This window comes from Caloenas nicobarica, chromosome 2 (assembly GCF_036013445.1).
Source record: "Caloenas nicobarica isolate bCalNic1 chromosome 2, bCalNic1.hap1, whole genome shotgun sequence".
Lineage (NCBI taxonomy): Eukaryota > Metazoa > Chordata > Aves > Columbiformes > Columbidae > Caloenas > Caloenas nicobarica.
The window spans coordinates 155739052-156027409 of NC_088246.1; the positions used below are offsets into that span (position 1 = coordinate 155739052).

The 288358-nt window shown below is 39.6% G+C and overlaps 1 protein-coding gene across 1 annotated transcript; it reads right to left on the reverse strand.

Moving 5' to 3' along the window:
- Nucleotides 1-4978: 4978 nt before the first annotated feature.
- Nucleotides 4979-145278, reverse strand: ADCY8 (adenylate cyclase 8). The gene is made up of 17 exons (XM_065627743.1): nucleotides 144267-145278; nucleotides 113127-113276; nucleotides 93117-93247; nucleotides 90763-90874; nucleotides 72944-73071; nucleotides 60329-60487; nucleotides 52846-53116; nucleotides 39973-40073; nucleotides 33553-33754; nucleotides 29981-30070; nucleotides 28466-28638; nucleotides 25462-25543; nucleotides 19820-19978; nucleotides 16073-16219; nucleotides 9146-9238; nucleotides 6752-6866; nucleotides 4979-5466 (listed from the first exon to the last, which is right to left on the reverse strand). The coding sequence occupies exons 1-17, from the start codon at nucleotides 145194-145196 to the stop codon at nucleotides 4979-4981; spliced, it is 3531 nt and encodes a 1176-aa protein (XP_065483815.1). The 5' UTR covers nucleotides 145197-145278.
- Nucleotides 145279-288358: the final 143080 nt, after the last annotated feature.

A 288358-nucleotide genomic window follows, 5' to 3' on the forward strand; every position in this document is an offset into this window, starting at 1 on the left:
TGCTGGGATCTTCTTCCCAGACTCATTCAGCTGGGAGAAGTGTTCGGCTACAGCTTCCAGCCTGTCTGAGCCTGGTCTTGCCTTTCCCAGTAACAGGGCCATGGGAAAAGAGCTGGTGCTGCTGTGACTCCAGGTGTCACCCATACAAAGTGTGCTGACCCCAGGGATGAGGATGTGACTCCTCACTCCTGGATAGAGATTTAAAGCATCGATCTGGCACATCCAGAGGAGATAATCAGTCATCTGAAACAAAATTACTTGGTGATTTATAGAAACTTAGAAAACTGACAGCCTGTCACAATAGTCTCTGTGAGGAAAGATGAGTAGGAAGAGGCTGTTGTATTTTTATTATTTTAAGTAACTGATAAGTTAATTAAAATGATGCTTAATATCCTGTTGCTGTGAAAATATCCCTTGTTGTATCCCATGTAACTGCTGCTGAGAGTGGGTTTTGCAATCAAAAGTAATGTCACACGTGTCATTTACTTTAAATTGTTATATTTTCAGCAAACCAGCTGAGATTTCTTCTTCTTTTTTTCTCCATGTGCCAAGGGTGGTGGTGGTTTGTTGCTTTTTTCTTTAAATATTGCAAAACTGAAGGAGGCGCTGATTTCAAGACTCTCAAAATGTACATGAACTATGAAACAGAGAGATGATCAGTGTATTAATATTAACATATTTATCAGACAGAAAAAAACACCTTGGGCTGAGGGAATCTGGGTCAGGAGAAGTACGAGTGGCATTTTTCAGGAGATGCTGTCTAACCAGCCTTGCACATTCCTGTCATTTTCATACGAAAGAACAGAATCAGTCTCTGGATGGCTCTGTAACTCTGACAGCCATCACCTAAAAAAGAGTTTAGTGGAAAATAGACAGAAAAAAAAATACTTTTGGAAAAAAATGGACCTTATCTACTGAAGTTACATAAACCAAGGAAATATTTTGTTCTACTAGGAGAGCTAATGAGAGCATTCCTTAAATACTAACTGAACTGCAGTAAGTTTCAAGGGCCCAGAATTACGCATATTGAATTTTTACCCCTTCCCTCCCATCTGCCAACTCCTCCTCTGTCATATTTTTTTCCCTCCTCCAACAAAGCACAGACCTGGGGAAACCACAAATGCTTAATTGTGTCACTGCCACCGAGCAACAGGAAAAGATTGATGGGGGGGTTAATAAGTTGACTGTGCAATTATAACACTTACCATGTACCACTGACGCTGGTTAATGTGGTTATTTCCTGCTCCTCTGATCATTTCACTGCATGTTTGTCAAGTCAGCTCTGGACCTGGGCTCTGCTCCCCACGGTGCAGTGTGACAGGGAGCAGTGATGGGACATGTGGCTGCGAGTCACCTTTCCTGGGCTGGTTATTTGTATAAGCTCCTTGGCTCTCATTGCACTTAGGAAAGGCAGCCTAAGTTCTGCTAATGAGAAAAGGATTGGATGAGATTTTTTTTTTTCCCCACACTTTTCAAAATGTTCAAACGACTATGAAGTAATCAGGAATGAATTAAGGCTGAAGATAGTGAGTGATATTTTTCTCCTGCGTGCAAGGCCATTTTTTTTTTCTGTCAGCACACATTTCTAAATGATATTATACCTACCACACTGTTCTCAGTAAACTCTCTTGTGTCTTGAGTCTTACTGTGAGATAAGAGTAGATACCTTGACTGTTATCAGTTCCTGACTGTGACTTTCTGAAAAGATATTACTGAAATTGGTGAATGGCATAAATTAATCAACACTAAAACCTTTTGACTGTCATGCAAACAAGCGCTCTCGCAACAGATATTATCTTGGCTAGAATATAGGAGTGATGGTTGAAAATATACACTTGGAGCACTATAGAATAATGATTTTTGGTCCAGATAGTCAATATTCCATCTGCTTTAATGATTAAGAATGAGTACTTCAAAGCTGGCATAAACTGCCCTTGATGTAGTTGGTTGTATGTTGATTTTTCAGTGAAGAAAACTGCGGATTTCAGCCCATTCATTTAGAAAATATTTAAGGCAGCAGAGCTTATGCACGGAGCTTGTTGGAGGGACCAAGGTACAAATTTCTGACCAAACAGCTGGCTGCTGTTTGTTTTTGCAATAAACATTTGTAGAAATAAATAAGATGACATCAAAGAGTATAGTCAGATTTTGTCAATGCTTTCTCCTCTTAGTGGGGAAAATCTGGGAAAGCTTTCAATATTGGCTAGCTGATATGGCCAAAGAGTTACAAAATCAAGGCAATTTGCCTTTGTTATCCCCAGCATGCATGTTTCAAAGGATATTAAGGCTATGTTTTGGCTTTATAGGTCCTTCTTGTATGAGCAGTAGTATCCTGTATGAACAAGAAACCCTGAAGATAGAGTTGTGAGGGAAAGCTGAATACTCTAATGGTACCATAAGGTCACAGAGTAAAACTAGAAGACTGAGAGCATAAATAATAGCTGCTGCTCCACTGAAAACAGATACTACAATGAGAAATAACGTTGCTGAACCTTTGAGGTCACCACACTTGGAAAAGGAACAAGCAGTGTAATTGCTGGGGTGATAAATAACCATCTAGTGCAGACAAATAGTCCCAAGCAGAGATTTACCTACGGCAGTCACAGGTGAAATTCCTCACTAAAGAATTATTCATGGCAATGAGCTGATTTAGCAAACACTTTATCTGGCCAGCACAGACTCAGGTTTCATTAGCAGACAATTTTACTTGGGAACAGAGTTATGCTAATGGAGATTTTGAGAGGGATAACACAGAAAGCCATCTGTGTCTATGATAAGGAGCAGATTTGGGCTCCTGCTAAGGACCAGTGAAGTTGCCCTCACAGCTCCAGTCTCCAACCCTGTTATCCGATTAACACCTTCCACTCACTGCTAGTTGTCATTACAGAGGCTGACAGCAGTGGTGAGAATTAGAAAACCAGTTCAGCTGGGATATGTATTTAGCAGGAATTAAATTTTCTGGGAACCAGGAGAAATGAACCAATTCAACAATGAAATAAGCTGTGGAGAGCACAGCTGTTGATGAGCTGTTTAAACCAGTCAAAACTTCCTTCTTTATTGCCTCAAATACCACTGTAAATGTGAAATTAATTTAACTGCTTCAGATGCTAGACCTTCCTTGTCTTCATCTCCTACAGTATCAGCACTGGCCTGGGCAAGCTGAGGGCCTCAGCTTTCCCTATGTGGCATAAAAAGAAATATTTGTGGGTGATCAAAGGAGTAATAAATTTGGAATGAGAGCTCAGTTACTGGCAGCTTCATTACTAGGTGTGACTTTTCAGACTGATATGCTATCTGTGCTCAGTCCCATCTTTCAGTGATACAGTTTTGTCTGAAAATTATTTGGTAATTTTTATTATTTTCCATTTCTGAAGACAGCACTCAACTGTTTAAATTTTGCCCCACATACTCATTCACCAGGCTATTTTACAACAACAAACATTATTTTTGTCTCATTACAATTCAACATTTTCATGTTTTGGTGCCTCTTTTGTTAGTAAACAATGGTGTTTCATAAAATGTAGGAATCAATACTTCCTAGCCATGCTGGCCATCTTTATAAAAATGTACCTGGTCCAGTGGTGATGCTCCCAAGATATCTCAGTTTTTATGAAGGACTGGGTAACAGCCTGTAAAAAGCAAGGCCCATATTTACAAAGAATCCAAATGCTGCACTATATTTGTTTTGTGGGATCTCGTCTGGGGATTGCTGTGTGATTACAGGTTCTGCTTCTTCCACCTGTGATTTATTTTAAAGATAATATTTACTGAGACAAACCCCAGCTTCTTTGAGCATACAGACTTGATGAGAGGCTCATTTGTACACTTCACAGCTCAGTGTGAATCATGGCACTGATGCATATAGGAACTGGTGCAATATATTTACTGTTTCCAAGGGGAACATGATTAGCCATCTCCAAAAATTTTATCCTTCTTTTGATACAGAGCTTGTAGCACTGACATGTGCCATTGCAGGATCCCAGTCTTCATGCTGGCACATAATTTGGGGTGTCCTCAGTCTTGGCCTCTCTCCCTCTTGAGGCAACTAAGCAGTTAGCTTTATTTCCTACTATACTTCAGCACATACTCATTTAACAGCGTCAGAGAGCCCTTGTTTAGGTAAAAACACAGATCTGGTGATGGGGTTAAGAGCTAAGCTCTGGAAAGTGACTCCAGAGAATTTGGTTAGTTCCTTGACTGGACAATAGACTCAGCTGTCGACTACAGACACATCATTCAAGGTCTAATTCTGCCATCCATTCATAGGTGTATTGTGCCAGTCAAGGTACCACAGTGCATTTGAGCCCTCCAAATGGGACTGGCAGATAAGATATAGTGCCTACAGGAGAGGTTTGTCCTCCTCTCATGAGTGCAAGAGATCAGGTGGATTAATTTATCTGTCTACAGCGCAGTCACCCACTTGTGAGAAGGCCTGAGGCTGTTTTAACAGCCCATAGCCAGTGGACTCAATGGAATCAGTGAGTTTTGGGTAAGATCAACCTCATCTATCTCCCAGACAGATACATCTTAAAATCCTTTTGCTTCATCAACTAGCTTTTTCCTGGCTCTCATGGACACCAGGTAACTAGCTTAGGTGCTAGGTACTCAATCTCCTTATGCCTTTGCTTTCACCCAAAAAGTATGGACAGTATTGCCTCCTTTCCTCATGATTAACTCCCTGTATAAATTTGTGTTCTAAGTCTCTTCAGTCAGGGATTTATTCTTGCCCCTTTCTACAGGTAACTGACACAACAGAGTGGTGGCTTAAGGCTACTATGTCTGGACTTCCAGAAGTTAATCACAGCTGAGGGGAGAGATGCTCACATCATTGGTTAAAATGTGGGAATTTGAATCTCATAGAAACATCACACCAGAAAATAATCACACTTGTTCTAAAAAAAATTAAATCCTTTTTATTTGTATATTTATTTTTATATATAAAAGAAATACAAAAAAAAGAACACAAACAAAATGCTGATTATGGCATTTCAGTTTTGTCAGCCCCCTCTGCCTGGACTGCTGCCTCAGATCCACCGGGAGTGAGCAAAGTCCTCCGGTTGTAATGTCCTTTTATGATTCCAGAATTATTGTTCTCATTAAGGATTTGCTTCTGTTTTTGCCTGTTAAGAGACTGTACAAGTCCTAGTACAACAGCTGCTAATGAATACTGTCCAGTCAGTTTTCTTGGTTGTAAGATTAAAGGATTTGGTTGAACTCTTCCTAGAAGAAAATACGTTTTGATTTTTCCTTCCTGTTCACTGATACCTTTGACATAAATCTCTCCTCGGTAGTCGAAGGCAAATCCCCGGTCTTTCAGGATCAGATACGTTTCTTCAGGCACTTGTATTCTGCCACTAACACCTGTGCTGTCCATCCGACTTGCTAAATTAACTGTTTTGCCCCAGATATCATATTGGGGTTTCTTAGCACCGATAACTCCTGCTACAACAGAGCCATGGCTAATCCCTATTAAAAAAAAAAAAATGAGAAGAGGTAGCCAGTTAGAAAGAATGGCTGAAAACCATATTTGCACTCAAGAACCAGGTGAGCCAGGTTCAGATACACTTATCACTGAGCTTAAGGAAGAGGCGTATACACAAAGAAAGTAAGAAAAAATGTCAGACTTATTTTACAGGACGTTCGTCACAGTAGAATCACAGTACTTATGTATCATCTGTATTCAGCACACTAGGTCCTGCAAACTGATTCTTATGTAGTAGGAAAGATCTCTCTGGAAGGATCTTTCTGTGTCTGTACTTATTGAATGCAACCTTCTTAGTGCTATAAAATCAATAATTTACATTCCTATGTTCCATGAAGTGAAAATATTAAAGTATTCTACAAAGTTATTGAAAGACTGAATCTTGTAAGATTATTGTATAAACTAAAGACATGTAATAATAAAGAAGAGGCTTTTTTTTTTTCTACATCAGTGATTTAAGAATATATTTAGTGATAGTGAAAGGCACATATTTGGGAAAAGGATCTTAGTTTTTTAGATTTTTTTTAAAGAATATTTTTAAAAATTGGTAATAGAAATGGCTTCCAAATACTGTTGCATTTGTGCTCGATGAAATCTTTGCCAGTGATCCATACCTACTAAGAGTGGATGCGTTTTGCCCAAGAAATCTTGGGAACTGAGAGTATTCTGTTTAAAACTGTTGGGAAGTACGGATCACAGACAGTGATGCTGTGATCCTTCATGCTGTGGCTGATGAATATACTTCATCTTTTTTTTTATGGCAGGGTAGTCCATAAAGAACACGTTTCTTCTGGTTGGCTTTTTGTTTTTGGCCAGCGATCCAGTCAGCATGAGAAGCCATGAGATTTGCTCCTACCATGTTGCATATATCCAGGCCACCTTTTCATGTCCCTTCTTACTACCCATCCAGGATTTCCCATCCAGGATAACAGGTTCTCCATCACAGCAAATCAGAGCTGCTGCCACTGGGACAGGTCACGTCAGAACTGGCATTCAGTTTTTGTGCAAAACCAAAGTACTACTCTAAGGGTTTAGGAGAAACTAAACCTTAGAAATTCTGCAGTCCCCAAACCAGGGCCCATGATCTGCAAACAGAGCAATTCCTATCTCTAACTTTGTCTAGGATGAAGTCAATTTGAAAAGAGGAGCTTCAGTATTTGAGGTATTTAAAATTGCACAGGTCATTGCAATGCTCCTGGGGTACACTTACAGAGCTGGATCCTTGCAGACAAAACCACATTTTAATTCTCATGTTTGAACTCTGCTTACCAATACGGAGTTCAAAGTTGTTGAATGAATGTTTGTTGATCTCCTGTATGCTTTCATTCAGAGCTATGGAGAAGTCAGCCAGAGCACACAAATGCCCCCATTTGTCTTCACATTGCTGAGGATTAAGTTATAAACCACTATGTTAGAAAGATTTTGCAATTTTCCCAGCTCCCACCCATCCCTACCAAGTGTCAAGTATCTGAATTTAGAAATCGTAAGAACAGTCTCACCATACTAGAAACAAGAGAAGCAGGGCATTATTAATGGTAATACTTCCCATTTATATTATAGTTGTATACCTGGATATAGAGAACTTAGCATGAAGTACCAAAGAAAGTAATTTCCTGCCGATAATTGGACAGGTAAACATGGGAATTAATAAAGCATGTCAAATCTATCTAAGACTGAGCAAGAAAGTATAGAGAGGATTGAGTTAGCTTAGGTGCAAGAGACAAAAACCGGTGAGAACCAGGGATGAGCGAAAGAAGTGAAAGACATAACTCTCCTTTGCTGAAACTGTCACCCAGGAAAAGTACCAATTCCAGTGCTCTCAGGGATGGAACACTGAGAGGAACAACAGGGCAAGCCAGGCAACCTGGGAATGGTTATGTGGGAGAGGAAAGGCTATTCTGTAGCTCATTAATCACCTCTTCTTAGAGCAGTCAGGTCACTCCCTGCTCCTTCCCCTGGATTCCCATTCCTGCAGGGAAATCCATTATTGGAATGGGGACCAGGAGTGGGTTTTGGTCTTCCCAGAACACCAGCAGGGCAGATGGTGGGGCAGAGACTCTCGAGGACAGGGAACTCCTTAACTGTTTCTGTGAGTGGACAGTGGAGTAAGGAACAGTTGTGGTTTTGGTGCGATAATGGTATGGTAACATCTCATGTATTCTGAAACTAGGTGATACTTTTATCAAACAAATTTCCACTCCATAGGAATGAAGCATTCCAAGGCTCTCCCTGGGTCATGCAGTCCAGCCCTTTGCAATTTTTGTCATCCATAGTTTTTAATCCGGAATATAAGCATCTCCCTGGCATTACTCCATTCTGTTCACGCTGTGCTCGGTCCTTGTCCTCAGCCTCATTCAGTTCACAGTGTGTCAACCTCCCTCAGCAGCCCTCACCTCTGAGATGCTGACAAGGTGACAGACATGTATGTATGAAGATCAGTATATTTAAGACATGCATAACAATTCTGTTATGCTATTATAGTTCAAGAAAAATTAATCAGTCCTGCAAATGCAGTAAAGATTTTCTCCCTTTGAATTTTTACTCACATCAGGAGCCAAAAGAAGTGGTTAGGAGCTGTGTAGCTGTAACCAGCTACCTCCTTGATTTTCAGTCTTTCTTTGCTCATCTCTGTACTGAAGCATTTTGAGTTGGAACAAACAAAATCTCATGCATGCCTAGTTTTGTGGATTTCTAGCTGTCAGCATCACTTGTTACTCTGTAGGTGGGAGATGCTCAGCTAGTTATACTCCACATATTTTATAATGTATTCTAAACAAACAATGGAAATTTTCTAATTTATAAAGCTCACATTAATCTGACTTCTGCTTTTCTGGCAGTTGCAGTCAACGTGGGCAGATCTGATTCCCACTTTTTGGTTGATCTGGGGCAGCACAACCTTTTTTGTGGTGCTCTTCCTTGGGGAGAGGCACCGGTTGCCTAGCAAGACAGATTTCAGCAACAGCCAGCTTCTTGCTGGATGTGTTTTAGAGCCTCATCTTATTCCTTTGGAGACCCACTTCAGGCATATCCTTGGGTGTAATTATGAATGGATTTCTCTCATCTGACTTATCTGAGGTTTATGGCTGTGACTGTGCATGTGTCCCCTGTGGCTGATTTTTCCCCCAGCTTGATTTACACCCCTGCAATGAGGGCAGAGTGCAGACTTCATGCTTTGTGATATTCTTCAGTTGAACCAATGAGTCTGCTTTCTTTTTGATGTATAGTTTATCAGGCTGCCTGTAGATATACAGCTACGTCATTACAAAAATGTTTAAATACAACCTTTTGTCAGTTAAGAGACCCTCTATCTTCATAGATTTTTGGAGGATGCCAGCCATATTCTGGTCTGAGTTACAGGGGTAACTTTAACTTATGTCCAAAGATATAGATAGACCTGCTCTAGATTCACATCAGTGTGATTGAAAGGAGATTCTTTTTCTAAGCCTGAATTTGAGGAAGGAATCCATATGGTTCTTGTTCTGAGCACAAGATGACATTTCAATTCATCAAGAAGTGCAACTGTTGTCTGTCAGAAGCCCCAAATGTCTATTTTATTTAGCAAAGGCAGCTCTACGAATAACAGAAAGATAACACTAATGTTCTCTAATATGAACACGGGAACACACTGAAAGCTTTGTTTCTTAATGAAAACTATTGTCTTACCTGTTTTTCAGGTGATAATCCTGACACGGCCATGTATGTGCTGCCAATTGTTTTAATTTTTTCAATATCTTGAAATCTCTCTTCACCTAGTAACTAATGCATATGTTAAAAATGCTGTTACGTCTGTAATTCTTAATGCAAAATGCTTCTACAGATATCAAAATGAATCATTATACTCATAGTATCCTCCAGTTGGATTCTGAGACAAACTGAACAACATCATCTACTCATAGAGTGCATTCAAGCTGAATTGTACTGTTTGGTAAATCACATAATGCATAATATAACACATGGATGTTCCAGCATAACTCAAATGCAGATGAGTCCTCTGTTTTCTGAGGTATAATCACTGAAAATTAGTGAAGACAGGCTCTCTATGTATCTATGGGCAAATTTAAGTAAACCTGATGACTTGAAAGTGTTCCTAAATCTCTTTTGGAGGAGTTCAGTTTACAAATTAAATGCTGTTACAACAACAATTCAGATGATGAAACCAGTGTGAAAGGGAATCCAGTTCACTTGCAATGCCCATTTTAACCATCTTACACAGTCAATGGATGGAGGTAGATGACTCCAAAGAACTTCTGTGAGAGTTCAAGTTCTCCTGTACTCCATGATTTCATCTACCACTGTCAGACCTAACACTGGTGTGTCCATTGGGTCATTTGGTCTGCACTTTTGTTATGTATTGTCCCCTTCTACAAAAAATACAGGGAACCAATAGGAAGTGGTAAACACCCGTATCTATTTGGGGTAGCTATAGGTGCTAAGTAGGAATAAAGAATTTGTCAGACTGAGAATCTCCAAGAAGAATAAATTTAGTCTAGTGACTAATGCACTAGTGTAGTGGGAGTGACAGTTTGGTCCTTATTCTAAGTCCATATTCACAGTTTAATTTTGGACTTTCCATGAAATAGAAGCCAAAGATTTATATTTTTGAGAGACCTAAGCAGAGTTCAGGTTGTGAACTCTATCAATAACAATAGTTTTATGTGGGTTATGGGCACAAATCACCTCATCACAGACCTTAAAAATACGTCTTGCTGATGTTAATACCAAAATACCCCAGTAAACTTGATAATACTTCAGTGTGGTGTCTAATAAATGTAGATATCAATATGGTTAGGCAGTCCTGGGAGAAAACAAACAAACAAACAACAAAATACTAGTTCTTAGACACAAGGAATTTCAAATTTTCAGTTCTAAAGCCTCAACTTAGTTGGGATTTGAACGAAAAAAATTCTTGCTGTGGTCAAGCAAAAATTTAATGATGCGTTTCCCCCTTCTTTTATACACTGCCAGGCATTCTTTTTCCATTTTGTGGGTTTGAGTTTCCTGTCAATTAAAAACTAAAGGGATTATTTCATTCAAAGGGAGAAACATACCAAAAGCATAACATGAAATATCCCCTGCCATTGAACTAACCACAGTGTACGTCAGCCAGAGCGCTGAGGTCTCGGAAGCTTTGCTGTTCATGTGTAGATATCACACCATCTGTCTCTAATGGGAGCCTGCACAGCATTGTGCACAGGCAACACAAAGCCATATGGTTAATGGCTCCCTTCCAAGTCAGGAAAGTCCAAAATCTTGACCTGCTTCTCATTTTTCTTCAAACTACCAGAAAAGCCCATTATCTGCATTTCCCTCCTACAAGGGCAGCTCTTCCAACTGCTCTCTTAAAGAAAAAGATCACTTCTTGCAGCTCGGCTTTTGTGAGCAGTCTGAGAGCACCAGGTGTGTGGGCAAGGGGAGAAAATGCTTGTGGTTAAAAACAGCCTATATTTTCATTTCCAGATGGTTGCTGGAAGTAACAGCAAACAGCACAGTAATTTAAAATGTATGATACATATCTAAAATGACTCTTTTTAAGAAAGAAAGAACCTACTGGCTGTGAGGCAATTTAGAAGAAATAATCTCATGTTATCTTTTTTCTTCTCATTCATTATTGTTTCCAAATCTGTTTTTTCCAGCTTTATCCTGTCTGTTAGATAGATTATTTCCTTCTTCAAATAATGTTTTATTTACCAATTACTTTCTTCACAGTATGACAGGATGATGGATTTTGATATTGGGGAAAGATATTCCAACTCAGTCCTAAATCAGCTGCTATTTTTATGACATTTTAAATGGCCTCGCTAATTTACCAAAATAATTCAGGGAACATTTTCAAACACTTGAATGTGGTTGGTATCTGAGAAGCAACTAATGGCATGAAGTTGCCATTCATGTACTGCCAAGGTCATATGGAAGTGAGACCCTGGGATATACACATGCAATGAAACATGTACGAAGTAGTACAAAAGAAGATGTTGCAGGACATGGAACACAACTGCAAAGTAATCAGCAGTCTGAAAGCAGGATCTTGTTTTCTGCCAAAAACCTCAACTTGTGGCAACACAATATATTAAATCTGTTGTCATAAACACTGTGTAAATCACTGCAGGACAAAGAAAATGGAGGGAAAAAGAGCCCATGAACAAGAAAGCTCTTATTAAAGCACAAATCCCAACTGTAATATCACTAAGATACATAAATGGTAGATTAAGAAAGGCTAGAAACATTATTACAATCCAGAAAAAAAAATTCCTTCAAGACTCATAATCTTCAAGAGAAATGTTCCAATATTATTTTTGGTGCAGCATCTCTAAGAATGGGAGTTTAACCCTGTATGCGTCTTAAGACTACAGTCGCATAAAAATGGGTAATTATGAAAGTAGATTTTCAATGTTCATGTTTGGTTTTCGATGTATGAACTGTTCCTGTCAGCACCTCTGTGCTTGAGTACAAAATAGGAAATTATATAGAACTGTATTTTATAATGATTATGTTTATATATATAAAAATCTCCTTTTCTCAGTCCAGAAACCAACACCTCTCATTCTGCCTCAGTTGTCACGAAGCCTGGATAATTTGGAAATTGAGAGATTTGTGAACCATCAGGGAAAAACAACCCTGAGCAAAGGCAATGTTTTAAGAAAAGTCAGTCACCTACTCCCCAAGATGGACTTTTGGACAAGGTTCCCCTGGCTCCCTAAGAAAGACCCAGTCACAACCTGAGTCCTCTATGGGCTCCTACCTCATGCAGTTGTTGTTGACAGGTTCTGTTCCACCATTCACTATTTATTTGACTGCCTTTGACTGTCTAACATAGATCCACTAACTGCAAACCAAAATAACATCTGGATTGTAAACTTTCTGTTTTGTAGTAACAAGGAAACTCCTCTAAAAAGAAGAAAGTAATAATCCAGATATTCTTGTCATGTGCAGATCACATTTTCCAAAACAGGTCGATTTGTATTTTTACCACTGCTTTCATTCAGAAACATCTTCCTGGCTCTATGGACACAACACCTCTACTACTATTATCTATGTAAGGAAAGGAAGGGACTCACAGTATAGAATCTGATTTGAGATGAGGAACTCAATTCAGTTCTCTAAACACAGATGTCTCTTGTCATCCAGAGAATGCTTCCCTGAAAGATCTCCAATGGCTTGCTCCAGAAGAGCATGAGTTTTCTGATAGTGTAGTATGGGACCTGACAATCCCATGTGGGTGTCTCAAATAACCTGGGATATCTCAAATGGCATGAGGTAGCAATGTCTCACACTCCTGTGCTAAGAGTTCTACACTTGGGTATCTCTACGGAGGTGTTCCCTTGATGCTGAGGAGCAAAGTTTTCCCATGGCTAACAGATCTGCTGTGCTTTAAAGCTGCACATCTACATTTGACTTCCAGAACTGTAAGGAGAGAGCAGACAATCTTGGCAAGGAACGTCATGAAAAACAAGGAATAGTGACATCATGTTGTTTCAGTTACATGGAAACATCATTGGCCCTGAAACAGCATATCTGAAATGGCTTCTGGTTCCTTTTCCATGGGTAAGATTACTCACTTCAGTTGTTCTGGCTGGCCTATCACCTTGCAGACTGTTCAGACAGAATAAACTAATGGCATGACCATTCTGGAAATAGGTTAGCAGTCAGCAGGGGATCGCATAATTTCATTTACTGCCCGTACCAAGAACATATCTATTTTTCAACTAAACATGTCTGGGACGTAATACAGTCCCTAATTACGTCCTTTATTAATTACAGAGCAGGTGTTAGGGCCCCGAATATAATATTGGGTTAGTGTTTTGATGAAAATTTTGTCTTCAGTAATTGCCGTGGCAGCAATGGAATTCTGTTGTGAAGATTATACGAACATGCCTGACAAAATGTCTTAAATTAATTCATAGCAATAGGCTTTGCATTAAGTTTGAACCATAATCATTTTAATCAGATCTGGAAAGAAAAACGAAACTATTAATCAAGAACTGTGCTGACAGCTGTGCAAGATCTCGGAGAAAAATGCAGGTATTTATACCTACAGAAAAAGCAGTAAAGGAGCATAGAAGGTGACAGAGCTCTTCTCATAAGAGAGTAGTTTTGTTTTCTACTAACATGCACAGGGATGCATCACCTGTGAGTTCTATTTTCCACTAGTAATTTTGTTATCTGATCAATTATATGGACAAATTCTCCATTTCATTGTCTCTCAGAATTTGGTAATCTTAACCCTGGTCCAGTTTCTATGAGTCTCCACTCTGTGAACATTCCCCATGCAGAGGCCCAGGATGAGGAAGGATGACGGATGAAATTAAGACCCAACTATGTTCATATTTTCATTCTGATATGGGTACATATATCTTTGTGAAAAAAAAAGAAAAGCAGGAAAGTCAATTACTCCTTTGTGTCTTTGTTTTCCACTTTTGAAATTAAGATAATATAACTTTGATCAGAGAAGCAAACTCTTCAAAACTTATGAGAGGCCTTAGGCACTTGCTGCTGAGGATGGAATGAAAAAAAGAAATTTTTTTTTCTAATCTCTTTTTCTCAGTTGTATGCCTTCCACTTTCATTTTTTCCTCTAGTACCTTCCTCTGAAGCCCTTGGAGTTACTTCCTCTTCAAAACAAAAAAACCAAAACAAAATCTCTAGGTTAGATCCTCAAAGAGTGATAGAATTTTAAAGTAGGGCTAAGGTAGGATTAAATAAGTTAAAAAAAAAAAGAAAGACAGCAATTCTAAAATCTTCATTCAGCTCTATTTTAAGCCCTGGAGAGGTCTGAACTCTGCATATGCTTTATTTATTTATTTTTTAAACAAAACAAAACAAAACAAAACAAAACAAACCCCAAACATTTTCTGTATGCTTAATCTACGGGCAGAATCCTGGTCCAGATGCAAAGACTAAGTTTGCCTTCTTGTCTTCTCTAAAAAATCAGTCTTTTGCATGCTGATAACGCTTTTTGAGTTGAGACCCAAAGTGGTAAAAGATGTTCTCTTTTTTTCAAATCTAAGTGGAGTTTTTCCCTTCTCTGTTTTAGACAATTGCTCCATGGTAACACAGCTCATGTGGGATGCGAGATCCAGATCCAGCTCCTTTTGAGGGAACAAAGTAATTCCTTCAATTTTCTTGAACTGCATATTAATTTTCTGCTGACAAAACACCCATCACTTCTCCAGTCAATACTCTACCACAATAGAAAAATTCCTTGGGATAAACAGACCATGGGTTCCTTGGGCAGGATTTTTTACAGTTTCTCAATGATTTCTCACTGTCTGTGTGCCCTCTCCCCTGGTGTCGTGTTTAACGCTAATCTTTTCTTGCTCAGCAGAATTCTGAAAAGAGTGTCTTTTTCCTACTTTCTCTTTAAATAACTTCTCCAGTTGCAGACTTATGATACCACTACCATCTCTGACTTTCTTCTCCCTTTTTTATCTGGACCATCCCAGCCTGGCACACAGAACCAATCTCACTGTTAAGTACAGAGATGGGTCAGATTCTGCTTCTACCACTTGGGGAGCTCAGGAGGGCTACAGAGTCCTGAAAACTGCTTGCAGTGTAGACATTAAAATTCCCCACACGCGATAATTTTGGCCTTACTTTTTCACCCTTCCTAGTTCTAAAGTTTTTTCAAAGCTCTTTGATGGTCTGTGCTTTGTCCCCTCTCTTAATTTATCTCGGACTCACTGCAGGACATGATAGCACCTGTCTAAGCTTCCTTGCTAACAAGTTGGCAGACTCTGCGATACCAACTATGGAACTTGCTCCTGGCTTCCTCTTCCACTTGGCAATACCTACACTGGGGATCTGGCTTTTCCTGTTTATTTTATCCCTTCCTCATCTCCCTTTCTGAAATTAACTGGACAGGATACCTAAATATATTATTTTTCCTTTTTATGTCCTTTTATTTTATATATTTTTTTTTACATTTCCCTTCACCTCTGCATTCCTCAGTACAATACTTCATTTACCTTACTTCATTTACCTCTGTATGGCATACTTCATTTACCTCTGTATGACGTACTTGACCAGACAATCTCCTCAGTTAATATGTCACCACCTTTCATTCTCTATCCAATGTTTGATTCTAAGTTGTGTGCTTCCCATTCAACTTGATACTGTTTTACCTTTAATATTAATTGAATCCATTTGAATAATGTCTTCAAAACAGTATCTTTATCTTTTTGGATTTAGACCACTGCTTTCCAGGAGTGTTGCAAATACCATCATCCTTCTTTCTTCTACAAAATTAAGGCATGGTCTACTTCTAGATACACTGGTGCAGGTTGTGGTTTTGTTGTTGTTGTTGTTTGTTTGTTTGGTTTTTTGTTTGTTTTTGTTGTTGTTTTTGTTGGGTTTTTTTAATGTGTGTTTATACTCAAGTAACTATCGATTTCAGTCTCTATCTCACTACATCATTCAGACTAAAGTTTGGCAAGACCAAGTACAAAATTTAAAACAGACAATTGTAATAGTAATTGACATAAAAAAATATTGGAAGCAGAATAGTTACTAAATTTGACAATTTAGGATGACATACTTAGTATTTGGGAACTCATTGTTTAAGCACTATCATATTTTCTCTAGTAGCTGGTATTACCTCATCAAAGTCTGCAATGATTTCATTTAGCAAACGCAGACATTCTACTCCTTGTTTATTCATCTCAGTCTGGGAATAGAAGTCAGCAAATCCAGGAATAGAAGCAAACATCACACCAACAGCATCATAGGACTGAGAGTATAACTCCTAAAAGAATAGAGAAGAAAAACATGTTGAAGTGGTAATATAGGGATGAGAACATAATTAGCTGCAATTAAAATAGGTTTCTTATTTTTTTTCCATGCCTAATACCTTAATATATGAGGTTAGCATTAGTATATTAAGTGTTAGCCAAGTTCAACAGGAGAAGGCTGACAGCTCTCACATTTTTATCATGGAATATATGCAGGGTTTGCCCTTTCTTTGAAAGCCTGCTTTTTCTGCTTCTGAGGTCAGGGTGTACACTAGCAAAAATAAAATAGAATTTTTCACTCTGATTTATATGGGGAACCACTTAAAGAAATGAAGGATTCATTTGCAACCATGAATACCAGAGGATCAAACGCTGTTAGGCAACTAAAAGGAACGTAATGTTTATTATTTATTGTTGTTTAAGTCTGTGTTTTAAATGTTTGCAGTTGACAATATATTTCTAAATTTGTTGATTAACAGGGATCAGATGGGGCCATTTAAAGTGGCTAATACGACATCTTTGTAAGAAGTCCTCTCAGCATATTTTCAAATGGATAACTTATACTTCACACTACTACAGGTCTTCAGAATTTTTTTTTATTCACAGGTTTTCAGAGAGCCCCTGCTCTATAGTAAACTGTGGTTCTCCTAAGGGAACTATGGAGCCATTTGGTTTCCTGGCTCTGGGAAAGGTTTCTGCTATTAGGGTTTGGAAGGAGGGAGAAACATAAGTGAGGATGATAAGTGAGCAGTTACTGGGCAGAAAGCAGCTTATAAGGAGTTGGATGCAAGAGGCTAATAGGATAAAGTCTGTCCTGGGGTGAGCCTCCACTTGTGTTATTCATATAATTCACTTTGGTACTGAATGACAGTTTTGTTTATGGATGGGTTCTTGTCATTACATATGTGAAAATGCAGTCAGTTCTTCTCTGAATGCAAACAAATTTTTAGGAATAAAACTAACTTCAACTTTAGAAGAGCCTAGGACATAGCCTGCCACCAACTCCTAGTGTGCCTTTCTAGTGACTAATATATCAAAACCACATGCGCTCTCTTTTGTTTGATTGTTTCTAGCTTCAGCCTCTGTGGTTTTACCCAATGGCAGATACTTTAATTTCTGTGATTTGTCTCATGACATTCTGACCTGGAGTAGTGTGTGCTTTAGGAAATTTTAGTGCTTCGCTCCCATGGTAAAAGGACTTGCTGCTAGACACCGTATACCTACTGTGAACACCTCAGGCTCCTCTTCTTCCTTCATTCTGCTTCTCCCTAGCAAGCATCCTGAACCCCTGCCCTGTAATTTACTATGCTGTTAATGTTGCTTCTTATCTAGACTCTTGAACAATGTGGCCTATAGTAAAAGTGGGAAAATTCTGCTGGTTTCCAAGGATACTGCAAAGCTTTGACTGAGAAAAAAACACGACTGATTTCCTTCCTGCCCTTACACTTTCTTTCACTGGAGAACATCTGCAGGGTCATGGAAGCCATACTCTAAGGACACTATGATTCTCTTTCATAGGTATAGAAAAAAGTAATACACATGTTAGTTCATGGATGCTTATGGAAGCCTAGATAATATGTGCTAGGAGAAGCATATATATGCTCAGGCATACACTTTCCTCAGATCATGAGGACAGAAAACAACTGGCTGAGCCTTCAGCTGCTCTGTTTTTGGTAAGAAGCATCAAGACAGAAATAATACATCTATGAGAAAATGCTTACAGTACACATTTGGGAATTCATTTTTTGAGACCAGAGAAATTAACTTAATGGCCAGACATGAATGTCAGGATTGATTGTACTGAAATCTGGTAGATGTTAGAGCCAGCCGGCTCATGCATAAATCACCCCCAAGTATAGTCATTCTGGAAATTGCCTTACAAAAAGCAGGGGTGGTAGAATTCAATTCAGTGGCAAATTACTGGAGCATCAGCAGTGATCCATGGGGCATCTGTCTGCGTTTGAAGATTATTGCGCGTGTAAGTGTATGTAAATGAATGTGTAAGAGAGGACATATATTCCCTGAAAATCCATAATGAGGATATGCCAAAATACACTCATGGTTGGTATCAGGATCTGCTCCATTTGCAATGAAGCATTTTAACCTGGTTGCTTTCACACATATATTTTCTTATGTGCAGAGCAGTGTTTTTATGGCAGTTTATTACCCACAGAGTGTAAAATTCCTCAAGAAGCTGATTTCTGAAGTGCTTTTCCTTGTAGCTTCTCACTATGTTGTCCTTCCCTAGGTGATATTTGAAATCACATCTTCAGAACACAATAATTCCTCTTTGTGCAGTCTAATTCTTCTAGCTACGCCTATTTCCAAAATGTACAATCAGAAAAGGGTAGCCTTTATTCCCTCTTTTCTACCCAATAAATAGATATATCAGTACCTGGATCTTGCAGCACTTGTGACCTCTTCATTATAAAATATAATTCCAACATTACATAAGAAAATTTCAGTTTCATCACACAATAGCTTTTATTCACAGGTAATATTATACTATGCATTTGTCTAATTTCAGGTAAAGAGTGAGTGTCTTACTGCTGCTTTCAGAAACAAATTCTGGAATTTCCTTTATCCCTTCAGCAAAGTCTCTTCAAACTCTGTCTTACGAATGCCCAGAGACTCTGTTATCCAGCTTTTCTTTGTGTATTACAAACACTTTTTAGGAACATAGCCACAAACTGTGTTTCTGCAATGGGTGTTTTGTTAACTGCCCCAAAGAGGCAAATCAGGGGTAATATGAAATGGCAAAAACATTCTCTTGGGTCTGGAGATGCAAGGGTCTCAGGTCTGTTGCCTCCCATTGCACAGATTCCTTCTGTAATAACTGACGGGGCTGTAATAATACTTCTACAATACTGGGCTACCTTAAGTTTGCATAAGCATTCTGTTAAAGTCACATATCCTTTTTAAGAATACTATATTTTCAAAGACTCATAGATTGGAAGAGACCTCTGAAGGTCATCTAATACAGTTCCCACTTAAAGCAGGGCCAATTAGGTCAAGTTTCTCATGGCTTTGTTCATTTGAGGGCTGAATATTTCCAAGACTGGAGATTTCACAACGTTTCTGAACCTCAATGCAACACTGCTTTCCCAGGGATTTTTTTGCCCTGTGTATTTGACTGAGATTTTTCTTCCTGCAGCTTGTGTTGTTGCCTCTTGTCCTTCCACTTGCACACTAGAGAAGAGTTTGGCTCTGTCTTCTCTATAAACACCTGTTAGGTAGTTGAAGACAATGATCACATCCTCTTTCAGCCTTTTCCTCTTACGTTTGAACAAACTCATTTTTCTTAGCCTCTCCTCATAAGCCATGTCCCCCAATCTCTTAATCATCTTGGTGTCCCTCGGCTAGACTTGCTCCAATACGTCCATGTGTCTCCTACTGGTGAGCCTGAACCTGGAAACACTGTTCCAGATGTGGTTGCAGAAGTGCAGAACGCTTTACTTTAATCATGAATGTTTTTTTAATGTGAAACAAATGCCAAATATTGGCAGTATTTGTGTAAAGAATCTTATTGAGAACTAAGTTCTAACAATTTCCTAGCAGATTTGTTTTTATTTTGCTAATTAGAAAAAAGTATCAGAAATAAAACTGATGCATACTTCATTATCCCGATCCTTCTCCAGGAAGTGACGGGCAACGTGACTGGGCAAAATATTCCGCAGCATATTTTCATTGTGTTCCCTTAATTCCTTCATTTCATTGATTTCTTCTTTTGCTTGAACACGCCACAGAAAATCCAGCCTTGCTGTATATTCAAGCTGTAGTTCCAGAAAGGAAAAAAAAGTCAAAAAATAAAATCTGATAAGGTAAGAGTAGAGACTGTGTTGTCATCCTGGTCAGGCTGCTCCTGCCATGTAACTGCCTTCAGTGCTGCTGAAGCTCTTTGACTCTGAAGTAATTTGACTTCATTGCCAGAAAAAGAGGTTATTTCTTTGCCTTGTGTATGGTGAGTGTCTCACAGGAACCTTAGGTAAAATAATATTTGCCATATTACTGCTATAGTTAGTGGCTAGAAAGTGTCACAAAATTATTTTCCTTTTAAACAACTCTTTATTAGTTAGGTAATAGAATCAGACAGGAGATAAGGTATTGGAAGATATTGGTATCAGTATGAAATAAATATGTTCCTCTTTTCATACGCATTTTCAAATGAAATAGGTTTCATAAGAAAATAGCGCAAGGGTCATTCTAAACACTTTGCACAGACAAGTAGTTTATTTCTCAAGGATGAACATCTTTCAGCAAAAATATATATAACAGCCCCACACAGTCCCATAGAAGACTTCCAAATTTGTGGCACCAAAATGAGGTATTTCTACTGCCTGGACATGAACTATGTGTCATTTAAGTCCTTTAAATATAGTGAAAGACATGCTGTCTGATAGCCCCTCAAATACGCTGTCCCTGATGTGGATCCAGAGTCTGCATTGGCAATTTAGAACATGCACAGTGGCAGTGCCTGATACCCTCAGCTACAAACCAAAGTCAATTGATTTTCAGTGCTGTATATGTACAGAAAAAAAAAAAAAAAGGAAGATTCCTGCACAGCCTATATATGCATATATATGTGTATTGTGTATTTTTATATAAATACATGTAAATATATATTCATACATACATAAATGGCAACTGTCTGCTAGCTGAAGTGGGGAACATGTTGAAACATCATGCTATTTGCCTGAGAGGCATGTGGGTCAGCACATGGACAAGACCAACACTCCCAGAATTTTTGGTACATTACACTAATAGATAGATTTAATCCGTTTTTAAGGTAGGCAGATACTGTAGCTTGCACAAGGGGTGACTTGTTAAGATATAGCCTTGCTGAAAATGATGGATATATATCTGTGTGCAGTAAACTGAAAGAGCAAATATTTTTGTGAGTCTTGAGATGCTCTAACCAGAGATAATAATCAAAGGCGCAGAAGAGAAGCATAATATACCAGCAAATAAATGAATTTTACAATTGAGAGAGACATCAAATATTTTGCCAAAAGGTGCTGGGATTAAGGAAGTGGTTGGGATATAAGTCATGTATCAAGCTGAAATAAAGGGCAAACCTGCAGTGGGTGGGAGTGACTAAGAGGGAGTCAGGCATTGTTCAATGACTCATTTTGTTCACACTTTTCATCATCATCAGTGGCCAATGGTGATGGTTCAGAAGAGAATGCAAAGCACCTTGCAAGGGAGCTTACAGGCTGACTGTACTCAAGGGAGCTTACCTCTTAAAAACTAAAAGAAACCCTGGCTTGAAATAAACTACCAAAGTTTGTATGCAATTTAGCAGTGATTTACTTGCCCTCTGGATGCTATTGCCACCTTTATAAACAATCTCTTTTCTAGTTCTAATATTCAATTTTCTGTCTTGTGGCTATTAATTCTCTAAATTAACTACACCAAAAAAACTGTCAGGAGAAAGTATTTTTAAATAATTTTTTTCAACATTTTTCAGTTTCCTTCAGCCATTTGTGCTGGAAGACAGAGCCAATATCAGATGATAACTGACTTTTATCTCTACCAGCTGACTGAGAAGGCAACATTGACTATAACTTCACAAGGAGTTCTAAAGGTATTTTCCAGGTTGGCTTGGAGCAGGAGCTGCTGGTGGATTCTGAGTTCTTTGATGTTTCACATATTTAATGTACTACCATGATAGCTTTGCAAAAATCCTCAGTACAGTTTTTCACAGCTGATTTTTTTTATGCTGCAGTACAGGAAAAATTCACATCTCTAAACCTAGCTCAGAATAGCAACAGCTAATCTTTCTGTTTTAGATAATGTCATTCTGGTTATTTATAATCACATTGTAACAAAAATATTTTTCTTGCAACATCAATGGACAACTGAGATGACACTGTCAGTTCGGAGATAAAAATGTGTGCTACATATGAGGTTTGAAAATAGAAAGTTTTAAGAAGGTGCTTTACTAAGTTCTGATATTTGTTAAAACTAGCAAAATTATAGGTTTGAGTTTTGAGTTTTGAGTTGATTTTTTGACTGTGTAAAAAATGTTCCCGGGCACAGCGGTGCTAATAAAAATGACTGTCTGCAACATAAATCTTAAAATGTTCAGGTTTTCTTGCCCTGATATGTAGCTCTACAAAACACTCTTATTTCCAGTAGTGAGTGAAGAAAATGAGGAAGATGTATTACACAGAAAGCCTAATGCTACCTTTGTCCTCTAAATGCTGTACAAACCAATCTCTCTGCAGACAATTGCTACACGCAAGGAAAGCACAAGGTAAGAGTTTGAGGGACAAAGTATTTTTCATTAAAGAACAAGAAAAGAGTATTTGCATCCCAAAGGGGCACTTTCAACCACCAAAACCAGTCTAACTCCAGATAAAACAAGCAAATATCCTTTCTTCCCTTCACTAAAATCTGAATAGGAAAAAAATTTTTAGGAAAAAAATCTTCCTGGAAAGGGTTGTCAGGCATTGGAACAGGCTGCCCAGGAAAGTGGTGGAGTCACCATCCCTGGAGGGGTTTAAAAGGTGAGGTTCTTAGGGACATGGTTTAGTGCTAGAGTTAGGTTAGGTTATGGTTGGACTTGATCCTGAGGGTATCTTCCAGCTGTAACGATTCTATGATGCTATGATTCTATGAAAGGATAATGAAGAGACCTGAAGCATAATGACAGAATTAGTTATGTCTCTTCCTCTCTTTTTCTTTTTCAACTGGATCAATCCCTTCTTCGCATTTCCTCATTACTCCCATTTTTCCTAAGCATGAAGAAGGTTCAGGGGTTCATGTTTGTTGCAGATAAATTGCTGTGTAGGGATGTCAGTCCTTTCTCCATTTGATAAGGTTTTGAGGAATAGTTTATATTTATACAGAATGTTCTACTTCCCTCATTTAAAAGATCAAGTAATAAATGAGTGTATTTTACAAAAGAATAAGTCCAGCCTCAACATTACCCACAACGCTTCTGTCATGTACTTTATGTCATGTGCTTCATGTCGACTTTAGTTTGCAGAAACACTTGTATAATATTTCACTTGTGTTTAAAAAAATGTGCTTCCAGATGAAATGTAATTTCTAATAGGGAATTAGTCATTTAGCCTGATGTCACGTAACAGTAACACAACTACTTTTAATTAAGGGATTAACACCAAAGACCCTGAACACCAGAGGCTCTCATTTGCTGAACTACAAGTAAGATTTTAAGAAAGCTCTGAGTCTGATTAGACAGTCTCACACAACTTTTTGTTGAATCTAACTTAAAATTCTGGGTGCAAAAGTAGTGATTAACTTCAAATCATAATGGGTAAAAACAGTAGTTATTTGTTCAGAAATTAAAGGTCTATAAGCTTGATCTTGCAAAAGTCATCTCTTTTGTAAATCATTTCAAAATGAAGCAAATTATAAGATATTCTACTTCAGAATACTTTTGCAATTTGTGAGAAGCAAAGCTGTGCTGGAAGACAACTTTATTGGATTTACTGCGCTCCCCATCAGTTCAGACTACTGAAGCGAATTTTTTAATGTTCTCTGGACAAAATTTTTATATATATTTTGAGTTTGTATTTATACAGAGACATTCAGGTTAAGTCTATAATAGGAAATTAAACAATACAAGGAAACGTTCCTGGGCATTGCTGTTGGATATTGTTAAAGTGATATAGTGGTCCTATGAATCGTTTGGGAGAAGATGCAGGAGTTAGCACATCTCAGGGACCATTTCCAAGGGCAGTTTGAGTACAGCTACCCTGTTTTATGGAACAAGGAAGATAAACAGGATGGAAAAATACTGTGTTGTGCTAACAGGCCTCTAGGCTGGAAAATAGTCTTAAACATCCCAGATGAGGCTTATGTAGAAGACAGACTCAGAATTGTGATTCTGAAGAACATTGCCTGGATTCTGCCTAATCTTTGCTCTACTTGAATTCCTTTAGTGTTTTGTCTTAGTACGTACTCTCACTTGAGACCATTCCCAACCTTTAGATTTGTATCTTTGCCTATGTTAAGAATCATTGGGAATACTGTAAGGCTTATACACAAATTTGGGATATTCAGTTCTTATTTGTTGCATGTTTTTCCTAAATGAGCTTTATGTCTTGATAAAGATATGTCAAAGTACCTTGTTTTCCATTAAACTTAAATCTAGGCACAAAGTGGATTTCATCCCATTTACTTTATTCACACATTCCTGATTTCCTCAAAAAAAAAAAGATAAGAAGGAATAAAATTTCTAGAATATGTAGGTCTTGCTTGCTTTATTGCTTTCCCGTGGAAGGAATGGAGCATGTAGGTACCCGCATGACTGAGAAGTTACTGTAATAATGTAATTAAGTGTATAATATTGTGTTACTCATCACAGCAACATTCCTCTCCTATTGTCTCACTAGAATTAGGATTGAGAAATGATGATACTAATCAGCCTAATGTTCTTGAAGGGAAAATCTTTAAAGAAGTTCAACACGCAGGACAATGTCTAAAGGCAATTGTTGTTTCTGCTGCCTTTAATGCAGTTGTCCTGTTTGCCTGAAACTGCATGAAGTCAATACGTTTGATGTGCAGCAGCCTAGAGGTTGCCCACCAGAAGCGGTGGAGAAAACACCCTGCTTTAGGTGACTTTTACTCAATGAATTTGTTGTTTTGAATCTTATTTTGTCACACTTTAGTCTCCCTGTGCACTGTTTATGGATTTGTGAAACACCTGGTTTCTCAGTTCCTCCTCAAGGCTATTGGTCCTAAAGCTCCGAGACCCCAAAATCCTGGTTATGATCTAGGTCCACATGATAGAATTCTTGCAAATGGTCCATGACCCAAATAAGTTAGTGTTGGTGCTTAACCACAAATTTTCCTCATTTCCTCAAATATAGTGTTTTTCATCTATGAACTTACAAAGCTATTTCATGGGAGTTTTATTATCTACTGTTTGTTATTCCCTTTCTTCATTTTGGTTTTATGCGTACTCAATGCACTGAAGCAGTCAGACGTCACTAGAATTGCACATGTACCTAAGATAAAAGAAGTCCAGTTTGTTCCTTTAATTTCTATTAGAAAATGTAGCATAACTTGTATATTACTGAATATAATATTGCACATGTTCTTTAAGAATGCTAGGCAGTGTCAGATGTGGTCTTTCTTTAATCAGATTCTACACATGGTTTATTAAATTGTTAAAGGTCATATGCTCAAGTGGATAAAAAGGCAGTTGGTATTTTGAAAGTAATTATTGTCACATCCTGCAATTGCAAGTGATACAGGGAACGGTTAAAGTAAATGTTTGCATTACCTGTTGACCATGGTAAAATACGGCTAAAAGGAACATTGCCATCAGTAGTAAAGATGCCTCCTTTGTGCCCAGGAAGTCTGTGCTGGAAAAAAAAAAAAAAAAAAAAAAAAAAAAGAAGTAAAATATAGTTATTGATTTGTCAGTACTATTGTTCAGAATTGTCCAAAATTTTCCTTTCATTGTGCACCCTGGTACTTCTTGTTATTCTTTAAAAAAATCCCCTGTATTTGAAAGTTTAACTTAGCAATAGTTAGTTCAAGTGAACAGGAGTTTAATTTGAGTGCTGACTGTTTGGAGACTAATTACTTAAATAACTAAATTGTAGCCTACAGTAGGTACGCAGAAGGTGATGATCTTTTTGTTTCATATGTGATATGCCAGCTATGTGTCAAGTCATTCTTTGTTCCTGCAGCTTTGTAAACAACCATAAACACCACAGCCTCTGCAGAGTACAGGAGGTGAGATCTGGATGCGAAATGTTGAGACTGGAGCTGAGAAAGGGAAGCGTCAAGATTGTTAAGGTAGAAGCCCAATGAATGGGCCTGGAGACAAAAGACGGACCCCAAGGCAGGTGTTGAAAGTTAAACATCCGCATATTGTGAGAAGAGTTTTGAGAAGATGACAGGTGAGTTAAAGAAGGAGGTCTGGATCAAAGAGGAACCAAAAAAAGGGCATACAGTGATTCAGACTGGTTTTACTAAGCCACAAAGGGGAGAGCAGAGAAGAAATGTCTGCCTATGACAGGGGATGTAAAGGAAACTCTTGCAGATAATAGGGAAGCAATGAAGATGAGCCAAGAAGGTACTGAGTGTATGAAATCCACTGTATAAAATGGCTGATGTGATGTGTGTGGAGAATGAACAAAGTGTGACAAAATAAGGTGAAAGGGGTCCAGAGCAGTTAAAGTGGGTTTCAAACAGGGGAAGGAATATGTTATGTGGAAAGGTGATGAAACTGAAGAAAGTGAGTATCTCTGTAATACCAGGGAGTTTAAAAAAGCATGTTTCCCAGGAGGAGAGACATACATGGAGATGTTGAGGAACTGGTAGGGCAAATCTTATAGTAAAACAAAAGGGAGAAAGAACTAAATTTGGATGCAAATGCAACATGGATACTTGACAATTATTTTGTTGAAAGGAGATGAGGAAAGATGAGGAAATGGTTAAGAGGTGCCTAAAGCTGGAAGTTGTGAAAAAAGTAAACAAGAAGCAGAAACTGGAAGAGAAGACACTTTTATAAACTCTTCTGTCTACCTCGAGATCTAAGAATAAAGTCCCTACTCCAAATCCATTTACCACAGTAATTCTGAAAATAGATCAGGTGATATTTGTCACAGGAGGACAGAGAAACTAGAGATAAAGGTTGGAGCTTGATGGAGACTAAACCAAATGGAAACTTTCTTGTGAGAGAGCTAACAGAACTGACTTTGTGGACCTTAATGAAGAATTTACTGTGAGGAATGTACCACTGTGAGATGAGTCATCAGTAGAGAGAAAAAGACAGGCAGAAAGCATCTTTGTCGTCTGTAAATATTTTGGAATTCAAATGTTTCCCATTTTGAAGTTGTTTGAAACACAATCTCCCAAAGATTTCATTCCAGAAGGACCCCCTGTATGCTGGTTAAGGTCTCAGTTATGAAATAGTTTGTTTTTACATATTTCGATAATGTAGCTATAGCCACAAATATATGAGCTAGATGAGTTTCTTAGGGAGTTGCAAAACCTTTTATTCAACTAATTGGTATAGCTAAGAAAACAGGTAAGTTTCTGGGCACACATCCTTGAACCTCATGCTCGCTAATGTTGGAGCTGAAGTTCAGATCCTTGCCCTTGACATGGAGCATCTCAGCTGTTTGCTACATCCTGGGCTGTTGGTTATTCTAGAGGATATTCCTATCTTTCTTACTCTCTGTGATAAAAGTCACTGGACAGTTTTACTGACATGGGGAATAGAAACTACTTTGAATTGTCTAAGATTTTCACACAATAGAGTATCTTTCTTTGCCATGCTTGATTAATGACAAAAACAAAAGAAAATGATAATGATTTCTCCTTCTAGTTACTTGGCCGAAGTATTGTTTACTGTCATTCGTCATACTTGCTGGGCTCTGCTGTGAATATGCTAAATGTCACATCATTAGTCTGTAAGAGCATAACTAACACTAGTAAAAGGAATTGCATCCCAAATATTTAGTACGTTGCTACGGTAGGAAGCTAGCAAGGAAAGATATGCTTGCAGAGCCTTATTATGTGTAAAGATGTGGCTGTTGTGTGAATCAATTCCACTGCAAATCTGTTGTGTCATTCAGAGGATCTTAATCTGGCACACACTTACAAGCAGAAGCATCTGCAATACTAAATTGGTACAAAAGACTGAAGGAGTGTTTTTCTGAATGAGCTAAATCACTGCTGCGCTAGATTCAGTTACTGAAACACTTAGTGCCCTCTGACTCTGCTACAAATTACTGTGGCTCTTCTGTCTTCCTCTTCAACCCCTCTTGCTGGGAAGGAAGCCTGAAAGGAAGAATCTCATCTTGTAATGCCCTCCTACAAAATGGAATCATCTCTGTATTCCTTACACCTTTCACAACTACATGTTACAGTTTGAAATTTATACAGTTAAAACCCTGCCCCTAAAAAAATCAATTGTTCATTCCTGTTTTCTTAAATTCAGGTGAGAGTTTGAATAGGTATCTCTGGAATTTTCGAGAATAGAAGCAACCAATATATATGCATTGTACTGCATATTTTTAGTAACTTGGATGGACTAACGGAGACATAAGAGATAAAACCTGCTCAATATTTAAAAGTCCTCATGAAATGAGCATTTAAAAAAAAAAATCCTGAGGAAGAATCACACTATAAATCTTTTTGGATTAGTCATTGCCTCTTGCAGCCATCACTCCATACTTTACTATGGTGTTATCCAATAGTGTATACTCTGGCAAGACTTGACCCACTACCGTATTAAAAAGCAGTTCCTGAAGGGGACTGTGAACACTTACTCTCCATTGTGGTTTAAGTTGTCGTATTGCAGAAAAAGGGAAGCATAAACGGTCTCAGTCAGCAGAGAATAGATTGCGATCATGATGAGAAGTACTGCCAGCTTCAGGACAGAGTTGAGACGAAGAAATACTGCACAAGTTACCATTGCCAGCACTCCAGTGAAGACAAAATACTGAAGAGAAAATAGCAATGGTTACTTTCAGTGATCAGTTACTACCTATTCACTCCATAAATATCTACATAAATGCTTGAGTGATCAGAAGTATAAAAAAAATTGCTCTGGATTTCAGTGCTCAGCTGTCTTCTTAGGGTACAAGGCACTTTAAAAATAAAAGTTTTGCTAAAACAGAATGTGAAATTACAAATTCTTTATTTTGCATGGCACCTCCATGTTAGCAGAAATCCTTCTCTGAGCCTTAATATAATTTTCATTGTATTGGAAGAGAAGGGGCATCCTGTACAGTGAAAAGAGGAAAGGAGAGATGCAGCATGTAGTCGTTTGTTAATAAAAAGTCAACCGAAAGAAAAAAATTTATACTGTTTTGGATTCTCAACTTCCGCAAGACATCATTAATCAGGATGTCAGAATCATATTCCTGCCTTAATACTTTTCCTATGCTACTTGAAGAGAGCATAAAGCCACAGGTTTGATTTTTTTTTTTTAATATTGCAGGTCTAGATTAGTTGCATTACTCTCTTAAAATGAGATGCCTAGAAGTTGTATTCATATCTCTTTTTCTAATCTCTTCATCGTCTCATTTTTCTCTATGATTAGTCATCTGTCAAATGTAATCCATGCAACTGATACTAAGATGTAGAATGACAATCATGGCCATGAGCCATTTGGATTTAAAATAGCAACATCAACACCCACAGCCCAAATGTAGTTTAAATTAAGTCTTATCATACAGCTTTAGGAGAGATAGCATTCATTTTTTTCTGAGTAGTTTTTCTTTAATATAGTTCCTCTGTAGGAAAGTTTGCATCCCTGCGATTTGTCGTATGCTGCCAGCAATATCATGACACTGCCATACGACTTTCTAAGCAACATGTTTCTTTTATCTGCACATGGTCAACCCATTGATTTTGTTGCCTGCTTGATCACAACAGAGAGGATTTTTTTTTTACTCCAAATGCAAATTTGAAATAACTACAGCAGAATGACTGCTGGCTTTGCTGTGTAAAAAGTATCAGTCTCCATTAGCTTCATATGAACTAAGTAGTATGTTTTATTGCAGTAGGTTCATTGAAAAATTGCCGGATGTGTCTCCAGCATAAAGACTCTATATGAAGTTCAAAGGTTGAAACTTGGTTGTAATGCCCCAGTAGACCATAAAATTAATTCCTTCTATAACCCGCCTCTGCTTTTTCTATCAGTATATGGGTAGATGCAAAGGTTCAGCTTCACAGTGTTGTTGGGGCACCACTAGTACACAGGTCATTGAGTCCAGGTAGTGGTTGCCATGTAACCTTTGTGGATCCGTGTCTCAAATTCAAACATCCCTCAGAAATACCTCAGGATAGGAACAGATGTCCGGAAAAGATGCAGACGAATTGAACGTCTGGTTCTTCAGGGCTACTGGTTTCTCCAAATCACACCATAGCTGTGAAGAAAGAAGAAAAAAAATCAGGGCTGTTTTGTGCACTGATGACTCTGTGGCTGCCTGGATTCAGGGGTGGAACTGGCTGACCTGCTGCTCTCCATGCCAGCTCCCCAGCTGGGGACTAAATGGACAGCAAGAACACACGCTGTGGAGATGAAATGGAAAAGTGGGAGCTATTTCTGCTACAGACATTCAGCATCTGAGTAGCTTTCCTATGCTATCCTCTTGCCAAAGGGGAAAGATGAGGTCCTCCTCTGGGAATTCCAGAGGACTGTTGGACTCTTAAGAATTACACTCTCTAAATGATTATACTTCGCTATAAACTATAGAAAAAATTATTAAATTGGGAGCATAAAATCAGACTGCATGTATGCACTTGTCTGCAAGCAGGACTTTTCTGCTGCATTGCTATGGACAGTGTTATCCTTCTAGGTGTGGGACAAAATCCCATAGCATCATGCAAAATTGGTTTGAAGTGTGGGCCCAGAACTGCAACTGTGATGCCTAGAATAGAAAGGAATGAAAATTCATTCATGATAAAATTGTTTTGAGAGTGTAATACTGCCTTTTGCTGTTGTGACCTGAATTCATTGTAATGGTATTTCAAACCAACTGTATTAAATGTAAACAAAATGGCAGTGCTGAGTTGCAACATACATCATGGTCTTAGAACACAGGAAAAAAAATCATTAATGATTTCATATTTTGAAAGTTAAAGCAGATGGAGTCTCCTGTTACACATAATAATACAATCTGGATGTTTACACTAGGTCATCTCATCAGCCTGGTATGTACAAGCTAGTTCCCCTCTCTGTCTTACCAACAGAGTTAGAGAGTTTATTTAATGAGGCTTGGTTTCTTATAACTAAATTCTAATGAATTTTGAACTTGGAACTCTCTTGTTTGTTCTTTCAGCAATTCAGTCATCTCTGCAATGCAGCAACATTTTCTAGGTTGTCTGTGCAGTCCTCTGTGACAACAGATAATTAATGGTACCTTCTGCAAGTTTATGAGCTGTACAGCACCTCTCTGCAGGACAAAGAGCCATGAGAACCACTCTCGGTATCTTTTTAAAAGAACCTCAGGATCAGGAACTTTATTCTCATTTTACAAGAGTAAGAATACACTTGATATAAAGAACCACAAGACTCATTTGACCCCCTGGTGAAAGCAAAGCCTAATGTCTGTTGTTAGAAAGCATCTGAGACTTTTTCCCCTCCAAGTGGGTGAATTTGAATTCAGCAGAAGCATGTAACTTAAGGGTGAGCTGCACTACCTGTTGTTAAATACATGCAGGTCCCTCCTGAATGCTGCAGTCCACTATATGGAGCCTTACTGGCTGCTGTGGAACCTTGTTCAATTCTTCATGAAAGTAAGCTTTTATTTTTTTTTTTTTTTTTTTTTGTTGGGGTACAGGAAGTAGTTAAAATTAAACTATTAATATGGCAGGATTTTGACATATGAAATTACGAGGTTATATATGGTTTCCTGTAGCGGTCAGGACTTGGTGACTCAAGTCATTGCCATTCTGAATATATGACAATAAATATAATTGTTTAGTGCCTTATAGAAGCATGTTGGTATGACAGTAACAAGAATTATATTTCTTTTGACTGTTTTTGGATTAGCCATACCACAAAATTGTAGTGGACAAAGTCTTAAAAAAATAATCCACAAGAAGTCAGAGAGAAATCTCATTATTATCATATTCATAGCAAATTGGTAGGAGAGCCCTTTGGAGGTCATCTTCAAGAGCAAGATTAATTTCACTACAGTCTTTCCTGACAGATATTTGTCAAATTTGATTTAAAAACCACTAAATTCTACAATACTCCTTAGTGATCTACATTATAATATGCGGCTGTCCTTATCTTCAGGAAGTTTTCCTGTCATTTACTGTATTTGTATTTTCTCTGTAAGGATAGCAATCAGTGGCTACATTCTTCTTTGTCTGGCTATCTCTCCTATCAATGACTGCACAATATCACTAAAAAATCAAGACCGATGCTTTGTGTCCTAGCACATTTGCAATCCAAATTCAACCATGGAAGAATGAGAGCAATAGAATGTAATAAAATCTCATATCTGTTAGCAAAAGATGAGGCAAACCCTTGAAGTATCAGACTTCAGCATACTTACTGTAATGATATAATAATCATAATTATTATTAAGTATTACAGGATAATTGTTGTTGCTGTTGTGTTGTTACAGTTGCTACTGCTATTACTGTCACTAGATGCTTTCTTGGACTCATCTAGAAGGAAATAAATTTTTTCAAATAATAAAGTTCAGATTAAAAAGAACTGCTACATCCATAGCCAAAAGGTGCCCTGCAAGAGGGAAGAGTGATGAAGATGTTACTTTTAATCTATCAGTGAGATACTTTCCTACTTCTCGGCTCAGACCTGAACACCTGCCAGGTTGTCTGATGTGATAATCTGCCTAATTCATACAAAGCTGTCTCATATTTCTGAAGACATCCAGATAATAAGGGCTCTATTGCATTTGTATTTGTTTCATATGTCTTACAAAGACCCCACTCTTATACCATGGCACATTGTACAGAGCCAGGCCTGCAATATTCAATTACCAATATCTTTTTCTAACCACGACTGCTAAGCAAAGCTTGGTACATGAATTTTCTCACTCATATATATGATATAGGTATACTGATGATATAGATATATTGATATATATCAGTATATGTGAGATATACTAATAAACTTTGCTCTAGATTCATCACACTTTAGGGTCTTATTGGACATATGCATACTAGGAGCCCAGCCAGACTAAAATCAGTGTGGGCAGTAGAAAGAAGAAAATCTCTTTATCGGGACCAGTATGATCAAAATAACAGTTGGTGGATGTTTGTCTGTTTATCTGCACTGACTTTATAAGCTTTATAAAAAAGTTGAGAGTAACTGTGCCTATTTTTTGGTACTTAGCTAAGGTGAACCTGGGCCAAAGGATTTTTTAAACCCTTTAAAATTTTTTAAATGAGCAAGGCAAGGTATGTTTAGAAGTTATACTTCTTAACTTCTTTTTACATGCTGTGGTTACTAGGTCAGCTTGCTCTGCTTAGTCCTTTTTTAAAGGTATTTGCTGAGTTCATTGACACTTCTCATTTTTTTAGCAATATAATTAATGGGAGAACTGGAGATGAAGAATTTGATATCTATAAGCATTACTTGGACTGACAGTTTTTAAGAAAGTATGGTCCTCAAAGGGTAGATATATTGAACAGAAAGTAGCCAAAGGGTTTTAAAAATAGATGATACTCATGAGGAAGAAATAATTAGCTATTTCAGAAATATACAGTTTAAGCAACAGAGACTGAATTTCCTGGAGCTGTGGTACTTTGCCTTCTACATTTAAACCATAGCTGCCTTATAAACACATTAGTTAGCAAGTCCTGTAGCAAGTTTAATAATTCATAAATCATCTTTTCCTGTACAAAATTCCCTGGTTCCCTATAAGCTTACAATATTGATGATGGCTCCAAGAAAATTAATCAGAATGGATGCAAATATAATGACATTCCTGGCCAGGTAGGTCTCATTAATCCAGCAGCAAGTTTTCCGGAGCATTAAGGGTAAACATTTGTAATCCTCTGCTGTAGTGATTAGCACAAGAGCGGAGTGCAGCATGATCAGAGTAGAAAACTGAATGACCATTGGTATCACCCTGGGAAGAAAAAAAAAGAGAACCCAGCATTAAACCTCAGCACAATACTACTGCTAATAAAAATAAATGTCTAAACGGTTAAGACTAGGAAAAGTCAGTTGTCATAAATCTGAAACAATTGGTCTAAGAAAAAAGCCAGAGAAAGCTAAGATTTGTTCATGTTCTATAGTTCTGCCATTGCTTCACATGGTTCCTTGCTGAGAAATTCCTGTTGAAGAAACAAGCCATGGAAATAATTGATAGTGCCCCTGTCTGTCCATACAGAATCTGAGTGGCAGGAATGTCCCTTCTTTTGGGACTTGGTTGTCCCTTATATTTCTTTTGAAGCAAATCTATTCAGTTTGTAAGTTCCTGATGCCACTTATGAATGAGCTGGTTCCCACTCTAGCAGACTAGTTTGGAGGCAGTTCAGGAGAGTGTTGTTTTATATACAGCACAACGCAAGTGTCTTAAACTCGTAGTGTGCTGAAGGTCACGGAATCTAAAGTGAGTGCAATAACGCAGGCTGATTTTTGCATAAGTCAGGATAAAGTCATTACAGAAATGAAAAATCCCCCTTATTTTATTTCATAGTGGGTCAACTGCAACTAAGAATTTCATTGGTTTCTAAAAAAGCAAAATAACTGATCTACTGTTTTCATGGAAGCCCTTTAAAATATAAAGCAGATGAAAAGGTATTCTATGATCCAACCATGTTTAAATAAAACATGTCATTTGGCATACCTTACAAATTTTGTTCTTGAGAATGTGACACTTAATTATGTATTTTTAAGTGCGTACACAGGATAGACAGTTCACAGAATCACAGAACGACAGAATGGTTAGGGTTGGAAAGGACCTCTGGAGATCATCCAGTCCAACCCACCTGCTAAAGCAGGTTCACCCAGAGCAGATCACACAGGAATGTGTCCAGGTGGGTTTCGAATTTCTCTAGGGAAGAAGACTCCACAAAATCTCTGGGCAGCCTGTTCCAGGTCTCTGGCACCTTCAGAGCAAAGAAGTTTTTCCTCATATTCAGATGGAACCTCCTATGCTTCAGTCTGTGCCTCTTGCCCCTCATCCTATTGTTGAGCACCTCTGAAAGGAGTCTGGTCCCATCCTCTTGACACCCACCCTGGAGATATTTATGAGCATAAATAAGATCTCCTCAGCCTTCTCTTCTCCAGGCTGAACGGACCCAGCTCTCTCAGCCTTTCCTCATAATAAAGATGCTCCAGTTCCCTAATCATCTTTGTAGTCCTCAGCTGGACTCTTTTGAGTAATTCCTTGTCCTTCTTAAACTGGGGAGCCCAGAACTGGACGCAGTTCTCCAGATGCAGCCTCACCAGGGCAGAGTAGAGGGGGAGGAACAACCTTCCTTGACCTGCTGGTCACACTTTTCCTAATGCACCCCAGACACCATGGGCCTTCTGGGCCACAAGGACACATTGCTGGAACATGGTCAACCTGTTGTTGGCCGGGACTCCCAGGTCCTTCTCTGCAGTGCTGCTTTCCAGCAGGTCCGCCCTGACCCTGTACTGGTGCCTGGGGTTATTCCTCCCCAGGTGCAGGACCCTACACTTGCCCTTGCTAAACTTCAGCAGGTTCTTCTCTGCCCAGTCCTCCAGCCTGTCCAGGTCTCGCTGAATGGCAGCACAGCCTGTGGTGTGTCAGCCCTTCCTCCCAGTTTGGTATCATCGGCAAACTTAGTGGGGTGCACTCAGTCTCTTCATCCAGGTCATTGATGAACAGGTTGAACAATTCAATTCCTTTAATAAACCGTTAAAGACCATAATTTCTTCTAGTCCAACTTTCATTATATTTTTCTAAATTTGTTCCTTTTTCTTGCTAAAATATGTATGGGACCTGGAGTCAATGGAGTTACTGACATGGCTGGGAAATATGGTAAATTGTTTTACTTTGCTGAGAAGAAAGCACTCAGCACTTCACAAGTCAAGATTTTCTACCTATTAGTGCCAGTCATTTTCTTTCTGTGTCTCCTTAACCAAAGATCAAACCCATGCAAAATAAAAATATCTTCACTGCTCCTGTAGGTCTTTCCCCTCTTCATTCTGCTTTCCCATTGCCTTTTTGCTAGAAGGAGAATGATTAAACTTTAGGCTTTGAATTAAGTAATTAAAATTTCTAATAAACTAGTTGTATACGTGCCAGTACAATACAGTGGTTTAATCATATTGTCTCACAGAAAAAAAATCTTGGAAGTGGACTATCGGTGTGCTTCAGGAAGGCTTTGCACTTCCAGGTGCCTGAACGTAGGTGAGCTGTACCCTGATCATTAAGCCTTTTGTAAACATATCTTTTGTCTTATTGAAAACATGAAGTTTCAGATTTTACTATACATCAACTATACTTCTCCTCTTTGGGTAGCGTGCAATGCTATTTGCAACTTTTGCCCAATGGCAAGAAAAATTTCAGGGTGCAAGTTAGAAACAGAAGTGAAAACAACATAGCTTTTCTTTCATCATTTTTCAGCAGGTCAGCCAGATCTACTCCCTGAATCTTGAACGGACTATATCTCAACCTAAATGAAATTCTTCTCAATTTCAGGCTATTTAAATTTGCTTTTAGAAGAGCAAATTCTAAACTCATACACACCTGAACTAAAATCTGTTTAGGATACAATTCATCTCACAGCAGTCTTAGATTTATTCAGGTCCACTGACTAACCCATTCTCCAGTGGCTATACTTTGAACCCATGCTATACACACTGACAGATAGTTATGTGAGACTAATTCCTTGTTTCCCACACTACAGCAGTATTCTTCAATAGCCTTCTTGCTTTGCAAAGCCAAATGACTGAGATCCTCTTTGGAACTGATAGTTTCTGTCTATATCTCTGATATATATAGACAGTCTATATATGCAGATGTAGCCTACCAATTCTGCAGACCTAGCCTGACCCAGCTCTAAGACAAACTAAATTAAGGCCTTCAAAAAGATTAGGGTCAAGCTTCAAGAGGTCAGACGTGAGGACACTAAACAAGAGTTGTTATTTTGGACTGCCAGACTCTACATGTAAGGTCCAGTGCTATTGAGTTAAGGGAACATCTAGGGACATGAGTCTAATATATCAATCCAAAATGCAGCATAACCTGCTTAGGTGCCTGAGAAACAACAGCCTTGCATTTGTTTGTAATCAACATATAGGCAACAAAAATTCTTCCACTGTAGCTATTCAACTGAACATTAATGTGTTTTTCTCTTGTCTAAGACTGTTTAAGATAAAAACAAAACTGAAGGTTTCACACCGATGACCTCCTAGAGAATCAATCCAGTATCTGTGCTAAGATTTCATTGGCAGCATGCTGACAGGATCAAGTATAGCAGAAGACATAACCATGGTTAGAGGAATAGGAACAAACAGCCGTAATACTCTTCTGTCCATGGACTTCTTCCAGAACTAGAACAAATTTTTTAGGGGTTCCCTTACCATCAAAATAAAGTGAGTTTTGAAATGGAGTTTTTGCCTTATCTCTTTCTCGTGTACAGTCTTAAATCGAGAGTTGAGTCAGAAGGAAAATTTACATAAGACAGAAGTTGCAGATGTTTGAATGAACAAGTTTGAAACCTGTTTTTCTCCCCTTACAAGAATAACCTAGTGAAAACCTGACAGAAGTAAGAGTAGTTCAGCAGCCTACTCTAATATGATCTACCTCCCATGTGAGTGTATAGAAAGTTCATTGCAAGAAATTAATCAAACTCCCAGGCCTCTCAGATGGACAAGATGAATCACTGCAAGATTGACAACGTAACTTAATGGCTTCATAGAGGATAATTACAGCAGAAATATGGCATTATTTTATGTGACTTAAATTCCCCAACTCAATATTTCAAAGAATGAAAACTATTGCAAAGATTTTTAAATTCAGTGCCTACACTGTCAGAAAAAAAGTATGAATGGATCAGATATTTGTCCTGTGGGAGCCAGATATAAACTGAGATAAAATTCTGGAACTCCCATACGCAGTAGATACAATAATAGAAAGATTATTCCCTTCTTTAACATACAGACTAAGGCAACCTATCTGGGAAACTCCCTGAAGATCCTTAGTAAGATACATTTTTGATGATCTAAATAATATGTTTTCTTCCACCGAATTCCCAGAAATCCCCAAAAGACTCAGATCAGAAAATATTCATACGTGTACTTAAGCAGATAGAAAATTCTGTCCTCATTCAACAGGGCTCTGAAGCATTCACTGAAAGACACTTATATGTGTTGTTAGGAAATGCGTAAGTTACCATGAGGAGTGTAAATTATAGTTTGTCAGTTGTTCCATGGAAATTATGTCTATGCTCTTCCACTGTGGTAGTTACTTATCCAGTCTCTACTAGAGGTATAACAGATGAACATGCAGTTATCTTCAAGACTCTGTGAATCCAAATCCTCCCTAACTTTGTGGTAAGTTGTTTGTGTGCTCATCATACCTTAACTCATTTTTAGAACTGGAATTTAGGAAATTTAAACTTCCAGATTATTTTCTCACTCAATGTTTAAGCATATTAAAACTTTCACACTCAAAATCCCTCATCCTGTTATTTTAGGGTTGCTCCTCTGCTGACTTATGCTCATTTCAGAGGCCTGTTTTTTTAAGATTGAAACACATTTTCTGAAGCAGAGTATCAGAAATTGGAAAATGAAGATCAAAATTTGCCGCCTGAAATCCTGACAGTGATCTTCAGCTCCTGAAAGAACATAACTGCCATAAAGCACCCACGTGTCTGCAAGTCTTCTCTCTCAAACGGGATAGCAGTAAATATCCTTTCCCTAAATATGTTCCCAGATACCAGCAATCAACCTATAAGGGCATTCTTGAGGCCAAGTTTCCATAATTTTGTTTAAAAAACTCTGCTGATCTTATCTTGCATGAATTTATCTAATCTTTATTTGAACCTATTTATATTTACAGCCTCTTTAACATTCAGTGACAAAAAGGTCCACAAAGCATTTCTGAAATGGAGGGAAAAACACAAGTCTACTTTGCAAGATGGGAAACCAGAAAGTGAGACAGATGCAGGCAATGTGGTTACATAACTCCTTCTTCCTTAATTGCAATGCTACCAGATACCCTCACAAGAATTAACAGAGGTGAACCTGTGCAGACAGAAAAAAAACCAAACAAACTTGGTGGGGGTTTTTTGTTGTTGTTTTTGTGTTGGTGTTTTTTGTTTTTTTTTTTACTGGTATAGCATTGATTGGTACAACAGCAGAAAACTTTTTGGAAAACAGGTTCCATTAATAAGATACATAAATCTTCTTGTAGATATGGAGGAAAAAAAATAACAGCTACCAGAAGTGAAGAATTTTTTATGTGTATTAGGAGAAAAACTTTAAAAAAGCAAACAAACTAACTAATATTAGAGCAATATAGCACATAGGAAAAGCAGAAGGTCTGTCAATGCTCAAGGTAGTTTCCCAGCTAAGAACTACAAAATACAAGGGACACGACTGCTGCGGAGTGCAGTTGCCTGCCTGCATCTACCTACCATTTTGGTATTCTTAGACATAAATGTGGTGAATCAGGTCTTCCAGAGATGATCCAAGAAATATTGCTGCATTACTGTAACACAGTGTCTTATTTCTTATATAAACACTGGATTTTCAAGGTTATTCTACAGGCAGCCATAAGTTAAGGTTCATCTGAGTGTTAGAAACAACCTGAGAATTGTCTTCATCTGGGCATTTCCATTTTAGCACGTTTTGCCAAACAGCAAATGGGACCAGGGCCTGTTTTAGTGTCGGTCATGTTCTGCTGGCTCTGCTGTGGTGCTAGAAAACTGTTCTTAATCCTTGTACAGACTCCTGTGTTCTCACTATTAAACAGTAGACAAAAATGCCGATTGATGGGTTTGTGTGAAATGCGGACACAGAGGTCTCAGCTATGTCACGTTTTCTTCACCTTGATAGGAAGTTGTTACTTGGTCAGCCCCATATAAAAGCAGAAGTGGGAAAAATTCTACCAGATCACGTCCTTGCTGCTTCTTAATGGCACAAGGTTGTTTTCCCCAGCTAGGTAATACATACCATCAGCAACAAAGCACAACAGTACAGTGTTCTTATGTAGCATGTAAGAAACAAACCCCAAACAAATATTTCTGAATACTTTTGGAGAACAAGAAGATTTTATTGGTTCATTGCATGTCACTCCTAGAATAGTTATCCTGCTGTTTCCCCAAAAGTTCCTTCAGATATAGAGAGATACATTTCTGTATTTACCTGGAAGACGGAAGTAAGCTTTGGATAGCGGTGATAAATACAAGAACAATAAATGCACACACCAAGTTTGATTTGAATACTTCATCCCGCATTTGAGAATACTAGAATAAAAAAGAAGCAGAAGAGGAAATTAGCTGTTAACCCATGCAGTAGTTTCATAAAGACAGATGCATAAAGGACACCTTGGGGAAATTAGCGCAGCTAATAAATCAATAAACCTGAAGTGTTTTTTTGAAATGAAAGACAACAAATAAATCGTTAATAAGCTGGTAAAATACTTTATCCAAGAGAGTGAAACTCTGTAATTTGCAATACAAGGTTGTTTTACTTTGTTGCCTCTTCTTCAAAATTATTTGCTTAAAAAATCTCCAGGTAGATACCAGGGACTTGTGCTGCTGAGTAGAATACTAAATACTTCAGAGCTTAACCAGAGGAACCATGGGTTTCCTCACTTGAAGACAAACACTGAAGTCAGTTGTGACTCTGCGCGCATGATGTTGGAGAGGTTTCTCCATGCTTGCCAAGCTGAGGCCATTCTGTTTTCTTTTCCTTACTTTTAAATTTATTTATTTATTTATTTTCAAGAAAAGTATGTAGTTTGGGACATTCTGTGACTATTAGGGATGTGAGTCATGATCTCTGTATCTTAACTTATCCAGAGCCTGTGCAGAAACTTGACAATATGGGCATTCTCCAAGGAGAGAATGAAGGTATTACTATGTAAAAGACCATTCGAGGTGCATTATTAGTATGATTTATTGCAAAAGTAATTTTCTCCATGGTATCAAACCTCTGAAAATGCTAGCAGGTTCCCCTTTTATTTGAGTTACCAAAAAAGGAGTAATGGATACATGGGTGGATCAGTTGAAGTGGAAGTGTTACCCAAGTCCTCAGCTAGTATTTATCACTGCTAATTCAGTTAAACTCCCGTTGTTTACAGCAGATGAAGATAGACATATTTTTGTAAATCACTTTATGCTATACTGATGCCACTACATTTTCTTTGCACAATAAAAAAGTCTCACAGATGCCTGCCCTGGTCATTTTTCCTCCTCTGAACAAAAACTCCATTGTATTGAATTTCTTGCAGTTTTGAAGTGGCTAAGAGTTGCATGTGCAAAACAAAAGGAAACCAGAGTCAAAGAGGCATCAGACTCTTCCTCCAACAATTTTGAAAAAAGGAAAATTGCATGCATAGAGAGCATTATAATTGAGAAATATGGAAAAAAAATAAGAAATGTATCAGGAACATGCATTAAGAGAGTTCAACTATGAACTCCTGCATTTTATAGCTAATCTGCTCTTGAAATAAGATTCTATCTAGACTTAGACCATATTCACTACACGAACCTTTGGTAGGGATGTCACCTCAGTTATAAAACGCTGGTCAAAACAATCTCAAGATCCTGAAATGGGATAAAGGCTTCTCTCTTTCCAGGTCCCATTTATTAAGAGTAAGAGAAGGGTTTATTTGTTAGCCAAAATCAGACATCTATCATTTTCAATCCTCCTTTGTAGTGATTTTACCCTGCGTCTGCTGTTGGCAGAAGCAGTATCACTTTGACATGATTTTTGATGGTGCTCGCAGGCAACGCCACTTCATTTTCCTGCTGGAAGCACAGAGGTACTGACCTTGATTTCATGTGCAGCAAAACAGAACTGCATCAGTCTGCTTAAATAATGAACCAGGGCTTTTTTGGTTGTGGCATAAAAAGAACCAAAGGGAAAAAGAAAGGTATGTTACTTAAAATATAACATGAAATCCAAACTGTTCCTTAGGGAAATTATAGCAAAGTAATTGAATGAAATACAAACATGGAATTGCCTGTTGTGTTGAGCATTATGTCAAAAGGATGAATGCTGTCCTCTAATCAGTAAAAACGTGATGAGAACTTGTTAGCATCTCTGAGGCAGCACAAACACCAATGATAAACGTAGCACTTCTGTAGCTGTCTACCCCTTAATGACTTGGAGAAGTAATTGAAGGATAGGCTAAACCTCAAGGCACTTCCATAAGTAGGGGAAGGCATGTACCCAACTACAGCCATGCAGAGTGGTAGGAAGATTCATGATGTGACCTACTCTGCAAAGAAAACCTTCACTGCAGCATCCTACAGACCCACCTGTGCTGGTTTGACTTGCTCATTGCGTAGCGAGGGCTCACGCTGCTTCCCATGGGGCTTGAGACATTTGCCTGCACTGATGGGAGGACACTTTACCCACTGGCTCACCCAGCCAGCCGAAACTGAGCTTCTGTAAGAAAGGCCAACTTTCCTCTGCCAAGTAATGCTGCTTATTCTGCACGGCTCTTTGAAAGGATAGTACCAGTAATAAAACAGGCTTTACATGTTGAACGCAAGAAGGTGTTTGTGCACCGAGGAGGAAGGGTTTCGTCTTATCCTCACTGCTGCTCTTTGACTCAGATAGGATCTTATGGCTGAAAAGGGAGACCATGGCTTTTTCTCTTCAGAGCATTGATGTTTGTGCCAAAGCTTCTGTAGCACAGAGGAGAGGCAGAAGACGTATGAGGAAGCTTGAGGCAGGAGAAGAGATGAACGAACTCCTGAGAAGATCAAAGGGTAGAAACAGATGCAGTTGCTGACTAATGACAGAAAAGAAGATGCCGAACAAGCCCAGAGTTTTCTCAGTGTTTTTTGAAGACCTTCTTGCCATGGGAAGCTTCTGGGTTGAAGAAAGGAGGTGAGGCCTACATCTGCAAGGTTACAGCATAGAGGAGGGGCAAAATTTGTTTCCTATTCATTTAGTTTCTATTTATCTCACCCATCAGAAATTCTGAAATAGAGAAACGCAGATACGTAAGTCTAATATTTGACTTAAGAAAACCTGTACTGTGAAATTCAAAGCCTTTTTGATATTTTCAGTGTGCTCACCTCACAGAAAATGTATAGATGCTTCATCTCTAAGCCCGGTCTGATTTACTATCCCAATACAAATATGCAGGAAGACTTAGAGTATCTTTATACAAATCTTTACATTGAAAACTTTCATTAAAAAAACCCTACCAGAATATAAAATTCCCTGCTCTGTTACAATTCTTTATCCTGTATGAAAGTACACAGTACTGAAATTTCTGAGTCACTGCTATTAAAGTAGAACATCATAATGATATCTTTTAATTATTGGAAATCATCTAAAGTAGTATCAGATTTTCCTTATGAGCTATTACATATTTGGAAACCCTCAGTGTATTTTTATGCTACTATTAGAAGTACTCTTCTGTGATGAGTGTTTTGCTTTATCTGCCTACATCCTATTTGTGAAAATAACCTCTAACAAAATTGAGAGTGAACTTGTCTCTAAATGAGATATCAAGTGCTATTGGGTAAAATACAGGTTAATGATGACTAGTCCATTTAGGTAAAAAATCTACAAAATATACCAGATGAGGATCCTGCATAAATCCTCTTAAAAAAATAAAATATTACAAAATTGATGTGGAAATATACCTTCTGTCTCAGGGAGATAACATATTCATTCATCCAACCATTACTTCTTTCTGTGGAATCTACATTTATGCTATCACCAAGAGGGACAAAGATCAGTGGGATAAGAGAGGAGTGGGAAGACGTACCAGTGTTTTAATCTGCTGTGATACACCAGTCTGCTTAAACCATTGTAAACCAGGAGCTGTACTAGCTGCCATGGTAGTTTTGGGCATGCTGATTCAAGATTTTTTTTTTTTTTACCTTTTGAAACCTTAAAGAAAGCAAAACAGCACTTTCATTGCTAGCGTAAATCTGTTGTCTGCAATAGTTTTACAGTGAAACAAAGAAATGAAAAAACCCAAATTGTTTAAACAGAAGTCCAGTATGACATTTCAGATCTACTCAAGTCACTCCAAAAGATTTATGATCCCATGGGATGGTAGTCCTATTACTAAAGCTGGAGGAAGAAATATTGTCTATTGTTCCTACGGTTCCTCACTTCTCTGTGACTTGAGATACAGAGCTTTTACACAATTCTCACTGAACAAGATTAACGTAACACTTCTTGATGGGGAATTTATCTATGGGTAATGGTTGTCTGTTATAGAAAATAACTGTATAGTCTCAGGCGAGAAGTACTTACAGATGAAAGAAAATAAGTGTTAGGCAGATGCCTGAAAGTGAAGAAACAAGATTTTACACGGGTGAATTGACTTCAGAGCTACCTCTGACTTGAAGCTGCCACTGGTCTGTACAGAAAGTGACTGACAGCAAACAGAACAGGCAGTGTGAGATGGGGGTCCACAGACACACACCGTCTACTTGCTCAGCAACACTGCGGGGAGCAGCTCAAGATGCTGATGCAGAAGGTCATGTAAGCAGTTGCAAAATGTTAATGGCTAGAAGAAAGCATAATTCCAGACCGAAAACTTAGGGGTAGGGTGGGGAGAGCAGAGGGAAAAGGCTTCTGAAATAGCTTTATGAAGCTCCAATTTAAATGAGTTTCTTTTGGTTTGTTTCCTAAATGGGCAGGAAGGGAGAAAGTGATAGATGTATAAGATAACTTGGAGGAAATAGTTACTTTCTGTAGGAAAATAGTTTACACATTATTTTTTTCATGACTGTCTGTAGATTATGGTTTAACATGAAGGCTACTGGGGCAAACTTGTAATTACTTCACAGGCAAATGAGGAGGGAATGGACATTTCCTACGTTGTCCCACAAGAGGTTCCCCATGCCTATAATGAAGATGTAATGCATTTTCCTTAACCCGCATCATCCCTTTGCACCCTGGTGCATTCCTCCTCCTTCTCTGAGCACACCCATGGTGTCCCAGCATGCTGAGCACAATCAAGGAGGTTGCTGACCAGTGACTATCCAACTGTTGGAAGCATATGAACCAGAGCAAGTAAAAAAGTGCTGATATTTTTTAAACCTTTATTCTTCTGTAATGCTAAAAATGAGCATGATTTAGAGGATGGACAGAAGATTCATACCACTTTACAGAAAGGATTTTTTATTTGTATCGCCTGTGCTTACCAGCTGGGACTAACACCTAAGGAAATATTGAATGAAAATACCATTTTCTCAGCATTGCAGCACGGGCTGGTGTTGGAAAAATCATAAAGAGGAGAAAATGTATCAAAACTGCTCAAAATGTTGACTTTTAAATAGACTTTTTGTCATCCAGATGCAATTCAAAATGTTATTAATATTTAAAATCTGACCTATGTAATGTGATGGATTAAAGCATTTTTTTCTTCCCTGTGGCTTAAATTGTTTTTAAATGAAAATCTACCCTTTCTGTATAGATTTTCCTTGTGGCTGCTAATTGTGAAGTCTAAAATAAGAAGAAGGTTTGTATTCCGAATATGGGATCTGGTTTTGGGCAGTGTCCAACTCATGTTCAGGCCTCATTTATATAAATAGTAATGTAAGACTAGGTGAACCGTTTACTAGATTTTCATTCAGCAAGTTGTTTGTGCTCATGTTGTTTCCTCTTTTGCACAAGAAATTCTTAATATACCATCCCCCACCCTCTAGGTTAAATGCTGTTTTGTCTAGAATTTTTCGCTTTATCTTTTGACCTTGTGCCTTGAAAAGTTTAAAGATTACTCGTGGGGTTTTTTGCCTTTGGATGGTAATTCACAGGATATCAGAATCTTGGATTTCACTTCCTCTGGGTCCCTGCCAGATTCGCTTAATGAACAGATTGAAATAAATATTATATCTTCATATCTTCTGTTGCAGCCGTCATGGCTAATTCGATTTTGGGCATTCTACCTTGTGTCCCACAGTCATAAATATCCTCATGAAGAAATTGAATTTTAATTTTTTTAATGAACCTTTCTTTTTCCTTCTGCAGCATTGCTTCTGAAATAGAGCCTTTGATATACTTCAAACAAAATTTTTCTTTTCTTATGATTTTCATTAAGGTCTCACCACTGATACCACCTGACGAGTAGTTTCCCATAAGTCAAGTTAAAAAGTGTATTCTCCAGTGGAGGTTAAAGTGATGATAGAGAAGTGAGCTTCCATGTTTGCAGTTCTCTGTTATTTGTCTTTCTTTTCAGTCTAAGTGCACATCCTATTGCAAACATGCTGTTGCTGCATTGTAATAGTATATAAGTCAATAAAATAATTTGAGATCTGTGCAACCCCACCCCATGTCATCAGTTTGCAAGGAAAGTTGTCCCATTGCATTAACTTATAGCTTACATCTGGATGTAGACTGAAATAGAAATTAGTGAGGTCATACTGCTGTTGAGAAGCAGCAAAGACATGAACAATATTTACCTTTTAGAAGCAAATGTTAAAAAAAGGATGTTAAAAACAAGGAGTTAACAAATTAGTTTTGACTTGAAATAAACATGGCAGCTGCCTAGAGGACATCAGATGGATTTTATGACTAAATGAAAGAAACATATCTATATAAATATAGATATATATGTTGAATAGAAGTGTCAGTTTTTTAATATACTCAATCATCGTTTGTGTCAAAGCAACTTGTCATCTGACAGAAAACTGCTTGTACTCTACAGCAAATGAAACAGGCAAAAGGCTGTTGTTGTTTTCAGAAGCAGAGTTTTCTCAGTGTAGGCATTTTCCAATTGTAATCATTGCAGCACTACAACCCCTCCATCATGACATTGTCTATTATGACCTCTAGCTAGTCTCAACTTCTGAAAACTGAAACAGAATTAAAAAGAAAAACAAAACCAGAAAACAAACAATGCAGGCTAGAACCTACAGCTTCTCTACTTCAGTAGATATTTATTACAGTTTGAGTTGCGAGTAATGCAGCTACCAAGACCCAGCTACCTTATGCTCCAGGCTGGAGTCTTTAAACATCAGTGAAAAAGGCTTGATATGCTCTCTTCTCAATTTATCGCCACTCCGTAAGTCGATGGTGTGCTCTATTCGCTTGTTAATTTCCTCAGGCCCAGACTGGACATGCAAAGCTTGTGCAAGATGGTTTGGAAGCAGATTTATTGAATTTCTTGTTAGGGCAGCCAGAGTCTAGGGGAAAGCACATGCAAAAAGAATAAACCTGCTGGTCCCCTTGGGTTAAAAATGCAATGTTTTAGATCATGTTGCATTGCAAATCATTATAGCATTCCATGCAATTCATTCAATGAAATCTATAGAAGTGTAAAATAATAAGTCTGTTCCACTAAACACATACAGTACCTTAAGAGGAGTACTTTAATGCCCTCTTTTATACAGACTAGGAGGTTTGCTGCTGTACTGAACACCGGGAATATGTTCCTCTTTCCAGATTCTGCTAATTAATTATTAGACCATGCATGAGGGGAGTACACACCAAAATTACAGCAGGGTATCTAACTCAATGGTGTGTTTTAACAACCAAGAACATAAGCTACAGAAAACAGAAGTCAGAAAACAGAAGTAACAATATTTTTCTTGATCTTAAAGTTACTGGATGTGTGTAGTTAAGGAACAGATCAGTTAGGCAGGAGTGAAGAAGAGGAGATTTCTCATTACTTCAGCATTGGTTTTCAAATAATATATTCTTCTTCACTACTGGTATATTTCAGCCAGTCTAGACTACAGATAGGTTATATGATTTAATTTAACTGTAATTCATGTTATTATTTTAAATATTATCTCAAATGCATTTGGTATTTTTTTAACTAATCAAAAAAAAAAAAGAAAAAGAAAATACTTTTGCACAGCTTTGCAAAAGAAAGCTAGCAGAGATAGTACAAGGGGTGCTTCACCTTCAGGAAAGAGGTAGAGTTTGCTTTTGTAAAGAGAATAAGTCAATCCAGTTTCATGGTATCACTTCAAGACACAAACCACAGTGAAGCAGCACTTTACCACTTGAATGGGAAAATAAACTCTACTACTTGTGATATTCTCAAGGATTAAGAAATGTTGATGAATGGAAAGGATATAAACCTTCATACATCACAGCATAAGACATTTTAGAATGATTATGGACAAGAACACACTTCTGCTTGAGAAAATTTAGCTCATAGATCCTTCCTGGAAAGATCTTCTGCTGTATCTTCTACTGGACACTGCTGGAACAGGAGTTTGGGATGGATTTGTCACTAGATTTCTCTGGAAAGTCAGTTCTTTTGCACCATGGGATTATGTACAGCAAATGATACAGGTAGATGCCCTTTGTTCATATTCAAAGTATGGTCAGCAATTACATTTCAATGAATCTTGGTTATCACATTAAAACACAGGAAGGGTCTCAGGTACCCACTGTCAAACCCCAGTTGACAACTTTCTTTGCAGTCGAAAAACAAAGTCCAAGAACTCCATTGTCACAGACGGTATCTCATTTTCTTGTAGTCCACCATTTGGTGAATATCTGAAGACCCCAATAAACAGGCAGAAAAGGGTATCAGATTGAAGCCTTCTGTCTGTTAAAGTGAAAAGCAACTTTCTTGTTTGCTTTAGTAGAGAAAGGACTTCAAGAGAGGAGATTTGGCAGGCCACTTTATTTAAATCTCCTCATTTTCCCATCAGAAAGTCCGTATTATCAACATTTAAAGGAAAAAAAAAAAAAAAAGGGTCAGGGAAACTTTTCTCATACTAAAGTTTCAGATATCCCTGAATATATATCTCACCTTTAGAGCTAAGATGGAAGCTCTAAGGTTAGAGCCAAATTCCAGATAAACAATTCATTGAATCAACTATATTAATACATACTAAGATACTACTTATTTTAGTTATTACTATGTCTTCTAAACTGAGCTATGCAGAAAAGTAATTATCAGTTTGTGGTGACTGAAATCTTACAAGAGGGTCTGAAGTCACTGGTAAAGGGCAAGATCAAGTCAGAAGCTGTTGTATGCATTAATTCCTCAGAATTAGTTCATATAACTATAGCTCCCCTGGGAATATGGGTAAAGAAAGTCCCTAATGTTTTAAGTGGTCACTGTGTTTCATCAACATGAGGAGAATTCTCTCAATTCATTCTATTAAGTGACTAAATTTTGCTTCAAATTATATTTTAAAATCTGATTAATATGAAGAACTGTCTTCTTGCTGAACGTATGAAGTGGTTTACAATTCATGGTAGATGAACTTGACATAAAATCACCACTATGGCAATGGTGCCAGTAGTATTGGTGTAAAAATGGACTCAGAATTTGCATTTATTTTCAGAGGATAACAAGGAGATTCATGTTTGAGTTTAGTGAAGTCACCTCACCCTCACACTCATACACATACTCGAGATCACCGATTTCCTGTAGTTAGTAATAACAATCATGAAAAATATCACACAAATTATTGTTCCAATAATATGTTCTACCCATATTTTCTCTCTGTATCCCCCTCTTTTCTCTGCACCTTTTAAGACCTTTTTATAACAAGATAAAGAAAAGTTGGTTCTCCCTATTACCTCGCCTACACTTTTGTGAACAGCTGTATGGAAGATAGAATAGTGAATCCTACAATGGGCTTTTGAACTTTCCTGTTGCTGACAATAACCATTCATCATAAAGGAACATATACAAGATTCTGTTAGGAAAAACCCAGCCAGACTTGCGTTTGACACTAAAAGATGGGATTAATTAAAACAAACAAATAATAAAACTCCAACTTCAGAGATACTTTATAGAGATTTCAAAAAAAAAAAAAAAAGAAAAGAGTAGCTGGGATTAGATTTTACTTCCTTTCCACAAACTTTTCACGCAATGAGTCCAAGCATCCTGACCTCAACAATAAGGTAAATATTTAATCGGTGTCAAGAAGGTTTCACATTATTTTTTTCACATTGCAAACACCAAGTCTTGGAGGGAAATAGGAAAATACAAGGTCGTATGTATAAAGCATCAGGATACAGGTTGGATTTATTTCAAGAGGAAGACACCTAAATGAAGGTGCCCAGGTGCTTGCTGTGTAAACTTCTATTACTGGCAATATACACTGTGGATATTTTAAGTTGCCCAATCATAGGCAGCTATTGTCAGCTGAGATGCCCTAGGGTGTCCTGGACAACAGTCTGGAGCTGGGAGATATTGTACAAGACCTACAGGAGCCCCATGTGCTGCTGGTGGGTGGTGTGGCCCAGCTGGGGGGTGCGAGGGTATCACAGCTGCAATAGGCAGCCACAGTTAGGAAGCTGAATCAGGCTCTTACTCAGAGTGCCTCAGTGTAGGTGCTCAGCACTATTTGAGACGTCAGAGCCTCTTACCTGGCTTCTAACTGATAGTCCAGATGATTTTATAGGTGTCTTATAAACCCTTTCTCATATGGATGTCTCAGGCACCCTAGAGCACCACAAGCAGCTGTTTAGGAGATAAGCTGTGTGGGAGATCAACACCTGGGACAGTCAGTAGATACACAAAGTGCCTTGGTTTTGAACTGTGTTCCACCCTGTTGTTTATACTTGCTGTCATTTGGCAGTCTTCAAGTATAATTTTTGTGATAACTGGTAAGAATCATTCCAGGCACCACTAAAATATGTTTATACAAGACATCGACATCTTAATATGCTTTTTTCCTAATTCATGTCTTTACAGGCCCGTCGGGTGCCTCTAGGACCACACACAGTGACCATATTATGCTTTCAGCTACTTTTGTAAGGCCCAGTGAAGAAGTCCAGTTTTATCAGCTACCAATTTTAGAGGAGGAGGCCTTCACTCTCTTAATGTAAGATAACTTCTATCTGACTTTCTTTGCTTTAGTAAAGAAGCCCAAACACTTGTTTCAATAACAGAAAGCTCCATCCGTTTTGAGCATGGGCTGAATCGCAGAGCGGGTGCTTCCATCCTTGGCTTATCTCACCATCAGAGCTAAGGCACACGGTGCTAAATGTGCTGTAGGCACATGTGGCTTTTGTTAATGTCTGTGGCTGTGTATGTAACGAGCGGTTATTCTGCGCCTTACTCATATCTACATAACTTCAATTCATTGACTTCGGCTTCCCAGAGAAAATGAGTTTGAGGTAAAGAATATGGACTGTGATGAATTTGAGTTTGGCAAGAGAAATCATCAGAGACTTTGCCATTGCATATTCTTCCTAACACAACTACAGCTAAAAGAAAACATGTGAGCAGAGTTGCTCAAATTTTGTTGTAACTTATATCGAATAAAGAAATAATTTCAATGCTATTGACAATTTTTCAAACATACGGAGTGATTCATTGTTGGGTTGCTGCTGCTTGGATCCTCAATGTCTGCTACTACCAGTGACCTTTAGGCTGCATAAATAATGTCATTAAATGCTTGCTTTGTCCAAGGCTGACACACTTCTGGAAAAAGGCTACTATAGCCTAGTATAATTTAAATCTATCATCTGAATGCTGAAATACTTTATGAGCAGTAGTGTCTGTTGTCTCAACTTTAAGATTGAAAATTACATAATTGAATCACACATGGAATAGCAGACTTTTGAAATCTTATTTCCACTAAAAGCTTATTGTAAAGCTCTGTAATATAAAATTATAGCTATTTCCAGCAGAACAACAAGTCCTGAAAAAGCAGTGAGAAACCGTTCTAAAAATGGATTTTCATTGCCCGTAAGACAAGAATTTCCTTTAAAACAACTGTTTAGTTAAAGCTATTTCAATAATTTTCTTGGACTTTTTACTAGTTTATTGAGTGGAAGTTGTTCAATAATTGAATAAAAAACACTAGTCCTTTATTTCATTTATCCTCTTTGTTAGTATCAAGGTCAGGTTTAGCTGAGAAAATGATCAATGAAATGATAGCCTGCTCGGCACAGATATTTTGGACTACAGAAATTAGATTTTCTGAAAGGGAAAGAAGAAGAAATAGAGAGAGATCAGAAGATATTCACAGCCGCACACACCCATACCTTGATTCCTGATTAAATGAGAATATAGAGACAGGTCAACGAAATACAGAAAATACTAAAAGGCAGTGTACATGCAGATACACGGATGTACAGAACATATATAAACCAAGTGTTTTATGTAACAACAAACTATGCCATGCTCTGGCATACTCTGAAGAGACACACCACCATGGGCTGATTGATTGTGAAGGTTTATCACTTCTGAGGAGATTTATGAGCAGCAGAAGATGGTTGACAAAGCAAGACCTCCACATAACAATGCCTGAAGTTCAATGGACAGTACAGACAAGTAGGACTAAGAATGAGCAGTAAAATTAAGGATATATCATGTCATTACAGATCCCTCAGAAAAATAGAAGAAAACTCCAACTGACCATCTTTCATAAAGACTTATCAATCTTTAAAGTGCTCTGAAAAGTGTGGTGTCTGAGGGCATTTTAACCTTTCAATCTTTAATTTCTCTGAGCAAGCAGACTTCACAAAGCGATTTTTATGACTGTACAAGAATCATTGGTTCCCAGGGTGCTAGCAATTAGCCATGCAGTGTTTTTGGAAAAGATCTGATCAGAAGCAGTTGTTGTCATCTCATGTTTCTAACAAGCTACACATGACATTAAACTCTAACTCACCTGCTAGTGAAGCTTAATTACGTCTTAGAATCTAAGTTTTTATTTTTTTTTAAATTAAAAAGCAGCAAAAAGAACAGAAAAATGAAGAACGGACAAACTCTTCTCACAAGGTGCTTTTTTTAAGGCAGACCTTTTTTCTTTCCCTTGTACATCAATAACCTACACTATGCTTTTTACTCTGGCAAAACATCTGTAACATTAGCTTTAATTTTAATTTACTTCTTTATGAACTGGTTCAGTTAAAACTAAACTGTGTAGTATTTAATTTCAGTTGGGAAAAAAAAAAAAAGCAAAAACCTCTGGTCCCCTGGCATTTTGCCAGTTTGGATACATGATTTATTTCTGCCCTGAAACAATTCGTTTAATCCTCTGCTATTACAGTATGTGTTAGAATAAAGGTTAAAGATGAATTTGTCTCCTCTGAGTTTTCCATTATTGAAATGCACTCAAGCATGCATTTGTACTTGATGACATTAAAGGAAGTTTGACTTACGTTCTGTTTTCCCACTATGTTATCAAATGGAAGTTCAGGGCTCCATGATCCTTCCGTAAATGTTGCTCCACTGTTTCTCCTGTCAGAGGAGCTGACAGCCTCTTTCACAATATCTTCAGGCAAAGTCAATAGACTCTCCTCAGGTTGCTTAATTAAATAAGTCTCAATGTTATGTTTCCTCAAGAATTCATTACGCTCTTTGCCATGGCCTTCTTCAACTCTATAATCCCCATTCAGGCAGTCCAGAGTGGCTTTAGAGATGTGAATTCTCCTGCAGAAGTGAAATAAGCAGTAGTAAATATTGATTGTGCTCTAGTGTACACAGGTAAGAAGAAGTTTATAAACTGTGTATTCACTTTTAACATGATGGGTAAATAATAAGTTTTCTATTGTATATGATGATTTCTGTAAAGGAAATGAAATACTGTATTCAACAAACATGAGCTTCATTTAAGGACAAATACTCTCAAGGCATGTTCACGACAATAGGATCTTGTGGATGCACAAAGTCCTGTCACAGGAAAAACACCTTGATATTCACACCTGATACCTTTGCTCACAGTAATAGTTTAATGGGAGACCTTACTGAGTAAAACACTATTCAGAGTGAAAGAAAATTGCCACTTCAGGTAAAGATGGTGAGAGGAAAAATTATGCATTAGAGCAGTTTGTGTGAAGGCTAAGACATATCATGGATAAGAGGGTCATCAGGGACAGTCAACATGGCTTCACCAAGGGGAAGTCGTGTTTGACCAACCTCATAGCCTTTTATGAAGACGTAACAAGGTGGATTGACGATGGCAGAGCAGTGGATGTGGTCTACCTTGACTTCAGCAAAGCATTTGACACCGTCTCCCACAGCATCCTCACAGCAAAACTGAGGAAGTGTGGACTGGATGATCGGGTAGTGAGGTGGACCGCAAACTGGCTGAAGGAGAGAAGCCAGAGAGTCGTGGTCAATGGGGCAGAGTCTGGTTGGAGGCCTGTATCTAGTGGAGTGCCTCAAGGGTCAGTTCTGGGACCAATACTATTCAATATATTCATCAATGACTTGGATGAGGGAATTGAGTGTACTATCAGCAGGTTTGCTGATGACACCAAGCTGGGAGGAGTGGCTGACACGCCAGAGGGCTGTGCTGCCATCCAGCGAGATCTGGACAGGCTGGAGAGTTGGGCGGGGAAAAATTTAATGAAATATAACAAGGGAAAATGTAGAGTCTTGCATCTGGGCAGGAACAACCCCAGGTTCCAGTACAGGTTGGGGAATGACCTATTAGAGAGCAGTGTAGGGGAAATGGACCTGGGGGTCCTGGTGGACAGCAGGATGACCATGAGCCAGCACTGTGCCCTTGTGGCCAAGAAGGCCAATGGCATCCTGGGCTGTATTAGAAGGGGGGTGGTTAGTAGGTCGAGAGAGGTTCTCCTTCCCCTCTACTCTGCCCTGGTGAGACCTCATCTGGAATATTGTGTCCAGTTCTGGGCCCCTCAGTTCAAGAAGGATGGGGAACTGCTAGAGAGAGTCCAGCGCAGGGCCACAGAGATGATTAAGGGAGTGGAGCATCTCCCTTATGAGGAAAGGCTGAGGGAGCTGGGTCTCTTTAGCTTGGAGAAGAGGAGACTGAGGGGTGACCTCATCAATGTTTATAAATATATAAAGGGTGAGTGTCATGAGGATGGAGCCAGGCTCTTCTTGGTGACAACCAACAGTAAGACAAGGGGTAATGGGTTCAAGCTGGAACACAAGAGGTTCCACTTAAATTTGAGAAGAAACCTCTTCTCAGTGAGGGTGACGGAACACTGGAACAGGCTGCCCAGGGAGGTTGTGGATTCTCCTTCTCTGGAGACATTCAAAACCCGCCTGGACGCCTTCCTGTGTAACTTCACCTAGGTGTTCCTGCCCTGGCAGGAGGATTGGACTAGATGATCTTTCGAGGTCCCTTCCAATCCCTAACATTCTGTGATTCTGTGATTCTGTGAAGGCTCTTTAATTTTCTTCAGTTACCTGAGGTAGCTGAGATTGAAATTAGCGGTCTGATTGTATCTAAAGTGAATTACGGAAATAGGAAACTGTATAAAGGCAGGTGGGGGTAATAATTTCTAGTAAGACTAAGTGATGATTCAAAGAGCTTTTGTGAAAGTGAAGTTGAGTCTAAGAGATGATGTACAAAAAGCTCAAATTTTGCAAAAGCATCATAAGGCTTTGGATGTCTTCTAACCAAACCTGGAAATGTCTGGTATTTGGACTTAACCATAATTATGAGTGTTTGAGAAGGACAGAAAGAAGTCTAAGTGAAAAAAAAAAAATAGGTTTTATTTCTGTCTTTAAGAAATTTTCAACATCCTACACGTAGGGTAAATTGCAGACACCTCTAAAACACATCCACATGTTTATCCATGCTATGCTTTATAATGAAGCATCATAAATGTAGTAAGAGATTTTCATTAGGCACTTAGATTACTCAAGCAAATAAATGTATTGACTACATTAAGATACTGTAAAATCATCTTATTTTTCAAATATGTATGTATGGCACTTTCTGACAGTCAGGCTTGTAGACAGATTCCTAAAATTCAGTCAGCTAAAATTCTTGATCATTTCTTAATGACACATGCTGAGGCATTTTTCTCAGGCACCACAAATTAGCTTGTCTCCACTGAAGGAAGTGGTCCTAATATACCCCCTGGGAAATTTCTTCTGGAACTTTCTTCTGGATGTCACTACATAGTTAAAATGCATAAAATACTGCTGGAGTAGAAAGACTATAAGCACATGTATGATGTACATGTATTGCCAGAAAATAAAATGCTGAATGTCTTTAAGCATTAGAGTAGGCAGGAGTATCAGAATTTAGCACAAACTGGGTCCGCTTAGAATATTAAACATAAGTATATAAGTAAAAGATAAAAAGCTTGTATCTCAGCCATTTTTTAGCCTGTCTCAGCTTCCCTCTGAAGTCAACGTGGATTTTGTGCAATATTTACTGTCTGGAGTCATGCTGTTATGATGTCCACAGAGATTAGTACTCTTTCGTAGTCAATATCAGTAAAACTGACAATTAAAAAAACACCCCCAAATTTCTCAAATATAAGCAACTTTTGGCCTGGACTTTACAACCAGATCAATTGATGTCTCAGAAAGAGAATGCATTTCCTGGCTCTTAGAAAACCGAACGGACTAAATTGATTTAAGTAAAATACTAACTGAGGGAGAAGGAAGGAAGGAAGGAAGGAAGGAAGGAAGGAAGGAAGGAAGGAAGGAAGGAAGGAAGGAAGGGAGGGAGGGAGGGAGGGAGGGAGGGAGGAAGGAAGGAAGGAAGGGAGGGAGGAAGGAAGGAAGGGAGGGAGGGAGGAAGGAAGGAAGGAAGGAAGGAAGGAAGGAAGGAAGGAAGGAAGGAAGGAAGGAAGGAAGGAAGGGAAGGAGGGAGGGAGGGAGGGAGGGAGGGAGGAAGGGAGGAAGAGAGGGAGGGAGGGAGGAAGGAAGGAAGGAAGGGAGGAAGGAAGGAAGGAAGGGAGGGAGGGAGGGAGGGAGGGAGGGAGGGAGGAAGGAAGGAAGGGAGGGAGGAAGGAAGGAAGGAAGGGAGGGAGGGAGGGAGGGAGGGAGGAAGGGAGGGAGGAAGGAAGGGAGGGAGGGAGGGAGGGAGGGAGGGAGGGAGGAAGGAAGGAAGGAAGGAAGGAAGGAAGGAAGGGAGGGAGGGAGGGAGGGAGGGAGGAAGGAAGGAAGGGAGGGAGGAAGGAAGGAAGGGAGGGAGGGAGGAAGGAAGGAAGGGAGGGAGGAAGGAAGGAAGGAAGGAAGGAAGGAAGGAAGGAAGGAAGGAAGGAAGGAAGGAAGGCAGGAAGGAAGGGAGGGAGGGAGGGAGGAAGGAAGGAAGGGAGGGAGGAAGGAAGGAAGGGAGGGAGGAAGGAAGGAAGGGAGGAAGGAAGGAAGGGAGGGAGGGAGGGAGGGAGGGAGGAAGGAAGGAAGGAAGGGAGGGAGGAAGGAAGGAAGGGAGGGAGGAAGGAAGGAAGGGAGGGAGGAAGGAAGGAAGGAAGGAAGGAAGGAAGGAAGGAAGGAAGGAAGGAAGGAAGGAAGGGAAGGAGGGAGGGAGGGAGGGAGGAAGGGAGGGAGGGAGGGAGGAAGGAAGGAAGGAAGGAAGGAAGGAAGGGAGGGAGGGAGGGAGGGAGGGAGGGAGGAAGGGAGGGAGGAAGGAAGGAAGGGAGGGAGGGAGGGAGGGAGGAAGGAAGGAAGGAAGGAAGGAAGGAAGGGAGGGAGGGAGGAAGGAAGGAAGGAAGGAAGGAAGGAAGGAAGGAAGGAAGGGAGGGAGGGAGGAAGGAAGGAAGGAAGGAAGGAAGGAAGGAAGGAAGGAAGGAAGGAAGGAAGGCAGGAAGGAAGGGAGGGAGGGAGGGAGGGAGGGAGGAAGGAAGGAAGGAAGGAAGGGAGGGAGGAAGGAAGGGAGGGAGGGAGGAAGGAAGGAAGGCAGGAAGGAAGGGAGGGAGGGAGGGAGGGAGGGAGGAAGGAAGGAAGGAAGGGAGGGAGGAAGGAAGGAAGGGAGGGAGGAAGGAAGGAAGGAAGGAAGGAAGGAAGGAAGGAAGGAAGGAAGGAAGGAAGGAAGGAAGGAAGGGAGGGAGGGAGGGAGGGAGGGAGGGAGGAAGGAAGGAAGGAAAGAAGGAAGGAAGGCAGGAAGGAAGGAAGGGAGGGAGGGAGGGAGGGAGGGAGGAAGGAAGGAAGGAAGGGAGGGAGGAAGGAAGGAAGGGAGGGAGGGAGGGAGGGAGGGAGGAAGGAAGGAAGGAAGGAAGGAAGGAAGGAAGGAAGGAAGGAAGGAAGGGAGGGAGGGAGGGAGGGAGGAAGGAAGGGAGGGAGGAAGGAAGGAAGGAAGGAAGGAAGGAAGGAGGGAAAATAAAATGATAGATTAGTTTTCAGGGTGACTATCTTTGTGTCATTTCCACTCATATAATTTGGGAAGATTGTTTTATAAAGCCCTGAAGTATGGATATTAAAATGGAAATGATAACAGCTTTAACTAGAGTGTGGAGCTGACTATTGATGTAATATCCCTAAATGGACCAAATATTAATAGATACTTGGTAGACTAAAGATATTTTCTGTTTTCACTTTTTGTACAGCTTACTTCAAAAACTTAAAATCCATAGTGCAGAGATGTCTTTCTAATTTCATATGAATGTAGTAAATTTGGAACCTGAGCACTAAAGTAAAAAAGTATAGCCTATCATACTGTCGAAAACATATTAGGCCCAAAGTTTTAAATCATACCTGTCATTGATATATCCTAGAATATTAATTATTAGATAGGTTTTATGCCAATTCAATACCACAGATGAATACTAGATAGATCAGAAAATGACTATTGGAAGATGGGGTCCTGGTAGAAAGATATCTCTTAAATAATACTGTAGGATCTCACAAGGTTTCTTTCTCAGGCGTTGTCTCCTGTCCCTGCATCACCCCTGCCCAAGAGGTCTCAGAGTGACCTGCAACTGGTGAGGGGAAGAGCTGAGGCCCTTCTGCCCCCAAACTGGGTGGAGGGATCCCCCCATCCTGAGCAGGAGAGCTGCCTGCCTCTGCTGGGTACTCAGGACAAGACCGTGGCTCATCTTTGCTCTTGTGAGAGATTCAGTGTAGACATGGCGAAGAAATTTTTTACAATGAAGGTGGTAAAACCCTGGCCCAGGTTGCCCAGAGAGGTGGTAGATGCCCCATCCCTGGAGATATTCAAGGCCAGGCTGGATGGGGCTCTGCGCAACCTGACCTGGTTGAAGATGTCCCTGCTCATGGCAGGGGTTGGACTAGATGAGCTTTGAAGGTCCCTTCCAACCCAAACTGTTCTATGATTCTGTGATTCTATGAACATTCACAACTCCAGAGCAGTTTTTCTGAAAAAAGTGAGGAAAGCAATGCAGCTCTGTGAATGAGAATGATCTCGGTATTGAGGCAGACAGGGGGATTTGAATGTTGGTGGCAGGGAGAAATAAGGAGAGGCTGAAGCAAATTTATCTGCTCTATCAAATCTGCTCTGTGCACAAGGAAAGCCTGATGTAAATCACTGTTTTGAGGGACCTAGTGAATTGCTGTCACATACAGGCTTTGTTCTGTTGGCAAACATGACATGCAGGAGTGGAGATCACTCTGCTCCGATAGACTGCAGCCTGGCCAGGCATTTTATCAACAGCAGCAAGGTGGTGCATTCTCTGGGTTGTTCTTTAATAGCAGCACTACTTGCATGCATTAACAGCAATAAACTACACTTTTTGCAAGTGTGGGTGGTGAAACTTAGATGATTAATTTGCTCATGTTAACAAAGCAGCATGTGACCTTTCTTAGTTATCTGGGGTTATCATGTGGGATACACAGCAGGCAAAGAAAATGTTTTGTACAGTTTTATAGGCTGCTGATGTATGCAGAGTACAGGAGTCCTTTTCAGAGCCTGCGATTTTTCATTTTCTGCTGATTCTAGGAATATATATTACTATAAAGGTCTACTATAGAGAACAATGGAAAGGGCCTACATTTGCAAATACAGTATAAAGCAAATATCTTTCTGACTTCCTGGGAACATGACAGCTCTGACAGATGGTGATGTGTGTAGTGAGTACAGCACATGACTCAGATTTGATGACTTAAAACCTCTCTCACTCAAGATGACAGCACCACTTAGACTTTTTCCACATAAAGATATCCACTGTGTTCCATGGCCAAAAATTAAATTATGGTAGGGGCTCTTTCGCTGCATCTTTCATCAATGGAAGGTAGAACTGAAAGTGAACAGAGGATTCCTGAAACCACTACTGTTGATTCAAATTTAGGATTTGCAACTTTCAAACTACCATGAAATATAGGCCATGTCAGGCAGAAATAACATTCCGTCTTCCAGGTGAATCAGATAACTCAGACAGTGAAAAACTAGGCAACTCAATGGAAAATAATATATTTTCTCTTATAGACAGGCTGATATAAATGTCTGAAAATATCTACCAAAGATCAAATTATTTAAAAGACTTTCTAGAAAGCCTGCTGTGCATAACACCTTGTTATTAGAGTAATGATATAAGAACATGTAATTCTTCCCAAACATTGTGCATTATGGAATAAAACAAATTATGGCCTTGTGCCTCACAACAGCATTTGAATGGAAAAAATGAGAGAATGAAGCCTGGAAAAACTCAGGAATGTTCAACACCTGACTGAGAAATTTGGCCTACCTCTGAGTATCATATGTGCTGAATACAACCACTGACCTCTTCCAGGAAATAATAGCTGGCAAAGAAAAAGAAACATTTTTTGTCTTTTCCAGTGCTTCTGTGAGCTGACCATTTCTACCTTTCTTGACCATTTCTACCTTTCTTGCCTCACAAATGCTTGCAAAACGCAAAATAGAAAAAAAAAATTCATACTTGATGAAATAATGTTAGACAGTTAATCTGTTGACAAGGTTAACAGTCTACTGTGTTGGCAATGTTTTCTGACCGTGGGACATACACGTTGCCTTACCCAGGAATTCCACCTGACTCGAGTTTGTTTGCAATATCCACATCCCATGACCAGACATCAAACTGCCACTTTCTCAGGCCCAGCACTCCACACAGAACCGATCCTGAATGTATCCCTATTCTCATGTCAATGTCATGCTTCGTTCTTGACCTAACATATCTGTAAAATAAGAAAAAAAAAAAAGAAACAAAAAATAAGAAAAGAAAAAAAGAAAACAAAAGACTCATGAAAGTACATATATTGCAGTTTTTTGTATCTTTTAGAAAAGGGTACGATGTAAAACACAATGTCATTTGTTATAAAAAACCACTTAGTCAGTAAAACAAAGAGATAACTTTCTAGGTAGCAAAGTACATGACTGTAAAAGCCAGATTATCATTAAGTGCTTAATTGTGTGCATGGTTCAGTAGCACATGTTATTATTCCTATCAGACAGGAAGACAAAGATAGGAAGAGAAAAAGATGTCTGAGTGAAATATCTGGACTCATTGAGTCTTTAGCTTGGAATTATAAAAGAGCATTCAACATTACAAAAACTATTATAATCCAACCTGCATATATTTTTATATTCTATTGTATTTTTTGAAAAATTTTCAGTATTTCAAAGATGTTACTTTATTGACTGAAATTTTCCAGAGTTACTCTTTGGTCAAAGGCAAATTATTTTCAGATTATTTGGCCAGAACATCATTTGCTCTGTTATGATAACAGTGTGATTCTAAAACCAGCTTCTTCCATTGTGTGATGGCAAAGACCATTTCACCTCTTCAAAAATAAACACATGTGGGCCTATTTTTTGACAGTCTCAAAAAAGGGACTCTGTTCCAGCACAGTTTTTAATTATCATATCTATTGGTTATAAAGGGAATTCTATTGTGTTAAAGTAGTACTTTTTCTGATACAATACAACATATATCATTTATAGCCACAGGCACCTTAGTAGTACTTAAACCTAGAACTTCCTCTTCCAAATCAGTGTTGGGATACTCCAGCAGATCTTTGTGGGAAGCTCACAACTAAAATAATTGAGCTGTATCCACTGGGGTGAGAAAGAGAGCATTTTTTCAGTTCTGCCTATTTGACAACAATTATTTGCACCAGAAATACTCTTAGAGCTAGTGTTCATTAATATTTGAATAGCATGCTCAGAACAGGAAAAGTGTGTTGCTGCTGTTGGTCTACAAGCAAGGTTTCTGTTTCTTTGTAAAGAGTCCCGGTTCTGCGGTCACTGAAGTCAATAGCAGCACAGCAAGATCACACAACAGGGCAGGCAAAGAATAAACAGCTCTGTTTCACAACTCTGAAGCTAACTACCATTGCCTCAAATGCCTCAGCCATCACCTTGACAGGCCCTCTCTAGGGGAGAAAAGGGTAAATTGCTTGCTGCATTCAATAGTTGGCCTTTCATTGTGGCAATGGGGCATCAATTCAGTTTGGGGGAAAAAAAAAAAGAGTTTCAAAATGGAGAGCAACTGGTCATATAAACATGTGAGGAATTGAAAATAAGCAATTCATCTCTATTTCTCTTTCCTGCAACGACGGAGAAAACATATGGTATGTCCCAGTGCAGTTGTTTCCCTACTGCAGAAGATGTGTTCATCATATCACGAAGCTAATATATTTCAAGTATCTAAAAGAAAGAGATTTAAAAGTTAATAATAAAATTAAGAAAAGAAGCCTTGGGATGGGATTTATCTGTGTTATGAAACTCCGGGTTTACAGTTTTCATCTACAAATTCTTTATTGGTTTGCAAGCAAAAGGGCTTGAAATATAAAAATTAAACAAACATCTGTCTCTGGAAGATAGGACACGCAAACAATTCCTCCATACTGAAGTGGTGCCTTAAATGATGTGAGAACAGCTAAAAGAAGCAACCACACTGTAATTTGTAATATGTTTTGAAGATTTGCTATAAATATGCTACAAAAATAACTAAATTAGCACTCATAACTGTAAGAGGAATTATCACGTAACTCTCCACAGGATAGTTTTCCCAATCTGCCTTTTTCTTTTGTTCAGACTAAGATAATTATTTCTCATTTTGTCTGATTTCCTTATCTTGAAATAAAAAGCTAATCGGATCCAGAGGAATAATTAAGCAAAAAGATTTTCATTGAAAAATGCACACAATACATTTATGTAATCTCTCTCTCTATGTATAGATATACACACACACTATTGCACCAATTGAGATTTTTAAGTACTATTGTATTTAATTGCTAATAAATACTAGTATTTAACATTAGACAAATACTAGAATTGGGCAATCATCAATGGCATGAAATTTAATGACTCCAAATACCAGATTCTGTCCTGGGGTAACACCAGGCACAAACGGGAGAGGAGTGACCAGGGAGCAGCCCTGCAGAGATGGATCTGGGGGTGCCCACTGACAGCAGCTCCATACAAGTGTATGCTCTGGCACCCGAGAGGGCAAACCCCATCCTGGGGTGCATCAAACCCAGCATGACCAGCTGGTCAAAAGAGGGGATTATCCTGCTGTATTCAGCATTGGTGTGGCCTCATCTCGAGCCCTGTGTGCAGTTCTGGGCCCCACAATTTAAGAAAGGTGTTAAAGTCCTTGAATGTGTGCAGAGGAGGGCAACAAAGCTGGTGAAAGGGCTGGAAAGAATGTCCTTTGAGGAGGGGCTAAGGACTCCGGGCTTGTCCAGTTTGGAGAAGACGATGCTGAGGGGCGACCTCATTGTCCTCTACAGCTTCCTGAGAAGCGGAAGGGGAGAGGGAGGTGCTGAGCTCTTCTCCCTGGTACCCACTAACAGGATGTGTGGGAATGGTTCAAAGCAGCTCCAGAGGAGGTCTGGACTGGACATGAGGAAGCATTTATTTACCAAGAGGGTGGTCAAACACCAGAAGAGGTTTCATGGAGAGGTGGTTGATGCCTCAAGTCTGTTAGTATTCAAAAGGCATTTGGCCAATGCCCCTAACAACATGCTTTGACTTTTGGTGAGCCCTGAATTTGTCAGGCAGTTGGACTAGATGATGGTTGTATGTCCCTTCCAACTGAGATATTCTATTCTATTCTATTCTATTCTATTCTATTCTATTCTATTCTATTCCATTCCATTCCATTCCATTCCATTCCATTCCATTCCTATAACTTACAGCCTTGTATTTGTACCCTATATGGGAATTAACATGCAGAGATCTCTTTGGAAAGACCAAGTACAAATGGTGGTGCAACTGAGCTATGCATCCTTCTGTTTCAAGAGTGTTCACTAAGGATTGCTGAATTTTAACATTCTCTTTGTCTTAAAAATGTGATGATGGCCTGAAAAGGCTTCGGCATCTTCAGTCAGCCACATAGGACTTCTACATTTGTTCAAAAGTGCACATAACTGTGCTGTCTACACTGTCTCCTGCATGATACTGCAGACTGTAATCAAGGTCCCATCCCCCTTGATTCATCTATTGTCTTTCACAGCCTCCCAGCAACCTCTTCCCATGTGCCGCTCAGGTGATATTTGATCTCAGCTCTTCACCTGCAGTCAGGGAGGATTTGGCTACCTGCCTGCATCCTTTGACTGAGGGCTGCTCCGTTTTTCTGTCAGCTGCAGTGCTGGTGCACCTGCAGAGCGCCCATCTTCACATCCTCCTCTTACTCGCCCTTTGCAGCAACGTGCTCTTATGTTGATAGTCAGGAAACTAATTGCATGAGGGGACCTGACTGAAGCGAGCCACAGGCAGTCTGAGATATATTTAAACAGGCCCTATCCAGAACACGAATCAAAGCGCAACAGAGATCTAATCCTGCTCCCACTGCTTTATTATTTACAATGCAAGATTGAGAGCAGAGCTGCTGAGAACATGTTTGTGGAGAAATTAATTTTCAGGAAACTTTTGTAATTTAAATTGAATAAAGAAGAGATGGTTGTAGTTGAAAAGTGAGGTGCTTGATTAGTATATAAAAACCCCATGGAATTATTATTTTTCTTATAATTTGGAATGATGTGGAGTGAAACAGATTTTTGAATTACATAGGGAAAGGGACTTCACCATGGTCAAACCCATCTCTGTAATAGCCAGACTACCACACATTTTAAGAGGTTTTTTTGATATACTCCCATAGGAAAACAAACAGACCAGCAAAACAAAACAAAACAAAAACAAACAAACAAACCATACCAAACAAACAAAACACCCAACAACTTTGAAACTCTGGAACATCTTCGTCAATAGGGGTGCTTCTCATTTATTCAGTAAAAAACTAATAAATAATAATAAAAGTATTTGCTTCAACTGTTTCACAGGCTCTCTGCAAACACTTTGACAAAGCACATGCAGGAAGCTGCATTATTGATGATCTATAAAGCAGCCCTCTTTATCTCACAAGCTGTCTGATATCTTATCCAAGATGAGACAATTGTGACTGATGCTCTTCATGCCATATTTCATTCAAGTCAGTGATAAAAATTTCATTGATTTTAATTGGATCTTCTTTTTTTACTTCTGGCCAGCATTCTTTGATGGGTATTTGATTTTTGTGTTGCTACTCAGAGGCTTTCCAATTTGCATGTAGAAGATGAACCAAAAGTCAAAAATCTGCTTTTCAGCCTTTTCTGTAGCTGCCAAAATTTGGAATGTCCTAGAACTCATGCCTTGCGGGTTCAGACAGTGACATGCTGGCTACATCTGTGCTCATCAGTTTAACTCTGCAAGGCTCTGTCTACATTTTGAAATACTTAAAACTGCCCCAGAATTTTTCTTTTTCCTGGCCAACTAGCTCTCTCACATCCTGTTCCCAGGTTCAGGAGTTCATGTACGTCAGAGACAATTTCAGTAGGCAGTTTGGATGCAACTGCCTCATTTTGGAGGTAAAAAGAGTTGAGAAGAAAGGAGTTAGCAGGTCTGTGCCACTTTTTCTTGGTGACAGCTGTTATTCCCTGAGGCTATTTAATTTACCTATCAAGACACAACCAGTATTATCCTCATGCAGATGTAATAGGAAAATCTATGTATTCTGTTTGAAGTAAATAAGGGTCATAACTGAGCCTGCTTTGAGCAGAAGGTTGGACTAGTAAGCTCCTGAAGGCCCCTCCAGCTTGAACTGTCCTATGATCCTAAGGTTCAATTACCTAGAAAACTTTTTGGTTGGACGCAACAGATTTATGGAATTTTCCTAAATGAACTCCAATGTTTTTTGGTTCGGATATGAAAGAATAGTAGGTGAACTCAGGCAAGTGACCTTTTTTAGTGTGATTCTGGGAACTGTATCATGCTTGCGCATGAGCCATCCATTATTTTTAAAAGCTAAGTAACAGGGTGCGCTAAACTACTGAATAGTTCAAAGAATATAGCTAAGGTACAATGACTCACAGGATATGACACTTTGTAGGTAGACTTTACATAGCACTGAATTTACAATTTAAGGTAGATATTATCCCAAGAACTCAGTTTAAAAAACTACAGTTGAGTTTACCTTGGAATTAGAGCTGGATTCCATGTCAGCAGAAACTGTTATCTAGAAAAGTTTCATATCATCAGACTTATCATTAACATAACTGACTTGCTCTTTGTTCAGATGGATACTATAGCACATGGACAGAGTAAAACCTCTGCTGTATTCCTGTTTCTATGTCTATCTGCTCTGAGAGGCAGGAAAGTAATATAGTAATACAGCACAAGGGACTACAAACAATATTATCACAAGTCTGCTTTTTCATTTGAAAAGTATGTTATAAAAAGCTATGTAATTATTTATACTCCTATGCCATCTTGCCAATATAGCTTTGATTGTATTTGGTGGCACATTCAAAGAAAAGAGGTCTCAGAACTTATTAATCTTTACCCAGTTCAATTTATATAGACACCAAACAGCGAAACCAGGGAAAGATATACTGCCCTGATGCTCTGTTCATTCACGGTCAGTGGCTGAAATGGACACATGGAGGTGACGATGTGATCAAGTCTCAGTGTGAAACCTTTCATTCTGTGGCCTGTCTGAAAAGTGCTGGCTGAACTTGTGAATATCCTGCAATGCCCCCTTCCACCATCACATAGAGATGAAGGCAAGCAATAGGTTATGGTTTTGTGAACCATTATTTTGTCTTCTGTAAATCATGGCTTGTTACAACATAGGCTGAACCTCATACAATATACAAGAAATAATCTGTGGAAGAAATCCAGAACTGGACCAATTCTGGTTTTATATAATTATATAATTAAAGAATGCTTCATTAATTGTAGAATATGAAAGCAGTTCCTGGCTGTTTCACTGCTTAAGTAACTTCTTTAACAAACATTGATCACTTCATGTTTTTTGAGTTTTGTTTTTGTTTTTTAACACCCAACAGAAGAAGTTAAAAGCTGCTTTTCCTGTAAAAGGCAGGAAATCTGCCAGGTCAGTCACTGAGATAATCTAAAATAGCTGTGGTGAGGTTTTTTTTTGGTTCCATTTGGTTTGGGTTTTTTTTGTTGTGGTGTGTTGGTTTGTTTGGGTTTTTTTTTCCCTCTCTCATGAACTGGTGTTAATATTAGTAGTTAACTGCAGAATTTTAATGAAGATAAGCTGTTATCCAATTTCTGGAGTTTAACTTACATTTTATGCTGGGACTATTTTTTCTGTCATAATAATTACTCTTTCAGCTGGTATTTTAGTGGGACATAATCCAAGAGATGAACAAACAAATATACCAGCATGAAGGTTTGTTTGAATTTCCACTCTTATGTGGATTGCTGTTGGATTTCCTACGTTATACCATGTGAGTGAGACTTTAAGGAGATGGACCTCACAAAATCTCTCTCCTCTCTCTCTGCCCAGCCACAGGGATTTTAGCAATAAGGACATATGAGATGGTGGTGGTGAAAGCGGCAGCCTTTAACCCTTGGAGGCACCTCCTGTCCCTTACACTGCTGCTGTGTCCCAAGCTGAAGAGCGGAAGGGATGGTTACGTTGTCCGCCTTGATATCCTGTGCCACATGGGCTGGTACATTTTAGCCGCTTGTGCTTCCTTGTATTCCAGTAACTTGTGCCTGATGGAAGTATTTACTCTAGGAAGAAATTCAGTTTTGATCTGAAAACACTGAGGGACAAAAAAGCCATCACTTCTCTTAGTAATACCATGGTCCATTTGTAAATATAATTTTTTCTGCCCATTAATTTTTTTACGTGCTGCTACAAAATAAGTTCGCAGTCTTTTTTTTTTTTTCTCAGCTAAAAACATCAAACTTCTCAATTCTCTTATTTTAAAGGCACTTCTGCCTCACAAATTATTTTTGTGACTTTTCCCTGTACTCTTATAAAAACATTTGACAAGCTTTTTAATATGAGGCCACCACATCAAGATTCCTTATTCTCATCTTAGTCTTGACATTGATAGACTATGCTTACACTTTGGAAATACTCTCTTCTCTTGTTTATGATTATTTCCTTCACCTCTTTTCACAGTCCTTCCTCTGCTTCCACTTTTTGTCATCCTTCCTCCCCTTCTCCTTTACCTCATTTCCCCTCTGAACTTTCCTCACTATGCTCTATGTAGGTATTCCTCTTCTCACAGCCTAACCCAAAGAATGGAAAATCCCAATGAACAAGCATGTTAATTTCTATCTGGAGCATAACGTGAGATTTAGAAATTTTCTCAGTTCAGGCTTACTTTTTTATTCTGTATCTTTCTCTTATATATTTTATATCCATTTTAACATAGTTGAAGGAATGATTGCCTTTGATAGGACAAGAGGAAATGGCCTTGAGTTGTGCCAGGGAAGGTTCAGATTGGATATAAGGAAAAATTTCTTCACTGCAAGGGTTGTGAAGCAGTGGAACAGGCTGCCCAATGAAGTGGTTGAGTCACCATCCCTGGAGGTGTTTAAAAGATGTGTAGATTAAGTTCTTAGGGATATGGTTTAGTGCGAGAAGTTATGGCTGGACTTGACGATCTGAAGGGTCTCTTCCAAACAAAATGATTCTATCATTCTCACCAAATCTATCCTCATTGTTTTGTTAGGTCTTAAGCTCACATTCCATATTTGACTGTCCCTCCCTATATAGACATAAAGATAAAGATAAGATGGTTGCTCTTTCTTATAGGTAAGAACAACTGCAGATTTAGTTTGCTTGTGTGTTATTGCTGACACTCATTTAGCTTGGATGATAACTGTTAAAACGAAACGTTGTCATTTGATGACTAAACATTCCACTAGTATCTAATTTCTATCAACTGCCACTACAGACAGACATTAATACAACAAAATTAAATACAGAAAGTTATGCTGTATGTGAAAAGATATGAGAACCAGCTGAATAAATGAACCCTTGCAAAGATATTTTTCTTTTTATTTTAATTCGCATTTCCAACTGCAGCTAAAGACAGTTTACGGAAAGTTGCGTTTTGCAAGACAGTCAGAGTTGGGATTCTTACTCATGCACAAATGTGATGGGGCAAAGCTCCTTGCTTTAGAGTAAATATCAGGCTTCATGGAAACTTTGTATGGCTGAAAGTTGTATTTCAATTGTACTCAATGATTACTGGGTCTGCTATGGGGAAAATTAACTCCATCTCAGTCAGACTCAATGCAGAGGCCAAAGTAAAAGGACAGAGTGGAATGACAAGAATAACTTTACTTCTATAAGATTTATAACAAGACACAGTGATGACAAAAATCACTACAGAGAAAATAAGGATCTTGGATTGTTTTGTTGCATTCTGAACAGTTTCTTACATCTGCAAATAGATAAGCAGAGCAGCAAGACTCAAGTCTAGATCCTTGGCATATGAGCTCAACATCAAGTTGTAGAGCCTCAGTTAATAATAAATTAACACTTTACGAATATGAGCTGTATTAAAACACTCAGAAGTCCTTTGTGAGTCAATCTGTCCATGTAGATTCTTTTTATATGTTGTGTAATGAATGAATATGATGTTCTTGTTCAATTCCTGCTAACCATGTAGTCATCAAGAAGACTAGAGGGAAAAGCTAGTAATGGTACCCTGAGATGGTAGATTTTGGGGCAACACCTCGCCATAATCATTGATACTGATCTTTGCAACATTACCAACTACCTGTTGTTGATAGAGAGAACATGAATCTTGGAGGACCTGGCCAGGGGAAATCTGTTCTACCTAATTTGAAGTTCTTTATACAATAATTACATAAAGAGCTTAAGCCAGTATAAGAATCAGGGGGTCTAAATGTACCTAGATTACTCTCCATGATTTAGGTGCCTAAATCTCAATTATAGGTGGGATGTTGTAGCATAAATACTGTTTTATATTTTAATGTCTAGTGCTTAAGCTATGCTAAATACTTGAGCTAAAATATAGCTAAGATTTAAAAGCTAGGATATAGCTCTGTAAGAGGGAGAAGAAACAACTGTTCATGTAGGCTTTATGAGTAACGAAATTTTTGGAAGTCTCCTGTAAACATCCTCTGATTTGCAAGAAGGTTTTGAGTTCATCTATATAACTTGAATGTAACCATGAAGTCTGAATTATGGCTTCATGTATCTTGGATCACCTCCCTATTATTTTGGAAACACAAAATTATTATTTTGTGAAATCTTCAGATGAGGGTAAAAAATGTTATAACCATCAAAATGTCATTTTGATCAGGTTTTACATCTGATATAATTATGCAGTGACCAATATAGTAGAAACTCAGTTTTCTAAAGAAGTGTTTTGGTTTGGTTTGGTTTAGTTTGGTTTGGTTTGGTTTGGTTTAGTTTGGTTTAGTTTGTTTTTTTTTTCCCCTCATTTTAACTGTGAGAGATATCTACTAATTTAAGTTCTAATTAATAGACTGTAGATAACTTCAAATTCTCTCAGAAATGTGGAGTGAAATATAATCAACATAATGGCCTTCTATGAGGCATGACTGGCTGGGTAAATAAGGGGACAGCAGTGGATGATGTCTACCTTGACTTCAGCAAGGTTTTGTCACTGTCTCTCATAATATCCTCATAGGTAAGCTCAGGAAATATGTGCTAGATGAGTGGACAGTGAAATGGATTGAGAACTGACTGGATGGCAGAGCTCAGAGGGTTGTGATCAACAGCACGGAGTCCAGTTGGAGGCCTGTAGCTAGTGGTATTTCCCGGGGGTCAGTACTGGGTCCAGTTTTATTCAACCTATTCATCAGTGGATGAATGACCTGGATGAAGGGACAGAGTGGACCCTCCGCAAGTTTCCTGATGATACAAAAATGGGAGGAGTGGCTGACACACCAGAAGGCTGTGCTGCCATTCAGCAAGATCTGGACAGGCTAGAGAGTTGGACAGAAAGGAACATAATGAAGTTCAACAAAGGCAAGTGTAGGATCCTGCACCTGGGGAGGAGCAACCTCATGTACCAGTACAGATTGGGAGTTGACCTGCTGGAAAGCAGCTCTGCAGAGAAGGACCTGGGAGTCCTGGTGGACAAAAAGTTAACCATGAGTCAACAATGTGCCTTATGGCCCAGAAGGCCAATGGTATCTTGGGGTGCATTTGGAAGAGTGTGACCAGCACGTCAAGGGAGGTTGTTCCTCGCCCTCTACTCTGCCCTGGTGAGGCCGCATCTGGAGTTCTGTGTCCAGTTCTGGGCTCCCCAGTTTGAGAATGACAAGGAACTACTGGAGAGAGTCTAGCAGAGAGCTACAAAGACGATGAGGGGACAGAAGCGTCTTTCTTATGAGGAGAGACTGAGGGAGCTGGGTCTGTTCAGCCTGGAGGAGAGAAGGCTGAGAGGGGATCTTATTTTTGCTCATAAATATCTTAAGAGTGGGTGTCAAGAAGATGGGGCTAGACTCTTTTCAGTGGTGCCCAATGACAGGGTAAGGAACAATGGGCACAAGCTGAAATACAAGCAGCTCAATCTGAATATGAGGAGAAACTGCTTTGAGGGTGACAAAGCCCTGGAACAGGCTGCCCAGGGAGGTGGTGGAGTCTTCTTCTCTGGAGTTATTCAAAACACACCAGGACGTGATCCTATGCAATCTGCTCTGGTGAACCTGCTTTAGCAGGTGGGTTGGACTAGATAGTTTCCAGAGGTCTTTTCCAACCCAAACCATTCTGTGGTTCTGTGATTCTGTGATTGGTAATACCTCATGGAAGAACTGATCCTCCCTGTGAACTCTATGAGCACACATCAAGATAAGTAACATAAGGCTCCTATACTGGGAACAGAAAAGCCTGGGGAAAAAATCATGCTCACTGAATAGCCAGAAGTTCAGATACTGGGATTATTAAATAAATTGGAGGTGATCTGAACTGAATTAGCCTGGGATGACCAAAGTCCTAGTGGATTTTAATTTCACAGTTCCCACAGAACATAACTGTCATTTAAGATGGTAAAACCACAGTGCTATTTCTACTGGATTACCATCTTTGAGACCCAGTTCATAAAAGGGTACTGGGGTGTTAGAGATATCACATATGTAATGAGATTCAGATAAATATACTATCTTAGAAGAAAAAAAGACTTACAATGGGTTCACTGCAGATTATATTACCAAACAAATGCAAATGATTTGATGTATGTCTCCAAGAATTTCTAACAATGCTGGTAGCTTTTTTCATCTGTGTATGTTCTCTAATTCATGTTTCACTTTCACTGTGGGGATTCCAGAAGCAAAATATTGATTAGTTTTTGCAATATTAAGTCTGCGATAATTGAATCCAACCTTCTTAGAGATCATTGTCACATAATCATTATTCAGATGCATTTTCCATTAATTAATTTTTGTCAAATTCTTTCTCTATTAAGATACAGTAATGCAGCTGCAGTACACATTAACTGTCTGATGTAGGTAATGAGACACTCAGATTAAAGGAGGAAAGCGGTCTGGAAAAGAAGCAGACAAAGAGATTGGACAGCAAAATATCCATGGAAAGAGGAGAGTGCTTCCATTAGGCAACACTATTTTAGGGAAGACAGCAATAGAAGAAGGATTTGGAGAAGGGGTGCAGAGCAACATTGATACAGAGGATAAAAAAGATGGAGAAAACCTCTATTGAAACATTAGACGTTGGCTACTGTTGCAGTAAATCAGTGGACAAGCTCTATACAAGGACTGTGAAACATTGTTATTATTAATCCCGACTGCATCAAATTGCAATAATCTATCAGCAAAAACAACTATATTTACATGATGGGAACGCATCCTTTAATTAAAACATTTAAGCAACAATCTAATTTAACAAGTAAAATTTACTCATCTGGCAAACCTTAGTGCTTATGAGTTTGTCTGTGAACTAGTTTCCAAGCTAAAGTATTGACACAGCTGTCTATTTAGTGTTTATATTGTTGTGTTTTTTTTTTTTTTTAATTATTATTAATGGGATTATAGGAAGCAATTCAGTATCCTCCTCCTCAGCCTCCTCTTAAAAATGACAACAGTACAAGTTGAGAGCTGTTAAGATCTGTGAAACCTGTCACTCGTAATGGACACACAGCTATTGTTTTGCATGCTCTGAAGCAGCACAGGTTAATAAAATGCATTTAGTATCTGTCCCCATGCATCACGTGGGTCGAAAAAATCCTGCGCTTTTCACAGCAATAATCCTGAGGTCTCTGAACCACCGTAGGAATTACTTGTCTAGTAATAGCATTCTGAGATAAGAAGTTCAGGACACAGCCAGAAACAATGAAACAAGAAGAAGAAGGGGAAAAAAAAGGCACTACCTGATAGTTTTGATCATGCTGAGCCCCATTTCAACACAGCAGTGTGCATGGTCCTCACGAGGTTCTGGGAGCCCCGACACGCAGTAGTAACAGTCCCCCAGGATCTTTATTCTGAGACAATGATGTTCCTATATGTAAAAGTACCAAAGAGAAAGAAAGCATTTGCAGTTTTGTTTTCATAATTTTAAGATGAATGTTAAAGTCATTTAAGAAGGACTAAAAAAAAAAAATAAAAACTTTGTGCTGGATGTTTCCTGCTTGTGATTAACATAATCTTGATTTGTTTCACTTTTGAAATAAAGTACATTTACATTTTCAGTAAAAGAAAAGATATAGTGATTTTTGTGTTATGTTAGTCAGAGTTGTTCTTGCTGATGGTGAGAAAGGTTTCATCAGAGTTAGTCTGGAAGCTAGGCCAAGGATTCAGAAACACCAGCTCAGATAATGAATAACCCATTTTTGACTATATTTCTCCAGGGCATTCTTTCTGCCCCCTTTTTACACTGGAAAGAAATCAAAAACCTCTTTCCTCCCACTGATAATCCCTTCCCACCTAAAGTTTCCACTGTCACACTCAAGCATTTCCAACAGCTATACGAGCTGATCAAGTATCTGCATGTCAAGGATATCAAAGAAGGTGTCTTCTATTAGGCTTGCACTGTGCAGAAATTTCATTTATTTGGCATCCAACTAAAGACATCCTTTAGCCTAGGAGAAAATACTGAATTTAATTTCTTAAATACATATTAGCGGTATCTTATAGACTGAAACAGCATATCATTGTGCGATTGGATCATTATTTTAGAAGATTCTTTTATGGTGAGCAGAAGTGCCTGAGTTACTGAAACTTTTGCAATTCCCAGGCAAGCAAAACAAATGAGCCCGAGATTAGCTGTAAACATGACCAGTGTATTCCTGCTGGCTTGGCCCTCACAAGAGACAATCAATGCACAGGGATAGAGACCATAATAATTTGAGGACAGAGCTGCAAGTGTCTTTGGGCAAAAGGTATTACAAGTTGAGTCAGGGAAGAATTTTTATGGTGGTGAATCATTGAAATAATAAGTGCAGTGTTAGCACCCAATCAGTAAAGGCTGTGATGGCAGAACATTAAAAGGAAGACCACTCATTACTGGGGAACAGGATAGAGATCTGCAAAACCAGTTCATTAGATGATTGCAAAATTTGGCCTATGGTATTTATCTCAGCTTTTCTCTTTCTCTCTGTCAACCTGTGGTGGAGGCTGCACTAATTAAGGGAGCAAGGATACACTGAACCCACCGGGGAAGAGAAAACTCTAAGTAGGACGTAGGAACAAATGTGAACACTGACTGTGCCTCAGGAGTTGAATACTGGCCAAATGAATGGGACTTTAGGTTACTATTCAAGATTTTGCCTAGGAAGACTGAAGCTTTGTAGTCAACTTCAGACAAGTCCTTACAAATCCCAGAGTGGCAAAGGGAACCTACACACTTGTACCCAAAGCTTTTGCAGAAGTCAAGTGAAGTTTTAAGCATGCCAGTGAGGGAAAAATCTGCTCTGGGCACAGGGCCAAAGTAAGCTGATTCACCCTGAAATCTTCTTAAACCATCAGCAGGAGCTGACTGTGTTTGAAGCTTTGACTAAGTCTCCAGCTAATACCATTGCTGGCTCTCAGAGTGCAATGCCTCACTGCCCAAGTTTCACAAGGAAATTCTAGACTAAAGTCAGGCTTCTAAAATGTCTAAATTAATATGTAACTCTCCTCATTCCTTGTCCCCTTCTCTTCAAACCCTCTGCAGACCCGCAGAAGTGAACATCAGGTATCTTTCATACTGTTGCAAGTGAAATTGTACATCCTAAAATCTACCAAAGTATTAAATTCTGACATGATTCCTCCTTAACTGAAAAAATTAGAGATTTTATTTTACCACACTTTCCACCAATTTTTTTTGTCTATAGAGTTTCTATCTTTTAGTGGGCTTCCTTAAGCTTCTCTTTGTGTTCCCTGGTTAGACAAAATGCAGAGATAAAGATATTATAAAGCAGACTCTGAAGTTCTTTGGCTTTTTTAATAGTGCCATTCAATTAATTCATATTTTAATTGTCATTTTCTTTTACATCTACAAAGTAAAAGGAGAATTACCATGCCATATTGGTCTGAGGTGAAGTAAAGCAAAAGGCAGAACTTCAACTCCATTCAGACCCACTACAAATACACCACAACTGAAAATCTCATAGTAAAATATAGGAAAAAGGGGAAAACCAGTCAATTTACAGGAAAGGAAGGAAGGAAGAAAGGAAGGAAGGAAGGAGGGAAGGAAGGAAGGAAGGAAGGAAGGAGGGAAGGAAGGAAGGAAGGAAGGAAGGGAGGGAGGAAGGGAGGAAGGAAGGAAGGAAAGAAAGAGAAAGAAAGAAAGAAAGAAAGAAAGAAAGAAAGGAAGAAAGAAGAAAGAAAGAAAGAAAGAAAGAAAGAAAGAAAGAAGAAAGAAAGAAGAAAGAAAGAAAGAAAGAAAGAAAGATGTCTCAAGTAGTATCACATTTTAGTGCTATAATTAATTTTTAACATTTATCAAGTGATCTTCCATCTGTAGTACCTTCCTATCTGATGATGTGAGAATCACCTATTAAGTGAGCATCTAATTCAGCACAGTTAGAGAACATAGTCTGCAACAGAGAAAAAACCTCACTGTCTAGTTCTTAATGATTCATTTATACTGGCTGAAATGCCGATTCCATTAAAGTCAGATGAGACCTCTCTCACCTGTCTGCATGTCTGCTCTTTTGCTGAAAATCAGAAGGAAGCAGACCACTTCAAAAAGAGGTGATTTTGATAAGAATAAGAAAGAGGGATCTTAATGCATAACACGAGCTGCTAATCAGGGTTCGATGTAAGCAAACGTGTATGCATGTGTGTGTGACACACGAAATCCTTTCAGTTGCACAGGAATGCGTACTTTTTCTTGTCATGATACGTCATCTCTACACTCATTTGCCAAAGCTCAGGAAGTCATCTACGAGGTGGGATATCCAAGCAGGGATGAATATATATAGGTGTCCATATGTCAGTCAAGACTGCCGTTACAAAGAAAAGCCAGGCAACACGGTCAGTGAAGCCGAGGGACAGATTTAGCTCACAGACAGAGCAGCTGGCTGGGATTCAGTTCAGTTCTCTACACAGAAGCTTACAGTGCGTTGGTAAGATCCCTGGGTATGTGAGGCACCCACGCAGGGCTAATAGACATGACACAAGACATTATGTGTGTCCCTCTGGAGTGGTGCAAGGACCAGGCGGGGTGTCTCTATTAGCACAAGAAGCCACAAGGAGCACTTAAATAACTCCTTGTCTTCTTTATTTTTCCTCTTAGTTAAATAATTATGACTGTTTAACATGAACTATATCACGGTCTGACTATATTGTCCTTAGCCTTCTATTCTTCCCTTATTCCCGCCAAAAGTAAACTGTGAATTTCTCATCACTGTAAAAGTTTCAGCTAGAAGAAGATAATTCAACAACTGCCTGGAAGGACAGAGGACTAATGGTATTTGCCTTTAGCAGAGGAGGGTTGCGTGGGCTCCTGAGAGACCCTCTGATAACTCTGTGGTTTAATCACATCTACAGTTTAGACTAGATGCTTTGTCAGGCTGTTTTTACTAGTACATTAAGGTTAGATTCATAGCTAATGTGGGCAGCCATGCTGCAGTTGTAAATAGGAGGTGGAGTTTTGTAAGGGCCTATCTACTCCTCAGTGGTACAAAGTGGTAATAATAGCATTCAAGATTTTCCTCACACTCTAGAGCTCAAGCCCATTTCCTAAAACCATCTCACCACAATGATATATAACAGTTACAAGTTGATGTTAAAGGAAAATGAATGAAAAATATAAACATGTATGAAGAAACTGTAAAATAAGTAAATTATTTAAATAAGAGAAAATAGCCATAGAGGAATTTTGATGCAGCAGGTACTACACTACAGCGTTAAATCCTTACACTGTCATGAGGCTGGTATGATCCCCTGTTTATTTTATTCATTCATCTTCTCATAAGCAATTCCAGAAGTTGTCCTTGGGCACGTAAATGACAGCTGATATTATACAGACATTCATATTATTATCCATCACCCTCACACCCCTTCCCATACTCACTCATTAATGCCATTTACTGAAGGTATCAATTAATTTCTCAGCATGTCACAAATAGGAGCTTTTTTTTCTTTTTATTTGCAGCTTCTCATTTGCTACAAGTGAAAGATTAAAGGGTCTGATTCTGCCAAGATCACTTTAAATCAGTAGAAATTTTGCCTGGGGATATTGAGCAGACTCACACACTCAGTTATTACTAATAATAATTCTAGGTGAATTCAGTGGCAGTTGATAAAAAATCTTTTTCTAAATCACCTTAATCCAGAGCAAAAGAAAATATGCAGATTTTTCATAAATAATTACCTTATACGTGTGAATTATTTATGTTTAAGCTTATTAAATACATTCAGTGACTGGAAAGAAAGCTGAAGAAATGAGTTGCTGAAATATCAAGTTACTGAAAGACATTGTCAGAAATTTCATTACTTTTTGTTATTTCCTTGGGTTAAATTTCTGACAAAAGGAAAAAAAATAACTGTGTTTTAGAAATTATGCCACTTTTTCAATTCTGCCTGTGGTGAATTGATCACTTGACCTGCTTTTGAAGGAAATCCCATAAGCCAGTGAACAGCCTACAGAAAAGTCCACATTTACAATTTTTATAATTTTATGCTAAAATTTTAGAACACTGTCCTGGGTCATTGGGGGGGGGCAATGAGAGGGGGTGGTCTGAGTCAGGTGACCACGAATTGACCAATGGGAGTATTCCATCCCATTCACGACTTCCTGGATTTAAAAGGTGGACCCGAGGGACTCTCTCTCTCTTCTGCTGGGTGTCCTGCTGCTTTGCTTCGTCTCTGCATTTTTCTGTTGTCCCTGCAAGCTGAGGCCTCGTGACAAACTGAATCTAGTTCTGGTTGGCTGAAGGATCCTGCCAGACTGAGCTGCTGGGAATTGCAAGACTGGTTCTATAATATTTGTTCTGCTTTATTTTTCTCTATGTTTATTTAGTAGCGTTAGTAAAACGTTTCCAAATTTTCCAGCTTTCTTCTCTCTGTTTTTCTTTTCCTTGCCTCTCAAAATCGCCTGTCCTTAGTGAAAAAGGGGGAGCAGAAAATGGGACGGGGGAAGAGGGTTAAGGAAAAATACATCTGCCGTGGTTTTTGATTGTCTCCCCACGATCAAACCACGACAGATAATTGGTGGAGAATGCAGGCAAAACTGGAGCTAAAGAAATAGTTAATATTTTGGCACTAAAAAGGGGTGGGGCCGCCCGCACCTGGCGCGTTTCTCTTGGTCTGGCAGCCACGTGTTTGTGCTCAGCGTTGCGCGGCGCGGCCACGAGGTGGCGCTGCCTGTCGTTTCTTTGTGTGCGCGCCTCGTCTTGGCACAACCATGTGTTAAGGCTCGGCTCGGCGCGAAATTTGGAGATCTTTTGGCTCTTAAAAGTGGTCAGGCATACCTTTCAATTTTCTTGGCATGGTGCCAACTCATAGAGTTATAAAACTTGTGTGTCTGGGTGCTTAAGATATTATTTAGTGGTATTAAGGCAGAAGTGAATTACATTGGTTTGAAAATGCTGTGGTATAATTTGTATCAGTTATTTTCTACTTTATGGACTGCAATACCCTATTTATGTTGGGTGTTTCTTGGAAATAGAATCTTACATTATATCACAACAAAGAACTGGACAATGCTTATGATTGTACTGTGTGGTTTGGCATTGGCTTACTTTATGATATTGCAACCGATAATGAGTTTCTATTCGTTTCTGCTTTACTTTGAGAAACCTCCGAGATAGATAAAATCCAGCTATGTGTTTGCTAAATGGGCTAGCAAATCTTTAGAAAGGTTGACTAACCATACTTTCGCCTTCTTGTTTGAGCAGATTACCAATATTTTTGAGTGCTTTGAATATCCGTGGAGTTTTGATAAAACTATAGCAGTGTTCTCTGCCATGACGAAAGCACTAGTATAAATACTAGTGTTAAGAGAAATTAGATTAAATAGGAGGTTTATGTCCCTTTTGAGCAAAGAGAGTTGCATGGTGTCTGTTGAAGCTGGAAGGGCAGCTGAAGCTGCAGCTGCAGCCATCGCACCCCCAGTCGCAGACACCATGACTACACAGGCTCAGGCTTCTTCCTCGACTGTGGATGATGTTGCTTGTCCAAAGGCTAACAGGGCCCCTCCTTCCTCAAACACGGAGCATGGTTGCTGTTGCAACAATAACAACCCCTGTGATAATGGTGAGCCCATATCAGCACCAGTTGCCGGTTGTAAGAAAGTCACTAGAAAGGCTACTCGTACTGCAGATGATGGCAACAGGCCAGACTCATCCCAAGGGGCATCATCAAGGGAGGAAGTGACCACTACTTGGTCCTTTTCTCCAGGTGAGCTGAGAGATCTGCGAAAAGACTATAGTCGTCGTGATGGCAAGAATATTGTAACCTGGATGCTCCGATGCTGGGATAATGGGGCTGAAACGATAGAACTGGAGGGCGGAGAAGCAAAACAGCTGGGATCTCTATCAAAGGATTCCACCCTTGATAGGGCAATTGCAAGTGAGCACAACTCCGCTACCCTCTGGACCCGACTCCTGACAGCTATGAAAACAAGATTTCGTCACAAGAACGATTGTCAGTGCACATCAGGAAAATGGAATACTATGGAGAGAGGTATCCAGTTCCTGAGAGAATTAGCTGTGCGAGAGATCATCTATTTTGGGCCGAACAGCCAAGAGGGGATAGACCCAGATAGAATTGAGTATACGCGATCTATGTGGCGCAGATTAGTACAAAGTGCACCACCTTCATATGCTAAGTCATTGGCAGGAATGGTCTTGTCAACTGGTGGTAGACAATGTGTTTCTGACACGATTGAGCAGCTCCAGGAATTTGAGGACAGCCTTGCTGATTCTCTACGGGCTTGTGTCTCTGCTGTGGAGAAACTGTGTGAAAAATCTGATGACCGGTTTGAAAAGCTGTTGCAAGAAATCAAAGTACTCAGAGAAGACACACACGCTTCACGAACCAATGTTGCAGCTATTAGGAGAAGGCGTTTCCAATCTCCGGAGAGAGAGCAGAGGCAGACCAGCACCAGAAGTTCACTGTGGTCCTTCCTACGTGAGCAGGGAGAAGATATGAATAAGTGGCATAAAAGACCCACTTCAGAACTTCAAGAACGAGTACGTGAGTTAAAAGGGAAAACTCCTAAGAAAAGGGCTGCCTCAGTTTACGGAAGGGACAGAAGAGATTCTGATGCTCATGAAGGAACCTCTAATTCACACTCAGAGACTGTGCAAGACAGAGATTAGTGGTGCCCTGCCTCCAGCCAGGCAGAGCAAAGGGATAACAGAGTTTATTGGACTGTACAGATACGATGGTCTGGTACAACACACCCCCAGGAGTACAAGGCTTTGGTGGACACTGGTGCTCAGTGCACGATAATTCCTTCAGATTATAAAGGAACGCAATCCATCAATATTTTTTGAGTGACTGGGGGATCCCAGGAACTGACTGTTGTAGAGGCTGAAATGAGCCTAACTGGAAAAAACTGGCAAAAGCATCCCATTGTGACTGGCCCAGATGCTCCATGCATCCTTGGCATAGACTACCTCAGGAGAGGGTATTTTAAGGACCCAAAAGGGTATAAGTGGGCATTTGGTATAGCATCTGTGGACACTGAGAAAATTGAACAGCTGTCTGATTTGTCTGGTCTTTCAGACGACCCTTCTTTTGTAGGGCTGCTGATGGTTGATGATCAGCCGGTGCCAGTTGCTGCCACGACGGTGCATCATCGACAGTATCGCACCAACCGGGACTCTTTGATTCCTATTCAGAAATTGATTCGTCAACTAGATAGCCAGGGTGTGGTCAGTAAGACTCACTCACCTTTTAATAGCCCAATTTGGCCAGTGCATAAGTCTAGCGATGAGTGGAGACTAACTGTAGACTATCGTGGCCTGAATGAGGTTATACCACCATTGAGTGCTGCTGTACCTAATATGCTAGAACTGCAATTTGAACTGGAGTCAAAGGCAGCCAAGTGGTATGCCACCATTGACATTGCTAATGCATTTTTCTCTATCCCTTTAGCAGCAGAATGCAGGCCGCAGTTTGCTTTCACCTGGAGGGGCATCCAGTACGCATGGAATCGCTTGCCCCAGGAGTGGAAACACAGTCCTACCATCTGCCGTGGACTGATCCAAACCACGCTGGAAGAAGGTAAAGCTCCAGAACACTTGCAGTATATTGATGACATCATTGTATGGGGTAACACAGAGAAAGAGGTCTTTGAGAAAGGTGAGAGAATAATTCATATTCTTTTGGATGCTGGTTTTGCCATAAAACATAGTAAGGTCAAGAGACCTGCACAAAAGATCCAGTTTTTAGGAATAAAATGGCAAGATGGTTGGCATCAGATCCCAATGGAGGTGATCAACAAAATTTCAGCTATGTCTCCACCTGCTAATAAGGAGGAGACACAGACTTTCTTGGGTGTTGTAGGTTTTTGGAGAATGCATATTCCTGACTACAGTCAGATCGTGAGCCCTCTCTATCGAGTGACTCATAAAAAGAACCAATTTGAGTGGGGACCAGAACAACGACAAACCTTTGAACAAATTAAGCGTGAGATAACTCATGCGGTGGCTCTTGGACCAGTTTGGACTGGACTAGATGTTAAGAATGTGCTCTGCACTGCGGCCGGAGATAATGGTCCTACCTGGAGCCTCTGGCAGAAGGCACCAGGAGAAACCCAAGGTCGACCCTTAGGTTTTTGGAGTCGAGGATACAAAGGATCGGAGTCCAATTATACTCCAACTGAAAAGGAAATACTTGCAGCTTATGAGGGAGTCCGAGCAGCTTCAGAAGTGATTGGTACTGAAGCACAGCTCCTCCTGGCACCTCGACTGCCGGTGCTGAGCTGGATGTTTAAAGGGAAGGTTCCCTCCACGCATCATGCAACTGATGCTACGTGGAGTAAATGGATTGCACTGATCATGCAACAAGCTTGAATTGGGAGTCCCAATCGCTCAGGGATCTTAGAAGTGATTACGGACTGGCCAGAAAGTAAAGACTTTGGGATGTCCCCAGAGGAGGAGGAAGTAACACGTGCTGAAGAAGCACCACCGTATAATACCCTTTCAGAGACTGAAAAGCGGTATGCCCTGTTCACAGATGGATCCTGCTGTCTTGTAGGTAAACATCGAAGGTGGAAAGCTGCTGTGTGGAGTCCCATACAACGAGTCACAGAAGCCACTGAAGGACAGGGTGATTCTAGTCAGTTTGCAGAAGCGAAAGCCATCCAGTTGGCCTTGGACATTGCTGAACGAGAAAAGTGGCCAATACTTTATCTTTATACTGACTCATGGATGGTGGCAAATGCCTTGTGGAGGTGGCTACAGCAATGGAAGAAAAACAACTGGCAACGCAGAGGTAAACCCATTTGGGCTGCCACACGGTGGCAAGACATTGCTGCTCGGCTAGAGAGCCTGCCTGTGAAAGTTTGTCATGTAGATGCTCATGTGCCTAAAAGTCGAGCCACCGAGGAACATCAAAACAACCAACAAGCAGATCAAGCTGCTAAGATTCAAGTAGCTGAAGTGGATTTGGACTGGCAACATAAAGGTGAACTCTTCTTAGCAAAGTGGGCCCAGGATGCTTCAGGGCATCAAGGTCGGGATGCAACCTATAAGTGGGCTCATGATCGAGGGGTGGACTTAACTATGGACACTATTTCACGGGTTATTCATGAACGGGAAACTTGCGCTGAAGTCAAACAAGCTAAAAAGTTAAAGCCTGTATGGTATGGGGGGCGATGGTTAAAGTGTAAGTATGGAGAGGCTTGGCAGATTGATTATATTACACTTCCACAAACTTGTCAGGGTAAGCGGTATGTACTTACAATGGTAGAAGCAACCACTGGATGGTTGGAAACATATGCTGTACCCCATGCTACAGCCCGAAATACGATCTTGGGCCTTGAAAAGCAAGTCCTTTGGTGACATGGTACGCCAGAAAGAATTGAATCAGACTATGGTACTCATTTCAAAGACAGTCTTATAGACAACTGGGCCAAAGAACATGGTATTGAGTGGGTATATCACATTCCATATCATGCACCAGCTTCTGGGAAAACTGAAAGGTACAATAGTTTGTTAAAAACTACACTAAAAGCACTGGGTGGTGGAAGCTTTAAAAATTGGGATTCACATTTAGCAAAAGCCACTTGGTTGGTCAACACTAGAGGATCAACTAATCGAGCCGGGCCTGCACAATCAGAAATTCTACATACTGTAGAAGGAGATAAGGTCCCTGTAGTACACATGAAAAATATGTTAGGAAAGGCAGTTTGAGTCACTCCTACCTCAGGCAAAGGCAAGCCCATTCGTGGGATTGTTTTTGCCCAAGGTCCTGGTAGCACCTGGTGGGTGATGCTTAAAGATGGAGAAGTTCGATGTGTACCTCAAGGGGATTTGATTTTAGGTGAAAATAGTCAAGACCGAACTATATGATGTTAATTTCCATACTAACAGTGTCTAATAAGTGTCCTTCAGATCAAGACAGTGGTGATGGAACCAGAGCTAGTTTCTTGGAGCGGCGCCTGACAACTTCTTCGAAGTTGATGTCTTTAACCCACAAACAGTGGTCATGAGATGTACTAGATGTGTGATAAGTGAACTTAAATGAGTTTTTCCAAAGGATGGTCCATGGACTAAGAGAATGATGAGCTACACCTGCATATATATATGTGTATAGTTGTTGTAACTAATTAGATCACATTGATAGATTGTATTAATTAGATTGTGTTGATGAGGTTTAAACATGCTGTGAATGGTATATTATAAGGGGTGGAATGTCCTGGGTCATTGAGGGGGGGGCAACGAGAGGGGGTGGTCTGAGTCAGGTGACCACGAATTGACCAATGGGAGTATTCCATCCCATTCACGACTTCCTGGATTTAAAAGGTGGACCCGAGGGACTCTCTCTCTCTTCTGCTGGGTGTCCTGCTGCTTTGCTTCGTCTCTGCATTTTTCTGTTGTCCCTGCAAGCTGAGGCCTCGTGACAAACTGAATCTAGTTCTGGTTGGCTGAAGGATCCTGCCAGACTGAGCTGCTGGGAATTGCAAGACTGGTTCTGTAATAGTTGTTCTGCTTTATTTTTCTCTATGTTTATTTAGTAGCGTTAGTAAAACGTTTCCAAATTTTCCAGCTTTCTTCTCTCTGTTTTTCTTTTCCTTGCCTCTCAAAATCGCCTGTCCTTAGTGAAAAAGGGGGAAGAGAGGGGGAGCAGAAAATGGGACGGGGGAAGAGGGTTAAGGAAAAATACATCTGCCGCAGTTTTTGATTGTCTCCCCACGATCAAACCACGACAAACACCATGGATGAGAAATTGCTGGGGCTGAACTGCAGAACAAAGAGATCATAGACATAAATCTCCTTTTAAAAGGCAGCCAGAGTAAGGGGAGGCAGGGACTTAGCCTTTGTGTACAATAGCTCAGTTCCTGAAACACTTGCAAAAGGTATAGGAAACTTAGATAAAAGGCCTTTCTCAGCATGAGTGGAGTCTAGGCCAAAGCTCTTAATCAGCAGGCTGTTTTGGGGTTTTGGCTGAAGAGAGATCCATCCAAATTCCTCTTATTGCAGCTCTGTTGCTTTGGAAAAGAGAGCTGGGACCTTGACAGTGCCAGCTGAAGGGAAGTTCTTGAGTCTGGTGATTGGGGTGGAAAGGAGGACGGGGTTTGGGTCACAGTTGCAAGGACTGCTTCTACTTTTTATACACAGAAAGGGAAAAATGTGGCAATATTTCATCCTCTGCCTGGGCCAAGGAATACTTAAATATAACCTCATATTAAATTCTTTTTATGTAGTTTAACAGATCACGTAAGGAATGCTTTCTTCTTTTTAGAATAGCTTATAACAGGGTGGTTAGGACTTCTCCAGGCTGAAAGAAAATACGAGTTTGAGGTCTCTCATGTTGCAGAAGGAACTGAGGCATGTTCTTGCTTGAGTTTTCTAGGTATATTATATCAACACTTGTGCTCCTTGCCATTCTGTGGAAGAAAAACAGCTGTGACTGTTGTGTCTGGTGAGCAACCATCCTCATCAGCTACTGTTAATTAGTAGATTGTGCCATAAGTGGTTTTGGGCACAGAAATCCCTGTTAGAAAGATTCAAGGTGTGTTATTTTCCTGCTAAGGCAGGAGCAATTCTGCCCCTTAGGAATTTCTAGGGCTGCATATACATAAAGGGTGAGGTAGACATTTCTCAAGAATATACTTGTGAAGCTTAAATTTCATTCAAATTCCAATTTAGGCCATAAAGTTTTTTGTTTTGTTTGTTTGTTTTCCTTAGGTTTGGATTTACGTAACTCTTGGTTCCTAAATCACTGAGAAATTTTGAAACTGAAATTTCATTTAATCTGTCATTTTTATCTGGCATTTTTCATAAAATGCCTGCAGACTATCACATCTAAAAGTGTTTTGTGGACTGGGCTTTTATTTGACTGTGCAGGTCTTTTGATGTTTTACTGGGCTCTTTAGTAACTGAAATATTAATACTATAACTTTAGTAAGTATGTTTTTTTAACAGTGTTGTTTATTCACTAATATTAGGCAATTAATTATTGACACTGATGAGGAGGGAAAACAGCCTAGAATTAAACACTGCAAAAAGAGCATTCAATTCCTCACATTACTATAAATTCGTACAATGTCCTTATAATTAACTAAATATCACATATGTACACTCATAATCCAGTTAAGTCTGCTTCTTAATACAGCACCCCAAGCATATACTTATGAATAAATTCACACCTTTGTTTGCTGGCATATATGTTTAAAGAAAGAGGGTTTTTTAGGGAGTGTCTAGAGTCCTGTGGGTTATGTGCTTGAAGATTACTCCACAAAAGAACAAAGCACTTCTGGCTCAGAGGTTAAATGTGGCAGGGCACAACAAAACACTGCAACAAGAGTGTCTTTATTGAGGAGACAAAAGAGCCTTTAACACGCTCTTCTTGCTGGTGCAGGTAATGTACTGGGGCAATACCATGATGTGTTCTTGTGGAGCCTTCTAGTTAGGCTGGTTTCCATCCCTGGAAATGCTGGTCACAATTAAGACTGACAATAAATACACTGCTGGAGGAATTTTTGGCAGGTTTTCTGCAGTCTCCCAAGAAAGAAGTTAACCAAGGTTGTAGAAAGAGACCACCTCTCTTAGAAAAAAAAAATAAATTAGTCAGTCCTTTAATAATTGAAAGCAACCTGTGATTCACATTAAATAAATGACGCTCCTGCAAACACCAGGCTGGTGACACAAAGAGAAAAAAATGCTCGTATTAAAGTATGAATTTTTCATTCAGCATCTACAGTTCCTCTGAGTAAGAAGCACTGGTATTCTGGCTGTCATCTGAGAGCTGATGAGACTGTAAAGAGATGAAGTGTCTTACAGGCCAGGCATTTTGTTCTTACATGAAAACCATGGATTTTAATCTTTTAGAGAAGATTTCTGTTTCACCATCAGTGCATCATATTAAAGATGGGCCCAAACTCAAACCTAGGACTCCCTGTGTGTTCATCTTTGTGTGTCTGTCTAAATTAAAATGTTGTGGTTTGGTTTCGCCTTTAGGTCTCAGTGATGATGGACTACATTTCAGTTGCTGTTGCGACAAAGCTTACGGATGTCTGCTCCTCTCGTTAAGGTTTTACTCTTTCCTCTTTGTCATATCTGAAACTGAATCTACACACAGTGTGGGTACATTTAGAAATAAAACAAACAATTTGAATCATAGTGTTGGCTGATATCTAGCACTGCAGAGAAGGCAGGGGAAAAAAAAAAAACAAGATAACTATTATTTCATCAAATAAGGACCTTTTTTAGACTTAAGTATCTTACCAAATGCCATCTTATTTCCCTTCTCTCCTCAAAATTTTTGCCTAAGGAAAATATTATTATCAATTTCTGTTTCATCCTTTCAGTAGATGGATATATAAGGAATATTTTTTTTGTCTTCCTTTCCTCTTATCACTTTTATATTTAATAACTATGAGTCTTTCATGAATATCAAGAGTGATTAGAAAGAGGATGTATCTGTACATAACATAATATTTCTTATATGAAACATTTCTTATGATATTTCTTATACAAAATATTGAACCGAGTTCTAATTTTTATTCAAAGTGTTGTGTGGTAATGATACTGATATTATGGAATTTTCTGTTATTAATTATATGCATCAATGTATGCCATAATACTTGATGTAACCGACTGAAGATTCAAAGAAATCTCAGAGCTCTCATTGCTTCTGCATTGCACAAGAAAAAGGAAAGCTGAATAAGAGAAACAAGAAACTAAGCTAGATTACATTATTTAGTATGCTGTGAAATAGTGTCTTCGTTAATATTATATGATTTATATAAGAAGATAGATCAGATCAAACAATCCTTTGTATGAGATTATAAAATACTACTTTTATATAGAAGTAAATAAGGATTTATAAGGATTTTCCTTAAAATCTAAAGAAACTGCCTCAAGCTTTCTGCAATTGACCTCTTTGATGATAATTCTTAGCAAAACCCAAGAGTTTGAGCAACAGTGTCTATTTTAAAGAGTTATGATGACTCTAGTTAAGCTGATTAAGAACTAGTTAAGTGATAGATCTGGAATCTAGATGTGAATGTGTAATCCTCATTAGTGGAAGATCCTTCTAGGGAGGTTTCAAAAGGGCCACTTTCCAAAAGGACTGTCAAGGATTTACAGGCAATTATGAATCCGTTGCTAATAACATTTGCAGAAGGAATAAGACTGAACAAAACAATATGTTTCAGTACAATAATGTCATCACTGTACATTCGGAAACATGTGATCAAGGAAAGAGAGAATAGGAGGAACAGTGGTGATCTGCCTCTACCACACTAGTGGGAGTATCAGAACACTGCTTTCAGTGCTAGTACCTATGTCTTTAAAGAAATCCTGAAAAATCTGAGCAGTCCAAAATAAATCTTACAAAGAAAAAAGCTTTACAATGAGCTTGATCTGTTTCTTTTATTAACAGCAAACCTGAAAAGTGGCTTGATCAAAGCACACAAATGTATTCCTGGAGAAAATCAGTGGCTACAAAGTAGTTCTTTTGTCTGGGAAAAATAGGTCATAGCAGGAATCAAGGGATGTAATTCAAAGTCAGAAAAAATCAAATGAGAAACAAGCCATACCAAATTAACAGTGAGAGTGTTAAGGCACTGGAGTACACTCCCATGATACACAAGTATTTATCCATCTCCTGGAACGTTCAGGTGAAGACAGGGCATTTTTCCAAAAGATAAAGCTTTACCAGGTGTGAAAGCTTCGCACAGCATCAGCTGGGTATGTTGATGGCTCCATGTAAATCACAAGTCCTTAAAATTCTGGTCATGGACAAGTCAGTGTCCACTTCCAAAATTTTCCAAAGGCAAAGGTTAAGTCCAACACAAGATTTAGACCCTTATATTTTAGGCAACCGGTCCCTTCTTTTGTTCCTCTCTAGGGCCGTTGGGCATCTCTATTGTCAGAACTTCAGGCAGGTGTCATGACATATAGGTCTCAGAAGCCACAACAGAGGAACACAATCAAAATGCCTTTCTTTGTAATGAATTTTAATTAGTCATAGTTAAATTACTCTAATATTTGTTGTCTAATCTGTTCAATTTCTTTGGCGATTCTTCCCTGCATCTTCTACCTTTCAGTGGATTGATTTAAACAACTGGATTGGTCTAGTCAGTGATGTGTGGAAGATAAAAGCAAATTCACAGACTAGGAAAGAAAATGCACAAAGGAGCCTGAAGTCTTGAATTTAGTGACTGGGACATTCACTTGAGAGGTGACTGTCTTGATGACAAAGTTTTGCATGCAGAGAAGTTCTTTCGTCTCAAACTCTGCAAATTTCTGAGTAAGAAATTAACTTCTTGTCTATGTTAGACAAACTGGCATATTTATTGCTGTTTCTTTAAAATAAACACACCTACATTTTTGGGACTCCTATGTGTGCACATTCAGTGTTCGTCATGAAGATTTTTCAGTTTAGGAGTGTGACAGAAAGATTTCTAGAGGGTTTAAGTAAGACATGTGTGACAAATCACAGAGAAGGGGGAAACTCCTGGGCCTTTAAAGATGTAAAATTGTCAGTTCCTGTAAAATATTAAAAACAAGCAGGGAAGTGCTTTCAGGGTAAAGTGGGAAGTGAGGGGAAATTCTCTGGATTACACTTTTAGATGTAAATGCCTTCCAAGTTTTTAACTTCTTTATTGGATCTTGTCCTTCTATACAGAGCATCTATTGGTTAAATATAGTTTATTGAATGTCAGAAAATATGGTTAGTTTTCATGAAAAAATAATTTCTTCTACCAAGAATGTCAAGAAAAACTGAAATGTAAAGCAAGGCAATAAATCACATTGTGTACATATTCTGCTTAAAATACTTCTGTGACATACATACATTTAATTTGGTTTAAAATATGTACCTTCAGTTCGGGTAGTTATTTTAGTCAAGACATACAGCAGCAGACATTACTCCTATAAGCTTTCTAAAAGGCAGGACTGAGGACCCTGCTTGGTTGTTAATGTAGATCGGAGTTGATGGGATTATTTTGTTTGAGAAACAAATATTGTAGGTTGACTTTATTGCATTTACCAATTTACCAGTGTTCAGGCAAAGGCATCCAGGTTATGGCATCACTCTGTACATGAGAAAACACATTGCTATTTGAGATAAAAATAGCTGACTCCAAAGAGCTTTGAATAATTACAGAAGTCTTGCCTGTCTTGACTTGAATTTGCAAGCTGAGAAGACACCAAGGGTTTTACTGATGCTTGTGTCATATTTGCACAAATACCCCATAGCCCTGAACCAGAAATGTATAAAAATCAGTGAAGGATGTAGATTTGTACATCAGAACAAGTCACTATAGGCTCTTTTTATAGTAAATAGAGAGCAAAGTCAATGACATTCAGACTGTAATTCCTGTTTTCCCATAGTAGATACCTACATTTGGTTGCATAAATTATAAACTAAACTCCATTAAATGTACTTCAATGCTTGCACTAGCAACCTTATTAGCCAGCTCAGATGTTGACAGCCAAAGAGAGTCACATAAAATGAAACTTTGACCAAAGAAGAGAAGAAAATGAAAGCCTAGTAAAATCGATCATGTGTTCTGCTTGCATTTCTGTGCTTTGCTCTTTTTCTAAGCACTACTAATCAAGTCACAAATAATTTGCCTAAGGTAACAAATTCCCCTGCTGTTTTTCATTCATTTCGTTGCTGAGTTACATAGAATTCAACCCAAAGATTGTAAACCAACCATTGCAATGACTATGGTGACTGATTAGAAATCCTTTCAATGAATAGGTCTTTTAACCTTCCTCAGTTCTTAAAAGAAAAGTAAAAATAAAGCTATAGTCTTTTAAAAAAATCATTTCCCAGCAAGGACCAGAACTACAAAACTTCCTTAGAAACTGTGGTATGTGATCTGCTTTCATACTGTTCTTGGTCTAGCACTGCAGATACATGAAGTTGGAACAACTATCTGAGCTTTCACTAGCTATCGGAAGCCATCCTTTTTGAAAAAAACTTGTCACTGTCTTCCAACCTCTATACCTGTATAAAGTCCCAATGGGGAAAATCTGGATGAATATTGCTCAAAGTGATCATAGGATATTTTCCAAAGCTCATAAATACAGAGTTGACTTCATATCTTTTTGCAAATTAATTGTGTTTAACTCACATGTGCTAGTCGATCAAATCTGGCAAAGAGTTCATTCAGCATTCGGACCAGTTCCTGGGCTGACAGAGTTGTGGAGAGGTTCGTGAATCCTTTAACATCTGCAAAAAGAATACTAAAAAAAAAAGAACATGTTTTAATATTGAAGTCTATTTCCTTTGCTAACTGAATATGTTAGGTTACCTTCTAGTAATTTGCTACTGAAGGATCATTTTGAAGTCACGCTACCTTAGGGCTAGACTTCTGGAAATTCTGGAGTACCGAATACAAATATTGAAGGAACTAAAGAAATACTACCAAGTATGAGAAAGGATTTTGCGAAAAATGTATGTTATGTAATTTTGGATTTTCAAATCAGGAAGATATAGTTCGGGAAGCTCATTTATCAGTGAGAAGATGGAACATTGTGCACCCATAATATAGAGGGCTGCATAAACAGATAGACTTGGCACCCAGCTGTCTATTAGCATCTGAGAGTACTCTTTGAGGATGAGTTTATATGTAGATGTTGTTTACAGTGGGTTTGACTTCAGTGATTTCAATTTTTAGTGCTATTTTCATGCTTTAGTTATCTGTGTGCCATACAAGACCCAAATCCTAAGACAACAGATTCATGACAGTCTTGATATACACCAGGCTCAGGCCAGCTTTATTGCATCTAACTTTAGGGACTTGACAGAAGTGCCTGAGTTAGATGTACAATACTCTCTATTTAAGTTATGAATCTTTATTTCAATGATACCTTGTTCTGTCCATTGACTTCACAGTGAGTACAGTGTGCTTATACTTTGAAATTAGGTGCATCAGACTGGGTGCCTGAAGTTATGGTAGGATGTTAATCAAACAAACTAGTTGCAAACAGAGCTCTAATCGATTTTTCAGCGGTCAGTGAATTTTCTAGCTATGCAACTTCGGCTGTTCATTATGCCCACAATGAGCACATGTGAATATAGAGAAACATACACACACACAAGTAAAGCCTGTGGTGTGCAAGCTACCACCCAGACTAACAGCTCAGTACTTAGCAGATGAAGAAAGGAAAGCATCGTCTACTTTAAAATTTAATAACATTCAAAAAGACACATATCGTGCTGGCACAGACTGGAAATAGTCGAAATGAACCTCGTTAGCACTTCACAGTCAACTAATAACTGGTGTTACAATCTGAATAGCTGAAGATCTTTTGTGTTGAATGAGATCATTATTTGACAATGTCCAAGAATCATCAAAGTAACCGATAATAAGTATAGTAACGTTGAGGTGTTCATTACAGTGAGGCTGGACTAGATGACCTTTAAAGGTCCCTTCCAAGCCAAACTATTCTATGATTCTACGACAATAAAATATGAGTAATGATAATTCAACTCATTCAAATGTATGGCCTGGTAAGAGTATGGGTGAGGATTAAGTAAGAGGCTCATAAACTAGGGGGTCCTTGATACTTTCCAACAAATTTAATAAAATAATATATTTGAGCTACTGCAAGGCCACAGGAGAAACAGATAATCAATTTGCTCTTTTGAAGAAGTTCAAATAATGTTTCTTGAACTCCTCCAGACAAAGTTCTATTTGGTTTCATCAAAAGGCAAAAGACGTGTTTTCCTAGCAAACCATGTCTCATCATATCCAAGGATGCTTATTTCTCACTTCCTTCAGTAATTGCCACTCAGTCATTTGCCCTTGTGGTTTGGGACAAACTTATAGAAAATGTTATTGGCTTAGCTACATATTCTGATGGTCAGGAACCACAATAAAATCTGAGATTCTGTAGTATCATGGAGTGGAAGCTGATGATTTTGGTGCAAATGTACAATTAGGACTTATTAGCCTGAGTAGCAGCTCATAGGATAACTATCACCATCCCGCTGACTGATTTCAAGAGAGATAAAGTTTAGAGAGAGGAATAAAAAAGGAAATGGAATTAGGAAAATGATAACAAGAATGATTGAATGAAAATGGCTACTAAATAGAGAAGCTACATCTTTGAGAGCATCTTGCAAGTCTCCATCTCATTTCTGAGCATATGGGGTCAACCAGATTGTTGTGGCAGAATATGTGTCCACATGCAGGCAAGGCTCCTCTTTCTGTGCAAACCTGACCACTTAACTAAAGTGAAAAAATACACAAGTGGTCCAGCCCCCAGTGTTCAGTTCAAATGGGTCTTGCCATTGCAAAGGCATCCAGCCATCCTGATGAGTAAAGAAGCCACTGAAGTGTTTATCTGCTCAGCACTTAAACAAGGGTATGCTAATTTTCTAATTTATGAATGGATAAAGCAACAGAAGAGAAACTCTCAAACAAAAGACACTTCACAGCATCTGAGACATTCAACATTAAAGAGAAGCTCCTCCACTCACCTGACATTCTCATAACGATGAATGTAGATCTTATGAAACTGATGTTGCAAATGTTCACCTTCTACGGTGCTCATATCATTTATCATTTCCAGGACTACAAACCGTGGTAAGACAGAAAGCACCAGCCGTTCCTGAAACAAAGAGGAAACCAGAGTGTCAGTATCAGTCTGAATTAGTCCTTCACAGGAAACTGATTGAGCTCTGCCCTATTTACGGAGCTGTGTAACTGTCAGTTTAAGATGTGACCATCCTTTCTAAAATATCTAGCTCAGACCACTTGCGACAACTCACATTATTGGCTTGAGTCCAGAATATGGACCCTTCTCTCTTCCCTTCCTAGACATTCTTCCTTCTAATGCTTTAAGCTTACTTGTTGATCATTTAAAGATCCATCCTACTTATTACCTCTGTTACAAGCTTCTCACTAAAGTTGACTTACGAACATACCAAGAACTGCATTTCAAGCTATGGTTGCTTGATTAACAGATATAGATCAGAGGAATGTGAAAGTCCTCAACAGCAAGTAGAATCAGATTTTAATTGTTGCTTATTTATCAGAAATTACATACTGTGTGTTAGCATTCATAAACTGTCTAATCATTAATAAAGCTGGAGAATAAATCAAGCAAGAAATATGCAAAGGAACCTGACTTCACTTAATGAAAAGGACAGCATTTAGATGAAGCACTTCAATGTCACAAACTGTTGAGATGACTTTGACATTCCCCAGTCACTTTAAAACGTAGTCTCTGTTAACTATTGTAACCATATTAACATACAAAATAGTCCATGGCTAAATCTTTCCCAGCTTGAAAATCATGTAAGCTTGAAAACTCTGTATGTAATCTCAGAAATAAAGATTTATATGATTGCAGGATGACTCATTTGTCTCGTGGCCCACTTCACCTCTTTTTTGAAGATCCCCCCAGGACAGATTGTGGGCTGAGCTGTTCTGCTGACCCAGAGCTGACTGTTCTTTTTCCCAAAGGCCTTGTATGACCTCCCTGTCCCACAATGGATTTACATCTGTTCATATCATACAATAAGGACTGTACAACAGCAGCTACCAAAACAGTCCATGGAATATATAGCCTTCTCCCATGGCCAAAGGCATGTGGGAGTGGGGAGAATGGGTTGCTCTGCAGATGACAGCCTGCTCCTGGCCATCTTTTAGGCCATAAGGGAGCAGATAGATTTTCACTCGTTCATTGTATGGACATTCATGGCAGAGTGCCTGTTGAGAAAGAATAAACTAGTTTATTGGGATGTTTGCATAGGTTGATGTTCTCATACAGTCTCAAATCTCCCAAAATGGACAGTTGGTTACTGGTGGTGGTGGGAGTTTCCATTGCAAGTGTCCTCGTGACAGTGTCTTTAGCTAGGTCCGCAGAGACTCCTCACATGACTGTTCTGCTCAGTTCTTATAACCTGGCTGGCCCATGATGGCGTGTGACAACCCCAGTCCTACATAATTCACCACTATTGGTATATTTTGACCACATACTAAGCATTTCTTATATATTTAAGCTACTTACAAAAGACTAGTTCCATGGACCATTTCTGCAAGGACAGTTTCTATTGGGTATTTAAAGAAATCACCTAGCAAAGGTCCTGGATGGGACACTCGACCCAGAATATTGGTTAACACACTTAAACTTAAATGGAACTAGACAGAGCAGAAGGTGCATCTGGTAATTTCTAGAACTGCCCAAAATTCCCAGCTCCTGTAAGGGTCGGTCAGTGTTTAATTGTGAAGGTTAAGTCAATCTCCTGCTTTCACACTGGTTTCAGGTTAGTTCATTGTATCCAGACAGTCTGTTATCTCGTCTACACAGAGGACTAACCAAGAAGCTGCTGGATCATGCAGAGAACTGACAATGTAAGCCTAATGTGTGAACAAACACACACTGCTCTGGTGCTAGGCTACAATTATGAAAATCAAGTATTTAGTTATACTTGTAATTCAAGTTCCTTAGCTGTGTTGTATAGTTCTACTGAGAAGGGTTGACTCTTCTGCTCACGTGCAATAGGTCCAGTCATGTGAAGTCAGCTTAGGCCCATCCTTTGCTACCGGAGGAAGGTGCAAGAACTCCCTGAGCGGACATTTGCAGATTGTGCATCCAGGACTGAGGGCTAGCATGTCTCTTGACTGACTGATTTAGGTAAGGAAGAATGCAAATTAATTTAAATAAAGCCACTCAAGCTGACCCTCTCTACCAGGAAGAATGGAGAACATATTCAGCATTTCTAATTAGATTTGGCTGTGTCTCAGGAACATTCAGGCTGAATAAATGTCTGAAACAAGTTGATGTGACATATAATTATATACATGCACATGTTTATTAATAATGTATATTATTATTGTACATTAGAGTATCAGTGTATATTAGTTTATTATTAATGTGTACATACAGTACATCAGTGTATATTTGTGTACACACATGTATAGTATTAGTGTATAAGGATATATATATGTACAAAAAAGTGCCGTTTTCCAGATCCTGTCATAATATAAAGACTAATGGCATTCAAGTAGAGCCAGGAAAGCCCTCAAAAGATTATTGAATTCTTTCATGAAAGCCCTAGATCATCCCCTGAGAGATTTTACAGTGTCCTCATTTCAGTGGCTCATCACTTTGACAGCTTTGGCAGATTTTGCAAGTGTTTCACCCAAATCTGTTTCTCTGAAAATTAAGCTTTCTTTTTATCCTTTCAAAGTGAGTATGGATAATCATGGCTTGCCACCTTCTCTGTAACAATATTTCTGTACTGAAATACTGTTATTGTGTCCTCTTGCCCTCAGCCTGGAATATATCACTCTGAATCACTCTGAGGCAAAACTGGCAGTTTTTCACTGAACTGGCTCCAAATTATTAACCATCTTTTGCTTTACAGGATTGCAAAGAGTGAAATCTTATTGAACTAAAGAAGAGAATGTCAGTTCTGTAAGCTACTTATCATGAAATTTCAGATGACATTTTGGGGAATAGGATAGATCTAGGGAAAGCCAGATGTGAACTTAGGGCACATATGGAGACTGTAAAGAGCTGGAAGACACCAATAAAGAAAGTCCTCCCAGGCAATGCCAACGGAGGAAATACAGTGCAGTGTGAATCTCTTCTTGTACTTTCAAAACACTTTAGTGACACTACCATGGTGAAAGCACTTATAAACTGTCAAGTGATACAGGGGGCAGAGGTGGTTCCAGACCAACTCTTCTCTTTCATAATTAGGAAAGGCAGCTATTTCCATAAACCCTTTCTCCATCCCCTTCACCCCACCCATCGCACTTTAAAAAACGCCCTTTGCAAGTTTGGGAATTGAGATCAGTGTTGAACTCAGACACGAATTGTGAGCAAAAAGATATCAAGAAATCAGTTTCAGAAAAGAAAATGTCCAAAGGTTTCAAAATCTCCTCAAAACCTGAAAATATGAATGTGGAATAAAATAAGTAATTCAATATAATGTCCTATAAATATTTGATAAGAAAAAACATGAGTCCTGGAAACAGATTTATAAGTTTTAAGATGTTCAGATATTCTAATAGATTGCAGCTTTTTTAAAGCTAAGTCTTACTCAAGCTTTAAAACTGTACAGAAACAAATGTTTCATTACCACTGCTGTCAATAAATTCTAACTAAGCTCAATTCCAGAGGAGCCCTGGTGCAGGACAAACCCAATCTTATAAAATCTAATTACTAGTAGGAAGTTATCACAGACATGGTAAGTAGAGGTGTTTTGTTCATGACAATTTCTAGGCAGGCTTGATACAGTCTTTACATTAATCTCTGATTTTTTTTTTTTTTTTTTTTTTTTGGTCAGCTGAACCACCCTGATCTTACTTTGTGTAACATTCCAGACAGGAAGCTGAAAAATTTAGTTTGCCATCAATGCTTGGCAATGGTCGCTCTCTTTGATTCCTATTGTCTTAACTTGGTCTGAAGATCTTAACTTATACATCATTTGCATTTTCTATACATATTTCTTAGTTATTCCTTACATTAGAAGCTGTCTTTTTCTCTGTATGTCACCTCTCAGACCTCAGAAAAGTTTTGGTCTCCTAAAGGTCTATTTCAGTCACAGTCTGGAGAAATATGCGGATAAAAGTCAATTTTAGGTTTGTTTAGAAGAATATGGTTAATTCTTGTACCAGCTGTAAGGAGAGCACTATTCCTATGGAGTACCATAGAGTAAATACAAGTGAAAATGCACTCCACAGGCAATACAATCCTTCTTGGCACTGAAATCCTAAATCTTACAAAAGGGAAGGGTTTTGATTCTGATCTTTTGGGTTCTCCTATTGCCATAATGGTATCTTTCAAAAGATTTCTTTCTGGCTGCAGTTGCTTACCCTCATGGTTTTTTAAGGATGAAGACTTCGCCACTTTTCCTAAGTGTAGCACCCAGGAGTCCTGGCTTCAGTTCCTCCCTGTACTATCAGTTTTCTTGTGGAAGATTAAACATGTTATATATACTTTCAATGGGATTTGATGCCAGAATGATTAGATGCTGTGGATGAACCGTAGCTATTAATGAAACTTCTGAAAAAATGAATGAGCCTCTCCCAGTATTTGTAGGAGGCAAGATAGTTTCTCACTTATAACTTTTACAGTGGAAATCATAAAGAATTGCTACTCTGAGCAGCCTTAACAGTTAGTAAACAACCCTCAGCTACAATGAAAATGCATTGTGGATAAACACTTTCATTAGTCTAGATGGCAGCCCCAGCTGAGGTGAATTGGATGTTTACTTAAGAAGGCAAAACATTCTGTTAACAGCTTTTGCTGGTGTAGAAGTGGGCAACACTCCACCTTCAGATGGCAGCTTTCTCCTGGGCTCCTACCTGCTAACATGGAAGATGAGAGACTAGAGACTCTACTAATCTTTAATCCACCTTATCCACGAAACTTTACTAAAGCAAGGGCTGCCTTCAGGAGGGAGAGAAAATAATGCTGTGAGGCAGTGACAGCTGACACAGAGAAGGCAATGAGATATCATACAGGAAACTCATCCTTTATTCTGGTAAAAAAAAAAAAAACATCTCACACCTTCCATTTCCCCATATATGTTGTACTAATTTTAGGACATTTGCATTGTCCTGACTTTCTTCCACGCTTCCCACTTGGGAATCCTGTCATCCTCCCTTCTTCTTCTGATGTGTGAACACTGGATGTGGTGTTTGTGGTAGCAAGAAGAAAAACAGTCTGTCAGGAGGTCTTTTCCACTCCTGCAAGCCCAAGTTATCACATGAATGTCTATCCCCAAGGTAGCTCCACTCTCAAACAAATATCCCATGGCATCATAATATGGCATGTTTGGGAACGGATGCTGATTGATATTCCAGGAACCAGAAATATATCTGATATTTGATGTCCTTCAGCCTCCTATAACAGAAGACACTTAGGTTATATATTCTCTTATTCCTTCACTATTAAGATACATTGCTCAATATGAACATATAATAAATCCACTCTTTGAATTAATGAGATCAGTCTTTCAGGGAGCCATATGATTAAAGTGTTCAATGAGAGCCTGTGAAGATACTTTCACAATAGCACAAAACCTTTTCACTCTAAAAAGAAATATGTTATTTCCTACCTTATCCTTGTAGCAGACAAATAGGAAGACAAATTCAAAAAGAAAAGAAGATAAAAGAAGGAAAGCAAACATAAATCTTGGTTATTATTGAGCTGCTTATGAAATCTATGATAAGAGAAGATAAAAAATGCCACTTCTTCATAGATATATGGCTAAAATTAAGAAAGCACTTTTTTTTTACAACAGGAAAATCTCAATTTCCTTGTTTGCATTCTCTTAAGAAGGTATCAAGCAATGGCTCTAGAACATTTATTTTTAAAAAAACCCCATAGTTCACTTGGCATATGTTCACTAAGCCATGAAAAATGTGCCCAGCACATTTGACTTCTTAACCTTCATGCTACTCATTAAGGTAAGGTAAATGTTCTTGACTGCACATAAGATCTGGCACTGACCTGTAAAAAGAGGTTAATTAGTATGTCTCTGCTGCAGTACTCCTCTATTAATACTGCAGCATGTGAAGACATCTCGTCAGGATCACTACTGAAAGTGTATATACAGTTCATGTCACTTCTCTGTATTATGTACGTCATACCATGGAGCAAGACTACAAGGAAAATAATGTGTAAGTGTGTATGTGTGTCTGTCTATATATAATTTTACAGGGTAGTTCAGCCACTGGTCAGTTCTCTTGTACTGAAACATTCAAAGGACAGAAAATTCTCCCATGCGCATCAGCTACCTTTTTCTGTTCCAAGCTCCTCTTACACTATGCCAGACTGACAAGGTGGTGGGAACGCTGAACCAGGTCATTTCCACAAACTGGGAACTGAGAGATGGACTCTGGTATAGAATGTGTCCGTCCTTTTCCTGCAGCTGATGCTAATGTTCTATGGACCAGGATGCGTCCCACTTGACAGGCCTTTCACATCACTTTGCTTCAATCCAGCAGTTGAGAAAGTCCCCTTTATATAAAGATCCTTCCCACATAACTTCCCTTTAAACTAGTAAATTATTATTATTCCTGTTTCACAGATTTAGATACTTTGTCACATAAGAACAGTGCAAATGTGAGGAGGTCATGTGCAAAAGAGCAGTATCAGATCACAGAGAAAAAATTGCAAATTTTTAATAGTCTTCTGCACCTTAGTGTTTGCATGATAAGAGTCCTCACATTTCTAGCCAGACTCTCCTAGAAGGTATTTTCAGAGGGAAAGACATGAGAAAAAGATCATTACCTTTTCAGAGAAAGGCATAATAAGGAAGTGTCATGAGCTCTGGAGTGAAGGAAACTACATTATCCAGCTTTGTTGAAAGCTTGCTGGTTGAGCAATTGGCTAAGTGGAGACAATTCAAAGCTGAGCAGCAGTAGTGGTAAGTGGTTTGAAAAGGAGCAGAGATATATTTGTTCAAGAGAAAATATATAGAACAAAGAAGATGGCAACAAAAGGGTTTATGAAAGAGCTGATGATCTATTCTCCTATTAACTGTCCATGACATGAATCAGCCATAGTGTTTGAGATGGAGCAGTCACATTTTAGAGTAAATAAATGAAAAAAAGAACCTTTAACCCAAAGAATACCCAAGTAAAAGACAAAAAGAATAGTAGAAATCACTAAATGTAACAAAATGATGGTAGAATTCAGATCTGGATTCAGACACCTGATTTTGTCAACTACAGTGTCGTTATACCTGAGCTTCTATTTTATCCAGGGAATCTGGAGAGGTACTCAACAGATCAAATATAAATGACTACTTTGGTGTCACTACAAGTCTCTTTGGGCTCCATTGTCTGTTTTGACTAGATCTCAGCTGACTGTAGCAGGAGCTCAGAGGTTTAAAGAGCATGTAGTCACCTAGTTTAGGAGCTGTCTAAATATGGAGCTGACTACTACCCAATTTACTCCTTCAGGAAAACTTAGGAAGAGTGAAATAAATCCTGCAGTAACAATGCAAATTAACTTCATGCATCACATATGTCTATTTAAAGTCCCAAGACTGTACCATTGATACTTTCTCTAGTGCCCACTTCTTGTTTTATGCAGCTGTAATAGTCCTTCTTTGTTGAACAGCTTCCCCGTGGTCTCCATGCACTGATCCCTTGTGTCCCTCATACTGAAATCAAGATGTGTCAACAGTGCTTACAGCTGCACAAATGTAGCTAGGCACAGTGATGGAAAAGTGGGACGTGTCCCTGATGAGTAAGTAACAACCTTTGGAACATTTTTTTGTGAAGAGTCAATTAACCAATGCACGAGGTCCCAGTCTTGTGAATAAGAACTGAACTGGAGACCTTTCCATGGGTGCTGATCAAAGAAAACAAAACACCACAGGCACAAATCTGAGGCCTGCAGGAGGTTGCCAGGAGGAAGATCAAATTCACCAAGGTTTCCCTGCAGACCATGTGAGGCATCATCCCTACAAGGTCTGCTGTCTGCATAAGCTCCCTGCACCGGCTCCCCTTAGTTTGTACACAGCAAATGACAAAATGCTGCCTGTACTGCCCCAGGATTTTCCTTTGTTTCTCAATCTCTTTATCAGGGTTGACTTTGCTGGGGGATGAAAAGCCCCTCTTGAATGATACTTCAATTCAGGTTTTGTTCTTCCTCCTCTACACATAGTTTCAGATGGGTGAACCCACACCCTAATCCTAACCCTAAACCTATACCGTGTAAGGAAGTCTTTGGATAGGGGAATAAGTTGGTTATGGCTGTTCCCAAGATGAACTGAAGTGGACACACCCCAGAAAGGTTTAACTCGGCAGGGACTCTAGAGAAACTGCTCCACACTTCCCATCTTGTTTTTTAAGAATCATTTTGCCAGAACAATCAAGCTTGGCTTTAACAACATGACCAATTACTATCATAGAGGCTTTATTGTCTTAAGCACTGAACTTAAGGGGGCTGAGAAAAAGGCTGTTCAGAGCAATGGTTTTAGCCTTTCTGGGACTCATGAGCTAGTTACATTTCAGGGAAGTAGAAAAAATGGTTTTGTTTTCTACTGAAAAAGTTGCAATGCTCAGAATAGTTGTAATTATTGTAGATGCCACTCTAGAAAATGGGAATTAGCACTTCTTATTATGATTAACAGCTCTAAAGATAAATTCATTCATTCTTACTTAGTGCACAATGGACAGTCTATTTGCAGCTGTTCTTTCTTGTGCATTATTGAGACAGTAGCAAGTAATTAAAAACATGGAAGGAACTGCAATATCTAATATGTTCAGACTTGTGGGGTTATGAGTTCACTGTTTGCTTTTACTACTTACTGCTGTAATGTGTGATATTAGCTATATTATCTTTCTTCCATTTGAATTTGGGCAATTGCCATTCCAATTCATCCCATTCTTGGCTGCATGTTCCATTTAGCATCTGCTGTTCTCAAAGAGAAACAAGGCCAGATCACACAGGAGGTTTTGGAGTCCCCTTTTGTTTAGCTGTTGGCCATGAAACATAACTAGAACCTCATCCAAACTGATAGCCCAGTGTTTATGAGAGTCATGTCTTTTTATCATGGTGCCCAAATAGTTGTTAAATGAGATATTTTGTAAAGCTTTTGCTAATGCAAGAAGGAAAAAGCTTCTTGCACACAATTCTTGTAGGAAGGACATTTTATCCAATTATTTCCTCAATATTATTGTCCAGAACAGCATGAGACAGTATACGCAGCATATACTGAAGAGAAGGACCATAAGATACTGCTGGTCCTTTGCTTTGTTTGGATGATGAATGGTTTGAAGATTCAAATACCTGAAGCCACATTACAAAATCTTGGCAGGGATGATGATTACCAGTTGATTGCCAGGTGCATAGGGAGATGCCTTTCTCATCAGCCAGTTGGCTATGTAAGAATACCACAATAGTAATGCCTGCTTGCCCTGTGCTCCCTGAGCAGTAGAAGATTGATTCCAGGGCTGCCAGTTCATATTTTTCTGCCTTCCCAGTATTGTTTTGGCTTCATAAACACTTAGCTCAGCCTCTAGCATGCTGGGAAGTGGTGGAACAACCTTCCCTGTTGATTTTTTTTGCATGGTACCTGTTACTACTGCTGCGTGTATCTTTTGAGTGAAAAATTGTATTCCTCCATAAAACACTTACAAAAATATTTATAAAATGATTTTTTAAAGTAACATGATTAATCATGAAACTAAGTGCAGGTGATGCCTACACTGTTTGGTACCAGCACAATGAATCAGCTCATTGTGAAGCCACATGAGCACCAGTAACTTGCACGGGAGTGGGTGGGAGCACGTGTCTGGGGATAAGAGCTGCAGGGAGTAAGTCTGTGTTCCCTGCCAGCTGTGGCCAGCTGTTCAATCTGCTGGGCTAGATCACAGAACGGTCTCCTGACACTGCTTTGCCATCTGAGCTGTCTTTTAGCTTAGGCAATAGGAGCTTCAGGTCTCGAATTCAGTGCCTGTATCTACATTGAGTACAATCAATGATTTAATAAACCCAGAACCTCTGGATCCTAAACACATGATCTTTTACCTCCTGAATGAAGATCACGTTAGACTTACATTCCACTGTGAAACCCAACCATGCAACAAAGACATGAGACAAATAGCAAGAGTTACAAAACAATTTGTATTACCACCCTGCCTTGTTGATATGAATGCTTATGTTTACAAGTGATGCTGCCCAGCCCTGTAGTAATCCATTAGACATTTCAAACACATAGAAAGACAAATTTTACAATTTTGTAAATTTGTTCCTTCCAAATCTCATGAGCATTTAAAAAATTTATTTTTTTATTTTGTGTTAAATTATTGTAGAAAAGAAAAATATCCAGAGCAAAAACATTTATATAATAATAAGACATATATCTCAATAAAAATTGTACTGTGTTCTAGTATATTGGCCTCTATAAATTCTAGTTAGTTTGGACTGGAAGGATGAAGACATACTTTAAGAACAGAAGACAGACACACCTACTGGAGACTGATTCCATAATGGCATGATCTTAAGCCATTCCTTATTTTACAGGAATTCCTTATTTTACAGAAAATGAGAGTAAAACAGCTCCTATGGTTCAATTTTTTTCTAAAATATCAGAATGGCCCCATTTGACATTAATGTCTGTAGTGCTATGCCTCAGTGCACTTTCACTTTTCTAGGACCACCTTGACTCATCTGCTGTTGAATCTTCATGTAATTGTTCTGCCCTGTTTCTACTTTCTATTCATTTAGATGTTTGTTTTTCCATTTTGTTACTTTTTTGCTGGTTTAGAAATTACTAAGCAACTTCAGCAAAATATACATTTCTCAACAGTACCAATTTTGCAGCTAATGACATGGAAAATGGAAGAAGGCAAGCTTATATGCCACTTATTTTTCAGCTTTATATGAATAAATCACTGCAGAACAATGAGAGGAAAAAAGCTAGGAGGTCATCTATTCGGCTCAAAACAAGGAATACACCTTGTTAGAGTCTTACAAGACTACAACATTGAAGAGCACAAGCTGAATAAAACTTCCCATGGGAACTTTGTATAGGAAGGAGTAATGGTCTCTTTCAGAAAATAAAATCCCTTTTAATATGCTTGTAGGTGTGTACTTAAATTCTTAAATACTGATAGTGTGAAAGACCTTCAGCCTATTCATAAAAGTGAATAAAAAAATTTTATCTTACCCTAAATTTTCTCAGCAATGGCATCAGTGCCTTGACCCTGGCCAGCTTAGAATTGGTACTGATCATGGTCAGATAGTTTCAAGCCATTATCTGGGCCACAGAGTCTCTTTAGTGATTGTGAAGCTTGTAAGAACATTTTTAGAGTTCTCCTAGTGTTATTTCAAGGTAGTCAGGAAAGTTAGTATAAACTGACTATATTACTCTCAAAGTTCTGATACTGAACAAGAAAGAAAAATGACTTTACAATGAGTAAGTATATTCAGAGGTCAGGAAAGGTACTAGTCTGATGAATTTGGAGCCTGGAGTTCTTTATTTAAGCAGAGATGACCGTACCACAGACCAACTGGCAGGAGTGTCTCATCACTGTAAGGGATTGAAACTATTTCATTCCCTGTACTCATTTCACCTTTGTCCACTTCCCCAAGACAATCAGCAAGGGTCACTAGTCAGTGGCAGCTCTGATAATGGCTTTTTTTTTTTTTCTTTTTATTAGATGCCTCTCTTTAGCAAGGAGCTGAGAACATGGGAGGCGCAGGCCACCAAAACCTGATCGACAACCTGTCAGTCCCATTCACTATCGACCAGCACAGCATTTGAACAGCCTAGTTTAGAGATTAAAAAAAAAAAAAAACCACCACACAGATTTTCAGAAAGTAGTTATACCACTAGTGTATCCAAAATAGCCAAAAGCCAAAAGCCATCTAGTGGGGAAGGGAAGCAGAGGTTACCTTCTCACAAATTTACACTAGGGAAAGCTCCAATGCCTGAAGTCTCGACATTCTTGGGGATTATTTTTCCCCTGTATAAGTTGCAGTTCAAGGTCTGATTCCCATCCTTCTAGCACTGGCTATAAGTCTCACTTTTCTGTTTGAGTTTATGTGACTAACCTAGATTCGCAGGGAATGGGTGAGAAGGCAGAGGTTGACTTTTATCTTGATTTTACCTTATATTTCTATTTGAAAGCAAAATGTGGGGAGTGTGCTTTGATGATAGGAAACACATCAGCAGCAAATGTGAAGGAACAGCATCTAAAATCTGACAGGTAAAATGTTGTTTCCTACTGCAAGTAGGTTGAGCAAATGGCGTGTTTTTAGACAAATAGATGTAGAAAATGCACATGCTGGTCCTGTGATGTCTTCCCTGGTACCTACAAAAAAATACGTGCATATAAATATTGCTTCTCCCCACCCCAATGAGGTGGAAAAGTCTATCAATGGACTTAGGAAACATGTTATCTACTGAATAACAATATGGATATGAATCATGAAGAAGAATATAAAGCTTTCATATTCCTTTGCTTGTTGGATTAATGTTATACTTTGAGTTTGATCCTGTAAGTACCAAAGGAGCAATGCCGTGAACAAATTTCTGTTGGGATCATGGTTCTTTAGAGAAAGGCACCAAAATGAAAGAAAGTCTGGATAACTGTGGAACCATTCTGAGCATCTGACATTCAACAGATTGTTTGCTATAAAGAAAAAAAGCTGACTAAAATGCAAAACCTAACCAGAGGTTTACACAGAACTTTTAATAGTGGAGTTATTGTTTGCCCTTTAAAAATAAAGCCTCAATTATTGCAATAACAATTTTTATTTATGAAGCATTTTAAACTACTTTTATTTTTAAGGAATGTCACATGATCTCTAAAATTCAGATTACTTTTTTTTAAAACCAAATCTGAACTTTATCCTCTTACCAATCTAGAGGGATTTTCATATTCTTAGCATCAATATGTAAAAAAAAAAGATGACTCCACAGTGTTTAACCCTCTTAACGTGTCCTTTCCAATCCCAGTCCAATCTGCTCTTACTTTAGAGGTTACAAAGCACTGATGGTTGATTAAAATCTAGATTTGTAAGATCTTGATAAAACCTACACAACATGTAAGCTTCTTTAAAAAACAAAAAACCAAAAACCAAAACAAAACCCCAACCAAACAAAAACCAAAACAAACAAACAAACAAAAACCATAAAAACCAACACATCAAAACTAGACCCAAACAAAACCAGCACAGAATTCAGCAATTTGTAGAGAGCTTTTTAAAGCTGTGGGAAATAGAGATCATTGCAGATGAAAGTGTGAAAAAATCCTCTGGAAGTAGAGGTAGAAGGGAAACAAATGTTCAAACAGAACAGTTTTCTAATGGAAAAGGAGATCAAGACAGGATTATAGTTTTTCCACAGATAACAGGCAGAAGGGATTACATATGCCAACAGCAGACTGAGGGGTGTCTTCTCCTTCTACATCCCTTATACCCACACTGGAACAAAAAGGAATGTGTGTTCATACACAGAAAAGAATGCAACCCCCTTCTCACCTGGACAAATGGTTCTTTAGGGTGGTTGAGCTCAAATCCTTTGTGGAAATCAAATGAAACAATATCCAAACTGTTCTAACTTTCAAAATGAACTTTAATTGAATTTGTGGAATCCCCTATGAGAAAGAGATTAGCTGGGAAGGTGATGTCCAGTTAGCAAGGCTTGCATGGATGAAATGTCTGCTAGGGTGTTCTCATAAAGGATTCTTCTCATTAGATGATTTAATGAAGAAAAGGTTTTTCTTGTTCCCAGTAATCTGACCAAACCTATAAATATGCTTGCAATTGCCTGTCTTCATCCCACCTTGATGGGAAGCATCCCATTAAGCCTGGTGGATAAGGTGTGATGCCAGCCTGGACCTTCTCGCTGGAGTAATCCTTGCAAGACTAGAGACAGACGCTGGTTATTCCCTACCAGCTCTCCTAGTTGCTCCTTCTTCTATCCTTCATCCGTTTCCTCTACCAGTGTGCTAGACACTCAAGGAAATATTCATGAGGTTTAGGGAAGACACTGAGAAGTTTTATTTCCATATAAGAGAACTTTGTCTTGATGATGCCTGCAGAGAAAGGACTCTGTGTGCTAAAGACTGTGTTGGAGAGTGATGTAAACAACACAGCTGAAGAGACTGATGCTTTGTGGCTTTACTACCTTCTGGAACTCAAACTGCACGAATGTAATGCTAAATTAGAATAATTTTCTCTATTTGGTTTCTCAGGGCTTAAAAACTGGAGCATTTCTTTCTGATTTGAGTTTAGACCCTCCCAACAGCTCAGTGCAGCAGTACCAGTGCAGCTTTGCTGGTGGATCCTGCATACCAGGCAGAGAATTTTCTTTTCATGGATGATGCAGAACCTACTACAATGACAAGAAGAATGAACACCTCACCAGAAGATGAATATAAGCAGCACACAGATCTAGACTGATTTCATCTGTCATCTCAAACAACTTCAGAGAAGATTCTTCTTTCATAAGATACCAATCACATGTTTTAAATCTACCAGAAGTAATGCAAATAAAATGTTTCAGAGAGGTTTTATGTTTTGGGTTTTTTTTGAACACTACTCCAATCCACAGGTTATTCATATAAGAATAGAGTCTAACAAATCTGCTTAGCTTGAAAGCAGCCTCCCACCCAGATTTCCCTATTTCTTTATCCAGGTCTCATTAGTCTCATTGGTCTGGAGAGGCCTTGAATGGAGAGTAGAAGTGTGGCTGTGACATAGGAGAAGTTTCTTAATTTTTAGTGAAATGAGATTTCTATGAATAGCGGTCTTGTAACGTTGCAATGTTATTACAAGAAAAGAAGTAAGTGCTGGACTGATTTTTAAAACCATCTAGCTACTTAACTTCTGTGATGTCCCTTTCCTAGTCATTTTAAGTCTCCACCTCCAGCTTCAGTCATAAGAAATTTTATAAGTCAAATATTAACCTACTTGCACAATATTTTTTTTCACATATGTATAACTTATTTATGTATGGTGGAGGAAAAGGTAGAGTGACAAAGCTATCTGGAATACTCTTTGTAATTAAATGGTAATATTTTAAGGTTTAAAATGTTAGACAAATTTCAACTGAAGATGAATTGTTGGAGAAAGAGCAGGTAAGAACACCAGAGTTATATTATCAATTCAATTCTTCATAAAGTCATCATTTCAAGATGTGTTTGGATTTAATATGTCAGTCATTTAAAACTTAGGGAAACAGAAAACTTAAGAAACAGAAATGAAAATGAAATTTACTGCAGGTTCCTGCTCTTCATTAAGGCAACTTCATAGCATTTTCACGAGGGAAATTACATACTCATTGTTTTTGAAAGTTTTCTGGTAAGAAAGAAAGAAAGTTATACTTTCTATTTTCACTGCCCACATCTGATGAAAGCAGAATTACCTGGTATGTCCTAACAATAAAATCAGGGTAAAAAGGGAGACAATGTTTTTGAAGTGGTTATTAACATAGTACAGAACTAGGTGCCAGACTTTTGAAACACACAGCTATCAAATAAAAAAATTGACTTAAAATTTCAAACAGGTAGGGGAAAGTCAAGATATTGTTGGAATGAAATGGACTTAAGGAAACTGAGAACCTCGTGTTTGTTGTTTATTCATAATTACAATGTGTTGAGAACAAAATTGGAGGACATTTTATGGCTGCCATTTTTGGTTGGCTGATATAACTATGTATTTTAAGCACAAGCAGCTAATTACATTTAATTAGAAAATATTTAAATTAATGATTTTCTCAATAACTGGTAAACTGAGACTGCTTTTACAACAAATTATTTTGTTTATGCTGCCTTCTCTATCTTGATTCTCTAATATTTCTGTCTTTCTATGACAGTTTTTCTGGTGATGAGAGTATATTCTCATTTAACTAAATCAAACTCTGAAATGTTTTAGATCTTCATCAAAATTCAAATTTTGTAATGAAAATTGGAAAATAAGTAGATACAGATGTTCCATCAGTTTCACAGATTGCCGGGATTTCCAAATTGTGTCACACAGATAATACCTTACAGTAAGTGCATAAACATCATTAACGATGACTGCTAGAGTATTTCTCCTTTGTAACCACAGTCGCTTTTGAAAATATGACTAAAACTCCCCACTTTCTGAAATACTTCTGAAAGTTTTATTTTAAACTCTTGTTGAGAGTAAATGGTGATGGGGGATGAAGAATAAAAAAAAATGTAGGAGCTTTATTGTATGGAGTTTTGGAAAAATCAAAGCTTGAAATTAAGCTTGAAAGCCTAAAAAAACTTTGGCCAGGCTTCTTGAAGTATTTTCTGTCATACAGGTCTGCACTTCACCCCCTTCCTTCCTGTGCAGTAAGTGAATTAATTGCAATTGCTGTAAAAGCTGAACTTGCACCTGAGGACATTTTCTGTGGACAATGAACTGATAGAGATAATTCAGATTCACAGATATTCAGTTGAGACCATAACATGGCACACAAAAATTGCTACAAATCAAAATGGCTTTGACTATTAAACTGAAAAACCCCACAGAAACACTGAAACAGAGCAAGGAGTCCTTAAACCCTGAAAATCCCACAAAAGGAAGAGATCATAGGCTGCTGGAAAACAGTGATGCCTGGAAAACAATTTGTCACATCTAACTGTCCAAATTTAAGGTCAGAGTAGCACAAACAACAACAACACAGAGTTTTTTCCATTAGTGGGATTTTTGTGGCTTCACCTATTCTCATCACACTCCACAAAAAGGCATGGTGGCAAATGGATGAATGAAACTACTTTCACTGAAAAAAAATCAGCTTGTCTATATGCATTTTCTCAGTAAATAGGGAACCATCTATTGCTTTTCGTGACAAGAGACAAACTGATATGGTAGAAACTTCATATTTGTATTCCAGAAAATCTGCAAATATTCATTAGAGAATTCTTAAAAATCTCTGAAACCCAAACAGATTCTTACTTATCAGTATTATTGTCTCCTTGTACTGCCCCACATGTCTGATGCTACGTCTTGCTCACCTCTAAAATGTAGATTATAAAATGTTTGACTCAAAATTGGATGACTTTCCATGACTGGTTCTTTTAGGCATTACACAATACTGAATGATGATCAGAATAGCATTTGTAGTTATTAGAGTGACAGATTATTAGTGATGACAAATCTAAGGGATATTGAGAAATTGGAAGGGTCATTTTAAGAGTGCAGAAATTTGATTTCCTAGTTTTAACAATGCACAGTAATTAACAGAAGTATATCTGAAGCATTTGTATAACCTTGATAAAAAATTTGAGTATTTTTCTGCAATTACTTATGGAAGAGCATAACATTCCTTGTTGCATGTTTTAAACCATGTTGGTTTTTCTTATTTTAATTTTACTGGTCTTCTGATTTAAACAAAGTAAGGACAAAATCAGAGCCTATGGAACCTATCTGGCAAGCTGTCATGCTTCGTATGACATGTCATATGTATGACGTCAATAGAATTAACCACTGTTAATTATCTGTTATTTACAGTGTGAGATGTGGAAGCTGTGTGGAGTGGAAACAAACCTTAAGAGATTTTACTTATGTCATGCATTTCTATAAAAAGTAGCAGTACCATCACTTATAGCCACAAAACCCTTGAGCCTGCTGTAAAAAAACACAAGTTAAGACAGTTTATGAAAAGTGCAGGAGAAATAAATCAAAGTGGAACAGAATTCAGAATTCCTGGAGTTATTATATGGAAGAATTACACGAATAATTATTCCTCTATTTTCTCTGCAAATTTTGAGCTCTTCAGCCGTATTTTTAGAAATCTTTAGAAACCACATCACTACTATTGGCCAGCACACACTTTTCTGCCCTTTTCTGTCCCCTTCTTATATCAGAGTTATTGTCTAGAAAGTCATAGAATTAATTTATGAAACTTCATAAGAATTTAATGCTTACTTCTTAAAATGTGATATGCATTAACAGGTAATATGATTTTTACATTTATGTGAACTACAGATCCCCTGTATCATGAAATATATGTCTTCAAGATAGAAAAATGCTAGCAGTCACTGAATTACTGCCTGTAGATACTGATCAAGCAACCCTGAACAAGCTGCTCAAGAAAAGTGGTCGTGTAAAATATGACATTGCCAGTAAAAAATAGAAGACTGAGGGAAACAAGCTCCCCATTCATCAAAACAGTCCAATATTGAAATATTTTGTCATTTTTGTTGTCCCAAATACAAATGAAAAGCTGAAAACTATATTATGTGTACTATATATGTATATTTATAGGTGTGTGTAATAACGCAGTCTCAAAGTTCAACAAAACTAATGAGAAATATTAAAAATGTTTTGTTGTTAAATTTTAGATTAGTTTATCATTAAATTGGGTTTTAGAAGAGATCTTTCATTTGGTGTCCTGATGTCTGTATTTTTCTCTTGTGGGCATTTTTCTTGGCCTGAATACATTTTCCCTTATGCATTTCCATTTATACAATGCCTATGACACACTACTTTGTTTGGTTATAGATGAATCTCAGCTGCAGTGACGTAACTTTCCAGGAAGTTCTGCCTTCAGGGGACAGCATAGCCCTGATGCCTTGCAAGGCAATGGGCCAAGACAAAAAGCACGGTTCAACGTCTATTGATTAGAAACAAATATTTCAGATCCAATCCTTACTTCCCCTCTTACAAAACCTACCCAAATGGAAAAAATTTATCTTTGTTTTCCTAACAAGAAATAAAATTTCAGCAAAATTGAATTTCTCAAAAAAAAGTTGTCTTCTTAGAAATTTCATTTTCCATGAGAAAATAAAATAACTCTAATGGAAAATGCTCAGAAACATCTGGAACAGGAGAATCTTTTGATGTTGTTTTACAAAGATTTTTATAACAAATTCTACAAAGCAATGATCAAATTAAAGCTTACAAAATACTAGTTTATAAAAGATTAGACAAGAAAAATAACGGAAAACAAAACCAAGACCAAACCCAAACTCACAAAAAACCCACAAAAGCCATAAAAATGTGGTCCTGCAGTTAAAATAGAACAAAGCATCCTAAATAGCATCCTTCAAAGGCTCTTCAGTCTGCAATGGCTGAAGAGATGCTCTGGCATAGGTAACTTGCATTACTCAGCACAGTCATGCATTTGTACTGAGTCATTAGTCAGTAAAGTCTAGAATATGCCTTCCTAGATGTCTATATAAGAGCATGGCTTTTGAGATGTCAATGAAATAAAATTGAGAAACAATGCTCATATCTATACAACAGGACAAAATCAATAGCTAAGTTAATTTGAGAATGAAATAACAATGTTATATATAAATATAAATATATGTATATGTACACACAGCAGGTGAACCTTCTGATATTTCAGTAGGAATGTAAAATATATACAGAACATTACATCTCATTATTGCCGCCTTGGTGCAAAATAATAAAAAGCAAAATTCTTTCTATTCTATGCCTCTTATACTAGATTGGAAATTTGATGTATCTAAGAACAACCATAGCTGCTTGGATTGAAAGTTTACCTCACCCAGTGTGCTACTGGGCACAGAAGCCAAGAGGAGATTTTTAGGGAAGAGTTTCATAACATAGAAAGCATAGAGTGATATCTCTCTGCAGTGGCTTCCCAGCTCCAAAATTTCACCTGTGAGCCAGATGTGATGTTTTAGTGTCTTCCTTGCTTACAGCTGACTCCCAAGAACATGTTTAGTTTTCACTTGACTGATACAACTTTCAGTATCCACAACACTTTGAAACATTGAGTTCCCCAGTTTAACCCCTCATGTAAAGACCCATTTTTGAACACCTGCCGGCTGGTGTTTCAGTTGATGGCCTCTTCTTCTTGTATGGGAAAGGACAATGAACAGCCATTCTCTAATCACCCTGTTTCCCAGCGAAAATCTTTAAGATGTTGCATCAGATCGATATACACCAAGAAAAGAACATCATGAAACCCACTTAACCTGCACAAATCAGGTGGTATCACACGAAGCTACAAAAGCCCAGTCTTGTCCAATTATCAGTTCCAGTTAATATAAAAATAGGATAGCTTCTCCAATACCTGTCGTTGATTTTCTGTCTCTAGTCTCAGTCTGGCTTCTACACATCTTCTGGTCTCCAGGAAGGCTTGACGTTGTGCTCTGTCTGATAGGTAGCTAATGAAGATTCCTGCGGTGTTCATACACATAAATAACACTGCCTGAGCTGCTATCTGCAAGGAACAACAAAGAGGATTTGATCAGAGAGGAGAAGCAAAAATAGCTATTTTAAAAAAGAAAAAGAGAGAGAGAGAATGACTGCTAACTAAACGGTTAGGAAAGTTTTTGTATGAAATAATCTCTTGCATCTTAATTAGAGGCATCAAACGTGTAAAATTCTCTCTGCCTTGAGGAAGAAATACGCAGTATTTAGGGCATTAAACTCTAGCTGAACCACAAACGATGTTTCCAAGAACTGACTCACAGGGCTCTAGTCAAGAATAATTACAAACATAATTAACAATTTGGTTTTGCACTGCCTCTTCTGTAAAAGCAACTTTGTGATTTGTTCCATGGCTTAGTTTGAGAACAAAGCCACATTAAGGAAAACAAGTGTGTCAGTTAGCTAAGGACTAATATCAGTGATAATAGTTATTCTGTTGTTATTGACCAAATTAAATAAATTCATTTTCAGCTGATTCCAAAGCACAAGCTTGCACAATCTGAAACCTGAACCATTCGCAGGGGAAGCTGAAAGGATAACCAAATACTTGCACAGCCTGTGCCTGTGTACACAGACCTTTTCTTCACTAATGTCTACATAAGAGCTGCACTCTTTTTCCTTGTACAAAGTGCGTCACATCTTCTTCCTTTGCAATATGAACTTAAAAGAGCAAATGGGAGTGGATCCTTGGACACTGTAAATTCCAGTCACTTTTTTGCCTTTCATTGATACCTCTTTATGATCTGCACATTTATAAGGCAGAGAACATCAACACTATTGAAGTGAGGATTGTTTGGGAAACCGAGTAAGAAATATATAATATTTGCATTCACTAGAAACACAACACAGGCCAGCAATTTCAGCACCTTTATCCAACACCTCATATCTCCTGTATGTTACAAATTAATGTGAACTTCTGTCAGTTCCTACTTAAAATCATAGCATAATTTAGGTTGGAAAAGACCTTTAAAATCGTCAAGTCCAACCATAAAAAGTCCAATCGTAAGCCTAACACTGCCAAGTCCACCACCAAACCATAACCCTAAGCATCACATCTACATGTCTTTTAATCACCTCCAGGGATGGTGACTCAACTGCTTCACTGGGCAAGCCTGTTCCAATGCCTGACAACTACTTTGGTGAAGAAATGTTTCCTAATATCCAAGCTAAACCTTCCCTGGTGGAACTTGAGTCCATTTCCTCTTGTCCTGTCACTTGTTACTTGAGAGAAGAGACTGAGACCCAACTCGCTACAACCTCCTTTCAGGTACTTGCAGACAGCAGTAAGGTCTCCGCTCAGCCTCTGTTTTTCCAGGCTAAACAGCCTCAGTTCCCTCAGCCGTTCCTCATCAGACTTGAGCTCCAGACCCTTCACCAGCTTTGTTGCTCTTCTTTGGACATATCAAATCATTCACTCTTTTAACTTGTGAGAAGGTCAAGAGTGAAAAGTAAGTTCAGAAGTCACTAATATTCCTCAACTGCAACATTTAGGGCCAAATGGCTTTGACTCCTACCTTAGCTAGGGAAGCCATCGGGGTGCAGTGAATCATCTGAAAGTCTGCAAACTCCAACTCCCTGTCTTTCCGCCAAGGTCCTGTCACATACACCCTGGTGATGAGGTCCCACTGAGTGCACCCTGTCTTGCAGGATCACATCTCTCTCCTAGTGGCAGACCAGCCATGGAGCAGGAGAGGGCTACATTACCCTGCAGCCACATCACCTGCCCAGCAAAGCTGCCCAGGCTTTGCCAGCTGTGGACCATAATGCTATAGGTGATACCTATAGCATCATAAAAACATCAGAACAGCCACCCCAGGACAGATAGAGTGTTCATCATTCAGGATCCTATTTCTGAGAGCAGACAACAGAGAGTGCTCAGGTAGGAGTAGAAGGATAAAACAGTAGAGTACTAGAAAAAAGCAAGCATCCAGATATATTTTGTCAAAACAGTCTTGAACACTCCAGAAATTTGTAGTTGCATAACACTGTGGGCTAGAGGTTCCATTTTTGTATAATCAGTCTCCCTAAAATCAAAGTGTTTTTTGTCCTAAGAGAGAAAATGTTTAGAAAAATTCCCTAATCTTATAGTTTTGCTGTGCCTCAGATCTGCAGGTCTTACTCCTCACATTCACATGGGTTTAAGAGTGAGATTTGATATCAAACCAAATGCATCTGGCAGAAACTTCAGCTTCATATATTCCCGTATTTCTGAATCTGGAGTATTGTTCTACAACAGTACAGGGAATTCATTTACAATTTATATGCCATGATTAAATAAGAATGCATATCCTATCTTCGGCTGAAGTTTTGTTTAACCTTTGTCAGTAATAGATGTCTAGGCAAAGCTCGTGAGAAATAGGGTATGATTAGCATGATCCTTGCATCTTCCTGACTTCCAGGATCCTGTTGTTTACAGCACCTCTGAGCTGGAAATGGCATACTCCATCTGCTTAACCTTTTCTGACACCTTTCTGAAGTTAATTGTACTTTTGACCCTTATGGCATACCATGAGAGATTTCTGCAATTTAAGTAGGCACTGTGTGATAAAAAATGTTTATTTTGTTTGCTTTAATTCACAGTCTTATAATTTCCTTGAATGCCACATCGTGCTTATGATATGGGAATCAGTGACTAATCATTCCCAACTCATCTTCTGCTTGCCATTCCTGATTTTACTGACTTACAGGATTACTCCTCTCATTTTTTATTTTTTTAAAAGGGAGGAATTTGAGACTATTTAGTCTCACTGCGTTTGTCCCTGTTCCACCTCTGCTTTTCCCTTGTTATCTACTTTACTCTGTTTCACTGGAGACACATTGCCCCGGACCATCCAGCTTCCCCCAGAGACTTTTTGCCATTGTTCCAAGATGAAACAGAGAATGCAGTAATTCAGCCCATGAGATAACTCCTTTCTGGTGCAGGCTACTAAGAGGCGTGTGATGAGCTGACATGAGATAAGACCAGTTCAGTATTACCATTGTTCAGCAGGACAACTGAAGTCAGCTGTGGGTGGCCGGAAGAGTCAACGTTTCGTACCTTTTTGACTGATGTGAAGATAACCAATGATCACGCACTAGGAAAGCCAGAGTATAAAGTGAAAAAAAGAAAAAGCCTTTCACAACATTTGAAATGTGCATTTCAGCAGTGAAAGTAGTGGCAGGATGCTGTCAGTTTCTTGTAAATTCAATTGCAAGTTCCTCATGAACCCAGTTCAGTCACCCATCTATGCTGATACTCAGGACTAGTGCCAATCACTTCAGCAGATCTCCTTAGAGAAAATGCAGTAGAATTTGGCCTTCAATTAGATTTCATGAGCAGGTAATTTGATTTGGACAAAGGGAATTATGGAAAACATATAACAGGTAAACCAACAGCTTACTCAGAGGCAGAATCTGCTTTTCTTACACATAGTAGTCTGATTGAAACCAATCTGAAGAGTAAAGCACTATGCCTTGCAATGGTATTAATCTATGGCTGTTGTTAATAAAAGAATTAAAAAAGACAGATAATACTTGAGTCTCTCATTGCCACTCCTTTTTCCTAGTGCTTACTGTGGCCAATTCCAGAAGTCTTGCAGGTTTTTCTACTCCCTCTTAAGGGCACAAGGTAGGGAAGACTGATTTTATATGACATACAGAGTTTCATGTCTTTTTGACTGAAGATAATCAATGCTTACACAGTAAGAAAGCTGAGGTATAAAGTGAAAAAAAGAAAATCTTTTCACAACATTTATGATCTTTTTAGTCTATTTGTACCTTGCACAACACTCAAATAAGCAACCATAGCAGAGACAGCAAGTGATCTTAAAAAGCCATGAGTGATATGTTTTGATATTGAATAGGGCTTTGTGGAGGTCTGCTTCTCGAATATTTTAAAAATGCAAACAAGAAAGTACCCATCACCATCCTGCTTGGGAATATCTGTGTAACAGGATCAGCACTGTCCCCATTGAACCTGCAGTTGCACATAATCACATAATAGGATAAACAGAGCTAAAGAAAGTTACTTGACAAGATCATGCAGGTAGCTAGAAGCAGCTGTTAAATTTTTTGCTCCAAAACTCTGCTTTCCATATTTCTCATAGGAGGCAATTAAGAGCTTGGTTCACAGAGAAATCATTTGTCAAATAAATTTACAGTTAGAAAGTGCTTGTCATGCAGGCAAGTTGGAGCCCTTTGTAAAATCGTTGTGAAAACTAGGCAAAACCAACAGCAATGAAAGGAGAGGATGCGTAGGTCAGACAAGAAAGCCAAGTTTTAATTTGACAGTACACATTGATTCAAATAATTTCATTTTTATCTGTCACTCATATAAAAAAGGCTTTGCCCAGACAGCTGAAACCAAAATAATATTTTGAGTGGATTTGAGGACCACCAGATCTTAGACAAAGAAACAATTAAAAGGCACTGGACACAGCTGGTCAGGAAGAAGTATCAATCAAAGTATGCACAGCATAGGAATGTAAGTTCTTCACTTCCGAAGAACCCATAACCTGAGGAAAAGTGAATACTTGGGAACATTCAGCAAACCCAACATATTGGAAATACGTTGATTGATAGCTAGTCCTAAAAGGTAGTAACTGCCACAGACAATCTCTGTCATGAATAGTTGAACAATGTATCATATATTCACATGGAAAGCACAGTGGAGGTGGAGGAGAGAAAGATGAAAAAGTTTAGAAACAATTTTGAAAACCAGGAGGACACTGAGCTTGTGTGTTACCACCTCAAGAACAGAAAGAAACCCTAGGGTGCTCTGCAGAAATAAAACTTATTATCCTGTTCAGCAGGTAATTTTGTTCTGCTGTGCAGAAACAGAGCAGTGCTGGGGCTGACCTTGCCAAAACACATCTGAAAAGTAGAGAAGTGGTTTCCAATGTAATCTGCAGATGGACATTCTCAAAGCAGATCAGTCCTAAAGAGCAGGAATTTCATTAATTCCTGAAATGAATCTGCGGGAAATAATTTTATTATTTTCATATTTTGCTTTCTAATTTTGGTTTGGCTTCAACAGTGGATTAGAGTAGTTCTTCTCTGGTTTTGGGAAAACTGGGAAAGTAAAGACGTTATGCTTCTTTAAGAGTGTTTTCAGCATGTGCCACATGAAGAACTGGTTGCTATGGTAATTATTATTGGGTAATTAGGTTTGGAGAAGCATTTTGATTCATCATTAGTTTTTGAACTAAAAATAGAAGCTCACCACAATGTTGTTTTTTGTAACTAAAAAGTCTCAGAAATCCCATTGCCCTCTCTCCCTTCTCCATCACCCCCTTGCTTAGGTTACTTCGAAGAAAAATAACTTATGTTTTTATAAGAACTTATCACCAGGAATGAACTGAGAGTTGTATGAGAAGTGTGGGGATTTGAGGCTTTGTATAGAATAGGAACATCTGGCAGCACAGACTCTACCATTCTCTCACTGCTGGGCTACAAAAAGCCTCTGTCTCCAGCTGAGACCATGATTTTATGAATCAAAGCTCCTGGCAGCGAAACAATTACATACCTGTATCTCTGTACTGCCTCTTGCCCACCTTGATCCCTCAGCACAGCTTCCCCTTTGTCATGCCAGATCAATTATTTGTGGGACCATACTGTGAACTATATCACGGAACTTGGCCAACTTAAAAAAACAAACATTTGGTGCTGGCAGTGATTTTCCTATCTAGAGTAGTTGTCTGATTGAGTTCACAGCACAGCCTCCACAGGGAGAGGAAGCACGTGAACATTCATAGTTGGCACTGCTGCCAACTCATTAAACTGAAATCATCGCTGCCTTATTGTTAAATCACCTTGTAAGGAGTTTTTTTATTCCCCACATTCACTCCTTCTAACTTGTCCTGGCTCTAACCGTTAAATGCCAATGGTCACGATAGAGGTTTTTTTGTTTGTTTTAAATTGTGAGCGCTTCTTCATTAACATTTGTTGGAAAGCAACCTGTCACACAAAGATGCTCAAACTGCTGCCATGACTTTCCAGAAAGCTTATCTGTCCCTAATCCTCTGTATTGTCGAATGTATATGTAAAATGGCTCTTTAGCTCTTACTCATAGCTGGATCAAGCGCTAACTGTTTTATCTCTTCTACATATAAATAGCTTATCAAAAGACAGGAATATAGCGTACATCTGAGAAGGTAGGGATGGAGACAGGTATATTGTTCATTTGTGGTAAATTTAGTCAAGTACAGATTATGATGGCTAAGAGTAGTGCTTTACAGCACCCACCCCTGATTTACTAAATGTGAAAGGAGCCATTTGCATCAGTTTCACCTCCCGATTTTGTGTTTAGAACCAAATTTTGTGGTTCAGCTGTGCACAGCTCCCATGGGAACACTGGCTGATTCTTCAAAAACTTGGATCTTATTTATGCCCGTAGGAGAGATGAGATCTTTTAAGAAACCTGGTCTTAATGCATCCATAGTAGGCATTAGAGGAATTCACTATGTACTTAGGGACACAGTCTAACATGTTACTTAATGTGCATGAAATCTGCAGCCTGCAAGGCAGGTTGACCCTATCAAAACACAGGATGTACCCCCAAGGAATTATTAATTACCCTCAAAGAGAGTAACTGGTGTCAGACACAGTTTTCTCCATAATATTGCAGAATATCCTAACATACCTATTGCTTCTGAACTGCTAATGATTTAGAAAACGAAGACCATTTTCCCTCTGAACAATGACACTTTTACATAAAATCAATTGCTCTAGGTCAATATAGATTTCAGAAATGTTTATCTTTAATATTCAGAACAAGAGTTTAATTTGCTTTTAGAAGAATAGCTGTCCCCTTCTTGCTCTTTCATTGAATCCATTAGAAACACAGAAAATTGGTTGTTTGATTAAGTTGTTCATAGGTAGCTCAAACCATGCAATTTGGTAAGTCAGCTATCAACTATGGCAATAGTCTTGCAAGATGGTGTGATACAAGAGATCTTTCAGATAAATCATGTCATATCAGTCAAATAAGGGCTGACATAGCTTGAGTGATGCATAGAGGCAGTCAAGCAAATATATAACGCTGCTAGTGCCATCAAGGAGCCCCAAATGGCAAATATTTTTCAGCAAATCTCCTCTAACTCCCTTTGAGTTTGTCTAAAATTTAGGATTCAGACAATCTTTATTTTAAAAAATCTATTCTGGGACTTTGGTTAATCCTTTTTGGTGCTTTTCTTTTTATAGATGTTAAAACGACTAGGCATGTGTGGGACAATGTCAGCAGTGGGTCATAGCTCATGCATACAGGCAAATGGACAGAGACGGGTAAATGATCTTCAATTTTTAGTAACTGTTTTCCACGGTTACAGGGCACTCTGCTGAACCCTCTGACCCTCATCTAGGAACTGATCCTGAACTACACCACAAAATCTGGTGATCACTTCTCCTGTTCACTCAGCAGCACTGTGCTCTTTTGTCATCATTTTGCACACAGGATGCTATTACGGGTACCTGAAATATTCCTATTTAGAATGAATAATCTTATCCTTTGACACGAATAACCTTCCCTATTCAGTGTTTTCTGTGTGCTGGTTGTGTACCTTCTGCCTGTACTCTGAGACATCTGCATTGCAGGGTAATTACAAGGAGACATCTAAAGCCAGACATTCCAGATGTCATCGTTTTATTGTCCAAAAACTTCATCTCATTTGGTGTGTTTAGGTAAATGTGAAAGGCTCAGACAAGAATCTCTATTTTCTTCTCCAAATATATGTAACCTTGAAATCATAGAGCATGTTCTACAGAATTATTTTAAATTACCTGTTCTGTCAAATCAGGAGTGCATCCTGCAACAACCCACAAAAATCAACAAAAAACAAGGCACAGCACAAAAGCCTGTGCAAAAGACAACACGCTGGAAGCAGCCCATGGCAATCAGGGTAGGTTAGGAAAGGGCTGAAATGATGCTCACTGCTCTCAAGAGAGTGTAAAGCAGCTGTGGAATTTCCCTTTCTGTACTTCCATATTTCAGACTCATGAAGCTCAGTCTGACATTGGAATATTCCCTACACTTTCATATGTGGAGACTGAACTCCCCTACAAGCTGCACATTAACTGTTCAAAACAAATATCAAAGTAATTATGTTCAATAGAGGGCACATTCCATCTAAAGCCACTAGAGAAACAAGTTACTCCTAATAAAAGTTAAAGCAACTAAACAAATATTTATAACAAAATAATCTGAAACAGGGAACCACACTCACAACATCCTAGATATTAAGAATTAAAAATAATTTCTGGGGTTTTGTTTGAAGCAACCCTTACCAAATACTAACTTTTCCACTTACATTACATACATTTATGTCTGAATTGTAAATAACTGTCTCCCAATACAGATGTACCAGTGTTTGGGGATCAGGCACCAGACATCATAAATAACTTTTCAGTGACAAAACCTTCTATCTGACATCCAGTCTGGAAATGTCTGAGAGCATTGCTGAGCCTGGACACCGTAAAATTAGGATCTCCAAACTGAAAGTCACTTTTGGAAATTTTCCTCAAATTATCTCAGTAGTTCTTCCTAAGTCAATGCAACACAGCCAAGGCAGAACAACTCCTAGTACTCCCCTTCATAGATTATACAACTGATTAGGAGTAATGGTACGAAATAAAAAAAAGATTAGACAAAGCTGCTATGCAGCATTGGGAAGAGTTTAACTACATTTTAAGGAAAACAGAATTAGGTAGTCTGCATTTCTGCTAAATGAGTTTGGGGTGCTGTTGTGCACAGCTGTTTTTATTGCTCTAGATAACGGCTCTTATCCAAAGTAGGATGTCAAAACTGAGCAAGCAATAATTATGTTTGTAGGCCTAACAGCAATTAATCTTTTCTGACACTCTTCATTGCTGTTTTCATCTGATCAAATGTATGCATATCCCAGCAATTACTTGCAGTACGTACTCCATGTCTCTTCCCCACTGAATTGGCAATCGTTGTGATTTGTGTACACATGACCCTGCTTTGGTGCATTCTGCAGAGTTACAACAGCAGCCTGCACAATAGAAGCTTTAAACTTTTCTTCCTAGCTATGCTAGGCCCAGTGATGTGTGTTTTCCTCTGAATTATCAGGCTGTGGCCATAGATGGAGGAAAGAAGCAAGATTTTGCAAATCACTTTTTCCTCTTTGTTATTGCGATGGAAAAAGAAAGTAATAGCAAAACATAATAATCTTAAATCACTCTTGGATTTTTTATCAAGAAATAAAGACAGTCTTATGAAAGCCACTCCAGTTCACTTGAGAATAAGAGTAATATCTATTAGAAAGTAAATTGATTTAATTGAAATACTACAGAAAATACTGGCAATGAAAAATAGACAAGAGATATCATAGCATTGAGTGTCCTTTTCCAAACAACCCTTGTCCTTCAAAGCCTGCATCTACTCTGATAGGAAGCTCTGCTGATCAGCTGTTAGTCTTTATCTGTTACACCTGCTGGCAAACAAACCACCTGCCACAGCTGTTCTTTTTTTAAACTAATCACAAAAAAAAAAAAAAAAAAAAAAAAGCCAAAATGGTGCTGGGAACAAAGGCTCTATGCTTTATTATCAGCATTTTTAACTAAAGACCAATGGCAAGGCTACATTTTTCCCACAGTTGCACCTGTAAGTGGCTGTCATTTTGCACAGATGTCATTAGAGACAGAGTTTGCCCATTGAATCTACAACTGATTAAAGTGTGAGACCACAAGAGCAGACTTACAGATCCCACATCAGGCTGGGAGTTTGCTAGCCCAGAAATAAAAAGGAAAAATATCTCCTCTCTCCAAATTTCCCATTATGTCTGCTCTGCTTCTATTTTAAATTATTTTTGGAAAAGTGACCTGAAAACTTCAGTGGAAGCAATTTAATATTCCCTGTGTTTATTTTTCCCTCAGTTTCTCATTTTATTGTTGGCTATGATGATCCCCTGAAAATCAAGAAAAGACAGAACTCAACAATGACATTTTTAGAGCTCTTTTCTAGCAAAATATTTTTTTAAAAAATCAGCAAAAAACCTGAACACCTACTGTCTTGTCTATCCCTGATGCTAGCACTGTGTTGTAAACATGGCAGATCATAGCACCTGAGGCCTGCCTGTACTTTGGAGAAATCTTGGGCATCATAGATGTAGTGGATTGTAGTCTGAATTCAGAGTACGCAGAATTTCAGGCATTTTTAACCACACTGAAAGCCACTGCTGATAAGACCTTGGGAGACCACAGGAAATAGCGAGCCCATGAAGATATAGATGGTTGGGGATGGGGTAATAGGGTCCAGGAGCCTTTGTCCTCAAAGCTGAGCTGAACATAGATTAGGCACAGTGGAAGACATGAATAAGTCTTTTCCAAGGTTAAACTGGATTTTTATTGATAACTATCTAACGTTACTCAATATTCTCTTTAAGTCTGATTTATCTCAAATTTTTAAACTCTCATTTAGGAACTATCCTGGAGAGAAAATAGGGAAGGGACTTGGGAGCAAATGGAAATGTACCAGAAGAAAGCCATGGGAGGTTACAACATTCCAGACCAGCTGGATTAAAACTTTATCTCAGAGAGTTAGGCGAGGACAAACATTTTCCTTTGTGAAACCTGTGGGTGTTGTTTTGCTATTAGTCACGGTGGATGCTTCAGTGTGGTGAGCTAGAAGAAGTCAGACTGGCATCAAAAGTACAGAGAGTGCTGTGGGAAAAAATTTGACTCAGTCCTTTGGCAGGCAGAAAACACCACAGACAAATAATGAAGGATTAAGTTTCTTCTGCCACTTCACTAGCAGAGGAGACATATAGCACAGGATTCATTCTGCGTTGGCACTGGTGTGACCTAGGACTAACTCCTTTGAAGGCAGTGGCTTATTCTGGTATAAAACAAGGATGGGATTAACATCAAACCCTGTTATTTACCATGGGCCAAATTCTCTTTGCCTGACAATAAAAGTCATGCCTTTGTTTTCACTGCTTGTGTAAGCATGAGAAAATGAAACTGGACTGTTCATGGAATATTAAATAAATGGTACAAGACAAAACGACTTCTTTCTCTGATGTTGAGTAATGAATCTTGTTGATACCAGTGAGAGCTGCTGGAGAGTATTAAATCTTGATGGGCATAAAATAACAACCGAAGCCCTCAGATTTTTTACATCAGCATAGCTGTGTTTCAGTTCATAGAAGGTTTGATGCAACGCACAGGCATGAATGCTGCCCGTACTTTTGCAGTTCAGGTTGTTTAAAGGCACCCACTCAGTCTTAACCTGCTCACACAGACACTCATGGCTTCGAAGGGAAATTTGCTTGAGCCAAGCAATGTTTGGTCTCAGTGAGAATTTAGTTCATGTATATCCTATTGAGATCAATTTAGCAGCAGTCATGATACATAAACATTGCTCTCTTTGGAGCACTCAGCAGATGAGTGTTCTTCAAAAGAAATTGTGTGTGGCCTTGGACATGCTGAGCTATGAATACCATGGCTGACAATGCTGTGCTTTGTGGCACAAAGAACGTGCCATAATAAGTCAAGAATTAGCCAACATAGTGGATTTCTTGCTGGAATTTCAGGCAGTGGAGAGATCATTGTTTCTGAGCCTTAAAAAAGAAAACCAAAGACAAGCTGTTTTAGCAGCTCTCCTGCTTGATTGGTTGATTTTTTTGGAACCAGACAGCGTTAATAGTTAAATTCATGAAAGGGCTCAAGGAGAAAGGACACAGTTAATGACAGGGTAAAACATTTTCTAGTGTTTAATGCTTCATCCAAAGCCTGTTCTGTTTGATGGAGATATGTCTGCTGACTCTTATGGCTTTTTAAGCAGTTTCCTCCAACAATTTCTCTTTGTCAGCTACTAGAACACAAGTGAAACAAAGCATTTCAGATATCCCAGGGAATCACTTCTGTCTTCTTCTTGATAAAAATTTGAACTATTTTTTCCCCTAGAAGGATGAAATTTGTTCATAGAATGTAAATTCTGCCACCCAGCCAATCAGCGTTGGCCAGATACACCCTTTCCGAAGTGCACATAAAAGTTTCAAACTGCAAAAACATTAGATTTTCTGTTCTTTGAGGAAAAAAAAAAGGCCATGGCCAGGCCCCACTGTTCAAATTATTTTCTCTTTGTTCAGATAGGGCAGTGCTGAAAGCAATTAAAATTGTGTCTACAGACAACACTTGAAACATGCTAGTTGTAGACATCAAGTTGACATCTGATAGCTGACACTGTACAGTAACCACATGTGTAACCTATATTAAATTCTGGGTAAAAACAAGAACAAGCTCAAATGACTTCTTTATGTTGCCCTCCTCACAACCATCCATATCCATTTGTCAAACTCAACTCAATTATGTGAACATAAAACTAACATAACCTTGCAATAAGCACACAATGTAGTTGTATCATAGATAACTTTGTCATGCATTCTGGCCTTCTTTCTTGCCTTCTAACATGTTCCTATGTATTATTTCCACAAAGAGTCTATAAAAAAGAGAAAAACTCTAAGTCACACCTGTTATTTTTTTAAGGAGAAAAATATTAATAAAAAAGGAAAACCCAACAGAGGAAATGCTTCACAAGATGGTATTAAAAAATATATAAATTTGGGAGCAATATCTGGAGAAAGACAAGACAAATTTAGATAACCCAAAAAGTTTTATGAAGGGCTATCTTAACAAGATTCTTTAATGAAAGCCAAAATGTGTGTTTGTTTTAAAATTTTCAGTTCTCAACAGATGCTAAAAAAAACCCAAACCACATTTTTTTCTCTTCCTCTAGTTAGCAGCAAAGAGGTGCAACCACTGCATTTCTGAGCAGCTCAGCCTTGTATGTGTGCAAACGCCTTTCTAACGCTCATACAACTCTGGTGGCATCCGGAAGAGAAAATGTGGTTGCCTAGAGATATTTAGGATTCAGAGGACACCTGTAGCATGTGGGCAGCCTTTGGTAACTCTCAACTCCTCATTTCCACTGAGTTCAACTGGAAACTGAAACAGAAGAGTCATTACCGCCCAGAGTTGGAAAATCACTCCTCTGGGAGATGGAGGCTCCTGCTGACCTCTGTATTCAAAAAAACGTCTTTGCTGGACCACAAGTGCAGACATCGCTGATCTGCAGGACTTGTAATTGTGAGAGGTGGTAGCTCAGCAGCCAGTCCAGTCCAGGGCTCGTGGGAACACAGCAATACCACTGGATTTGGCTGGCATCATCCAGACATTCCTGCAAAAACGTATCCTAGTCCAAAAACTGTCAATGTGAGTAAATTCAAAATGATTATAATAATAAAAAACCTCAGGATGACCTACCTCTACCTACCTCCTTACTTTCATTAAGAAGACAAGAATCTGTATTTCATATGTGTGTTTTATACCATTGTCTACTCTGAACAGAAAACTCAGCATGAATTCACAAAGTATGCATCTTTCAAAGACATTCCTGTATCTGGCAGGAGTAGAAATGGTTGTCTAAAAATCTTTCATTAAAGTTTTCTGTATAATTGCCCTGAACTGCTGATACTTATTTTGTAGTCTGGAAATAAAGGCGTTTTGCTGAAAGACTGAATTACCCTTCACAACATGCAAAACATGACTAAAATATCCTAGCAAGCTCAGAGTTTATTGCCCTTGAAGAGAACATTAGCCACCCTGTTCCCTGAATTACAATCATGTGCTGCTAAGGCCTTTTTCTTTATTGGAGAAGGAAGGGAACATTTTATGTCTGTTCAAAAGTAAAAGCCCAATTCCTTCCTTTCTGGCAGAGTAGGATGCTCAGCCCTAGGAAAGGTGCTTTGCTACTCCAGTGACACAAAGCAGTCTGAGATCTAATGGACCCATTGTGGGTGTTACCCATGCAGAAACTTTGCAAGACACAAACTATCACATGAGGCTTCCCACTGTGTAGGCTTGATGTGAATGCAAAGGAAGAGCCAGGATCCTTCTATCTCCCAATAATGTTCCGGCTACTCAATAAGCATGAAGTAATCACTACAATTACTTATGGCACTGTATGCCCATATTGTTTCCATTATTTTAATGTGTACTATATATCTAAGAATAGTTCTAAAGCCAGCTATAGTCCCACAGATTTCAGAGACAATATCCGCTTCTTTTAATGTACACAGGTACTTTCATACTTTGCTTAGAGCAGGGACAGGTAAATTCTTATTATATATAATCAGGTAAATCCTTGTTCTTTTTAATTAGGTGGCATATGCATCACACATGTATATAATAAACAGAATATACAATAAAGATGATGATCTGAATATATTTATATATATATAATACATATATTTATATATGTTTATAAATAAAGCAAATCCGACCAGATTTACAACATAAAAGGCAGAAGATTGAAGGTCAAAGAAAATGGACTGATGATGACCTGAAAAGTATTTTCCAGTGGGTAAAAATGGCCCCTCCTTACTCAGCAGATTCACTCTTTACTGTTTCTTTGCCTCCAGCAGGACTTTATTAACAATACAGTCCTTTCACAAGTTGTTAGCCTCTTGGAAGAGACAATTAGATTCTTTTATTTTCTTTCACCATCGACAATATTATTGGGTAATGGTTCATACGAGATGTCCTTAGCAAACCACAAATATAAATCCTTGAACCTGTGATGTTTAAGGCTACATAAATGAAGCTATTTCAGACTAACCCATCAGCCTCAGTGTACCAGTCATTAGAAATATAAAATTGTTTGCTTCTTTGGAAAATAGGGGTTGAGAACACTTTGCATCATAGCCAGAATTAGGAGCCAATGTCATTTAATTATAGAAAGTAGGGTATGAAAGGACCTTGACAGGTCATTTAACCCATGCTCCAGGTCCTGGATATTTTTAAATCACTCCTAAAAAAATGCCTCTCCAAACTGTTTGATCATGCCTCAGGGTAAAATCACCCAAGAAAAATGATGTTATTTAAGTTATAGTTGGTAGGCTATTGTTACCAGGTTTCTCCTGCTATCTAATGTAAATATTCCTTATAATAACCTAAGCTCCTGATCTCTTGATAGCTATAGATGAAACAAAGAACAGTTGATTTCTTCCTTTCTGTAGCAACCCCTTCCATATTTGAAGGCTGTCACAGTCTCCCTTCAGTCTCCCTTCACTCTGGCAGCTCATGGCCTGGATGGGTGAACTCTGCAATGGATAAAGAACTGGTAGGATGGCCGGGCCCAAAGAGTTGTGGTGAATGGAGTCAAATCCAGTTTGGCGGCCAGTCAGGAGTGGTGTCCCCAGGGTACAGTATTGGGGCCAGTTCTTTTTAATCTCTTTATCAATGATCTGGATGAGGGGATTGAGTGCACCCTCAGTAAGTTTGCAGATGACACTGAATTGGGTGGGAGTGCTGGTCTGCTGGAGGGTAGGAAGGCCATACAGAGGGATCTGAACTGGCTGGATTGTTGGGCTGAAGCCAATTGTATGAGATTTAACAAGGCCAAGTGCCGGGTCCTGCACTTGGGTCACAACAACCCCAGGCAGCGCTACAGGCTCGGGGAAGAGTGGCTGGAAAGTGCCTGGTAGAGAGGGATCTGGGGGTGTTGATTGACAGCCAGCTGAACATGAGCCAGCAGTGTGCCCAGGTGGCCAAAAAGGCCAACAGCATCCTGGCTTGTATCAGGAATAGTGTGGCCAGCAGGAACAGAGAAGAGATCGTGCCACTGTACTCGGCACTGGTGACGCCACATCTTGAATCCTGTGTTTAGTTTTGGGCTCCTCACTACAGGAAAGACATTGAGGTGCTGGAGAGAGTTCAGAGGAGGGCAATGAAGCTGTTGAGGGGCCTGGAGCTCAAGTCTGATGAGGAGCAGCTGATGGAACTGGGGCTGTTCAGCCTGGAGAAAAGGAGGCTGAGGGGAGACCTTATTGCTCTCTACAGCTATCTGAAAGGAGGTTGTAGCATGAAGGGTGTCGGTCTCTTCTCCAAAGTAGCAAATGATAGGAAAAGGGTAAATGGCCTCAAGTTGCACCAGGGGAGGTTTAGATTGGACATTAGGAAAAAATTCTTCATGAAAAGGGTTGTCAGGCACTGGAACAGGCTGCCCAGGGAAGCAGTGGAGTCACCATCCCTGCAGGTGTTTAAAAGGCATTTAGACAAGGTTCTTATGGACATGGTTTAGTGCTAGATGTAGGTTAGGTTATGATTGGACTCGATGATCCTGAGGGTCTCTTCCAACTGAAATGATTCTATGATTCTATGATTCAGCTTCCTTTTATCTAGAGCAATCCTCTACCCTAGACCTTTAAGATCATCGAGGCCAACCATTAACCTAACACTGTCAAGTCCACAAGAAGTCACAGAATCATAGAATGTCCTGAGTTGGAAGGAACCCACCACTATAAGATCTCACTACAAGAAGCAGTGAAAATGAGCAGGATCCACTGCAACTGAAAACAGTTATGTTCAAAGATTTTCAGTGCTTTGTTGGGAGAAAATTAGTTTCTGTTTTTTTTACAAGAAGGATAGTGTCGGTTGCTCAAAATATTGTCCTAGCATTGGTAGGCTGCCTAAGGATAAACCTGCCTCTAGCTTTCTTTGGCAGCTAGACCTGTTGAGAAAGCCATAGTGAGACCACAGTTCACACACTGGATATCAGATACCTCCTAGCACTTATGTACCAATCTAACTATCTGGAACTGAATGAATGGTACTGGTAGAGAAACTCTTTTTGCTGGTGGAAAGAAAGGACATTTATTACTGATACTCTTCAAACTCTTCCACCTGTCATATTGCACATTTCACAGAATTGTTCCCCTAAAGGAGTATGGACTGTGAGTGTGCCTGATGTTTGCTGTAAGCTCGTGCTCCAGGACTGCCTGATGTTACCAGATGGGGATGGGGAAAGCAAGGATGCTGCTTGAACTTTGGACCATATAATGGTGATAAGCCCATAGAACAACTCTCACAACAAAGTGATGTGCCATGTCAGATGATGACGTGGTGGATTTGGTAGCGTTAGGTTTGCAGTTGGACCCGATGATCTTGAGAGTCTTTTCCAAACTAAATGGTTCTATGATACAAACCAGCAGTTAAATCCCACAGTAGGACTCAAGACTGGAACGGATTGAAGTGAGCACAGAAGGCACGGCACATCATTTAAGCCAGATTTGACGCTGCGATCACAGGAGCTGTGCACTGCTCTGGTTGTGTGTCTGCTTCAGGCTGGGTTCAGAGACGTCAGTTCTGCCCTTCAGGTCCTCAGCAGATCTTCAGATTTGTCTGCTTGAAACAGTATATGTACTGCTATCATCGAGTCACAGCATAAATGAGTTTAGAAGGAACTTCTGGAGACTGCACAGTCAGATCTGCTTCCTCAAAGCAGGATCACTTAAAGCAAGTTGTTTGGGGTCTTGTCCAGTCAGATTTTGAATATTTGCAAGGATGACAACTCTACAACATCTATGAACAACCTGTTACAGTGTTCAGTCCCTCCTAGAGTAAAAAAAGTATTTTTATGTTTAAATGGAGCTTAGTGTGTTTCATTTTATGCCCATTGACTCTCATCCTGTCATTAGGCACCGCTGAGAAGAGTTTGGCTCTGTCTTCTTTACTAACCCCAGTAATGTATTTATACATATTAATCAGATTACTTCCCCCTCACACACACATCCTGAACCTTCTCATCTCCAGGCTGAACAGTTTCAGCTCTCTCAGCCTTTCCTCATTTGTCAGATGGCCTTTCATTGCCCTTCTCTGGACTCACTCCAGCATGTTCTTGTCTCCTGTGTTGGGTAGCCCAGCACTGGGCACAGCAGTTGAGATGTGTTTCACTAGGGCTGAGCAGAGGAGGAGGATGACCTTCTTCAGCCTGCTGGGAATGTTCTGCCTAATGCAGCCCAGGATGCTGTTGGTCTTCACTTTGCTGGTTCACAATCAATTTAGCGTCCACCAGGACCCCTAAAGCCTTCTCTGCAGAGCTGCTTTCCAGCCAGGCAGCTGCCAGTCTGTCCTTGTTCATGGAGTAACTCCTTCCCAGGTACAGGACTTTACATTTCCATTTTACTGGACTCCATGACATTCCTGTCAGCCCATTTCTCCAGTTCTCTGAGGTCTCTCTGATCAGCAGCATGATCAACCAGTGTACCAGCCACTCCTCCCAGTTTTGTGTTGTATGCACCCTGTAAGGTTGCTTAACTCTATTGAGATGGTGGGAGCTAGTGGGACTTAAAGAGTCCAACAAGACACTCTTACAACCATTTAAGTTATTTAAGGAGTCCTTTAGCTCGTGGAGTGTTGATAATCTCACTTGCTACCTCCTTGTACTTTGAAGTCCCTAGATCAAATTGAAAAATGGGCTTAAGGCCAGATGACTATCCTGGAAATAATTGCTATGACCAGCTATCCTTCCATGTTTTGTAGACCACAGGGCTCATACAAGGTCTTTGTGTTTATCATTTGGATTTTTGATCCATTCTTTATTTGTTGGATGCTCTAGAATGTTCTTCTTTTGTCTGAGATTCCATCAATTGTCATTATTTGATAAAGGCCACTAAGTTCTGACTAAGCACCTTGTAAGTTCTTTGCAAATCTGCAACAGCTGAATCCATATCACTGTTAGCCAAAAGGTGACAGTTTGATTTCCAGATTATAGTTTGAGTTTTTAGTGATAGTAATTAGAAAAAAAAAAGTCTCTTAATTAATGGTGTGTGTATTTTGCATTTTTAAATTGCACCTATAAACTCCCTTTAGATATACACAGATGTTAGGAACACAGTAAATATTATTTTGACTTGCAAATGTAATTACTGAACCTGAAAGCAAGTTACAAAAAAAAGAAGAAAGCATGAAATTCCACAGCATTGCCTTTCTGAGTATTTGTATCTGTCTAATACCAATATATGTAAATCTATAAAGTGGTTTGAACCTTTAGAAATTTGAATATGGGATATTATTAAATTTTATTAGTTATGTTGGTTGCTTTTGGATTTAAACAAATCAACTATGTTGATTACAGAAGCCTTGTGTTGCAGAAGAAAACCAGCAGTGGTCTCAAATACTCTTCCTTTTTATATATCATCAAAAGAGTTCTTTAATAAATGACACTTGGATAGTCCATTTGTGAATTCAATAAGGAAGTTAGAGTATTCTGGTGCCGTGGAAAGCAATCTGGCCAGCAAAAGCTTTGTTAGCTGCTTGAAGAGGAAAGAATGGCTACCTTAACAATCTTTGTACTAAGTTTTATGACCTCAGACTGTCAAATACCTTAAACTTATGCCCATCTTTAGGCATATGAGTGCTTATCTTGACTTTAAAATAATTGGCATAATGTTAACATGCATTCTTTCACCCTTCTCCAAAGTCACATTACCTCTGAGAGCCCCTTTTTAAAGCTTTTAAATTTCATTATGTTGATTGTTGATGAGATTTGAAGTAACTGAATGCTTACAATATATATTCTACTGTGGAAGAATAGCAAAGAGGAGTGTCTGTCATCAGGTAATGTACATAACTATCCCTTAAGAATAAGGAGGCACAAATACATTTTTATAGGAAAGAAAGTGATAAGTAGTTGGAAAAATCATTTCTCAGCATGAAGAACTATTAAGATTTAAGAAGATTATTGGAGGCCCTATCATCCTGTACCATCACATAGAAAATGGAACACTTCATGTGTAGGGGCAGTCAACATGGCTTCACCAAGGGGAAGTCGTGCTTGACCAATCTCATAGCCTTTTATGAGGACATAACGAGGTGAATAGATGATGGCAGAGTAGTGGATGCGTTCTACCTTGACTTCAGTAAAGCATTTGACACCGTCTCCCACAGCATCCTCACAGCTATACTGAGGAAGTGTGGTCTGGGCGATTGGGTAGTGAGGCGGACTGTGAATTGGCTGAAGGAAAGAAGCCAGAGAGTTGTGGTCAATGGGGCAGAGTCTGGCCAGAGGCCTGTATCTAGTGGAGTGCCTCAAGGGTCAGTTCTGGGGCCAGTACTATTCAATATATTCAATGACTTGGATGAGGGAATTGAGTGTACCATCAGCAGGTTTGCTGATGACACCAAGCTGGGAGGAGTGGCTGACACGCCAGAGGGCTGTGCTGCCATCCAGCGAGATCTGGACAGGCTAGAGAGTTGGGCAGGGAAAAGTTTAATGAAATGTAACAAGGGAAAATGTAGAGTCTTGCATCTGGGCAGGAACAACCCCAGGTTCCAGTATAGGTTGGGGAATGACCTATTAGAGAGCAGTGTAGGGGAAAGGGACCTGGGGGTCCTGGTGGACAGCAGGATGACCATGAGCCAGCACTGTGCCCTTGTGGCCAAGAAGGCCAATGGCATCCTGGGGTGTATTAGAAGGGGGGTGGTTAGTAGGTCGAGAGAGGTTCTCCTTCCCCTCTATTCTGCCCTGGTGAGACCGCATCTGGAATATTGTGTCCAGTTCTGGGCCCCTCAGTTCCAGAAGGACAGGGAACTGCTGGAGAGAGTCCAGCGCAGGACCACGAAGATGATGAAGGGAGTGGAGCATCTCCCTTATGAGGAAAGGCTGAGGGAGCTGAGTCTTTAGCTTGGAGAAGAGGAGACTGAGGGGTGACCCCATTAATGTTTATAAATATATAAAGGGTGAGTGTCACGACGACAGAGCCAGGCTTTTCTTGGTGACAACCAATGACAAGACAAGGGGTAATGGGTTCAAGCTGGAACACAAGAGGTTCCACTTAAATTTGAGAGGAAACTTCTTCACAGTGAGGGTGACAGACACTGGAACAGGCTGCCCAGGGAGGTTGTGGAATCTGCTTCTCTGGAGACATTCAAAATCGGCCTGGACACTTTCCTGTGTAGCCTCATCTGGGTGTTCCTGCTCTGGCAGGTGGATTGGACTGGATGATCTTTTGAGGTCCCTTCCAATCCCTGACATTCTGTGGTTCTATGATTCTGTGATTCTGCCATTTCTACTGCCCTCTCAGGTAGCTAATGAAACACACCAGACAAAAGCAACTACATTAGCACAAATGAAACACATACAATAAATTCTTCTTCTCTTACCATTACTGTCAACAAGCTGCTATTACTCTAGGAACTGGGGAGAACATGGGAACTATTATAGCATCAGTCAGAGTGGCATTTAGCTACATTCTGGAAATGTCAAAACCATTTTTACAGTAACATCCTTGGGCAAGATACACATGAATTAAATTCTACCTAAGTCTCAAAGAACAATTTTCACTAGTTACTCTGAAGGACCTCCAGATCTTGGAAGAATCTCTTATAAAGCTCCCCAACCATTTTGAGATACACTGCTCCCTTTATGCTTCAAGTATAGGCTACTATATGTGCTTAGCACCTTTATTAGGCAAACCAAGTATACACCTCCCACGCCGCTTCATTGCAATTCAGAGGAGGGTAGACAGGCGGGGAGGCTGCATCCCTGCAGTGCACTAAACAGCATTGAGGAACGTCTTTGGAATGCAATCACTTAAGCTGCTAAACCACCAGAACAGTCCCAGGTGCTGTTCTGGCCTTGATCAACCAACCATCCCTCCACAATTCCAGCATGTAGTTTAGGAGTCATCATAGATTTGCTTTTCATAGAATCATAGAATAGTTTGGGTTGGCAGGGACCTTCAGAGGTTATCTTGTGCAACCTCCCTGCCATGAGCAGGGACATCTTCAACTAGATCAGGTTGCTCAGAGCCCCGTCCAGCCTGGCCTAGAATGTCTCCAGGGATGGGGCATCTACCACCTCTCTGGGCAACCTGAGCCAGTGTTTCACCACCCTCATTGTCAAAAATTTCTTCTTCATGTCTAACCTGAATGTCCTCTCTTTCAGTTTATGACCATTACCCCTTGTCCTGTTGCAACAAGCCCTGTTAAAATGTCTGTCCTTGTCTTTCTTATTGGCCCCTTTTAAGTACTGAAAGACCACAATAAGGTCTCCCTGAAGCTTTTTCTTCTCCAGGCTGAACAACCCCAACTCTCTCAGCCTCTCCTCATAGGAAAGGTGTTCCATCCTCCTGATAATTTTTGTGGCCTCCCCTGAAGCATCTGCAGCAGGTCCATGTCTTTCCTGTGTTGAGGGCTCCAGGATTGGATGCAGGACTCCAGCTGGGTGCTCATCAGAACAGAGTAGAAGGGTAGAATCACCTCCCTCAACCTGCTGGCCATGCTGCTTTTGATGCAGCCCACTGGACTGCAAGTGCACATTGCTGGCTCATGTCCAATTTTTCATCCACCAGTAACCCCAAGTCCTTCTCTGCAGGGCTGCTCTCAATCCCTTCATCCCTCAGCCTGTATTGATATGGTGGTTGCACCAACCAAGGTGCAGGACCTTGCATGTGGCCTTGTTGAACCTCATCAGGTTCACATGGGCTCACTTCTCGAGCTTGTCCAGGTCCCTCTGGATGGCATTCTGTGCCTCAGGTGTGTCAACCATACCACTCAGCTTAGTGTCAACCTCACATGTTGGATGCAGGCACCCTATTTGGAAGGGCTTAATATAGGCTTGGGGAGAGGGATGGACTGAATGCTGAAATGTGTCCTAACTTTGACTTTGGGCAGCACAGAGCTCAACATGAGATGCACATTCCTTCTACATTAAATGTATTCATTTTTTAACAACAAAAACCGTGTATGGCTGACGGAAGTCAATAGAGTATTCCTCTTTTGATGCCTCATGGATGGTGATGGGCATGTTTTGCACAAAAATCTTAGAGCAATTAAATGAATTAGTCATATATTACAGCAACTGAGAAAGGCGAATTTTCAAATCAAATGAAGCACAGAAACATAAAATAATGTGTGTGGGTCAGCACGGGCTGATGATAAATTTAGTGATGAAATGGGAATGACCCTCATTCCCAGTCCCTACCTGAAATCTGTGATGATTATCACTCCTTCCTCTAAAAGAGTATACATATCTGGCACATTAAATTAGATCCATACTGAGCACGTCTGAGATGATTTCTATGTCAATTATGACCCTGTCTAGTACGCTTATGAAGATTATTAATATGATAAGCATTAGAGATACTTTCATATGAGACACGGAATTATAGGATAAAAGAACCTGCGTATCTAGATCTTGTGCAGTTATTAGAATAATAATGAGATCTAAGATCCTTACTTCAGAGTTATAAAACACCAGCACACAGAATTATATCATGTGGTTCTTCTGTGCTGATTGATTTTCCTCATTATTATTTTTTCTTATTTGCATTGTGATGATATTCTGGATTGATGGATGAGGCTCCTACTGTGGTAGACCTAAAGAAGCAGCACAGAATAGACAGCTCCATCACTGAGTAGCTCCCAGGTAAACAAAACAGCAGAATTTGAACAAAGGAGAAATAATAACATGTCTGGAGATCAGTTCCCTCAAAAAAAAACCAACCCCAAAACAAACAAACAAACAAACACCAAACAGCAACAACAAAAAAAAAACCAACCAAACCTGATTTTCCCAATTAGCTTTCTGCCACTGTTGAATGCTTGATTTTAGTAAAGAGGGATTTCTGCATTTTATTTTTAAGGGACTGTGCTGTTAAAACAAAGTGAAGATACAGAAAAATTCCAAACTGTAAAATAATTATTAAATCAAAATTCAAAAAGAAAATTGAGTAGGTCAGAGCATTAAATAATTAAACTCATTCACATAGGCTTTCATTTATACCAGGGGCAACTGTTCTCTAGATTAAAATGAAGCGCATAATGCAAAATTGTAACATCAACATCAGACTGTTTGGGAGAAGCGCATTTGGGGTTGTGAAAAAAAAAATGGCTTAGTTTTGCCTTTTTTTTTTCTTTTTTTTTACGCTGATACACTTCAGCTGTTTCTCAGACTGCAGCAATGGTTAATTAATGAACTCGGCAGCCTTGCTCTCTCCTCTAGGGCTAACTGTGTGAAACCTTGCAGCAGAAGCAGCTGGCAAATGAAACAGCAGCACTTCTTAAAATAGTTGCTAATAAACAAAACTCGCATGATGAAATATTACTCTGTTAGCCAATGGCTGCATGGCTTTACAGTTTTCCCTGTGTTTTTCTGATATTTTTGTTCTAGATTAGGCAGCACCGCAGAGGCATCTCTGCAGACCTGGGTATTTGTAGAAGTAAGAGTGACAGAGCTCACTCCAATCGATTCCTGAAGAAGCTGGATGTCCATGTTTGTGTCTCTTTCAGAAGAAATGTAGTTTCAGATAAATGCTTTCCCTAAAGAGGGTCCTGAGAAGTGATTTTTTGGTTCACCTGAAGATCCTAATGTCTGTGGGATTCTTTATATTACACTCTGTGGGCTTTAAATCGGGTCCCTAAATCAAGCTGTTGTGAGTCTCTGAGTCAGTCAGGCCCTAATAAGCTCCCTTAGTTCCAAGAAACGCTGAATACTCAGTATTTTTTGTGTTTGATCCCTTTCGACCAGCCAGGTCTCTTTTGTCCCTGGTTTGAATGAGTGAGACTGGTACCAAAATGCTCGAGATTCCCTGCACCGCTAACTCAGCGATTTGCATTCATCTCCCTCCTTGGGACAGATTGCAGATCTACAGGCCTTTCTGCACTGGGAATGGGTATGAGCTGCGCTGCACCAAGAGCAGAGCAAGCGAAACCAAGGTTGTCTCTGAAGGAAAAGCTAGATGAAGAAAAAAAGACTCAGAAGCTACAAAGCAAAGTCTTTATGCACCTCATTTGCAGACACACGCCTACTAGAGTTTAAGCCAGAAGCCCATGTTGAATGGCAGCATGCTTTTATGGTTCCTTACACAACAAACAGAAAGAATCTCATGTCTCAGATTGAATATAAAATAGCCAGCGTGATGAATGGGAAGAGAGTTAGGTAGGAGGGAATGATGAAAGATAGAAAATACGTCTTAAACCTTATTTTTCCTCTGGATTTAGGGATTGATTGTGAAGTCTTCCCCCTACATTTGGGCTTTTCAGCCCCAAGCCCCCTTCCCCTTCACCCCTGAGGGCACCACCTATATCTTTTTGTTCAAAGGCTGACAAGGACTGCCATTGCCTTTTAAAACAGCTATATATATTCTGTATAGCGGCTCAATGACTGGAGTCTCACCCTTCCTTCAGCTTCTCCTGTCTCCCTAGGAAATTCTCTCTTTGTGTTTGCTTTTGAGGAGCTGGAAGGGCAGCAGATAAGGAGAGAGAAGAATTCTCTGTGGAAGCTGCACCACGCTTCATCTGGTCAGAGAGAGAGGACCAGACTGTACAGCCTGCTGGCTGGGATGTGTGCTTTAGGGAATGATTTAATAGCATTATATAAAACACTAAAATGTTCAGCAAGGACACCACCATGGATAAATTCCTTATTCGGTTGGTTAGAGTCAGGGTTGTTCTTTCACTCTTTTTTTTTGGCCCATTGAATCTTAACCTTTTATCTTCCCAAAAGGATAGCTGTGCTAGGAATGGGGGAAGGTTTACTTCGGTAACTCTCTGGTGAGGTAAGAGAAGTGGATTTCAATCCCCTCTGGGGAAAAATGGATTTAAACCTTGGTCTGTCACATCCCAGGAACATCTTCATCACCATATTTGTTACACAGAGGAAGGGCACAGTTCCCTTCTCATCTGGCTTTGACGTCTGGCAGGCACTTTGTAGTACAACTGCAAAATGTGTTCCCACTAGAACAGTGTTTGCATTCTGGCTAGGGTGAATGGTGACATTGAGTCACTGAGACCCTTCACGAGATGCTCAGAAACAGAAGTGCAGTTAAGTGCAAGAAGGCTGCACCTAAAGAAAATTGATGTTAACAAGATGCCTGAAGGGATGGCGTTCCTGTCAGCAGCTGAATAAGGGTTGTTTGGTTTGGAGATTCTATCAACCTGAACATTTCTTTAAACCTTAATTCCTTTCTGTTTACTAAAATTCATCTTTTACATGAAACACCCTAGTTTTTATCGTGCTTTGCCAAATATTCTGGATTAAGGAAAACAGAGGAAGAAGTCCTTCCACTCCCCAGCTTCTCTGCCCTCTGGAACAAGAAGAATCCATTAAACTGTTCTAGTTTTGCCCTCTTCTATTTCCTGTTCAGATCACATCATTGACAGGGTTGAGAAGTGCAGTAAGAGGATGGACTGGAGATGCTTATCCCCTGCGGTCTTCTGTGCAGGCTAATAAGGATCATTCCAGCATGATCTGCTGTTAACTGTCAGCTGTAAGTGTGCTGCTCTGGTGTGATTATTTTGCATTAGATGCTGCTATTTTAGAGCATATGCCTCTTTCTAGGCCATGAGAAACAACAAATAAGCAATAAACAAAACCTTAAAAACAACCCAGAAGTGTCCTGACAGTAGAAAAAATGTCACATGAATCTAGCAAAGTAACCTTCACTGAGAACAAGTGTACTAACTGTTGTAGGCTGGAACTCACTGGTAAAAGCAGGTTTCATTCATGTTTCTGCCTGAGTTCCTCCATTTTGGAGGAACTCTCTGAAGGCAATTAATCATCAAATTGTAAATATAACTAATACATGTGCCTTACTTAGCACAACAATGATGCAGCTGCTTCAGAGAAAAGTGTATCCCATTCCAATCTAATTATGCTGTGACCCACTGATACTGGTCAGGTGATATTACAGGATATAAAAAGAAACCAGATCATAATCCAGTCTAAAATCACACAAACAGGTTATAAGTCACCTATAACGAACTATGGCAGAAAAACTAATGGTAAGTAGTGCTATGGAAGCAACTACATGGATAAAAGTGGAGTGTTTGGATTCCGATCCTCAAATGGCAGACAACTTTGAAATATCCTTATACCTTACAGATTTAGCAGATACTTCACTAGAATCTGGCAGAAATTTTGAAGAGGTGGTGTGTTTTGTACATACTTGTATACTGATATCTGTGATCAGATTTTGGAAAACATACAGATGAAATATGCATATAAAAGCTATCTGTTGCCATTGTATAATTATACTGATTTATCTCTATAGGATTTCTTGTGACTTCATGAATCCTGCCTTTTCCTCTACTAGTAGTAAGCAACCCTGAGAGAGAGTTTGAGGGAAAAAATAAGGAAGCAAAATCACTGTATTAATTCACAGGACTGCCAAAACTTGGAAAGACAGATGCTCAAAGAGGGAAAAGAATGAGTTTCCCTAGTCTTGGTATTACTCACTTAAAGGTTATTTCTAAAAGTATTTTTTAAAGTTTGATTTTATATGCCTAAATTAGGACTTGATCCTTCAAGGCATCCATTATACAGGTGACCTACAGTAGTAGGCTTACTGACTCCAGTGGAATTTACTCACATGAGGGAAGAGTGCACAAGCAGAGGATTAAAATCCAGAGTATGTTTGTAGCTTACATAATTCCAAGACTGTCAAAATTCATTTCTATATTATCATCTGCCTACGTTACATAACACTAAGAAGCTCTGAGTTGTTTGTTCTTCCTCATATGCCTGAAACACATATATGGTCTTAGAAATTTTGGATTGTATACCATATTATCACTAAGGAAAAAATGAGAATGAAAGCAATATAAATGAAGCGTTCATTTTGGGGAATGTCAGAGGCAAACACCACCCCTAGCATGGTACCTGGCAAGGCACACAAATCAATGCACTTATTTACCAGTAAGATCTTGCATTTTTTATTTGTTTCCCAACAGAATATTTAGTGAAGTCCTATCAGTGTTACCTTTACCTAAACCGTGCTATCAGGATGTTTTTTCCTGGCTCTCACTTAGCCAAGCAACAGCACATTGCTCAGCATTTCGGGCTGGGGTCAGCTGGATTTAAGGGTGGTCATATCTCCCCAGAAGCATCGAGCACTCTGCAGGATTGAAACTAGTGAGTCTACATTTATTTTTTTGTGTTTGGGGTTTTTTTAAATCTAATCTCAAAGCAATCTTTCTCCTTCATGTTTACCTAGGATGCTAGTTCAAGTTAATTTTAGAGATGCAAAGGAAGAATAAATTCATGATAACGCACACTTTGTCAACTCCAACAAGAAGCTGAATCAGGCACTAGTACTGCATGCCTGTGTTCAGCATTGCTAATGATTTAAAGTGCTTGTGAGCATATTTATTAATGAAAACTAAGATTAATTAAGAGATCAAGGGAAAACAGAACCCAGCACTTGATTTTCCTATTGTGTAAATTGTTGCAACGTTATGAGTTTAGATAGAGTTGTAAATGATTTACACCTGTGTGACTGAGAAGAGAATCAGAACCATTATCCCCGTGGATACTAATGGGTACCGTAATAAACTGACTCCAGGGCAGACAATTCTTTCTGTTCAGAATTGAATTCAGTGTTTTCTGTGTATGAAATCCTAGTCTTATAAAAATCAGTGGAAAACCCATTATCTGTACCACAATCAGAGTTTTACCGGCTGTCTAGTTTAGGTGGTTTTTGGTTGGTTGGTTTGTGGGGTTTGTTTTTGTTATTGTTGGGGCTTTTTTTGTTTGTTTTGGTTGGTTGGTTTGGTTGGTTTTTGTTGTTGCTGTTGGTTTTTTGTTTGTTTGGGGTTTTTGTTGCTTTTTTTTTTCATTGTATACTTTAATTACTGGTTTTCATCCAGTGGAAGCAATTCTCTGCATCCTGAGGCATAGCAAGATGGTCACAGGTATTGCTACATAATCAAATAGTTCTTTTAGTTTTGTAAGGCTTTTCTGAAGGGGAGATGCAGCATTCTAGCAGGGAAAATAAGCTCTGTGATAAAAGAGAGTGCTTTGTCTGCAAGATCAAGAAATCTGTGTTGTCTGAAAGATCTCCTGTATGACCTTGATGACACAGTCATTTAGATTCTCTGCGTTCACCTGTAAAGTAATAGTTATATACTCTTCCGCAACCATAAAAGCCTTCGTTCTCTAACACTTGAAAGCGCTCTGCAGTTCTCTGGGAAAAACAAAACAAACAAAAAACAAAAACAAAAACAAAAATGGTGCAACACTACAAAGTAACTCAGTAAGGTTGCACCTCTCCTCGGGCTCCGGGGCCGGCTCCGCCAGAGCGGAGAGGCCGCAGCGCCTGAGGCCGGGACGCGCGGAGCGGGTGCAGCCCAGTGCGCGGGGGCGCAGCCGGGTGCGGGAGGAGGCGGGCAGGTTCCCAGCGGGGCCGCTGGGGGGCGCCCCCGGGCCGCGCAGCGCCGCGGCGGTTTCAGCACCACGGTGGCGGACAGCACCCGGGCGGCCGCGCTCCGCGACCGCGCATCTGTCCGCGGGGGGGGCGGGGGAGCAGCGTTGACTGCCACGGGTTCGAGGCCTCTGTGCGGGAGGCAGAGGGTCTCCGCCCCCCTCCGGGCTCCCTTTTGCATGGGGGTGGGAGCGAAGCCCGGGCCGGAGGGGGAAGGATCTGACCTCCCGAATTGGAGGGGCCGAAGCGGCGCACAATTAGGCGATGTGAAGTGGGCTCTAGGAAGGCAGGAGCCAGTGTAAATCAACAGCGCTGTGCGGATCGTGCTAAGGAGATTTATATTTGTAGTTCGTGAAGGCAATCATCTGGCCGGTGATGTCTCATTGTGCACTGCTCAAAGGCAGTTCATTCACACAACTGGCAAGGTACTGGGCTGCAAAATGAAGATATTAGTATCTCTCCTGAGAAATGCCTTTGTCAGGAATGTCTGTGGGAAGTGCATGTGTGTGTGTATGGACCAGCTAAACAGCTGTGATGCCTGTACATAATGAGATAGCAGCGCATTACTCATAACTCCAGGGTAGGACATAGAAGTAAATTAAGAAATCAGCATAACTCACATAGCTTTTGACCAAGTACTAATATCACCAGCAGCACACGGGAGTGAGACATAGTGCACAGCTGCAGTTCGTTCATCAGCATGCTACCACGAACTGGGTAACAACTCTGTGCAGTCTAATTGTTTCACATCCATAGCACTCAGCCAAGCACAACACACCAGGGCAGGTTTTCCCACAACAGAGTGAGCCTGTGAAGTGGGGTCAGGCAACCCACCGCTAACAAGGAAAGGGATGGACAGGGAAGGCAGAGATTTTAGAAGGGCTAGGGTCTGAGGGAGTTAGATGTGTCCCAAGTACCATCATCATCAAAGCTTCCAGGTGCAAGATCAATCACTTCACAGCTGTGAATCCTGGCATTCATGTAAACAACATGTCACCAGCACCACATTCCTCTGTACCCTCCCTCCTTTGGGGATTATCTGTCAGTACCTCCACCCCTTTCTCCCTGACTCCTGGAGCAAATGATAATCTGCTGTAAAATATTGGTATCACAGAGCTGTGACAATTTGGGAAGGGGGGGAAAGTGGGGAGCAAGAATCTCCAGGATTACCTTGCCCTAGAAAGGAAATGTTATCTTGCCTTGCAGGGAAGTAGGGAGCGTGGTGCATTCTCACTTTTGTGTGGAAGAAGCCAGGTGAGTGTGAAGTCAGGTTAGTCTGGTCAGGTTAGTTTTTAACTCCTCAGACCTGTATCTTAACTGGTGGCTCTCAGCAGTTTACGCTGCACCACCACTCCCACATGTAACCAGTACTCTGTCCTAGACATCACTTGTAAGGATGCAGCATGACAATGTTTGCCCCCTAACCACCAGCAGAAAAGGCTTCTTGGTGCCCTCCAAAGACAGGCTAAAACCTCACACCCAACCTCCAAGGGAAACTTTCCCCTGATTTCACCGAGACATTGCTTTTCTCCCCTGATGAAAGAGCGATATGCTTTGCTCCTGTTTTCCCATAGCACAGGTCAAGCTGTGCTGCACATATGAAAGTACTGGTCCTCCCAGCAGATTGAGAGTTAAAAGGCATGAGCAAGTAAAATGAGAGATGAACAGTAGGAAAGTTCGGACAAGACAGAGTCGTATCATGCCATGGACCACTGCTGGAAATAAGGAAGCGTGATGATAAATGACCCATCCTCCCCACTTGCCACAGGATCTGCCCTCGTCAAAGCTATTCTAGGGGACAACAGTGAGTGAATGTACAATGAGAGGTGACAGAGTGGTCATGAAATGTCCCCATACTCAGCTTGAGGGGACTGGGGAGCAAGGAGCACGAGAGGAGAAGGTTGCATTTTGCCTATGGTCTCCTCACCAAGTAACAAACTTCTGAGCACCTGACTAAAAGGGAGAGGATCTCTTGGGACACCCCACACCTCCTTTCACCCAGAGTGATGGGGAAATGGTACCTGGTTGAGGGAAGTCACAGCCAACCTGGGGATAACCAGCTGCATGACGAGCTGCAGGACAGAGGTCACCAGCCCAGCCAGGATAGCCCAGGTGAGTGGCAGCGGGAGCATGCTGTAGGTTGCAAAAAGCGTGAAGAGCACATAGCCGATGCCGTCCCCAAGGAGGCCACAGCCTAGGCCAGCCGCCAGGATCTGCGTGGCCATGGCCACCCAAGTGACCACACCGCTGTACTGCAGGTAGGTGTACGAGGTCGTGTCCTTCCTGACCACCACTAAGGCACAGATCACCACCTCGATGCCGGTGAAGAAGCCCAAGAGGATGCCCTTAATGGGGTCCATGGGAGCAGAGGCCAAAGTCAGGTGGAGGAAGAGCAGAGTCAGCTTGGTCAGCACGTCCAGGATGTTCACGACCACCTCGGATTTGCGCCGCTGGCCCAAGAAGTAGCGCTGGTAAAGGCGCTCCAAGTCCCGGGACTTAAAGGAGTTGCGGAGAGTAGGGAAGATCACCCCACGATACGTATAGCCCCAGTTGAGGAAGAAGTCGGAGTTGCTGGGGGCACAGTCCAGGGGCAGGAAGCCCAAGTCCCCACTGCTGCTCGTGCCCTCCGGGAAGACTTTGGTGCCTCCGTTGTTGTGGCGCTCACTGCCCAAACTCCGGCCGGCCGACTGTCGCCGGAGGTGGTGGTGGTGCGGCGGGTGGGGGTGGTGGTTGGGGCAGCAGGTCTCCTCGGAGCTGAAGCCCTTGCCCCCACCGCCGCTGCTGCTGCCGCCGCTGCTGCTGCTGTGCTCCTGGATGAAGCGCTGCTCGGTGATGTGGCGCACGGCTGTCTGCCACAGCAGGCGCTGAGGTCTGCCGCTGCCGGGGGGAGTCCTGTTGATGGTGTAAAGTTCATCGCTGTCGCTCAGGCACCGCACCTCCGAGAGCTCCATGGCGGTGACTGGCGGGGGGCAGAGCACTGGCGGCCGGGGGAGGGGGTGACCGTCTTTGGGGAGGGAAGCGGGGGGAGGGATGGAGCGGCAGGAGAGGAGGGAGGGGATGGAGAAGGGCGGGTGGCGGCGGCGGGGTGGCGATGTGGGGATCACATTTATAGGCAGGTCCCTGGGTCCGGTGATTTGGCTGGCGGCGGGGTCGGTTTGCCGCTGGGGTCCGCGGGACGGCCGCACCGGCTCAGCTCAAGCTGCCCTCGCACCGCGCCCGCGCCCGCTCCCGCGGCGCCCCGTGGAGCCGCATCCCGCGGAGCCCGGCTGCGGTGCAGCCTCGGTGCTCCGGCGGGCTGGGTGCGCGCCCTCCTCGGGGCGGTGAGCAGGGAAGGAGCCGAGCCGCGGGTCCGAAGAGGAGAAGGGAGGAGGGCAGCATCTACGGGCGCAGTCCCGCTGCCCGGCGGGCGATCCTCGGCCCCATCCGGAGGCGAGAGGCACGGAGGGGTGGGGGGAGCCGCCTTGCAGGGCCGTTCACAGCGGGCAGCTCCTCTCTCCGGGAATCCCGGGGCTCCGCTCCGAGGTCTGGTGCCCGGGAGCTGCTGTAATTCCCGAGGCTGCGGTCAGCGGGAGCCCTGAGAGCTGGGGCGGGAGGGGAGAGGAGGCCGGGTCGCGGGCATCCTCGGTCACGGCGCCGGAGCCGCCGGCCGGGGGTTGCCCGCCCGCATACCCCGGCGGCGGGACATGCCCCGCCGGGCGCGCCGCCCTGGCTCATGGGGCGCCTCTGCCCGGGGGAGGCTCGGGGCTGCCATCCATCGCAGACGCTCGGCTTGCTTGGTAGAGAAAAAAGGAGGGAAAGAAAGGGGGAAAAAAAAAATTCCTCCGAAAAAAACAAGCCAAAAAAATGCGAAAGCGCAGGGAACGAAAATCCCGCCCTAAACTCAGAGCTCTGGCAAGCCCGCTGGGAGCATCCCAACTTCTCCGCGGGTCAGGGCAGGGAGGGCTCCGGCCCTGTGGCTTCTCCCGGCAGCAAGGAGGAGGAGCGGGAGGAAGGGGCGAGGGGCAGGCGGCTGCAGGGCTGCGGGGAGCCGGCGGCGGGAGCTGCCCCAGGAGCGGCGGGGACCAGCACGGCGGAGCCGCCGCCGCCGGAGTGATGCTGCGGGCGGGCGGCCCGGGAGGAGGCAGAGCCCGGCGCGGTCAGCTGATGCCCGCGACGTCGGCGGGGCTGCCCGCAACCCCCCTGCCCGGTTAAAGCAGCCGCAGCCGCGGCGCCTGGAGGGGGACAGAGGGTGGCGGCTCGGGGCGGGGCCGGGGCAGGCTCTCTGCTCCCAGCAGGCTGCTCTGCTTGTCGCTTCGGTTTCTGCAAGCTGCGCTTCTGTAGGTGCCACGGATTGTCCCGCTGTGCCTAGCAGGTTCTTCCATCTGTCATGTCAAGCGAGACCTGATGCTGAAGTCGGGCATCTCTCTGCCTGAGGACAAGGCAGAGCCGCCGCAGGCCTTGCTGGGGAGTCAGCGCTCCTGCCCAGCATGGGGGAGCCTTAGGAATCAGTACTACCTCTTAACAGGAGAGCTCAGACCCTCTGAGAAAGGTGCTGTGTATTTGATGGCTCCTATCCTGCCAGTATTTATATTAAAGCCATTGAATGAAGAACAGAAACCACCCCGTGTACGTATACTGGAGTCAGAGCTACTTCTCACTCCCCATGTTAGCAGATGAAATTGTCCCTGCTCCTCTGCTTGTGGGCTCTGTCTGTGCCAGCAAACCTGAATGCTTTGTGCACAGTGGCACAGACTGGAGAAAAGGGGTAGGACGTATCTGTCTTTACCTGTCCCACCTCTCCTCTGTCCAGAATCAACCTTAAAGTGGCTGAAACCTGTCCTGAAGGAACGGCAGTTTTCGAGCTGAAACCTTCTCACTAGAAGCAGATGAAACAGAAATAGTCTATACGTTAGACTGTTGCAAATCAAGGGAGAGGTGGTTTCTTTGTATTTCAAAAGACAAGAGTGATGCCTGCTGAATTCTTTCAGACAAATGTGTAGCTGCCTTTGGTCAGCAGTGAGGATGTGTGTGGACAGAGGCACTGCCTGGAAGGGAGTTCTGCTACCTCACTCAGAGCTCTGGCTTCTGTTGGGAGACCAGATGCTTGGACATGGCATGTGATGCTTGACCTTCAGCAGGCCTGAGCCTTCATGAACACTCCTCTGACTGTCATTATTTAATTCAACTTTTATTATTATCGTAAGGAAAGCAAGGAGATTTAGGAAGGATTTCAGTGATTGTTTCAGTATTTGCACTACAATGGATTTGGGAACTCCAGCCAAACTTGTGTCCCATGTGTGAAGCAGGTTTTGTACAGATATAAGCAGAGGAAATTCTTGCTCTTGATAGCCCAGATAAGGAATGAGTGGTGCTTTTGTGAACAGGGATGGGTCTTTCCTGTGGTTCAGCCTGACCTTGCTAATCTGGAAAGGGCTAACACTAGTTTCACAATAATAATACAGACACACATCCTTACTCCTAGATAAATCTCGTGGAAATTGCAGCACTACTTGAAGATGAAAATGTTACTATAAGTGGGAAAGCCTTATACAAAGACTTATATATTTATTTTATAAAATAAATTACAATTATTAGTGGTATTAGCCCAGAGCACAGCAAGAAAGCATTTTTCTCATTCAGATTGCTAAACACAAATCATGCTAAATCAGAGCAAAAATGAGACAAATATGTAATGCAGTTTAAGAAGACACTCATTCAAAAGAGATAAGATGAAGTCAAGATAGGAAGCTCTCAGTCCTCTAATGTTGCTGTAATCACTGAATCACAGTGCTGGAAGGGTCCTTGGGCCTCATGGCAGAGTGAGCTCCACCCTCACCACTGTTGCTGTGATGGAGGCTCTGTACCCCTCCAAGCAGCCTATTTCTACGCTTCTTCATCCTTATCATTTTCATATCTAACCTGAATTTTCCTTGCAGCATTCACTAAGCACATCCCTCTTGTCCTGTTCACCACGGACAGGGAGAACAGATTCTCCTGGCAGTAGTCTATTCATATTTAATGAATGGCTCTTCCATCTGTTCCTCCTCCCCTTCTCATTTCCTAGGCTAAACAACCTAATTTCTGTCATTTTTTCCCCCATGGGTCACATTTTCTTGGCCTCTGATTGCTCTTTTTGTTTTGTTCTGGATTCTGTACACTTGTTTCATGTTTTCTTTTATTTTCTCTTTTTTTTTTTTTTTTTTTTTTTTTTTTTTCCCCTCTCTGTGAGATGCTCACAACTCAACTCAGTTCTACAGTGGAAAGATTACTAACTGTGTCTTATGATCTGCACTCCTATTTATACATCCTGTGAGATGTCTGCCTTCCTTTCATCACAGGCTTATCCACAACTGATGACCTACTGAAACTTCTTTGCTGTCCTCAAAACCTGGGCAGGTGTTATTTGATCCATATGTGCATAACAGCCTACATGAAGTATCTTGCATTTGCCCTCACTAAAATGCATAATAGTTTTTCCATCTTGTACACCCAACTTTCTTAGAACATGTTGAATACTAAACTTGCCCTCCTCCATGCCAGCAGTCCTCCCCAGCCTCTTTGCCATCCATGTGTTTGATGAGCCTACTCTCTCTTCAGTGGTGATGGCAAAGTAGTGCAGCGTAGTTTGCACATAAGTTCATAGAATCATAGAAAGTCCTGAGTTGGAAGGGACCCACAAGGATCATCAAGCCCAGCTCCTGACCCTGCATATGACAACCCCACAGTTCACACCGTGTGTCTGAGAACGTTGTCCAGTCTCTTTTGAACGCTATCAGGCTTGGGGTCGTGACACCTCCCTGGGGAGCCTGTTCCAGTGTCCAGCACCCTCTGGGTGAAGAACCTTTTCCTAATGTCCAACCTAAACCTCCCCTGGCACATCTTCCTGCCATTCCCTCGAGTTCTATCATTGGTCACCACGGAGAAGAGATCGACATCTACCTTTCCTTCTCCCTTTGTGAGGAAACTGTAGACCGTGATGTAGACTGTAGACCCCTCAGTCTCCTCCAAGCTGAACAGACCTAGTGACTTTAGCTGCTCCTTATACATCTTCCCATCCAAACCCTTCACCAACTTTGTGGCCCTCTTCTGACTAACTTTGTCTCCCTCATGAGGGAGGGCAAGCAGGGAGGACACTTCTTTGAAGAAGGGGCATCCCACTGTCTGAGTGGGAGACTTAGGCATATGTGTACTTGTACATAAGTGTATACATGTGTCAGGGGTGTGTATACAGGTCAAGGGCATCTCCCCAGGCAGAATGGTGCATTAAGTTACCGCATGCCACTTGTACTTCTGGAGTTGTTGGTAAGGACTTAATTCAGTCACCTGAATGTAGGTACTCAGGGCTATTTGAAATGGCTCATGGTATCTGAGACATCTTTAATGGTCTGGCAGACACAACACAAAAGTTAAGCCAGACCTTTCTGGAGTAGGAGCTTGAAATCAAAGACTGTGGCACAGCAAATGACTCTGGACACCAGCATTCAACTGCAAAGTAACTGTCTGTGTACCTGCACCTAAGTCATCCCTTGTGAGGTGATGTGACTTAGCCCAAAACATCAGTGAAACAACATTATCTCTGATTTTACTTCATGAGTTAAGAGAACATATAAATGGATGGTCACTTATGTTCTGTTTTATCCATTTATTTTAAGCTCCCACATCGATCATATGTCCAAATAAAAAAAAAAACAAAACAAAAAATGAAGTCCAGATTTATTGTCCATTACCAAACAACCTTGTCATTTTTTGTATTTGGTTTATGTGGCTTTTGGTAGTGTGGGGACTACAGGCGTGACTTTTGTGAGAAGCTGCTAGAAGCTACCCCTATGTTTAATAAAGCCAATGCCAGCCACCTCCAAGATGGACCCACCACTGGCCAAACCTGAGCCATTCAGCAATGGTGGTAGCATCTCTGTGATAGCAAATTTAAGAGGAAAAAGTTGCTGCACAGCTGCAACAGAAGTTGGAGAGAGGAGCGAGACTATGTGAGAGAAACAGCCTGGCAGACACCAAGGTCAGTGAAGAAGGAGGAGGAGGTGTTCTCAACCTTGGAAGCAGTGGACATCTTCATGCAAGGCTGCCAAGGGAAGACAAGATCTTCCTGAGTGTAGAGACCCACCGCAGCAATGCTCTGGGCTCTGCAGAGCATGGAGAAAGCCCAGTCACTGTGAAGAGCCGAAGAGGGATGAGACTGCCCAAGCCCTGGTTGCTACTGAAGGGTGAATGAGCTGGGGATCCAACAAGGTAATTTCACACATACCTCCTAGTCCTGTGGGTCCTGATAGGGCTCAGTTGGCCCTAGATTAATATTGTCCATTTTTCAATTTTTGTTGCTATTGGATTTTTTTTTTTTTTTAGTAGAGATAAATGACTTGGCAGTGTCACAAAATCGCTAAAAGCCATTTAAAAATAATACTGTCACTAGAAGGCTTTTGAAGGATGAAATTAGGCAGAATTCGTTCCTCTTCTGTCACCTGAAAGTTTATGTCACACTCCTCTCCTCCTTCCCCCTTTCTACCCACAGAAGTAACATTTATGTACAGTTTAATGTTATGATATTTTATCATGCAAATAATGATCTCATTCACCATGGTGGGACTATTTATGTCCTCAGGATTGTAAGCCTGTCACTGTGCTCTGCAAAGCAATCCAGGGTTCTCCAATAAAGGTAGTCTCAATATCTAACTCATTCTGAAGGAACGCTTGTGTTACTATATATCATCTTTATTTAAATACAGATTTCACAGAATAATTTAAAAAAGGAAAAGTGAAAAATCAGCATATAGTCTACCTATCCCTCCATGCACACATGAAATGTGAAACTTCAGTAATGATGGAAATGACAGAATATGAGCAAATTAGCTTTAATTTCCCATATATTTTTTTTTCTGTAACTTTTTATTTATTTTTTTTCTTTTCTCCTTGGCAACAATTTAGACATTCTAATAATAATGGAAAAAAGGAACTTCTGCTATTGATTAAGTCTCCTCTTTTAAAACCTAACTATCATTTTTCTCTAATGAATGTGTGTCTTGATATGATGCCTGCATGAAAGTAAGCAAAGAGCATAAGAGAATGGATTAAAAACTGTAACACTAGCTAGTAAAAGCACTCAGACTGATTAATGAAAGCCATGGTAAAAGAAAAGTAAGGTTTCATGGACTGAAAGATCAAAGAGAAAGAGGACGAGGACACATAGCTTAATAGATGATGGAAAAAATAAATCAACATTTGCTGGGGTTTGCAGTTGATTTTTCTCAGTAAAGTGAAAAGATCAACGAAATACTTTAAAGTTTGTAGGCAATGAAGTGAAGTTATTGCATACCTCAATGATACTATATCGCAGGGGAAAAAATGGAAAAAGAAAGAAAAAAAGAATGAAAACAAGAAAGAAAAAGAAGATTTTAGGTCAGTTATAGTATAAAGAGGTGGTAAGTAACGTCAATTTAAATGTCTATATTTTAAAATAACATTTTAACTTTTTTTAAACTTTTTTAAAATTTTCACTTTTAGTTTTTCTTTTTTTTCTGTGCATGCAAAACTTCTCCATGTTGTGAAGCTCAAGTTCCATTGTATGCAAATGAATTTACTATTCTCTCTCCCTCCCTTCACAGATACACATACCCACATACAAGGGTCAAAAGATGGTCATGTGGATTTTATGGAGGGAGATAAGTGGTTGGAAATTAATAATTCACCTTTTAAGACATGGGCGGAACTGTGTTTTCCCCCTCTCTCTTCCAGGTCTTCTTCCTTATCCTCTCAGACATCACTCCAGTTTATAAAATGAATTAACATCTGTGACCATTGCAATTCTTTTACTTATGACTTCGTGGGCACTGGTACTGACCAGGAATATATTAGCTGGACTGGTTTGTACTGAAAAACATTGGTTTGTCTATTCATTCAGTTGTTGCAGTTTCCCTGAACATTAACCTTCAGAAAGGCATTAATATGATGGAAATTTTCAACTCCTAGGAAAAGCAAACAAACAAAACATGAAAAACCAAAAACCCCCAACATTTTAAAAACCAGTGAATTTAAGGTTTTCATTTTCAAATGTTTCTTTCAAATTTTCATTGTGGATTATAAGCTTTTTTTCAGAATCATAGATGAAATGTGATGGAGCTCTTAAAGCAAAGAAGGTTCATTAGAAAAGGAGACAATTCTTCTTTGGGAAATGAGAGTCTTTATCCTAATTCAAAATCAAATATGGTTTCAATAATTTGAAAAAAAAAACTTCCCAAAGCAAAGCTTTTTTTTGGGGTCTCCGGGTGACCCAGATGTTTCTCTCCACCCTTTCACCCTCTTTCAACCAGGTTTCAGGGAGTAGCTGTCTCTTTACTTTTCTCTCTCCTCTACACGCTCCATAATTCTCCTGCAATGCTGTTAATGCTGGTGAATCCTTGAGGCACCCGCATTGCTGAATGAATACTTCTTTTTACAAAGCAGTAGATAGTTCTTGATGCTTTATGGGATTCCTTTGAAGAAGAGATTTATTCTTTTAATACAAAAGACCTTTGACTTGCATGTTAATTGCGACAGAAGTTAAAAGGAAACGAGCTATTAAATTCACCTCTCAATGCACTACAAGTGAAATTTTCATAATCTACAACAGACAGACTATTCACAAACATTTTATTCTTGATTTACTATCTGAAGCAGCAAGTGGTAGGAGTGAAGGCCTGACGGGTGAAGCTACAATTGAAACTAATACTAGAAAGAAGACTTGAATTTGAGTCATTCAAAAGAAGCTAAAAACACCCAAAAGCACATGTAAGGCTATTCTGTATAACTTTTTCACTTGGAATAATAATTCTTAGCTCTACGAAGAGGTTTTCACAAGCAGATCTCAAAGTGTTTTTCTTGTTACAGGATGGAGATGCTTCCTGTGGATGTATACAATAAATCTAATTAGGCTGCAAATAGACAGCTGTTATATTGTATGAGATTTTAAATCTGTTCAGATCAGTATCCTGCCATTACTGCAGCAAGACATATCCTAAGAGGAAATCCCCCTGTCAGAGAGATCAAAGAGGGGAAAGTCTGGTAGGGTTGTGTATGTATGTGCTTATGTGCGTGCATTAAACTTTGGAAAAGGAACAAACCCTAGAAACGTTCATGTTTCCAAGGGAAAGGAAATTCCTTTTTGTTTCTTCTCCTTCTTCTTCTGTCTGGGGGAAAATAATTCTGCTCAATTTTTAGATAAAATATGAAGCCAGCTTTTCATCTCATGGGAACTCGTTTCTTTGCAGCCCTGTTTCTTTCAGGATCAGGGAACCTGGAAGCCTTGGGACTGTGGTTACACTTCCCTGCTTCCAGGGATGCTGGGGTTGCAAGGATGGTAAGAGCTACAGAAATACTGGGAGTCTGGGCCAAAGAAGACTTGCACTATGTCAGCTGCAGAGCCCGAGCTCTGTTCTCAAGCAGCTCTTTACAGAGCTGACAGGATGCCCGGCAGGTTTTTGAAAGAACCTGGCTTATGTTTCTAAAACATTGCTTCATCAGATACTTTGCATATGCAAATGTGTAGGACTCTGTGTTTTGCTGGCCTGCAGATAAGCACAAGGTTTAATTCAGCTGGGTTCCGAGGCAGTACTTTTCCCCAGCAACAAAACTCTTGCCCCCCTCCAACTCCCTTATGCTCTATATGAAGGTTTCTTCCATTAGAAAATTGAGAGTAAGTAAAGTAACCCTTTAAGCGACGTGCTGTGTCACAGCTCTGATGCCTGGTGTGCTGATATTAACTGTGATTTATTTCAAACTGAGCTCCCATCATAACTGAAGCATGTTAATCCGCTCATTGCCAGTCAAGCTGGGTAGGTGTTCTTAGACAAAATGTTTAGGAGGAATCGTTGAGTCATAGCAATCTTTAGTCATTCTCTGAAATGATACTATTAATGTGTATGCGATCAGCAAAGTACTTGTTTCTCCATGCTATTATCTTGTTTTAACATTCAACAACATCTTCCTTGGTATAGGGGGAGGATAACAGATTCATGTTTGAGCAATCTATTTGATATTGCATTTCTCTAAATCACCAAAACCTGTCATTTTCTAGTGTTGTAGGATTTGCAGTAGCAGATTAAATCTGGTCTCCTTTTGATAGCAATGGCAGGTTGTTGGTGCTCCAGAGGAAGATTTAAAATTGGCCTGTAGGTGGTCTACCCTACACATGAGATTAATCTGATTTTCTCTTACATGACTAGAAAAGGTAATGTCAGCCTTAAAGGATGCATCTACTCTGTTTTCAACATTGTGAAGTTACTAAGAGCCAAGGAGAATATCATCTCATTGCCAGGTAACACAGCAATCTACAGAACACCCAAAAGCCTTTTCTAGGAAGCAGGCATGGAGAATCCCTATGACACCTACAGGGCTCTAAAGCCATGTTAAATAGCTTCATATGCAAATCAAGCCACAGGTACTGTTATTGTGGTTAATATTATTTATAATGGCAACATGAATAATTTACACAGAGGATGGCTGTGGCTGCTCTCAATTGTATGGGGAAGCAAATACAATTTTTTGTTCTGGAATCATAATGGGAGACAAAATATCTTAAATTCCAGTGCTTTGTAAGGAGGAAGCTCCACATTACACCATGCTCTGCTCCAAGCTTTTTGGCATCTCTCTAATCAAGACATTTCCAGTGGATGTTTTCATCAAGCAGCAGCTCAAACATTTTGTTTTAGCAGTAAAGAAACACTATGGCACTACTGCCTACTGGTCCCAAGAGTTACTCGAATATGGTTCACAGCATAATATATGAGAGATGCCTCTGAGATGAAGGCCCAGTGTGTTTGATTGCTCCAAGCTTTTGCATATATTTTTTTTCTTCAAATTACAGTCTTAACTTGTGGCTACAACCCCATTGCGTAATTCTCTCTAAAAACAAAAAAACAAACAAATTGTGTCTACAAACAACAAAACATTTCTAATTCCAATTTGCAGCCAAGAATGGGACACAGCAGTCAGATGTAGTGAAGAACTGTATGGAATTATAGATAACAAGAGAGCAGTTGTGACCACTGCAGTAAGCAATGGCCCTTACATAGCAGTTGACTTCTTTGGAGATTTCTGCAGAAATTATGGCAGGGAAGTATATAAATATTTAATGGGCAAGACAATAACTTTCCTCATTTTTATAGAAGCTCACAGAGTCTTAGTGAAAGGCTGGCAAAGTGGTGAAGCTTTAGTGCCACAAATTCAGGATAGAAAATTGAAGTCCTTCTCCAGCTTTGAACTGAGAGTCGTCCAAAACCACTCCAGCAGTAAATGTACTCCTGATCTTTCAGCCTGTTTATTTTTACCACCTAAAATCAGGAACTCGTAACAAACATCCTGGTGGACCATTGTGTCTGTGAGCATACATCACTGACTTTTTTTAACTTCAGTAGCATTGAGTTATTTACACTTTCAAATATCTTCCAGGGGTAAAAGCCTGGATGATGGAATAAGTCCTGTTCTTACTAAGTATCAGGCCAAGTGGGACAACCAGTAGTTGAAGGGCACAACCAGATTTAAAATGTTTTTGGCTAATTCAAGTTATGATCCAGAAAAACAAAGAAAAGCCAGAAGATGCAGTTCACTAGGAGCAAGTGGAAGGTACTGTGTATAGGGAGAAACAATTGGTTACACAAGCATGTGATGGGGAACAGCTGCTTAAATAGCAGTTCTGCAAGAAATGATCAGAAGGTTATTGAAATTGAGCCAACAATCTCATGCTGTTGCAGGAAAATCAAACATTGCAGTGCATAAGCAGAAGGGTAGTCTTCGAAGGCTTGTGAAATAATCCTTCCACTCTGTTCGATACTGGTAAGGTTGTAGCTGGACCCTGTCATGTCGTAAAGGTACAGTGTGGGCTGGGGACTCTCTGGGGATGGGCACAGAGGATGATCCCCTGGTGGGGCCATGCAGACCCAGCCCAGGTTAACCAGCAGCTCTGTGGGGACAGAGACAGGCTGAGGCTGAGACACCATGGGTAGGGCTGGGAGAGGCCCTGGGTAGAGGTGCATCAGGGTCAATAAAGAACTGTTGATGCTCTCAGGGGCAGAACACCAGTTCTGGGAAGTTCACATCAAGAAATACGGGACCTTCCAGAAGCGGTTAAGACAGTGTGATCTGAGATGCAGGAAATGGAGCCAGCGAGAAAGCTTGGAAGGACCACTTGTTTGGCTGTGTTCAGGTGCTGCCTTCAAATGTTGTCTCCTAATAAAAATAAACAGTATGCTAAGAATAGTAAAAAAGTAAAGCAACATAAAGCAAGTATTAATGTTTTATAACTGTAGAGGATACTGCTATTTAGGTATTTTAATCTGACTGATACATACTTGACTAAAGAAAGGATGCATTCAAACTGCACTGGTAATTTTCTAGAGAGTATGGTGGATGCTACTTAGATGTGATGACACTTGTCATCACCATATGTAAACTTTATGCATAATGTATTCTTGACTCATATTCACCTTTGCATTTCAAAACTTCATTTACTCTGTGTTAATTTAAATGATACATACAGCAGTACGGGAAGGGGACAAGTTAAGAATTTCCTTTAAAAAACCTGTCACATTCTAGCAGGTCAGTTTTAACAATTTCTGTAGCACAAGGAGGAATTATTTCTTTTATCTTTGATGGGCTATTAGCTGTTGAGATGTAGCTATTAATCTTCCGTTATTTCAATAGCTCAGTCATAGATACTTGTAGACTTACTCTCATAATGCTTTGAATTTTTGCAAGCCTCAGTATTTTGTATGAGCTGAACGTACAAGACCATGTTCTCATTTCATTGAGACTCTCTTGACTCAGCAAAGAGACAGGTTGGCAGAAGTCCAACTACTTCTGTCCAGTTCTGTGTTTGATGTAGGGCCAGACCCAACATAGTGGCCCATCCCTGGAAGGAGACGAATCCCCAGAAGTCAAGATTCACCATTTGGGGTGCACTGTGTGTGTTGTGGTATTTTATTTCTTACTGGATCTTAGCGCAGTGGTGTAGCAGAATGAATGACTATTCCGCTGGACCTCCATTTACTACTTCTTGTTTGCTGGAATGGTTCCTTGGGAACGGCAGAACAAAGGCTGCTGAATGGCAGTGCTGAATCCTTTAACTGTTCTGAACTCATTCATTCCCAAACCAGCTCCACTGACACCTGTGCTGGTCTTCTCAGTACAAAAATACTTGCAAGCATCTTGCTTTGCTGCATTCTCCTGGGAAGCACTATTTTCACACAAAGAGTCAATCTATTCCACCTTGCCAGCTTTCCTCCCAATTTATTTTTATATAGCCGTGGGGTATTAGTGCTATGCTGAACTCCAGATGCCTGAAGCTATAAAATTCTGACATAGATATAATTGAATGATTCATGCCATTACTGACACTATGCTCTGAAACTCATTTACTTCGACACTGTGGAATGGGACTTCCATGCAGGCAATGCTTGTAACCAAACAAAAGGTCACTTCAAATATAGATAGGTCATTGCAAAGCTTTTGCTGACTCTTTGCAAAGTAGGAAGCAGAGTCAATTTTCCCACATATTTTAAAGTGTGACATGAGGGAATGCCTACAACTTATTGTCATAGACTGAAAGGATAGTGTCTCAAATATTGTGGCAAAACCAGTTCCGCAACATCCAGCCACAGGAGATGGGACAAGGAGAATAAGATGGGACAATTCGTGATAAGGTGAATTGTGATTTACATATCAATGACAAGCTAACAAGCCACAGACAAATGCCGGTTGACTGATACTGGAGGCAGGAGACACGTTGAAGGGCACATAGCCCTGTGCTCTGAAAGGCCCAGCATGGCACTAAGGGAAAAGACCCCAGAGCACTCCAGCCCTTTCAAGGTGGCCCAAGACCCTTTGGGACTTTTCCATCTTTTGCAATGACCTCCCAGTGATGCCCGCACAACAGACCAAAGATTATGCAAGCAGGCGATCCAGAGTTCTATGAAACTCCACCTGTACAAGCACTGGTGGTGCGCACCCACCGTCCCGAGGACCACTCCACGCAGCAGTCTCACTGAACTGAACAAGGCACCGGAGGATGCTGCATATTGCTGGATCCGACACCACGAACTCCATCACACATAAAGCGTAGCCATAAGGATGGTGAAATCTTTCTCTCTCTCTCTCTTTTCTTTCTTTCTTTCTCATGCTTCTATTCTTTTGCTTTCCTTTTTATAAGCACTATAGTGACATAAGATTTACAACCCCACATGTGCAGCAAAATTTTTATGTTTACCAATTGAACCTAAAATAATGTAAAACCTTCTGCCACCAAATCATTTGCCAATTAGACCAAACCATAAAATAAAAGCCTTTTGTATACAGACCTTAAGTAATGTGTATACTCTTTTCCAACCAAGGGGACCTACGAACCTGAGTCACCTCTCACCCCACCCATACCTCTGGGCAGGACACGACACTTATGCATCTGTGTTTCAGCTTGGCTCCTGGTTATGCACATGCTGAGGACACTCAAGGAGTAACCCACTGGGGTAAATCTTAATCTAGGATAGAACTTCCGTTTTACCTCCTCCTCTTTAATGTAGAATGATGTTTCCCACAGAGGAGGTATACTGAGGTATCCAGGATCACATGATGGATGTTACTTTTCCTTGTCATAGGTTTCAGAAGCTGGTGGTGTGGTGAGACCAAAGCAGACAGGGAAAATCTCACTCCATGATCTCCTGAGTCATACGATTATAGTGAGTCTAGAAAAGGAAAGAGAACCGCAGTGATACCTGGGAAGGAGGTGGCACTGCCAGCTTCGAAAGAGCTTTGTCCTTTGGGAAGTGCCAGTATTAAAAGACAGTCATGAGAAAAGAAGGTCAGCAGGACTCAATTGTGCCATGTTACATAAGTGAAGAAAAGAGCTCAAAGGAAAAACTCCAGACTTTTCCTAGGAGAGTAATTTGAGGAAGAGGTGGTTTGAACCACTAAAAGGACAAGTAAATCATGAGGAAATATCAAAGAAGTATACGATAAATATGGCCCAAGGCAGGAGCCTAAGACGGCACCGAAGAACAGGGCTGGTGTTCTACTCAGTGTCTGTCATAGCATAGTAAGGCATGTTTTACCAAAGATTTGGTCACCACCCTACCAGAAAACTCTACCAAGAAAAGGTTTGTTGCCATTTCTTGTCAAAATGAGAAAAGATTTCAAACATATTCCTGGCATTCACTCTGCTCCTTGACACAGAGGATTCAACCACCTAAGCACTTGAGTCATGTCACACATTTAGTCAGGGTTATCAAGATAATTTTGATAATATCTTCTCTGAAACCACTTCCGTCTCTGAATCCTTTGGATGTAGGAAAACCTGCTGGGCACCCTCACAAATTTTCCATTTATATTAGAGTAGCTGCCTCAGAAAAACAGGATGACCTTTGTATTTTTTTCCCCCTAAAAGCACAGTGAAGCCAGAGGAATGTTGGATGGGTTGAAGATAGTACAATTTGTATGGTTCATGACATTAAACTCGGTAAAAACAACAGGGATGATATATACCTGTAATGTCTTCCCTAAAACACACACTTTGACATCAGAGGTGTTTGCTTTCCCCACAACAATTTGGAAGGCTGGAGCTGTATTTTACTAGGCCTTTGATTTCACTGCATTGAAGAGGGTGAAATGCAAGTAAACATTTCTAAAATAGACTAATAATCACTTTAGTTGGATGAGCAGTAAATGTGCAGAATGATCTAGGCTGAAAACAGGTGGTTTCAGCAGAGCTGTGGGTTTCTAAAAACACCAGGCAGAGTTTCAAGTCAGCAGATTAGAAAAAGAAAAGATCATTACCCACATCACAGTTAAATTCTCCCATTAATCAAGGAGACCTGGTGGCTAGGATCTCGGCTGCTGAGGCAAAGGACATGGTCAAGAGACTCTTTTGCTAAATGAGATCTGAACTTATATAGCTCCTCAGCAGCTTGATGAGTCAGAGGTGAAAGCTACACTTAAGTGCCGGGAAGTGGGCTATGAGGATTAATTGAGTGTCCAGGGAGAATGGAGTGAGTTTCTTGCATTTCTGTCTCAAACTTTTAAAGAAAAAAAGGGCGATATTTCTCTGAATGAGAGGAATGAGGCTGCCAGCAGGGTAAGAGGCTCCTCTGTGTTAAGAGGAGTAATTAGAGGAGGAAGGTTTCCTGTCCTTAATGAAGGCCTGGGAACACAGAAGAGTGGAAAGTGTTTGAGTGAAGAAGTGCTGCACAAAGAGGGCAGGAGCAAGAGAATATCTTGGATGAATGTTCCATGAATTATAACTAGGAGGAGAACTTTGTTCTTCTAAGGAATGCTTTCTTGCTCCTCTCTCTCCCAGGATCTGTCAGAGCTGTTTGGAGATGTGTCTGTGAATGGGTTGTTTGGTCGGTAACATCCTTTATGTGACTTTGCCTCTTTCTGGGTGTCTTGTTGATGGTAGCTGATGTGCGGTGACATGCTGATGTGCCATCCACCATGGCAGAAATATCTCAGGGCCTCTCAGCACAGCTTCCAACTGCCTTTGCAGTTTGCCTACCAGGCTGTCTAGTGGGCAGGAACAGAGAAACCCAAATGAAACAAAGACTAGTTAATGAAGTTCACTACTATAAAGGATTAAGGATACTGTGACAACTGAACTTTAAGTGGCAGAAACAGTAGGGCAGCTCAAACTATTCAAACATTTCTCTGCAGCTGCTGATTGAAACATTCTCTTCTTTATTCAGCAATTATGTGCAGCCTGAGCTCTCCGGGGTAAGTCCTGAAGTCCTGTTATCAGCCTCCATGACTGAACTGGGAAACAGAGTCCAACAAGTATACCCAAGGATGAAACTCAGACTGGCAGAGAGATGTGCTGAAATGTGTCTCCAGGCTTCTACCAGCTGTGGCAGCAGTTAATGCAGTGACTTTAACAGGTCTGTTTTGACTGAGATCTAGAGACTTTTCTGACTCAGCCACATTAAAAAAATCATCCATGATCTTTATTTCCTTTCTTTGAATAAAAGAGTTTCTGTTTCCAGTTGCCAAATACAAAATCAATCCCACACACATCCTCCTGAAGACAACAAAACTTAACATGTATTGTTCTACAGCTTCATTCCTGATTGCCTGTCATATATTCAAGTCAGAGATAAGACCAAAGGGAAAGTTTTATTATTTGGTTACCTCCTCCAGCTCTCTGGTTATACAGGATTGACTCCTTGTTCTGTTTTGCGAGGTTTTCAATGACTAAAATGAAGGGCTGCCTACCACGGGCATGTTTCTGTCCAGCTAGCAGACATTGCCATTAGTCTATTCCTTTAAGGTCAATCTGCAGCTATTTTTGCTCTATGCCATTCTATACCTTCTATTTCTCATCCTCCACCATAAAATAACTCTTATTCTTCCATCTCCAGAACTGATATTTTTGTCTCCTGTGTATTTACATATCTTTGATCAAGAAATAAACAATCTCTTCAGTTTTCTTGTTTGTTTTAAGTAGTACAACCCCCCATCTTTTCTTTTGTTTCTTTAAGTTGTTTCACTAGGTGTATTCCCTGGCTGAGTCCCACGTATTCTTCAATATCTTAAAACTGTGTTAAAGAGCAAATCCCTTGAGCATTAGAATACACAAGACAGATTACATTATTTCCATGACAGGGCTACCAAAAAGACCTTCCAATTTAGACACACTCTTTGCCTTTTCAGCAGTCTCCTCGGTATGCAATAGAGCAGGTGGAAGGTGTTTCAAGGTTGGGAAAAGAACAGACTGTGTGCATACAACATTACATGTATAATTCTCTTGCCTCCAAAACAGAGGTTTCTTCGGATAGCTATACATCTAACATAACTGCCAAGGATAAGGATGAAAGCTGAATACATCTGATTAGAATCAATAATGTTTTGAAAGGTAGGTTGCCTCTCAGATGCATTGGCAGGATCTAGAAAGAGAAGTCAGTAATTCAAGAAAACACAGATGTACTATATCTTTATCCCATTGTTGTGGCTCTATTTCTTTGTTTTTCTGATTAAAGTCACAGTAGGTCCAGAAGTAATAGACCAGGACAGGTCATTTCTTCAGGACAACTCCGTGAACTCCTTCTGTAGCTGAGGCAATGAGGGGTGTCCAGGTTAAGATGCCTTTTTTGTTGTGCATATAATTTAAAAATTCCACCTCAGTGAGGATGACAGGAACCCTATCGCTGTCCTAACCACCAGTGTTATACTTCAGTAGTCCCTCAGACTCTTCCTGTGAGTGGAGGCTGTTGTGCCAAATTTTTCATACGCATGTTCTGTTATTGTCTAATTTAGGATTTAACAAATGCTAGAACAAAGCACGTTGTTTGTTCTCCTTCCCAGGGGCATTGGTTTCTCAGTATTGGACATCTCGGCTCATGCACATCAGGAAAACTGATGATGAGTCCCCACACTTGTGTTGTATGTTAATAATAGCTTAACTTTCCATGTCTTCTCCTGCCAGGTAGTCTTCTAAAGCCTTTTCTTCTTCACATTTTGGAATACTTAAGCTAACCTTGATGTGCTATCGTGTTATGAAAAAGTTTTTTCTTCGCTCATGTCGTGTGAATAGCAGAATAACACATGTTGGGACTGAGTAGTTGCAAAAATATACTGACCCATAGATGCTAAATCATTTTATTCTTTCAGATACATGTTCCTGGCTTTCTGTAGTCTCAGACTGAGTATTTTCTGCCAGAAGTTTTGAAAGTTTTCGGTGCAACCTTTCAGAAAACAGGATTTTAGAGAACAATCATAAAGCTTCTTGCACACTATTTACACCCTGTATATGCTACTTGATACCTTCATCAGTGTCTGTGATCCCACTATCTACTCCAATTTATAAATATTTAGCCAGATCCTATATCTGCCATAGGTTCATGAGATGAATAACACCTACAACACCAATCAAATGTGGTTCACTGTCAGGGAGCGATGAGGGCTGACTGTTCTCTAAGGGAGAAAGGGACAGGACCCGAGGGTAATCCTTGTGCAGGCGGTGCCACCACTAATGGGGCAGAGTCCCTCAGGGTCTTAACACAGTGGACAGTGTACACTGTCAGCCCTAGACATGGCAAAGCATGAACCAGAGCCAGGGTCCATGCAGAGGTTTCAGTCATGAGTGGAAGGTGATGGAGCAAGGGACAGGACGGGAGATTGGGCTACAAGATTGGGCTCCCGAGTCCATCCAACGGAAAGCACTAAAGATAGGGCTAGGGACAAGGTACAGCAGATATCTGAGGGGTTTGGTCCATCAAGGAGTTAGGGCCAACGACAAACTAGAGGCTGGTGCTTCTACGACAGAGTAAGCAGGGAGTGAAGGTGCAGGGACTGAAGTTCCAGGGCTGAGCTGAAATGGGCATCCCCGGGCCCATGGGCAGAGGGTGCAGGTGGAGGCCCCAGCCAAGACTGATCAATGACATTCAGGCCTATTAGTGCCCTTGGGGCTCTGACACTCATCTACTGAGGATGGCAATCAACCAAAGGTTAGAACACCTAAATCTTCTTATCTGTGCACGCATGTGGTAGTTGCCCAAGCTCTGTCAGAGCTCATATGCGCCTAGGGCTAAACATAGGCCATAGGTCGTTTGCCACACACGAGTATATCTGAAATATCTACAGGCAGCTGACTGGAGACTATATGCATATCTCTGAAGTGCTGGAGGCCAGGTGGGAATCCTTTGGGTAACTTAGCTGGCCCCAGGCATCCCTGTCAGACTGCCATGCTGTCCATGCTGAGCTGAACAGTTCATAACATTCAATTCAGATGCCTATAGCTGGTATCTAAGCCCATTTTAGACACCATGGATGAGTTGTCTGACAAACTCAGTGTGGAGATGAGAACTTTCCAGGCTGATATAGTAGTCTTTTTTTTTTTTTTTTTTTTTTAAATATTTTTAAACTTTTTGTGCTCAGCTCTGGAAGTTCCTGTCTCATAACGGTTTTAGCAGATAATTCATGTTCTTCCTTTTCCCTCTCCTTTCACACATGGACAAATGATCCACTAAACTCAAAGTAGGACAAGCATTTTATAAGAACATGGACAGTGGGTGGGGAAGACAACCATATTTGTCCTGGAAACTCTTTGATCCAATCTTCTTCCTTCCTCCTCAGTTATATGCACTCTAGCTCCATGTTATAGCCCTAATCTTCATCTTCAAAATCAGCTTGTGTTACATCAGCAGCACATCCTTGAGTATAGAAACTGGGATGCTGACAGAAAAATGTGTCCAGAAAGGAGAGCAGAGCACTTAAACTATAATCATCATGAGTCACTACAGTAACTTCTTAGCACCAAGGGAAGTATCTTGACTTGCGGTCTGTTTTCAGTAAAAAGCTAGAATACTCTGAAGAAATCAGACACTATAAAGAAATAATAATTTCCTTGGTAGTCCAAATTTTCTTCTACTAGGTAGTTTTCATGTAAATTTTTCAGCTAGTACTTGTAATAGTTTTGTTTAAGACATGGTTCTTTCAAGATTTTGACATTGGGAAAAAGTAAAGATAGGATTAAAAAACCCAGTCTAATCAGTAGAAGCACAATTATGTGAAAGCTTAATTCATGCAGAGGTTTCATTTGATATTTCCTTGACAAATCTTTTTGTGGAGCATGACTGGTTTTGGTCCCTCTTTGTTAAAGCCTATTTGAGACACAGGGAAAAAGAACAAAATCTTGTTAGGAACTATAAAGTATGCCATTAGAGGATTGTTTGTTGAGGAGACAACTGTGTCAGTGAAGCCCGGAATTTTAGAATCTCTTCCTGAAAAAGCCTCGAAAGATGAACATGTACAAAAAAAGATCTGCAATAATGAATGGGAAGCATTTGATATAGCTTATTGGCTTTTGAGAAGCAAGTCTGGAAAATGTCAAAACAACAGTTATAAACAGTTTACAGCACTGGGGAAGTGATAAAAATTGATCACAGATTCTGGGGCTTGCTTTTGATGAAGCTGTACTCCTAGCTCATCATGTCTGATGCCATGGGTTCAAGGTAGATAAATAGAAACAACTTGAATTTACACTGTGCAATCTGTAAGCCGCACACTGGCATAGCCAACAAAGTTTCACTCAAATCTCTGCCAAAAGGCCGGGAAAACCCTTTGTGATTTCTACCATTAAAAATCTAATAAGAAATAGAAGCAGCCGTAGTCCAGATTGTAGGTCATTAGTTTTAATGGTCTCTTCAGTTAAGATCCTGCAGGATAAAAATAAGTCTAGAAGAACCTCAGATCTTTACCTAGGAAATGCAAGGAACTAATTGGACTGAAATAGCTGCATGGCAAGATACGCAGCTTTGATGTGAGATGGCTCCTTCCCATCACTGAGCAGCCCCTCCTGTTCACAGCCATCCCTGGGAACTGCCGCAGCAGAGCTCCTGCTCTGATCCCCCTGCACAGTCTGCATCTGTGACAAAGCACAAAGCCTGGGAACAGCTAGCACTGAAATTAGATAATCTGGGGGTAGGGAGGGTGTGCTTTTACAATATTTCTTCTGCCTTCATTCTTACCTCTTTGCGGAAACACTGGTGCTGTTTTTTCCCATTCTTCTTTGAAAGGGACTGTAAAGCTTATTAGTTTTGTACATGTCAGCTCCTCTTTTTCTTTTTTTTTCTTTTTTTTCTTTTTTTTCCCAGAATTTCTGTTCTTAACCTCTCCATCTGTAGAATGAAAAAATTGTCAGACTCCTACTCAGCTTTTACCAGTCAGAAGTATATGTCAGGTTGTTTTCTGTCATTAGTGTCTTAAAGCAGTTTGGAAGTTGGAAACATTACAATAAGGAGTTGTGACTTTTCTCCCAGACGAGCTTAAAGGCAGTGCTAATGTACTTGAACCAGATTTTAATTCATCACAGTTGAACTGCTACCTGAGGCTGCAAAAGCCAGTGAGTAAATGAGTTAGGCTTGTTCCTGAGGAACTCTCCTTCTGTCTCCACAGGGAGAATGGACCCGCCTCTTTACAACTGTTCAGATGACTTCTAGCTGTTCTGAAGAAAAAAAAAAACCTCTTTCATATGGCACTCAAATTGCACAATAAAAGTGATTTAATTGAAAATAATTACTTTGTTTTAGAAGTACCATAATTATTTCAGCCCAGAGCCAGCTTTTGGAATAGTGTCTTGTCAAAGAGTTTATAGCTGATGGAGGTGTCTGTTTCATTTTTAACTATCATATCTATCCTTCAATTTACCTACTTGGTATTGTTTATATTGCTACAAGGAACTATAAAGGACCGTTGGTAAGAGCAGTCAGAAATAAAACAAGGGCAGAGATAAAATATCTTCAAAGAAAATATCAGAAGGTCTTAAAAGAACAGAGGAGGGTCAGCAGAAATGCATATTCATCTGGTTGCAGCCAAGTACACAGGCATGGGTTTTTTTTTTCCAGTGTTGGAGTCTAAGATCAAAAAATAAATGAACTCCTACTAGCTACTTCTATAGAGAGTAAGCAGGAGCTGGCACAGGGGGGAGAGGCAGCGAAAAAGGTTTTTAAAGATGTTGCAGGAATGAGACCAAGAGAGGCAGAGGAGGACCATGGAGCTCAGAGCAACGAGCCTGGCTGTTCGAGTTAAACAGGAGCATCCTAAATTTTTGGGGAGATTGTGAACTTTAGTTAGACTTGATGAAGCTTTGCCCTTGGGCTAACCCTCTCCTCTGGCAGCTGTTTGAGTAAATAAGCAATCTTTCATTTTGACAAAGGTCTTTTACATCACTTTCCTCAGCAGCTGGTCAAAAGCTTGCTGGAGTTTCTTGGAGGTGTGAGAGTGGCTGAGAGAGTGAGTTCGCAAGCAGCTGTACCTTGACAGAAGTGAAAGAAAGAGTGCTGAATGCCTGACAGTAGTGTTTAAAAGGGACTAAAGCAATGTGAAGCAGAATTTAGTTTTTTTCATGATGGAGATTTTTATTTTGGGATAGCTTTAGTGCTAGAGTTATTCCAAAAATAGGTCTGGCAAACAGCTTATGCCTTTTAGATCCAGTCATAAGACAGTCTAAAGTAAGCAGTTCTGCTGCTGAAATATGTACTTACAGAGCCTTTGGGATTATTTTAATGATCCAGGTGTGACTTCACATTAGCAGCTGTACTGATGCAACTTTCACCTGTAGACCAGTTTGTGTTTCTGCTGTCAGTCAGTACATCCAAGCTATGCTTTTATATCTCTTCAGAGACATGATCTCAGGCACTCAATTATCCTGGTGTAATGTGAATTGTTAAGGTCATTCTGTTGTTAATTAATTGGTTGTGCCACATTAAAATAGCCTCCCTGAAGTCTTCTGCATTACAGTTTAATGTGAGCTTCTCCACAGACCTAGCAGCTTGAAGTGTCTCACCAGCAATTTAAATGACACCAACGTGCTGGGTTGGTAGTTATTTTCGATATTGCATCAGGGAAAGATTTCAATAACATTTCAGCTGTGTTTGGATGTCCATTGGAAATACTCTCTCTGAAATACCAAACGAAATTCATGTGTCATAAAGAGAATAAGTAGAAAAGTGAAGATCCTTTGGCTATGTCTGATGAGCTCATGTGAGCCCACAGCATTAGCAGAAGAATGATCAGAAGCAACAGAATTACTGCTTTTTAAAAGCATGGCAGGGAGTCTGGGAAGCCACCTGTAGGGAACCTCTAAATGCTTGGCCTCATTAAGAACTGACCATATTGTTTTTAATAATCTCCCAGTGTAAACTTGGGGAAGTTTATTCACAAACATAATTGTAATTTTCATGGGCAACTAATCATTGCTATTATACTCATGTTCAGCTGCAGCTGGCTGCAGTTAAAAATGGAATGCTGGATTATGTTTCTTTTCCTCTCGTAGTTTGTCTTGGTAATTGAGATTCTGATAGTTGGAGCATTATTGTGAGAGTGAGAAGCATGAAAGCTTTCCAAAGCTCACCTTGTGATCAAGCTTTTAATCTGTAAAACTTGGCTCAGGGTCTACTGTTGGGCAGGATTATTCCCTGAGCCGTCCACTGCTCTCATTCTTCTTTTGACAGTCCTTTCAGGATCCCAGAGTGCTGGTACGAATGACTGCTTCCTTTGGCAAACAGCACTTGACGCCTTCTCTCTGCATCCCATTTACCTGATTTCCTTAATCAGCCTCTCCTCATGAACACCACTTATTTTCCTGATCATTGGAAACTCTTTGTCCTTCAGTTAGGATATAAAGAACATGAGAACATAAATAAAAAAATAGTCACCGTGAGATTAGTTTAACACTGGAAGAAGGGCTGACAGAGATGGTGGAAGCTCCATCCTTGGGGATGTTCAGAAGTTGAGTGAGCCCTAAATTAGGCTCTGAGCTGCCTCATCCAAATTTGAAACTAGCCTTCCTTTGAGCAGGGGGTGGGACTGGACATTTCCAGGAGTCTTTTCTAACCTAAGTTTTTCTATTATTGTGTTTTTAGCCTAAGGTGTTTTTTCCATTTAGTACTGAAATGCAGAAAAGGTCATTGAATCATTTAATCTGAACCCTTGCAAAGTTTTGGTTATGGAAGTTTCAAAGTCCTGAACTGGGTCCAAGAAGAAATTCAGGCCTCAAACACCTCGTTGTACATTTAGAGGTTGTCCTTTGAGGCCTACAGCTCTTTACGTATGTACAAAGTTTTTGTAAGGTGGGTGGAAAATATTGCCAAGCCAGACGGGGGCACATCTGAAGCCCATATCACCAAGAAGTGTGTGCAGCTCTTGGGCATGAACTGAGCTGGTGCTGCCTCAGCGCAGCGTAAATTCAACTGCATGTTGCTGGGAAAGAGCTTTTCCTTTCCTCAGGAGCCACTGGAGACCAGTGCTGTGTCAGGTTCCGCGTACATGCCCTTGCTGCAAGAGTGAGCCACTCAGTTGAATCAAGTGAAACTGATTGATATAAGGTAAAAGAGGGACTTTTCTGTCTAAAGGTGCGGGTGCCCAGGCATGGAAGCTGTAATATTACCTAGTATCTTTGGAAATCTCAAAGCATATTTTATAAGTTAGTAAGAAAGTAGTGGAATTAAGGTTGTGAAGTCCATAAGTACATGGACCAAAGCCTGTAGGTTTTTGAACTCTGTGGACACCTTTCCAAACCGTAAGTGCTTAAATCCAGCTGAGACTCTCAGAAGAGGATGTTTCCTGGTTTTCACTCCCTAGTGGACCAGCAGTGGTGCCCATCTTGGTCCTCTTTGGCTCCCTTTAGGTAGAAGTCGAATGATTAGAGGATTCGGCACAGAACCAGGGAAGTTCAGCTTGGATTTTCTCCTCCACCTTAAAGGTCTGGAAATTACTAACCAGTCAACCCTGTTAAATAAGGCCATTCTCCCCATTCCTCCAAAGAGGGGCCTTTGGGCCTAGAAAAACCACACAAATGAGGACATAATTGTGGTATTGTGGTTACAGAACATAACTGGGAGACAGAAAAACTTGGTTCTGCTCCTAATTCCCAAAAATTACTTCTACGTTTTATTACTTATGTTTCTTTAGTAACAATTGTTAGGTAAAATACAGGAAAGTCTCCTGAAGTATAATATTAAGCAATTCAGAATGCAAATAAAACACATGATTATATTTTGCTTAGTCCATAGGCTGCTCAAAAGGCATGAATTAAAAGCTATGTGAAGTCTAGAGATGAGACATTAAGATTCTGCTTCAGTTCTTCCCAAGATTTTTATTAAAAAATGACTTGAAATAAATGAAGATCAGATAACTTAATTTACATATGAAATGAGGTCTGCTTGGAATGCTCTGATATTTGCGCTGCTGACAAGATAGTTCATTATAAAAAAAAAAAGCAAGGTTTACAGAAAAAAGAATTTTTTTTGTTATTTCAACTGATATTCTTGGAAAAAATAAACAACTTCTAAGGCAAACAAAACCTTTTGCAGAACTCTAGACAATTATGGCTACAAGAACATTATTCAGAACAAACCAATAATAATGAAATATTAATTGTAATAGCCTGAAAAGGTCAACAGACATTTTTGGGGAAAAATAAATGAAAGAGCTACAAAACTGTTTAAACTTCTCAATAGCAAAGAAAGGTATTACAATTTTGATTTTTTTTTTTTAATTTTGAAATGTCAGAGACACTTGTGCAGTTTCAGAAATTAAAGGAGACTTTCTATATTTGTTTGTTTGACTATAGTGAACATTACTGAATAATCTTGAGAATGAGTACAAACAAATCCAGAAATCTGATTATGAAATAGAGATACCACATGTGATGTGGGGAAAGAGATAAGATCTAGATATCTGAGAGTAACAGAGCAGGTATTTGATAACTTTCATCCTTTTTTTACATGGGATAATTGAACAAAGTAAAACCATTATTTTCAAAAATTATCTGCAATGTTGAATGTATAGTTTCAAGTGATTCTTAAGTAAGGTACAGTTTTCAGCTAAAGACCCTACCAAATGTGAGTGCTTTAATCATCTTAAAATTTGATCTTGCATGTCATGTCTAAACTGTGGATCACAGACACTGTGGCATCAGAAATAAATGTTTAAAAAAAAATAAGTTTGGAATTTTTGACCCATGGCGTTTCTCAGTGTTCTGAAAAGTCCAGAATGCTCATGGCCGTATTCCCACTGAGCTCAGTGGTAATACTCATTTTGAGATACATTCATACATTGACTTGTATTATATATGGTATAGAGACATGGTAGAATTCCATTTGTATTTTTATAGTACTTGGGAAAAAAAGGATTGCTTTGTCTAAATGTGTTAATTGTGGACAAAGTGAACATACATATACCACCCCCCCTCCCCCCCCCAAAAAAAAAGAAAAAAGAAAAATACTGTATTTCATTTGTTGTTAGTTTACATTTTCCATTTTGTGATAGTGTCAGAGGTCTTTGGGACACCTGGTGTTCCCTCAGTGGTGATGGATTTGTGATATTGATCCCTGAAGAATAGCTCAGGGCATTCTTTATTATTTTCCTTTCTATTTCATATATTTTATTAAGCATCGAGCTCTGTTTTTCCAATGCAGGCTTCCATTTGATTAAAAGCAAATGATTCTCTCAGTCAGGTTTGTCTGGTTGAGAGTCATTTCCTATGCCCATGCAAGAAGGTCTATCAAACTGTGAACTGTCCTCATCCCTGACATGTTTATGTTGGCAAGGTCATAGAAAGACATGTAAATTGCTTGGTTTGAATGAAAGCAATCAGAACATTTAAATCACAAGCAGATCATAACCCGGTGACATGGCAATGGAAATATCTCAAAGCACTGCCCACATTTTTCAAATGAGATGCTGTTATAGTATTGATTTATGGGCTGAGATATTTTAACAAAAGAGAAGATTGAAAATGTCTCCATCTGGCAGTGGTTAGGGGACGTCTGAGGGCAGCTGGGACTCATCCCAGCTACATCTACCCTAATAAACTACCTATGTCCAAAATCATCCTTTGGTACTCTGGCTGACTATCTCAGAACAGCCCATGTCCGTAGTCTTAGTATTTGTTGCTCTATAAAAGGTGACTGTGTACAGACTAGTTACTGAGAGTATTTTCTGCCATCTACTTGGTCCTGGGGGAAGTGCTAAATGTCCCAGACCAAAACTGTGACAATTTGAAGAACATACCGTGTTTCCCTGAAAATAAGCCCTACCCCAAAAATAAGCCCTAGCATGATTTTTCAGGATTTTTGAGGATGCTCGAGATATAAGCCCTACTCCAAAAATAAGTCCTAGTTACAGTTCATACAAACTGCTGACTTATTAAGCAGAGTTTATCATCAACATTTCAAGAAATACATATGAAAAGCTGAAAGCCAAGTAAGATTTTAATTTACATGACTCTTGCTACAGAGGCACAATTTCTTGTAAGTCTCCAGACTTATACTTAAGGCTACATCCAGCTGACGCACTTTAGGGTGGAAAACCCAGTGGCTTAGTGCAATTAGAATTGCCTTGCAATTCTTTGCATGTCATCAGCAACAGAAGACAGTATGCCTTTGCTCCACGAGCCCACTAGGCTCAGAAATACCTTAATGACATAGCTCACATTTGGACAAACAAGTTTTGTGCTGTACTTTGAATGAACTAAAAGGAGTATGACTGTAACAGCACAAAGCTGAATTGAAGCTAACAATAACCTCTTGACTTTTTGTTTACTTTTCCTTGTTTTAGCAATCATTTTTGTTCTTCTAGGTCAAGAGGTCTACATGATTTAAGATCAAAAAGTGATGGAGAGAAAAGACATGTGCCTGATAGTCTGACAGGAAAATACCGATAATAATAATACCAATACAATGACTGCTCATACTGGAGTCCACTGCTTTCATCTTCTAGGTGGGTGAAGAGACAGGGCAAGGCTAAGTGCCTTTTCCAATGAGAAAAGTGTCTGGACTGTCAGAGACCCGTATTAGCTGGAGGAAGATTAAACCTCTTCAGTCCTCTGCTTCCAAAGTGACTTTGATTTAGAGAAGGCAGGCAGGAGCAGAACTAAGTGATGCCTGTTACTTTGCCTTGGAGGGGAGAAGTGAGGAGTAGAAGTGGGGCAAGCACTAGAGCAGCTTACTCCTAATTTAGTGCTCTGTAGACACCCTGCATGACGGCTCATCCCTTTCTTTTCCTGCCTGGCATCCAGGAGTCAGGAGACAGACAGTGTGAAAATACAAGATTGCTTTAAGCAGCAAGGTATTTTGAAACTGAAGGAAAACAGATAGTATTGAGATTGTAATTCATTTTCCGATCTTAGAAATATAAAGCACCCTTCTATATTCAGAAGGTCCCTTTTATTACAAAAAGAAAGGAGAAAAAAATAATTCTAGGAATTAGGGCTTCAGGAAATACAAGATATAGTGAGACTGGCAAATAATCACTGCATTAGTTAAGCTTGCGCCCACATTGCAGGTTTTTACCTATCATGTATGAGGAAAAACACTTGCAGTTCAGCCACATCCACTAAGACAGATACAAAGCCCATGAACTTGTACCTCTTTCTGATTTGTGAAAACTCTTCTGCAGTGAAAACTAGGGATGAAATCTCTGGTATCCTTTAATCCTCCTATTGAATTTAAAGTCTTCTTGGATTTCAGACCTTGGTTTTCTTCAGCGAACAATCAAATAGAATATCCCTCCACAAAGCCCTGCTGACATGGCTCTGGGTCTTTTGACCCCTCCAAAATGAGATTCTCCATTCGCAGTATCCTTTTGTAATTTTCCGTGGAGGTTTTGGAAAATCTCCTCCTCTAATAATAAGTCAAGATAAAAACTCCAAGTGCCGAGTCTGGTCATTGTGAAATTACTCATACAAATACAAGATTTAGTTTATTACTAGCCAGAAGAGAAATTGTTGTAAGAGGGAATCCAGAGCTACATGTATTTTCCAAACTCATTGCATGTAGAGACAATTTCCATTTCATTTCAATATCAAATCCAGTATTGTCCCTGCTCTATCTCTTTAAGGAGTTTGGAAAAAATAATTTCTTCTTCTCACAGCCTTTCTTTCTCTCTCTTCCACCTGGGACCTTCTCTGTGCCAGACCTCTTCTCATGCTTGAAATAAACTCTTCATTCTTCTGGCTGACACATTGCCTTCAACCTCCCTGACACTTGCTTTGCATCTAGCTTTCCCTTGCTATTTGCTCTCAGTACATGATTTGCTGCCAGAAGGGCCAGGGTTCTGGACCATCCACTAAAATAAGAAAACAAAACAAAACAAAAAAACCAAACCCAAACTCACAATTTACAAATAGCTGAACTTTTATTCCAGCTTCATTCTGCGCGTCCATCTGTTAATTTAAGAGGAGAGCTCTCTGAGAGAAGAAGGATGCCTGTAGGGACAGCTGCTTCCGCAGCCCTGACAACCTCAGGAGGTCACTGAAGGACACATCCCAAAAAGATATTTAGTGAGCTGTCTCCTGCAAAGTGCTGATGAGACTTTTCATTCCCATGGTCCTCACTTCCACCGAACCTGATAGTTTATTGTGTACTGTAGCGAAATAAAGGTCAGACTGTGTGGTATTTACCCAGATGCTGACAGAGGCCACTTGGCCCACTCAAAGTGCAACCCACGCAAAGGACTGAGAGGGCTGGGAGTTTTGCCCCAATGATGGTCCCTTTCCGGGAGTCCCAAAGGGTAAACCTTATCCTAAAAAACCCCAACCAAAGAAAGAAAAAAACAAAACAAAAATGAAAGGGAAAGAATGAAAATTACAACAATATGCAAGGCCATGCTCATCTATCTTGCATTGCTCTATTTGAGGACTAATTCTTGTTTCAGAACTTTTTCTTGTTCTTTGATTTCACTCTTTGTTGCATAGCACACTTACAAGAAGCCAGATCTTAGTGTCTGGAGTGTTTACCCACTCTCCCGAAGTCCTAATTTCTTGTTAGTCACCTCCTTATTGATTGCTGTGGAATAATGATTAGGAAGGCTCAGGCTGAAGATAATGACTTCAGGTGGAATATATGCTGCAAAGCCTGAGTAATATTAAGTATTCATGTAAATCACTTTCTTAACAAACAGGAGTCAGGCTGGGGCCAGCCTGGGGGAAGGTGTGGTGGAAACAAGGACCTTCCACAGGTCACACAACTGCATGAGCTGCCAGGTCCAGGAGTAACAGACCCCTCAGTGATATCCTGTCTGTGTGGACAACTGCCTTAACATCTCTTTCAACCTGCTTTTTTAAAACACTGCCTGTACCATTGACTATGTTTGCCCATGGCCCTCGTGCAAGGTACAAAAAGGAAGAAACATCTCACGCTCCCCGCGGAGCCTGGGGAGTTCTATGTTAAGTCACTAAGACAACAGAGGAAGAAAACCCCTGCTGACACTACTACAGGGAGAGACACCATTTCAAACGCTGAGACAGCTTGAACTGTTTGTCCTCTGCAAACAGAGGAGCTCCAGGCTGTAGGGAAGGACTGCGCGGGTCCATCAGGTGTAGATGCTTGCGGGGAGCTGTGTCTCGGTGAGCTGTTCACCTTTCCTGCTGCACCCCCATGGCTGGCCCGGGGGCAACGGGCAGGGGCCCCAAGGAGTGGGAGTCTGGTCCTCTCTCCACACAGCTCTGAGCAACCCCTTCAGTGACGAGTGTCACTGTACAGGGTGTCCATGACCAGGCAGTGACCAGGGGTCTGCAGGGGTCTCTGTGAGGAGAAGCTGGGCTGATCCATGCTGGATATAGCCAGTTCCAATGGCCTCGCCTCAGGACATGGCTGAGCCCCTCAGCCACACTGGGGGTGCCAGGGGGAAAACAGGTTTCCAAAAGGGTCAAAGGCGGCCCAGGCAGAGGAGGAGGAAGCCAAGGAGGGAGCAGCAGCAGAGGGAGCCTGAGGCCGGAGGAGGACAAAACAAAAAAGAACCCAGAGAAGTCTGCGGGTACACCAACCTTTCTTCAGGTCAAGGGCCTCTGTGTCTATACGCTCATCCTCTCTTTTTTTTTTTTTTTCTTTTTTTTAACAGAATCTAGTGCTCAAATAAAGGAAAACTGCCATCTAAAAAGTCTGACTAACTGTCTGAGATTGACATCTTGCTTCCTCCTTACTTGTTGAAGACAACTATCTCTGGTGGGTGACCCAGGCAACTTTAAGAGTGAAGTAATTATAGCAAGGATGAATCACTTTTTTGATTTTTTTGTTTTCTATTACTCCAGAGGAAAGTTATTCAAACTTAAAAAGCATATTTAGCTTTCAGCTGGCTGCAGCTAGGTGTGATGTATCCTTCCCTTAACTCCTGCCATATTCCATAAGGATAACCAGGTAGACCTTTTGCCTATGGTGGAGGGCAATACTCGCACCATCTGGCTATTTTAGTTGCAATGCAGGGGACCAGTATGAGATATCACATATAGCCAGTATGTAAATGCCTACAAGGGGCACCTGAAAAGCCCTTATTTAGCTGCCAGTGACATACAAGGATCCACAGAAATACGCCCCATATGTATCAGCATTTCTGAAAGAAGGAACCCAGTGCTGTGCACGGGGCCTTGTCACTGCATCTGGTTTTAAAATGGGAACTTTCTGTAGAACTCTGGAGTCTTTAAGTGCCTTAAAGATGTCTGAATGATTTGCAAAGCAGATCCATCCAGGTAAGATGTTAACTCTCACAGAAGCTAAAGGGTAGACTCATTTGAATGCCATAATAGCTCTCCCTTGACACCTCTTTATCTTTAGAGGTCTAGATACCACTGTGAATCTTGTCTGATAGGCTTACAGCCACACAGGGAGTTAGGTGTGATAGTGCTTCACCAGCAGCTAAAAATAAGAGTGCAGCTTTATTTTCTCAGCCTTCTCTGAATTGCTGTTTTCCTCCTCCATTTGAATTTGAAGAGAAAACTGCCATTTGCCTTATCCTTGAACTGGTTTAACACAAAAACAGTCCTCAAAAGTTGATACCTCCATAGAAAATGGCAGCATGAGCCTTGGTGTCCAGGCAGCCCAAGCAGACTTTGTGTTCATTTTCTGCATCCAGGGGTGCAGAGGAGACTAACAGGGATATCAGTCTCCCAGGCTGAATGACCTGATGTCCATTTACAGCTTGGAAAATCCAGGATAAATGAGCATACATGCTGTTGCCAATAGCCATTGCTTTGTTCCTAGTGTGTGAATGTGCCAAGCCTAACAGCACCATCAAGAAGTTAATTCATGGATGCAGACAACAGATGCTGAGGCATTCTCTGTTCCACCAAAACCTGTTCATTTCTCACCAAAGGTAAAGCCTGTGCTGGGCAGAAGGTGAGACTCATGAGAAAGAAGCTCCCAGCAGGCATGGTTTAAGACAAAGCTCCTGGTTCAGAGAGCACTCAGCTCCTGCCAACAACACAGCACAGTTTCTCCAGGCCTTCCTATGGCGTTCGTTTCTTTGTTTGTTTTTTTCTTTTTTTGATAGGCATAATTTTAACACCTGCCTGCTCAGAATCAGAAGGTGCTCTGGTGTACTGTGACAAATTGTAGCTTCATTACAACCCATTGAGCAGTGTGTTTTGCAAAGGCAGAAGCTTGGAGCAGGAGCACAAGGAAAGATGTGGCCACCTCCAGGATAAGCATGTGCAGCCTGTGCCGCTACCAAGGATCATAGAATCATTTCGGTTGGAAGAGACCTGAAAGATCACAGAGTTCAAGCATAACCTAAATCTGACATTGAACCATGTCCCTAAGAATACGTCTTTTAAACACCTCCAGGGATGGTGACTTCACCACTTCCTTGGGCAGCCTGTCCAGTGCTTCACAACCCTTTCTGGGAATAAATTTTTCCTGATATCCAATCTGAACCTTCCCTTGTGCAACTTGTGGCCATTTCCCCTCATCTTATCATTTGCTACTTGGGAGAAGAGCCCAATACTCTCCGTGCTACTACCTCCTTTCAGGTAGTTGTAGAGAGCGATAAGGTCTCCTCTCAGCCTCCTTTTCTCCAAGGTAAACAATCCCAGCTCCCTCAGCCATTCCTCATAAGACTTGTGCTCCAGACCCTTCACCAGCTTTGTAGCCCTCCTCTGAATTCTCTCCAGGAAGGCACAGGAGAGAGACATACATCATAGCAGTGACCAGGTTTAGCTTGGTTTTCCTTTCTATATCTCTAGGGTGTGAAGAATGACCTCTTCATCTGGGCAAGATTGCTTCAGGTCTATTGCAGCAGAGAGAAGTTGAAAACTTCACTTTTTCCCTCACCCACATATATTTGTACTTTCTCATAGGTTCCTGCCTCCAGACTCCTCCTCCATGATGAAACCACCATGCTGCAGAATGCAGGTCAGGCCAGCACAAGGGAAGCACTGAGAAGAGCCTGTTCTCTGCCTGCACTGCCAAAAGCACATCCCAGCTGCACCGGCTGAAGGCACGTGGCCATGTGTGCCACCACCTCACCCTTGGCAGCTGGTAGACATTTTCTATTTTGGGCCACATGCTCCAGCTGTTCCCCTTGCAGCTCCATTGCACCTCTAACCCAGTACTGAACTAAAGAATAGGAAGGAATCAGCAAGATCTGCTGACTGTGAGGGCTGCACTTGCAGTTGCCTTTAGAAAGTAGTATGCAAATGCTCAGTGACACTGCCTGGGTATCTCTTTAAAACAGTCATTTTTTTAGTCCTTGTTTCTCCTCAGTTTAAATAGCTTGGATTTGATCTTTTCCTCTCAGTCCTTCCTTTATGTGTGCCAACACTGAATTCACAGCTTCTGTTTGTGCCACCATGGTTTATCACTATAGGAAAGTAGGACCTCTAAGTAGGCCTTTGCCGATGTATAAATGCATATGTTGTTTTATGAAATCCACACACATTTTCTCTTAACAAATGTCAAGAAATACCAACAGCTAATTAATTTTAAAATCCTGAAGTGGTACTTTCCTGGTGTCCAGTTACTGGTCCTGGATGAACTTCCTCAGATCCAGATCTGTGAGTTTCATTTGATTGCACAGTTATTCACTAATTTATGAATCAAAGAACAGAGCAGATGAGCACCATGCCCTGCCCTCAGCTGGCAGAAAGCAGTTGAGTGCAGCTGAAATCTGTTCAGTTAATTGATAAAAAAACAGCTGGGGACCAAACTGGGTAAACCTTTCTGAGTGCTCACTAGGACAATGTTCCTTTGTCTCCTTTCCAATTTTCTATTTCAGTTTTTTATTAAGGCAGTCAAACTTGGGAGTAGTGGAGAAGAATCATAGAATCATTTTGGTTGGAAGAGACTCTCAAAATCATGGGCTCCAACCATAAAGAAGTGGGAAGTTAGAAGATATTGACCATTACAGTGATTTTCAGCTGGGCTTTTTTCTGATCTGAGTTTGGAACTAATTAGGAACTAGTCAGAAACATATACTAGGACTGGTTTTACTGTAAATACTTCTATTCTTAGGGCTAGAGAGCTCTGCTGCTATCTGGAAGATGTGGGGAACCAGGTAACTGGAGAAGCATTATCTAAAAATCAGGTAAAGCTGTAGTCTCTGATGCTTGACCTATGATGCAAGGAGAGACTGGTTTTTCATTTTCCTTTGGCAGAAAACTAGAAATTTTAATGTCAAGACTGATCAGGCAGCTGCGAGTAGCTGAAGGAAGTGCTATTGTGTTTAAGATCCTGGGAAAGTAAATATGGAAAAAGGGGGCAAAATTACCCTCAGCTGTAAGGAAAATTTATTATTAATGTTGCAGCATCCCAAGGCTTCTTAAGTGGTCCTAAATAAGTGTCAAGGAGGTATCAGTTGCTCTTCTTGTTACATTCTGATGGGGAGGCTGGGGAGTGATGAAGTTGTCAGCGGGGCCATGTAGAAGAGAGGGTCTCTCCCAGCCATAACACAGGAGAAGCCTGCACGGATGGGTTCACACTCTTTAATCCCATGTGAGGCAGCAGATCTAGATCTACCCACAGTGATATGCTAAGGTTCCTTGTCTACTCTTTATTAATTCTTGTTGCTGGGGTCCTAGCTGGGTTTACAAATTACTAAAACCTGTTTTGTCCTAAAAGGACACAAGTCTTCAAGAGTTTCCTTCATTTGTAGCTCATAACCTAGAAAATCCATTAACTACATATATCTATACTTTTGAGTGCACTTCCAAGGGGAACCACAGCTACTGAATCGTTTGTCGAACACTTCTGTAAGAATTGCCACCCTTTTTTTTTTTTTTTGTGGGGAAGAAGAGAAGATAGCAAAATGAAATTGGAATTTCTATGCCTCATGTGAACAGCAACTGTTTGATACATTAGCAATTCAGGAATTCAGCAAGGGGTGTTAGAAACTGCAAAACTTTCCCATGAGACTTTTTTGAGCATAGCTGTTGATGGGGTATACTTTTCCCTTATGAAATCTAGTCCACTCCCTTGCTTTTCATGTTTCTTCATTATGATGAGCTAAACAAGAGACAGTGAATCTGAATTTCTGAATTCTGTTCCTACCTCTACAACCCACCTATCATATATCCTAGAAAAAGATCCTGCCTTTCCCAAAGTGCTCATTATTTCTGTTTTCATGGATACTTGGGTTCTGGATCTAGGATAGTTTTGTCACTGTAATTAAGGTAAGGCAAAATAGAGTCATTGCCTACCTCTTTTGTAAATTCCTTTTTGTTTCCTAATAGAGAATCAAGTGTGTGTTTGTATGTGTGTGTGGACAAAGCACGGATTGCAATCAATATCTTCTACAATATCTGCAATTTGTTAAGCTGTTATTACTGATAGCAGATAGCTATTCACACAACATATTCAGTTATTCATTCACTCAGATCATTCACATATTTATTGGAACAATAGCTGGGAAAGCAACCTCAGCTGCTCACTCAGTAGAGTTAGCTTCTAGGTAAGGGTTCGAATCCCTCAGATGGTCCTTTGCTTCACCAGGTGTATGTACATACTCCTGTAGTCTTCATGTGCATATGGCTGCCACTCCTTCTTGGATGTGGCCTGAGTTACACAACCTGTGGTTGATATTAGTGTGTGCTCAAGTCCTTGTACACATTCAGAAGACTTTTGGTGCTGTAGGTTCATCAGCTCTTGCAAATTCAATGGGAGGCTCTGGTGTCCAGAGCCTATGGTCCATCACAAACTTCCATATAAAAGTCTTCTTAGTAGACTGTTTTCCTCTTCCTGGCCTGTTGTTTTCTGGTATTTCCATCCACACCTACTGATAGCTACAGGATTTGTTCATTGAAATGGAAAGAGCCTTTATGGCCCATCTTCCTTTGACCATGAAATACTTCTCTATTTATGCAGCTGCACTGAATAAACAAGTGCAATTTCATGTTGTACTTCACCTGATCTAAAGCCAAGTTGCTGCGAGAAAAGCAGATCTCCTACCTCCTCCCTTGCATCAAATGTAATGTTGGTTTCCAGAGTGACCTTAATCCTTTTGTTGACCTGAAGGAAAATGAAAACTTTTTTTTTTTTTTTAATTAACTGTTTTTCTTGTAAATCAATGAGGTGGCACAATCAACAGATTGAAGTCAGCAAGGACTGTGGGAGTTAACACCTGAGATTCCTGGAGAAAGGAGTGCCACAGTGTTGGTGACGGAGTTGGATATTACATTAACTCTAATGTTAAATTTCTCCCCAAAACCTAGATGACAAGTCCTTGAGCTTTTTCACACCACTGTGCTGATCAGCAAATTAATGTGATCATCAAAACATTCTGCAAAGTGCCATTTTCATACATTGCCTCTACTATGGATTCCTAAAGCTATACAAATGTGACTGGGCACCTGAAGATAGTGGATTGTGTCACAAATGTTCAACGCATATAGCAAAGCTAAAATCAAGTTTCTTCACTATTTACAAGGTAATAGCATTATGGCCTCACTAATTTCTGGAGAGATCAACTTGATTTTTACATTTGAAAGAGAGAGGTGAAACAAATCCACAAAGAAGCAAATATAAAAGGACAAAGATAAGGATAAAAATCAAAATTCCATAACTCTGTTGTCTGACAGCCCCTATAAGGTCAGAGAGGACACAAATGCAAAAATGCTTGCTGAGTTTTTAATGCCCATTTTACAATTAACCACTCAGATAAGACTGTTAAATTCCAAGCTGAATATGGATCATTCTGATGGAAAATCAGAATGCAGGGAGTGGGGGAAGAGAAAATAAAGTAATTACCCTTTATTTTTATGGGAATAGGGCTTTAAGCAGAATCCTACTGGAGAGAGATTTTTTCAGCAGAAAAATAAGATTTTATCGCTTCCAGGCATTTATTCTAACCCTGAGGACTCTTTTGCTCACACTCCATTTTAAATCTATCCCTGGTACAACCAGTTCAGTAGAGCAGTTCACATCTCCGGAGTATTTGACTCCGTTCACCACAACTCTTTGGGCCTGGCCATCCAGCCAGTTCTTTACCCAGCAAAGATTACACTCATCCAGGCCATGAGCAGCCAGTTTCTCCAGGAGAATGCTGTGGGAAACAGTGTCTTTACTGAAGTCTAGCTACACAACATCCACAGTCTTTCCCTTATCTACTACGTGGGTCACCTTCTCCTAGAAGGAGATCAGGTTGGTCAAGCAGGACCTGCCTTTCATAAACCCATGCTGACTGGGCCTGGTCAAGCAAAGGAGGTTCTTGTAACAAGCCCAACGAATTCCTCTCCTGTATGAGTTTGGCTCAATCCAAGGACAAGGAACCAAAAAAAAGCATAATCAGGTATTTAAATATGGTCATTTAATGCTTATACAGAAATCACCATTCATCAGTCTGCATTGGAGTTATTTCTGTACAGACAAGGAAAGGACTGAGTTATCCTAGTTTAATTGCTTCTACCTTAAGCACAGATAAGTACAAACTATATCAAGGGTAAATTTATATCTCACAGAAAATGTCTATAGGTAGTTCAGGGTATAGACTTCTTGCATCCAGTGCTCCAATGTTCCACATCAAGTACAGAGATTAATGCCCAAGCAAAAAGAACATCAGCTGTGCAGAAGGTTAAATTGAGATACATAAGAAATTATTATGTTTTCATTCTTAATTTAGAAACATGAATTGCTAAAGGCCTTTAGACGTCGTTTCCAGTTTTACTTTTTCTGTCTGCTTGTCCCGCAATCACAAATTTCTGTTAGTACATTATGCTATGTACTTTTTAAAGGATGCTACTATATAAAAATGGATCTATAAAAAATGTACATAGGGTTGCAACTCAATATAGGAAAGAGTAAAAATAGCACAGCTTCACCTTTCTGTGGGGCTAAATTTGAGAAAGTTTAAGAGAGATGATTTAACTATACTACTTTCTATAGAAAATGCCCATAAATACTGTGACAGCTCTGCGAAGGTGCCTCTTCAACCTGATTTGAAGACAGGCACAAGTAAGTGATGTTTTCCTGATCTTATGGACTCCATGCCATAGACACTGAGTAGAGCCAGACGTGTCATGTGTCAGTACTATTGGTTAGACTGGCTCAGGTCCTGCCTCTCAGTGCCATGCCACGGTGCAAATTCTCAGGTCAGCACTAGGAGACTGTCGCTGCCCAAGTTCCTGAATATCCTGAAAGAGGGAAAACTCATACATGCACGTCTCTGCTACACTCATGGCCAACATGGATGAGAAATCAACAGGTCATGGCAAGTATGTTTACCATGTTGAACTGTATACAGCCATCGTAAGAACAGTCTCTTTACATAGGATTCAGGTTTCTTCTTCTCACATGGTCTTCATTGTTTCCCATTTACTTCTTTTTATTTCATCATTGAGGAAGAGAAATGATGAAAGTAAAGCTTTGTCCAGCAGTTATTTATGGCAACAGAAAGAGAAATGCCATTTGCAGGTTACTTAGAGTCATAGAATAACAGAATAATTTAGGTGGGAAAGGATTGTATGCCCCTCTCATATGTCAAATGCTCCATCCTCCTGAAAATCTTGATGGGCTTCTGCTCAACCTGTTACTCTTTGCCAATGTCTGGGGAGCCCAAACTGGGATCCCTTCAGTTTAGTGTCATCCACCAACTTGCAGGGAATGCATTCCATCTCCCCAGCTTGATTCTTTACGAAGAGACAAAATAATATTTCCCCCAGTATCAAACCCTGAGGAACACTGCTGGTGACCAGAGGTTTGTAGAAACCTTACCAGGTGATCCTCTTCCAGTTAGTTCCTATTGTTGAAACTCTATCTGGCATCACTGATCATTCAGAGGAACAAACTGCACTTCCCAAGGTGAAATTTCCATAGTCCCAGTCGCGCCCTGGAGACTCCAGTGAGCTGATCATCTGAATCCTTCACATTTTCATTATTGTATATTCTTTAACAAAAATGGTAATGCAATCTGTGAAATCTAATAGGAGTGTACAAAAAGGATGAAATTTCCAATCTGGGAGAAAGAGGCCTCATTTTAATCCTGGCAGCAAATATTAAAAATAGAATTAAATATGAAAGAAAAAAAAAGTAGGAAAATGTGATTATATATGTACACAACAGACATAGAAAAGGTATAATATCTCTACCTACTTTTTGTTATGCTTCTCCAGTGAAGGGCACAGTGGCAGTGTTCTTTGCAAACCTTTTGGCCAAAGTGCATCTATTTTTTTTTCTACCAAAATGCTACTTGCAGACTAAGAATTTAAGCAGTGACAAGCACAGCAATAAAAGGTAGTAAATCAATGTATATAGTGGCTTATTACAGACATAAACTCCATCTCTGGAGAGACAAAGTGAATTCAGTAGACCATTGACCTGTGGCAGAGTCCTTAGAAAATAAAACTGTCCAGACACCGTTTATTTTACTTTATTCAAAGCTTATTATTTTTTATCAAATGAGATCTTGGTCTTAAACCATACACATTCATTCCCTGAACCTTCTCACATCTATAACTGCTGCTCACACCTTTACTGAAGAAAGGAACTCACCACTTCAATGTTTTAAATGAAGTATTCCAGCAGAGGCAATACTACACAACATTCAGACTTATGTTCCAATGATTTAACAAGGACGTGAACAACAATGGCCAGTGGCAGTGTGGGACCTAAGCAGATGAGATTGTCAGAACCAAACAAATGAGATTTGTAGTGTTTTTGTTGTGGGTTTTTTTTGTAAATGACTATTTTTTTTCTACTGCAGGTAAGAAAATTGCAAGACAGGAAATATACTTTGGAAAGCAATTACTGCTGCAGGCAAGAAAATATCAGTGCAATGTGCAGGTACTGCAGATTTCTTTCCCAATCTAAGTTTTGATCTGTTTCCAGTGTTAGTTACATATTCCTTCAGATCACACATTAGAAAAGATAGAGAAAAAGAAAAAAACAAGTTTTAAAAAGTGGCTCAACCACAGAGGTAATAGTACTAAACTAAATCTGCATACATATATTATTTAAAATTCTAATTTAATATTTTGTAATACTTGAATCCAAATAAGTTTAAATACTTTGTAAACATCTGGATTGAATATCCCAGGAGAACTTCAGCTAGTACTTAAAAAAATGAGATGACATCTACAGGGAGAAAAATAAGGAACACATGATCCTTGCTTTTAAATTTCCTCCTCTGGAAGTAATCACACCATCTTACTGTAGGCATCTGTATCTAGGTGCCAAGTTAGAACATCTTTCCTTGGATCTCAGTAGCTCTGTGGAGATGAACTGACTCATTGATGCTGGTCAATACACATCTTAGGCTTTAACTCTGCATTATTTGTTGGAATAGGTTACTTTTCTCTCTTTGTGTGTACAGATTGAAAACAGAGGGATTTGCTTCCTGGTGCGGACCACTGAGTTTGATGTCTAATGTGAGGTGGTGTGAATACACTTATTTGTATGGATGGGGCTCATCTGACCTACTGTGAACATCCCCACATGGCCTGGTCATGTCTGCTGCTTGCACAGTCAGTGAGAGAAACATGGTACGGCACATCTCACCCAAAAAGGAGGAGTCTGAAAGTGAACACAGAAATTTTGGTCCAGAAGTGCTCTGTCTCTCCACTGACTAAATCAGGAATTTAAGTTATTTTAAAATCAGAGATATTTTTTAATGGTGGGCACAGCTAAAGTTAAATGAGATGAAGTCCACCTTACATATCTGGCATTAAACTCACCTTTTGTTAGATGGTTTACAGACAGGCTCTGATTTAATCAGAAACATAGTTCCCCAAGCAGTTATTTATCAACTGTGATCTTTTCAATATTGAACAAAATCTTTGCTAAACAACCTTTTCTACTTCCACTGTGAGAACAAGATTTAGAAATTGCAAATCTGTTAACAGCTCATTGATCAATATAGATTAGCTTTTTTTCAGATATCTTTTTATAATCTGGAAACATTCCAGGGTAATTTCTAAAATAACACTATGAGAGCTTCATTGATCTGCCAAACATAAACCTAAATAATGACTGAAGTAATCCACACATTCTGTTAAAGTAAAATTCTCAAATTTGGATGTCTAAATGGAGGCAGAACATCCATATTCAGATATCTAAACTATTTATTGAAGTGCTTAGCAAATTCAGCTTTTTAAATTTGAATGCAACACAATCCAGCTGCCTAAACACAGGCATTTGAGACACGCTATCACGACATCAGCATGACCCCAGCTCGTATGCCACAAGGTTTATGAGAAACCCTGCTCTCCCAGCTGGATACTGGAAGCCAGTACCCCAGTTCCAGGATGGGGAGCTGACCTTGGCCCATGGAGGGAACACAAAACAGAGGAAGATTTTCAGATAACACCTGGAAATCATGTCTCTCTCTGTAAATTACATGCTGCAAGCAACCAAGTCAGAAAACTTTAACCTCAGCTCTTGGAGTAATGCACTTAATGCCTTAATGTAAGGCACTTTGGAGCTCTGTGTGGTCTCTTATACTAATGGAGATTGCTGGTAACATTTAGTATCTTTAGTAAAACAGCCAATCTCTGTGGGATTGCAATTATGCATAAAGTGGCTGGAGAATGAACAAACATGACACACACTGCAGGCAAGCGAGAACAGCTTGAGTTTGTTAGAGGTGCTGGGAAAAAAGGCTGCAGGTAGAGCAATGCGGTGTGCTTTGCTACCAGGAATATTTAACTTACCTGTGTTCTCTCTCACCACACAAGGAGGGTGTCAAGACACTTTGCCAAAAGGGAAAATTTCAATAGTGTTACTGCCATCACTATAGTACAGAGTAATAATTATTTCACAGCAGATGATCATATTATGAGGTAGTTTAGACTTGAGAATTACAAAGAAAACACCATCTTTGCAGTGACTTGTGAGGTTACTAGTTGCTAGCGAGTAACAGGAATTCTAAATAAGCAGAGGTAATAAAGAGCTGGACCATTGGTTTGGGGTCCATGTGTAACCACTGATTCAGGAGTCCAGCTCACATTCAGGATGCTCAGTCACTGTCCAGTTCTAAACATACTGGGTAATTAAACTTTTTTGGAAGTCTCAGAACTGGTGTTTGTAGTTGTCTATTATTTTACCTTATCACCTAACTTAGGCAAATCTTTAAAAAAATTCTCAAAATGAGTTCTTGTTGAACCTTTTATATTTAAATAGTTATGTGATGTTATTACTTCACCAATAACACTCCTTTTCAGGAAATGAACATTTAGTTTTCAGGTTTTCCATTCATACTATTCCTTTTGATACTCTTTGTCACCCATTTCTTAATCTCTCACAACTCTCAACAATGATGCTTCATCTGATGAACATCACTCAGGAGGACGAATATACCTTACATGATTAAAGATTCTGTAGCCTATCCATCAACAACATTTAGTAAGGTACCCTGAAGGTCTCAATATCTGCCAGTCAGTGCAGTGGCTTTGCTAGTTCCCAGGGATATTTGGGTTCTTGAAGAGAAATGCTGAATAAGCCCGGAGAGTGCAATGTCTTCTGGACAGATTTGACTTAATGTCTCTACAATAGTCCTCGTGCAGGTGTGACATTCGTGTGTGCAGAACATGTGTGGTCTAGCCTGTCCTCAGTATGTCAGGCCTACTAGTCATGAACTCCACAGCAGATTTCACCAACAGAAATGAGAGACTCCTGAAGATTCACTCTGACATAGGTCACTTACAACCACGGCACTGAGTAGCACCCGATGTCCCTCTTCCCCTATGGATCTTGGTGTTTAGCTTGTTCCTGCTCTCAAAATATTTATCAAAGACCCTTCAAAATTCTAAGTGTTAAGTCTTAACATATATGTTGCCATAGTGATATTTCCTTTATCCACTACACTAATGACATATAGAAAATTCCAAGGGAGTAGGGTGATATAATTTTCTTCTGCAAGGGTCAGACTGGCTGGTCCCTCTCTTGAGATACCCTCCAGATATTTGTTATTCTGGCTGAAGTTTTTTATATATGACATTTACTACCATCTTCTGTTTTGGATGAGTGGGTATTTTGAAGACAGACTGCATATTTTTGTAGATTTTTTTTTTCCATGCTTACGCTCCCTTAGAACTCCCAGGTGTGTCATTTGGCTCTGATGAATTTTATCACTCTGTAAGTTATTATTTCTTCTTCTGACATTTCAATATCCAAAAATATTTCCTTTTCCATGCCAGGAAGGAACAAGTTCAAGGTATTTACCCAGCAGTCTTCTTCGTGAAAATTATATAAAAAATCTGCTAAGCCTCTCATCAATGTGCTTATATTCCTTCATAGATCCCTTTAGCCCTGATGATTCAGTGGAATTATTGATCTCTTGCAGACTTCCTGGTTTTCATTTGTTTTCACACCATCAGCTATTTATTCTTTGAAATCTGTCTTGTCCTCCTTAATTTTCTTCTTACTTAATGGCTGTTTGTTTAATTTATCTTCCTGTTTATTGGCTTCATTAGGGTCAGAAAATAACAGATTTTTGTTTGACTAATTTTGCTATTTAGAAGTTGCCGTTTAATCATGTCACATAATTTCTGGCCTCCCTTCTGTTCCTCCTTTTCCCTTTTGTTTGTGCCTCCTAATTCCATTTCAGACTTGATTTATAGAATGTTTTTTTCATAACTGACTTTGCCAGTTGCTTTTTTTTTTTTTTTTTCTTTTTAAACTGTGGAATATTTTGTCCAATTTACCAGGTTTTTTTTTAGTCTTCCTTGTAAATTTTTTCACCATGTTGCTCCTTTGGGGACTCTTGGTGTGTCCTTGAGTGGAAAGGAACTAGACAGTGTTGGCAGTTAATTTAGAGGTTCGGTTCTCTCAGACAGTGTCCCCCATAAGTGATGCCCCTCAGCCACATAGCCTGAGAGTGAGGACACCATCCAACCCCTTTTTGGTGATTTAAACCACATCTTTTGGCTACAGGACTATGAACTGGAATGGTTTATTAAGCATTATCCTTCTAAAAAGATGAGGGAGGTAGGTAAGAGATAACATCTTAAATAGATTACTGGAGGTCTTCAAGTCCTCTCATACTGGCACTTCTTGAATTATTTTCTATATACTACCTCAGACGAGGACAGAAACCTGGAAGACTGAGGATGCTACTTGCAGGTCTGCACGTTCCACATCCCCTTCTGTCAGCCCACATTTTAAACAGACTCTCTATCTGCTGCCCCAACAGTTTGTAATTTGATACATTGACATCAGACACACAGAGACTGTGCTGACACAGTCTATGCATTCACTGACAAAGTCTGTCTCACCATTTTGAGCCACAGTTAGATTTGGTGGAAACTAGGAGATGACATTCCCTAATACATATTCAAAAAATAAGTTCTGACCTCATGGGTCACTTAAGCAATACACTGCTCACCAGGGACTTTGTGGACAGTCTAAATATGATGACATTGCTGTTTCCATCCACTGAATTCTTAAAACTATGCTTCTCCTTCCTTGAGTTTGAAAAAGTTAATGGTCTTTTCCCCTTCTGTCTTGAAAAGGGAAAATATGTGGTGATAGATTCTTCTAATGGTCATTCAGAATGACATGTTTGCTTGCAGTAATTTGTGCAAATTGGAAATCCACTTTTCTCTCCAGGAAATGAAATTATTCCCAGTGTTGACACATTTCACTGGACAGCTGAAATAAATGGACAGTTCACATTTCTTGGAACCATGCTGCAGGCTGCCTGCAAACTTATCAGTTATTACTTGCAGGTAGTCAATCAGTTGTGAACAAGTATCACACAAGGTGAAGGCTTTGGCATGTAGTAGCAGCGTATCTGCGGGTGCCCTTAGAAAGCTAATGTGAATTGCTGCAGAGAAAGCTAACCTTAAGCTAATGGAGCAATCCCCTTCTACTCCAGGCACAGAAAGAGTACATATCTAGATGCACCTCCATCACTGTGTATTTGCCTTATGAAGTAATTTTACCTGGCGTGTGCAGAACATAAGTTCATTTCACTGTTACAAATTTCCTGACTCATCTGCTCCTCCCTTCCATTTTAATTTTATTTTTCAATCTCACATCATTTATCTCCAAAGGTATGTTTCATTATCATGAGTGGAAAATATTTGTAATTGATTATATCATATGTAAAACAGAAGACAGAATTTATTCATGCATGGAATTTTATTATTATAAACCCAACATGTGTCTAGAAAGTTGTTCATTTTCTGTCCTTGGTTTCTTATTATTTTTACGCAGACTATGTGGAAAATTTCCAGATGCAGGTGGTGTGTCAGGTACTGAAAATGCTAAGTTTTTTGTTTGTTTCTGTGGTTTGTTTGTTTGTTTGTTTGTTTGTTTTTTGTTTGGTTGGTTTGGTTTGGGGTGTTTTTTTGTTTTTTATAATAAGGGTAACAATTCTATTTCATGCAGTTTCATCTGCATCCCATCAATGTATCATGAACTTAGCAACTTCTTTAAAATCCCATTTTTTTCTGAATAGGAACAATGAAAAGAAGGAGCTGTGAAATATGTGAATTCAATATATTTTCAGTGACATGAACATTATATTTTTTTATATTGCATATCATCAGTTTTTTAGTCTTGAGTGACAATCTTTTTGATGGTCAAAATACCCAGCCAAAACCCAATTTTGCTGTGTGCTAATTCTAATAATGAAATATGAACTTGATTATCATTGTAGGCTTTCCATGAGGAAGCATCAATAATTCTGACTGAATATATTCAGTATATTAGGAAAGCTATTCTAAATTATGCATAGTATAAGTATAATTAAAACATTACCCAAAGGCTTTTTATGATTACTTTCAGACTCATCTCTTTCCTTGCAGTCTCTGCCCTTCCTATGTAATTTCACATCTACCCGCATAACAAGCTATTGATATTCTTGGACTTTTGCTGGGATTTCAGTAGCCATTCAGCACTGACTCCATTCTCAAGACTCTTAGCTGAGTGTCGCAGATGATGTTGGCATTGACATGTAGGTAAAGAAGTGATTCCTAGCAGAGACTGTAGATAGAACAAGGAAGATCCTAAATCCCGTCTGTGTCTGTGATCAGTCAAACTGTGGGTATCTTTGTGTTGTGTTGTTTCGTTTTGTGTTTTTAAATAAGGTAGCAGAGATAGCGTGCTTTGAAAGGTATATGGTAGCTCGGTCATTCTGAACAGCGGCTCCAAGGCCACAAGGATGTGGATTCTCTCTCCATGGATATGAACTTTGTGTGGTTCCTGGTGCGGCCCACAAAAACCAGTGAGGATTCTGGATACAATAGAGAGAGGTGAACAGGTTTGGTTCCCCCTGTTTTGCTCATCCAGAAGCTTAAAGCTCAACACAGGAGCCTGCGAGTGAAGGTCCATGGCATGTACTATGCAGATATTCAGTGTAGCTCCTTGAATTGTCTTTTAAATGAGCAAAGAAGAGACTGGTAGCATTTCCATTCCTCAATACATAGACAAAGACATTTGTGCATATCGGTACAACATATATCCATCCTTTAAGAATTTATTACTCCCACACCTGGTGAACTGCTGCTTGCTATATTAAAAATTATATTTATCCTTATCTTACTCAGGGGAACAGACAGGAAATAGAAATGAGGGAGACCTCCTTATGTATCTGATCCAATCAGACTTACCCGTTTTACATGCTGCAGTGCGTAGATCCTGCACTTCTGGTCACCAATGCCTAAAACTGAGAATAGGAAAACACAGCCAGCTCTTTAGCAATCACAGACAGGTTCACCATGGTGTGCTAATGGAGCATGGAAGAGGACAGGCAATGTCAGGAAGATATAGCTTTGCACGAACCTCTGTCCATAGCCAACCAGACTCAAAAAGGGAAATCTGTTGCATCTTTTGAAGGGAACTATAGCTTGTCTTTGTGCCCATAGGAGGAATATAATTAAGATCTGTGACCATGAGACAAATGTCTTTTCCAGGGCTGCTTTTAGCATGGGTCAAGGTCCTGCTGGTTTTTGCTGAGGAATAAGCGCAGAACCTCAGAGTAGTGCTATGAAAATAATTTTTAAAAATATTTTGAAAGTGTGCATTAGTCTTTCCCACAATTCATTTTCACTCTGTTTAATTTCCATGTGATTATTAAAAGTATATAAGGGAAGCCTTTATACTCTGATTTTAATTAAATAAAAATTACTCAGGGAAGGGTATTCCACTTTTGCTGGTACTCCACTTGTGCCAGGATTTCTGATAAGTGATGGAATCAGTGTCATGCATAGACTGCAGTGAGGATTACATTTGATTAAAAAAACAACCAATGAACAACAGCAACAAAGCAACAAACAAACAAACCAAAACAAACAGACAACCTTAAATTTACAAATAAACTAGTTTTTCATGGTCTATTTTCCCTTGGGAAATTCACACTCTTTGTTAAAAATGCATTTTAAAAGAGAAATAGTGCAGATATTATTCCAACACAAATCAAAACAAGAAAATAGCAAAATATTAAATTCCTATGCATCTAAGAAATCCAAGACAGTTACAGTTTTTCTCTCTAGCCCTTCACTAATAAGCGCAATCGCAATGCTTAATTTCCATAAAGATAATATTTCACTTACAGGTGTTTTGCAGAACTAGGCATGGGACGTTCTTCCTGACTGCCAGTATTTTTCAGTTAACTGCCTTCTCATCTGCTTATCTTCCTGCCTGCCTGCCTTCATTCCTTCTTTCCTTCCTTCCTTGCTTCTTTCCCTTCCTTCCTCATTTCCTTCCATCTATCATCCATCCATCACTGTGTATCCTTGAAAAACACCCGATAAATATCAAGTACTACACCATTTATGAGTAGGTTGCTGATATATCAGTAATGAGAACATCTTGTAGTCTAAGGAGAAAACAGAGACAACTTTGAAACATGAAACATGAGATTGTGGCAGGCCTGCAGAGTAAGTTAGCTGCTCATAAATCATGTCTCTGAGCATATTACACCGTAGCAATGGAAGTTGCACTGGGAGTACAACCACTCCAGCCCTCCCTTTCCTATTCCCACTCCTGGGAATATTGTAAGTACTGAAAAAATTTATATTAATTTCAGAGATTTCTTTGCCAGGTTGTTCTGTGATGAAAATTCAGCTAGTCTGAACCTGGGTTAAAGAAGGGTGTTGCTTTGGGTGGAATTCTGGAGAAAAATGTTTAAGTTCAACTGAGTTTCACTTTAATTGTTCTGAAGCCCTTCCAAGCCCAAACTGAAAGGGAGATGCTAGGAGCAACTCATGGACCTTTAAGAATACATACTGAATTCGAAGTGCCATTTCCCATTCTTTCATTTTGTTTTGGAAATTACATAGCTCTATGTAATTTATTAGAAAACAGTAATTTGGATGGAGAAACCAAGGCACATTAAGTTACCCAACCAGCCTAAGGCCACATGGAACAGGATGAAAGAATAAAACAAAACAACTAAACAAAAAAGAAGTCCAGGTCTAAAAAATTATCCCATGCCCCAAGTTTCCTCTCACACTGTACTCTACACCAAAGGCCATTTAAACTTTAATTCTCCTCTAGCTATTTCTCTAGCTATTTTCCAAATCTTTTTTTTTTTAAATTGCATTTTTTTAAATGCTCATCAGCCTCTGGGTCTGTTTGCAATTATTCTGTGCTATATGAGAAGTCTTATTTGCATAGGAAGATTTGATAGCAGGAGGGAACATTTCTTCAGAACAGAAGTGGTGCTCAACACGCTGGTGTGTCCTCTGCTGTGACTCGTGCGACAGTACTGTGTAGACATGTATTTGTAATGCAGCCTTTCCTATTAGCAACAGACCTTTCTTCCTGATCAGACCCTGTGCTTTTTAGTTTTTATATGAAGCGTGGAAAAGAAAAGAAAAATCCTCAAATGCCTTTTCAAGCAGAGAATAGGAAACTAGCAAAGGACTCTGAAATGATGAGGAAAATCTGAAAATGTGTAACATCAAAGAAAGCTGGCTTACTATAATGTAGATTTCAGGAGAAAATCCAGTGTGGGAAGAATAGAAAAATGTTAAAGGGACTAGCAAAATAAAAATTTGGGAAAAAAAAAATAAATGGGAGAAACAGCCTTAGTTGTGAAAAAAAACACGGAATTTCAGATATAGAAAGTAGATTAATTAAATCAAGATTTTACAATAAAAGACACTTTTCCTTGGCCAGAAAACTGTTCATAATTTATTGCAAGATTACTCAGTGGAGGGGCTATTCTTTATCATACATCTCACCTGTGTCTTTGAAAGTCTGCCCCAGCAGGAATGGGATAGTAAGATTAAAGATTTGAGCAAAATATTCCACCGTGTTTTCAGTCAAGAAAACTGCGTCATAGCCTGTACCATGCCCACACTCAATTTAATCAAGATTTATTGGAGTTCAGCATTATGTCCTTTGGGGGGAAAAGAAAAAACCAAACACACAACTGTTCAAGAAGCTTGGCATAACAGTAGAGGTGTGACATAGCAATACTTTATAGTGCAGCCTCTTTGCAGTGATTTGTGTGAATAAAGTCTAATCCAGCAGACTGTCTCTAAACCTGCCAGCTGCCCTGCTTGTGAAACATAAGATTTACCGCAATGTCAGAAATAACATTTGTCAACTCATTTATCCACTAATGGACTAGGGCCAGCGCCAAATACTTTACAATAAGATGAAATAGCTCTCACAGGAGACAGCTATATGATAATCTGCCTGAGTAATGTTCTTATCCTAATTCTTAATAGTTACTGTTTGTCTTGAGCTTTGTATCATGAGGATTCATCTGTCTTTCTTCATCTTAGCTGTTTTCTTTACCTTAACTATTCTGCATCTTATTTATAAGAATATACACTCCCTTCTTACATCTGGCTGCATTTTTGGCCTTGAACACTATCAGTGGAAATGTGTTGCGTGTTCTAATGGTGCATTGGGGGTGGGGAAAGGGAAATAATTATATTGGCTTTTGCCCCTGCCACTTTTAAAAGGGAACATTTGAGAGTCTTCTCTTGACTTCCAAAATGTCACCTTTTCTCACAGTGTGACAGATGCTGCTGTGATTTGCTGTTATGTGGGGTGCCCTATGCCCATGGCTGGCCCCTGAGAAAGGTGAGTGGGAGCACAACTCCCTGTTCTGTCTATCCAAAGCAGCTATTTTTTGTTAAAGACTACTGGAATTTAAGGAACCAGATAAACTTTGTAGCTTAGCAACTCCATTCATGTAAAGACATGCATCTGAGGCTCCACGTCAAATCTGGTTTTCTATACAAACAGAAGACAGAGCCTGTTTTACAGGGGGTTTATTATCTGACTGGTCTAGATGGAAGCAGAGCTGGGAAAGGTAATGAAACAGATAAACATTATGATCTGAGAGAAGCTTGGCAAAACACCTTGTTTGCATGACAGATGACCTTTTATTTTATCATTTGGCTGTCATTTTTAACATTTTAGGGCAGGAGTAACTGGACAAAAAATAAAAATGAGAATGTGGTGAGTGAGGCTGAGTGAAGGAAAAGGGTATGGGGTAAGCAAGTGAACATAACTGTTAAGTGGGAAGAAACTCAGATGGCAGACAACAAGCAATGTCCACAGGTGAGGTGAGGGTGGTATTGATGAGACACTGTTGCTGCTGCCTCGTCCCATTGTCCACTATGGTCCCCAGTTCACTCAGACGGGACTGTAAGAGATCATACTCTTCCCTGAAAATTCTTTTTTTTCTCATCCTTGGATCAGGGTGGGGGGTACAGCCAAGGAGAGAAGGGAGGAAACATTCCTGACTGGATCATCGTCCTCTTTCCCCTCTACAGTCTGATTGCTTTTCTGTGCCAGCTCTGCTGTGTATGTGATGCTACAGGAGGTACTTTTATCAGTGTAAACTTTACACCTTTTCCCCAAGGATCATAACAAGCCTCTAATTTTAACATTAAACTCTCTCCAACAATGTGGACAAAATAGATGCATGATGGAGGGTTTTTTTTAGCCTCCTCACTATGGCTTGCTGCCACAAACTCCGCTGATGTTCTCTGCAATGACAGCTGATCTCTGATTCTCTCTCTCAAATGACTGCAGGCTCGTAGAAGAAAACACATTTTTTTTTTATTTTCCCCAAGGAAAAGGTTGATCCATGTGTTTAAAGATACAGAGTTACCAATTACAAGTGATTTTTTTTTTAATTAAGAAAAGAGTCTTAATTCTCTTCTAAAGCGATTCCTTAATTTCAATGGTTTCATGCAAGTGTAACAGAGCTGAAAATAAGACCCAGTATATTTAACTTGGTGTAACAGCACACATGGGAATTATTTAAGCATAAGCTGATGATATGACTAATGTTCCATTCTGATAGCCTGCTCCGGTGCCTCCCTCGACTTCTTCCAGTCTTAGACCCCATGAAGAACAACAGTATGCTAAGCAATGAAGAGTTCCCCAAAACAAACCCAATATCTTGGACACTGTTATGCTTTCTTTCTGGCCCTTTATCTGTTACAACATCAGTTTTAATTTTTTTGTTTGTTTTGACTGTAAAATTAAAATATCAAAGAAATTCCAGAGCCCTGAAATATTTCAGCTTGGAAACACTTCCAGGGTATTTCACAGGTAGTATAACTTTGATATATATGTATCTCCTTTCTGTACATTAGCAGACTATTTTATGTCTTGACTGATGGATCATATGGTCTTTATAAGAAAAAGTGATGGCGTATTCTGGATATTCTCAGCTTCAGAGAATCATGGGAGATGTGTTTTGGCAGAGAAAGGTGGAATTATGCAATGGAATTATAGTTATCTTGAGGTATTCTAGTAACATTTTGAAATACAGAACTTTCAATTATTGCATCTTTGGGCAATTTTTATTCTATGATTTTAAAGATTTATTGGAAAATAAATACTAACTCCCTTGAAAAAAAGGCTTGTTGGAAATCCAATTTTCCATCAACCCTTCCAACCAAACAGCTTAAATGCAACACTTTCAGCCAGACCTCCTTCCTCTGCCTTTTCACAGTGACTAGATCTCCAATCTTGACCACTGCTCTATAAAGAACCACACAGCCCTAATAAGAAAGGTAGGCCCACAGAAATGCACTGCAAATCCTGGAGGCAGCCAGGCTTATCACTGATTCTCTGTGGACAGAGGAGTCCAGCTTCCTTGTCTGTGGATAAGCCCTGATCTTGAGACAGTGAATTTGCAAATTCGGTTTCATTTAAGGCTCTAAATGTGTATATTTTACAGAAGAGATCGGGACTTTGAAGCTCATTTCCACACAGCCAAGCTGGTGAATTACATTTTCAGAAGTCAGGAGGAGCCAGGCCATTAAGTAAAACCTTTTGAATACCTGTTTTGTAGATCTATATCATTTTAGGCACTAAAAGAGCCTGTCGATACAGGTGAAACATTTTCTGAAGTCCGGGAACAAATCATGGGCTCAGATCTGATCAGGAGCCCCTCCGATAACACCTCCCACCCAGAGCTGGTCAGGTCAGGGCATAAATCATTTGCTCATTCAGTGTTCACCACATTTTCCTCCCACCACTCTATTGTGTCTGTGTTTCATTGCCATTTCTCAGCACTTTTTGCTCTTCCTACAAATCATGCTAATTTACCAAAATAATAAAAAAAACATGCTTCAGACAATGTGCAGGAAGCCTTGTGTGCTCCCACAGGCTGTCTCTGCTATTCACAAGAATAGGAGAGTTTGGTGTATGTGTCTCCAAGTTCATCACTCATATTAATCTGCAATAATAAAAAATAAAAGTAAAATATATTATTTCATGAGTCATTTAAATGCCATGATCTATTGCTTCAATAAAGAAAAGAAAAAAACAAAAGGCTTTTTATTTGGAGCAGCGTCAAAATAAGAGCTTTCTTCCTCTCTTTGAAATTAGCGGTGTTTATTTTTTTTCTTTTTTTGAATGAACAGCTACTGCGTTTCTGTGTCATGCTGTCATTTGCATGGATGGCTCTGAACTTAGGAAACTGAAGTGCCTGGAAGTTAAGGATCAGCTGCTATGACAAGACTAATCATTTCATTAATAGTACAAGCTCTGCAGCTGTGGCTCTGAAACTGTGGAAAGATTCCCAAGAACGTCGGACATTACAAATATAGGCCTGAAACTATAGGCAGTCAGTATACATATTGAAGCAAGTGGACACTCTGTTTGCATGAGGATTATATCTAATTCCAGTGCCCTGACATGAGGTTTAGTGTGTGAATGAGGAGATAGACATCTGTCACGGGAAAGTGTCTGTCTAGGTAGTATTGGTCAAAAGGTGACGTGCCTGTAAGAGGAACTCAAGTATATTCTATGTTGCTCCTTAATTCGTATTTCCAATAAAACTCCTTGTTGCTTACTATTTGATTTCTTCTGTTCAGTTTTCTACCTGATGAACTTAATAGGGTGGGTTATTAAAAAGATTTTGTTTCTTTTCCCCGAACAGTTTTGTTTTTTCTGCAGCATTATCTCATCACTTCTCAGCTCTGTCAAGCTGTACGCCTGGGCAGAGCTGTTTTGCCAGGCCAGACACTAAAAAACCCCATAAATTCAATACGAGTTTTTCTTAAAAATACTGGTGTTTTAGATATACTTACTAGGGGGAGTTGCAATATTGTGTGCAGTCAAACCATAGTTCTAATCTTTTTCTTTGCAATTTTTCTATGCAATTCTTTGCATAGTTTACAGTAAAAGCCAAAGGTGTACTTAGTATAAGGCTAAAAGATAGGACAATCCTTTTCATTTCAGACATAGTATTTTATCTAGTTATCTCCGCACTGAGTCCAGTAACCTGTGTCCGGCAAAAATGTTTCTTTCAAAAAGGCATCCAAACTTGATTTGAAGACATCAAAACATGATATCATGGCTGAATTTATGCCACAAATGAGGCAGGTCCGATGCTGAAGGAAGATAGAATAACATGCTTGGACATCTCTGCTGGCTTTCCTGTTACGTGATGTGTTAGATGACCAACATGGAAGTATAGCTGAGAATAGAAAGATGATTGCTTTTATGATTTGGAATCTGGTAACCTCTAACTCCTTCTTTAATGCTAGTTCAAACCTCTGAAATGTTAATTGTCTGCAGAATTTCACAGATATTAGCCTTGGCTTATACTTTCTCTGGATGGTGAACAGGTCAAGGTCTCTTGATCTCTCTGGTGACCAATGATAGAACCCAAGGAAATGGCAAGAAGATGTGCCAGGGGAGGTTTAGGTTGGATATTAGGAAAAAGTTCTTCACTCAAAGGGTGGTGGAGCACTGGAACAGGCTCCGCAGGGAGGTAGTCAGAGCTCCAAGCCTGACAGTGTTCAATAAGTACTTGGACAACACCGTCAGACACATGGAGTGAATTTGGGGGTTTCTGTTCCCTATGGAGGGACAGAAGTTGGACTCGATGATCCTTATGGGTCCCTTCCAACTCAGGAAGGGTCAAAACAGGCTTTTTTTGCATGTGATTGCCCACCATGTAGTTGGCAGGGTTAATATTCTCTGCCCATCCATCTAAGCTGAGGTCCTTCTCAACAGGAAGAAAGGCTTCACTCCATTGTACTGCAAGCATTGTAGGTCACTGGAGAGTGGTCTACTGCAGCTGACACCAGCTAAGTTCATGGCAGCAGTGTCTTCCACAGCTGCTTCACAGCTCACTCATGCCAAGGAGCCTGTATGCACCTGGTGCTTTGAGATCAGTGGAGTCACAGTGCCACACTGAATACTTGGCAGTTCTTCCTGCCACAGGCCTGTTGTCTTGATTCATGATGCTGTGGCTTGTTCAGAAGCAACGTCGTACCTCATTAGACCCCCTCAAGATGTTACCTCAGCAGCTGTGACTTGAAGGTAGAGGTAGAATCCTTAATGACAGGGTCAAATCTGTCATTCCTTACTGCACTAGAATTTGCATGCAGTTTTCTGCACAGTAATTGCAAGATGAAAGGACAACAGATGGCAACAGGAAGTCTCGGGGAAAACCCGGTGGAAACATCTGCACCGTCTCACCAGCTACAGTTCATTTACTTATCCACCAGAACTTTGTGGCTACTAGTGAAGGAATCCCTAGTTATTCTTTTCTGGGAAATCTTCATAGCTGTTGTCTGTAACTTGAAACTCTACATATGCAGGATTCAAGAAATAAAGCTTATATTTTCTTGATATAACTCAGTGTTTTCCTCTATAGCCCCTTTGGCATGGACCTGCAGGTCGTGGCATCCCACCTCCTTGAATTTCCATCTGCAGAAATCATGACACTTCTAGTGGCACCTTTATAATTTCATAGGCAAGTCTTCCTCTTTCTGACTTCACAATGTCAACCATTTTCTGTCCAGGGTTTTGTTATATAAAGAGAAACTCAGAAAGTATGTACTGTCACAGTTACAGCAGATCCATGAAAAATGTTGAATTCTTGGACATGAAAACATCTGAAGAAGAATAAGCATAAAAGCTTATCATTTTGGGATCTGCCTAGGAATGCAGCATTGCTATCTGATACCTCATTCAGTTTTATTTAACCTGCCATACTAGTAAGAGTAACAAAACACATAGGATCTGGCTGAATGCCCAGAAAAATGTAAGAGTTGACAAGAGGTTGACAAAAAAATGAAACAAAACAAAACAACAACCAAAAAAGCATATATATCATCTGTCCTAATCATGTCACTGTGGCCTTCACTAGTGATCAATCATGTAATGTTTTTGGTGGTCTTCTTTTCCATGAAGATCTAGATTATTTTCCTTTATGTAAGAAATGAACTGGCCTCAGAAAAAGGATTGGAATGTTAATCTGCAATATCCTTTTCTCCATTTAAGGTGTACTCACTGCAGTATTGGCTTGACACTTCCTACAACACCACAGTGCCCATTAACAACCATATCATTCTTACAGACTCTTTGCAGTATCAGTTAAAGGTATGGTATATTTCAAGTCCTTCTGGTGTTAACAACATAGCACAGATGGCTATACATATGCTGTTAAATGTGTCCACTCTGGGGAATAATCTCTAGCTGCTTGGTTAAACACTACAGAGTAGTTTTAGCTCAGCATTTGGGACTGGCCCCTCTAGAGTGAAGTTGCAATGTCTTCATTCCAAAACTATTGGAATAACTCCAGAATCTATAGGTCTCTATGGCCCAATGGTATAATTATCACTGGCTATGTATTTTTTCAATTTAACATATTAAAAAAAAAGTGAGACCTGTGCTGAATCTTGTGAGAATGGCGTGGTCATGGTATAAAATCAAAGCTTGTCTCTTTTTTATTTTTTTCCCTGGAGTGTGGCATAAGAACATATAGTGATGCTGGAGGATGGAACATCTACTCAGATTGTGTCAGAGGACTGTGTGTTCAGTGACAAAAATCCTAGTCTCATCCTTACTACCCATTAAGAGAGGTTTCTTTGGAGAAGTGCTCCTAACCACGTAAGTGTGTTTTGTTTCAGAGGGATTTTGTTGATTCACTCTAAAGGGGAGCCTACTGCCAGTTATGAAGTGTTGATGCTCAAGGAATCAGAACTTGGGATTGAACCTGACAGGTTATTTGGCAGCGGACTTCAAAATCCCTGACACAGTAGACTCCATCACTGAGCAGATAGCTGGTGGAGACCTTGCATTGCAGCTTACCTCTGACGCCTGAGGTCAAGTGTTTGCTTCCATGTCTGGCTTGGATGTCAATAGAAATAAACAGAATTGGAGACACAAAGGAAGCATCCATGGTGCTGCCTTGCAGCTTGGACGGGGTGATTATCTCAAGCCACGGCCTTGCTGTCACAACAAAAGCAACATTTAAACCAAAAGTCTGATGCAAATCAGAAAAGGAAAATCCTATAAAACATGGTCTTATGCCACATAAGCTGCTAGGTGAAGGGCTAAAGTTAAAAAAAAAAAAAAATCTTACCGAAGTCCTTTTTTGAAGAGAAATCTCAAGTATGGACCTCTAAAACTCTATTTTAAACAATGCTAACAACATTCCAGGAAAGGAACTGTTGGGAAAAATGAGCAGAGAGAGATTAAGAAAGCAGTGGTTTAGATGGACACTAGAATAGACACAAACAATCATGTCATGGCTCAGTGCTCACACATCATGGCGTGGGTGTTATGAATCTATGATCTGCAACTAGTAGCCCTACAGACAGTTTTAGTGTATCATTCAACATAACCAAAGCATGCAGCATCTCCTTTGGGAGTTTTGAACTATTGGCTAATCAACCTCATTTTTAAAAATAGTTGCCAAATTTCCAATTTCAATTTGCATGGCTGAAGCTTATAGTCATTAATTCTTGTTATGCTGTTCTCCGCTAGATGAAAGAACTCTATTTTCTCCTCATTAACACAAACATTTTGTAGTCAATTCATCTCTCAGTCATCTTTTGATAAGCAGAACAGATTCAATTCTTCAGGTCTCCCACAGGGAGGCATGTACTTCAGCCCTCTAATTATTTTTGTAACAACTTTTTGTATCTGTTCCAGTTTTCCCCAGTCTAGCTATTACATCTGGATACAGTGTTCCTCTCTTGTTTTTTTCCTGTGATGTATGCAAAAGTAACAAACAAATAAGTAAATAAATAAACAAATAAATAAATAAAGGGTCTTTCTGTTCCTCCACTCTCACTAGCTGGTTCAAAATCCTACTAATGTATATCATCTGTGGCACTCAATTTGGAGTTCCCACTGAGTCATTTCTACATTCCAAGGCCTGAATCGTAGTCAGAATCTGTGAGTTTTCGGGATATAATTCTACCATCCTACACTCTGGCTTTCATTCCTTTTCCTAGATTGGCATTTACATGTAGTGAGATTTCTTTTAGTCTGTTTGGATGGGTGCTGGTAAGCCAGGGATATAGATTGCTCCATATGACAGCCTCAGCCTCACTGTTATATATAATTCAGGCAAGCTTTAGAGCACCTGCAAACTATACTATCATTTTAAAAGAGACAACAACAGTAAGAAGAATTATGCAGGAGACAGTGGAAAGGGCAAGGAAACATATCTTTCCCCCTTTCTGCTTCATTAGAGTGTGTACATGACTGAGAGCTGTGAAAGACAGAGGAATAGCAGGCACCTCAGGTTTCTCCATAGTTGTCCCCATATTAATACAGACCTTCTTTCAGGATGAATTCTTCTGCCTCTCCAGACTTTTACCACGTCTTGCAAAAGTCTGATTATTAGCAAGGAAACAAGGCACTGTGTTGGTCGCAGCCAATAAATCAGTGAGTTTCACAGGAAAAGCAAAAAAATCTGTGGATGAACCTAGAGTTTTTTAATGTACAAAAGGAATTGAAAATCTTTGACAGATTCAGGTCTTGTCATGGCAGAAGAAGGTATTCATTAAAAAGGTTACAAGGGACCACGGGGATGCACCTTTATGAGAATATGTGAACTAAAATAACGACTTCTTTTCATTCTATGCAAAATCCAAAACCAAACAAATAAGTAAAAAGCAAAGGTCATTTATTTCATTTTCATGCTCTTAATGTTCAGGGAAAAATCTTGGAGTGTGGTGCCTTATTCTCATGCTGTCACAAATATATTTTAATGGCATTTTAGGTTTTACTGCAGTGCAGCATGAACTCTCCCACCTACATGTGTTCAACCACAAATACAAAAGAGGCCTGACCCACAGCAAAAACACTCTCCCAAAAACATTCGACTCTTATATTTACAGCAGAATTTCATTCAAAGCAAGCAAACACACAAGGCTGAATCTAATTTTCTCACATCACTAAGAGAGCATAATGCTCCAGTGCCCCCATTTTGAGAAAAACAAATTTGAAAGATTTTCTAGAACAGATCAGCCCACATATTTAAATGGTACAATTGAATAATGGAATAGTTGAGCCAGTTCAGCTGTAAATGTGTGTGTAATAAGCTTTATAGACAGGGGGTATGCTCACACAAGTACATTCACAAACAAATTTTCTATGTAGACCAAAGTTTTCTTACATAGATTTATGGTTGATCTGAAATGTTTCTCTAGGGCTCTTTGCTATCAACAGAGAGGAAAGAAACAGACAAATTGAATCTCTTTAGCACGCCTGTTTCCTCTCTGCATGCACCTCCAAATCTTTTCTTTGCTTTATGCCAGTAGTTACTTGTGTCACTGACATAAACTCCAGCTCGTCCCAGAGTACCAAGAGCAGAATAATTCTGCCTATAAGATCTCCTACCCTTTCCAGGCTGAAGCAGGCAGTACAATGCCAATAATTAATCTTGTCCATGTAAAATCCTTAGGCCAGGCTGGCTGTGAAAACACTGCCATGAGGATGTGGAAGTTACTAACATAACATGAAGAGCTGACACAAAAAAGGACTGTGGCTTAACAGTTTGCATTTTTTCCCAGCTGTACTAGCTGGTATGATGAAAGATACCATGTCTTCCTTCAAATCTCATCTCTTATATCCACCCTTAGATAAAAGAACAGCATGATCAATAATTGCTATCCAGTGAATTTTCTCCATCATTTTAACATCTCTGTTGCCAGGTTTTCATCCATGTTTCATATGAGAGAACTGTTCTTTGTTATACTAATTCCAGAAAAGATATAAAATGCTTTGAAAGGTGTAGCTGAAGGAAAGTTATGATAACACTGGTCCAAAGGTTGCTTACAATACATGTTTTCTGTGGACTGGCATCACCAGAGAACTTGTGCAGAATTTAAAAAACTGGCTAACGACCTCCTTGAAAACATGTCTGGTTAGATTTAATGCTGTCTGCTAGGAGTGTCTTTAATTTTGCCCAGTTTTCTACTCACAAGAAATGTTTTGTTATTATAGAGCAAAGGCTGGATCTTGTTTGTTTGTATCTAGAAGACAAAGAAAGGAAACAAAAAGAAGCAGAAGGAATGCTAATTCCTGTTTCTAATTCCTATTTCTGATTGTATATGTTATATTTATTGTATTTGTGAAATAACTCAAGCTTTTGTAGTTTTGAAGCAGGTTGAGAAGATAAATGCTTTTCTGATTCAGATCTTGCAACAGGGCTAAAAATTAGTTTTGTATTAAATCCTTGATTTTGCTTCACACTTTCTATATGACCTTTGAAAGCTGTTGTAGGGTACAGAGTGTGAATGAATGTAGTGACAATTTTGACTTGCATCAATATCAGAGAGACTGAGCTCCATTTTCCTGGATAGTGTGCCACAGGGGAGCTCAGCTGAGGTCCTTGACCTCTGAAGAGCTTTTTGGGTGAATGGTTGCACTCTTGTAAAGGAACCTTAAAGAAAAATAGTCTGTAGCTAAAGAAAAGTCTTCCATTTCTCAGATCTGGGGAACAATGTCAGGAATATCTACTTAGTTCTATTTGGAAATATTGCTCATTTTCTGTGTGAATGAAACATAGCATGCTTTTTTGGTGCTAGATCAGTCAGATCATGTTCAAGGCACAAGATGTCCAGAAATAACATCGCCCTCCAGCAAAAAACCCTCACACTGCAGAAATAAAAAAACCTCATAGATAAATTTTCATACCAGGTGCTGTAAGGTATTTGAAGCACTCAAAAGTGGCTAGACAGTACCATGAATATTACTTTCTACAGTATTACTAATGCTAATACTAATACTCTCACTTCCAGACTGAGTTATCACTATGTTGGACACTATTCATACCATTAGTGATTGTTCAGAAATCTCTTGGTAATCCCAGTTTTCTTATCTGTCTACTTCTTTTCTAAGTACTGTATCATAGTGTTTGAGCATGATGTCAGGAGAAGATTGGGCAGCTGATTCAAGATTGACCTGATTTTTTACTTGGGCTATAATGATTGTACCAATATCAGCATCCTTCAAGACATGTCATTCTTGTATTATGAGTTAGGACAATATCAACAAATGAAAGAGAAATAATAATACCTGATGTAAACAGGTATACATGTCTGGAAGTATGTAAGAGTTTGTGGATGACCTCTGACATTTCAAAAAGTGATTGTTTTCTGTTTGTGAGAGAACATGTTCTGCTGCACAGTAGAGGATATTTTGACCTTCCTGTTCATCATCCAGAAAGTCTATTTAAGTTTAATTCACTCATATTGAAATTATAGAAAAGTTTGAAGGGAATTATCTTCAGGTATTTTTTCATCATCTATTTTTCTTCATAAATTTTGTGGAATTTGTTCCAAATAAAGAGCACCTGCAGCAAGGACTGATTCCTACAGAGTCCGAAAGAAGGATTACCAGTCAGGTTAAAAAAAGCTCAGTGGAAGTCATCTAGCTGTCTCTTCTGAAATGCTTGTGTGCTTGACTATTTCCTGCCTAGCACATACCTTCATGGTTACTCTTCTCATTCAGTAGAAAGGAAAAAGCAAAGAAGAGAAGAGCAGACACATGTGCTGCCTACTCTAATTTTTGAGTCTAATTGCCGATAGTGAGAGATTTGTTATAAAACAGCAATAGCTTTTCTGCAAAGTTGAAAAGAAAAAAAAAAAGGCATTAAAAGTACAGGCAGAGCCTCAGTGCTTTGATTAGATTAGATTAGATTCTTTTCTCTCTGTATGAATAATGAATCAAAAGGCAAGCAAGAGGTAGGGAAGTTGGCGAGCCCCGTTAGACTCAGCAGCAGCAGCTGTCTCACAAAACTGCAGCCAAGCCGATGGAGCACGACTTTGTCTAATGGACCATATTTGTGAAAGGAAAGTTTCTTTGGAGCTGAACAAAAAAGGAAGGAAGGCTTGAAATTAACTTGAGTAAGCTCTCAAAAACAGGGGGTGAGATCCAGGCTTTAAAATGTGTGCATCAAGAGGAAAACATAAACTGGGGAATCCTCTCATCTGGGACAAAGTCCTCCTACTAATCTCCCTCTGACCCTCATCAGTAACTGGCTGGACTGGATTCCTTTGCTGCTGGTTACAGCCTGAGCTGGTGCAGGACCACTGGCCACCCACACCAGTGAGTCCCATCCATGGCAATCACAAGCAAATATGTAACAGATGCTTTGCAGAAAACAGCCTGCAAGATTTAATATGTTCACTCGTGCAGCCTACAAGACACACAACCCTACTCATCCCATCAAAGCAAGTGTAAGACCTGGAAAAAAAAAATGTCCTAGAGCCTTCAAAATGTTAATGGCCGAAGGAGGGAGATGACAGAGGGCATGACTGCGTTTACACAGGTGTCATTCTACTGAAAAAAGTCTTTCCCTGTCACTACATGACTCAATTCCTTTTACCTCCTACTGTCATCTCCCTCTTTCAGACCATAAAAGCATAAGAACAGAGCTAATAGTTATGATTCTTGCAGCCTGAAAGTATTTTCAGCTGAGGTGACTTCCTGAAGCTGACAAGGTTTTCCATTTAGGAAAACCTTATATTTATCTCTTCCAGCCTTTTTCAGTTGCTCATCTTTGGCAAGGAGTTCCACAAATCTATTAACTGTACCGGGAAGAATTACCATTTGTTTATTTTGAACCTGAGTCCTTTTAATTTCATATGAAATTAAATCATATTCAGTTTACCCCTCTCCACTTATTTGTTGGCCCATTCAAAAAGCTTTTAGATATACCAAAGTTCTGCTACTCTTATTTTTTAATGCAAGCTTCCATAGATCAAATTTCAAAAGTTGCTAGTTGACTTCAGGACCTAAAGCAACATGCAGCACCCTTGAAGGCACACGCCTGCTGGTTTGTGTTCATTGCCTGCATTCCTTTTGTTTCAGTCCCTGGCTGTGTGTCAGAGGATGCACAGGGCTACCTCCACGCTTCTCAACCTGGAACTCCACTACATTTTTGAGTCCTCACAGGCAGGTGAAATTAAAACAGCTCTTGGACTTTGACCTGGGATGAAGGAGAGACCTGGGAGAGCTGAGTTTGTCAACCTTGCCTTGGCCATAATTAATGCCAGTAGGGCTGGGACGAGAAGCAGGTGGTAACTGCTACTGTGTGTTCACCAACCACAGACATGGGTGCAAGTGCAACAGCAGAAGCTTTCAGGCTGGCTGTACTGGCAGGAGACACTTGAATAACACAGTTCTTTACATGTGTACTGGAGGTGAGGCTGCAAACAGCCTTTCCAAAGGCTACTTCTTTTTCCATAATGTGCTGTCCTTCTTCTCTGTCTGTTTAGTCAGACCCTCAGTATATATTTTTTTCTGGAGAAGAGTCATATTGAGGAAGATTCCTCCTTTTGGTAGTGATAAACAGCCAAAGTATTTTGTTAATAGGCTGAACTAATGTGAAGTAACATGATGGAAAAATGCTTATGGAATTCCTGCATGAAAAGTTTCTTTCTGTTGCTGCCAGCGAGGAAAGAAACAGTGACATGAAATAGTTCTTACAACTTCATAGTTACCTGGTCTGATATAGAGCAGCTTGAAGAAAGGCCATTTTATCTCATTCACAGCAATTTGAGGAAAGATCATTTTATCTAAATTATTTGCTCCTCAAACCCAAGCAAAAATACATGTCCAGTTTGGAAAAGAGGGTCAATTTTTCTCCCAGTATATCCAGATCCCTTAAAGACATCAAAACATTGCTTAATTTACCCTGGTGTTGTCTTTCACAGTGTGAAACTGTGGAGGGATTGTTAAGGAATCTTGAAATGAAAAAATGTTAAAAACAAATTCAGCAGAACACAGTCCTCAATCCTGCATTCATGGAACTTCATAGCAAAACCCCAGGTCTGTTCCCTGTGATGAAAGCTGATTAGTTTTTCTACCAACAGCACTGTCTTTCTCATTATATTTACAAAGAAAGGTGGATTTTGGGCTAACCTCTAAAAAACCCTGCAACATTTCAAGGTTAGAAGTGCGTGACCGCTGAAAAAAAAAATTGACCACTAAGAGATTTCCACACTGACAAACATTTATCTATGACGAACGGTAATTATATAACTGATTACTCAGATGTCAGCCGCAACCAGGGGACATAGCAGGGATAAGACTCTCATCATACTAGGCACTCTGCTGGCAGTGGTGTGCTCCATGCCAAAGTAAATGAAGTATCAAAAAGGGAAACAAAGACATCCCAAAGTGACTTGTCTTCCTCACAGCCATAGTAAAGGATGCTGGCAGCACTGGTCTCCTAATCTTTCCTCATACTTTCTCTGCTTTGAATGGATCGACTTCGTATCTGATTTCAGTTCTTGCCTACCAGTTTATTATTAATTTATTATCATTTATCTATTATTGATATTCATATTAATTATTGATAATTATTAATTAATTAATTGTATATTCTCAGTGAAAAAATATAGTAAGTTAACATTCAACTTGAACACATAACAAAAAACATTTGTGAATGGAATAGTAAGCCCAAATAAGTGAATATTAGGAAGCAACTATTAAAAAACTATTTAGCATGGAACCATAAACTGCATTAATTTTTTATTTGTTACATAGCAATTCCTTTGATTAATTTTTTACTTTGGTTGGTTCCATATAGCAGTCCCTATGCTTTTCATGTGGTAATCCAATGCAGCTCAAAGGTCCTCTACTGCAATCAGCTGCTCATGAACGATTTACTAATTGGTTATTTTGCAAGATTATGCACATCATTTTGAGGAAAAGAATAGCTGTTTCTTATTTTATTAGTTAGAAATGGTTTTCCTGGTCGAGTTCTGGAGGGTCTAAAACATGAGCCATATCAGTAATTTCATTTTTCCTTTCACATTTTCTTTTTCTTCAGTTATATACAGCTTTCAACTCCATTCCTTAAATTCTTGAGTCATGCCACTATTACCCCTGTACCAGCCTCAGGTGAATTTAGTTAATTTAGTGCCTAAGAGGATTTTCCCTGACAGCCTGAAAAAACAAACTCCTCTTTATACATATGTACAGCATATGTACATAATTACATCATGGAAGTGATGCTACAAGCTCCCTAAATTGTCCAGCAAGAGGTTAGAAGATACATTCTTCATTTTTAGTGTCTTTTCCTAAATATCTTTTATGACACATCCAGGGAGTATAATACTTGATATAAGTGTTTTGTGTTATGATCGCTGGGTGGTGAGTCAACATTAACAGTTATTTCAGTTCTAAATGACTTTTATTCTGCATCAGTATGGTCTGAATTAGATCCATGGACCTCATTATGGTTCTTGTTCTGTTGGTAAATGTTGCAGGTAAAGTAGGCAAGGTAGGATACTCCACGGATTTTCTTGCGAGAGGTGAATCTATTTAGCCCACATCAACAAATAATTTAAGCATCAAAATGTTTTGTACTCTTATATATTTAGAAGCTGGCAGAACTGAAACCCAGATCCCAATAATATTCTCATTTATTCCTTTTTGTACACAACCTTTTAAACAAGATAAAAGGTTCCATTCAACCTTAAGGCATGAGCATAGGTATCCTCTCTCCTCTTCCCTCTTCCTCCTCAGTGACTTATTTTTTAAACTAGAATAAACGGAAAACTATAGAGAACTGCTTATACAATGAAAAGAGGTAAACAAACCCAGGAGATCCTTCAAGGCAGCCACAAGCAACCTTTGATCGGATATTTGAGCAACAGAAAGGATTTGGCTAGATGAGGCTTCGATCTTCAAAGCTGTGATCCCATGACATTCCTATGCCTCTCAACCACATGCATTTTCTCTTAAATCCTGCTATGTGCTCCTTTTTGCTCTCTTACACCTTTCCCTAAAACAAAACCTCGCAATTGATTTTGTATAACCACCTCGAGAACAATCAATAGTTCCTGAAATGTAATGCAGCACTTTGTTAAGCTTGAAAATGGAATAACAATTATATGGGGCCAAGTGCTGGTCCCAGGACTGGTTTGCCCTTTGAGGTATGGGCGGAGGTTTCCCTCGCATGCTAATGTGTTGTATTGCAACAGGGGTCAATAGATTCAGGCTTGATCTTGATTAGTATTTAACGGGATATTGTTGGAAAGTGTTAGCTGAGGCATTTCAACCCTACAGATAAGTGAGGAAATGAAAACATATATATGCTGGACAGATTCCATTAGAAATGCACTAATACCTGTAAAAGAACATAATTCCTGGTCTCTATGGTGCTTTAAAATGCATTCCTTAATAGAGTCTAATTTGCATTTAATTCTAGAAAATAATTACCTTGATGCCACTGCCCACCCCAAACAGACCCCAGCTTTCCAGCAGGCTGTATGAGGTAGATTGATGTTTCATCGCCTCTCCTGCTCGTCAGAAGCCTGGCTCAAAAGGCAGTTCACTGCAAAACAGAGTCTCCCCTCTGCAAGATGCTTCAGGGCCAGCCACAATGATGGGAATCCTGAGGTTGTGGAAGATACGGGCTGACAGGTAGCTGGGGGAGAGAGGTGCTGCCAAGCTTAAAGATGGAATGGGGGTTGAAGCAGAGGCTGAATTGGAAAAGTAAAAGTGGCAGATCTTAAGCAAGCTTGCCCGTGATTTATACTGAAGGTGTCTCTCATTGTGAAGCACCCAGCCCCTCTTCATGTACATGCCATGCTTCTTCCTTGCATGCTCTGTTTAGCAATGAAGTCACTGACCTTTTCGTTGTTCTCATGATGCTTCCAAGGACTGAATATAGGTTGTTTTTATCTCCCAAAATGCTGGCAGCATCTTGGTATTAACTATTCTGGGTTTATATCAATTTTATAAGTCCACTTCTGGAGGCAAGGAATCTGTGGGAAAGGATATGAGGTATCAGAAATTGGTATTAGCAGGTTACTGTGAAACAAAATAAACTGAAAACTTAGATTTCTGCACCAAAAAGAGCCACGCAGGAAATGTCACTCCTAAGGGCAGGAGCAGTTTGACCCATGCTACTGGATAGTAGTTTTCTAACACCTAATGAAATATTTTCGAAGATTCACACCATCTTGGACTTCCTCATTGTCTAATGCTTTAACTCCTGGAGATACTGTATGCAAGAACTGCTTCAGAAGTTCCCAGGTCCTGCTGGCTTTTTCCTGATTTTTAGTTTTTGGATTTGTCTAGGGGAAGGCATAAAAGGACAGAGCATAGATTTCTCAGCTATTTTAAAGGAGACATTAAGGAGAGAAGCAAGGATTAAAAAACATTATCCCCATGAAATGAGAAAAAAAATGAGGGAATTCAGAGTAAAAGTAAAAAAAAAGAAGCTCTAAACATGCACCATAGCTGTCATGCAAAGGTAAAAAAGAAGCATTTCCATCATGTGAGCTAGAAAAATTGCCAGGGGATGTACGAACCCAGAATTAAAAAAAAAAAAAAAAAAATATATATATATATATATTTATATATATTTAAAAAAAGATCGTTTTTTTCATGGCGTTTTCACCAGGAGGTGGGGCTGTTAAGCACTGAATTTATTTGGTGCTGCACTGAAAAAACTGTGGGTAAAATGAAAACTCTGTTTGTCTTCCTTTTCCCTTTGAAACTCATTGTGATTATGTGAGTGAAAAGCATGAACTTTCAAGATATTTTAAGCATTGATTTCATATTCTGATGCAAAAATGGAAATAACTTTTAAATGATTTTGCAATGGTTTAAATGAACTGCCTCTAGGAGTGAATTAAGTACCATTGTCTAATTAAAACATACATTAATTTGGGAGACTGGAAAGCTCAGGAGGTTTGTAATTATTGCTATTCCCAAGTTTCTATTGAGTCTATTTCTAGGATAGCTCTGCAATTCAGTTACAAGGATTAAGTCACAAAAAGAAATCACAGGACCCTGCGATGTGGCTAATTGCATAATAAAAAGATAAACACATTTAAGGTCACTTGATTCTAATTCTGACAAGCTGACACAAGGGATGAAACAGCTTTTCTCAAGAGCCTGAGCTGGGGCAAGTGCTTGTTTCTGGTGCTTCCATGACACCTGCTTTCACCGTGTCTGAGGGAGATGTTGCAGACCCCTTGGGATGGGAAGGTGCAGCCAAAGGAAGGAAACACACAGCACAGCAGGGAAATGGGTGCAGGCCTGAGCCCTCGCCTTATGCCCTACTCATCGAGACAAGACGCCTCAACGGCAGGTCCAGTTGCCTCTATTCAGTGTCAGAATTGCCTTGTAACGTTGAAGATGCACTTCTCCATTTTATAAGATGTGTGTGATAGTCATATAATTACTGCGACAGACTTGCAGCTGGGATGATTTAATGGGTTCTTGTCACCATCAGGCCGTGTTGCAAGCTCTCACCTAATACAGCAGGAAATGTGGTTATCACACGGTGCTGATCTGCTTCTGCACCTGCAGAGAAAGCATTTCTGATAGACTTCATCAGAGATGGTCAGTCCTTTCCTTGTCCTCACAAGTACCCTGGGTACAGCCCACCCTCAAACAGAGCTAGACAAAGGACCTGAAGTCCATGCAGTGGATCTTAACAGATACCCACTTAGCCATTTGAAGAGTCCATGCCTGGTCACAGGACTTGGCTGGAGCACCTAACACCAGCCACATCAGAGGTGGCCCTAACCTTTTCACAACCCAAAGTCACTGTCACGAGTTAACTAGCCCAGAGAAGACCATCAAGACATCTGCAGTTACCAGGGAGGGTACAATCATCAGGCAGGGGAAGTCAAGAATTATTTCCAGCCACTGGTGCTATTGAGTTCAGCAGTAATGACTGATCATTGCGTCCTGCGGCAGTCACAGCTTCTGCCAGCTCATCCAAATGCTTCCTCCCACTCACAACACAGCACTTCCCTCTCCTCCGAAATGACTCACGCTCTGTTCACTTTCATCCACAGCCTGGTGCCTGTCAGGCACTAGGAATAAAGCACAGCCAAAATGTGGCCTTGGTTATCATGGTGAGTTCTATCAGCAACATATGGAGGGCAATGAAGTCCCAGTTCTTACTCGATCTCCTCTGTGGCTTCGTCTAGATACCAAGATGGAAACTCATGAACAAAACGGGTTTTGTGATAGTCAGCTGCCTTGTATTGTGCCTGACCTGAAAACATCAACATTTTGAACCCTAAAAAACTTCAAAGGCCACTTAGCACATATTTTTGTTCAACAGTTTCAAAGGTTAATAATAAATTTATTCAAATAAGGGTGGATACCTTGTTCCTGTCCATAAGTAGAGAGCACTAACTAGACAGTGTGAGTTTGTTTTCCATATCCATATCAAAACAGGCATCAGGAGCTGGCCTGCTATTATAAAACTTCCAGAAGGCCCAACAGAGGGATATAGCAGACAGATAAAACAGCTTGGTCTGTTCAGTGATTTTAATATTGCCAGTATTATGAATGATGGGACTGTGCAGAAGTCATGTTTCAACTCTTGGGATGACAAATCACCCACTCAACTCTTCAGTGGGCAAATATTTCCTTTGTGATCTCAGATTTGTAATTTCACACCATTTTTAAATACATCATCTGTATCAAGATACCTTATACACCCATCTACCATAATATGCTAGTAGAGTCACATGGATGCTTGAAAATATTTAATGTTGATATTTGGGAAGCATCAACACTACAGAATCTCGGTGGACCTCTGTGAGGTTCCACTCCCTGATGCCTTGCCATAGAGTGCAGTCTGCACAGGGCAGCAACAGAGCAAGGTCAGGACCCATTGCAAAAAAGAGGATTACTGAGGTTACCCTCCTTGTCCTAGTAAATATTTAAATATTATATATAAACTAGATCAGATATTAAAGGAAGAAGTGAAAGGTTAAGAGGTCCTTAACTCAAAGTTCCCTAAAAAATTTACGGTGCTACCTCGGAGGGACGTGGCATGAATTCAGGCCCTCTCAGGTAGAAGATGTCTCATATAAGTGCACTGGTTCATTGTTAAATAGACAAAATACCTAGCTTGTTTCCACCCTCCCTTTTTGGGTTGGAGTTTGAAATTACTCAGCCTTCCCAGAGCTTTTGAAATAACAGTAGCTGTTTAGGTGTATACTGGCTGAAATCTGAAGATGACTTCAAAGTGCCAGCGTCTCACTGACAGACAAGAGTATCTTGGAAGACCTTGAGCAGAAAAATGTTGGTTTGTGTTCAACAATATTAAATTGTTATTGTAAACCACTCGCACTAGACTGGTGGGAGGGCAAAGTTCTAAGCTGTTCTGAGGAGGAGAGATATTGCAGTGTGATATAAATGCTGTAAATGAGAGTTTTACTGTGGATTCAATGAAGCCAGCATTTCATCCTACATCACTGAACTCTTAAAGTTAGAAATCTTGCTTATAGCACATACTCAGCTGACCATCGTGCATTTCTCTGCTCCTGGCCTGAAACAGGGCGAAATAATTGACCTATGATTTCCTTGATGAGCACTAGTCACACTTTTTTTTTCCTTTTCTTTTGGCTCAAATACATCCAGAACCTATTTTAGTTTCCGTAATTATTATTTTTTTTTGCCTTAGCTAGCAGCAATTTTCTAGTCCTGAAACTTTGCTTTACTTCTGGCTGAAATTTCACACTTATTTAATATTAAAATTTGATAAACTGGAAACATTAAAATTATCAAATAGTTTGAGGCTACAATTTAATCTGCTATAAAGCAGACTCATTCAAGTAGGGAATATCTTGCAGTAGTTTTACTGTCTGTGTTTAATATACCCTTTTGTTTCTTAGAAGTTACTTACAGCTTAAATAATTAACCTCAGTTTATGCCTGAAATTACAATAATCTTTTTCTTTGCATACAGACGTGGCTGAACAGATTTGATTGTGAGATCGTCGGGGCAAAACTGCTATTTCTTCTGTCTTACACATGACTAAGAAAATTAACAGGTAAAAACAATAATATAGTGAATCTCATTCAGGCAAAATAAGTGGTATAAGAAAAATATTTGCATCCTGATTTTGATTTGAATCCATCATTATTTATGTTGGAAATAAAATAAGAAAACACATGAATTGTCATATATGGAACCTTCATATGCAAATATTTATAACCTTTATTCAACACAGAGTGTGGTTCCTTTAGCGAGAGGTTATGATATTGTAACTTCTAGCACCTTTGTCACACTAATTCAACATGACAGTAGAGGTCCATGAGTTCCCAACTCTCATGGTCACATTGTATTTCCTGCCAGGGTCTTTCAAGCACCGACATTTCCAAACATAGATCATGAATCTGGGGGGACAAGATCTGACCAGGATGCTGTTGTCTTCCTTGTGCCAAAAAGCACAGCTCTCTTTCAAGCAAATTCTATCCCCAGCTTGAAGTTGACTGTAACGTCAGAGCTCATGAAAAAGCAAACAAACAGCCGATCTACGATGAGTTATGCTGTGTGCTGAAAGCACAAATGGGAAGGTGACAACCTTAGCTGAAAGAAAATAAAAGGACTAAAAAGACAACAGATTTATTCTAAACATTTTGACAGGGTACTAGTGATGAAGGAAAAATTATGGACACCATAAAAGTAGCAAAAAAATGTGCTTGTGACCACAAGTCAAAGATCTGTCTACTTTTCTTGTGCCAGACTGCTCTTGAAGTGCTCTATACTTTTATGATGATCATTTATTATTTCAAAAGTTTTTTAAATGTTGCCAGAATGGGAAACAGCATGATGTGGCAAAAACTGGCACAAGGGCACACTCAGATCTTGATCCCAGTTTCTCAAATTTCATTTGGAGCTCCTCTCTGAAGGCAGCTCATCTTTGCTCATACCATCAATCTATTTCTTTGGTCTCCCTACAGAATGGGCTATTTGCAGTGGTAGCTTGCTTTAACAAATTAATCTGTGCTGCAACACAATTCAGAGGTGTTTCTGTTCCATTGGGATACATAACAACTACTGAACTCATAACAGTGAAATAAATCCCCAATAAAATGAAAGTAAATGCTCCCTTTTTCTTTAATTATTTCATTGATTATTTTCAAAATCAGCTAAACCTGGATAGCACCTTTTTAATTTCTAACTTTTCAGCATTTTCATATAACTGGAATTTATTTTCTTCTGGTTCTTGTGAAACATAGTTGAGAATATCTCTCTAGAGGAAGGTAGGGAAATTTTTGGCTTCTTTAACCGTGAGAAGTCCATCTCAGAATCTTTCCTGAGCTGAAAGGTTCATTGAAACAGTGCTCGTCTTGTTATGTGAAGAAGGGGAAAATGGCTTTTATTTTTACAACTGTTGCATGGCTGGTGCATATGTCTATATTGATATCAGCAGATATTATAGTCTGGTTCTATCTGTCGAGGACGAATAAATGTTTAGCGGATGATGGGCATGAAATTCATGTGTTGTGTAAATGTTACTAGAACATGACCCAAAGAGCATTATAGATGGTGATCCAGTGTTAGCTGTATGTATCTATCTGCCCTCAGTTTCCCCAGAACATAATTTAGGAAGATCTCTCTTCACTATTCACTCCTTCCAAATGTATTTTTAGCTGTACAAATAACACCATTTTAGTTCACCTGTTCACCTAGTTCACCCATTCTGTCTCATTCACACATATGTAACACAGGAGCCATGCCATTCCCTTCTTCAGAGTTTTGTTAGATTTACAGAGGCAAAACCAAGAATTTGGCCCTAGATAGGATAAGATACAGAGCATGCTTATTGCTGAATAGATAATTCTGCCTTCAGTTTAGTTTTTCTCATGTAGACATAAAGAAATATAGCCTTCAATTCTTTGCAACCTTCCTATATTTCTTCATTTACATGAGAAGCTTTTTTTCCTCTCTGTTTTTTCTGTTTTAGAGTGACAGAAGCCTTCCATTCTTTTGAAAGAGCTAGAGAACATTAAACACTGTTGAAATGGAAAACAAAATGCCACAGAAAAAACCCCTCAAAACCTGGGGAGGTGGAGGAGGCTATTCCCACTTTATGCAATCTGGACTTGGTGTCTTACATAGAAAAGAGAAAAAAGAGTCTTTGAAAAAGGAAAACATGAGGAGGATGAAGCAGTAGAAATCAGACTTGGCCAGCCTGAACAGCAAAACTGAGTTTTGTGGGTGTTCAGGCTTTCCTGCACCAAAAATGCAACTTGCGAAACAGGCCCTGGTCCCTGCTCTCTCCCCAGCCCTGTCACATCTGTTTCATCTACACCTGCCCAAGAAGAGCAAACAGAAACACTAACTGTTTCATAATAGTAGCACATTTTACTGTAATACAGTAGAAGACAGGAGATACAAAGCAGACGAGGAGATTGAACTTGGAGAAAAAACTAAGGGAACCAGGAAAACTTTTCTGAGTTGACTTTCAGTAGTTCTAGTTTGTAACAGGAGCAGCACAGACATCAGGAGATGTTTGACAGGTCCCTTTCTGCTGGCGAGGTACCTGATCTACTTAAATTCTTCTCCACCCTATTGTTTATGCAGTTTAGTTTTGTGCAATTTAATTTGCACACCTTCATGTAGTCCTTAAATCTGATTATTTTTTCAATGGAGCTCCTTTGCATTTCCTTAGCTCTATAAAGGGGACTTAATATTTTATATTTGCATTGTCTCTAAGGACTTCTGCCCCATCAGAGTATTGAGAAAAGAGCTTAATGAATCTGCAAATCTACCTGCATCCACTGTATCTGGTTTACTTTAGTCTCAAGGAGATCTCTGGCATTTGTTTGTTATTGATCTCCAAAGGATACACAGCTGTAGTGTCCTCAGTAGCAAGGCTCCTGGGTTACTAGGAGAGCCTGAAATCGCCTGTCAGTCGAGATGGTTGTGGAGGCGCTTCCACACCTACTTCATGGCAGTGTGGTTGGTCTGGGATCACTTTCCTGAATCACACAGAGTTCACACACGAGCACATGAGAGTGCGTGACCTGGCTTTCAATGATTTAGAAAGAAAAATGTGTTCTGTAATTTTAGAACACAAAAAAACTTTTACACACATATGACAGGCCAGAAAAGAACTTGTGAAGCAGCTCTTGTGAACTTTGTCATAAGCACGGTCTGGATGAGGAATTTCTTTATTCCTACAAAGCAATTGCTTGCATCCCCCTTGCAGATGTCTCCCTGTCAATTAGAGTGATCCATTGCCTGGTGAGCTCACCATCTGTGTACCTGAGCACTACAAAGGAGACAGTGGAGGAAGTTCTCGTGCTTTGGACCTGATTATCATTGCGACTTGGGGAGCTAAGCAGTGAAGGATGTTGCACTAAAATACAGCATGAGTTCGTAGGAGTTCCCTCCTAATTACTGTTTCTCAGACCACAAGACTGTTATTCTTATTCTGCACTTTAATAAGCCAGGTTTTTTCTTCCAGCCTTCTTCTGTTTCTGGTTTCTTTTTATTGTTGTTTTTTTTTTTACCCCACATTCTTATGCTGAATTTTAGTAGCCTCTGAAACAGAGTAAGATATGCTTTATACCTCCTCAGCAATGTTCCTTGCTTGTTCAATCCTTAAAATGAATTCCTTAGTTATTTTTTTCTTTCCTCAGTGGAATGTGCTGTTCTGCATTTTGCTCAACAGGAAGCAAAGAATGATTTTTTTATTTTTTTCTTTTTTTTTCTTTAAATAAAGTCAGGACATATAAAGAATTAAACAGGGCAGTAAAACATACACTTTTGACACTGAGGAGATACAGATAGTAGAAGCACTTTACCAGTAATAGAATAGCAGCAAAGCACCAATGGTATGGATGCAGCTATACTGGAAATGTTCTGGTTTATAAGTAAATAAAAATTATGCCATGCAGATATGACATAGCTAATGCATGTGCTCTTGTGACCTATAGGAAATGCATATAAAGGAATGTGAATACAAAATGAAAGGAAAAATTATTGAGAGGGAAATGACTTATTTAAATGCAGAAATCTTACCTAATTTTCCTAAGTTCAACAACTGAGTTTCAATAAATATTTTAATATCTCAGATGGGTAGCTTTATAGTCCCATTCTTCAAGGACAGAAGAACATATTTGAGGTGCCAGAACCATCTTTTATTACTTCAATCAATATTATGAAACGTTTTAATCTATAAAAATGTAATTGGATACGATTACACTTTTTTCCTGTAATCTAAATAAAGCAAAGATTATGTTTATGTCTGCTTGGCAATTAAGTGGTTTCTTCTAACTTTTCATCCATCTAAAGCCTTAACTCGGCTCTTTCTCATGCATCTGATATTGTGTGATCCTAGAAATTCCTCTTAGTCTAACTAGTTGGCCTGTACTGCCTTATGTGTTACTCACATGTTCTAATCTGATACACTTACTCATTCTGTCTGCAATTGTTGTGATATACTGTTTCCCATACTATTTTACACACAATACTATTGTTTAAACCTAAGAATTAGGATTAAGTTATAGATACACGTAGGAGCTTCCATTGGCACGGCACTGTCAGTGAATAATCATATCCCTCAGACCCAGACCAGAATAACTATTTCAGCCAAAACTTTTCACATAAGTCTGAAAATCTTTAATTTACCCTCTCCAGGGCTAATTTAGCCCACTTAGCCTAGTCAGGACTTAACAAACTACAAAACCTTAATAATTTTACTAAATTTAACATGTCACCCGAGCTTCAGAAATGAGTGTCAGAGATTCTTCCAAGACGCTGGTGTGTGAGATCATGAGCACCCTATCTTGCCTGCATGGCTGATCAGAGGTTGGCTTTGCTGGAACTGATTAAATGGAAAACAGTTGAAACAGAGGGACCCTATGAATGTCCAGCAGCTGACATCTGTCAAATCAGGTTTATGAATATATATCATCCGTGCACTAAAAAGGACAACTAGTGGTATAGGTTACCTTGCTCATGGAGATGTTTTGTGCTGTTGGACCAAAGTATAACATTGCTAGCAGAGCAGTGTATAAGCCAGGAGAAGTTTGCTGTTGTAATATACAGTTCTGCTTGGGCCACTAAAGCACTTAGAAGCATGTTCTTCTCGCTGTTGGCTGATCTGTTTATATCTTTATTATTTTTCAAAAAGCCCGGAGATTTCCTGGTTTAATCTATGAGATAGACAATGCGGTCTGGTAAAAACCCATTATTATTCTGACCATTAATGTTGTGTGGCTTGAAGAAGAAAGATTTCTTCCCTCTGGTTACATCATTGAAAGCTCTTTCTATTTTTAAAAAGTGTAGGTCATACAGGAGATAAAATCATTGATATTGCAAAGCTGAGTATTAACTGTCCTCAGAAGATATTGCATCGCCTGCAGTGAAAGCATTTGATAATTTCCAGTCACTTCATAGTTACCCACCAGTTGTTGATAGTCCTTTTAACAACCATGAAGGAGATCTACACTTAGTACTGAAGGCACTAATACCTCTCCTGAACAAAAATTACAGGAACTTGGAGTGGGGAAACCGCTGCTGCTTTGAGTCATACAGTTCTAGGTGTTATTTAGTTACAATGTAGCCGTTATCAATGATCTTTTATTGACTTCAAATTTGCTTCAGTGGGAAGAATCAGAACATGCCTTTTCAACACAGTTCAGATGAAAGGTTAATAAAGAAGTCTATTTCCTCTCTGAAACCTAGGAAAGCATTGAGATTTTCAGGATAATCACCACTGTCCCTTTGTGAATGTTAGCGCTGCTCTAACACATATAGTCAGAGGTATTAGAGTCCAAAAGTCCTCTGGAAATCACTTTCCAGGGGCTCCTGTTCCTACTATCTTTTTTTCCCTTTGGAGGGACTTGATGTCCCCGGAAGAGATTAAACTCTCCATGACCTTTAAATCCAGAAACAGCAAAATTTTCTGGCCATTAAATGAACTGTGGCTCAGGTACAAGGCTCCTTTGAGTCATACTTGTATTCCGTGAATCCCAAAGCAGATCAACAAGGTCATAGATCTCACCTAGAACATTAGGCATATTCAGAGAAAGAGCTTAAAAGAGAATCAAAGACCACTTTTTACTGACAGATCAAGATACTGATTTGTACAAGAATGATTTTTAAGTTAAAATAAGATAAATGGCAAAATAATCTTTATAGACTTGTGTATGACACACTCAATAAATACGTAGATAAACAAAAAATAGATTGCAGTAATAAATAAATAAGTAAATAAGTAGATAGATATAGTGAAGTAATTATTGATGTTGAAGGGGGCAAAATCTTATTTTCCACAGGATTCATAAACAGTGAAATCTGTGCAATAATTGCATGAAAGCAGCTACGTGTTGTGCCAGCCATCTGCAGAAGGATGACTGGCTGTGAGGAAGGTTTCATGCCTGTCTTTGCCTTTGTCTTAACACAATAGGAAGGATATGAAGGGCACCAATAGTTTCCCAATGACATGCAATGAAGTTAAAACATTCTCAAGAGTTATAAAGAAGAACTAAGGGAGAAGCAGACTGCAGTGGACAGAGGCCATGGTTACAGTTACAGTTTGTCTATGAATGGATGCTCCTAAGATTAGAATTCTAATATTTCTCCTAAAATTTAGTAATGCACAGTTCTGTCCCTTCCTGACTGGTGCAACCTATTTCCCAGGGAATAACACAGAAATCAACTGTCTCAGGCAGATGAGACTCCAGATTTGATGTCATAGACCCCTTCAGACAAAGAACCTTTGAGGTTTCCTAGATCAGTATTTAACAGAAGTGCTGTCATCCCAGTGAAAATGCCAATGTCACACATTTTATAAACATTTATATATATTCCTTTCTCTATGAGATAGAACCACATTTTGTTTATTAATTAAGCATGGCGACCCTGTAGTGGCCATATATAACTTACAGGTAAGGTGTGTGAGGCATCTGTCAATAAGAGAGCAAGAAATGTGTCTGACTCTTGCTTTTTTCCTCTAACACGTAACCATGAACCTGCCTATTAGCAGAGAAGGTTTAGGTGGGAAAATGATAGGGACTGATCTTGCAGCTTCATTTTCCTCCCCTGCTTAGATTTCTTACACTGCTTAGATTCCAGGTATGCACAGCTCTGGCGACAACCATGTCTTTCCATAATACTTATTCCTTCCACTCTGTGCAACTGAGATAGGGACTCATTGTGATACACCTTGTTGAACCACACACATATCTGACTGACTTATTTAAATGTAAATTGCCTATAACAAACGGACACCCAGTTGTTTCCATTCCCCATGAGTGGAACTGTTACCTGAGAGAGATTTTGGAGGCAGTGTGCAATACTGTCTACCAGACTGCAATAAAAATGATGCTAGACAGGAAAACTCAGAAAGAGGCTGCAAGGATCATTAGAGGTTTGGTTTATTTTATTTTATTTTATTATTTATTTTTTTAAAAAAATTATTTATTTTAGTGGAGGATTTAGAAAGCTGAATTTGGGTTGTTTAAATGAAAAAAGTTAACAGCAGATTTAATCAAAGCCCAGGACTACCAATGGGGGTCAATATTTCTGATGCCACAGTTCTCCTTAATCTAGGAGATAAAAGTTAATAAGAATCAGTGGCTAGAAGCTGATGCCAGACAATATAATTTTAGATACAAGCCTTAACTGTTGGTCCTGAACAAGGAATGATTAAAAAAAAAAAAAAGACTCTTTCCATGCTATTAAGTCTCTAGACTCATTCTTTCTTTAGAAAATGATGGTCCAGATATAGGAATTCCATGGTGAAAAGCTATTACTTCTGTTGGCCAGGAGCTTAGTTCAGAATGGTCTTTTGTCCTTAAAATTCACAGCTCTGTGAAATGAGGCTTAGATCCTTTTGTAGACACCCAGAGGAAAAGAGAAGCCCAAACTAGGAGACATGGGACAAATATGGAAGTGGAAATGGAGAGGAGAGTGAAGCGATGTACCTGATGTCAAACTGTGGGTGGCAAAATCAAAAATAAACCCAGGCTTCCTGATTCTCAGTGTGTTTCTATATTTGTTTGGCCACGGAAGTTACTATTGCAGTAACTAGGGCTTGTCAGAAAAGTGTTTTTCTTTTTTTAAAACCATTGATTTTTTAGAAATAGCAAGCAAAAACCTGAAGACTATTTCAAAAGCTCTGGCTGGAACTCAGAAGTTCTGATATAATGGGATTTGCAGTTTGCAGTCACTGTGCTTTTAGCAATTTTTTTTTTTTTTTCCTGGTCAGGATGCCCACTTTGCCTACTGTGCTTTTGTTCAGCTCTTGTTGAGCTACTTCAGTATGTCAGGAGAGTCCCACAGCCAGAGGTACCATATGGAAGATGTGTACTCGTCAGTGAGTCTTAATAAAAATGGAGAATAAAGGAAGAGAAACAAAATCAGGGAACAACTTGACAAAGTTTCAATCAAAATTATGACTTCCGCCCACTAATATTCAGATTTCTTCTGAATAAGTTCATTTTTAATTGTAATTTTTTAAAAGTGTTTTTTCCATGCAGAATGGTTATTTTTAAAATGTATGAAAGTAAAAAAAAATCCTTTCTTCAGTTTCAAAAGAAAGATTCAATCAGCTATTCTAACAAGAGTCAGTAGTAAAAAGAAATCAGAATTTCAGTGTGTTTTCACCCAAGCACAGATGTTTATCTGACAGGTGTCTGAATATTTTTGATGGGCATATTTTCATTATACAAAGCCTCATAAAAAAATCATATTTTATCTTTGAACATTACTAGCTACCTACTTGCATTGAAAATACTGTTTCTTTTCCTAGTATTTTTCCTAGCCACCATATAGCCAAGACCAAGATGAACAGAAATATGTAATTCAAATAAAGTTTCATTAAAATTTTCAGCATAATTTAGTTTAAGAATGGAGGATACTTCTTGTTTTATGGAAACGGAGATATTTTAAATCAAGATATCATGGTGAGTGAACTCTTTTAATTGCCTTATGCCTTATGTTTTTTATAAAATATAAAACCCATATAAATTACATTGTAAGTATATAACACTAACAGTATAACGTGCATTATAGAATATATTTCTAAATATTATTAACGATACATAAATATATAAGTCATAATAGCTAATGGTTTAGATCTTAGTTATATAATAGTTTCATATGTTATGTTTATTAAATAATATTCACATTAAACATTAGCAGACCATTAATGAAGCATATCTTCATAAATTTCCTTGAGGATATTGTCAGATAGGGAACTCGTAACTTTATTCAGTCTGAAAAAATATTGCACTCAAGTTCCCACGTGAAGAAAGCTATTAATGACTAGTTTGATTCAAGTTTCCGTGACAACATATTGCTGTGCAGGATCAGGTGGAGTTTTACAATGGTAAGTTGGTTTAAGAATTTAATTCAGCATGTAATAGGATAAATGTACCATCAGGAACTGGCTTGAACCTGTGTAGGAATTAATAGGCAAGGTGCAATCCTTCTGCTTCAGCAGGCTGTGCAGGAGCAGCTCAGCTTGCAGGGCACAAACACGCTGCGTCCACTCCCTTTTCTGTCTGGGAGAGCCCTGAGGCTGGGACCCAGCATGAGGTTGCTTTGGGGTTCTGTTACAAAAGTTGTTGGGGTATAACTGTGGGTTTCTGGGTGCCACAGTATAAAAAGGACATAAAGCTACTAGAGAGTGTCCAGAAGAGGGCCATGAAGTTGGTGAAGGGTTTGGAGGGGAAGCCGTATAAGGAGCGGCTAAAGTCATTTGGTTTGTTCAGCCTGGAGAAGAGGAGACTGAGGGGAGAGCTCATGGTGGTTACAGCTTCCTCACAAGGGGAGGAGAAGGGGCAGGTGTCGATCTCTTCTCTCTGGCAACCAGTGACAGAATCCGAGGGAATGGCAGGAAGATGTGCCAGGGGAGGTTTAGGTTGGACATTAGGAAAAGGTTCTTCACCCAGAGGGTGCTGGACACTGGAACAGGCTCCCCAGGGAGGTGTCCCGGCCCCAAACCTGACAGTGTTCAAGAAGAGACTGGACAACGTCCTCAGACACACGGTGTGAACTGTGGGGTTGTCATATGCAGGGTCAGGAGTTGAACTCGATGATGCTTGTGGGTCCCTTCCAACTCAGGATATTCTATGATTCTATGATTAGTATAGTTTAAAAGTAGAAGTGGTACTCTCCTAGAGAGACACACTGGCAGGATAAGGGGAGCTTTTATACCTTCTTCTCTGGCCTCATTTCACACCAAGTCCTTTTTACCAATTTCTCTGATGCTGTGGCTCTTCAGAATTTTGATTCTAGTAAGATAGGAAGCATGCTAAACTGCAGAAAAATGCAATAATCTATGGAAGCAACTGAATTTGTTTTAGTTCTTTACATTTCTTTTGCTACCTGGATGGTTTATTAGACTAATTGCATGTCCTCAGTCTTTGTTTTCTTTCTTAAATACATCATCTCCTCAAACACCTTTCTCCCACAGTATATTAGCAGCTTCCTGTGGTGGATGTAGTTATTGAGGAAATTAATGAGGAGAGACTAATGAAGCTGAAAGCAGTAACTGTTCAGAGAAGAATTGCTTTTGTGACAGCGTATTTCATGGTCCAGATCTCATGGCCCAAATTTACAATTAGCAATAGAGTTATTCTGTGACCAGAAATTCACTTAGATCACCTTGCTGTTTCTATGATTCTCCCCCTCTCACACACTCTTTCCCTCTTATCTACTTTGATGTTTATATTTTGGGGATAAGGTTGTCAAGGGCTGGCACAGAGACAGCTACGTTTGAAATGGGGAATGAGATGTCATCGCAACACTGAGGCTAAGCTCAGCTGGTGGGATTCAGGAACATGCGCACCCTAACGCAGTATTAGAAAAAGGAGAGGAGACCAAAGTACAGATAACCTTCTTACTTCAGTGAATCTCCATCTCACACATATCATGCTTCTGTACTGTATCCATCGCAAAGACTCTACTATCTTGACTAAGACCTTTGTAACATCAAAGTGCAATAAGTATGATCTTTTGGATTAATTCAGGGTCATATTAAACTCACAAGGTAATTTGTGAAAGATTGTTTAAATCCAAAGACTTAAGGTTTCTGCAGTGTTAAAACTAAACTAATTACCTTTTTAAAAAAAATAAGTTTATTTTTAAGTGTCACGGAGGCACCCCAAAATAAGTTTAGATGGACAACAAGCTCCAAAACAAACTGTATTCTGGCCGGAAAAGTACTGCCAATAAACCAATTAGAAACGAGGTTTATACAATTAGTTAGCACTCCGATAACATAAGATGCAGATTCGGATATTAGGTTAGGAGATTATTTGGGGTGCAGCGAAATAAGAATAATGAGGATCCACAGCGTGCCTATATGCACTGACAAGAAAACAAACCAGAGCCCTCTCTGCCCTGTTTTGCCCATAAGAGATAAACGCTAGCCTACCGCAGCCAGGACTTCACACTCGTCTGTCACAGACGACAAATTTACGCTTGCCTACCAGGCAAGGAAGTTACACTCGTCTGTCCCAGACGAGGAATTTACACTCGCCTACCAGGTGAGGACTTACTGAAGCATATATTCAGTAATTTATCCCTCACCCACACATGGAGGTGAGGTGCTCCCAGTCCTGGGAGGTTACCTCAGATGGCTTCTCCGTCTGAGGGGAGGGCCTCCAGCAGCATGGCAGAGCCGCAGCTCCGAGGAGACCACACAAAGGGGGTCTCTGGCAGGAACCCCATTTATAGTCTGTTCAGATCTGGCTGTGGGCATTCCAGAAGCTTCTCGGTTCCTCTACGCCCCGCCCCCCGAGTGTGGGCATTCGAGAAACTTCTCGGCTTCTCTGGGCTGTGGGCGCTCTTGGCCCCTCCTCTGCCGACGACCCTGCCCAGCGACCCTGGGTCTCCACAGAGAGCCCTTAGCTGCCCCACTGAAGGCCCCAGTTCTGAGAGGGGGATGTGCAACTGCCACACCAGTTCTCAGGGCGTGGGGGGGGGAAAGTGCAACTGCCACATTAAGAAAAAAACACAAACCAAACTAAAATCCTTTCCCTGACAACTTAGTTTCGTAGCCATGAATAAGGTAAAATTGAGGTTATTATTCACAAAATGACCATTTATGTAAGAAAGATGCTTTTATCCGGACACTCTTCTTGTGAGTATTAAACAACTTTTTATATATTATTTTCTCTGACAGCTCAGGCCCATGGGATTCTTTCTTACCTGATATGGATCTTAAATAGACATTAAGGCATTATGACAGTTCGTGGGTCTGGAAGAGAGAACAGGTTAAGGTATCCCCTTTACAGCAGCATATCACTACAGGAATAACTTTTGATATCAGCCTGGTCTCATACATTATTAAAACCAGTGGTTTGCAAAATTGGAGGGTGAAGGAAAAGTTTTTATGGATTGTGAAGCTTTTCTGCTTCCTGGGTAGGACTCATTTTACATAAGTTTAATTATCTAACAGTTAAGTAATAGAATCTGTGAAGGAAAGAAACATTAGACAACAATTCACATCATCTCAAACTTGGTTTAGGATGGGATCAGTAATTTTTTAGGATGTGCCTGTTGATCTACAAATATTAAAAGAACCAAAAAGAATAGCTTAGACTAAAAGCTTCCTTTTTTAAGGTAGACATAGACCTGTCCATACCGTGGTTTTCACCTATTTTTTTGATATCCCTGAATTTTTTGGACTTCTTTGATGAGAGAAGTAGTCTGATGTAAAAATTTCTTCCAATTAAGTGATAATTTTGAAGACATTTAAAAAAAAAAATTTACAATTTTTTATTAAAAAAAAAATCCCTATGAAATACATGTCAGGAGTGCCAAATCTGATAGCCTGATAGCTATGAGACTACTGCATCTCCATGCCCCCAGGTCCACCCAGGAGCAAAACTGAGCAGTAAGCTCAGTTCCCAGTAAGCATACATACATAGAAGATGTATATACAACATATGTGTACCTGAGTGACCACATAGATCAACACAGACACAGAAACACAGCACTCAAACACAAACATCATAGAATGATAGAATAGTTTGGGTTGGAAGAGACCTTCAAAGCTCCTCTAGTCCCCTGTCATGAGCAGGGTCATCTTCAACCAGATCAGGTCGCTCAGAGCCCCATCCAGCCTGGCCATGACTATTTCCAGGGATGGGGCATCTACCACCTCTTTGGGCAACGTGTGCCAGTGTTTTACCACCCTCATTGTAAAAAAATTCTTCCTCATGTCTAGCACCAATGGCCTCATCCTACTCCCTTCTCCAGCTGATCAGGATGAAGGTCTGTCAGTGAGAAACCTGTTTGTATGTGCAATGTGGATCTCTCCAACAGCTGCGACCAGATCCTTATTCTAGCCAGCAGCTGCCCCTGGATCCCAGTCTGCCCAGCTGCTGACACTTGGGCATACAAGCCGGCAGTGCTGCTGCCCTGCTCCAGTTGCATGTTTATGTGAATACAAACACATGCAGAAACATGCACTGTGGAGCCAACCAGCAAGACGGTCTACCTAATAACTGGCCCTTGAATCTGCCGATCTCCAGTTGCCTTGTACAAAGATGCACACGTGCAAATGGGTGTCTCAGGTGAACCTCAGACCTTACAGCATTGCCAGTAGTTGGCTTGGACTTCCTGGTTCCTCTGGTAGCCAGCTGGCAGACCTTCTAGTATCTTGGTCTGTCCCAGACTTATGGCCACTTCAATACCTACCTACTAAGCTTCTTACCTACTCTCCATCAAGTCCTGCCTAATACTGTCAGTCACACACTGACATACACATCCACATTCTATGCATGTGCTCCAGTTCCTCCAGCTGATGGCATCAAGAAATATGGGTTTGTGATGGTCCCATTCCAGCTGCTGGCTGCTGTGATTCTGGGCGACTTTGAGTGTGTGCAGATGATTCTTGTCTCACATAGCCTTAACATATCCATGTTACTTTTCCCAGTGTGTTTTACAGATTCTATATGAAACAATAACTTAATTAAGAAATATCTGTTTCTGGCCTGAAACGTGGCATCCATGGCATCTGTTCAACAGAGTGTGGCTCCTTCTATAGCCAAAGAGTGTAATGTTCTAAAAATGCAGGCTATTGGCTAAATACCCAAAGGCCAAATATGACCTAGACAACATAAGTAAGATAACTTGAAAACAAGTCCTGTGATCCTAGGTGGCTTCCAGTAAGTTTCACTTCAATTTCACAACTCTTTTTGATATTAACTCCATATTTGTAAGAGCATCAAGTTGAATTGAAGGCAGATCACTGAGTACAAAACTGTTGTGTTTTGAAAATATGGATCTTCAAAAGTATAATGTACTTCAGCTGTGAAAAAAAATAAGTTATTTACCTTAATTAGAAAAATGCTGTTGTTTTCACATTTTCTGGTGCAGTTTCTCAGTGCAGGTACAACGTTGAGATTCAATAAAGGCCCAATTTCATATCTTTAAATAGAATAGGTCTTGCCTAGTTCTGAAACCATCATTTATTTGCTAAGTAGACCATGTGCTAGTGTACCAGATGAAGATAATGTTCCAGCAGTCCAATTAAAACATATTTGAATGTGTCTTTATCAGCTCTTTACAGCTCTATAGTAAATAATATTCATAGGCTCCATTGTCATTTTTTCTCTCTGATTAAGAGACAGTGCTAAACACTGAGCAATGAATGACAGGAGAAAGTACTGTTTTATGCTAATTGATTTTTAAAGTAGCCCATGAGCAAGAAACAATTCAGAATTACTGAAAATAAAGTCTCACAGAGGTTATGTTCATGGAGATTTTCAGTTAAAAAGATGAATTGTGGATTTTTCCCTCACTGAAGTACTGTAATTACTGTAAATGTAAAGCAATAAACAGAATCTAATGGCTGATCTTATATTTTAGAACTTAATAGACTTTTCATAAAAACATAGTACATGAATTTTCACGTATAAGAGGACCGATGTGATTATTATAAAGCAAATTGAATAAGCCAGATATGATCAATATAGCTGAAGTGCAAAAGCTCCAGAGAACTGGAAGATGGCTAATGTGAAGCCAACAGGTCTTTCAAGGGAGACTCTAAGAAATATAGAGTAATAGTGCAACATCCAGTAGAACCCCTAATGAAGAGAAGAAATAATGGACACATGGATGAATAGTGGTCGTGTGCCAATGTAGCCTTTGGAAAAGAATTCATAATTTACCTGCCGGGGTATTTGAAGAATCAATAAATATATGGATTTGTTAATATATTTGGACTTCAAAATTATATCCAATACAAATCCAAAGAAAAGCATTGAGGAAACTCACCACATACTCTTACCAAAATTAAGATGCTCTGCTATAAAAAGGAAGTTCTTTGTATGGTGGAGTAATTTTTCAATTGCTGGGAAAAGAGGGATAGCGGTAAGCATCAGACTCAAAGTATAGGTAGGTCAGTAGTGGAGTTCCCCTGCGTCTGTCCTGGGAAAGGGTATGACTAATGCATCAACAAAGTTTGCTGATGATACTAAGTAATTTATGGTCGGAAAGACAGGGCAGCTATTGCTTTCTGGAAGGTATCACAACACTGAATAACTAAGCAATAAAATGACAGATGACATTCAATGCAGATAAATTGGAAGTGATGCTCAAGCAGTCATGCAGTCCAAACTTTACATAGAAAATGATTGGTTTTGAGTGGATTCTTATTAGCCAAGAACCAGACCTGGGGTTACAGTATATAATTCTGTAAAAATATTAGCTTAATGATAAGCTGTATCAACAAAGCAAATTGAATATTCAGAATTACAGAAAACAAAATAAAGAACATAATTACACCACTGTACAGGTCCACAGTGGGTCTACATCTTCTGTAGGGTATGATATCCTCATCTTTCCCTAATTTTCGCCTAAAAAAAAAAAGGTAGAAATAAAGAGTTTCATAGAAGAGCACAAAGGATATCAAAGGTCTGGAATAGGTTCTGCGCTCATGTAAGGTTAGCTTTTTCAATCTGCAAACACACAGTCCAGGAAGATATTAATGAGACCTATAAACCATAGGTGTCCTAAAGAAGATGGATGGGGATCAGCTGTTTGCTGTCTTTTCCAGTACAAAACCCAACCACCTAATGGAAATGAACCTAAAAGGAAACTAAAGAGTGACAAATTGAAAAGAAATTTAAAAGAGCAGCTTTCATATGGGATGAAGGATCTGCCCAGGATACTGTTCACAAGGACAGCTGTCTGGTTCTGGAAGTTACTGAGTCATAAACTGCTGGAAGCAATAAGAGTATTTTCAGGAAGTATTACTATTTACTGCCTGATATCATCTCCCAGATACTCTCTGTTGGTCACTGTCAGAGATAGAACAGTAGAATAATTATATCTCAATTCTGACACAGTATGCCTATTTTTCCGTTATTATCATCAGATCCAACCTCATACATGCTGTGGTTAAGGGTAGAGCACAAAGAAGTCATGTTTTCTTTGTAGAAAATGCATTAGAGTGGTTTAAAAATAGGTGAAGTATCCAAGGGGCTTACTTGAAAAGACTTTAGAATACACTGAGAAGCTTCAAAAATTATCAACATGTATGGACTTTTGGAGGGTGCTAAATCATTAAACTTAAAGTATTTTCCTCCTATTCAGAAAAAAAATTACTTAACAAAGCAGAAGTACTGAAAATAATGAGATTCATAGAAATGAAACAGGTTTCTCCGATGTTCTGTAAAGTGAATCAGATTTGGTGCAATAAGTTAATGCATGTCAGTTGTGCTTCTGCAGTTTTTGGTAAAGACTCATTTCGGTCACCTGAAGGTAAGTGCTCAGTGCTATTTGAAATGGCTCATGGTATCTGAGACATCCTCAAGGGTTGGGCAGACACAACACAAAAGTTAAGTCAGCCCTTTCTGGAGTAGAAACTTGAAATCGGATAAAGAGTGTGGCACAACAAATGACATTGCACACCAGAGTTCAACTGCAAAGTAACTATCTGTGTACCTGCACCTAAGTCATCCCTTGTGGGGTGATGTGACTTAGCCCAAAACATCAGTGAAACATTATCTCTGTTTTTACTTCATGAGTTAAGAGAACATGCAAATGGTGGTCACTTATGTTCTGTTTTCTCCATTTCTTTTAGGCTCCCAAATTGGTCATATGTCCCTCCCCCCCAAAAAAACAAACTTAAAAAAGCCCAACAAAACCAAAACAAACAAACAAGCAAAACAAAACAAACACCTCCCCAAACAAACAAGCAAACAAAAAACAATCACAAAATGAAATCCAGGCTTATTGTCCATTACCAACCAACCTTTTTCACTCCTCCTTGTACATTCTTTTTCTAAATACCTTCTGATTCTATTTCTGTAATGTGATAGAATGTGCACAATGCATTTGTTAGGCAAAGGGGTTATAGCTCTGTATCAGTTCTTTAATGAAGTATACAGGCACAAATGTTAATTTTTTTATTTGCTAATAGATATATCTCAGTAGAATAACAGCTTCAAAGATAAAACAATAATGAGAACTTGTCTTTAATTAAATGTTTCACCAAATGGAACAGTAGGGAGAAAAATCTTAGAGAGTCATAATTCAATTTAATGAAACTGAGCATCTGAAGTCAACCTCACCCAAGCAGCAGCAGCAATATGCAGCTGTGTAACCGCCAGCACTGAAGTGAACCAAATTTTACTGTCTCTTTTTTTTCCCCCAATAACTCTACCAATAAAGCCTTGTTGGGTTACATGCTAACATGTTAACAACATGCAACTACTGCAGGCCCTGACATGGAGGTGACACATTTTCCCAGCCAATGAGGAATCTTCTGAAAAAAGAAGTGTTTCAGCAAGAAAATCTTGAGAGGAATCAGCTGTTGGGTATCTTACCTTTCTGCATCCCATACACCAGATGCTTTACTTGCTCCAATGGAGATATGATGGAAATCTGTCATCACTGTGTTGCCAATCCAAGGGAACTTCACTTCCTTTTTCCTAAAATTGTGACTGGCCACTGGATAGTTCCATTCCAGAAGGCACATCGGTTTTGCTGTCAACACAGCATCTGCAGGTGCAGGGATCAGTATCTTCCCAATGAGAAATAATGTGAAAATCAGAACTGTTGTTTACACCGACAATTGCAACCATGATGACACTTTTCTAACCCTGTACTCATACCACAGCCAACTGTGATGGCTCACCTGAGGACCGGTTTGAGAGGAGCAGTGTGGGTAGGAATGGGAAAAATCCTTCTTGGTTTCTATGTGTTAGTTCACTTCCCTCTGTGAAAGACGGATACTAAAATTCACAAGCCATTTCCCATTGCTGTCAAGGACTGTGCAAGGACAAAATAGTTCTATACATAGTGGGACAATCAAATGTGACTTGAAGAGCATATTTTGGAGTAGGCTGAGGTTAGATAAAGTACCATATTATCCCCCAATAACTTCCATATGCATTAGACTACAGTGATAATAACACATTCACTGTCCTATTTTCTTAATCCTCTTGCTTGTGGAGCTGTGGCGTGGGTGTAAATCAAGATTAAAAGATAGGAGTCTAGATAACTGTGCATAGCTAAGCCCTGAAAATATTAATTTTTGTCTTTGAACTGTGCTAGTCATGGTGGGGAGTAAATTAATGCAGGATTAGAAACATTATTTTATACAAGATGTGATACAGGGCCAAACTGAAGAGCCCTGTTCCCTGTTAATTAAACCACACAGTTCATATTGTACAAAAATACTGATTTAAGGAGCAGAACTGCAAATTAGAAAATATTTTGGTCTGCTTATGTTTCATTTTAATTAACTGAAGATATACTAATTTGACAAGTGTTTCACAACACAGAACTTGTAAAGGGAGAGTTGAAGGTTATGCTTCGTCTGTAGGCTATATTTTAAGTACAACTGCATTAAAAAAATCTTAAATACCTACTCCAGCCTTAAAACATAAGATATTTAAAACACTTTACTGTAGGCTTTTTATCAAACAAAAGGTTTCGCTTGGCATAAAATTATTGGTTAAGTATCTCTGAACCTTACCACTATATATTTCAACAAACAAAACTGATCATTTCGTTTCAGTCTGAATTCTAGAAACAACACCCATGCAGAGAATACAGCTCACCTAACATCAGCATTCTAGAGGGGGGTCATCCCATGCTGAGCTAGGTGTCTGTTTAATATAAAATATAACACAGACTTCAACGGTAAAAATCTCATTTCAGTGGTGAAACAGGAAGCCTAAGTGATGAACTTAAGGTTTAAGCACTTCATATTTTTCAGCAATAAACTGAAAAAAAAAAATTCTGGGTGAATCCCACTTTTTAGGTTACTGATATCTATTTTGTTTAGGCAAATAACTTTCTACGTTATATTTTCTTGCTGAAGAATCAAAGTAGGAGTGATTCATTTCATGTCGCGTTTTCTGCAGAATCCAGCGAGTTTTGGATATCCTTGGAATTGACGGTCTAGATGTTTCTGTTCTGGAAGTCTAAGATCCTCTTTCCATTTCATGCTGTGATATCAGTATCTACCAAGTGTTAAATATATGATATGAACAATAGAAAACATAAAATTGGGGGTGAGGCATGGGATAACTTAAGTAGTTGAGTATGATGCCTTGGTTTCTTCAATAACTAGGTGAGAAATACGAAGGTAAGGATTTTCTTCTGTTTTCTATCTTACACTTATTAACAGCCAATTTTCCTTCCATTTGATTTGCTTCCACTGTGTGTATCTGTTGCTCTCTTTTCCTTCAACAGTGGTACTTAAAATCATTAATTACTCCCCATTACTCATGCTTCTCAGGTTGATTCTTCTGCTCTGGAGAAAAGGACTTCTCCCATAGTAAGGCTCTGCTTCCCGAAAAGTTTCAACAATCCATTAGAAATAGGTTGACCCACTCATCCCTGAGAGGATCACTTTCTCTTCTATGGCTTGCACTGTCATGACTGAGAACCGATTCTATGAAAAAATGATCTTCACGATATGTCTGAGGGAGACACGGTAGAAGAAAGGCAACATCTTACGTCTGGTCAATCTCACACATGGTTTTGAGAAAAGAAAGGTCATGGGCTTCATGAAATACCCCACTGGTAGCTGACTATGGTGAAGAGAGGAATAGGAATATGAAGTGATAAGTTAGCAGAGAATGCTGCTGCTAAACAAGAACCTGCCTGTGAATTTTAGAAAGTTTTCCAGAGTGCCCTTTCTGCTTTTCTATTGTACAATCAAATCACGTGAACATTTTCAGGTTTGAGTAGTGGGAAACAATCATATTTTTGTAGTCTTGGAAGTCATCACATTTTGATTACTTTAATGTGAATTTCTTGCCCTTTTTAATGCCATAAGTTGTGCTTAATATCACAGTGTTCAGATATTGGTAACTGTTCCCTGAGCAGGGACATCCCTGAACTTTTCTGTGGGGAATTTAATTTCTTAAATGCTATTCTTTGAGCACCTATGTGATTAAGATTAGGGAACTGATCTTGTAAAAAAATGGCAAAGTCTTCATCTGAAGACAAAGTTTACTTTCCACAAAATTTTCTATATAATTTTGCTCTTTAAGGAATCACTTTCAGTTAAATACGTCAGGACACACAATTCTTTTCACAATGAGCACTGATTTAAACTCTTTTTTTAAAATACATAAGGTGACTATCACAGGCAATGATACAAAAGTGGGTAAAAAATTATTAACTTCATTAAGTGATGTCAAGTCTTCCCGGAGAACAAGTCTTATATAGAAAGTTTGAGGTCTGACTAAAGATTTGATCAAAGTCTGATAGCTGTGACAGGAGGTGAAGTATTCAAACCCTTCTCACAGTCTTTTGAAGCAGAATCTCTTGATCAAGTTGGTCAGTGGAGCCAAGGAGCTGGAAAAGCCATGTCTCTTGACAGTAGACCAGAAATGAGAAAGAAAATTGAGTAGGAGTTTTAGAAGAAGAACTACAGAAGAATTATAATAGGAAAAAGAGCAGACTTAGCAGCTCTGCCTGATCCCAGTACCAGCTGTAACTATTCCTCTACTAATAAGAACAACAAAGTTGTGTGGTGGAGCAACATCAGGGATATATGAGGAACTGGCATTTCCTTCAGCTTCTGGATCTCAGTTTTCCTGATTTTTTCAGATAACCTTCTAAGGCTCCAGCATGTCTCTCAGAAGATATCCGTGTCTTATTTTTCGTATCTTGAATCAGTGGAAAACTGTCATAGTGAGAGCCTTTACAGTTAGTGACAGATGGGGAGTATTGAGCTTGTCTATATTTGGGATTATTGTGGAAAAAAATAAAAATCCGAACCCACCTATTCTTTACTAAAATATTCTAGATCCGCTTTTCTGAATTCATGCACATGTGCATGCTTTGATTATGAAACAATTATTTTTTTCTAGTATCACCATAACTAAATGTTGAAAATGGCTTATACTACGTCAGACTAAGAACAAAATGAACGTGCCATTCTGAGTGAATGTTAGTCTTATCCAAAACTAAATTTTCTGTGTTAACAAACTATAAATTTGTCAACAGAGTTCCCTTTGGATACCTAACCACTGGCCATGGGAATGTTAGGACTACATCTACAGTATCACGATATAACTGTGGACATACCATGGCCAAATTTCTAGAGTGGTTTATTTTTGAGTTACTTTTGAGTAAAAAGGGGTAGTTCCTTAGAGTTACCAGTACCTGAGAAGACTATGTTCCCATACAAGTTTATTCACACTGTTTTAACGTGTATGTCTAGTAGACTGCCCAAGTTAGGACTAAACTCACAAGGTTCCCTATACAATTGACAGAGAGAAAAGCACCTGGGCAGCTTGATTTCAGAGGTGCAGACTAGGCCATGCTCTGTGTTGCCCTCTAGAGGAACCAATCTTCTAAAGGCTAAAAAAATCCCTCCTGACCAGAGATTCTTTTTTCTCACTGAATCGCACAAAAGTGACTGGTTGCTCCTGGCAACTCAGCAATCATGACGTCACGATTGAGTCTGCCACCCTCTCTCAAACTAAAAAGAACACCTTTTGGTGCTTAAACGAATGTCTGAATCACTCAGAATCAGATTCACATCTCTGAAAGAACTTATTGGGAAGAGAATCTGTCTTACCAGGTTGGTAACAGCTGCTCTGTGGTCTCTAAAACTCACAGATGCCAAGCTCCACATAGTGGCATTGCTATGATTTGAGGCATCTGCCTGCACACAACTTATGAACTGCAATTTGATTTCAACGAACGATCCGCATTCTTGTTTGTTCCTATGCCTTGTACTCCTTACGTGGAAAAGGAGAAGCATAGTATTTACAGCTCTGTCTTAAAATTACCTCTTTTAAAAGGTTATTATTTAGTGAAGGTTGGGTCTGGTCTAGGAAAAGCTGCATTCCTTACTGGCGCTATGGGATTTCCATAGAGAAGAATAAAAAACCACAATATTAAAAGTAAGAATCATACTCGTACTCTCCATTGCTCAATGCATTTTGCTGTCATGTGCTGTACACAGATAGTTTTTTATAAAAAGTGACAGACCACATATGGGATCTAAAGTTAGATGTTAAGTCAAATTTTGGCAGACAGCATGAGTGTCCATATAGCAGGGAATTATATGTGAATAATGCAGGTGCATGTCACAGCGTAGTTATAGATGAGAGCTGAATCCACCGATGGGTAAGAGCCATGGTTTGAATAGTGGCTGCTAAAGTGTGATGTTGTGTTTGGCTGGGAGAACCACAGCCATGGATATGCAGCCCAGATTGATAAGATAAATGAACTCTGGTAGCAATTGCCCCAGTTTTGACCTCAGCCTCAACTCCCTCATGTTTTCCAGTGACTTTTGACCGATGTAAAAAGAGACGCTAATCAAATTGCCATGTTCTTCCAGGATTATCCCCCCCTCCCGACAGACAAACACCCTTGAGACATTTATTTATATCCACCTGACCTGCAGAGAGCTGCTGGATAATGAAGTGTCCTTTCTCCAGTTCCTCCAAACTTTCAGTGAATTTGCTGAAGGTGGAAGGCTGATTGCAACCTAGAGCCTTTGGAAAACCACTAGATAGTATTGACTCTAAAATGTTTATTTTATCGACTTTCAATGAGAGAGGGGGAATCACAGGTAAAGAGATGAAAAGTAATAGTCACTAAAGAAAAAGTATTAATGTAGAAGTGTTTGCAACACTAGAAAAGGACACAGGGCATCGATGCATGAGACTTGGAGAAGCTGAGCAGTAGGATAAGTGGTGGCAGCAGAAGCAGGACCACAAAGCCAGAAACAAGAAGACAAGACAACTGGGGGGAAAAGAGGTGCAAAGAACGAGCTGGAAGAGGCAATTTTTACATTGTGAATCTCCTTCATCAGAACTGGCAAGCAGAGAGACGCCAATGCTATATTTTGATAGCTAGATAAAAATTATAGGAAGTGTAAGAAATAAACTCCTCATTCAACTTAGCTACCTGGGGAGACAGAAGAAGACATTGAATAACTAACACCCTACAGGTAACAGTCAAGAGCTGAATAACTTTATATTGACAAATTAATGATGCAATGTACCAGGCCCAAGGAGAGAGATTTGCCAATATAAAAATTGCCAATCACTGATTATAAGAATTATTAGAATAAGAAGCAAAGAAGAGAAAAGAAAATAGGTAAACAATGTTCACAGTGAGGGAAATTTTCCTTATCTGTTATTAGTTTAGTTGTGTACTGTTATTTCAAGTGAAATATCTGCTGAAAGCAACCTAATTTACAGAACAGTTAAAAAAAAAATGTTATCAGAAGCAGTGGATTCCTGTATTGTTCAAAGAACAAAACCAACTTCAAAAGGAAGGCAGTAAGCCTTCAAAAGGTGATAAAGTCGGACGGCGATATACAGAGTGCACAAGAATGAGGAGGAAGGAAGGAAAGAGTGATCTTTATGGCTGGAGGGTTCCTCCAAATCCAGACATAATTCATGAAAAGAAGAAAGATGTTCCTGAGAGAAATGTAGATCCATATATGAGATATCATATAACAAGTTGCAGTTGAAAGGAGCTTCAAGCAGATATTTTCACTTAAATCCCTTGGAAAAAAAATGGAGAAAAAAGAAGAAGAGAAAGGCATTTTATTCATTATAATGGACATGATTGTACACATAGAACTTTTCAAAGCAGTGTAAATATTTAAACAGCTGCAATGAAAAACTTTTGTATTTTCTGAGAATGAAAGTGTGTTCCTGGAATCACATATCTTTGAGTCTCTGACCAGAATAAAACCTGAGCTTTTCCATTCAAACCCTCTACACAACAGACTTTCAAATCTTCCCCATCATCCATCCCCACTCTTTTACAATTTCCATTTCTCCTTCACTGAGCAGGTAACTAGTAGAGTGTTTGAGTGGTTAAAACTAATATCTCCATTCCCATAGAATTCCTGTCGGTTGGAACACAGATTTTAGCAGATCAGATAATGTCAAGACAATGTTTGTAAAGGGCTTTTTGAATATAAGGCTCTTACTGTGGTTGGATTTGCCCCCATGAGTCTCAACTGTGTTCTGTCATTGAACTCTGAGACCAGATTGCTTCTTGGTTCTAGGCCTCAGTTTCCAATTTTAAGCTTCTGAAAACAGCCTAATTATTGCAGGTATTTTCCCTGCCTTATCAATATTTAAAACCAGAATGGGAGGATGCTGGATGGGCTACTACATTATCCAGCAGCTCTATGAAAGGCAGGTGGATTTGAAGAAATGTCTCAAGTGTGTTAATGCAGGTAAAAAAGCTAGTTATTCTAATTCCCTGACCAGAAAGAATGATGACATTGTTATAGTTCTGTTTCATAATATTTCATTCAAAATAATAAATAAATAAATAATAGGGAAAAAGTCCACCAGGAAAGGAATTTATTTCTGCTCTGGAACACTCCCATGAGCCAGAGTTCATATATTTTGGCCCAGGCCAGTAAAACTGAGGCAGAAGTATCTTAGGCTTGTGACAATATCATCACTTCATCTCCTGTTGATTGCAATGGTAAAATTACAAAATTTCCACCAAACTAGATAAAAGAATAATAAGGACCTGAAACGTTACTCACTGTAATAGAGTAAGGCTGTGGCATGCTCAAATTCAGGTAATATCTTTGAAATTTCCAAAAGCATTTGGGAATCCACAAGGCAATCACATCAGTGTCAAATATTAAACCAGAGATAGCTGAAGAAAAGATACCAATATATCACCAGATTTCAGAATGTTTAATAGAATGAAGAAGAGATTTTAGTATAAATGCTGGGGGAGCCAAACCACCTCTTCTGAAACCCACGCATGTATGCAAAAGCAGATACAGATTTGATATTTCAAATAATTTGTGAAAATGGGGTAGGCATACATAATTTACTGGGCCTAAGAGTGGAAACTTGAAATGAGGCGAATTCATAGAAGCACCAGAAACTGTGGGAACACGAGAATGCAAAAGAAGATTTGGGGAACAGTGCAGGAAATACCCTATATACGTCTGTCATAAATAATACTTTGTGAGTCTTTAATGGTAAAGTCTAACTAAAAAGCATGTTATATTAAAAAAGCAAAGAGTAATTTTGAGGAAACAATTTTACCTGAATATAAATTATATTTATGCATATAAAAATAACAAAACCAGCCATCTTTCTTTTTGTGGTTTAGACCAGGAGGAGATGCAAAGACAAGCATCAGAAACAGCCCAGTATTAGAGACGTCATTTGTGAGTCCAGTACAAATAGTACCTCAGCTCTGTATCAGAGGAAAGAGCAATACGGCAATCAAAGTTACATTAATATTACATCATGCCGAATAATAAAATTACTTTGGTAATGTGAATTCCAAATAGAATACCAAAGAAAACATGAAGGCCAAAATTTCTGCTGATTCTATTAACATACAGGTAATTTCAACTAGAACCTGTGGATGCATCAGCTTACCAGCACTAAATCTGAGACAGACTATTTAGGCAGCAACAGGAAATAAAGGCAGAAGGAAAAATAGTGAGCCCAAACAATGGATTATGAAATTTTGCAACAGAGCTCCTGACTACCACGAAAGTTCTGCCTGTTTTTCAGGGATCCTGTAGGTTACTCTTTGCTCAGTGCAATATCTGCTTGGAATGATGATCCGAAGTAAATTAACAGGATAAGTCCTCTTAGCATCACTAATGGGTCCACAAGCTGGATAAGCAGAAAGGTAGCTACTGAAAGGCCAAGGAAGATGCACAATTGTATAGATTGAAAATAACTAAAATGAGCATTCAGCCAAAGTTTCACTTTGCAGAAGAATCAATCAAGGCAAAACTGGGATGCTTGGCACCAAAGACATGCTAGAGCTAGTCATTGGAAGCTGTTTAATTAGAAGGGCAACTGCCTCACCATATATTATTTATATTAATGATAGATGTATGTAGCTGAGCAGGTCAAAGATGGTAAAGAGCACCTGTGTGGCCTGAAAGAAGGTTTTCCAGAGTTGCAAATAACAATATCAGTGCTTGGAACTGAAAACAGTAGTGGGGAGATGTGGCAGATCACATCTATTGCCTTGTCCCTCTGCTAGGAATAAGCAGAATAGTGAAGCTAAAATTACAGCAGAACAATTGCTTTATTGTTACTGTAGAACGATATTCAGGACCCTGGCTCCTGCCCCAAGAGCTATATCCTGAATCTGGGACAAGGAACAGACAATGAAGCAGTGTCCTACCTAATGATAAAAAAATTCAAACTTTCTTTCGACATGTTTTTGAGCTGCCTACACTATCTGAGCTCTTTAGGTGGTGCCCAGACAAGAGAGGAATATCGATATTGTTACGTTCAAACAATTCACTGTGTAGCAAGGACCTGGAAAGCAGCAATGTTAACTGCAACCGCTTCTGTGTAAATGGGCAACCAACATCTCATCGTGATGCAGCAAGGCAAAGTCTAAGGGGCCATGAGAAGTGGCTTTCCTGTCAGATCCACTCACACCGGCAGGAGGAAGACACCATCCACATGGAAAGGGACGTGTGCTGTCAGGGAGAAGTTCAGCTAGAACATTCACACATGAATCAACTATACCCCAATTAGTAATATTTTTTAAAAAGGTCACATGTTCTTGGCTACCAGCCATCATCTTTCCATGCTGTTGAAGTGCAATAACTACAGGCTGAATAGAGGGAGCTGGAGATCTGTAAAGGTTCTCCCCAAAGCAATGAGGAGGACAAAACCAAGTTTTCCTTCTGTGCAAACTTTAGCTTCTCCAGTAGCTTTCATGATAGTCTCCAGCTTTCATAAAAGCTCTGACAAGCAGGGAAAGCAGAAGAAATAGATAATATCCAGGTACTGTGTATCAAACAGACCACCGAACAAAGCAGAAACAAATATTTTGGCTAATTATTTGTTTCACTACTTCAGTATTGCAAGCTGTTATTCTGGTTTCTGCAAAGTAAGCAATTTGTCTGACAACGTCAGAACCGCCATCACAAACAGAGCAAAGAGGTTTTTCTACCTGTCATGCTATCCCTGCCCGTTTTGTTGCAGGCAGCAAACTGCAGTTTACTGGCAGGCACTTTGTACAATTTACACAGCAAAGAGAATTCACTCACAGCACATCATCACTTCCCTGCAGCCAGTCAAATATCAGCACTGAATTAACCTTTAGAATGATTAAGACTCTGTTAAAGAAAGCTGTAAGCATCAAAGAAAATCTATGGCAGGCTATACCTGGATGTAGAAACATTATCACAAACGGCATTATCTACCAACAACTTTGTACAATATCTGATGTCAAGATGCTGTTATATACTGGTGCTCACAATTCCATCAGTAACAGAAATGACAATGGAAAAAGTTCAGGAGAAAAGAAAGATACACAGAGGCAAGCTAAAGAACTTTCAGATGTACACTCTGGAGGACCTCAAGAACAGACTGTTGTCTCAGAAGAGAATGCAGCATGCAAAAGAATTCTGTAACAAGGCTGTGAATGGGCATTTAATTCACTCAGCTCCTCACTATTGCAGATACCACTAGAAGACAAATGCAGAGGTGGTAAACTATGCACCCCGTTAAACCTCAGTTACAGGACGTGAGCACACCTATGAGAGGATGATGATAGATATGAGAAGGTAATTAAAAGATTTAATTTACAGCAGGACAAAAGCAAGAGTCTCCTCAGAATCAGAAAGGCTCTACTTGACACCAGCATCAAACTGCCACCACTATACAGAAAGGTTTCTGAGCAGTGCTGGGGTGTGAAAGGACAGCCTTTCCAGTAACTTCCTGAGCTGCCAAGAGTGTTAAAAGTGACATAATAAAAATAAGAACTGGTGCTAATATTTGGTAATCTGCACACACACACACTACAAATTTTATTATCTGAAGTGCATATGAGGAGCAATGCATTGGGATAGGGAGTTTCCTAATGCATTGGAAGACAAATTGTGATTGCAGAGAAGGATGCAGAGAAGTGTTCAGTGTATTACAACAATATTTTGAGAACAAAGGTTGAGGCTGCACTGTTTTGGTAGTCTTGTTTCCACTCTCTCTCAGCTTGAATACCAAGCACATGAAATGCAAAATATTTCAACTAGTGGCAGCTACCATTAAAGTGACTAAACATTTTGAGAGAAATTCAATGTTTTTACAATGACTGTGCTTTAAAAGCTAATGACTTCTTGCATTATTTGAGGTATGTAGGCTCATTTGAAAATGGTTTTCAGCTTGTGTCTTTTAATCTGGGATTATGAAGAATATGCACCACATTGCGGGTGCCATGCCAGGTTTCTAGTGCGGCCGTTGATACATTTGTCACCAGACTTTCCTTACTGGAGCCATGTCAAGCAACTCTGGGACTCATACAGAGGCAATCAAAAGTGACAGGGAAACTGACAGCTGTGACAAGTGGCTGTAGAATACACTGCATTGTACTTTGCTGCGGGAAAATGACCTAAACCTTACTGTTAATTCTAAATATCCCTTGGCAGCATGTGCTTCTCCACAGTCTATTATTATAGTGTTAAAAAGGTTAGCAGAAAGCAGAGCTACTTCCAATGCATGACTGAGTTGCTCCTTGTTCCTACCATGTCCCAGGAATAGAGTTCAGAGATGATGGTCACTGTGCAGAGCATAAGCACCAGTCAGCTTTCTCCCTTCTCTTCATGTAGTGTTTAACTCCCTTCCTCAATACATTGCTGAATTTTCTCTGAAGTCAGGATCAAAAAAAAAAAAAAATCCTTCTTTTGTGTTGTGTGAATGATCTCAGACAGAAAAATTGCACATCAACGAGTAATAAAAAGGTAAACCTCACACACAAGGAAGGAGCACGAATGTAAAGAAAGATAAGTAAAAACTCAAACAAAAGCTAAAAGTACCATTTTGAGATTCTCCTCTTTTTCCCTGCTTTTGGATCTAAAACAAGCTTATGTAAGACCATGAGGGTGTTTGTTTGTGTGTGGAGGTGTCTTTAACTTCATGTTAAGCTCTTTCCAAAGAAATCATCTAAATTTGATATCTGGAACCTTTGATTTGATGGTCTTCATATCTACTTGTTTTTTCTCTTGCAGTCTTTCCACAGGGATGTTTTCACTGGCATCACTAAGCTTTGATTTAGGCTATTAAATCATATTTTGCTCTCCAATATATCTACTGACATTTTATTCTTTCTGCGGAGATAAAACTTCGATTATTGTCAAGTGGATCTGAAGGCTTTTTCTGCCTTACGGCGTTTGTTACACAAAGGAAGGAATGCGAAGAAATGAAGATGTTCTTATTGACATAGGCATTTGCTCTGTTAAAAAAATGTAACTAAATGCAAGTGCTAAGCACTTCCTTCATAGCATTGTTGCTCGCACTAGTTGAACATCCAGTGAACATGAGGCATCACTGTTTTACACTTAATTGGCATTAAGTGAAACTACTTTTCCCCAAGTCATCTGTTTTACCTGTGATGATAACTGGTAAGTGATCTCTCAGTCTTTATCTCAAACCATGAGCTTTTCCATCCTATTTACTACCCTCTCCTGCTGAGGGGGATGAGTGGGTGGTTGAGTGAGAGTTTGGCCCCTCACCAGGGCTGGCCCACCGTGGTCGACTGGAAAGTTCTAATGAAGATTCCCTGAAGCAACCTATGAGTTCTTACATTGAAATTCATGTCACAAGCCTTCTGTTTATGTTGGCTACATCTTTTAGAAAAACAGGCCCATTTTTTCCTACATAGCCTTTCCTGGCCATTTTTTTCTATAGAAATCTAAAACCATAAATTGACATTACAGCCTCCCTTGAAACCCCTGGCTGTGGTGTGCTTCCCACTATCTTGCTGAGTGTCAAAATAGTCTTCTGGTTGTCAGTGTTCATTGGAAGAAACTCCCCAAGGCCGCTGAATTTCCATTTCCCAAAATAACTTGTGCAGGTTAAATGCACACCCTCTGGATACGCAGCAGTGACAGATGCCGGAGCTGGATACCTCTTAGTCCCTAAACACCACACTTGGAGATATGAAGTGCTCTGATTGTAGCCAATTACAGTCACCCTGAAAATTGTTCTTAATTCAAGCCAGAGGAAGGTGAAAGAAGGATACATTTACTAAGCCCGAACCAGACATATCTGCAAAGCTTCACAGAAGTGAAAAGAAGAAAAAAATACATGCACCTGCCTAGAGATAATATCTAATCATTTCTTTCACCCTGTACACCTTGGCTGATACACAATCGGGCTCTCTTCCTCTTTGCTGCTGAAAATTTCAGGTCTCACCAACAACTGAACTATAAGATTGCCTGCGCTAAACCAGTCCAAACATTTAAGGCATACCTTCTTTTATAGTTCTGATCTATCTGTTGGGATCATTGACACTTTCTATATGCCATCTCTGATCCAGGCAGAAAGAGGATTACCCATTCTCATCAGACTTGCTTGAACATGCTGATATCCCTGGATCTGGCACAGTTTTACTTGCCTTGACAGAGGATTAATAAATCTTTGTTCTTGTATAAACTTCTAACAAGTTTTTAATGCATAGCGAAGCATGATGCCCTTTTCTAGTGAGTGGGGAAATTTCACACCTCAGACTGATGGCTTTTCAGAGTTGGCTCTAGTATGTCACATACAAAATCTAGACCAACAGTTTTTAAAGAGACAGACATGAGCTAAATGCAGATCATAACTGTTATTTGCCTGAGACCAGGTGTTAAGGTCATCAAGGACTTTGGGTGTTTAAGGTTTTGGCCATTTTCAAAGATAACACGACAGCCTCCCAGAGCAAAAGAAAAGAGTGCACTGAGGAATCACAGAATCACAGAATCATAGAATATTTTGGGTAGGAAGGGACTTTCAAAAGTCATCTAGTCCAACCCCCTGCAATGAGCAGGGACATCTTCACCCAGATCAGGTTGCTCAGAGCCCCGTCCAGCCTGGCCTGGGATGTCTCCAGGGATGGGGCATCCACCACCTCTCTGGGCAACGGGCCAGTGTTTCACCACCCTCATTATAATAAATTTCTTCCTCATGTCTGCCTGAACCTCCCCTCCTTTAGTTTACAACCATTATCCCTTGTCCTATCACAACAGGCCCTGCTAAAAAGTCTCTCCCCATCTTTTTTACAGGCCCTTTTTAAGTACTGGAAGGCAGCAATAAGGTTCCCCCAGAGTCTTCTCTAGGCTGAACAACCCCAGCTCTCTCAGCCTGTCCTCACAGCAGAGCTGTTCCAGCCCTCTGGTCATTTTTGTGGCCTCCTCTGGAGCATCTCAAACAGGTCCATGTCTTTCCTGTGCTGAAGGCTACAGAGCTGGATGCAGTAATGATGACTGTAGCGTACAGCATCAGCAGCCTCTGATGAACTTGTGCTCCTCATAAAACTTCACATGGAACCTTGAAGATACTGGGGCAGCAGACAGAAAGTAATACTACATTATTTCTAAGAGCAATTGGGACCGAACAGGTTTTGCTGCCAGGCCGGTGGCTAGAGCCCAGCCTGTTGCGTTACCGCAGTGATCACAACATTTGCTTTATCTAAAGCATCTGTTCAGAATTACGTTTTCCCAGGCTGTATGTACTATTAATATATTATTTAACAAACACTTGAAGGGGTGTGATGGTGTCAGGAACATTTTGGATAACAACTCTTATTCCTCCCACTCCACTGTCACTTCATTTGTTTCCCGCAAGGGTACTTCTCAACTCTGAGTTTGATCCCTGATATGTATGAAACGAAGGAAAAAGTATGAAAAAAGCATATACCTTTTTCTTGTTTGTTTTTAATTAGGGACAAGTAGATGGTTCAAACTCAGAAAATAAATCTTTCTCAAACCAGAGCAGCTTTGCTTTTCCTTTGGAATCATTCCATAATTATGGAATCATAATTTTAGTGAAACCTCAAATCAATTATGTCATTTTTTTTTAATAGCTTCGTTAAAATTCAACATAAAGAACTCTACTGACTTTACACTTCATTCCCATGAGACTCTGCACTATGCATTGTCACCACAACACAAGCAAAATCAAGCTTGTTCAATAAAACACCTTTATCAGCTACTTCTTTTGGGATGTGGTAAACTGTCTTCAGAAATAACCTGTTTCTCTTCATTGATAACTGAAGAAGATAAAGTTGGATGCTTGAACTGTGTATGACTAAAGCCGAAAAATGATTCTCACCTGTCTAAAATGTGAAAATGTATGTGAAAACAACCGCATCCTCGGCACCTGTAATTTTTAATATATTCATAGTGCTTCTTACGTGCCTATGGTATCATCCTCCCTCTTTCCTTTTGCCAAGCAGCGTTCCTAAAAAGAGACATATTTCCTGTCCTTAAGAGTTTACATATCTAAATAGTCAATGCAGATTTCTAATAGGAGAACAGGAAGAAATCACAGATTTCTTGTGGGGAAGTTACAAGTGAAGAAGCTTTTTAGAAAGGAAAGACTTGAAAGCTGCAGAAAACACTGGATAGACAAGAAAGACAAGAAAAACAGCCTGCAGGTTTCTAGAAGCAGAGAGGATTGCTTAAAGCCCCAGAAAGATGTGGTAAAAAGCCATCAGGATAAAAGAAGAAAGTCCAGGGAAAGGTGAGGACCAAGGAACATAAAATCCAACTTCTTCTGCATTGAAGAGCAGTCCCTTGCAGGAAAAAAGTTGCAGGCCCATAGGTGTGTCACCTTTTTCACACTTCATTTCATTCTAATCCCAAACGAAATGCAGCTGAAACAGCTTATTTATTACTGCACTTGAGACTTGTAAATTTTTTAAGTTTTCCCTTCAGAGACTTTAAAGTTATGAAGGATAAAAGAAGGACTTCATTGTAAAAAGTTCCCTGCCCTTTCTCTACTGTAAAGATTGGTTAAAAATAATATTAAATTCATTTATTTTCTCTTTAATCTCAGTTACGGCCCTTCTCTTGCCATTAGATTCTTGAGTCCTGTGTTCCTGTATGAGTCCTTTTTTTGTTTCCTTTATTTTTTCCTTTTTTTTTTTTCTCTTATGGATAACCTCAATGTTATTGCTATAATTTATTTTGCCACTTTTCCAAGCTTGCCTTGGCTTTCCTTATTTCAGATTTACACCAGACCTGGCATCTGTCTTATTTGGACAAGATCTGTCTTATATTGTGTTATTTACACAAGATTCCCATATGTTTTTTGAGAAGGTTTCTTTAGCCTCAAAAAATGTGCTCATTTTTCTGCTTAATGATGTTGGCTTCCTTTTTTCTCTTGGTATTCGTTGTCTCTGCTATTGTTCCTTATATACTTTCTATATCGAATTTGTAGAGTAACGTGTTCCTTTTTGTATTACATTCTTCAGCATGCTGTTAACCTTTTCTATCAGCATTTAGAGTTTGCCCTTTCACAGTTCATTGTCACAACATTTGCCTTCTGGGAGATACTCTTAGCCATAATATCAAATCTAATTTTGTCCTGATGCCCAGTAGAACCCATGTAACCTTTGTAGATGGGTATAATAAATATGATTTTACCAGGACTGAATGCAGAGAATTAAACTCTATATTTTACAGTCATTGCAATTACTAACAAATGCTCCTTCCAGTTTGACTCCCTTTTGGTTAAGGTGATGATTTGCAGGGCTTTGGCCTACCTAGGAGATGACTTCTGAATTCATGTACTACTCTGACTTCTGAAATTGCTCAATCTTGCTTTGTTTTCAACAAAGCAGCTCAAATCAAACAAGTACAAGAACATCGTTGAATGCAGTTCCCGTATAGATGCAAATGCAGAGACCAAGAGGAGTATCTAACAGCTCACATTAATACAGATGAAGAGAAGTGCAGACACAGATATTTCTTTATCAAATAAACCAGGTAAAAGCAGGAAACAGATATAATTTCTCCTCACTCTTGCATTTATACCTCACAGAAGGTAGGGAGGTAAGAGTTATTAGCATATAGATAAATAGACATAGATGGGTACCTAACATGCATGTTTTAGCCCGAAATACAAGCCATAAACAGCTCTTTTAAGTGTATTCTTTCTTCTCCTGAGCCACACATCAGTGTGAAACAGCTGTGTAGACTTTTGTATGTTTTGTTATTGTTTTCTTTTTGTCTAGAAAAGTCTTGATATTGAAAATGTTGGGAAATGAAGTAATTAAGCCCAGCATTAGCTCCAGCGGGAAAGGCGGGGGGTGGGGCGGTGTGGTGCTGACAGGAAAATATGATCACCAAGCTATTTACAGGAATTGAAATTTGAAGCTCACTTGAGAAATACGTGCAGGAATAGTAAAGAGAAGAGTTTTTCAGCTGTTACCATTACCCTGAATGGATACAACGGAAAAATTAAAAACAAACCAGGGGAAAGTACATAAATATTCACACCTGCTGTCCCCCTTGAAACCTTGGGAATCCAGGTGGATTCTCTCACAGAAATGCAGTGACCACCTGGGGAGCGAAACTCAGTAGCAGTATTGGAAAAATGAGAGATGCTTGGATTGTGTTACAGCAGCCACAGCTACTGAGCCCTCAGTGTCTGCTGGAGCATCTGGGGTGCCCAAAGAATCTCTATGGCAGGAGGGTACAGAGAGGAAACTGTCACTTTGCTGTATTCTGCATCCACTTGTGAGCATTTTACTTCACTGTAATACCAAGAACACAAAAGGTTATTAACAGATGCCAGAAAATGTGAATTCAATAACAATATATTGCAACATCCTCAGATATAAAGTAGATTTACAAGGTACAGACATACATTTAGTCCAAGTAATAATGATGAACATAATAGCCCTTTTCTAATACGAATGACATAAGGAAGAAAGGGGTAAATTGGTTTTTTGTGGTTTTCATGCTCAGAATCAGAAACTCCTGAGCACGAGTGATAAACAGAGCTCACTGAGGCTTATACAGAAGAAATTTTAAATTAGAAAATATACTTCAACTCCTACACATTTTTAGCAGTTTTTTGAACAGTTTTAAAAATCCTTGAATAAAACACTAGCCATTTGGAAAAAAAAAGTGTTCTATTTAAAAATATATTATTTTAACTTGCAACTGTTACCAGCTAGAATCACAGGCAAAAAAGACCACAAAGTCTCTCTTTTGTTCTTCTTACATGAAGACTGGCTCTATTTTTTTAATAATAGGAAAGAAATTTGGCTCTTAGATTCAAATTATACAGTAATTTTCACCCACATATCTCCTTGGGCAGCATGATGAGAATTTAATCAACAGTAAAGTTCTCCCTAACCTTTCCAAGTCCACATTTTTTTACAGAATAAACCATGCAGACCACGTGGAGAAGTACTGTCTGGAAAAAGAACATTTTATTATCTGCTTATTTGGTCTCTTTTGCTGTCACAGCATCGCAGCACTGCTAAATATTATTTTCCTTTTTCATTGGCAGAATTTCACAACCCAGAATTTGTCTTCATTAACTTTGAGGGTCATCCTCGTGCCACCTTTTAAACTGTTTTCTGTGTTCATACAGGGAATAAACCCATGAGCATATAAGGATGCGCATCAAGAGAATATTTCTTCAAATACCACCCATCTGAGCATGCCCTGGAGCCATGTCCAAGACACTACTTGGGGGATGCCTGCGGAGTCACCTGCTAAGTTTGGATAGCACACAGGTGGAATATGTAGACTCAGATAGAGACACTAACATATTTAGGAACCTGACTCCTGTTGAAGTGAAGCCATTACATACCCTGAACACAGACATCAGCCCATGCTGAATACAAAGTGTATGAAGATGCAGATCTCTCTCCACACTTCCCAATACATTATGTATCTTCTCTTGTGTTGCTTTTATGTGCCTGGCAGTAGATAGAAAAGTGCTATAGGGTCTTTTCTAAAAGGGTAGGAGGGGTGATAGACCCTATACAGTGCAGGTATGAATGGTCAAAGCCACCATTTTCCTGCACATGGCAATTCACGTTCAGAGAGTTGTTCCAAGTAGCAAACATGGTTTAAAGAAGCTGGAGATGTGGCCACCTGCACTGTAGGCTGCCTCTCCTCCCATACTGAAACAGCACCCAGATCTCTGCTGAGGTGCCACTAGGACTATTAATTTATGGGGAAACTGACCCAGTAACTCATGTTGCCACTGCTAATAATGAAAAAGGTTAAAGGCTTCAAACTAATGCTGCAAGATCAATGTACTGGGCTTTGTCAGACTCGCTGTGTTTGGGCTTGTCCAGGCCCGTCCTTGAGCTTTGGTTTAGATTACAGCAACTACCCAGTGAGCAGGTAACTATTACCTAACTTGTCCTGTTTTACTTTGTATAACTGTGTGGTGTAAAGCCTATTGCTGAAATAAGTTGGATATATTATCTGTAAATGGCAGGTAGTGTTACCAAATACTTAATCTCTTTAGAATGAATGATGTGGCATAGAGTGCAAGCATGAAGAGATAACACAGGCTTTGAAAGTCTAAGCAAAGTGTTATGCCGGGGGCTCTACAGTTATCAAAAACACAGCAATGTTCAGTTACAGAATGTTAAAGGAATGTGACTTCAGGAGCTGAGCAAGAAAAGCTTTTAGGGATAATAAAGTTAATTAGGATCAAATATTCAATATATGTAAAACATTACAATAAAGTCATTTTAGGCGTAATGTGGAACTGTAGGCCAATAAAGGAAGAGAGGGTGTAGAGCATGTTAGAAGCATAAAAATTGCCTTAATTGGACTCGAGTGAGAGAATAAATAAACTCCCAGCATCCGCATTGCAGTCCTCTGGCAAGGAACTTTGGGTGCTGAAGATTTGGTACAATCCACATCACTTCCCTTTTCTTAAGAAAAAATGCTGCCATTGACTTTAGGATCCTGAAAAACAATGGATTTTTGAAAAAAAAATCACAGAAAAGGGGTAAGTGTTAGGAAAAAGTGTATAAGAATTTTAACGATATTATATTAATACTTTCCTGGATTTATTAGATAATTTGTCCTGTGACTGTCAGTATCAATGGACAAGTAACAAGTGCTTGCTCTATTTTGATCAGATTGTTATGATTTTAATTAAGCCAACAATGAATTCTCAGGTTTAGTTATCAGATGTGATTCTATTTTTCCATAACAAAGTTTCCTGGAATCACAGAATCATAGAATGGTTTGGATTGGAAGGGACCTTAGAGATTATCTAGTTCCAACCCCCTGCCATGGGCAGGGACACCTTCCGCTAGACCAGGTTGCTCAAAGCCCCATCCAACCTGGCCTTGAGCAATTGCAGGGATGGAGCATCCACAACTGCTCTAGGCAGCCTGTTCCAGTGCCTCACCACCCTAATGATGAAGAATTTCTTCCTTATATCTAATCTAAATATGCCCTCTTTCAGTTGAAAGCCATTGCTCCCTGTCTTATCACTAAATGCCCTTATAAAAAGTCCCTCTCCAGCTTTCTGGTAAATCCCCTGTAGGTACTGGAAGGTTGCTACAAGGTCTCCCTGGAGCCTTCTATTCTCTAGCTGAACAACCTCAACTCTCTCAGACTGTCTTCACAGGACAGTTGCTCCAGCCCTCTGATCATCTTTGTGGCCTCCTCTGGACTCACTACAATGATTCTATGTCCTTTTCATGTTGAGGGGTGAGGTCTCACCAGAGTGGAGTGGAGAGGCAGAAACACCTCCATTAACCTGCTGGTCACACTTCTTCTGATGCAGCCCAGGATATGGTTGGTTTTCTGGGCTGCAAGCACACATTGCCAGCTCATTTTGAGCTTCTCATCAAGCAGCACCTCCAAGTCCTTCTCCTCAGGGCTGCTCTCAAGCCATTCTCCACCCAGCCTGTATTTGTGCTTGGGATTGCCCTGACCCATGTATAGGACCTTGCACTTGACCTTGTTGAACTGTGTAAGGTGCACATAAGCCCACTTCTCGAGGCTGTCAAGGTTTCTAGTATAACAGCAGAAGTTTACAGAGTCAAACTGCTGTAAACCATCATGTGAGCATGTATTCTCACTAAAGACAGAAAACAAAACCACTTTGTTATTTGCCTTCTGAAAGCCATTCAAAAGCTGAATGTCAAGCTCTTAAAAAACATAAACCACAAGGGATATGGTGGTTGGGTGTGATAACTGAAATGTAGATGTATAAAATGCACATTGAACAATGTCTCTTCTGGCTAGGAACCTAGACCTCACCTGTGAAAAATAATTATTTTTTGAAAAAAATTGACATCCTTACTTTTAACTAAACAAGTAACAATAGAAGAGTGCTTAGACTTTGACAAGGTCAAAAGATCCTTGAAATTATGAGTCCTGGCTTCAAAGTACGACTTTTGTTAGGTAATGGTTTCTCCCACCAATGCTCCTAAACTTCACTTGAATTTCAGAAGGAAAACTTGTAATGTGACAAGGAGGTTCTATAAATCTCTGCAAATCTTCAGATAAGCCCACAGATGACTATTAATGAAGGCACACAGTGTACAGAAAGTAAAAGTTAACAATGCTGGTTAACAAAGGCTTTGGCCATATATTGGTTCGCCATCTTGTTTGGAATAATTATGGTTCCCATTACAAAATAGACCATCGTTTCAGATGGCATAGGTGGTGAGTTAGGAATCTGTGTACAACATCAGTCTTCCAACTAAATCAGTGAAAGATATTCAATAAAGTACAGATGCTCTGATAAATACTGCCAAGCAACTACATCTTAATACGAATTAATCAAAAACAAAAGTTATGAAAAATAACTTAATCACTGATCATTTCACCTGTCTGGCAAATGAAGCCTTGAAAATTGTTGGTATTTTTACATCCTGGAGCTGTGCCACTACAACACAGGTGACTTCAGCCTGTGAAGCCTAGAATAATCAGTCTTTGTTTAGCAAAGTACAAACAGTAGGCTTGGTGTCCATGTTCTGTTCCCAGCAGGCAGTCTGTGGACAACCACAACACTTGCTTTGTGTAGCTAACCTGCCAAATGTCTATAAAAGCATGCCTTTTAGTGGTATCTGCAAGTTCTGGGAGCTTGTTAGATAAGTCTAATTTTGAAGATGGACAAAATGAAGAAGAAGTTAAAATTTGAATACAGCTATCTAATAATATCAGTAGTCAGAGAAAGAGACAGATATAGTCTCTTTGGAAAATAAAATTGAGCACTGAAATAAGTTTCTTTTTTGTCAATTCAGTTCAGAGACAGAAAGTTCTCCCTATAGGAGACATGAAATGGTCAGCTCAGGAATGGTTAAAATTATGTCATGAAAACAAGAAAATTAACTCTCCATTATGTCAAGTAACAGACAAGTTGGATACCATGACAAGTGAGAAGGCATGGGGAGCAGAGAGAACTCTCCCTTGTCACCTTGAAGCCTCTGCTCTCTCATGATAGCTAATCCACAGGCCACACAAGCTGCCCATGAATACAACTGACTGTTGGCTCTATCAAGACGTTCAATAAACACTGAAAATTTACATCACAGAATCACAGAATGATTAGGATTGGAAGGGACCTCTGGAGATCATCTAGTCCAACCCACCTGCTAAAGCAGGTTCACCCAGAGCAGATCACACAGGAATGTGTCCAGGTGGGTTTGAATGTCTCCAGAGAAGGAGATTCCACAAAATCTCTGGGCAGCCTGTTCCAGGGCTTTGGCACCCTCAAAGTAAAGAAGTTTTTCCTCATATTCAGATGGAACCTCCTATACTTCAGTCTGTACCCATTGCCCCTCATCCAATTGCTGGGCATCACTGAAAGGAGTTGGGTCCCGCCCTCTTGACATCTGCTTGCAATGGATTTCACTTGATTTTGTTTTTCCACCTGTAAGGAGACATAATCGATAACAGAAATGCTAGGAGGCAGACAGATTTTTTAAAAGGAAGTAGTTGAGTCGTCCTTAGCATTAGAAGGGAAAAAAAATAGGGAGCACTGTCAGTAACCTCACCCTTTGTTTTCCTTGCACCTACAAACATACATCACAATTTCAGCTAATTCCTCCACTTACTGTCTAGTCTGGTTATCACTGGACCGGAAGAACAAAGTGCTGAATACTCCCTTTACCATTTTCTCTCAGGCCATTTAGTTCCTCATAATATCAGGGTAGAAGTCTGGCTGATCCTGAATTTAGACCAACTCCTAGCAAATGAAGGTTCCTTTCTGAACGAGTACTATTCTGGTACTGTTCTGGACAGGGGAAAAGGAGATCATTAGAACTGACAACCAAATGTGACTCTTCTTTTTCCTTTCTGTGGCAAGTTTTTTGCTCGTCTATTATAATAGCGTCTCTATTATACACCATTTAATGATGTATCTCTAAACCATTGAGATGGGTATCCCAGCTGAGGGTCTCACAAACAGCTTCTCTCTATCTGTGCATCTCTGCAACACCCATCAGTAGTGCATCGGGTATATAATCATATGCCCTCTGCAGACTTGCTCATGTCAGGGCAATGCTCAGTATATCACCTGTGACTGGTTTCTATTTTTGTGAAGCTTCAGTAGCTTAGTGGAGTGAAATGCTCCAAGGAACCTGCTCCAAGGATCATGATAATGCTAAAATTAGGCTTATTTGCTTTCTATAGCTTTCAAAAGAGGTTCAACCAGAAACACTCTTCCAGAAAACTCTCAGACCATTCAATCAGCTCTGTAATCAGAAGTCCATTGGTTTGTTCCTGACTGTGGACACCCTTCTATTCACTGGAAAAGATACAAATCATCCAGTAGACTGATTTCAGACTGAGATTTATTGATTTTAGCATCCTCATCAGGAAAAGTGGTGTAGAAAGATTTTCCACTAACACCACAGTATAAAAATGGTGAAAGATATGCTTCAGTCTGTCACAAATTTATCTTTAAAAATGTGCATTGTGTCAGTTTAGCAGTTTGTCTACATACAGTGGCTACATACCTTACTTTGCAGTAGAAAACTCACTCTTTATTTCCATTTTTGGTTATAAGGGAAGAACAAGGTCAGTTCAGTCAATGTCTCTAGTGAAAAGCACAGATAGTTTAAATTTTCATTTGCTTTTTATACCTCATATGACCCGTATATGATTCACCTTAAACCTGGTTTCTTCAAGTGGTTCTTACTTGCAGCTGCAGAATTCAATGAAGACACCCTTTGCAGTCCAGCTGTTTGCTAACCCTGAAAGAGACTCTTATAATCAGAAGAATTTTCAAAGGTACAAGAAATTGGCATTCTTTACATTTGTTTTCAAGCTATTGAGTCCTGAGATAATTATTTGGATCATATTTTCAAGCTTTTTCCATCATCAGGAAAGATAGATTTTTTTAAAATTATTTTTTAATGAGAGCTGAGATTTATATCAAATTACCAAAAAAACCCCACCAAATGTTGTAAATGTAGCAATAACATTTCAAGAGTTGGTAAAATCATTCTTTTTCTTTTCTTTTTCCTCATTACCTGCCAATTGAGAATGTATAATATAGAGTTCTGTATCAAATCCTGCAATCTTCAGTCTTTATTTGTTTCCAGTTCAACACTGTTTTACCCAGGAAAAGATGTAAAACAGGACTTCATAATTCAGCCTTTTGTATCTATCCGCAAATACCAAAAAACTGATGATATGTGGGAAGAGAACACACAATCTTTCTCTTCACATCCCCTAAAAAGGATTCCGTGTGCAGAACCAGGACAGAGCTGCATTTTGTTATTTCTTTTCAGCACCAAAAAACAAACCTGTCAGGAGAATCTATTAATGCATTTTGGTATTAATGTATTTAGACTGGCTGGATGCAGCACAAATGCAGCCTACCAAGGGATAGACTCTCAAACACTTAAATGGCCATTCGCACTAGCTGTGTGTAATCTCATAGTGAGTTTTTTTACCATTTTGATCTACGGAAACATATTCTACTTTCATTTTTTCCTGTAAAATTTTGTTGAAGCCAAAATGTTGGAGTAAATATCAATAAATCTTCTCTTCTGATTTGCACTTCATCTGGACAGAAACACACACATTTGTATGAAAAATACTGTTTTCCTTTGAAGAAATAAGTTAACAAAAACATTACAGAGATCCATGCCCTTTAACAATTTCATAATGAAATATTCTCACTTTACTGATAAATTTAGTTGTAATTAGTACTATTTTTCTGAAAGTCTGACAAAAATATTGATTGTAGACTTCCACAATTCTATTGGGATGTTTCTTTTTATCACCTCATCATCAACATCGAAATTTCATAAGACATGAGCAGCTCATTTGTGTCCTCAGTGATTTTCTTTTTAACAAGCTTCTGCAGTATTTAACTAATTGGAAAGCAGACACATGTTCTTCTGTTGTTCTACTTAATACATTGATCATTTCCATGCTGAATAACCTTTTGTAAGCAGGATATTAAGGTGATGCCATAGTCTCTTTGAGGTCCTGCAAAATAGAGTCTACTGTGGAAAAAAAGGCTGTTTTGAAATAGTTGCTTTCCAAATTAAGCTGCTTCTAGATGTAGAAACGATAATGAGGAGTTCTTCATCAATGAGATAGATGTTATTCTGATTTTCTTTTGTCTCTCCACATTACCATTTACTGTTACCTTTCATCTTCTCTTCTAATCACAGAATTATAATTAAGGTTGGGGAAGCTGTGGACACACTCATCTAAATTTCAATCCCATATAAGATTTACAGGTTGAAGTAATAATTTGATCAGACAAATCCAGCTGGCATTTTAAAATTCATGCTCATTCACATCTCAGTATTAAGTGGAAAGATTTTTTTTTTATCAGCCAACACCTGAAGGCAAAGGTCTTTGTTTTTAAGAAGTAGTGGAAACTGTTTTAGGACAAGTGTAGTGAAACCAGCATAACACAAAGTCCCAGACCCAGGAGTGTTGTAGTTAAACATTAAAACAAACAAACACTGCTCCCCCCCCCTCCCCCCCCCCAACAATAACTACACTTCCAGGTATCCTCTGCTAATTCAGTGAAATCACACAAGTCTGAGTGTCTTTGATGTCTTTATTTTAATTGTATAGAATTAAAGGAAGCACTTTGCCATATACTCTGTCTTTTTGTGTGTGTGAATGGAGAGAAGGATACCTGGTTTGGAACCAATACTGTGTGATCACACAACTATGTAAAGAGAAGAGCAGAATTAAGGTACATGACCCACTTTAAAGTCCTAAAATTCTTCTTAAATAGTTATTTTATGAGGAATATAATTCAGTTTTCGACTGTCATCTTCCAATTTACATTCACTGGCATTCTGCAGAGTAGTTCTATATCTACTGCAGCCTAAAGCATATCTTGGGATCATCATCAGTCCTGCTCTCAGGCTCTCTTGTCTCCAGTGTCTCTTTGGCCTTTTTTCTGTGCAGAGATGTACTCTCACCTGCTCAGGTGGCATTTCCAGATTACCAGTGATGCTGTCAGGAGGAAAAATAGTTGTTCCATCCTCAAATTCCCACTATTGAGTACTCTGATATAAAATAACTAGAGTCTGCTTGGATTTTTTGGATGATGTTTATACCTTTGTCATTGGTCCATCACCCATGGTCTCATGCCTGCCTATTTCCTGACTAAGCTCTCTGCACAACTCTCTTATGTGCCAAATAAAAAAATGAAGCATGCATGTATTCATTCTCCTCCTTCTGTAACTTCTCTGAAATTCTCCATCATCATTCAGGCTTGCCATCTTTGAAAGCAAAATCAACTCCAATATCTCGTTCCCTTCAGCTTGTCACCAGATGCTATTGCTCATTTTTTCTTTTTTTGTTTTTTTTTTGGTTTTTTTTCCACCCACTTTCATCTCTGTTTCTTGGACAAATCTTTCTCTTATCTTTTCTCGAGAAGCCTAGCATACTTTTAGCAAAATTTCTTAACAAAATAAGTCTCTGTGGTTGTGTAGCACACCTTCTGCTCTGTCACCCTTCTCTCTTTGTGCACCACTCTGGTAGTTTTCTTTTACTCTTCTAAGTCTTCCTTTAAACTCACTTCCTCCATTAGGCTGATGTGGCTTAACTGGTCACAGTAACAAGTGCATTAGAAGGGCTCATAAATAAGCACTTGAACACCTTCTGGGGATAAGACATACAAAGTGTTAGATTTGGATTACAGTTCAAAGTGATATGAAGTATAGTGCAATCAATCCATTGTGGCCTTGTGGAAAGAAGTAAATGTTACTGACCTGAAGAAATGGCTATAACGGAATAGGGAGTGTATAAGAATGGCAGAAGGAATGTATAGGACCTTGGACATGTCTGTCATGTCTGCCTAATCTCCCTTTCAGAGCAAAAAAAAGAGTCCTGAAGAAACTCAGCCTCTGCTTGGTGAGAGCTGTGAACATACAAATTGTTTACACTAACAGCTTGCTTGAACTGGTATGCAGAATTTTGAGTCTAGTAGCTTCAGGCAATAATTTTTAGAAGCAAGAAAATTGATGTAAAAAATAGGATAGTGCTAGAGCAGGGTTATCAGGCTTCTCAAAATATTTATAAATGTTTTACATGCACATCCCTGCAGAGACAAGATGAAAAAGGTGAAACAGAATAACAGCCAGGTGACAAACTACACTATCATCTGCCTTCGAGATTGCTGAACTGAGAGTTATAATTCACTGCCTTCTTTAAAACTGCAAGCCTCAAGGTTGGATGAGCTTTCCTCCTATAACTGATCTCCATCATCAATCAGAATATGCCTTTCATGGCTGACAACCCAAGACCATGCTCCAATATGTTGCATGCTGTAGGCTTTGCACAGATGTGGCCTAAACTGTACACGTGAGACCTGCAAGGACTTCTGTCTAGCACAGCTAATAAGTCAGTCTTTTTTCCTCACTGTGGCTACTTATTGCAGAGAATAGAGGCAGGTACTCCTTGAATAGACAGGATGGGTTACTACAGCTGGCTGATGTGAATGCATTAGCGTTGCTCTGCTGCAATTTAGTCTCAGCATGCACAGGAACCCAAGGTAACAGCAGATGGGGTTATCTGCACACAACCACCAAGGGCAGAGCTGTTTCCTTGTTTTAAATGTCATTATGAAATTAATAGAAAGGGCTGCAGAGCCCAACCTGCTGTGTATATTTACCATGAGGACTAGGCTTTCTGATTAGCTAATACAGTCTAGATTGCATGTGTTTCCACTTGAATTGGAACAGGAAGACTTCTATTATGCTGTCAAAGTATTATTTTTGCAAAATATTCCCTTCTGGTTTTAATTGGTCTTCTTCATCATGCACACACTATCAGTTCAGCCTGTTTGTATTCCACCTACTGTTATGTGAAATTATTTCATGGATGGAGTGAATTCTGAATAAAATATGCATGAAATTAACTGTCTTCTTTCTCTCGTTAACAGTAATAGCACTTACAGCAAATGATTCCACATCCAGTAAGATTATTAAAAAAAAAAAAAAAAGAAAATAAATACCCAACCTGATTTTATTAGCAGGCTCTATTTCCTCCACAATTTTTGTAAAACTGACATATGAGTATGTGAATAAATGTTTGCTGTCCGTGTGTTCATTGATATGACTTACTCTGGCATACTGATGTGATTTACTAATTACAATCATTTCAGTGTTCCTTTTCCACAATAAAGTGCCCTTCAGAAAGAGACAGTCAATTGCATCTTTTGTGGTTCATTCAATAAGGAATGATGGCAGGACAACCAAACCTGGACATTCTGCAGAGAAAAAGTTTCTCACTCCACTTTGCTCCAAATTTCTGTTAACATATTTGAAACAGTTCAAAAGCTGAATATATTGTCTCAAACTTTAATTTTTTGTGGCAGGCTAAGCTTTACATTCAGACTAAAAGATAGGTGTTAAAAATCAAACCATCCACATGGTAAAAGCTAGCTAGAGTGACAGTATGCAAAGAGAGACACAGGGCTTCAGAAGAGGAGTAATCGTAAAAGTCCTGCTCTTTCAGTAATGTCCATACCCCACATAAAGAAGGCAAAAAACCCCAAATTGGAATGGCTTGTGTCAGGCATGACTTGAACCGTGGGTATTCCCTAACTGTGCCTGCATATCAAATGTGCCCCTTGGTAGGCAAGCAAAGTGCAAGAGGTGATGTCCACCTGATAGGATCCAGAAGGAACCTAGAGACATATTTCTGTTCTTGGCTCTGCCCTTAATATTACTAATTGTAATACCACAAAGCCTAGGAGACTTGTTTTTTGCTCTGGAGTCCCTTGGGCAATAGACCACAAATATGTCATTTCTAAGGAATGCATAACATAAGTAGAAGAGTGGATGAGCAGACCTAGAGCAACGGGGAGCGCCAAGCGAGAAAATTCTGTTTGGCGTGTTTTACCATTTATCGTTGGCTTGGAACAGAAGTTTTTACTGGCATTTGGTTTTGAGGAGCACCAGCTCTGTCATACAGTTGAGCATATGGAACTTAGTAGGCACTGCTGTCATATGACGATCCTTTCAGAATTTAAATAGGTGGCACTAGAAAGATTGCGAACAATAAAGTGCTGATTAATTGAACAAGTGAAGTGAGGCTATTTGTTTTATGAAATGTTCACTGCTGTCAAAATTTAAAATACAGGCTTCTCTAGTGTTTTTAGGGCTAAAAATGTGTCTACGGGTGTGCCAATAATATGGTGTAGAACAAAAGCTTTTACATCTCATAGAAATTCATTAATGGAGATGTTTATTGGAAGCTGATACTAAGGTTTCACAAACAACCTCAGATCTGTTACTGGGAAAAATGTTAGCATTTTGTTTTTATTTTAGTGAGAAGAAGACAGAAGGGAGTTTCATTTGTGAGAACTTGCACTTTCAGAATAGACAGTCTGTCCTTTGCTCCCAGCACTGCTCAGTGGCTTGCCGCAGCATCAGATACTCATTTTGAGATTTCCGTGCACTTCCAGTAGAAGAAAAAACTAGCTTGGAAACGATCAAATCCTGTATGATGCTGAGTGCTACTTTACAAAAGTTTACCACTGTCAGGTTAAAGTCAATGGGAGGTAAAAGCAGTAAAGCAGATGTCTTTTGAGGCCTAATCATAAAATCTTGAGCCCCAAAGAGTTAAGTCATTTCCAGCTTTGAGATTGATTCAGTCCCTGCATTCTGGTGAACAAATTTCACTGGTCTGTTGTATCTTACCCATGAGCGACAAGCCTGACTGAGTAAGGTGGTTAAACTGAATGGAGCCTCTGCGTTTTGCCAGAGCAACACAAAATTCAGGATGAAGACCATGACTCAACATTTTGGTTTTGATTTCCCTCTATAAAATGTGCAAAATAACACCTACTTCGGCAGATGCTGCTGAGTTTAGTAAATAGTGTGTTGCATTCGAAGTGCTGAACAGAAACAGAGGTTTTATGTCTGTTATAAATTTTTTATTATTACAGATAAATATTTAAATAATAAACTTCCATATTAAATGAGAATTGAACACAATGTTAGAGCAATCAGCAATGGCACCAGCTCCCAAATCATTATCTTAGTCTGTGAACCAAAACTCACCTACTGGAGCTCCTCATAGTTAAGGCAATTACTTGTAGGTCTCCAAGGCTCGGTGCATTCACCCTTCGTGCAGAAATTCTAGGAGCAGCATCAGAGCTTTCCTTGTTTTTCAGTCTCAGGTTCCTTTGGCAACAAGGTGTCTGCATTGTAGTGAGGTTCGTTGGAAAGGGGAATGTCCTGCGTTCTTTTATGTACTATGATGGCTGAATTTATGTATATATGTGTCCATTTATGTATATATATGTTCATTAGAATATACTGTGACACTGCCACACTACCTTGGCTTCACTGGCCAGCCAACTAGTGATCTTAACACTCCAGTCTTAGTGAGGAAGATTTTTAATATAAGAAGAGACGCCTGACCTGAAAGAACAGACAATAATATTGCATTGCTAGTTTTCTTTAAGTAATGGTGAAAACAAGGTGCCTGGTAAAGCCTTGAACATGCAAGGAGATGTTAGGTCCATAGCAGATGTGATCCTGAGTACTCTCATTATGTCAGTACTCAAAGTTATTTTGGGTAATTAACATTATGCATGGATATTACTTTTCAATTACCTATTCTCAGCTATATTGTATGTAGCCTTATTAAACTCTTGTGTGTTTGGGGCTTGTCTGTTGTTTGGCATCTTTATTTTATCACATGATATCACATTTATTTCTGTGATGTAACATTATAATGTAAAATTAGTTACTCAAGTGAACCTGTTAATTAATTATTAGTATAGGCAGCAAAATAAAATTGGCTGCAGGAAGTGCTCTCTGTGACAGAAAATGAGTTTAGTGCCTCTCCATTAACTGTTTTTCACAGCTAGTCGATGGCTAAGTGCCCATTTGTCCTTGGAAATAAGTGTGACAAAAGAGGTTAGAACACAGCAGTTCTTCTTTGAGGAAGTTTTTGCCTAATAAGAATGCCTAATGAGAAAAAAACATCAAATGAATCCACGTGAGATGATGATTAGCAATATGAAGCAGAATGGCACCCTATAAAAATGTGTCAGGCAAAAATCTCAAGTTCATTAAAATAATTACTTGTGATTTTTCTAGAAGATCAATGAAAAAACTGTCTTTAGAGACCTAATTCTCCCAGCCTCACTTGCTCCTTTTTCTCTTTTACAGTAAGTCTGCCTTAGACAAAAAAGAACCTAAAATAGGACATTTTATAAAGTTTATAGACAGAAGAATTAAGGAACTATGAACTTGCCTTACACATGAAAATTTACAGCTTTGTTAAATGAAAATAAGCTTGTAAATGACAAAAAGGATGACATTGGTGGTCTTTTCTCTCGTATAAAAATGGTTGAGTTTTGTGGGATAGGGTTGTGTGTATACATACACAAATAGGAAATGTATATGCAAGAAAGATGCATCAAATGACTTGTGCTGCACAGGAATTCTAGTAGTAAAACTTGTTTTCTTGGTTAGTTGCTTGATTATTCCCCGGTTCACAGACATGAGTATTCTTGTCACAAACCTTCAATCAACATCTCCTTATGAATCCGTTGTCACATCTTCAAATGAGCAAAGGAAGAAAGATAAACACATCACCTGAAAGAAGCAAAACTACATGACCAGTTTATGGAAAATGCAGGGTGAAAACATGAAGGAAAACTATACCCAGACAGGTCACACAATTTGCCGAAGTGCAAGCTGCCAGCAGCTACATAGGGATCACTGTGTTGTGTTGCCCTACACCAGATCTCTTCTACTTTTCCTTTTCAATAATTGTAGTTAATTCTCTTTTGTCTCCTTGTTTACTTTATTTTCTGACTTAATTGTTTTTTGCCTTATGTTTTAAGTCCTGCTATAGCTTCTAATATTTCTTTCATTTTTTCTATACTTTGTTTCCTCTGTTATGATATTTTCAATACAGCTAAGATTTATTTCATAATGTTAAATATTTTTCAGAGAGGAAAATGATTTATATAAGCCATTGTCCATTTTTTCACAAGTAGCTTTTCAAAACACCTTTTAAATGGCCATCTGTCTAACATAGTTGATCCTGCTTCATTTAAACTCTGTGTCTGTAGTTGAACAAGTAGAGACTTGAATACAAAACATCACCAGAACAGAATAAAGCAGTGTATCAACTTTGGTAAACAAAAGAAAATACTTGAAGGGCAAGTGAGTTTTAAATGTTCTAAGAGAGTTATATTTTTATGATCCAGGGAATATGTTTACAAAAATAAGAGACCTAGATTAATGACAGACCAATAAATCATAATCTGCCATTCTGCCTAAATTCATTTCAGTAAAATTACTGTGCAGAGACATGGGATCAGTCAGGTCCATGAAGAAATTAAATTAGATGCTACATTTTTTGACACATTGGATGCATTAATTAACTATTGCTTTTAATTATGGTACTTGAATTCTTCAAAGCAAATCATTGACTTGTATTGCAGAACTTACTTTAACTTCCACTGAAAAGTGGCTACGTAAGGTACACCTAGAAAAGAAATATGCGAAACATGCAAAAGATTTGAATGTCTTTACATCCTACTGTTATGCACGATTATAATTTGAGTGGTAAAAAGTGTGATTTGTCACCTGATTTCTTCAGACAGGTAATAAATACAATGTTAGCTGATGGTTACCTTAAGTGTACAAGCTGACATTGCTTTAATTTTTATGAAACATAAAAAAAGAAGCAATGGACACAAGCTGCAGGAAAATTGGCTTTGTCGTAAGGAAAAAAATCCCCACCATGCTGGTGCTCAACAATGGAATAGCAAACCAGAGAAGGTGTTAAACTCCATCCTTGGAGACATTCAAAACTCAACTGGACAGGCCATGAGCTTTTCCTTTGCAGCTTTGAGGCCTAAGGTAACCTTGGCCCGATCTAACCTTGGAGCTCACCCTGATTTCAATAGGAAGTTGAACTACACAACCCCCTGAGGTCTCTTCCAAACCAGATTATTCTATGATGGTGGTCTAAGTCAAATCAACAAAAGTTTTTCCTGTAGACAGGGCTATAATTGCAGATATTTCCTTTTTCAATATGGATTTTCAACTATTATTACTAGCATATTTTATATTTGCAGAAAAGTGCCATATCACAAATACAGTCCTTTTTCCACTCTATATACACATAGAAAAAAAGTTTTGAATCAATAACAAATGACTGGAAACTTTGGAGAGTTTGCAAAGCCCTGAACCTGTCAGGCTATGATTTTCATTCTAAATATTTGTGTTCTTTCATGAGATTCAATAAGAGAAGCAACACACTATATTCAAAGTAAAGTCAATGGCCATGTCCTAACAGTTGCTCATTCATAATTTGCCTAGTGCCATGCAGAGTTCATCTGTAAATATGACCAGTCATCCCCATGTTACAAAACATTTGAACTGAGTTTCTGAAATATGAGGGAAAAAGTGACATTTTGACTGCAGCTTGCAGTTTGTAGGGTACTTCCAAGGATGTTGTCCAGAAAAGATAAGGATATAAATATATGTGGATATACATATTTATGGATATACAGATATACAAGCTGGAGAAATGAGTTTACAGAAGCCTCACGAAATTCAAGAGGGGAAACACAAAGTCCTGCACTTGGGGAGGAATAATCCCACGCACCAATATATGCTTGGGATTGCCCAGCTATAAAACTATTCTATGGTTCTTTGATAAAGCAGTTTTACAGAAAAGGACCTGGAGATCCTGATGGACACCAAGTTGAACATCAGCCAGCAATGTGTCCTTGCAGCACTAATAGTGTCCTCAGCTGCATTAGGAAAAATATTGCCAGCAGGTCAACGAAGGTGAGCCTTCCCCTCTACTCAGCACTGGTGAGAGCACACCTGGAGTACTGTGTGGAGCTCTGGGCTTCTCAGTACAAGAGGGACAGGGACATGGACATGGTGGAGAGAGTCCAGCAAAGTGCCATAAAGATGATGAAAGGACTAGGAAGACGTCATATGAGGAAAGGCAGAGACAACTGAGCTTGCTCAGCCTTGAGAAAAGAAGGCTTAGGGGAGACCTTATCTACATGTTCTAGTATTTAAAGCATGGCTACAAAGAAGATGGAGACTCCCTTTTTACAAGGAGTCACATGGAAAAGACAAGGGGTATTGAGTGCAAGTGATTCCTGGGAACATTCTGATTGGACACAAGAGGAAAATTTTTCACGATGAGAACAATCAGCCATTGGAATAATCTCCCCAGGGAAGTGGTGGATTCCCCAACATTACACACTTCTAAGATTTCACTGGATAGGGTGCTGGGCCATCCTGTCTAGACCATGCTTTTGCCAAGAAAGGATGGAGCAGATGATCTTTGAGGTCCCTTCCAACCTGGTATTCTCTGATTCTATGAATGGGGCTATGAAAAATATCAAATCAGTGTGTGCAGGAGTACTTTTGACACTGATGAGCTTTCTTTGTTCATCGGTGCACTTCAAAGTGCAAACCTCTGCTTTCTTCTCACCCTCTGGAAGGGACTTTGCAAATAAAGTGGTACTTACAAACAAGAAGATCGAGAGAAAAATGGCCATAACTAGAAATCCAGTATAACTTCGAAAGCCTTGAAACTTTAAAGCTTTTTTTTTTTTTTCATTGGCAGCTTTTCATTGTCTATGAAGCTTTACCAGCCAGGCAAAGTCACAAAGGAAGTCTAGAATCTTCCATAAATCTTTAATTAATCTTTAGTTAATGCTGAGTAGGTATGCTCACATGCTTATGAGTAGTTTCTTAAGCAAATTGGAATAGCACAGTATTTTTTGGGAAGTCTCATGAAGATATACTGTTGATCTATCCAGATATTAATTAATTCAGGATGTGGTAGGGTCTTCTTCCATCTTCCATCATTTGCATTGCTTTACTTCTTAACACTGTCATATTGTGGTGTTTCAAATCTGGCAGTGTGATTAAGAAGTAGGAGTATTTACCTTGTAGCTAATATTTTATTATAAGTCTCATTTAGTCTCTACCTTAATTAAATTGTAAGTCTGACTCAACAGCTTTCCAAATATATCTTCTATACAGGAATGTGGGCTGTTTCTGTAACATAATGAGGAGAATGCAATGGGTGACATTTTTACTGCTCCTTTTATTTCAATTGTTCCAAGCACATATCACCTGTGTGTATATTTTATCTTTTATAGGGGCATTGGCCCTGATTTTCCACTCAGTGAAAGACCATGTGCAGTGAAAGCCAAAGTCCAATGAAAACACCATCATCGGCTACGTTTCATCACCCTTGTGCCATGGTATGAAATAAATTTGATGGTAACTCATTTTAGATATGCCACGTGCTTGTAGGTGAGGACAAACAAGGTAATGGAGTGAAATCAAGCTATACCTTGGGCTGGCCTGGCCTCCACACACTTACCAGGTCCCCTGGCTTCTCCTGGATATCCTGGCAAACCTGAGGCTTCAGACTCTTAGTTGACTATGCAGATCTGACTGTATCAGAACTAGCTGTTCAGGCTCCCATTGCAGCTGCTGAAGATACAGTCAACATCGTCAGCTGAATTTAGGAATCAATTCATCTGATCACATGTTAACATTTACTTTAAGATTAGTTTAACTGAGATGTGCTTTTTTTTTTTTATTTTTATTTTTTTAACTGAAAACAAGTCGTCCATTGATTGTAAAGGGTGATTAGATTGGGGACTTGCTCAGAGGTCCATGGTCATATTTTTGATACCCACATTTTACCAGATAAATCCCATCCCGAATGTAGGAGGCTTCAAGCTGCGTGGCATAGTTATCAATGGAAGGCATTAAGTAACAATCATTGCCTCCCTTACTTCCCTTCATTTGTCCACTTTCATTAACTCACAAATAAAATACAATATTTCATAATTGGCCAATTAATCAAACCTCAAGAATCACTTGGCATGATCCACTATTGGCCAATTTAACTCTTCCCTCAGGGAGGTGCTGTCTGGAAAGAAAAATAAACTATCAAAGACACAACAGGAATCAATAGTAAAAAGCATGGTTGCACTTAACCTTCTCTCCCAGCAACACACACACATTCGCAAATATATATATAATATATATCACATATATATTCTCTCACTAATCACATATATATTCTCTCACTAATTCTCTTTGTAATGATAGCAAAATAATTCTAACATTAAGCATGCCTCCTGCCTTTTTTCAATAACACATCAAAATGTCTGGATTAACTGTTATTTCAGTGATTTCAAGACTAGATAAAGTAAAATATTTGATTGATAACAAAAAATTGAACAGCACATCAAACAGAATTACAATATTCCACTCCTCACACTTAACTGTCATCCCAGTCGATACAGCCCACACTGTGAATGTATTAGGAAAGCCAGATGCATTGATCATTGCCAGTCTGATAAAGAAACATAATACTGTTGACATTAAAGTAAATTACAGATACAGTAAGACAGATTATAATTATTAGAAAATAAATTTTTGATTTTCTACTCCAAAATATTGCAAACTCCACATCCTATTACCTGCTGTTTTGCATTACCAGAGGTAAAATATCAAACTAAAGGATTTGGTGTAATACACATATTTTTTTTCCAGACTTAAAAAACAAAACACACCAACTAACGAAAATAAAACGAAACAAACAAACAAAACCAAACAGACTAAAACAAAAAACAAAAACCACCTTCCACTCCTTCATGAAAGTAAGTAGACAACCACCGTTCATTTGACCTTTTGAAGTCAATTTATAATGATAACCAAGTGCAATAGCATCTGGTTGATTCACGAAGACTTCATGTCCAGGTCTTCCTAGAAATTATTAGAAACTATACACAAACAGAACAAACAATATGATGACAGCACATCTCATGTTATCCAACCCAAGTAGAACTGGTTAGAAGATAAATTTAAATAGTTACACATTTGTTTTAAGCCTCGATTGAGCCAATAGTAATTAATAGATATGTGTGTGTCTGTGTGTCTGTGCATGTGTACTAAAGAACATGCAATTAAAATATGCTCTGGAAATGTCAAAACATCTTGTTCCAGCATTGTCCAACACTGATCAGCTTCCTTGACAGCTGGAGAGCCTCACAGGCATTTCAGTTTGAATGCTTCAGGCTCCTCACCTCTCCTGTGGTTCTGACTTTCCAGATGGACAATTGCAGGATATGCTATAATCTTATCACCGCATGGTTCAAATAAAGCAGGTCAGTGTACTGTACTGTATTGTGAATTTTATTTAGCCAAGACTCTGACCAACAGTAGAAATCGAGGATAAGAGCAGCGACCTTCAGCTTCCGTGAAGGTGGAAATTCAGAGATCTGCAGATTAATAATGAGTTGACACAGAATATTTCAGCTCAGTGTGACAAGCCAAATATGTCAATTCAAGTTGACACAAGCCAAAACAGAGACAGGAAAAAAATATGAAAATTCAAATTTTCAGTGAAGTGGACAACATTTTCTATGTAAAAACAACCAAAAAATCACTACAAATTTCCCTAGCATCACTTTTTAAAAATGCGGTGGTTTCTCAGAAATTGCTTGCTTTCTCTTTCTTTCTTTCTTTCTTTCTTTCTTTCTTTCTTTCTTTCTTTCTCTCTCTCTTTCTCTCTTTCTCTCTTTCTCTCTTTCTCTCTTTCTCTCTTTCTCTCTCTTTCTCTCTTTCTCTCTTTCTCTCTCTCTTTCTCTTTCTCTCTCTCTTTCTCTTCCTCTTTCTCTTTCTCTTCCTCTTCCTCTTCCTCTTCCTCTTCGTCTTTTTCTCTCTCTTTCTCTCTCTCTTTCTCTCTTTCTTTCTCTCTTTCTTTCTCTCTCTCTCTTTCTCTCTCTCTCTTACTCTCTTTCTCTCTCTTTCTTTCTCTCCTTCCTTCCTTCCTTCCTTCCTTCCTTCCTTCCTTCCTTCCTTCCTTCCTTCCTTCCTTCCTTCCTTCCTTCCTTCCTCTTCTTTCTCAGGTTCACAGACACAGACACACACACACACATACACACACACAATCTTCTACATAAAGCTTTTGTACTTTTCTTTAATCTCTCTCTTAATGATAGCTAAATCCCGTAAGATAAAAGGTGATCTGCCTGGGGACAACTAAAATGGGGAATAATCTGTTTGCAGCTTACATCTCTCTTTCATTCTTTGCTGGATTGTGGCGATTGTGTTGCTCCCACTGAATGCAAAAGGAGATACAAAGCTATAACTACTTGCTCTTTTTATTCAAACTTGATTTCCCAAGATTGAACCCAATTATGAAGCATTCTTGTCATTATTTTGCACCTCTCCATACCTCAGTGCAGACTTCTTGGGGAGTCAGGATTTCAATATTTCTTTGAGGTCTGTCTCCCCTCTGTTTTGTTCATGTTTATCAACGTCAAGTGAATACAAAGTACACCGTATTCACGCAAAATCAGACTCTGTTGTATCCATATTTCCAAGAAAGTAAACAAGGCCAATGCCGTTTCTGTCTGGTCCCAGGGATGCTCTGGCAAACATCCCAGCTGGTGTCTCAAGTATACCTGGCTCACAATGTGCCCTCCAAGGCTCTCACTGATGCGGTGGCAGGAAATGGCACACACATAATAGTCTTCCAGATCTTACCTCAAGAAGCAAATCTCAAATTGCTGTGTCCATAGAACACATCTGGGCTCTCCTAAATATTCATCCTTCATCACCTGGTATGGTAGTACCAGCCTGCTACTCAGGGCAACTGTCATCTCCACCATCCAAAGCATCACATCATACTTTCACTATGGCAACATTGTTCATAACATTTCTAGCAGATGCTACCTGCTGTCATGAGCAGGTCTATCATACCTACAGCCTGCCTTCCCACCGCAGTTATGAGGCGTCATCCACGTCTACTAACACTGCTGCAGGATCCAACTCTGCAGCACAGTGCCCTCTTTCTTTGTGTGCTCCAACCACAGTGCTTCAATCTGATTAGAAAAGTGCATATTCGCAGAGAACCACAGTCTTTCCACAAACCATGTGTATGTGCAAGCGGCACATTTTTTCTTCCCAAGGATGCACACTTACTTCTGATAGCCACTGATCTGTCCTTCCTTTGCTTCAAAGAGCATTCTCTTTCTTATTTTTCCTGGCAGTCACCATTTGCCTGGCTCAACACTAAACCCACCATATATTTAAAAAAAAAAAAAAAAATCACTCTAGAAATTTAATCTCCTATGAAACTTTCAAAAGTGATATCTAGAACGTCATGTGGTATGTGGCCATGGGAGTACTTTGTTTATGTCTTTTGTTTGATTGGCTGTTGAGTTCCTGCCCTTGGTTTTGTGGTTAATGGTTAGAACAGTTTTATACTGGATTATAGTCAATTGTGCTCAACAGAAATAAAGTTCATTGTACTTGTTAATAAGAATCTTGTCTCCTGACTCAAGATCCTTTAAGTTGATCAAATTCCAACCTTTCAATACAAACATGCACAAAACAAGTGATTTCCTCCTCTTTAGCCTGGATGCCGGAGAGCCTTGGTGGTTTGGGTGACAGCCTAAAACCTCTTTCAGGGAAGAAGTTGAGCCATGCCAAGGAAATAACAGAGAAAGTTTACAAAGCATACCACTGTGCCCCCGTCCTTAACTTCTGGAATGGAGTAAGAGGTTTGTTATACAGAGAGAGCCAATAGGACTTAATATTGTACGGAAACAATACAGGGGTATTTGGAATAGGTGAGAGCTCAGAGGGAAAATTAGTTGTTAGGCAGATCACTGAAATATGCCTCTGGTTTTTACAGTAGGGCAACACCATATTGTCTTGGTGTCAGCTATACAGGCTGAACATAGCAAGAGTTTGCTGTTCTTTGGAAATGTACCTCTTTCACCACCATGAACTATAGAGTTTAGCTTGGATTCAATTTTATCCATTTCTAGTTTGGATATGAGGGTGAGGCAGGGGACGGGGCTTTGAGGTCAGCTTTTTTTGTTTGTTTCTGCATGTTTTATGGAATCATAGAATCACTCAGGTTGGAAAAGACTCTCAAGATCATTGAGTCCAACTGTTTACCTAGTACTTCCAAGTCCACCACTAAACCGTGTCCCTAAGAACCTCATCTACGAATCTTTTAAACACCTCCAGGGATGGTGACTCCACCACTTCCCTGGGCAGTCTATTCCAATGCCTGACAATGCTTTTAGTCAAGAATTTTTTTCTAATATCCAATCCAAACCTCCCCTAGTGCAACTTGAGGCCATTTCTTCTTGTCTTATCACTTGTTACTTGGGAAAAGAGACCGACACCCTCCATGCTGCAACCTCCTTTCAGGTACTTGTAGAGAGTGATAAGGTCTCTCCTAGGCCTCCTCTTCTCCAGGCTAAACAGCTCCAGTTCCTCCAGCCGCTCCTCATAAGTCTTGTTCTCCAAACCCTTCACCAGCTCCGCTGCCTTTCTCTGAACTCTCTCCAGCACCTCAATGTCTTTCCTGTAGTGAGGGGCCCAAAACTGAACACAAGATTCGAGGTGCAGCTTCACCAGTTCCAAGTACAGGGGGACAGTCACTGCCCTGGTCCTATTTGCCACACTATTCTTGATACAAGCCATGATGCTGTTGGCCTTTTTGGCCACCTGGGCACACTGCTGACTCCTGTTCAGCCACTGTTGACCAACACGTCCAGGTCCTTTTCCACTAGACATCTTTCCAGCCACTCTTCCCGATGCCTGTAGCATTGCATGGGGTTGTTGGGACTCAAGTGTAGGACTCAGCACTTGGCTTGTTGAATCTCATACAACCGGCCTCAGCCCATCAACCCAGCCAGTCCAGATCCCTCTGTATGGCCATCCTACCCTCCAGCACATCAACACTCCCACCCAATTTCATGTCATTTGCAAACTTACTAAGGGTGCACTCAATCCCCTCATCCAGATCATTGATAAAGAGATTAAACAGAACTAGCCCCAATACTGAGCTCTGAGGAACACCACTTGTGACCGTCTGTGAACTGAATTTGGCTCCATTCACCACAACTCTTTGGGCCCGGTTATCCAGCCAGTTCTTTACCCAGTGAAGGATATGCCCATCCAAGCCATGAGCAGCCAGTTTTTCCAGGAGAATGTTGTGGGAAACAGTGTCAAAGGCTTTACTGAAATCCAGGTAGACAACAATCACAGCTTTTCCCTCATCCACTAAGCAGGTCACTTTGTCATAGAAGGCAATCAGGTAAGTCAAGCAGGACCTGTCTTTCATAAACCCTTGTTGACTGGATCTGAGCTTGGTTGTACTGTATGCTCCATGTGATGGCACTCAAGATGATCTGCTCCATAATCTTCCTTGGCACTGAGGTCAGACTGACCGGTCTGTAGTTCCCCAGATCATCCTTCCAGTCCTTCATGTAGATGGACATCACATTCGCTAAACTCCAGTCAACTGTGACCACTTTGTTTAGCCAGGACTGCTGATAAACAATTGAAAATGGCTTGCTGAGCTCCCTCAGTACCCTTGCATGGATTCCATCTGGCCCTATAGACTTGTGCATGTCTAAGTGATGTAGCAGGTTGTTAGCAATTTCCCCTTGGATTACTGGGGCTTCATTCTGCTCCTTGTCTCTGTCTTCCAGCTCAGGGTGTTGTGTACCTGGCGTACAACTGGTTCTACTGTTAAAGACTGAGGTAAAGAAGGCATGAAGTACCTCAGCCTTTCCACTAAGGGATGGAGATTCTCCTTAGCCCTCCTTTTGTTGCTCATGCATTTATAGAAATGTTTTTTGTTGTCTTTTACAGCAGTAGCCAGATGCAGCCCTAGTTGGGCTTTGGCCCTTCTAATTTTCTCTCTGCATAATCTCACGGCATCCTTGTAGTCCTCCTGAGTTACCTGCCCCTTCTTCCAAAGGTCATAAACTCTCCTTTAATTCCTGAGTTCCAGCCCAAGCTCTCTGTTCAGCCAGGCTGGTCTTCTTCCTCTCCTGCTCGTCTTTTGGCACATGTGGACAGCCTGCTCCTGCGCCTTTAAGATTTCCTTCTTGAAGAATTACCATCCTTCCTGGACTCCTTTGCCCTTCAGAGCTGTTTCTTTTCCTACTTCTTTTTCTGCTTGATGCTGTTTGTTGGAACAGTACCATGAAATACTGATGCACTGTGGAGGTGGCTCTGATGAGAGACAGACCTGAGGCCATTCTGTGTCTCCACTGGTGGATGTTCCTTGGTCCCAACCTCAGTACAGAGCTGTCTTTGAATCTATCTTTTCCCTTAATAAAAACTGTCAGAATTTTAGCCCATAGAAAACCTCAGCATAGCAGCATCATGCAGTCTGTATCCTCACTGCTGGAAAAGACAGCTCTTCTCACAGTGTGAAGGAAATTTAAGTCTTCCTACTTTGTTCCATATGCCAAATTTTCAAGTTCTTCTGTTTCATAGCAGGAATCACTGCCTCAGTAGGAAGCAAATTACAAACACCATCTCATTTCAGATAGTCTACCAATATTGATTTGTAGATGAAATCAGAGAGATAAAGGTAAAAACTTCAGAGCTCTTTGTCGTTCCAAAGGTCTCCCATTTCTCCTTTTGCTATAGTAAACTTTTAAAGAATTATTTAAATAAATTGTTTGTATAGCTTAGTCATTGTTTAACCTTGCATTTGTCCTCCAAATATACTAAACATGTATTACTTCTTCCATTTATATTCCTTTTCTTTACCACCTTATAGGCTGCTTTATACAGATGAAATAGGCATAAAGCAGTGATGTCCAGAGGTTTACCAATAACAAATAAATATTTATATGTACACCATAGTGATGACTTTCTATTGAGTCCACATACATGTACAATGCAGACATTTATATATAATTTTCATATTAAAGGCCCAGTAGAGATGAGACAGTTTCATCCTGTCCTTCTTTTAATACACTGAGCTTGAAGGTCAATGCTCTTTTATTTTGCCTTTGAAGATTTATATTTGTGTGGGGTTTTTGTCTTTGCATACACAGGGCTCAGTCACAGAAATGCTTTAGAGCACCAACCTTCTACCACAGGAGAGCTGGCTCAAGTCCTGATCTAGATCAAACACAGAGAGGTTAGTGGTCTCGTCATGCTCTCTAGTGGCTGCTTCTCTGCTGAGCAGCTGCCATGCTCCAGGGAGGACCAGCTGGAGAGGCAGTGATGCCACAAGCCTACACAGCCTGAAGCACAAAAGGAAAAACTGGAGGGTCGATCTGGCTTGAATCTAGTCACTTCTAAACCATGTCTTGATTTCTCAGCTCGAAGAACCAGAGAATAAATATCTCTATGACAATCATATCACTTTTTTTAGAATAATCTCTTTCCCATCATTTGAAATCCAGAATTAAGAATGGACAAACTGACAAAACATCTAGCTAACAAGTCCATTGTTTTTTTGTTTCTTACCTCAACCTTACCTAAAAACTGCAATGAAAAGAACTATTGAGGGTAGTGGGAAAGGCCTGTCTGTCTTCCGTAAGTTTTGAACCATGGGGCTGAACATACTTGTGGTTCTCACTGGCACTAAATTTGTAAAATATTTTTATAAACCGGTTTGCAAACTGATATGAGGCCCTCCCAGAGACAGATTTTTTTATACATTTTAGAATTACAGTTTTGCTGCTGAGTAGATCCTTGAAGTACAGAAATAACCCACAAAAGTTTATAAGGAAATTGGAATGGAAAGCTTTAAAAATCTCAGAGAAAGCTTTGGTTCAAGTTCTGAGTGACAATGCAGATCAGAATTATTTTCTGAGTCAAAAAAAAAAAGCAGTGGAATAAAACTGAGATTCAGCAAAAACAAATGAGTCACCCTTTTGATCATACCTCTAGCAGAGACAAAATAAACTACTGTCTTAAGGAGGTGATAGATAGTTTTGCTTTTCAGGTTTCAGTTTAATGCTAAAATATCATGCCAGCAACATCGAGTGGCATCCTGGTAGAGTGATTTGATTGCGACTCCTGGGCAGTGAGTCCTGGACAGTGGCATGACCTCACTTCTCCTACCTGCTGTAGCAGCCTGTCCACACACTTCTTTTAATTCTCAGGCACAGATACCCTTCAGCTTTCCACCCTTCACCATTTCCACTGAGGGCATATGGCTACTGGGAGGGCACTGCTCCTTTGCAGGCTGCAACCGAATGGGATTGTTGACTTGCTTCCTACACAGTGGGGGTGATACTGGTGGGCTTTTAGGAGATAAAAATAAGAGTGATGCTATCCATTTGTGGGATGTAAGCGGTCAAGGGAAACAAAAGCCCTTGTAGAAGTTTTACATGAGGTACACAGATGGCTTCGGGGGTGTGGCAGACTCTATTGATGTTAAAAGGATGAAGGAAGCCAAAAAAGACTTTTGACAGATGCTCCCAAGCTATGGAGTATTTAAAAAAGATTGCATTAACTTTATAAATGTTAGAAATGTTGCCTGACTTCAAGTTTTTTTCAGTAGCTGTGTTCCCAGATAAATAAGACATGAGATGTTTCCTTCAAGATAAAAAAGATGTAGAGAGGTAATGAATACCATTTTCAACTTTGAAACAACTTCAAGTAGAAGGCATTTGAAGCTCAAATCTCCAAGGGAACTACCACACAGATTGCTAAGGCCAAAACCAACCAAAGGAAGCTTCAACCATTTATAAAGATAATAGTCCTGACTGGGAATAGAGATGTTTTCTAAAAACTCACAACTAATGAGGACAAATGCTTCGGAGGCCTAAAAGTGCATAAAGTCTGAATCAATAACAGTGTTGGAAGATGGATGACCACCAAGTAGGTGTATAGGGTGGCTGTTGTCTTAAGATACTTTTAAGATACTTTTCCTTTTAAAAGATTTTTTTGCGGATAAATAGTTCATAATTTCAGGAGAGCTGGAGAGCTTGGACAAAGGTGGTGGAACAGCTACTCACTTTGAGTCAGAAGTTGCAAGAGGGTTTAGCTAATGCCCAGTTAAGAAAGGCTGCACTATGGGATCCTACCTCGATCTGACAAGCTGGGATATGGTAAGGGGACTGGAAGTGTGGTTACCTTAGAAACTGGAATAAGAATTTCACTAAATTGTTAACATGTCTGAAAATTAACAAAAGACAATATTTCTTGTTATTAGTAAACTAGGATCTCTTTTATGAAAGGAAGACAGTTTTAGTAATGAGCAAGTTGAGATTTTTTTCCTTAGTCTTTACCATAATAAGGGAAGGGCTCCAAGAAGGACCGAAATAGCAGTCAGAAACTTTTTCTTTTGCTTTTAACTGGCACAAACTAAAAGTGTTTTCTACCTACATATACCTTCCTTTTTACTTACCTCGTGGATTTTGCCTCCTAATCCTTCTTCCCTTAGTTCAGTTTATTTGGCATGGGCTTTTACAGTCTTGGCTATAGGAACAATTTCCAGTGTCACTGAAGCAGGGATTAACTTCTGTCCTTTTGGCTTTTGGCTGGGTTCTTTCTCTTCCAGCAAGATGCTTTGGGAAGCAGTTCTGCCTTGTAGAGTCCTATACACTGTGAAAGAGGGAGACCATGAAAATCTTTGAAGTTGTAAAAGAGCTTTATTAAATTCGGATGGGGTTTTTTTGCTAAATGTTTAAAACTCTAGTTAACTTTAGAAGAGAAGAAATGCTGTATCAGACCCTCAGGTGTCTCCCTAAAAAGAAGAGTATTCTTTTCGGATATAATGTGCAACTGGAAAACTTGACTTCTCTTGGCTCACTACATCTAAAATGATTTTAGAAGATTTTGCACTGTGGAAAACTAAATGCTCATAAATGAGGAGTTCTCTGCAGTTTTGCTTTTCAAGACCAAATACACAAAATCTTGGGCAAAAGAATTGTCTCTGTTTGAAGTCCCACCTTGATGACTACCTACCTCACTGACAAAGCTAAAAATAATAGGATTGGCATAAAAGTACTTTTGGGCCAGATGTATAGGACCTAGATCCCTAGGTAAAAAAAAAAAAAAAGAAAATAAAAGAACAGAGGAAGTATGTTTCTGCCTGAGAAACATTGGGCTGATCATCAACAAAGAAGTCCAAATATTTGCTTGGAAGTATTTTCACAGCTTGATAATGTCGTGCTGGGAAGTCCACACTCCCAAGTCTCTCTATCCAAAAGCAGACTTGGTGCATGAGTGTGCATCTTGCTGCCAGTGAGTCACCTGGAAGATGTGTCATTAGATGAGAGTATTGAGGAAAAGGGCAATTGCAGTTTATACTGTGCAGGATTACTGTAATGCCATCATTTGGGCAAATACTTCAAAATGTTGTGCCTGAAGCAGCGGATTGCTACATTGCTCACTGGTTATTCCTATTGCTTACTTGCCTGCTGGATGCATGTTTACCAAAGCTAATTAGAGTGGACTATGTTATTTACAGTGTTAGACTTTAAAAGGAGAAAGCTTACTGTACAATCTCTTTTCCTCAAGTGTGTTTGAGCAGAGATTACTTTAGGGGATCTGAAAGGACCCAGCAGGGACAAACTCAGCAATTATTCTAACACATTCAAGCATTCCTATCCCCTAAGTGGCAGCATGAAGTATTCCCATGCTGGTTACTTGATGCTGGTTTATACAGAGGGGAGATTTATTTCTCTAGGTACCATATCACTTTGGGCTACAGTTCGTTTCAGACCACTGGGTTTCACGTTTAATTTCAATGTACCATATGTAACAGAAATCAGAACTTGAAAAGGTCACAGTTTTTCTTTCTTGTCCTTTCTAGCTCCTCCCATTTAAACTTTAGGAAAAAATTCCTCTCCCACAGCAGTTTTTAAAACTGTGTTTGTGTTTTCATATGATTTCTACCAAGGTTAGTAAGAGGTGAATTAAATCAGGGAAAGCTAAAACCTTTAGTAACCCTAAGGTTTCACTCAGGGAAGCCTTGTCAGTGAAGGGAGTCAGGAAATATTAGAAGCATGTTCAGTCCTACTTTGCAGACAAATCAATCAATGCTTCATTTCATAAGCTTCAGTCAGATCTCTTCAACATATGCCTGATGTGGTGATATCATTCATGCCCAAACCCTATTGAAGATGATGGAGAACTTTATGTTCTCCAGAAAGGTCTTTTATCAAATAATAGCACACATTTTTCACAAGGAAGCATAGAAACAAATAAAAGAGGTTGGAAGGATTTGGCAACTCTAGTGGCTCTACTGCTGCAATGTCAGTGGAAATTCAGTTGGATCTAAACAATAATAAAGAAATAGAACTGTATAAAACAATTCAGGATATTCCCACTCCCAGCCCACATATTCAGTCCCAAATTCAAATGCCATGGATTGTACTCAGCACAAGGAGGAGAATCTGAGTGCAGAGGTAGAGATAAAATAATAATTTCCCTTCTTCATGCCTTCATTTTGACAACCCAGATTTCTGTTCCAAATTTACTCTTTGCTGCGGAGGTTGTAGCACAGAACAACATATCTAAGGGAGAAAAAAAATCTGCCACCAGGACCATGCAAGAGAGGAAAGCTAGACTTTGATAAATAGGAATTTGCTCATGTTTGTGCTTTCAGCACTTTACTCCAGTGAGTTCAGCATCACGGGAGCCTGTTTTAGCAGGTTCTCACATTCCGCCTGGTGATATTAGGTGTGTGTAGGTGGAAGACCAGAAAATTTTGGAAGCTTTTCATTTTGAGCTGCCGCAGAAGCCAGCGAAGCAACTTTTGTTGATTAAGATTCAGCTTCTTTTTTTGAAGAAGGATTTGGTTTATTTTACTTGATCTGCTTATATATATTATCATATTTGTTAGACTATGCAACTGAATCTGGAGCAGCTTTCAACATACATAGCACTGATTTGCAACAAAAATGTTAAAAATTGATTACCATTCATTCAGTTGTCCCAGAACATTTAGTAGGCTTGATTAAGGTAATATTCTGGAGGCATCTTGCTTCCCTCCCCAGTCCTGGAGAGCTGCATTTTAAACATGAACTGTGGTAGCTGACTGTGCAGAAAAAGATGGGGTAAAGCACGAATCACATGCCAGGCTTTGGAAATACTCCCCCTGATAAGTACGTTATATAAATAGATAATATAAATTTATATATATTGATATATTTGGGAAAACAGTCTTACAGATGCTTTATGCAATAGCCTGTACCTAGCAACCTGTTTATGAGTGAGGGGGCCTCAGGGCCTTGCCTAATGTGTTAAAAACAGGTTGGAGTGCCATCTATTTACTTTAGCACTGATGTACTATAAGCATTGCAGTAATTATTTCCTTCTAATGTGTGTGGGGAATCTTCTGAGCATGGATCAAATTTAACAAAGAAGTAACAAAAAGAATTGCTCATTTAAGGACCGTTCTAATCAATTCATACCAAAGACAGAGAGAAAGCAAAAAGTCTGAATCAGAATCAGTGGCCAAGTTTGGCTACACCTGGATGCCCAATGTGACTTTCAGATCTACTTGAACAAGACAAGATCTTAGAAACTTTGAGCTCACACTCTCCCAGCTGTTGCTCTGTGGACACTGCTCATTATGTGTTCCTCAGCCTCACTTGACTATTCAACCAACTGCAACTTCCCACGGCTGAAAAAGCTTCTTTGTCAGAATATTTCTGTGGGTTTTTTTCAGTGGCTGTCCAGCTCTGACACAGTTGCTGAGTGTGACACACATTGTTGTTGGCAGCAGTACAAATTAGTGCTCCGGTGACAGACACCCTGTGACAGAAATGCCTTTGCAAGTTAGGATGCTCAGAGAGTGATAAGCCTGGGGAAAGCACAGCCTGGAGAGAGGGAGCTGCGGCAAGCTGGGAGAGGCAAGGACAACTGGAAAACCCGACAAGAAACATCAAAGGAGAAATACGAAGCTGAGGTTTGAAAAGGTAAATTTCAAAGCCGTTTCCATCTGGCTGCACTGATTGCATTGGAGCAAAGCAAATTGAGAGCAAGCTGTTTCCAAAGGGTAATGAGACTTGCAAAGGCACGAGGCAGGCCAGGGACATGATGCCAGTTTGTTGGGAATGCAGAGCCCTGCCTGAAATCCCTGCCAGGGAGGAAGAGAGATAAGGAAACTGGGGTAATAAGAGGGTTAAATACTCACATGAATAATTCCATCATCAACAAATTGTCATACTCCTTCTTCCAGAACCTGATTGTCAGGGATATATAGATGTAGAGTCCTCTGCCCAACAGGAGAGAAGGCAAATGTACATCTGGAGTCTGGGTTGTGCCTTAGAGTAAGGGATTAGATCCTCTCCTCCTCTGTATGTCAGCTCTGAACGTAAAGATTCTTAAGATGTGAGCTTAAGCCTTAAAACCCTGACTCAGAGCTGCCTTGGAAATAAGTCTGTGTCTCTAAGCGCTCACTGGTCTTGGCATTTGAGCAGAAAGTTTTCCTTCATATGTACAACACATGGCTACTGATGCTGACTTCAGCTTCAAAGGTGGTGACACCACAGTGTTGGCAAAACTCTGCCTTTGGGATCAATTAGGGATTTTGGGGTCCTTCAGGAGAGAAACCTCCATACTAATGATGTTTCCATACAAAAGAATATATTTGCCCGACTATTCGTCACTCACTACTAAAGAGCTCTGCATCAAACCTCTTAGTGTAGGAGGCAGCTACTTTAAAGTGAGTAAAAAGGCTGTTTATTCTCCAGAATCTGATTTTATTACTATTTGTCATTTTGCTTGGTGAAGCTGTAAAGGACAAAATCTAGGTGTTCATATACATTTGGACAATGTTTATCATACTAAGGGTACTGTGAAGAGAGGAGACAAAGGTAACAGATGGGGAGAAGTGATGCTTGCACAAAAAAAAAGAAATTGAATGAAGCAGTATTGAAAGCCAAGAGTTAACAAATGAAAAGGCATCTTCCCTGGCTGCAGTGAAGCTGAGCTGTCAGTGATTTAGCAGCTGAGGGGCTGTGCTTGGCTATTGCAGGCATGTGTTCTGTGGAAATCAACTGTGGAAGTTCCATTGGGCAAGCTGCAATTTAAGTTTAGTTTATAATCTCAGGACTACATTTTAGAAACTCTCCTCATGGGGATACAGAGAAAAACCAGGAGCGAGGCAAAGAGATCATGGCCTTTTTTTTTTTCTTTTTTATGAAGGGCTTTTTTAACTGAATATCAGGAGCTCCATGGCAGTTCACCAACAGGCTGAGACCAGCCCACGTCACTACTATCTGTTGTTGTGCAGCACACCCATACCGAACTGGTACTTTTCCCCAATAGTGGGCTATTGGGAAAAATTTGAAGGCTACTAGTTTTCCTCCTGGGGAAAAGATTGTGTTATTCCTTTCTCAAGATTACAAAACTGGTGCTAGTCCTACACTGTGAGCTCCTCGGTGCAGGGATTTGTCTTCTACATGTCAAAATCTTCCCAAATCCAAAACTTAGCCTTTTAATAGTCAAACCCCAGATTCAGGCCAAAGTCTACCATTCATGCCTTTCTGCATAGACTACATGAAATATTGTACAAGATGGGATAAGGGCACTTTTAAATATCTCTAAAAGCACAGTTGATAACTGAAACCATGAGTATTAGAAGCAAAAGTAGCAGAAAGGTAACTCTCCTCACGACATGGCAGAGGCTGCTTTTGATTTATTACTATACATCAAAACCATCTTTAACCAGAAGTTTTCTCCACGCTTTAGTCAGAGACTTTTTCTACTCCTTTGAAGCACTAAAGCTGCTGTCCACATACGAGCCCTTCCGTTTTCAGTAATATCGGTTTTGTGGTGCTTGTTGTATTTTGCTGAACATCAGGAGCAATGACCACTCTGTGTTCAGCTGTTTTCCTGTGTAGTGATCTCCATGTGATTCTGGATTCCCTCCATTTAGCCCTTGTCTCTCCTGAATTGAAGGCAGTGATTCAGACACAACTTCCCCAAAAGATATCAGTTCACTGAGCCTCAAAAGGAGCTGCAAGCCCATTGACCTTTCAAAGCTACAAGGCAATATGACAGCACCTTCTCCCTCTAGCCATGTGCTCTGGGGGCAGATCTGATGGAAAAGGGATTTTGTATTAGGAAGAGTTTATAAATGTGAGGATTCACATTTCCTGACTGGTGACAAATCAGAGTGCCAGCGCTGCAGTTAACTGAGTTGCTGAGGATAAAATCTCTGTTTTTAAGTGTTGCTCCCCCTGCTGAAGTTTGGTGGGTTTTTTTCCCTAAATTTCATTGAACAACATGTCAGCACATTCTGCTGACTCATTGTATCCACAGAGTGAAGACCTCCATCCCCCTTAAGGAATTCTGCTGACTCACTGGAGTGGGGAAGGAGGATGCTGCAAGTCCAGAAGGAAGCCATAGAGATAGCCAACTTAGGGTAGAGAAGTTCATCAAATGTTTTTATTCTGCTGTCATTTTTTGCCCAGTATACACAACCACACCATGGGAAAGGGATGTGATATGAAGCCAGCATGGCTAGACTGCAACAGAGACTTAGCCTGTTTACACAGCTGACTTCGATTATAGACCTGGGATATGTTGTCAGCTGAGCTTCTGCCCTGATATTAACATACTAAGGTAGTATTAAATCCTCCAGTTTTGGTGTTTTGGATCCTAAGACTGAGTCAGGCTACCGTGGAGGAGACACGGCATTTAGAAAGAGGCTGGGGCTCTATAATTTGCTACGTTGTGTTCTCTTTGGGTCCTTAGTTGGCATTTCCACTTTAGGATACAATTTCCTTAGTGGAAAAGGTCTCCTCAGAAATAATACTGCATTGTTCAATGACTTTCTCGAGCTCATACAAAAATGCCCATGGTCAGTTGTGCTGGCTGCTGTACCTGTTTGAGGGAGTTCTGGCTTTAAGATTCAGCACTGTCATAGCAAACGGGAAAGCTACCCAGCCTGTGAGAAGCAAATGCTCTAAATATAACTGTATACACACATTTGTGTCTGTATCTACAAATATACACACATATATGTTGCATACATTTATATATAACTGGTATATACATTTTATTCCAATTGTATCTATTTACTTAAACTTTATATAAATAAGGTTAAGATTATAACTAGATCTGTCAGGTGTATATGTATCTTATATATATAAAACATAGAAAAAATAAGTTTCCATGTAGCAAATATGTGTTTCCCAGATGCCTTTACCAGCATATCTTGAAATAAGCACAAGCAACAGCATACTTTAAACATGTATAAATATGGTATTGCTAGCAACAAGGCTGGCTGGACCATTGTGTCCGCAACATATGCAAGTGAGCAAACCAGCAGAAAAGGGGTGGATATTTTGTGGATCACTGGGAGCTTTAGCTGTTGCAGAGTTGGAGAGAGAGAAAAATCCAGTGATTATAAAAAACCTGTGTTCATTCCATCCATGTGTTCATTCATGAAGTGTTTCCAGTTGCATCTTTCAGAAACAGAGGCACTCATCTATGGCTGTTTTCTTGAGCATTTCGACATCAATCACAGCAGCAGGATTAGAACTGTTAAAAAAGAATCCCGGAAAACACAGGTGACCGGTGAACAAGCCAAGTAGAAAGTAATAGGTTCTGACAGGAAAGCCCATGGCTGCTTTCACAGATACCAGAAAGTGATGTGACTTCCCTGCAACTTGCACCATGCTTTTTGCCCTGATAATAGCCTTGTTCAATGCCAGACTGCAGGTGATGGCCTCTGGACCATAAAGAAATAGATGTAGGAAGCTGGTTATTCCCAGACTGCAGGTGAGGGATGAAGCAGGACTTTCCTTGATTTTCTAGCTTAGCAACAAGGCAAAATGGGCATTTCTGTGCTTGCAAACAGGCACTGTCTCCTCTGCCTCTGAGGCATGGACTGAGATGGGAGAAGTGGGGCACTGTGGTCTTTGTGCAGCTTTTTCTTTGTGGAGAGAGAAGGGTTTCTGAATTATAACTTTTAAAAGAAGTGGATGATCCCCTAACCATGCTGTACTTCTTTCTATCCTTCCCCTTCATAGCACTAAGGAGCCCAAATATTAAGAGTATTATGTAATTAGCAGCTCATGACCGTCTTAATCAAGTACTTCTTTCATTAAAGTACAGGTTTTGCTTATGCATCAGTCTTTGGTCTCTTGATTTATTTCATGTTACGCAAAATATCATTTGAAGGAAGAGAGTTCATGCAGTATTAATGTCTGGAGTCTGATTGACTGCACTTATTTCAAAGGGCTTTTGGAGTATGCATCTGAGGGCACAAACGAGCTCTTTCAATTTCTAAAACTTATTCCCACTAAGTCAACCAGAGTTCAGAGCTCTCAACTTCCCGCAGACTGTGCTTAGCAGTTCACAGTATTGGCCCCCAATTCTACAGTTTGTCGTTATCTAGGGACAGGAGGAGGGTTAAACAAGAAGTTCTCAGAAATTCTGCTTATGAATAAAACATTCAAAGTTATTCTTCTGCATTTAAAATAAAACAGCAATTTTTTCCCTCATCTGTGTAAAATTTTTCTATTAACATCTGGCTCTGTATTTTCTGGAGACTATTTCAGTGCATCTATTATAAATATTTATGTGATAAGAAAAAAATGTTGGAACTCCTTCAAGGAAATTAGATGAGAATGCATCCACACACTTCAAAAATAAATGCATAAAGTAAGTGTTCAAACTATGTTATTATTAAATCACTATATCCGGTGAGTTGAGTGGGGGATTGTTGCAGTGAGAATAGATTAGTATATTGTTACCTGGATGTGAGTCCAAAATTAGATTTCATCAATGAAATAGGAGTTTTAAGTGAAAAAGCAACACTAAGAGTAGCCTCTCAGGCACATATATAAATCTATCAGTAAGGCATCTTGCAAATAACCTAGTTAATTTAAAAGACTAGCTTTACTCTTGATGAAATATAACCTCCTGAAAACCCATGATAATCTCTCAATTTAAAATTGAGAAAAATTTAAAATCCTTTTGCATAACACAGTGCACACAGAAGTTAACAGAACTGCTTAAAAGAATGAAGTTAAGATAATCTAAAAAAAATTAAAAACCAAAACAAAACCAAAAAACAACAAACCCCTCCCCCCCCCCCCCCAAAACACAGGTATGTTTGGACTATTTTATGTAAGCAAATTTCTTTTCATGTAAGTTTTACCTGTGTCAAATAAAAACTTGCTAGCTTTACTAACAGAAAACTGATGAGAATGGCCCATAAATAATTTCTTTGAATTATTTCGTCTTCCCTGCACTCTGTTCTCTGTAAATAAACCAAAGACAAATCTGGATGCAGAGAGCCAAAGCCTGCCTTCAGATGTGGGTGTGCATCTCACTTAAATGTCTGGTAGAGCCAGGTGCTCAAATCAGAGGAAGGAATTTAGCACCATGACAAGAGTAACACTGTGGAGAGGAGGCTTGCAGGGCAAAAAGTCTGTGGGTATTTTCAAGAAGCTGAAAAACAGACTGTAAATAGTCTTTCCATTTCAAGGAAGAATTGTCTAGTGCCAAACTTTTATTTCTGATTTTTGTAATGATTTGCTGATCAAGACCAAGCAAACTTTCCCGGCAACAGCTTGAGAAAGCCAAACCAGCATCAGTGAGGTTAATGTTAATGTTAATTCCGCTTCAGAAAGTCGATGATCCCCTCTCAGTTTCTTGATTTCATACTTTCCTCTAAACTTCTTTCTCCTCCTGTCAGCTTCAAACCCCATGGACATCAATATAAAAAAAACCCCAACATTTAGTGCTCTGGAACGCAAACAGTGGTATCCTTTTATTTTCCGTTTAATGTTCGGTACTCAAATTGAGAAAAGCTTACCAGGTTATTACCAGCTGATGTTAATTGTCAGAGTCACCTAAATAAAAACAAGTGCCAGAGCAACTAGAATCTTGAAACTGAATCTTCTTGAATCTTTGCTTTTTTCTCAGAAAGCAATTTCTTGGGACTGATATTGTATCTTCCCTTAAATAACTTTGGCTAATAAGAGTCCAGCTGTATCATCCCTCTCTGAGCTACCAAACCCTCATCAGTGTTTCATGCGATTTATATATTATTGTGATCTTAATCTTGACAGACACAAAGCAGAAGTTACAGCTATGCTATCCACAGCAGAGAGAAAGAGAATCAACTGTTTATTTTAAGCAGTTTAAAGAGCTCGTTCTCACAGCTACTTGAATTAAGAGTCTCTGCACAACGTCTACATAGGATATATGAAGATATTCATATTCTATACACCTCAATAAGTTTGTTTTCATAATGCCTCTCTTAGAGAGGGAATGTTCTCTCCACTAACAGATAGGCAGACCTGATGAATGAGATGAATGAGATCATAGCAAAAGCGGGCTCCAAGTGTTGCGCTACCATTCTGCTCAAGGACTCTGTGGTCAGATCCCTTACGAAAAAAAAAAAAAAAAAAGAAAGAAAAAAAGCTTAAGATTGAGCAGTATTCAAAGTCTGCAATGAGTATAAAACTGAACAAGGATATCTTGCTTTTTTTTGATAATTTTGGAGGTAACTGCCTTGCAACTGTTACTGTGTATGGTTTCTTCTCAGAATATCTGCCAGCTGCTATTGTACAAAAGGTAAATGTGCATTTTTACAGAATTGTACAATC

Excerpts from the sequence above, each read along its gene's own strand:
- ADCY8 (XM_065627743.1), bottom strand. The coding sequence starts at position 145,196 with ATGGAGCTCTCGGAGGTGCGGTGCCTGAGCGACAGCGATGAACTTTAC. Across the intron at positions 53,117-60,328 it reads GAGTCAGGTGGAATTCCTGG|GAGAATTCACATCTCTAAAG; the intron begins GTAAGGCAACGT and ends TCACTTCTGCAG. Across the intron at positions 16,220-19,819 it reads AGAAGGATCGGGATAATGAA|GAGTTATACTCTCAGTCCTA; the intron begins GTATGCATCAGT and ends CTATTCTTTTAG.